This window comes from Papio anubis, chromosome 19, assembly GCF_008728515.1.
Source record: "Papio anubis isolate 15944 chromosome 19, Panubis1.0, whole genome shotgun sequence".
Taxonomy (NCBI): domain Eukaryota; kingdom Metazoa; phylum Chordata; class Mammalia; order Primates; family Cercopithecidae; genus Papio; species Papio anubis.
Window position 1 is genome coordinate 50,084,404 of NC_044994.1, and position 288,358 is coordinate 50,372,761.

The 288,358-nt window shown below is 43.4% G+C and overlaps 2 protein-coding genes, 1 long non-coding RNA gene, 1 other non-coding gene and 1 pseudogene across 9 annotated transcripts; 2 read left to right on the top strand and 3 right to left on the bottom strand.

Moving 5' to 3' along the window:
- Window positions 1-14,343: 14,343 nt before the first annotated feature.
- NARS1 (asparaginyl-tRNA synthetase 1) lies at window positions 14,344-36,443 on the bottom strand. 2 transcript variants are annotated; one of them, XM_003914412.5, is made up of 14 exons: window positions 36,274-36,443; window positions 35,154-35,233; window positions 30,612-30,770; window positions 30,436-30,525; window positions 28,718-28,796; window positions 26,155-26,225; window positions 23,919-24,005; window positions 21,064-21,285; window positions 20,753-20,952; window positions 20,232-20,367; window positions 19,443-19,556; window positions 16,489-16,620; window positions 16,033-16,164; window positions 14,344-15,448 (listed from the first exon to the last, which is right to left on the bottom strand). In XM_003914412.5, exons 1-14 carry the CDS (start codon window positions 36,314-36,316, stop codon window positions 15,317-15,319), a joined length of 1,677 nt encoding a protein of 558 aa, XP_003914461.2. In that variant the 5' UTR covers window positions 36,317-36,443; the 3' UTR covers window positions 14,344-15,316. The 2 variants fall into 2 exon arrangements, with proteins under 2 accessions (XP_003914461.2, XP_009191056.2); XM_009192792.4 differs by lacking the exon at window positions 35,154-35,233 and having other exon boundaries at window positions 36,274-36,386.
- Window positions 36,444-41,950: 5,507 nt separating this feature from the next.
- On the bottom strand, window positions 41,951-44,347 carry LOC103879763. 2 transcript variants are annotated; one of them, XR_001897410.3, is made up of 3 exons: window positions 44,111-44,347; window positions 43,494-43,587; window positions 41,951-42,765 (listed from the first exon to the last, which is right to left on the bottom strand). It is a non-coding gene; the product is annotated as an uncharacterized LOC103879763 (long non-coding RNA). The 2 variants fall into 2 exon arrangements; XR_640530.4 differs by lacking the exon at window positions 44,111-44,347 and adding an exon at window positions 44,011-44,094.
- Window positions 44,348-55,430: 11,083 nt separating this feature from the next.
- Window positions 55,431-213,493, bottom strand: ATP8B1 (ATPase phospholipid transporting 8B1). 4 transcript variants are annotated; one of them, XM_009192795.4, is made up of 28 exons: window positions 213,176-213,493; window positions 137,590-137,792; window positions 117,895-117,992; window positions 115,962-116,075; window positions 112,356-112,454; window positions 112,180-112,241; window positions 109,239-109,311; window positions 109,062-109,132; window positions 106,629-106,711; window positions 106,350-106,508; window positions 105,758-105,846; window positions 103,018-103,208; window positions 99,543-99,751; window positions 96,222-96,265; window positions 95,181-95,337; window positions 86,269-86,457; window positions 83,318-83,430; window positions 80,526-80,690; window positions 79,645-79,756; window positions 78,306-78,381; window positions 74,056-74,188; window positions 72,805-73,093; window positions 66,853-67,076; window positions 65,648-65,731; window positions 64,103-64,348; window positions 63,655-63,793; window positions 59,325-59,455; window positions 55,431-57,708 (listed from the first exon to the last, which is right to left on the bottom strand). In XM_009192795.4, the coding sequence occupies exons 2-28, from the start codon at window positions 137,768-137,770 to the stop codon at window positions 57,484-57,486; spliced, it is 3,756 nt and encodes a 1,251-aa protein (XP_009191059.2). In that variant the 5' UTR covers window positions 137,771-137,792; window positions 213,176-213,493; the 3' UTR covers window positions 55,431-57,483. The 4 variants fall into 4 exon arrangements, with proteins under 4 accessions (XP_009191059.2, XP_003914462.2, XP_021785865.2 ...); XM_003914413.5 differs by having other exon boundaries at window positions 137,590-137,795; XM_009192794.4 differs by lacking the exon at window positions 213,176-213,493 and adding an exon at window positions 212,130-212,554 and having other exon boundaries at window positions 57,484-57,708.
- Window positions 161,949-162,055, top strand: LOC116271594. The gene has a single exon (XR_004180206.1). It is a non-coding gene; the product is annotated as a U6 spliceosomal RNA (small nuclear RNA).
- A 32,880-nt stretch (window positions 213,494-246,373) lies between the features above and the next one.
- Window positions 246,374-247,784, top strand: LOC101004537 (annotated as a pseudogene).
- Window positions 247,785-288,358: the final 40,574 nt, after the last annotated feature.

Below are 288,358 nucleotides of genomic sequence, written 5' to 3' on the forward strand. Positions count from 1 at the left end.
AGCTAGCCAACTGAGGATCCTCAGCCATGACTCAGCAAATAACTGTTTTTTGACGTTTCCTTTACTATTATTTAGATATAAGGATGCTTTTGCCTCAGTTCTCCAGTTTGCCTGCCTAGTCACAGCACAAGTGTGCAGATCCTGTTTTGTTTTGCTTTATTTTCAGAACAGAAAAAGGGATTATTCAGTTTATCTGCACCCTCTCTGTGTAGCAGAATTTGACAGGTGAGACTCACAGAAGAGCATTAGGAAAACTGAAGGCCAGCCTGGCAAGTGCATTTCTTGGAGGGACGGTATGATGAGGTTTGTCTGTATCATATCCGCGCACCTTCCCAGTTTAACCACCTGCCCCGCCCCCAAGGTCGCACACTGAGACCACAGGGAGGAACAGGTGCACATTTCATTCCTACACCTCCGCCAGCCCACCCTGCCCATGTATGTTCAATGCGTTGTGGAGTAGGAAACCAGCCCTTGGTACAGAAAGGTATCAGGCATCGGTATTCATTGAACAGATATTGAGCACCTACTATGTGCATTGGGAAAACAGTAGTGAATAGAGCAGACGGGGGTTTACATGGGGTTAGGGGAGACACAGAAAATAATCACAATATGTAACATTTTGAATGATGGAGCCCTTCCACGGCCTCCCCTCTTCTTTTTCCTTCTCAGGACAAATGAAGAATGAAGCAAGGTAAAAGAGATGGGGTAGCGTGGGGGAAGGGACTAATGCAATTTGAAGCAGGTGGGTCAGAGTTCACACACATTCGAGCAAAGGCCTTATACACATTTGAGCGAAGGTGGCAAGCCATATGGAACATTCAGGGAAGATGGAGTCTAGATTCAGCTGAAACCCAGTTTTCTGTAGCTTAAATATGTGCTACTGATGGAATTAGTTTATTTCTTATTAAAGTTGGTCCTCCTGATGGTTATTAGGAGGACTGTCAAATTAAATGGATAGCCTTTCATATTACCTACATGATCTTCATATCCAAGCGGATGTCCTGAGAAAAGCACAGTAAAACCTGATCCAGGTATCAACTCACCTTCCTTATATGTGTGGCTAATTCTCTACCCTCATAACAAAAATTACAGTCTTCTTAAGTTGCCCTTTAAAGAGGTAATCTTCATGGATAACATACTTCTCTACCTACAATCTGAACCCATTTTTGTTGTTGTTGTTGTTTGTTTTGTATTTCTAGTAGAGACAGAGTTTTGCCATGTTGGTCAGGCTGGTCTTGAACTGCTGACCTCAGGTGATCCACCCACCTCGGCCTCCCAAAGTACTGGGATTACAGGCGTGAGTCACCGTGCGCGGCCTGAACCCATTTCTTCTAAAGAAACTAAATTAAAAGGCTTCTCATATTGCAATACTGTGTGCCAGAAGTGTAGACAAGGCCAGAGAATAAAATGGCCAGGGGTGTTAGACGTCTGAGCTATGAAGGCTCTTCTTGTCCCCTCTGGGAGGCCCTGGAGAAGTCATCCCCTCCATCCAGGGTGCTGGGCCCCTCCTGCTGGGTGCAGATAAGGGGGCTTCTGGTCCCTCCCAGGCAAACGCTGATGATTAGTGACAAGGCATAAAGATGCCAAGTCTCACCAGTACAAAATCAATGGCTGGCGCAGGTTAAATTTGTTTCTGTCCAGAAATGATTAAGGAACTAGCAGAACATACTTTATTAAATATTTTAATGAATCAGCATCATTTATTCACATCTTGTACTTTCATTTTTACTGACTTCCATTTTTTATTTTTTCATTAATTATTATTATTATTATTATTTTTTGAGAGGGAGTCTCACCCTGTTGCTCAGGCTGGAGTGCAATGGCGTGATCTCAGCTCACTGCAACCTCTGCCTACTGGGTTCAAGTGATTCTCCTGCCTCAGCCCCCCTGAGTAGCTGGGATTACAGATGCCTTTATGACTTTTAAAAACTCATTCAAGATTCCTCATGTATAAAACCTCCTGGTGGCACATATGAAGAACTCATAGGTTATAACTGAAATCAGAACTTCCTTCTTTTTCCCCAACAGAGAGTACCATAACAATTGTTATTCCTAATCTATGGCTTATTTCTCACAAGCATTGAATATAACAGCTCTCCAATAAGTAAATTTTTATGTTCTTATGCAGTGAAAGCAGATAAAAGGTGCTTTATGTTGGTCCTTTTCAAAACTGGTAGAAAACAGTCCTTAACCCAGAAATTGTGAACTCTAAATACAGGCTTACCAGAAAAGCCCTTGAAAGGCTAAAGAAATTTGCAGAACCATATGACATATATAATATGAATTTTTTTCTAACAACATATTTTTAACAAAATTACACACCAATTCCATTAGCAAACAGAAGGCTAAAAAGGCACAGTGTCTGGGCTAACAGAGATAAGGAGCACCCCAACCAGGAGGGAGAGGGTTTGTCTGAGGCCTGGTGACTTCATTAGTGAATAAAGCACTCACCTGTCACAGACACCACTTTGAGTGCAGCCTGTGATCCTAAATAAAATGAATTTGTTGGTTTCAGCTCAGCGCTTCAGGGAAAAGGGTGGGAAATCTCTTCATTCATTATTTGCCATGATTGGCACCTCTGAGCTACACAAACTAAATTTAGATTATTCAACTCTGATTCCTTAATCAGAAAAAGAACTGGGGAAGGGAGGAATCAGGAGGGATTCAGGTCAAGAGAAACAGTGGCTGATTGTGACAAATGGTAAGCTATAATGATTACTCAGAGAAATCTGATCGATTGTCCCTAGAATCATTTTACAACAAAGAGGCCACAAAATCCAGGCCAACACGCCACACGTTTTGACTTGCCCCTCTTCACCACGCAAGCCTTCAGCCCAGTGGTGGTGACAGGTTTATTAATCCATCTGCCCATATTTCCTGACTGTCTTACCATGAGCAAAACATTAGGTCATGTGGAGGATAAAAGAGTGAAAAGGAAAACAAACAACATTCTCAAACAGCTCATTTGCTTATGAAACAAACGTATGGGAGACTCCATTCTGTCAGGCACGTAGCAGGCAATGGGTGTGCAGCAATGAACTGGACGGTCTTTACTCTCATGGAACGTACCTTCTAGAAGGCAAGGCAGATGATTGTTTTACAACAAAGATGAAAGGCATACAACATATTGTCAGGTATGGCTAGGGTCTGTGGAGAAAGCTAAAGGAGGGGGAGGAAGGGAGAGAGGCTGCAACTGCTCAGGTCAGTAGTGTAGTCAGGACCAGCCTGTCTGCAAAGGTGGCATTTCAGCAGTGACCTGCAGGGAATGAGGGCGTTGTCTGGGGAAGGGTTTGCAAGCAAGAGAGACCAGCAAGCGCTGGAACACATTTGAGGCTTGTATTCATTTCCTACGGCTGCTGGAACAAAATACCACAAATGTGTTGTCTTCCAGTTTTGAAGGCTAGAAATGCAAAATCAGGGTGTCAGCAGGGCTGTGCTCCCTCTGAAACCTGTAAGGGAGAATCCTTCTTTGCCTTTTTTAGCTCGTGGTGGTGGCAAAAATCCTTGACGTTCCTCAGCTTGTAGATGCAGCACTCCAACCTCTGCCTCTGCAGTCACAAGCTGTCTTCTCCGCTTGGAAGGACGCCAGTCATTTTGGATTAAAGGCCTACCCTAATAACCTCGTCTTAACTTGACTGCGTCTGCAAAGACCCTGTTTCCAAATAAGAGAGTTCATGTTTACAGGTTCCTGGGGGCTAGGATGTCACCATGTCTGTTGGCGGAACACAACTTAGCCCCATAACAAGGCTATCAAGGAACAGCAGGGAGGCCACATGGCTTGAGTAGGGGGGCGGGAAGTAGGGGAACCAGGGCGGAGTGATGTAGAACTTTGTAGGTAATGAAAAATTGTGTCTTCTGAGTGACCTCCATTTAGCAGAGTGATACGTGCTTATGTTTTAGAAGGTTCACTTTGTCTTCAGTATGGGGAATAAACTGAAGTTTCTGAGCCAGTCTTCACTTACACTGCGTGACTAAATGTGCCCATCGTGGCCGGGGGCAGTGGCTCATACCTGTAATCCCAGCACTTTGGGAGGCTGAGGCGGGCGGATCACCTGAGGTCGGGAGTTTGAGACCAGCCTGAGCAACATAGAGAAATCTGTCTCTACTAAAAATACAAAATTAGCCGGGCGTGGTGGCACATGCCTGTAATCCAGCTACACAGGAGGCTGAGACAGGAGAATCACTTGAACCCGGGAGGCGGAGGTTGCAGTGAGCCGAGATTGTGCTGTTGCACTCCAGCCTGGGCAACAAAAGCAAAACTCTGTTTTAAAAAAAAAAAGTGTCCGTTGTTTTTTGTTTGGTTGGTTTTTAGCTTATTCATACTGAGTGTTTTTTCCAGAGTTCTCTGCTTCCTGGGTGGTGGAAGGGTCCCTAAGGGGCCTTTCTGATTTGCTTCTTCCAGGACCCAGCGGTCCCACCAGTCTTAGACCGAGTTTGTGTGAATATCTCAACTTGGTTGTCCTCTTCCCTGCAGGTGTATAAATTCACAGCCAGGGAGAGGCATTCCGCAGAGCCCTGGGAAGACAGCAGGCTTCCTTGTGCTTCTCTGGGCTAGAGGGCCAATTTTCTGCATTACTTTTCACAGAAGTGCCGAGCCTCTGCGGCCCTGCTTCATGGAGGGGTCTGGTTCTAGCTCCACCTTCCTATGGCTGCATGGGCATTCTAAGAGCTGGGCACATGATGTGTTCACTGTGAACGCTCAGGGAGTTGCATGCTTATGATGTATGCCTTTTTCTGTATAAATGCTATACTTTAATGAAACTTTTTTTTTTTTTTTAATCCGGCTGGGCTCAATTCTCCCAGGAGCCCCGATTCCTAACCTAACAGCTCTGACTTTGAGATTCTCTCTAACCCCTCCCCTCCAATTCTGATGCCCAGAGATGTTCCTTTGTCACCTAGGATTTTGAGGGCAAATGGATGTATCTAGTAAATCTGTTTATAATGCAGTAACAAGAGGTGAGCAGAAGTTTCCGTGATAAAAGTGAGAGAGGGTTTCAGGCTGAGAAGATGAAGGAAGGCTTTCCATCGAGGAGGTATCAGAACTTACAATAAGACGACTGAGATAGGCTGAACGTGCAGAGACAGCACGAAGGTGGAAGAGCACATGAGAACCAGGAGCAAGACCTTCACTTGGGGCCACAGCACGGGGTATGGCGAGGACTAGGAGAAAAGGCAAAAGGACCAGCCTGAATGCACTGAGGGCTTGGCCCTTCATAGGCCAGCAGAGGCATCAAGAGCCGTGACAGGGAGGTGAGCAGCTGCTCAGGGCTGTGGCAGAGAATACTGAGCAAGCAGGGTGTGGGTCACAGGACGTAATAGGGGCCAGGCAGGGAGACCGAGCTGGACAGAGTGGCCACAGGTGAGGATCGAGGTATTGAGCAGAGTGGCAATGGAAGTAAAGATGGCAGAGGAGCAAAAGGTATGGAGAAGGCCAGGCCCAGTGGCTCATGCCTGTAATCCTAGCACTTTGTAGGCTGAGGCGGGAGGATCACTTGAGTCCAGGAATTTAAGACCAGCTTGGGCAACATGGCAAAACCCCATCTCTACAAAAATTACAAAGATTAGCTGGGCATGGTGGTGTGCACCTGTAGTCCCAGCTACTCAGAAGGCTGAGGCAGGAGGATTGCTTGAGCCGGGGAGGCCAAGGCTGCAATGAGCAGTGATCATGCCACTTGCACTCCAGTCTGAGCAGCAGAGTAGGGCCCTGTCTCAAAAAATACATTTAAAATTTCTAATGAAAAATAATTTTTAAAATTTAATTTAAAAAATATGGAGAAGTTGAGAGGATGGGCACAGGTTATGACATATTAAGATAAGAAACAGGCTGGAATCAAGTAACTCCAAGGTTTCTGGCCTTAAGGAGGCCGAAAAAGAGAAACATATTAGTTAGCAGCGGAGCTAGTTTGAGACAAAGCTGAGGGCTCTTTGTCATTGCTGTTCTCCTTTTGTTTTGTTTCTAACTGCATATATTTTATGCTGCAGGAAACAAAAGAAAAAGAGGTACAGTTGTTTTTTTTTTTTTTTTTTTTTTGAGACAGAGTTTCGCTCTTGTTGCCCAGGCTGGAATGCAGTGGCACAATCTCGGCTCACTGCAACCTCCGCCTCACAGGTTCAAGCAATTCTCCTGCCTCAGCCTCCTGAGTAGCTGGGATTACAGGCGCCTCCCATCACACCCAGCTTATTTTTTGTATTTTTAGTAGAGACAGTGTTTCACCACATTGGTCAGGCTGGTCTCAAACTCCTGACCTCAAGTGATTCACCCTCCTCGGCCTCCCAAAGTGCTGGGATTCCAGACCTGAACCACTGTGCCCAGCCAAATGTTTAAAGAAACTTTTAGTGGTCATCGATGTAGCAATAATGATTGAAGCCAGCCATTCATTCATCATTTTTTCAGAGCCTGCTATGTGCCTTGCATAGCCCACCACTGCCCATAAGCAGCTTATACACCAGCAGAGAAGCAGCTATCTAAACAAAGAGAAATAAAAGGTACAGAGGTCTGTTCTGGGTTCCATACAGCGGCAGGAGGCGAGGGGGCAGGGCTGTCAGGACAGCCCCGAGGGAGAGGCTGCTGGTGCCCCGCATCATTTCCAGGAAGAGGGGGCAGCTGCTAGGGGACAAGCCTTGCAAGTCAGGAGAACAGCAAGCACTGTGACAGCAAGACGTGTTCTGCAGCTGCTGGTTGGTCAGCGGGAGGGGACTATCTGAAGGATTTAGCGAGGCGAGCACTGAGTCCTGGAGGCGGGCAGGGGGCAGCTCACAGGGAGCCTGGTGAGCCAGGGTCAAGGTCTGGGCTGGGTCCTGTGTGCCACAAACTAAAGTAGCTGCAACAAGGAAAGTCAAGACAGGCTTCTGGGTCACACACACATTTAGCCCGTTGGAAAAGGAGTCACAATAACTGTAACGGCTTCCATTTATTTTTATTTATTTATTTATTTTTGAGACGGAGTCTTGCTCTGTCACCCAGGCTGGAGTGCAGTGGCCGGATCTCAGCTCACTGCAAGCTCCGCCTCCCGGGTTCCCGCCATTCTCCTGCCTCAGCCTCCGGAGTAGCTGGGACTACAGGCGCCCGCCACCTCGCCCGGCTAGTTTTTTTGTATTTTTTAGTAGAGACGGGGTTTCACCGTGTTCGCCAGGATGGTCTCGATCTCCTGACCTCGTGATCCGCCCGTCTCGGCCTCCCAAAGTGCTGGGATTACAGGCTTGAGCCACCGCGCCCGGCCACGGCTTCCATTTATTAAGTGCCAGACATTGAATCACTGCAACTGGCTTATAAAGAGAAGGCACCACCCTATTTTACAGATGAGGCTAACAGAGTCACAGAGGTCCCCTGACTTGCCTGAATCCAGCTAGCAAGGGGCAGAGCCAGTATTTGGACCCAGGTATGTTTGGCTCCCAAGCCGGGGCTGGCTCCATACCTTCAGCGTGCATCTCACAAGAGAAAAGATGACAGAAAACAAGGGTCAGGTCAGGCGTGGTGGCTCATACCTGTTATCCTACACTTTGAGAGGCTGAGGCAGGTGGATCACTTAAAGTCAGGAGTCCAAGACTAGCCTGGTCAACATGGAAAAACTGCCTGTCTACTAAAAACACAAAAATTAGCCTGGCATGGTGGTGTACGCCTGTAATCCCAGCTACTAGGGAGGCTGAGGCAGGAGAATCACTTGAACCCAGGAGGCAGAGGTTGTAGTGAGCCAAGATCACACCACTGCACTCCAGCCTGGGCAACAGAGCAAGACTGTCTCAAACAAAAAAAAGAAAGAAAGCAGGGGTCAGAGAGCTCCTATGGAGTTCTCACCACTCACCCAGGTGTTCCTGTCACCGATGTCTTGGATTTGTTAGAGGCGCTGTAGGAAGCTATGAGACAATTATGAATTCAAATTTGTCGGTGAACCTGAATGCACTAAGGAAATTCTTTTTTAACAGACATAGTCAAAGAATAATAAGTATCTACCCATTCCCATAACCCAGTTAAATTTCACTTATAACCTTTCAGAGTTATATACTGCTTTTTTCCCCATTTACAGAGAATTCATCATTCTCCTTGCTATTTTTTCCTTCCTAATAGCTAATAACTGAACATTTCTTCCCTTTTGTTTATGCCCACTCCCTTTTGATTGGTCTTCAAATACAGAGTAATGACCTCTGGGTAAAGATGGGGCTTGAACACAGGGGTATAGTTTCACTCACTCCCCAAAACCCCACTAAAATGACGGTAGGGGGTTTGTTCATGACGGTTCATATTTTTTGTTTATTTTTAAGCACAAACCTAAAAGGATGGGAAAAAAGAAAAAGTGAACCACAATAGAATTTTTAAAGCAGCAGCAGATGAATAAATACTTAATGTTTTAGCAGACCCAGGAAAATTGAATCCTAAGCTGGCCATCCTTAGACAAGAACCATCCAGATTACACCAGGACGCTCGGGACTGGCAGTAGCAGTTACCACTGGAAGTAGGGATGAAAGGAGATGCTAGAATGAAATATACCGAAAGTCTGTTAAAGCAGGCTGGGCACGGTGGCTCACGCCTGTAATCCTAGCACTTTGGGAGGCTAAGACAGGAGGATCCCTTGAGCCCAGGAGTTTGAGACCAGCCTGGGAAACACAGGGAGACCCTGTCTCAAAAAAAAAATAAATAAAATAAATAAAATAAAATAGTCTGTTAAAGCAGCAGATTGCCTAGATTCCCACCCTGCAGTGGGGTGACTGTTCCCCCAGAACCCCCAAAGCCAACTAGATGTTTGGTTCCTGGAGAGGTAACCGAGGGCTATGGACTGCAGATCCCAAGCACAGCTGAGAGCAGGGCGACCACAGAAAGCAGTTTAGTGAACTGTACTAACTGAAGGTGCAGAGACCCAGCCCTCTTCTTTTTCCCTCCACAGGAAACCCAATCAGCCTAAGAAGAAAGACCTAACAGACAATGGCATGGGCCTCCCCTGCTAGCCCGCCTAGGGCAGATAGCTTACAGTAAGGCTCACATCTATTCACATGCTTGGAGCATCCAATGGACATTTTAATCTCCTATCCTGAATTATCTCTGAATTATCAGCAGATAACCAAGCAGCACCTGCCATCTGAAGAAAGCCTCTAACAGGAAAATCAGAGACCAAACAAAGCAGGAAAAAAAAAAAAAAAAGAAAGAAAAAAGGCAACCCAACATGGAGGAAACGGGAATGATACAGGAAGAAAACTAGAAAACTTAGATAAAAAAACTAAAGATAGAACTTTCTGAAACCAGAATAAGGATTTTTAAAAATATATTTTTACTATGGTTAACAGAAATAAAATACTCAATCAAAGGACTGGGGAAGAGTTGAGGAAAACTCCCCAAATTAGCAGCTCAATAAAGAAGATGGCCAGGCGCGGTGGCTCACGCCTGTATTCCCAGCACTTGGGGAGGCTGAGGCAGGTGGATCACTTGAGGTCAGGATTTTGAGACCAGCCTGACGGACACAGTGAAACCCCATCTCTACTAAAAAAAAAAAAACGAAAATTAGCTGGGCATGGTGCCATATGCCTGTAATCCCAGCTACCTGGGAGGCTGAGGCAGGAGAATTGCTTCAACCCAGGAGGCAGAGGTTGCAGTGAGCTGAGATCATGCCATTGCACTGCACTCCAGCCTAGGCAACAAGAGCAAAACTCTGTGTCAAAATAAAATAAAGATAAGGGCCAGGTGTGGTGGCTCCCACTGTAATACCAGTGCTTTGGGAGGCCAAGGTGAGAAGATTGCTTCAAGCCAGGAATTCAAGACCAGCCTGGGCAACATAGGGAGACCCCATCTCTACAAATAATTTTAAAAATTAGCTGAGTGTGCTGCATGCACCTATAGTCCCAGCTACCCAGGAGGCTGAGGCAGGATCACTTGAGCCCGGGAGGTCGAGGCTGCAGTGAGCTATGATCATGCCACTACACTCCAGCTTCAGCGACAGAGTGATAACTTGTCTCAAAAAAAGAAAGAAAGAGAGAGAGAGAGAGAGAGACGAAAAAAAGAAAGAAAGAAAGAAAGAAAGAGAGAGAGAGACAGAAAGAAAGAAAGAAAGAAAGAAAGAAAGAAAGAAAGAAAGAAAGAAAGAAAGAAAGAAAGAAAGAAAGAAGAAAGAAGAAAATTGAAAGGAGGAGGTCTAGTATGTAGCAGTTGTAGAAAGAAAACAAAAAATCAGAGGGGAGATCTTTAATGAAATAATTTAAGAAACTTTTTCACAATTGAAGGGCATGACTTTCTGTATTGAAAGGGCCAATTGGAATGGATAGTCTCAATACATATTATCATGAAATATCAAACACTGAACTAAGCTCATGTATCAGAATGCTTAGGAATTCTCAATACCACCACCAGAAAGCCAAACTTCAAAATTCTGAAGGAAAAATTTTTTTATTATTACTTTTAGAGACAGGGTCTCACTCTGTCACCCAGGCTGGAGTACAGTGACACAATCATGGCTCCCTATAGCCTCAAACTCCTCAGGGCAAAAGATCCTCCTGCCTCAGCCTCCCAAGTAACTACGATTAAAAGTGGGTGCACCATCACACCTAGCTAATATTTTAATTTTTTTGTAGAGACTGGGTCTCGCAACAGTCTTGCCAACATGGCAAAACCCCGTCTCTACTAGAAATACAAAATATTAGCCAGGGATGGTGACTTGTGACTGTAGTTCCAGCTACTTGGAAGGCTGAGACATGAGAATCACTTGAACCTGGGAGGCGGAGGTTGCAGTGAGCCAAGATCACGCCACTGCACTCCAGCCTGGGTGACAGAGTGAGACAAAAGAGACCAGGTCTCAAACACCTAGCCTCAAGCAATCCTCCCACCTTGGCCTCCCAAAGTGCTGGAATTACAGGCATGAGTTATTGCACCCCACTGGAAAATGTTTTCTAACCCACAATTCTTTACAGAGAGTATGTGAAGATAGATTTAAAACATTTTTAGACAAAGAAGGTCTCAATGAATTTACCTTCCATGAACCCTTTCTCAAAAATTACTGGACAGTCGGGAGCAGTGGCCCGGGCCTGTAATCCCAGCACTTTGGGAGGCCGAGGCGGGCAGATCACCTGAGTTCAGGAGTTTGAAACCAGCCTGGCCAATGTGGTAAAACCCCGTCTCTACTAAAAACACACAAATAAGCTGGGCGTGGTGGCAGACGCCTGTAATCCCAGCTGCTTGGGAGGCTGAGGCAGAAGAATTGTTTGAACCCAGTTGGTGGAGGCTGCAGTGAGCCAAAATCATGCCACTGCACTCCAGCCTGGGCAACAGAGCCAGACCTCGTCTCAAAAAAAAAAAAAAAAAAAAAAATTACCAGAGGATGTGCCCAACCACAGTGAGGATGTAAACTGAAAAACACAGGAAACAAGATGTCCAGTACAGAAAAAAAGGTGAAGGGAACACTCAGGATGGTAATGAAAGATCCTAAGATGACAGCTGTGTTCCTAGAGGGCAACTCGTTCAAATTAAAGCAGGCAAAGGCTCCAGAAGGCGGGAAGAAGTAACTGATAGACAACCCAATATATGCGAACATCTTTTGTGATTGAATTATTCAAGGAAAAAAATAAGACAAATTTATTATAGGGAAAATAAAAAGTTGGGCAGAAAGAGAAAAGCAATTATTGTGAACTACGCACCCAACCAAAATTATAATTGAACTAAGTTGGAAATACGACGACATGGTTTGAATGTTTGTCCCCTCCACATCTCATGTTGAAATGCAATCTCCAGTGTTGGAGGGGGCGCCTGGTGGGAGGTGGTGGTCATGGGGACGGATCCCTCATAAATGGCTTGGTGCTCCTCATGAAGTGATATGTAAGTTCTTGCACTGAGTTCACAGCAGATCTGGTTGCTTAAGAGTGTGGCACCTCCCCCATCTCTTGCTCCCTCTCATCGTGTGATATGCTGGCTCCCCCTTGGCCTTCTGCCATGATTGGAAGTTTCCTGAGGCCTCACCAGAAGCAGATGGCAATAGCATGCTTCCTGTACAGTCTGCAGAACGCTAAGCCAAAATAAACCACTTTTCTTTGTAAATTACCCAGCTGCAGGTTATTTCTTTATAGCAACCCCAAAACAGCCTAATACAGTTGGGGAGATGAGAAGGGTGAACACGAATGATGGGGATAGGAAAAGGAAGAAATGAAATAGTCGTATGCCAGAGAAGGGCAATAAATAACGCCTAAAACTGAAAAATCAATGAAGTAATATAAGTCTGTTATTTAGCAATATGGAGGTAAATCCTGAAAAAAAGCTAAAACTTTTTTTTTTTTTTTTTGAGATGGAGTCTCGCTCTGTTGCCCAGGCTGGAGTGCAGTGGCCGGATCTCAGCTCACTGCAAGCTCCGCCTCCCGGGTTTACGCCATTCTCCTGCCTCAGCCTCCCGAGTAGCTGGGACTCCAGGCGCCCGCCACCTCGCCCGGCTAGTTTTTTGTATTTTTTAGTAGAGACGGGGTTTCACCGGGTTAGCCAGGATGGTCTCGATCTCCTGACCTCGTGATCCGCCCGTCTCGGCCTCCCAAAGTGCTGGGATTACAGGCTTGAGCTACCGCGCCCGGCAGCTAAAACTTTTGAACACCATTTCTGTAAGTTGGGGTACTAAGACAAGTTATATCCAATCAAACTTGACTTTGACTCTAGAAACTAGTCTTTGTCCCACATACCAAGTTTATCAATCTCTTCAAAGATGTTCCTCACCTGATCATCACGTTGGTTACGATCCGTAAGGTAGAAGGAAACTGAATCATTAACCAGCAATTTCCAAATACTAGAAATTGCAGTATTTGTATATCATGACATCCCTTCTTTTTTCCCAGAAGGGCTGGATGAAATATACTGATTCTATGGCAGTTCAAAATTCAAGCTTTAAAGTTTCTCAGCCCTGCCTCAGTGTTCCCATTGCAACTACAGAGATTCATATGAAATCAAGAGAGAACCTACAGCAATAAGAGAGGCTTAAGGTTGAGTTTAGGAGTAGGAGGAAGTTACCCGGCGACTGTCAACCTCACTGTGCAACAACCTCCCCTGGGGAGCTTTTAAAAAATACCCCGGTCCCATTTCTGAAATTCACATTCAACTGGTCTGGGGTAAGGCCCAAACACCATTATTTTTGAGGTCCCCAAATGACCCCAATGTTCTGCCGAGATTGCTTCCTCACAGAGTTGAACTACTCTATGTATCAAGGACATTTTTAGGAACTGTTACGAGGCAGCAAGATGGCAGGGACTGAACGGCAAGGTGGGAAACTGGGTCGCTTGAAATGGCTGAAGGACATTTAAGAGGGCAAGCTGATACTTAAGCAATTGAATTAGCCTCCTGATTTGTCTCCAAAACTGAGCAGGTCACACAAGTGCCAAAGGTGAAGGGGGTTTTTGGTATAAAAAGCAGGGAGTTTCAGGGAGAAAGTCATGAGATGAGGAGTCCTGAGAGGGTAAGGTTGTCTGTGAGCTGTCCATGGAACGCGGGATGGCATCTGTGACACCTGGATTAGGGTAGTAACTACACAACGAAGGAGTGAAGTCCACACCTGTGAGGTTTGCTGCTCACCGTGCTCAGTCTCTCGGCCTGAGGTCACGACCTTAACTCCCTTATCCATACCTTATCCTGGCTCTCCTTTAATATTTTAAAACTCTCGACCTGTTTACACCATTAAAATTTAGGCTGAGCCTAACCTCTTCACTTAAATTCTGATAAAATGAATTGCCTAGTTGAATCTATAGCTCATTCACATTCTTCCAAGCATTTTTTATTTAAAGATGCAGGCCGAATAGATTATAAATGCCTCATTTCTTCCTTTTCTTTTCTTTTTTTTTTTTTTGAGACAGAGTCTTGCTCTGTCGCCCAGGCTGGAGTGCAACGGTGCGATCTTGGCTCTCTGCAAGCTCTGCCTCCCGAGTTCAAGCGATTCACCCACCTCAGTCTCCTGGGTAACTGGGATTACAGGCACCCACCATCATGCCTGGCTAATTTTTGTAGAGATAGGGTTTTACCATGTTGCCCAGGCTGGTCTTGAACTCCTGACCTCAGGTGATCCACCCACCTTAGTCTCCCAAAGTGGTGGGATTACAGGTGTGAGCCACCACGCCCGGCCTAAATGCCTCCTTTTGACCTGTCATTTCACTTCATTGCAAAACAGGATAAAATCTAATGTCTCCAAAAGTAACACAAAAATGATTACAAAAAAGATGTAACCATGACCCACATATCTAATTTTAAAAAATCATTCCTTCTCATCACCATGTAACATTAGCAATACCTAAATTTAGTAGTACTTAATTTCACATATATACATCAAAAAAAGATAAAATAATTGCAAAAGCATGAACTGATGTGACAGAGATGTTTAGCTTTAAGAAAATTACGCCAGCAAAGAGTTTTTACGGATGTTCATTTATTGACTGCTGGGAATACAGCCTATTGAGAATACATGACATGCATTTGGTGGAGAAATCAACTAAATCTGAAATGAAGCCATTCAGTAAGCCTGCTGTGAGTTAATAAGGTAGCACAGATTAGATCTAAGGACATGGTGGGGGCAACTCAAACAGCCACTGACAATTGTTATTAAGATTCCAGCTACAAATTCTTTTGGAACTTATTCTTAATTACTCAGGAATTACCAGGAAAGAGGCAACATCAGTCTGCCTCTTTACCTTAAACTAATGCTAAGAGGGATATTGTGAATCACTAAAGAACTCTCCCCAAAATTATGCTCTTACTTAAAATCCTTTAAGGCAATTCTGTTTTTACAAATTCTTCCATATCAATTTGTATGCCTCAGAATTATAAGCAGCTATGCAGACTTAGAAAATATTAATAACTGATACAAAAGACTATCATTTGATTCTAGTGTCTGCTGCTGAATTATACTGTGTTCTAATATGAGCAGATTTTTATACCATATTGCCAATTTCTTCCCCCAAGATTTTTGCTTTAACTCATTAATGCAATAAAATAAATCAAAGAATTCCAGGTACACTTAAAAGCACAGATAGATTAAGTTACTGGAATATCTTACACCATAATCTAAAATTGTTGAATTATATATACATATAACGAATAAAATGAATAACTTGAATAAAGTGAATAAAATGCTGGAATGTATCCCTAACTACAGTTTCATGCCAGGTATTTCCCCCAAACTTCATAATGGATATTTTTTCTTAAGATGATAATCTTAACTCGATGTTCAGGTGATTTGAGGTACTTTTTATGGTAGTAGAAAGAAACACAGACAGAGAAAACCCCAATGAAACAGAAAAACGAAGATTCTGGCTTTTTGTTTTCTTTTTTAAAGAGCCTGTTCCTTTCATAACCTTTCCTCCACACTTCTGGAGAAATTGGTTATGGCGTGCAGCGCTGGACAAATCGAGGGTATAAGCACACGTCTCGGATGTGATACCTATTCAGAATCCATGTTAAGAATCGTTCCAAGCCCAAGCCATATCCTCCATGTGGACATGTGCCATATTTTCTCTGTTTAAAAAAAAAAAAGAAAGAAAGAAAGAAAGAGGAGTAAATACTTAGTTAAAAATTTCATCTGAGGTAGTTAAGATTTTCCACCATGAAAGGAGTTAGCTCACTGTGGTTAAGAATTCAACTACGGCCAGATTCAGTGGCTTGTGCCTGTAATCTCAGCACTTAATCTCTGTGCCTTCATGAACCATGTGTAACGAAATAATTTGGTATGAAAAATCAACCAGGGAATAAGTACCATCCTGGAAAGAAGAAATTCTTAAAAACTTTTAAAATAAGTCAATGTCTCTTTATGAGAGGAAAATGAAGAAGGGTACTAGATACTGGTAGGATCAATTTTTTAAAACTCAGTTGCAATCAACAAGCCAGGCGTTAAACAGGTTTTCCAATGAAATCAACATATAACTTGGCCAAGACAAAGCTGGCAATATTCACACACCACATTATTATAACCTGGAAGCTGAACACATACAGCTCATTCAAATACCAAAGTACTACCCTGAATTCTCCCCTTTTAAAAATTTCAATATATACAGAATGATTACAATGAAAAAAATTTTGAGTGCTTAAAAAATTGGTTTTACCTGATCTGTATACCAGTAATAGGGAGCAGGGTCAATCCCTTCCCTTTTATAACCTGCCAGTATTTCTTCAGCATCACTGCTACGCATTGAGCCTCCCACAATCTCACCAACATTGGGCATCAACACGTCGACCTTTAAATGTAAGTGAAAGAAGATACCCAATTACTCTCAAGCGATCAGACACAGGACTGCTCTAGAGTTCAAATGAAAATTACGATTAAACTCCAAGGGCTAAAGGAGGCACTATGATTACGTAATATTCAAATATTTACATTTCTCTAATTTAACCAAGCATGTTAACCTCAATCAGGGGAGGGGGAAAAACCCAACGTCTTTAAATATTGTCATTCTAGATAGAGAACGATATATTTGCCATGAGCTGTATCTGATTCCAGATGACAGTCCCCATCCCCTTAGAAAGCAAAATTATGAATACTCTTTGAAACAGAAACTGACAGATTCAGTAAGACGGGAATCCTCAGGACATCGCTGCATGTAGAAGGACTTGATCTCCACGGGAAATCGACACAGCAAGATTGGTTCATTAATGGTGTCTGTCATCAGTCTCTCAGGAGCTTCTGGGATATCCTGAGGTTAAACAAGACTTCATTAACATTTACAACTTAGACTGCAACAAGACAGAAGCAGCTCCTTCACCCTGTACCAGTCCTTCCTCCTATCAATTCAACAGAGTAGAGACACACCTACCCTTAACCCATACACATTTGTGTACAGAATTTCTTTCAAAAAGAAATAAACATATTCTTAAAACTCAGTTATTTAATGAAGTGTAAAAGATCTGTCTCCCTTGACAGCATATCTCAAGCACTATGCTGCTTGACGAAGGAAAATCAAAAAAACAAAAACAAAAGCCAGCCTCAAGCTGTGACTAGACACAGCTCAGTATTTTTCTCAGTGGCCTGTTTTGTCTAGCTCTGAAGCAAATGAGGTCCACTTAGTCCCATAAGGCATATTGTAATCAATCAGTTATGCCTTCAATGACAGAAAGGCACAATCATAAGACAAATAACCAATGTCAAACTGGTAAGTGTAAGCACACCTGGAATAGTTAGCCAAACAATGTTAGATGATGACTCAAGCTCATTAGTTTCTCTCTCAAAACATCCTTCTGTACCACACATAAAGTTAACACATAAGTTAAAACTGAAAAGTCTTGTCCCAGTAAAAACGGATTGAGAGAACTGGAGAAGACTCGTAGATTTGTTTAATGAAGAAGTGAAATGGAGGTAGCAATCACCCAGCACACCTGTTTTCAAGCTCCGGGCCCTGGAGCCCTTGCGTCCTTGGAGACGCCGAGAGGCAACAGGAGATGAGCAGGAGAGCTCTAGTCTCTCAGCTTGCATCTGCTTTACACAACGGGGTTCTGCATAAGATTTAGTTAGGGGAAAACAGGTCTTATTTCATACTCCCCAAAAGCCTGAAGGCCATGTATCTACTCTAGTGTCCTCATGTGTGTGGAATAGCAATGTATAGTAAATGCTGACAGGCTCCCCTGCCATTGTCCTGGCTAGGCATTTTGCTCCTGTAGTCCCCACAATCTTACAAAATGGATGTTACTTCCAAGGTAAAGATAAGGAACCTGAGAGGGGGTCACTGGTCTTCAGTTACACGGCACAAAAGAGGTGGGAGCTAAGCCCACCTGGGGGGACTTCTGACTCCACAGCTTGTGTTCCTTCCACTCAACTACACTATTTTACTAAGTATTAAGTACACTAAAAGTATTCAAGTTCTCAATACAAAATTTTGTCATTATACATCATAAACTGAATTCACAGGCTGGGCACAGTGTGGCTCACATCTACAATATCAACACTATACAGTGTGGCTCATGCCTATAATCTCAACACTATAATCTCAACACTCAGGAGGCTGAGGTGAGAGGATTGCTTGAGGCCAGGAGTTTGAGACCAGCCCAGTCAACAAAGCAATACCTCCATCTCTTTAAAAAAGAAAAAAAACTGAATTCACAGAAACAATAAGAGTGCTTTACATAGACCTAGTATATTGTTTCTATTAATTCCTTCTAAAACCCAAAAGTAGTTAGTAGCAGCTACACACATTTCAACTGTAAAACAATTAGATGTGCAAATATTACGTAAGTAATGGTTAAACGCATAGGAAAGAGGGCCTAGCATAGCGTTGAAAACTTGAACCGGACACGGTGGCTCACGCCCGTGATCCCAACACTTTGGGAGGCCGGGATAGGAGGATTGCTTGAGCCAAGGAGTTTGAGACCAGCCTGGGCCAACATAGGGAGATGCCATCTCTACAAATAATAAAAAATTAGCTGGGCGTGGTGGCTCACATCTGTAATCCCAGCACTTTTGGAGGCTGATGTAGGAGGATCACTTGAACCCTGGAGTTCAAGGTTGTAGCCAGCTATGATCGCACCCATGCATTCCAGCCTGGACGACAGATGGAGACGCTGTCCCAGAGAAAGAAAACTTGCAATCCAAGTGCATGCTGGGAGAGTGGTTCTCAGGCAAAACCGAAATGCTAAGTTTATCTGGGGCACTAGGCTACCTTTTCCAACACCTTCTCTCTTGGTTTTGCATTTTTAACCAATGGCTATCTTCTTTCTCATCTTCCACATTAAGGAGCTTTAAATCACTGTTTTGGGGGAGGGGATGAACCTCTTTTTAAAAGCAAAAGATACATTCTCCAGAAAAAAAATATACATATATATCTATATACCATCATTTTGCATGTGATTTCAAATGCTTTACAACCTTCTAAAGCACTCCTGCCAGCCTAGAGAATAAGGAGAGTTTATAAGCTGTGGCCAAGGAAGAACAAGGAAGGAAGAGGGAAGAGGCAAAGCAAGAGACGTGAAGGCAGCTTAGAAACTCACACTTGGCCAGGAGTGGTGGCTCACACCTATAATCCCAGCACTTTGGGAGGCTGAGGCGGGCGGATCACGAGGTCAAGAGATCAAGACCATCTTGGCCAACATGGTAAAACCCTGTCTCTACTAAAAATAATAAAATTAGCTGGGCGTGGTGGTATGCGCCTGTAGTCCCAGCTACTCGGGAGGCTGAGGCAGGAGAATTGCTTGAATCCAGGAGGCAGAGGCTGCAGTGAGCCGAAATCATGCCACTGCATTCTAGCCTGGGCAACACAGTGAGACTCTGTCTGAAAACAAACAAACAAACAAAAAACAAACAAAAAAAGAAACTCACTCACACTTACTGGACGCTACAGAACAGGCACTGTCCTAAGGCTGACTCTGTTAACTCAGTGAATCTGCAGGCAACCTCACAAAGCAGGTTCTGCTGTTACCATTTATTTGAGGACAGGCAGATGCCACCCACATTACTAGTTCATTAACCAGAAGAAGAGAACTGGAGCCCAATCCCACCTTGGAAACAATGAGAGAAAGGAATACATACTTCTCCAAATTCATAGAAAGTTCCATCTTCTTTCTTTATATCATGTTCTTTTAGCCAAATGATAGCATCTGAATAGTTCATCCGTTTGAAAGGCCGTTTGGGGGGCTGAAAGTTCTATAGAAGAAAGGAAAAATATAATGTGTATATACGTAAATGTAAACATTAACACTAAAATTTCCATTAAAAACTATTATTATAAAATATTACTTCAGTTAGGGGTGGTGGCTTATGCCTGTAATCCCAGCATTTTGGGAAGCTGCGGTGGGCAGATCACTTGAGGTCAGGAGTTTGGGACTAGCCTGGCCAACACAGTAAAACCCCATCTCTACTAAAAATACAAAAATTAGCTGGGGGTAGTGGTGGGCTCCTGTAATCCCACCTACTCAGGAGGCTGAGGCTGGAGAATTGCTTGAACCTGGGATGCAGAGGTTGCAGTGAGCAGAGATCGCGCCACTGTACTCCAGCCTGGGTGACAGAGTGAGACTCCGTCTCAAAAAAAAATATATATATACACACACATACACACACACACACACACACACACATAGAAAACGTCAGACTAGAAAACTATGTAGACATTCCTAAAATGGAAAACATGAGTCTCTTCTTACATAACTGAAAACATTATAAAATTATCGACAATGACTAACATCAAATTCTAGTCTTCAAAATAATTAGTCACTTATTTCAGCTCACCAAGCCATCAAATCTACAAAAACTGAGGATGACGACTTCATTGTCTTCCAAAAAAGAACTGTGACTTTTTCTTTCCATAAACACTGCACCTACCGGGTTGAGCTCATACACTATGCTCCCTGCAGGAGACTTCAATATTCGATCTACCACATCACAAACCAAGTCCTCCAACCGGTTCAGGAGGTCATCAAAGGTCAGGAAAGGACACTCGGCTTCCACGTGAGTGTACCTGCAGAACAAGACACTAGTTCAGAACTGCTTTTCTCCTGCACTGTTTTTTCCTCCAGCAAGGCTTTTAACATGGGGAAGCTGTCCATAAAATTCCAACAATGCTACCAATTCCCAGCTTTGCAAATTAGCTGTGGACTCCCCTCTTCTCCACTGAGTAGCAAGTTCCTGTTTGTTCCTTCATATATAAAAGATCAAGTCAAAGTGAAAAAAGAGACCTTAGCTATGATCTAAGGTGGCAAAACTTTGTTACATGTTCTTCCGTTAACCACTTAATATATCAGTTTTTTGTTTTTTCTTTAAACTGACATAATTTACCTACACTAAGATTTCTTCTCTAAGGATATTAACTAAAAAGAAATAAAAACAAAAAGGCAATTTCATACTCAGCCAGGTGCCTTCGCGTTCTGGACTGCTCTGCCCGGTACGACTGCGCAACACAAAAAACATCTCCCAGGGCTGGGAGGCAGGTCTCCAAGTACAACTGAGAGGACTGAGTCAAAAATGCCTCTTCTCCGAAATAGTCAAGCTTGAAGAGTGTGGCACCACCTTCTACTTGTGTTTGAACCAATGATGGAGGAGTAACCTGTTCAAATGCAAAGAAGGAGTAAATCAATGTCTATCGTGAGCACCACTATTCAAGTTTCAAAATGGCAAAAAATGTATTGTTGGCAAAAGCTGACGAACACATACTTACTTCATGGTACCCCCTATCAAAGAAGTGATCTCTAAAGCACCTGGTGATCATGGATCGCGCTTTCAGGATTTTGGACATGTTTTCTCCTCGGATCATCATGTGTCTGTTGTTGAGCTGGACGTCAACGTCGGACTCCTCATTGATCAGGTTGTCAGCTCCTCCAGCAGGGGCCAACCCAATTAGCTCCCAGAAGTCACAACTCAGCTCATGGCCACCTGGAGCCTGCATTTTTAAAAAGTGGGGTCCACAGAAAGAAGGAAAAGGAAATAAAAAATTAACAGTATTGAGGATTTTAATTTATGTCAAAGTTTTGGTAAGCTGAGATTTTTAAGAACCTCATAATTCTCAGCCTTACTTTAGTTTTATATTGATATTTTTATGAATCTTCTTTCTGGATACACACTCACATACACACAAATATCTTTTTTTTGAGATGGAGTCTCGCTCTGTCGCCCAGGTTGCAGTGCAGTGGCACAATCTTGGCTCACAGCAACCTCCGCCTCCTGGGTTCAAGTGATTCTCCTGCCTCAGCCTCCTGAGCAGCTGGGATTACAGGCGCCCACCACATCTGGCTAATTTTTGCATATTTAGTAGAAACGGGGTTTCACCATGTTGGCAAAGCTGGTCTCAATCTCCTGACCTCGTGATCTGCTCGCCTCAGCCTCCCAAAGTGCTGGGATTACAAGTGTGAGCCACCACGCCCAGCCTGTGCATTTCTATTTTTAAAAGATATTTGTGGCTCGGAACGGTGGCTCACACCTGTAATCCCGGTACTTCGGGAGGCCGAGGTGGGCAGATCACAAGGTCAGGAGATCAAGACCATCCTGGCCAACATGGTGAAACCCCATCTCTACTAAAAATACAAAAAATTAGCCACGCATGGTGGTGCACACCTGTAGTCCCAGCTACTCAGGAGGCTGAGGCAGGAGAATTGCTTAAACCCGGGAGGTGGAGGTTGCAGTGAGCCGAGACTGCGCCACTGCACTCTAGCCTGAGCAACAGAGGGAGACTTCATCTCAAAAAAAAAAAAAAAAAAAAGAAAAGAAATGCACAAACTATAAAATAAACGGTAATCTCACAACCTGGAGTCCCTACTAACTACTGTTAACATGCTGATATATTTTTCCAGCTTCTACTCACCTACTTTATTTTTATTTATTTATTTATTTTTTGAGAATGGACTCTCACTCTGTCACTCAGGCTGGAGTGCAGTGGCACAATCTCAGCTCACTGCAACCTCTGCCTCCTGGGTTCAAGCAATTCTCATGCCTCAGCCTCCCAAGTAGCTGAGGTTTCCAGGCGCGCACCACCACACCTGGCTAATTTTTTGTATTTTTAGTTGAGACAGGGTTTCGCCAAGTTGCCCAGGTTGGTCTCAAACCCCTGAGCTCAGGCAATTCACCTGCCTCAACTTCCCAAAGTGCTAGGATTACAGGCATGGGCCACCACGCCCAGCCTTACTCACCTACTTTAAATTAATGTATTTGCACATATTAACTTCTAAAATGCAAAGGTTTTATTAAAAGCTGTTTATCTTTGAAACATATATATAGTAAAAATTCAAATTCTCCCTAATAATTACATTAGAAAGCAATTCATTTTAAAAGTCACATATATGGAACATGTAATTATCTTGGTGCCATAAAAACCACTTTATTTGGCTGGGTGCGGTGGCTCACGCCTGTAATCCCAGCACTTTGGGAGGCTGAAGTGGGTGGATCATCTGAGGTTGGGAGTTCGAGACCAGCCTGACCAAATGGAGAAATACCGTCTCTACTAAAAATACAAAGTTAGCCAGGCATGGTGGTGCATGCTTGTAATCCTAGCTACTTGGGAAGCGGAGGCAGAAGAATCGCTTGAACCTGGGAGGCAGAAGTTGCGGTGAGTGGAGATCATGCCATTGCACTCCAGCCTGGGCAACAACAGTGAAAGTCTGTCTCAAAAAAAGACAAAAAACAAAAAAAAACAGCCTCTCAAATTCTATTAAGAAATTCTCTGAAAATTTTTAGGTGGGTTGTTAAGTTTTTATTTCCATCTGGCTGAAAAGTAATTCATATATCTATAGCACAGTGGCTATATTATAGCCCATGAGGATGATTCAGGAATTCTGTAAGGCTGGAAATCATTGTATTCTTTTTATCACGAGTTGTATAATGTACATATTTCACTGGAAAAGGCATACCGAATATCACATGTACTTCACATTTATTGTATTTATATGCTGCGATGGTTAATATTAAGTGTCAACTTGATTGGAATGAAGGATACAAAGTATTTCCTGGGTGTATCTGGGTGTTGCCAGAGAAGATTAACATTTAAGTCAGTGGTCTGGGAGAGGCAGATCCACCCACAGTGTGGGTGGGCATCACCCAAACGGCTACCAGCCTCGCTAGAAAGAGCAGGAGGAAGAAGGTGGAAGTGCAGACCTGCCAGGTCTTCCGGCCTTCATCTTTCTCCCGTGCTGGATGCTTCCTGTCATCGAACATCAGACTCCAAGTTCTCCAGCTTGTGGACTCTTGGACTTACACTAGTACTTTGCCAGGGGCTCTTGGGCCTTCGGCCACAGACTGAAGGCTGCCCTGTCCACTTCCCTACTTTTGAGGCTTTTGAACTTGGACTCAGCCACTACTGGCTTCCTTGCTCCACAGCTTGCAGATGGTCTATCGTGGGACTTCATCTTGTGATCTTCTGAGTGAATTCTCCTTAAAAACTCCCTTTCATATATACATCTATCCCACCAGCTCTGTCCCTCTGAAGGACCCTAATACATATGCCAAATGTACAAACCAAGACACTGGAAAACAAACCAATAAATAAACTATTCATTTACCCAGTGCAAAACTCAATCCACTCACCTGCTTGCCCTTTGGGGTAAGATTTAGCATTCCATACACTGCAACACTGCTCTCCGTGGACAACAATACTCCATTGTAGCACTGACACTATAAAAAGGTCAAAGCTCAACTTTAGTTATTCACATTGATTTAAAAATTCTACCATATAGAAAATCAAAGGGATTATTTACAAACAAGTTATCTGATCAAATACTAGTAAAATAAAGAGTGAGATGGCCACATATTATTAATATTAAAATATAGCTATTTTTGTGGAAGACAGAGGTTTATCTATATATACACATATACATGTAAATATAAACATATACATGTAAATACACACTTTACATACATATGAATAAACAACACTGACCCACATCACTTAAAAATATCTGGACAGTTTATTTATTTATTTATAAAAATCTAGACTATTAAAGTAACATACAGGTTGGGCACAGTGGCTCATGCCTGTAATCCCAACACTTTGGGAGGCTGAGGTGGGAGGCTCACTGGAGCCCAGGAGTTCAAAACCAGCCTGGACAACAAAGGGAGAGAGAAATAAAAATTAGCTGGGTGTGGTGGTTCTTGCCTATAGTCCTAACTACTTGGGAGGCTGAGATGGGAGAATTGCTTGGGCCTGGGAAGTCGAGGCTGCAATGAGCTATGATGACGCCACTGCACTCTTTTTGAGAAACCCTGTGTCTCAAAACAACAAACAAACAAAAATCATACAGAGCCCATCTACACTATAATCACTTCTTACTAATGTCATTAGGAAAAAATTGATAGGGGACTCTGAAAGGAAGAAGTCAGGCTGCCTACACCTGAACCCACTAGTCATAAAAAAGACAACCAGCCAGGCATGGTGGCTCACACCTGTAATCACAGCACTTTGGGAGGGTGAGGCGGGTAGATCACCTGAGGTCAGGAGTTCAAGACCAGCCTGGCCAATATGGCGAAAACCTGTCTCTACTTAAAACAAAAAAAATAGCTGGGTGTAGTGGCATATGCCTGTAGTCCCAGCTACTCGGGAAGCTGAGGCAAGAGAATCACTTGAATCTGTGAGGCAGAGGTTGCACCAAGCTGAGATCACGCCACTGCACTCCAGCATAGGTGACAGAGCAAGAATCTGTCTCAAAAAAGAAAAAAAAAAAAAAAAAAACACAACCACACCTTACGTGCCTCTTGACGTGATGCAACTAAAAGAACGTAGCTTTGCCCAAGTAGTTGTGCCAAAAAGCTGAACCTAATCAGACTTAACCTCCAACCTCCAATTTATAAAAAATACAGAGACTAGAAGAACATGCTAAAGAACACCACAAGGATGCAAACAACCAAATCCAGAATGTGAGAAGTTCCACAGGACAATCCACCAGGGTTTTCCCAACAAATCTATATCAGTGGGTGGGTGAGAGCAGAAAAGAGCATGCAAAGGGAGCAGCAGAGTTATAAAGAAAATTTCAAAGTCATATTACTAAATGCAGCATGTTAATCTTGTTAGAATGCTCATTCCAATCAACCAACTATAAAAAGGCAGTATGAACTGATAAGAATCTGGATATTAGATCATATTTAGTAGTTGTATTAATTTGGTGGAGGGTGTGATAATAGTAGGTGACTATATTATCTTTCCTTCTTTCTTTCTTTTTTTTTTTTTTGAGACAAGGTTTCACTCTATTGCCTAGGCTGGAGGGTGGTGGCATCGTCTTGGCTCACTGCAACCTCTGCCTCCACACCTGACTAATTTTTGTATCTTTTGTAGAGACAGGATTTCACCACACTACCAGGCTGGTCTCAAATTCCTGGGTTCAAGCAATCTGCCCACTTCAGCCTCCCGAAGTGTTGAGATTACAGGTGTGAGCCACGATGCCCAGCCACATTATTTTTCTTAGAGATGCATAAGCATGTGTATTTAAATGATATGATGTCTGAGAGGCAATATCTTACCAGGATTAGCCATATACTGGTAGTTACAGAAGCTGGGTGATGAGCATTTGAGGATTTTTTTATATGGTTCTATTTTTTAATGTGCTGGAAATTTTCCATAAAAGTTTTCTTCCCCTAGCCTTATTAAGGTATAATAAACAAATAAAAATTGCATGTTTATAGTATACAATGTGATGTTTTGATTTATTGACATTCATTGTCAACAAAATAAAAATTTTAAATAAATGTATAGATTCTAGAATTCCCAGAACAATAGAGGAATCTACTGAAAACATCTAATTTTCAGGCATAAGTAAGAGAAAATATTTACCAACTCATCCGCCAAGACACACTGAAGATAACCTGTACCATCTCGCAACACCAGAAACATTAAATTCTTTCCTAAAAATGAGAAATAATAATTTAGGCAGACTGTTCTCAAAGCACCAAATTTTATATATATATAAATAAATAAATATATAAATAATTTTAAAGATAGGGTCTCACTTTGTCACTCAGGCTAGAGTGCAGCGCACAATCATAGCTCACAGCAGCCTCCTGGGCTCCAGCAAACCTCTCACCTTATCCTCCCAGATAGCTGGGACTACAGGCACATGCCACCACACCTGGCTAATTATTTTGTAGTGACAGAGGTCTCACTGTGTTGCCCAGACTGGTCTCGAGCTCCTGGGCTCAAGCAGTCCTCCTACCTCAGGCTCCCAAAGTGCTGAGATTACAGGTATGAGCCATTGCACCCAGGCATGACTTAATCTTATCCAAAGGAAACTCCAAGGTTAAGCACTGAAGTTCAGACCTCCCACATGGCTCCCTACCCGTGAAGTAACCACTGGTAATACCACTACTCAGTATTTGTAAAATATTTTATTTTCAGTGTTTTAGACTTTCAAATCCTACATGATCCCCAAGATCCATACAACCAGGGGAAAGCAAGACAGAAGGCAACATGAGTTAAGGCATTACGCCTTATCCACCCTTGAATCCCCTGCAATGTCTGGTGTAGTACTGTGCACTCAGTGGGTGATGCATAAATGTTCTTGAACAAAATCACTTTTTCTTATTTATGTCTCAAAGGTCCATTACTGAAATCTACTTAAAACATTTCATTTGTATTTTTTGTCCCCTCCTGACCGCTTTTTTTTTCAGAGGGAGTTTCGCTTTTGTTGCCCAGGCTGGAGTACAATGGCATGATCTCAGCTCACTGCAACCTCCGCCTCCCAGCTTCAACTGCTTCTCCTGCCTCAGCCTCTCGAGTAGCTGGGATTACAGGTTCCCACAACCACACCCGGCTAATTTTTGTATTTTTAGTAGAGACAAGGTTTCACCATGTTGGCCAGGCTGGTTTTGAGCTCCTGACCTCAGGCAATCCACCTACCTTGGCCTCCCAAAGTAGTGGGATTATAGGTGTGAGTCACCGCACCTGGCCCATCCCACTTTTTTTTTTTTTTTGAGGAGTCTTGCTCTGTCGCCCAGGCTGGAGTGCAGTGGCCGGATCTCAGCTCACTGCAAGCTCCACCTCCCAGGAGGTTTACGCCATTCTCCTGCCTCAGCCTCCCTAGCAGCTGGGACTACAGGCGCCCGCCACCTCGCCCGGCTAGTTTTTTTTGTATTTTTAGTAGAGACGGGGTTTCACCGTGTTAGCCAGGATGGTCTCGATCTCCTGACCTCATGATCCGCCCATCTCGGCCTCCCAAAGTGCTGGGATTACAGGCTTGAGCCACTGCGCCTGGCCCCATCCCACTTTTTAATGAAAGATTTGCTAATCCCTCACAATAAATAGTAAAATTAATAATGTTTATATATTATAATAATAAAAAGGGAAAGAGGAAACAAAATGTCAGAACCAAGCGAGAATGCAAATACACTGTTTATAAGAGTCAAAACTATGGCCAAGTTTCAGACTCAGATGTAAACTTCCTATGGTAACACCCCTTGGTTTTTGCTAAATATTATTAAAACTGGTCTCAAACTCCTGACCTCAGGTGATCTGCCCACCTCAGCCTCCCAAAGTGCTGGGATTATAGGCTTGAGCTACCACGCCCAGCCAGATTTCCAGTAGTTCTTATTGCTGATGAATTTTTCTATTATTTCCTTAGTGATGGAGCTGGGGTTTTTTGGCTACACTCACCAGCCCCTTCCTCTACTCATCTCCTTTCTCGCTCTGTTGCTCAGGCTGGAGTGCAGCGGTGCAGTTTCTGCTCACTGCAACCTCTGCCTCCTGGGCTCAAGCGATCCTCCCAATTTGACAAATACTTGACAAATATTTACTGGACATGTCTTCATCACTGTAATTGCTAACTGTTAAAATAGCATTTAAAAATTTTTATACTTTCAATAGTCATTTTAAACAAGAACAAATTTAAGATATAAATCACTCTATCCTTTAAAGCCAGGTGAGGTGCTATGTGCCTGTAATCGCAGCTGCTCAGGCTGAGGCAGCAGGATGGCTGGGGGGAGTTCTAGCCAGCATACCAAAAAAAAAAAAAGAGGGCCGGGCATAAGCGCTCATACCTGTAATCTCAGCACTTTGGGAGGCCAAGATGATGGATCACATGAGGCCAGGAGTTCCAGACAAGACTGGCCAACATGGTGAAACACTGTCTCTACCAAAATTACAAAAATCAGCCAGGTGTGGTGGCAGGTAACCTGTAATCTCAGCTACTCAGGAGGCTGAGGCGGGAGAATTGTTTGAACCTGAGAGGCGGACGTTGCAGTGAGCCAAGATAGCACAACTGCACTCCAGCCTGTGCAACAAAGTGAGACTCTGTCTCAAAAAAAAAAAAAGGCAGAAAAAAACCCCTGCAAATCTGTGTTTTTCTTCATCTAAGACCAGAGATATTTAAAAATTAGAAAGAAGGAAAAGCTTTGCCATTTACCTTGCCTACGCAGCCTGTGGACCCAGCCAAACACCTTTACTCTTTGGCCTCTATATCCTTCTAATGCACTAATCTTCACCTGTCAAATTGAAATAAATAACATTTGTTCAATAATGTCATTTATACACACCAACTTTTTCACTAATATTAGACAGATGGTAGTAAAGTGTTAAAAATCACAAATGGTTCAAAACTGGAGACAGCCGCTCTACTGCAGGTCAGAACCAAACACATTTCACTGTATTGGAGTGGTTTAAAACAAAAAAACAATTCAAGTCTTCTTTCTTAGGGTAAAACTGGTAATGAGAAACACCCAGAAGAATTTCAGGTATTGCTAGATGAAATTAATTAATAAATGAATTCATTTGTCATAAGTGGAGCACTTGCGTCCCACAATAGCAACAATCCCAGTCCACACGGAGCCTTTTCCGTACAGTTCTTCGATACCTTCCAGAACCTGGTATCTAAAAAGGCTAACTTTTGTTTGGGGGATGAAGGAGAAAGGAGATGAGTAGAGGAAGGGGCTGGTGAATGTAGCCAAAAAACCCCAGCTCCAGCAATAAGGAAATAATACAAAAATTCATCAGCAGTAAGAACTACTGGAAATCTGGCGGGCGTGGTGGCTCAAGCCTGTAATCCCAGCACTTTGGGAGGCTGAGGTGGGCAGATCACCTGAGGTCAGGAGTTTGAGACCAGTCTGGCCAACATGGTGAAACTCCATCTCTACTAAAAATATAAAAATTAGTCAGGCATGGTGGCGGGCACCTGTAATCCCAGTTACCTGGGAGTCTGAGACAGGACGATCACTTGAATCTGGGAGGTGGAGGTTGCAGTGAGCTGACATCTCCCCACTGCACTCTAGCCCGGGTGACAACAGCGAAACTCTGTCTCATAAATAAATAAATAATAAAATAAAATAAGAACTACTGGAAATCAAACCATTTTCATTCATAGTCCAGCAATCTATTTGGGTTCCAGAAAGAACAGAAGGAAGAAGAGTGAATCTAATTTCACAATTCACACACTTTTACTCTATTTAAATAAACATGAAACTCATGGATTTCAACCTCTTCGTTTTATAAGCAAACCGACACTAGAGAGGGTTAAATCACTTGACCAACATCATGAAGCGCAGTCAGGCCTGGGTCCCCCATCTGCTGGCATTCAATTGGGACAGAATTCATTCAACATGCATTTACTTGACTGTGTAATAAAATGAACCCCTAAAGAACTAGCCTCATAACGCTAAAACATTATTTCTCTATGTCCCTTCTGAAAGGAAAGTAGGCCAGGCATGGTGGCTCATGCCTGAATTCCCAGCACTTTAGGAGGCTGAGGTGAGAGGATCCCTTGAGCCCAGGAGTTTGAAACCAGCCTGGGCAATATGGGAGCCTGTTTCTACAAAAATTAAAAATAAATAAAAGTTAGCCAGGTGTGGTGGTGCATGCCTGTGGTCCCTGCTACTTGGGAGGCTCACTTGAGCCCAGGAGGCAGAGGTTGTAGTAAGCAGAAACTGCACCATTGTACTCCAGCCTGAGCAACAGACCGAGATTCTGTCTCAAAATAAATAAATTAAAATTTAAAATTAAGAAATAAAAAATAAAAGGAAAGTAAAAACAAAATGTAAAGGAACAAACCACATGGCATGCCCCTCACACACAGAAATAATGATCTGAGGTAGCCAAGTCCACGGTATTTGAAAAGATAAACAAACTTACACATTTTGGCTCTGGGAGAGCTGGATCGTTTTTAATGGTAATCTTCTTTGCTTCTTCCAGGTTCTTTTCTCTTCGTAAACTATCTTCTGCCTAATTTTAAAGATGAAGCAGTTGGTTAACATTGTTTCCAGAGTTCTAACTTTAACAACGTTCACTGTGGCAAGTTCAGGACTCACCTCTTTCTTTTCCCGGGATTCAGTCTTCATTTGTTCCCTATGCCACATCTTTTTAATGTTCTTCAACTGTGATTTAGAAATAACATTCCACCTCTCATTTTCTTTTTGTGAATCTACGTAAATGGTAGGAAATGGTTCTTTTCCTACTGTCATCAAAGCCTTGGGTAGGGAGGAGAAAAAAAGACAGTTCTTGAACATCGTACAACACTTAAAATCAAAATAACACCTCAAATATAGGGCAACTTGAACAATCTAAGCATAAAGACCCCAACAACCAAAAGCTGATGTCGGCGGAGTGACTGGTTGAACATTTAAGCAGCACACTGGTTGGCTGGGCATGGTGGCTCACGCCTGTAATCCCAGCACTTTGGGAGGCCGAGATGGGCGAGGTCACGAGATTGACACCATCCTGGCTAACATGGTGAAACCCCGTCTCTACTAAAAAAAATATACAAAATTAGCTGGGTGTGGTGGTGGGCACCTGTAGTCTCAGCTACTCAGGAGGCTGAGGCAGGAGAATGGTGTGAACCCGGGAGGCGGAGCTTGCAGTGAGCCAAGATCGCGCCACTGCGCTCCAGCCTGGGCAACAAAGCAAGACTCCATCTCAAGAAAAGAAAAAAAAAAAGAAGCACACTGGCTAAAGCTGAAGCTCTGAGGTCCTCTCACAAACAATTCCAGCAAGTTCGGGCATACACTATACAGTTCTCCAGGACAAGCAGACTACAAGCAACAGATCTTAAGTGGCTGTAGCAACCAGCACAGATATATAGACAACAGAAGAGACACCTGACAGCAAAAGCCAACTGCAGGTGACATCTAAAACGTAGTCCTCTGTGAGAAATGAGAAGTGTCAGACATTTTTGAAACTTTCAACAAAACAATGGTTAAGAACACAAAAAGGGGCTGGGTGAGGTGGCTCACGCCTGTAATCCCAGCACTTTGGGAGGCCGAGGCAGGAGGATCACAAGATCAGGAGATCGAGACCATCCTGGCTAGCACAGTGAAACCCCGTCTCTACTAAAAATACAAAAAATTAGCCAGGCGTGGTGGCAGGCGCCTGTAGTCCCAGCACTTTGGGAGGCCGAGGCAGGAGGATCACAAGATCAGGAGATTGAGACCATCCTGGCCAACACAGTGGAACCCCGTCGCTACTAAAAATACAAAAAATTAGCCAGGCGTGGTGGTGGGCGCCTGTAGTCCCAGCTACTTGGGAGGCTGAGGAAGGAGAATGGCGTGAGGTGAAGCTTGCAGTGAGCCGAGATCGCACCACTGCACTCCAGCCTGGGTGACAGAGTGAGACTCCGTCTCAAAAAAAAAAAAAAAAACCCCAAAAAGCTAAACTCATTTAATCTGAAAAATTCCCACACTGTAGAATACCTCTTTGCAACAATGGAACATATCAGGCATTGCTGTGTTACATATCATTTGATAGTTTATCGTTTGTGGTTTTTAAAACACAGTTGAAAGTATATAAAAGATGAATACTTTAAAGCCTCAAATAATCTTTCGAAATCTCTTCCAAGTTATTAAACCAAACAAGAAATGCAATGAATTACTCTCTTGTTGCAAGATCTGCAGCCTGTAAAAACGGACTTTTTCTCAGTTCTATGACTGCTGCAGAGAAAAAGGGAATCTGGATCTTTTGAAAACATTCAAGGGCTGGGTGTGGTGGCTCACGCCTGTAATCCTAGCACTTTGGGAGGTTGAGGTGGGTGGATCATGAGGTCAGGAGTTCGAGACCAGCCTGGCCAATATGATGAAACTCCGTCTCTACTAAAAATACAAAAACTGGCCAGGCGTGATGGCACACGCCTGTGGTCCCAGTCACTCGGGTGGCTGAGGCAAAAGAATCTCTTGAACCTGGGAGGCAGAGGTTGCAGTGGACTGAGATTGCACCACTGCACTCCAGCCTGGGTGACAGTGCGAGACTCCTTCTCAAAAAAAGAAAAAAAAAGAAAACATTCAATAGTCCATCCTTTTAACAACTAGACATTGTAAGAATACATGTAGGGGCTGGGCGCAGTGGCACACGCCTGTAATCCCAGCCTTTAGGAGGCAAGGTGAGTGGATCACCTGAGGTCAAGAGTTCGAGACCAGCCTGGCCAACATAGTGAAACACCATCTCTACTAGAAATAATAATATTAAAAAAAAATTAGCCAGGCATGGTAGCGGGTGCCTGTAATCCCAGCTACTCAGGAGGCTGAGGCAGGGAGAACTGCTTGAATCCAGAAGGCAGAGGTTGCAGTGAGCCAAGATCACGCCACTGCACTCCAGCCTGGGCAAGAAGAACGAAAGTCTGTCTCAAAAAAAAAAAAAAAAGATAGCCATTGATTAAAATGCAAAACCAGGAGAGAAGGTCCCATGAATACATCTAAGGCCTTCAGAATTCACTTACTACCCGACAGTCTGTACTGATCCCTCCTTTTGTATCACTGAAATTGAAAGAGCCAAACTATCAGTTCCCAAATCAGAATGCTACGCTTTTGTTAAGAGTGACATTCTGCAAACGTTCATCTAAACAGTGTTGCTAGTTTTTGGGAGCTGCAAAATGAGGCAACCAACAATCCAGAAATTAAAGATTTCCCCTTAAGAGTGGTTAAAAAGTAAAACCCAGCCAGGAGTGGTGGCTCACACCTGTAGCCCCAGCACTTTGGGAGGCCAAGGCAGCAGGACTGCTTAAGCCCAGGAGTTTAAGACCAGCCTGGGCAACATTTGTAGACCTCATATCTACAAATAAGAAACAAATCAACTGGGTGTGGTAACATGCCCCTGTGGTCTGAGCTACTTGGAAGGCTGAGGTGGGAGGATCCCTTAAGCCCAGGGTTGAAGCTGCAGTGAGCCATGATGGTGCTACTGCACTCCAGCCTGGGCAACAAAGTAAGATCCTGTCTCAGAAAAAAATAAAATTAAATTAAAAACAAGTACCCATGTACGACACACCAAAGTATAACCATATGGTATGATCTACAAGAGGAGAGAGGAGAACGCTCCCAGGTTAGGAGGACTTGGCAGTAACTATAAATGTTGTAACACAGTTAACAAAAGGGAGGCACAGAAAAAGGAGGGTCAAGGCACCGCTCTTCCTAACATACTTCAAGGAAGGAACTTTTTTGTTGTTGCTGTCCAGGGTGCAAAGCACTGACACAATCACAGCTCACTGCAGCCTCAACCTCCTGGGCTGAAATAGTACGCTCATCTCAGTCTCCCGAGTAGCTGGGGCCACAGGTGCATACCACCATGCCTGGCTAATCTTTTTTTTAATTTTTTGTAGTTGGCAGGGTGTGATGGCTCACTCCTATAATCCCAGCACTTTGGGAGCATTAATATCCTATCTTTATTTTTTAAATTAAATTTATTTAAAAAGTTTTAAGAAGTTAAATTTTTTGTAGAGATGAGGGTCTTATCACGTTGCTCAGGCTGTTCTCAAACTTCTGGGCTCAAGCAATCCTCCAGTCTCAGCCTCCCAAAGTGCTGGGATTACAGACCTGAGGCACCAAAGCCCAGACCCAAGGAACTTTTAACCATCTTCCTTATGTGGCAGTTGTAGCCAATGGATTCTAGCATATGAGTTCACAGCTAAGTCCATGGTCTATTTTAAGAAGGTTGTCTTAGGCCACACTTTACCCTGATACAATCAACTACCTAACACCCACGTTGTGAGTCCAAGCCCCCCCCCCCTTTTTTTTTTTTTTTTTACTTTTGAGACAGGGTCTCAGGCTAGAGTGCAGTTGCACAATCATGGCTCACTGCAACCTCCACCTTCCAGGCTAAAGCAATCCTCCCACCTCAGTCTCTGGAGTAGCTGGGACCACAGGCACGCACCACCATGCCACGCTAATTTTTATGTTTCTTTTAGAGACAGGATTTCACCAAGTTGCCCAAGCTGGTCTCAAACTCTTGGGCTGAAGCGATCCATCTACCCCAGCCTCCCAAAGTGTTGAGATTATAGGCGTGAGCCACTGCACCTGGCCTAAGTCCAAGTTCTTGACAAACCTCTTTGAGAATGAGCTAAACTCATTCAAGGATTCTAGATCCTGAGAAATAATTGCACGTTAATAAATTGGCATTCTAGCTTCAAGCTCCAAGTCATGAGTTAGCTCCAAGAATCCATTCTTGGTGTGCTGGTATAAACCAGGTCTTGGAGTCAAATCTCAGGATCATACTCTGAATTGTGGTAAATTCACCAAAAGTCCTCTCAGGAGCCCCCTGGTCATGAGCTCACTGTGATTGAGGAAAGATAACTTTTATCTTTACAAGAATTGAAAATCCAGCAATCTGACTCATTGCAGAGAAAGATTCCAAGAAGCAATGCCATGTGGTAAAAAAGAAGATACCTTTTTTTTAAAATGTTAAAGTAAGTTTGGACTTCCATCATCTAACAATCTTAAAGTCACATATCTGTCCGCATTCCTTACTTTCCCTTTTCTGAAAATTCTCTTTGGAACTCAGGGTTTGAAATCAAATTCTTGACAACTCACATGATAATTGACATAAGTCATTAATAAATGCAGTCTCATTTTCCTAATGAGAAGAGACTCTACCTTTAGACCAGTTTTAAATGGTTTCTCCTTGGTTCCATCTCCCGTGGCATCGCTTCCCTCTCGGTCAGAGACGTACAGCTCTGTTGTTTGACAAAATGAGGGTAAGTTGTGGTCTGACCATTAACTATTAGTCACCTTACTACTTTATTCATTCCTTACCTTTGTAAACAGAACAAGCATCAATTAGTAAAAATTACTGAGGTCCATAAGAAATTAATATCCTAATTATTTCCCCACTCCATTTCAATAACATCCATCTCATTAAAAACATCAGTTAACAATCCAGGTTTTCAAAATGAACTCTGATCATTTCACTTTGTGATATTTATTCTATCCAACTGGGCACCCAAAAATAAAACAAGGGCTTTGAAGTTGGTCAGACATATGCTGGAATCTTCGATTTTGTACCTTAAAAGGAAGGGTGATTCTGGAGAATTTACTTGGCCTTTCTGAGCTTATTTCTTTATCTATAAAATAAAAACAATCCCCATCCTGAAAGACTGTACTGAGGATGAAATAAAATAACACATACAAATCAGATATCCCAGTGCCAGTTTTTGTAGAGATGGCAAATAAACACCAGCTCCCTCTGATCTTCAAAGGAAACAGAAGCTCTGAGGTTGGAAAATTTCAGGCCTCACAACTAGTAGGTCTGAACAGTGACATCCATACAGGTCTCTCTCTTTTTTTTTCTACTGCACAGTATGGTCTCCCCGGAAACCTCAATAAAAAAATGAGGCTGGGAGAAAAACAACTGGAATCCTAAAGCCTCTTCCTGACGATCACTTTGAAGATCTGCGGGAGTAGGGGCTACCCTGTGTCTGAACCCCTCCCAGCGCCTGAGTCTCAGCATAATCGGGATGTTTCTCAGCGGCGCAGGGCCAGGGCCCGGAGCCATCGCCATTGCAGCCCGGGAGAACGACGGACTCGGGGAAGCCCGGCCTGGCCCTTCAAGTCCCGGGCCCAGCGAGGGCCAGGACCCTCCCTTCCTCCCTGCAATCGGTCCCCAAACATTCGCGGGGCGCCCACTCTAGTACGCACTAAGGAAAGCGCCGGAACCCGGATGGAGCAGAGTTCCTGCCCCAGGCAGGGAACACCGCGCCACACGAGTCTCACCCACCTAGCACCATGCCTGCAGTGGCCCTGGTCACCTCCAAGGACATAGACTGCAATACCGCCGACGTCTTGCCACGCCGACGTGCACCAACGGCTTCCGCGACTCCGGCGTTGCATCAGAGTGCGTAGAGCAGAGACCGCCTGCGTGAATCAGCCGACCGCCGCGGTTCCATTGGTTACGAGAGGCGGGCGAGCGGCGCCGGGGCCGCCATATTTGGTGAGGGCAGAGGCAACTTCCGGATCCGGAGACGCACCGCCCCACGCGTTTGCGCAGGTCGGAGTGCACAGCCTGGCGCGGGGCTGCTTGGCCCTGGAGACCCTGGCACAGCGTCACTTTTGCACTCTTCCTTCCCCACCTCCCCAGCTTTCCTTTCTGAACCTTTCAATTCTGTCCCAGCTGGAGGCGTGCGGGTCCTCTTGCAAACCAGACCAAAGGATGTCACCCCGATCCCCAGATGCTGGAGGCTGGTTGAGTTCATGTCACCAGCAAACACCATGCCAGCTGCGAGACTGGGTGCGCGGCGGTGGAGGGGACGCAGCGGGATGCGTTAACTTTCTCACCTCCGTGAACCAACGTCTCTCGGTGTTCAGGACAGGAACTATGGTGTATGTTCATTTAAAAATTACAAGGATTACTGTTAGGGAGTCCATAATAATGTGGTGGAAAAGAACAAAAGGGCTTCGGAATACAAACCTGGGTTCTGCCTTTTACTAACCGTGTGTCTTCAGATAAATTATCTAATCTGAATGAGCTTCATTCAGCGAGTTTGGGGACCGATTGCAGGGAGGGAGGGAGGGTCCTGGCCCTTGCTGGGCCCGGGACTTTAAGGGCCAGGCTGAGCTTCCCCGAATCCGTCGTTCCCCCAGGCTGCCATGGCGGTGGCTCCGGGCCCTGCCCCTGCCCCGCTGCGAAGCATCCCGATTGCGCCGAGACTCAGGCGCTGGGAGGGGTTTATCTGTGTCTTCAGATAAATTACCTAATCTGAATGAGGTTCAGTTTCTCTGTTTGTGAAAGATGATGTAAGTTCACTGCCCGGGCATGTAAGAGGTGCTAATAAAGGATCTGTCATCATTTTCAACTTTTTTTTTTTTTTACTTTTTTGGTGGGGTTTTTTTTTTTTTGGAGACTGGGTCTTCTCTGTTGCTCAGGCTGGAGTGCAGTGGTGCTGTCATAGCTCACTGCAGCCTCGAACTCCTGGGCTCAAGCGAGCCTCCCACTTCAGCCTCCCAAGTAGCTGGGACTATAGGTGCATGCCACCATGCCTGGCTCGTTTATTTTTATTTTTATTTTTTATTTTTGTGGAGATGGAGGAAGGGAGGGGTCTCCCTGTGTTGCCCAGGCTGGTTTCCAACTTCTGGGATCAAGTGATCTTCCTGCCTCAGCCTCCCAAAGTGCCCGGCCCTTTATTCTCTATTTAGTGGACTACCAGAGTTTGTCCCTGAAGCAAAAGAAAACCCTTTTTTTATGAAAGGTCCTCAAAAAAATAACTCCATATATAGGTTCAGGGCCTATCAAGAATATGAACCAGGTCCAGGCGCAGTGGCTCACACCTGTAATCAACCCCAGCACTTTGGGAGGCCAAGGTGGGTGGATCACTTGAGGTCAGGAGTTTGAGACCAGTCTGGCCAACGTGGTGAAACCCCGTGTCTACTGAAAATACAAAAATTAGCCAGGCGTGGTGGCACGCACCAGTAATCCCAGTTACTCAGGAGGCTGAGACAAGAGAATCACTTGAACTCGGGAGGCGGAGGTTGTAGTGAGCCGAGATCGTGCCACTGCACTCCAGTCTGGGTAACAGAGTGAGACTCCATCTCAGAAAAAAAAAAAAAAGTACCAAATACTATTCCTAAGGAATATTTCACCTAATTTTATGAACTTCTCTCTTTTCCTCTTTGCTGAATGTTTTCTGTTGGCTCATGAATTAGTATCAATTGCTGCAAAGCAAATTATCCCACACCTTAGCAGCTTAAAACCCCAAACATTTATTACCTTAGCAGTTTCTTTTGAGACAGTCTCAGTTCTGTCACCCAGGCTGGAGTGTGCAGTGCTGCAATCTCAGCTCACTGCAACCTCCACCTACCAGATTCAAGAGATTCTCCTGTCTCAGCCTCCCGAGAAGCTGGGATTACAGGTGTGTACCACTACACCTGGCTAATTTTTGTATTTTGAGTAGACACGAGGTTTCACCATGTTGGCCGGGCTGGTCTCGAACTCCAGACCTCAAGTGATATGTCCACCTCGGCCTCCCAAAATGCTCGGATTACAGGCCTGAGCCACCACGCCAGGCCCTACCTTGCACAGTGTCTGATGGTCAGGAATAAGGTAGTGGGTTAGCTGGAGGTCCTGGCTCAGGTCTCTCATGAATCATGCTGAGGGCAGGGTCTGCAGTCATCTGAAGGCTTGGGTGGGTGGGATCTGCCTCCAGGCTCAGTCACAAGCTGTGGTCAGAAAACCTCAGTTCCTTGCCAGGTGGGTTCCCCATAGAGCTGCTAATGACACAGCCGCTGACTTCACCTAAAGCAGGTGATCAGAGAGAGAGAGAATATTAGTTACCTTTGTTTTATAATAAATTACCCCAAAGCATCAAATGGCATTTGTTATCTCACATTTCTGTGGACTAGGAATCTGGGCACGGTTTAGCTGAGGACTCGGAGCTGAGTCTCTCCAAAGGCTACAGTCAGCTTAACTTGAGATTCTTAAGTCTCACCTGGGGTGGATCCCCTTCCACACGCACTCAGGTGGGTGTTGGCCAAAGGTGTCCCTCAATTCTTTCCACACAGGCCTCTTGCTTGGCTAAAGCCAGCAACCAAGATGGAATTTAGAACCTTTAGTTGCCTGATCTCACAAGGGATATATCCCAATACTTTTGCCATATTCGATTAATTAGGATCAAGTCACTTGGTCCAGCGTACACTCGAAGGAAGGGTATTACACATGGGCATGGATGCCAGCAGGTGGGAGTCATGGGCCATGAAAAGCTCCCCACTGCAGTGACCAAAACTGAGGTTTCAGTGCCTTTTCTAACCTGGCTTGTTAGGTGAAATGTCATTGTCTCTGCCATATTCTACTGGTCACACAGACCAGCCGTGGAGGTGAATACCAGGGGTGGAGCTCACTGGGTACTATCTTAGAGGCTGCCCACCGTAGCCTGTCCAGCTGAATTTCTCCACTTCATCCTGCTCTGCCCCAGAGGCTGACTCATGTGAACCACATCGATGGGCTCCCTCGTTCTCTGACTCCTGATCAGCTGCAGCCAATGGGGAACACTTGCCGAAGAACAGAAGTGGGATGTGAGGTTGGGGTCCTTATTCCCCTAGCTCCTCATTGCAGGCTGGCTGCATCCTCACTTGAGGGCTGCTGCTCCTGCCAGGTGGCACCAAGAGATTCATCTGAACTGCCCTTCATGAATTTAGTTTCATCTGAACATTAAAACTGAATTTACTGGCCGGGCATGGTGGCTCACATCTGTAGTCCCAGCACTTTGGGTGGCTGAGGCAGGCAGATCACTTGAGGCCAGGAGTTCAAGACCAGCCTGGGCAACATGGCAACATCCCGTCTCTATTAAAAATACAAAAATTAGCTGGGTGTGGTGGCGTGCTCCTATAATCTAGCTACTCAGGAAGCTGAGGCAGGAGAGTTGCTTGAACCCGGGAGGTGGAAGTTCCAGTAAGCCAAGATCAGGCCACTGTATTCCAGCCTTGGTGACAAAGTGAAATTCTGTCTAAAAAACAAAAAAATAAAAATTGAATTTACACAGCAACATTCCGTTGTGAAATAAAAAGTGTATGTAGAACTGTACAAGCAGGCTGTACAAGAGGGTCATTTAAATTCCCACCTCTGCCTCAGCCCACACCTATAAACTCATAGAATTTCTCTATGTCCAGTTAGTGCAGGATGGAAAAATGGGCCTAGTGTTGACATCTGCATAATATTCTGGCACATGCCAGACATGAACAACCAGTCTACTCTAGCCTCACTTGGAAGAAGCCCTAAAAAGACAGTGGTGAAGCTGGGCGAGGTGGCTCACACCTGTAACCCCAGCATTTTGGGAGGCTGAGGCGGGCGGATCACCTGAGGTCAGGAGTTCGAGACCAGCCTGGCCAACATGGTGAAACCCCATCTCTACTAAAAGTACAAAAATTAGTTGGGCGTGGTGGCAGGTGCCTGTAATCCCAGCTACTCAGGAGGCTGAGGCAGGAGAATCACTTGAACATGGGAGGCAGAGGTTGTAGTGAGCCAAGATCATACCACTGCACTCCAGCCTGGGCGACAAGAGGGAGACTCCATCTCAAAAAAAAAAAGACAGTGGTGAAGGGAAGTCATCTCAGATGGTGGAACTCTGAGCACTGTGCCTGGTTTTCCACTTCTCAGCTAAGTAGGGATGGCCTGAAGGGCCAGGCCGGGAATGGTGGCTCACGCCTGTAATCCCAGCACTTTGGGAGGCCTAGGCGAGTGGATCACCTGAGGTTGGAAGTTCGAGACCAGCCTGACCAACAAGGAGAAACCCCGCCTCTACTAATAATAATACAAAAATTAGCTAGGCACAGTGGGACATACCTGTAATCCCAGCTACTCAGGAGGCTGAGGCACAAGAATCGCTTGAACCTGGAAGGCGGAGGTTGCAGTGAGCCAAGATTGCACCATTGCACTCCAGCCTACAAAGCAAGAGGAAAACTCCATCTCAAAAAAAAAAAAAAAAAAAAAAGGACTGATGGACACTGGCTTGAGGGTTGGCCAGTTGATCAGGGACTAAGAAAGAACAAGATTAAAGATTAGGTACAGGAGGTCTGGTGGGGATGTGGATAGACCTTTTTGAATGGGCATTGAATGTGAAGATTTCTTGTCCTCTGCAAACATCCATCAGAAGGCATTCGGTATGGAGGAGGTCTCTGTCATCTGTGGATGTTGGACTTTTCCTCCCAAAACATCTCAGTTCTTGCTCAAAGAGCCCATATGCGAAGTGGCTATAGTAACAGGATACAGGCTATGCATGTGTTCAGCCTCATGAACTGCCCTTCATCCTGGCTGATCTGGCTGGCCACTGTCACTGTGAGGTACCCAGCCTGCCAACAGCAGAAGCCAAGTTTGAGAACCTGATAGGACACGATTCTTTTTTTTTCTTTTTTCTTTCTTTGAGACAGAGTCTCACTCTGTTGCCCAGGCTGGAGTGCAGTGGTGCAATCTTGGCTCACTGCAACCTCTGCCTCCCTGGTTCAATCAATTCTCCTGTCTCAGCCTCCCGAGTAGCTGGGACTACAGGCGGCCGCCACCACACCTGGCTAATTTTTGTACTTTTAGTAGAGACGGGGTTTCACCATATTGGCCGGGCTGGTCTCTAACTCCTGACCTTGTGATCCTCCCGCCTCGGCCTCCCAAAGTGCTGGGATTATAGGCGCGAGCCACCGCATCCAGCCAGGACACGATTCTTTAGGGGGACCAGCTGGCCACTTGACGGCAAGTAAATTACATCAGACTCTTAGAGGAGGCAGCAATATGCCTCCCAGGTATAGACTCTGTCCACGTAGGGATGTGCCTTCTCTGCCTGCAGCACCCACATCTATGGACTTACAGAATGCTGCATGTGTCTTTACGGTATGCAGCATCTCTCACCCTGGGACACATTTTTAGTAAAGGAAGTGTGACAGTGAGCTCATACCTATGGAATTAATTCAGTGGTCTAACCATGTGCTTTGTGTTAGATTATTATAGAAAGTAATCAGACATGCTCCTGTGAACCCAGAAATTCAGAGACAGGTCTCAGTTAATTTAGAAAGTTTATTTTGCCAAGGTTAAGGGTGCATCCATGACACAGCCTCAGGAAGTCCTGATGACATGTGCCCAAGGTGGTGGGGCACAGCTTGCTTTTATACATTTTAGGGAGACATGAGACATCAATCAATAGAAGAATTACATTGGTTAGGTCTGGAAAGGCAGGACAATTTGAAGCAAAGGCAGGAAGACTCGAGGCACGGAGGGGTATTCCAGGTCACAGATAAGTGAGACACAAACGGTTGCATTCTTTTGAGTTTCTGATTACCGTTTCCAAAGCAGGCAAGTAAGATGTGCATATATCTCAGTGAGCAGAGGGATAACTTCGAATAGAATGAGAGGCAGGTTTGCCTTAAGCAGTTTCCAGCTTGAGTTTTCCTTCATAAAAAGGGAAATATTTTCGGGATCCAAAATATTTTCTTTTCACACTCCCCTCTCCCATACAGAAGGAATATACTTCCCTGCTTCATTTCTGCTGGGCTTAGCCATGTGCATTTACTTTGGCCATAGGATATTGGCAGGTCTGATGCAAGCAAAGGTTTACAATGTGTTTGTGCAGTTGAACTTGTGTTTTTGCTTCTGCCATTATTAGGGAAGCTGGGGCCTGGGAAGGCCAGAGTGACACCATTTTCAGTTCAGCTCCATCTTGAGACTAAGGCACATTCCTTGCCAGTCATGACCCATGGTCATAAGATGTTTACAGTCGAGAAAACAGCCTAAAGATACCTGCAAGGACACAATCCTGTAACAACAGAACGACCAGATGTCCCAATACTCGCAATATATGCTTTCAAGATAATTATAGTTATGCTTACTTACACACTAAAATGTCAAGGGCAGTTTTCTTTACATCAACAAAATAATAAATTTTGTCATGCTGTCAGCCCACATGCACATAGGTACAGCCTTTACATAGACAAAACCCCTATATAAGAAAAAGTTAAAACAGGTGGGGCGCAGTGGCCCAGCAGTTTGGGAGGCCGAGGCGGGTGGATCACCTGGGGTCAGGAGTTTGAGACCAGCCTGGCCAACATGGCGAAGCCCTGTCTCTACTAAAACTACAAAAATTCGCCGGGCATGGTGGCAGGCGCCTGTAATCCCAGCTACTCAGGAGGCTGAGGCAGGAGAATCGCTTGAACCCAGGAGGCAGAGGTTGCAAACCGAGATTGCACCACTGCACTCCAGCCTGGGCAAAAGAGCAAGAGTCCCTCTCAAAAAAAAAAAAAAAAAAAAAAAAAGAAGGAAAGAAAAAGTTAAAACAAAGATGGGGCATTCCTTTGCTTGCTTCCTGAGGATACCCTACTCTAATGGAGGAGCTTTCAATAAACTCACTGCACCCTGCAACTTGTCTTGAATTCCTTCCTGCGTATAATTCAGGAGCCCTCTCTTGGGGTCTGGATCAAGACCGCTTTTTCTGTGAACAATCACCATGAGAAGAACACGCCCTGACTGACCCACTGGTCCAAGGAAGGTGAGAGACATGGAGAAGACAGGGACCAGTCTTCAGCTTGAGGACACGTCCAGCTGAACTCAGCCCACATCAGTGACCTGCAGATGCATGAGAGAGAATAAACGATTGTTGGGTTAGGCCTCTGAGTTTGGGAGGCATTTTGTTACACCTCTTTATTGTGGCAATAGTAGACTAATACATGCTCTATTATCCAGAAGTGTGTGGCCTAAAATAATAGTTGAATGGCCAGGTGCGGTGGCTTAGGCCTTTGGGAGGCCATGGTGGGAGGATCACATGAGGCCAGGAGTTCAAGAGCAGCCTGGGCAACATAGTGCGACCCCCGTCTCCACAAATTTTTTTTTTTAAATTAGCCTGGCACGGTGGGCGCACGCCTATAGTCCCAGCTACTCGGGACGGCCAGAATGAACAGCATTGTTCGTGTCTCTTCATTCCGATTCTGGCCAGCAAGGGGCAGCCTCCCGCTGCGGTCCTTGCTGTTAGGTCTCCGCGCCCACTCATACTTGCGCTCAAGGTCGCTTCACCCGCCCCCACTTCGCTCTTCCAGGCGCAGGATGAGCGTCTCTGTTCTTTTAATGTGGCGTCCCCCACAGGCCACCGTACCTGGCCGCCGGCTCGAGGTTAGGGTACTTGACGCCTGCGCCGCCATGTTGTCTCCGGGCCACTTCCGCGTTTCAGGCGCGTTGTGCTGTATTTCTTACTTGGTCCTGCTCGCGGCGCCGCGCCTTTGGGTGTTGGGGAGTCTGGGATGGTGGGGAGTCCGGGGCTCGCCCTAGTCGCGGGGACACTGCCTTCCAGGAGCTGTCCTCAGGCAAACTCACAGACATCTTCAAAGAGCCTTCCTGGACATTCTGTTTTTTGCTTCTCAAAACAGGCTTCGGAAAGAGAACAGGCAAACATCTCTGCGAGCGCCCCTAGGGCTCCTTTCCCTGTCCCAAGACCGGGAATCGGGGAGGGGGTCCAGGCCGAGTGCACTTAATTAACAAATCAATGAAACAGTTGGAAAATCTCAGTAATATTTTACATGAGATCGAGGGCGGTGACTCACGCCTGTAGTCCCAGCACTTTGGGAGGCCGAGGCGGAGGTGGAGGGTCGCTTGAGGCCAGGAGTTCGAGACCAGCCTGGGCAACATGGTGAGCTTCCCCTCGCCCCCACCCCTCTACAAAAATTACAAAAATTAGCCGGGCTGATTGGCATGGGATTGTGGTCCTAACTACTTAGGAGGCTGAGGTGGGAGGATCGCTTGAGCCAGGGATGTCGAGGCTGCAGTGAACTGTGATCACACCACTGCACTCCAGCCTGGGGCTACAGAGAGAAACCCTGTCTCTAATTAATAAATAAATTATAGATAGATGATAGATGCAATAAAAAATAAAATTGGCTTGTAAATGGCAAACTAAAAGTGGGAATTATCATTACGATGAAACTATTAATTTGAGGAACCGAAAACTTAACTTTCCTTTTCCTGTAGTTAAGTTTAAGCACTGAGATTTGCTTCAGTGATTCCCAGGCTTCTTCGTTATTGCAAGCTGCTTCCTTGTAAGCACTTTGTCTCTCACTAAAAAAATTACAATTATTTTAAAGTCCCCCTGGATGCTCACTCTTTAAGGAGGGTGAACAATGGTAACTCCTGTACAGTTAGAGCTCTGAATGAAGCCAGAGAGATGCATTCCATAGATCACAGAGCTCATTTTCTGGCTTGGTGAGCCTGGTCAAGTTTCTTAACCTTTCTAAGCCACAGATGTTTCAATTGTAAAGTGATAATAAACCGTAGGGCCTTCCCACAGCCCCAGATCTCAGCAAATTACCAGTCTCTTGTTTCAAGCTATTAAATGGGTGCTGTCTGACAGCCCTCCCTTGACACCTACACTCTTGTGCTTTGGCATCCATCCTTTCCCTCTAGTGCAATGCAAGTCGCATCCTCCCTCTGGCTAGCCTCTCCACCTATCTTCTGGATTCCCCACACCTCTCCAGTCTAATCTCCACACTCCAGCCAGGGCGAACACTTTCAAATATAAACACAGTCATTTCATTCTCTATCTAGCAACCTTCCATGGACTTACTTTTGCTCTCAGGGTTCACCTCAACATCCTTACAGGTTTACCAGGCTGTGTATGCTCTGGCTTGCCACTGCTTCTTATTTTTATTTTTCTTCTTCTTTTTTTTTTTTTTTTTTGAGACAGAATTTTGCTCTTGTTGCCCAGGCTGGAGTGCAATGGAGCAATCTCGGCTCACCGCAACCTCTGCCTCCCAGGTTCAAGTGATTCTCCTACCTCAGCCTTCGGAGTAGCTGGGATTACAGGCATGCACCACCATGCTGGCTAATTTTGTATTTTTAGTGGAGACGGGGTTTCTCCATGTTGGTCAGGCTGGTCTCAAACTCTTGACCTCAGCTGATCCACCCACCTCGGCCTCCCAAAGTGCTGGGATTACAAGTGTGAGCCACCACGCCCAGCTATATTTTTTTTAATTCTTTTGAGACAGGGGTGATCCTCCCACCTCAGCCTCAAAAGTAGCTGGGACTACACGCACACACCATCACACCTGGCTGATTTTTTCTTTCTTTCTTTTTTTTTTTGTAGAGACAGGGTTTGGGGAGTTTTGCCGTGTTGCCCAGGCTGGTCTCGAACTCCTGGGCTCAAGGGATGCGCGCACCTTAACCTCCCAAAGTCTTGGGATTACAGGCGTGAGCCACTGCGCCCAGCCCTATTGCTTTTTAAAGGTACAATTAACTTTAGCCCAGGCTAGCTGCTTCACGGAATTGATCTGGGTATGATGTGGGATTTGGGATAGCTGTTAAGAAAGGTGAAGACAGAGTCAAATAGGGAAGAACATTTTCTCTATAGAGGTGGGGAAACTTTCAAAGCAGAATTAATTGTGTCCTCTAAAAGCAATGAAGTCCTCTTGGTTAGTTTGAAGAACGATCTTGTATCAGTTTATAGAAATTGAGACTTTTTTTTTTTTTTGAAACGAAGTCTCACTCTGTCCCCCAGGCTGGAGTGCAATGGCATGATCTCGGCTCACTGCAACCTCCACCTCCCAGGTTCAAGCAATTCTCCTGCCTCAGCCTCCCAAGTAGCTGGGATTACAGGTGTCTGCCACCAGGCTCGGCTAATTTTTGTATTTTTAGTAGAGACGGGGTTTTTCCATGTTGGCCAGGCTGGTCTCGAACTCCTGACCTCAAGTGATCCACTTGCCTTGGCCCCCCAAAGTGCTGGGATTACAGGCATTAGCCACCGTGCCCAGCTGGAATTGAGAGTCTTAAGGGGTCTCTGGGGGTCTCAGAAGCTCAGCTGATGATATTTTAGTTAATCAGGTTTGGGTTTTTGTTTTGTTTTGTTTTGTTTTTTGCTGTTAGGTCATAAAAATATTTTCACCCCAAGCCACAAAATCCTATAAAATAGCTCATTCTTGGACAAATTCAGTAAATATAAAAGAGACCTTTTGAGTTTCTATTTACTCAAGATGTTTGCAGTGATAAAATCTTGATATAAATTTTCTAGAACTTTCAAAGCTCCTTTAGAAACAGTCCTTTGTGTTGTTTTTATTAAACTCTTCGATGAGCACAAAGTTTTTATGTTGTTCACACAAAATTTAAATAAGGAAGCCGAAGGTAGGTGGGAACCCCCAAATGGATGGTAACAGAAAACCTCCTATAGCATTTCCATAGATTGGTTTATTCATTATGCAGCTTGGCTCAGCAGAACCATTTTATAATGAAACTGCAAGATGACTCCCAGTGGGCAAATCAACCTCTATTCTAAAGGTTGATTCTTATCAACTGGGAGAATTGATTCCTGATGAGAAATGCTAGACAAAAAACCCTCCCACGTTCACTCTACAAGCCAGATCCAATATCTTTAATCCTCTCATGGAAAAGAAACAAGGAGACATTTCAGGGCTTACAACAGCCTTCCAGAATAATTGCAACAGTCTCGGCATCAGGGGCCAAAGGAATATTGACATCTTTCCAACTGGAAGTCATAAACAGGTTATCTGGAGTGAGACAATCTATATTTTAAACTTGGCCAGAGCACCTTGGATTTTGGAATTTTTTTTTTTTTAACGGAGTCTTGCTTTGTCGCCCAGGCTGGAGTGCAGTGATGTGACCTTGGCTCACTGCAACCTCCGCCTCCTGGGTTCAAGCGATTCTCCTGCCTCAGCCTCCCCTGTAGCTGGGACTACAGGCATGCACCACCATGCCTGGCTAATATTTTTGTACTTTTAGTAGAGATGGGGTTTCACCATGTTGATCAGGCTGGTCTCCAACTCCTGACCTCAAATGATCCACCCATCTCAGCCTCCCAAAATGCTGGGATTACAGGCGTGAGCCACCGTGCTAGGCCAGCACCTTGGATTTTTAACCACCGTCCTAGATCAGGAAGTTTAAATTTCTCTCCATATTAAAATTTTCCTTCCTCATATTTATTAACACATTACTATTTGCTTAATACAAATGATTTGTTAATACAAATACATTCTATTTGATTCACGTTTTGAAGCAAAATTCCTGATAATTTTTAAATTGTGAGAGTTATTTCTTTCTATGCATCTTATTGCTAAGGTCATCTTAGCTGATAATTAATTGGACAATATGGTGGTAAATCCATACTGGTCTTTGACTCTGAAAACAGTCTTTCAAATTCCACTGGTCCCTTCCACTATTTTGACACGACTTTAAGTTGTTACCCAGACTCTTCTGAGGGCAAAGAATATGTGTGTGCATATAAATGGCCTAACAGAACACACCACTCTGTCTATAGCAAGAGGAAGTCCCCATCTCTGGGCACTGGCAGTCCCCCAAGAGGACAATGTGAAGAGCTGGGGTTGCTGCTCTAGGGAGAAACTTGTGGGCTTGGGTGAGTCTCAGTTTGGGAGGCTTTGTGACTTAAGCAGGAAAAATATTAACTCAAATTACTCCTTCTGGCCTAAAAATCATTTCTATTTTTTATTGTTTAATTTTTGAAATAGAAAATGTGTCCATATGGTTCAGTATTTTTAATTTTGAAAGTATGAAAAGATAATTCAATATTTAAAGGTCTCACTCCTCATAACAACTTTCACTAGTCTCTTTTTTTTTCTTTTTTTTGAGACGGAGTCTCACTCTGTCGCCCAGGCTGGAGTGCAGGGGTATGATCTGAGCTCACTGCAAACCTCCGCCTCCTGGGTTCAAGCGATTCTCTGCCTCAGCCTCCTGAGTAGCTGGGATTGCAGGCATCCGCCACCACACCCAGCTAATTTTTGTATTTTTGGTAGAGACAGGGTTTCACCACGTTGGCCAGACTGGTCTCGAACTCCTGACCTCGTGATCCACCCGCCTCAGCCTCCCAAAGTGCTGGGATTACAGGCATGAGCCGCCATGCACGCCCTACTAGTCTCTTTTATATCTAGAGATTCTTGTTGAAAATATGACTATATTCCTCTCAATCTACCTCCTTTATTCCTTCCTTCCTTTCCTTAAAACAGCTTTTTTTTGGTTTTGTTTTGTTTTAGGCATAAATAATATACAACAGCCTGAGCACTGTGGCTCATGCCTGTAATACCAGCACTTTGGGAGACTGAGGCAGGCGGATCACCTGCGATCAGGAGTTCAAGACCAGCCTGGCCAACACGGTAAAACCCCGTCTCTACTGAAAATACAAAAATTAGCTGGGCATGGTGATGCATGCCTGTAATCCCAGCTACTCAGGAGGCTGAGGCAGGAGAATCTCTTGAACCCAGGAGTTGGAGGTTGCAGTGAGCCAAGATGGTGCCCCTGCACTCCAGCCTGGGCAACAGAGTGAGACCCTATCTCAAAAGGAAAAAAAAATATATGACAAAGTGCACACATTTAAAATGTGCAATTTGATATGTTTTAACTTATATGTATACCTGTGAAACCATCACCACAATTGGGGATAGGGAACAAATCCATCACCCCAAAAAGTTTTCCAATGTATTTCCCTAGTGACTAATGATGTTGAGCATCTTCTCATGTGCTTTTTTGCCTTACCTATATCTTCTGTGTTGAAGTGTCTGTTCAGATCTTTTGTGAGGACAAAGTACGGTTCCAGGTAGGGATCCGAGTTCATTTTTTCGCATGTGAATATCAAATGTCCCGGCACCATTTATTGAGAAGGCCATCCTTTCTCCACCTCATCGCTTTTGTAACCTTGTTCAGTATCAGTTGTCCACTGATGTATGGATTTATTTATGGACTCTATTAGGTTCCATTGATCTACCTGCTCTCTTTAAGCCAATACTATGCTGTTTTGATTGCTGTAGCTTTATAACAGTTTCCTCTTTTTTGGCCCTAATTTCACATTTATTTTATTTTTAAAATTTTGACTTGTATTATAGATTAAAGGGTATATGTGCAGCTTTGTGGCATGGGTAAATTGGATGACTCTGAGGCTTGAAGTCCCAACGATCCTGTCCCCCAGGCAGTCAGCATAGTACTTAACAAGTGGTTCTTCAGCCCATGCCAGTAACAACTTTCAAAATCAAGTCGTGTTCTTCCTCCAACTTTGTTTTTCTTCTGCAGAGTTATTTTGGCTATTTTAGGTCCTTTGCATTTCCAGATGAATTTTAGAATCAAATTATCAATTTTTACCAAAAAAAAAAAATCTCATGGGATTTCAATTGGAATTGCATTGACTCTACACATCAATTTAATCGCCTCCTCTTTTTTCTTTTTTATATGAAAGGTTGTCGCCACATACACAGTTCTGTACCTGACTCTTCACACTCCACAATGAATGGAGATCTTTTATTCTTCTCCCTTAGCTCCTATTATAGTTTCATTGTATCCTGTTATTGGGATGGAACTTATTCATTTAACTGTAGTTAAACTGATGGATTGCTAGCTTACTGCCTGCCGATATTTTGATTATACAATCACTGTACATGTCATTTCTGTTGTGGGCAAATATATCTGCAAGATGAATTTGAGAAGTGTGATTGCCAAGTCAAAGGGAATATACACTTAAAATTTTAATGGCAAGGACTGAGCATGGTGGCTCACACCTGTAATCCCAACACTTTGGCAATCTGAGGCGGGCGGATCACAAGGTCAGGAGATCGAGACCATCCTGGCTAACATGGTGAAACCCCATCTCTACTAAAAAAAAAATACAAAAAATTAGCTGGGAGTGGTGGCACGTGCCTGTAGTCCCAGCTACTCGGGAGGCTGAGGCAGGAGAATAGCTTGAACCTGGGAGGCGGAGGTTGCAGTGAGCTGAGATTGCACCCACTGCACTCCAGCCTAGGTGACAGAGCTAAACTCTGTCTCAAAAAAAAAAAAAAAAAATTAATAGTTATGGCTAAATTGCCTTTTCTAGAGTTTCAATTTATATACTTTTCGGTAATAAATTAGAAGGCTTGTTTTGCCACAGCCTTAACAGTGCATTACCAAACTGTCTTGTTTTTGCCAAATTAATAGGTGAAGATGGCTTTTCAAAATCATTTTGATTTGCACTGCTTTATTTTGGGTAAGTTTAAACATCGTTTCATGTGTTTAAGAGCCATTTGTATTTCTTTTTTTTTGAGACAGAGTCTGGCTCTATTGCCCAAGCTGGAGTGCAGTGGTGCAATCTCAATTCACTGCAACCTCCACCTCCCAGGTTCAAGTTATTCTCCTGCCTCAGCCTCCCTAGTAGCTGGGACTACAGTTGCACACCCAGTTAATTTTTGTATTTTTAATGGAGACGGGTTTTCACCATGTTAGCCTGGCTGGTCTCGAACTCCTGGCCTCAAGTAATACGCCCACCTCGACCTCCCAAAGTGCTGGGATTACAGGGATGAGCCACCGTACCCCGCCCCATTTGTATTTCTTTTTCTCTGACTTTTTTTTTTTTTTTTTCACAACCTTGACTGCTATGGTCTGAAGGTTTGTGCCCCCTTAAAATTCATATGCTGAAATGCTAACCTCCAAGGTGATATTAGGAGGTGGAGACGTTCAGAGGTGATTAAATCAGGAGGGATTATGTCTTTATAAAATAGTCCTGAAGGAGCTTGTTGGCCCCTTCCACCATGTAGAGACAGAGTCAGAAGGCACTATTTGCGAACCAGAAAGCATTTCCTCAGCAGGCACCAAATCTGTCAATCCCTTGACCTAAGACTTCTAGCTTCTGCCAGAACTGTGAGAAAAAATTTCTGTTGCTTATATAAACCATACAGTTTGTGGTATTTTGTCACAGCAGCCTGAACTAAGACTTGCACACTTTTTCTCCATTTTGCCATTTGTCTTTGCTTATACCTTTTTTTCTTTTTCTTTTTTTTTTTTTTTGCCATAATGGGGGTTTTAAAAATATTGACGTATTTGAAATTATTAGCCTTTCCTTTGAGGCTTTAGATTTTTAGTCTTAATTAGAAAGTCTTTCCCCACTCCAGTATTTGAATTTCCTTGTGATTTTCGTCAAGTACTTTTATGAGTTTTTTTTTGTTTTACATTTAAATCTCTTTATTATTTGGAGTCTATTCGACTACAGTGCATGATATCTAATTTGTTTCCCTCTTGTCTCAACACCGTCTATTGAAAAGTCCATCTTTCCCCCACCCACCTTTGATGCCACTTTATATAGTAAATGTTCACGTGTTTGTGTCTATTTCTGGATTTTCTATTCTGTTCTGTGGAATGTCTGTGTCATCATGCATCAGAACCATACCACTGAAACTGGTTTTCAAATTACAATATGGCGTAATATCTGGTAGGAGTAGTCTCACCTCATTGCTTACAGTTTTCTGACATTAATTTTTCCATATGAACTTTTGAATCAGCCTGTCTATTACAGGAAACTGTTGGCATTTTTATGAGGAATATATGCCATTTTTAAATTATTATAGGGAGAATCAACCCTTTCTAGTATGATGTGTTTTTTTTTTTTCTTTTTTTTCTTTTTTTTTCTTTGACACAGAGTCTTACTTTGTCACCCAGGCTGGAGTGCGGTGATGCAATCTCGGCTCACCACAACCTCTGCCTCCTGGGTTCAAACGATTCTCCTGCCTCAGCCTCCCAGGTAGCTGGGATTACAGGTACATGCCACCACCCCTGGCTCATTTTTGTATTTTTAGTAGAGATGGGGTTTCACCATGTTGGCCAGGCTGGTCTCCAACTCCTGGCCTCAGGTGATCCGCCTACTTCAGCCTCCCATAGTGCTGGGATTACAGGCATAAGCCACCGCACCCAGCCTCAATTTTGATGACTTTCCCTGATGACTAATGATGTTGAGCATATTTTCATATGCTTATTGACCATTTATATCTCTTTTTTTTTTTTTTTTTTTTTTTGAGGTGGAGTTTCTCTCTTGTTTTCTAGGCTGGAGTGCAGTAGCTTGATCTCGGCTCACTGCAGCCTCCACCTTCCAGGTTCAAGCAATTCTCCTGTCTCAGCCTCCGGAGTAGCTGGGATTACAGGCACACGCCACCATTCCCAGCTAATTTTTGTATTTTTAGTAGAGACAGTGTTACATCATATTGGTCAGGCTGGTCTCAAACCCTGGACCTCAGGTGATCTGCCTTGGCCTCCCAAAGTGTTGGGATTACAGGCGTGAGCTATCCACTGTGCCCAGCTATATCTCTTCTTTGGAGAAATATCTAATCAAGAAAATCATTTTTGCTGTTTCTTTTTGTTTGTTTTTTTTCTCTGAGACGGAGTGTCACTCTTGTTGCCCAGCCTGGAGTACAATGGCGTGATCTCGGCTCACTTCAAACTCCGCCTCCTGGGTTCAAGCGATTCTCGTGCCTCAGCCTCCCAAGTAGCTGGGATTACAGGCGTGCACCACCATGCCCTGCTAATTTTTATTTTTAGTAGAGATGGGTTTCTCCATGTTGGTCAGGCTGGTCTCGAACTCCTGGCCTCAGGTGATCCGCCCGCCCGGGCCTCCCAAAGTGCTGGGATTACAGGCGTGAACACCGCGCCCGGCCTTTACTGTATTTTTTAGCAGAAAGAAAATGATCGCATTACAGTGGTTATTTTTAAGGGCCCCAACCTCCACTTTGTCCTGAGATCTACGTTGTATTGTTTTCAGTGTTTTGACAGGCCTTTTCATTTTTATAAATGCCCCAGAAGTTATAGTGCAGCCCTAACTTTCTAGCAGGACTCTTAGGAGCTGACGGTTTTCCTAAGTTTCATTCACATCACATGAAGGCAGCAATTGTTAAAATATATTTCGATTCCATTAGGGTACATTTTGCTATCACATTGAAGTCTCTCAAGAATCATTTTATTCCCATCAGATGTTGTTACTGAGCAGTTTCTGGTGCTGAACGTGAGTAAGAACCTTTAGGTGGTGCTCTTTGATTGAAAACATTTATCCCTCAAACAACTTAAATACAGAAGTATATTGCAGGAAAAAGTGACTTTTATTTTTTTAGGGATGATCTCCCAGGTTTACTTGATTTTCCTGCCATTTATATTGCAGAGGCTAGTAATTTGCCCATCTCCTCCAACCCCAAGCACCCCAAGACTGATATTTTTCTATCACCTGCTGCTAATTATGCCTCCCAAAGAGTCTCCCATCTCTGACGCAGAGAGAACCTTCTTAGTGGGGTCACGGCTTCCCTTGCATCCAAGAGCTGTCTGTCCCACAGCCTGGTCAGACTCCCGCAGCCTCAAACCCCAGGTCTCCCATCCACTTCCTCACTCACTCCTCTTTGCTCATTTTTCTGCCAACGATTCATCATGTATTTCTAGGACTCTCTGCTCACTTCCCAGCCCTTACTTTTTTTGTTTTGTTTTTTGAGATAGAGTCTCGCTTTGTCACCCAGGCTAGAGTGCAGTGTCACAATCTCAGCCCACTGCAACCTTCATCTCCCAGGTTCAAGTGATTCTTCTGCCTCAGCTTCCCAAGTAGCTGGAATCACAGGCATGCACCACCATGCCTGGCTGATTTTTTTATTCTTAGAAGAGATGGGGTTTCGCCATGTTGGCCGTGCTGGTCTCGAATTCCTAACCTCAGGTGACCTACCCACCTTGGCCTTCCAAAGTGCTGGTATTACATGCGTGAGCCACCATGCCCAGCCCCAGCCCTTACTTTTGGTTGAGGGTTACCTTTCCTTTCATTCTGGCTAAAGAGTTGAAGTCAGTTGGAAAAACCCAGAGTTAATCTTCCTTTTTTTTTTTTTTTTTTTTTTTTTGAGAGAGTCTCACTCCATTGCCCAGGCTGGAGAACAGTGGCACAATCATGGCTCACTGCAACCTCCGCTTCCTGGGTTCCAGCAATTCTCCTGCCTCAGCCACCAGAGTAGCTGGGACTACAGATGTGCACCACCTCACCCGGCTAAGTTTTTGTATTTTTAGTAGAGCCAGAGTTTTGCCATGTTGGCCAGACTGGTCTCGAACTCCTGGCCTCAAGTGACCCACCCACTTCAGCCTCCTAAAGTGCTGGGATTACAGGCATGAGCCACCATGCCCGGCTGACCTCCCTAACTCTAAATCTTTACCCCTCTGTCTCTAAAGTCTGACCAACTTTTTAATTCTTTTAGAGACAGAGTCTTGCTCTGTCACCCAGGCTTCAGTACAGTGGCATGAGCAAAGCTCACTGCAGCCTCAAACTCCTGGGCTGAAGTTATCCTCCCACCTCAGCCGCCCAAGCAACAGGGACTACAGGCACATGCCACTACACCCATTTTTTTTTTTTTTTTAAAAGACGGAGTCTTGCTATGTTGCCCAGGCTGGTCTCAAACTCCTGGCCTCAAGTGATTCTCCTGCCTCAGCCTTCCAAAGTACTGAGATTACAGGCGTGAGCCACAGTGCCTGGTCCTGATCACCTTTTCTCCATCACTTCTTCCCTAACACTTAGTTTCCCTGTCCCTGACTTTCTCACCACTAAAGGACCCCTGTATTCCTCTAGAAACCTTGTGGGACTAGATTCTTCTGTCACATACCCTATTCTTAAAAATAACAACAACAACAAAAGCCAATTTAAATACTTCGGAAGATTATACTTTTCAAAGATTTTACTAAATCATTTTTTTAACAAAATATACATTAAATCTCAGATTTACAGAATATAGAAATAATTTATCCAAAGAAATTTGCATTTTAAAATTGTTAGTATTGCACCCAACAGTATGTCTTTGACACATTTGCATTGTCAATCTTTCCCACAATTTGCGAAAACAGGAGAGAAATCTGAAACTAACAGAATTACACAAGCTAACTTTTCTGTAAAAAAAAAAAAACAACTTACAATTTTTTATTTACAAGGAAAAGTTGTAAACGTTCAGCATTTTACTTCCACAGAATAAAAAGCCATACATTCTTTTATCAAACCTAGAAAATGAACTATATACACATTGTGATTACCTTATAGGAATTCAACGGGACTGATATTGTGAACATTCACAGCCCAATGGTAAAAAACAGAATTATTGAACTATGGAAACTAGTGTGTGAAAGACACAGAATGAGAAAAATGTCTGGAAAAAAATTACTTTTACCTCTTTGAGGAGTTTCCATAATTACCTAAAGTTATCTTCAGATTTAAAAGGACACACCATTCCCCAGTCTTAGGAATGTGGCTGCCAATAGCCTTTTCTCTCAAGACATAAGACAAGTGAAAAAGAGTGAGGTCTCTGTTCAAGTCCCTTATAAAATACTTTATATATAGGCAGGCACAAAAGTTTGCTTTCCAAAAGAAAGCTTTACAAAATATTCTGCAATTTATTACTGATATCCTCAGTTTTTAAAAACCCTTTTTTTAAGCCCAGAAATATTTAGATGCTTTAAAAAATGAGAGTAGGGAATTAAATCATTTGGTACTATGGGAAGCTGCTAAAATAATATTTGATAGTAAAAGTATGTAATGTGCTGTCTCACCCAGTAGTAAACCAAAAATAAACTGAAACTTTATGGAATCTGAAGTTATTTTCCTTGATTAAATAGAATTATTAAACCAATATGAGGAGAAGATGAAACCATGCAATCTACTATCAACTTTGAAAAAGTGATTGAACCACTTAGCTTTCAGATGATGAACACTGATGTCATTTGTCGTTGCTACTATAAATTTAAAAATATGTTAAGGTGGCCTATGGAGGGTAAACAGGAGCCTCTGGGAAATTATGCTGAAGATCACAGAAAGGAAAATGTAACTAATTTTATAATACAATACCATTTGAACTGAAATACAACATGCTTTGTAATTCTGTTGCCCTGGATTGAGACCGGATTAGAACGTTCCCTTTCAACCATAGTGTACATAACCAGTTGAATAATAGGACTTTTATTATTATTAAAAAAAATTTTTTTGGAGATGGAGTCTCACTCTGTTGCCCAGGCTGGAGTGCAGTGCCACGATCTCGGCTCACTGGAACCTCCACCTCCCAGGTTCAAGCAATTTCCAGCTAATTTTTATATTTTTAGTAGAGATGGCGTTTCACTGTGTTGGCCAGGCTGGTCTGGAACTCCTGACCTCAAGTGATCCACCCGCCTTGGCCTCCCAAAGTGCTAGGATGACAGGCATGAGCCACCGTGCCCGGCCTATTTTTAAATTTTTCTTAAGACATAGTCTTGCTCTGTTACCCAGGCTAGAGTGCAGTGGCACAGTCTTGGCTCACTGTAACCTCCATCTCCCAGGTTCAAGCGATTCTCCTGCTTCAGCCTCTCAAACAGGTGGGATTACAGGTGCCCACCACCAAGCCCGGCTCATTTTTAATTTATGGTAGAGACAGGGTTTCACCATGTTGGCTGGACTGGTCTCGAACTCCGGGCCTCAGGTAATCTCCCCTCCTCAGCCTCCCAAAGTGCTGGGATTACAGACATGAGCCACCACGCCCAGCCGAATAATAGGACTTTTAAAAGTCCTATTTCTTGGCTCTGCTATTGTTTAATAGTTCAACCCAAGGAGTTTGTTATAAAGGTTATTTATTGTCTTCAATATCTTTGTGACGAATGCAGTTCACACACCACACACACACACACACGAAGTCCTGAGAATCTTTCATAAAAAAATAGACGTGCTCTGTGGCCGCGTCCCGGCCTGGGGGTGAGGGATCAGCTGTCCCCGGTGCGCCTGTATTCCGCGGTGCCATCGGCCACGATGGCATCAAGCGGCGAGCGCTTCTTGCGGATGCTGCGCCCGGAGGAGATGAGGTCCGCGTAGCCCCGCTGGTGCGAGAAGGCGTAGGCCGAGCGCCGCGATGACACGCCCCGGCGGAACACCTGCTGCCGCCGCTGCCACTGCTCCTCCGCCTTCAACCGCTTGCGATGCTTCTGGATCTGCAAGAGGGAGAAATGGGGAGGGATGAAGATAAGGTCCACTCCAGGGAGGAGGCCTGGCCAGATGCGTGCCCCATTTTGATGCAGGCAGCTCTGTCCCCACTTTATAATGTGTGTGTGTGTGTGTGTCTCTATATCTTTTTTTTTTTTTTTTTTTTTGAGCTGGAGTCTCGCTCTGTCACCCAGGCTGCAGTGCAATGGTGCGATCTTGGCTCACTGCAACCTCTGCCTCCCAGGTTCAAGCAATCCTCCTGCCTCAGCCTCCTGAGTAGCTGGGGTTACACGCGCTGCCACACCTAATTTTTGTATTTTTATTATGTTGTATATTTAGTATGTATTTTCACCATGTTGGCCAGGCTGGTCCTGTCCTCCTGAACTCCTGACCTCAAGTGATCTACCTGCCTCGGCCTCCAAAAGTTCTGGGATTACAGGTGTGAGTCACAATGCTTGGCTATATCTGTTTATCTATGGAGAGATATATTGACATATAGATATGATGATATAGATCTATATCCATCTCTCTATAGTTATACATAGATTGATCGATCGTTCTACCTACCTACCTACCTGGAGATATATATAGAAGCTGAGGGAAGGTTATCTAACTTTGCCAAGGTCACACAGCTAGAAAATGCAAAGCCAAGATTCCCACTCCCCAGAAGCTAGTGCCCTTTTCTAGTTCAGACCAGATGGGTACAGCCAAAGAGAAAACTCAGTAGGGCCTTTCCGGGTTGTTACTGTGTACTGTTGGAACTGCAAAAGGGAGACCGGAGGGATACTGAAGGTGCCTCACTAGCCTCTGCTCTCTCCTTTCTAGTGGAAATTGATTGTATTCAGATCACCCCCCCAACCCACCACAGCCACATTTCTCATGGGCGGTGGGCAGGTTGATTTCCTTTACTAAACTAGTCCAGAATGGGCAAGTGACCTAATTTTGGCACATGAGACCTGAAGGCACTGTACTGGGGCCCTTGGGTGAGAAGTTCCATGGCCCCTAAGGAGCTACAGAATAGTATCTTATCTCTCCCCGACACTGATATGTCAGGATGTGATGCCCAGAACTGCTCTGGCCATCTTCCAGCATCCATATGAAGCTAATAATGAAGGTTTCTGGGAGGAGAGATGGCAAGAACCTGCCCAATCCTTTTTTGACATTAAGTTGCTCAATCCGCTGGGCCTGAAGTCTGCTAATGATTAATGATGACGCACTACTGTAGAGATATTTTGAGTCACAGATTTCGGTTCCTTGTAGCTCAAAGCGTCCTGCTACAGAAGGTGACATTTTTCTTTAAATAAAGAAAAAAACCCAATCTGATTTGTATGACAAAATGTTAACACGGTAATTGTTAAACTGAGGGGATAGATATACGGGGCTCATTATTCTATTCTCCCTTTTTTGTTTATGTTTGGTAATCTTTGTATTAAAAAGAAAGTACACTAAATTCCCAATTCCAAAAGACTTATTTGTGAGATAGAGTTAAAGAAAGAGAAACAATCATGAAAAATCATTCTTACAAAACTTCCCATGAGCTTAGAATTTTGCAGGAAAGGTGCTGTTGGGAAACGCTTTGGTTTCTGTGAGGGACAGATTTGGGAGAGGACTGTATTCGATATACCTTATCACTTTCTGATGGCCAAATGGTCATTGACAGGAATCGGATGGCAACGACGGGCAGTAAGCACACGGCAACGGTCAGGATTATAGTTAACCAAATGTATGGCTGTCTCAGAGCGTTTGAAGCTGTGCCTGTAAAGAACATGGCAAATGAATCACGGTGGTCCCTTTTTCCTAAGAACATAGTTAATATTTCACGAGGTGCGGTGGCTCATTCCTGTAATCCTAGCACTTTGGGAGGCCAAGGTGGGTGGATTGCCAGAGCTCAGGAGTTCGAGACCAGCCTGGGCAACATGGTGAAACCCCGTCTCTACTAAAATACAAAAAATCAGCTGGGTGTGGTGGCATTCACCTGTAGTCCCAGCTACTCAGGAGGCAGGAGAATTGCTTGAACCCGGAAGGCGGAGGTTGCAGTGAGCCGAGATCATGCCACTGCACTCCAGCCTGGGTGACAAAGCAAAAGCAAAACTCTGTCTCAAAAAAAAAAAAAAAAAAACATAGTTAATATTTCATAATCTATAAATAGATCATTTAGGGTAAAGTTTTACCACCAGATTGGACTCCCCAAAATATCCATTATGACTCAAAGAAAAGACATTTTAAAATCAGACTAAGCAAAGCAAAATTGGGAAGGTAAATTATTTGAAACAAGGCAAATGTCCATAAGTGAGCAAATAAGGAAAAAAAGCACATTTGTTGACATTGCATTGATTAAAAATGCAAAGTTAGGTGATCAAGACTTCTGACTTTTTTCTGAGATAGGGTCTCACTCTGTTACCCAGGCTGGAGTACAGTGGTGTTATCATGGCTCACTGCAGCCTCAACTTGCTGGGCTCAAGTGACCTCCTACCTCAGTGTCCTAAATAGCTGGGACTATAGGTGTGCACCACCACACTTGGCTAATTGTTGTATTTTTTGTGGAGATGGGGTTTCACTATGTTGCCCAGGCTGGTCTCAAACTCCTGAACTCAAGTGATTCGCCCACATTGGCCTCCCAAAGTGCTGGGATTACAGGCACAAGCCACGGCACCTGGCCTTCTGAATTTAAGGATTTAAAAAAGCACTTTTCAGCCGGGCGTGGTGGCTCACACCTGTAATCCCAGTATCTGGAGGCCGAGGTGCATCACCTGAGTGGGCCCTCGAGACCAGCCTGGCTAACATGGTGGAAACCCTGTCTCTACTAAAAGTATAAAATCAGCCTGCGCATGCAACACGCCCAATCCGTGGAATATTTGGGAGGCTGAGGCATGAGAATCACTTGAACTCCAGAGGTGGATGTAGGAGCTAGTGATCAGGCTACTGCACTCCAGTCTAGGTACAGAGTGAGAATCCATCTCTAAAAATAAAACTAACAACGCTTTCTTAATCGTGAATCGGCTCTGAAACTCCAAATAATAAAGCTTATAGTAATTGACAGAAGCTGGGGCGGGTAGCCTCAATGCTCTGCAATCCCAGCACCTTTGGGAGGCCGAGGGTGGGCAGATCAACGGAGGTCAGGAGTCTCAAGACCAGCCTGGCTGCACATGGTGAAACCCTTGTCTCTACAAAAATACAAAAATCTTAGCTAGGATGAAGGCTGGCAGGCCTGTAGTCCTAGCCACTGAGGTTTGAACTCGGGAGGTGGAGGCTAGTGAGCTGGTGACAAAAGCAATTGTACTCCCAGCTTCAGGACAAAGTGAGATCCATCCCAAAAAAAAAAAAAAAAAAAAAAAAAAAAATGCTAGTACTGCCAGTACCTGGTGTTTTATACAGATCATGTCATTGAATCAGTTCTGAGAGATGGGTATTATCCCTGTGTCACATAAGTAAATTGTGTTATGGAGAAGTTAAAAAGTTTGCCCAAGCTAACAAAACCAACCATGGCAATGCCTGAATTAAAACCTCCTTCTGCCTGACTGGAGCCGTGCTTTTCCACTGCAATTTGTTTTCTGAATTTTTATGTCAGATGAAGTAATAATTCAATTCAATAATACAATCACATAATCACAGACATGACCCAATTTTCAAAATCAAATGACCATCTTTTAGAGCCATGTTTCTCATCATGTTTTCTGTACTTACACTCTCAGTTTGTAAAAACAATGGTCTTTATTTATTTTAACTGTGGTTTTTACCCTGCTAAGTGTGTATGGGATTAAAAAACTCCCTATGGGAATATGCTAAGTAACTGGGTTACTAGTATTTTAAAACACAGAGTTAGTAAAGGAAATCACAAAAAGCTGAGCTGAATCCCAAGAAGGAAAGGGTTACCACAGCAACGGACTTTTACAACCCAACAACTGGTCATAAAAATCTAAATCTTTTACAGGGAAACTAGTTTTTTTTTTTTTTTTTGAGACTGAGTCTCACTCTGTCGCCCAGGCTGGAGTGCAGTGGCATGGTCTCGGCTCACTGCAAGCTCCACCTCCTGGGTTCACGCCATTCTCCTGCCTCAGCCTCTCGAGTAGCTGGGACTATAGGTGCCCGCCAACACACCTGGCTAATTTTTTCTATTTATTAGTAGAGATGGGGTTTCACCATATTAGCCAGGATGGTCTCGATCTCCTGACTTCGTGATCTGCCCACTTTAGCCTCCCAAAGTGCTGGGTTTACAGGCATGAGCCACCGCGCCCGGCCAGGGAAACTAGTTTATGGGGATTGTTTTTCATTGTGAGTCCAAGCTCTCTATTCAAAATAAGAAGCTCATGAATTCCAGTTCATAATTAATTTTTATTAATATTTTATATTTATAATATTTATGATATTTTTATCACTTCAAATTCATTCTAGCATTTGTCATTTTGTTGCATATTTTATGCAATTGTAATCATTGGTCACGTAACTATTTTGTTTTCTATCAATTTACTTATTGCTCTGCACACATATTTCTTATTTGTCTCTTTTTTATTACTTTATTATTATTTTTTTTAAGAGACAGGGTCTCGCTATGTTGCCAGGCTGGTCTTGAACACCTAGGCTCAAGTGATCTTCCTGTCTCAGCCTCCCAAACTGCTGGGACTATAGGGGTGAGCCACTGTGCCTGGCCTGCGCACATATTTCTAATAATGTTGACCACTTTTGAATTCTAGAATTTCATCATACTGGTATTTCATGGTATGATTAGCTAATTTAATAATATTCTTAGGTCTTGGGTTATTTCCATTTTTTCCTCTTGTTTACAATTAGAAATGTTATGGTGGAACCATCTGTACAAATTAGCTTTGCCAAAACTTCGTGTGTTTTATTATCTTAGGATACTTTCCCCAAGTAGAAATACCTGGCCAAAATGTGCAAACAGTTTTATAATCCCTTATGCATTTTCAGATATTTGGAAAACTTAAAATATATTTCAGTGTTACCAGCAATACTTGTATACTCACTTTTCCAAAAACCTACCAATACTAGGTTTTGGGGATTTTTTTTTTTTAAGAAAGGGTCTCACTCTGTCACCCAGGCTGGGGTGGCATAATCATGGCTCACTGTAGCCTCGATCTCCCAGGCTCAAGCAATCCTTCCCACCTCAGCCTCCTGAGGAGCTGGAATCACCAGTGTGTAGTGTGTACCACCATGCCCATTAATTTTTTTTCAATTTTTTTTTTGGGGGGGGTAGAGACGAGTTCTCCCTGTGTTGCTTAGGCTTGTCTTGAACTCCTGGATTCAAGACATCCTCCTGTGTTGGCCTCCCAAAGTGCTGGGATTATAGGCATGAGCCACCACATCTTGCCCCAATATTAGGTTTTATGAGAAAGAAAGAATAGGCTTTTATTTAGCCTTTTAAGTCTTAAGTTATCTAATTCAACCATGTACAGCGCTATTGTAAAGCTATTTTAATTTGTTTTCCTCCCATCATGTTACGCACTTTCAACCCACCATCACCACTTAATTTCCAGACAGAACATTAATTTTTCACTAGCAATACTTTATACTTTGTATATATTTGTTTTGTTTTGCTTTGTTTTTTTCTTTTTGAGACAGGGTCCCGCTCTGTCAGCTGGGCTGGAGTACAGCAGTGCGATCACCACTCACTGTAGCTGCAACGTCCAGGTCAAGCAATCCTCCCATTTCAGCCTCTCCAGTAGCTAGAACTACAGGCATGTGCCACCATGCATGGCTAATTTTTTTTGTATTTTTTGTAGAGATAGGGTTTTGCCATGTTGTCCAGGCTGGTCTTGAACTGCTGGGCTCAAGCAATCCACCTGACTCGGCCTCCCAAAGTGCTGGGATTATAGGTGTGAGCCACTGCGCCTGGCCATTCCACCTTGTATATTTTATTACTTACAAGAAGTTATGTCAAAATCTAAACTACTGACATTTGTCTGTACGTTTATTTTTGGAATTTTGAAAATACCAACCTGTAAATTGAAATATAGATGGAAAGAGAACATGTATTCCAGCACTATGAAAGTCAAACATGATGCCAAAATAAAGTGCAATGCTTCCAAAAATTGAAAAAGCATTCACAAAAGTCCAATAAGAAGTATCCAAGCCAATCTGTTGAGAAACCAGAGAAAAACAGCACTCATTTTGGGGAGTTAGCAAGAAATAAAGGATCTAACAAGCCTGAAAACAGAATTCAGCACGTTAGGCATGATGTGACTTGAATACTGGACCAGAAACTAAACCATCCTTGACTCAGGCAAGAAATAGAAAATGTGCTTGGTATAAGAGATGAAAATAGCATTTATATTTTGTAAGTGGCACAGGTGCAGTGGGAGTCAGTTGGATGTGCACGCCACCCTATATACAGAAATATAGATAGGTACCAATAGACACTGAATACGGCCAATGCAAGCCACGTACCTGGAAATTGACTGTTATTACAAGAGCAGAGGCAATGGTGACAGCAAAAGACTGGTAGTCAGAAGGTGCCTCTCCATCCTGCCCTACGGTTTGCAGATAAGCTCCAAGAGGTATGAAGAAGAGGATCATCGATGTTAGGACCCCATGCAACAAGCTTACGAAGAATCTCTTGTAGTTGAATAGTAAGTCTCTTTGTCCCACTATGTATAACCCAGGGAATCGGAGGCTCAGTTTGTCACTCACATCCTTAAGGAGAAAACAAAATGATGATATTTGATGCATCAGGTCAAAGCAGTCAGAGATACATTATAATTAATATCTCACAAAAAGTTGCAGCCTGCTGTTAAATTTTAGGAAGGCACAAACTAAACAAGATAATCGATCAATCCTGCAATATTTGTGGTGTGCAGAGCTCCACCTCATTGTTTAGACCACCATTACTTAATATTTAATTTAGAGATGGGCTAGGTATAAGTTTATTACTTTGCTACTTATGAAAAGAAAACAAATTAGTAATGTCAAAAAATATTTTTTTTCCTGAGTGAATTTTTACCTCCTGAGGCTATTTTTATCTCCTGAGTGAATATATATTGTTGCAAATCCTTTGGGGAAAAATTTTCTCATGCAAGTTGATGAGTTAATTATAAATTATTATTTTTTAGTCTTTATAGTACTTCTTTTTAAGAATTGGTATTAGATAAAAATATACACTGGCTACATAAATTTTGGAAAGGATTTAAACTTACTTTAAAATGAGTAAATTATTATTGTAGAGACATATTGGACTCTCAGGTGCTTTTTTTTCTTTTCTTTTTCCCTTTTCTTTCTTTCTTTCTTTTTTTTTTTTTTTTTTTTTGAGACAGTTTGTTGCCCAGCCTGGAGCACAGTGGCACAAACATAACTCACTGCAGCTTCAACCTTCCAGGCTCAAGTGATCCTCCCACCTCATCCTCCCAAGTAGCTGGGACTTCACAGGTATGCACTACCATGCCTACTAATTTTTAAGTTTTTCTGTAGAGATGGGGTCTCCCTATGTTGCCAGGGCTGGTCTCAAACTCCTAACCTCAAGCAATTTGCCTGCCTCAGCCTCCTAAAGTGCTGGGATTACAGGTATGATCCACCATGCCTTCAGGTATCTTCATAGTAAGGTCTTACTGTCTAAAAGGAACATAACAAATATATGTGCCAATGAATTCAACCCCAGTCACAGAAATCCTCTTTTCTCTCTTTCTGTCTTTTTTTTTTTTTTTTTTTTTTTTGCCTTAGAGATGGGGTCTCACTTTGTTGCCCGGGCTAGACTTGAACACCTGGGCTCAAATCATACTCCTGCATCAGCCTACCGAGTAGCAGGGACTACAGAGAAATCCTCTTTCCTTACTACAAAACAAGAAGCATAGCCTTGACCCTTGATGCCTGACAACAGAATTATAATAGGGTTTGATCAGAAAGAAGTAAACCAGAAGAATGCATTGAAACATTTGCTTGGGACTTCTCTAACGCATGCTCATCTGTCCTGAAGTGTCCCTGCTCGTGCGAGGCTCCTACCTGGTCGAGCAGTCCCATGAGGAGCACGGGCAGGCTGGAGTATAGCACGTTGTAGAGAGTGATGAACCAGTCCTCGTATGCAGTCTGTGAGGGGAGGACAGAGTCTCCACGTCACCAACAAAGACACATGCCAGCCTAGTTAGCACATACTCCTCTACTTCCTTTATTTAACATTTTGTTTGTTTGTTTTAATAGAGATGGGGTCTTGCTATGTTGCCTAGGCTGGCCTCGAACTCCCGGCCTTAAGCGATTTCCCCTTCTCAGCCTCCCAAAGTGTTGGGATTATAGGCAAAAGTCTATGCGCCTGGCCTGTTATCACTATCTTTTTTTTTTTTTTTTTTCTGAGACAGGTCTCACTCTGCCGCCCAGGCTGGAGTACAGTGGCACAATCTTGGCCCACTGTAACCTCTGCTTCCCAGGTTCAAGCAATTCTTCTGCCTCAGCCTCCCAAGTAGGTGGGATTACAAACACACGCCACCATGTCTGGCTAATTTTTATATATTTTGTTGAGACGGGGTTTCACCATGTTGGCCAGGTTGGTCTCCAACTCATGACCTCAGGTGATCCGCCCACCTCGGCCTTCCAAAGTGCTGGGATTATAAGCATGAGCCACTGCACCCAGCCCCATTATCACTACTATTAATGGCAAGGTAACATGAAAAAATAACCAAAGATAAAGACAAAAGCATACAAGCAAATCCCCTCCTTTTTTTCTTTTTTTAAAAGACAAAGTCTTGCCCAGGCTGGAGTGCAATGGCACAATCTTGGCTCACCCGCAACCTCTGCCTCCCGGGCTCAAGTGATTCTCCTGTCTTAGTCTCCCGAGTAGCTGGGATTACAGGTGCCTGCCACACCCGGCTAATTTTTGTATTTTTAGTAGAGACCAGGTTTCACCGTGTTGGCCAGACTGATCTCGAACTCCTGACCTCAGGTGATCCACCTGCCACAGCCTCCCAAAGTGCTGGGATTATAGGCATGAGCCACTGTGCCCGGCCAAACCCCTTCCTTTCTAAGGCAAAATGTTTTTACAGCACCAGAAACATTTAGAGAAGTCATGATCATTCTTAATTATGCCCCAACTGTAAGGAGACACAGCCCCAAAACTACAAATATAGAAGAAACAATTTGGTTTTTCAGAATGAGAATTTTATTCATTTAAGAGCTCTACTTAGTAAATGACAATAATAACAACAACATTACATTACCTGTGCAGAGTAGCCATTGAAGAAGGAGTACCAGAAATGAACCAAAGTAAAGGCAAAGTTTTTGTAAAAGAAGTATCGTAGGAACTTGCACATCCTTATGTAAGACCACCGGCCATGCACCAGCAGTAGCCTCTGCAGATAGCGGAACTGAGCAAAGGAATAGTCACTCGACATGACAGCTTGCATTCCTTCTTGTCCACTTATTCCAACGCCAATGTGGGCAGCTATAGGGCAGACGGAGAAAACACTGTGAATCATAAGCCGATTGTGAGGCAAAACATCAGATGATGAAAAGGTTTCATAGCAAACAAAAAACAAAGACAGACATTGATGGAACAATAATACAGAAGCTCTTGCTCACCATCCCTCGCCCCCAGCTCTTGAACTCAACTCAAAGTCAGTTACAAGTTGCTAAACAGAGCACATAGTAGGGCCTCCATAAATATTTGGGAAAGGATCTCATGTGGGTGGTGAATTCCATTTGGATTATCTGCCCAGATCACAGCCATCCCTTCCACCCACAGGGTGAGCCCCAGGCACCCATGTGTACACTGTGTCCTTGCCTCTTTGGCAGCAGCTGTATCAGTCATGGGCAGATACATAATTTGTGGTAGATACTACAAATCGGCTCCCCCAACTTGATTCCACCCTTGTTCTAATTAGAGAGATGGGAAAGGAAATAAAAACCTTACATTTCCCAGACTCCCTTGCAGCTAGGCTCTTTGTGAATTAGGTTCCACTGTTTAGATCCACTTATGACTTGGAAGCAGAAGTGAATCGGAGCCCAGCATCCCTTCCTCTTTTGGCATTTCTGCAGCAGAGCTCATATCTACTTTCCAGCTACCTGAATGTTGACAGGCTTCTTAATTAGAAGCTCTTTAGAGGAACCTCTTACCACTTACCAGAAGGGTAGAAGCTCTTCTGGTCAGTGACCCAGCCTAGAACCTGCTTCTGTAGACCATCCAGAGCTTTTGAAAGTACCTAGTCCCCTGTCTTAATCATTTCTTGCTTAAATACCAACTGAGGTCTGTTTCCCATGCTAAACCCTGACTGACAGAAAACCCAAGTTGAGCCAGTCTTTCTCTTGATATTCTGGAATTAGAAGTCAGTTATTTTGTGTCTAGAATTTTAAGGTCTAAATTCTTGAGGTAAAAAATAGTTATATTTCTTTCTCTCTCTCTTTTTTTTTTTTTTTTTTTTTTTGAGATGAAATCTTGCTCTGTCACCCAGGCTGCAGTGCAATGGTGCAGTCTCGCCTCGCTGCAACCTCTGCCTCCTGGGTTCAAGCAATACTCATGCCTCAGCCTCCCGAGTAGCTAGGATTACAGGTGTGTGCCACCACACCCAGCTAATTTTTGTAGAGACAGGGTTTCATCATGTTGTCCAGGCAGGTCTTGAACTCCTGAACTCAGGTGATCCACCCACCTTGGCCTCCCAAAATGCTGGGGTATTACATGCATGAACCACTGTGCCTGGCCAAAATAGATATATTTCTTCCTGAAGATTTCTAAGGGGCAGAGAAAAAAACTAGGAGGGGAGAGTTGTGGGGAGAAGGGAGAGAATGGAGGGAGAAAATGGCGGGGGAGAATGAGGGGAGAGAAGGGTGGGGAGAAGGGAGGGAGGGGAGAGAGGGAAGGAGGGGAAGAAGGAGGAAAGGGAGACAGAGGGGGAGAGAGAGAGATAGACACCGGGTTCCTGGTGCAAATCTATGTCCTTGTTCCAGTATCTTCCTGAGGCCTGGCTGCTTCTTGGACAACAGGAGGTGTCTTTGTATCTTTTTAGATAAATTTACTTTTTTCTTTTTTTTCTTTTAAGTTCCAGGATACCTGTGCAGAACGTGCAGGTTTGTTACTTGGGTATACGTGTTCCATGGTGGTTTGCTATACCTATTGACCCGTCCTCTAGGTTCCCTCCCCTCGCCTCCCACCCCCCAAATTTACTTTTTTCTTAAGCTAGCTTTGGTTGTTCTCCAATACTTGTAATCAAAAGAGTTTTAACTAAGAAACTATTAAACTTTCAAAGTCTTATTCATGGCCCTCCAGGACCTTAAGACATTTTTTTTTTCTTTACAGGGGGAAGGTTTGCAGAATGTATAAAATCCTTCCAATAGTCATAAATAACACTTTCACATTAGAGAATGATTAGTTTTGTCTGGGTCTTAAAAGTAATGAATGTGAAGATAGACAAGATCATTTAGAAAAGATATGTTGGAGAGCACAACCTATCGTTACTCAGACCCTGAAAAGTGGCTGCAAAGCTGAGGCATTTCTAACTAAAAAGAAGCCTCAAAAATCCTGCCCTAGTTATAGAACACAAGGTCTGGCAATTCAAACACAACTGTGATGATGTTTCCAAACCCACGTTTTCAGTAACACTTTGCAGTTCTAAAAAAACAGAACAAATTGCATCTCATATAATATTTACGATCTCTTTGAAAACACACAAATATTTCCTATGACCAGCATGGTTGCCAAACTGCGCTTTCCTGCCAAACCATGGCCTTTTCTTTCCTGAACAAGCCACCGAGGAAAATGCTGAGATTCTCTTGGCTGATGCGGCTGAGGAAGAGGAACCCCTGTCCCAGGCCCTGGTCCTGCCCCAGTCCTCAACTTTCCCACTGAGGAGACGAAGGACAAATGTGAAATGAACACTGCCATAGTTCCCAGGGCAACCAAAAGCACTGAACAGATACACTACAAGGTGACATTGGTCTTTTTTGTAATATTTAAGTATAGGCACTTAGAGTTTCCTGAAATCTCAAATGCGGTGTTAGGTGATTCACTGGTAGGCACTCCTTTATCATTCCTTAACAAAAGGATTATTTCCTCACTGCAGCAATAATCCCTCTTGCCGTTTTTTGTGTGTGTTTTTTGTTTGTTTTTTGTTTTTTTTTTTGTGAGATGGAGTCTTGCTCTGTCGCCCAGGCTGGAGTGCAGTGGCGCGATCTTGGCTCAATGCAACCTCTGCCTCCCAGGTTCCAGTGATTCTCCTGCCTCAGACTCCCAAGTAGCTGGGATTACAGGTGCCCGCCACCATGCCTGGCTAATTTTTGTATTTTTAGTGGAGACGGGGTTTCGTCATGTTGGCCAGGCTGGTCTCGAACTCCCAACCTAAAGTGATCTGCCTGCCTTGGCCTCCCAAAGTGCTGGGATTACAGGCATGAGCCACCATGTCCCACCTTGCCTTTATCTCTCTCCTGCTTCATGTATATTCTCAGGGTCTAAGACCAAGAAGAGACAACATCCACCCAGCTGGTATGAGATATCTTCAGGTAGGATAGAGGGAGAAGGCAGTCTGTGATAGTCCTTGGATCCTTGCTAGGGGCAAAAACATGGTGGGTCATGATTCCTTCACTTCTTCCAGACTATACTGCTAAACATGAATGTTAGCAAATGCTCAGATTATTTTTTGACACTTGAATTTCACTCGACTACTTTATGACCAACAATTTCTCTCTGTGTGTGTGTGTGCTTTTTTGTTGTTGTTGGGGAAAGGGTCTTGCTGTGTCACCCAGGCTGGAGTGCAGTGGTGCAAACATGGCTCGCTGTAGTCTCAACCTCCCAGGCTCAAGTGATCCTCCTGTCTCAGCCTCCCAAGTAGCTGGGACTACCTGTGCGTGCCACCATACTTGGCTAATCTTTCTGTATATTGTTCTTGATGCAGTTGGAAGAAATGACAGCTTTTACAAAGTACATAAAGGCACTAATACTACTTGTATTAGTTAGTCTAAGGAGACCCCCAAAGTTTCCTATATTATTGTCCCAAAGGGATGCTCTACAACTTACATATAAAAGTACCTGGGACAAGGTGCGGAGGCTCATGCCTGTAATCCCAGCACTTTGGGAGACTGAGGCAGGCAGATTGAGCCCAGGAGTTCGAGACCAGCCTGAGCAACATGGCAAATTCCCAACTCTACAAAAAACATAAAAATTAGCTAGGCATGGTGGCTCATGCCTGTAGTCCCAGCTACTTGGGAGGCTGAGATGGGAGGATTGCTTGAGGCCAGGAGGTAGAGGTTGCAGTGAGCCAAGGTCGGGCCACTATACTCCAGCCTGGGTCACAGAGGGAGACCTTTTTAATTTTTTCTTTTTTTTCTAAATGCACCTGGCATATAACAGTGCTTAATAAAAATTTTAAAACAACTTAAGGAAAACAAGCCCCTCTAAGATTATCTACGTTGACTTTGTGCAATCCCTCTCATTGCTGAACTCAGAGGAACAAAATGTTTCAAGCCTAAGTCACATAATCAGTTGATAAATCTCCAGAGCAAACCCGTCCCCTTCCATTATCTAGAAGACTACTTTATAACTGAATAAAAATCATGTTTGACTTGTCCTTTTGGCACAGCTAGTTATGTTAAAGGTACGTAATGGAAAATAAACTAGAGCTGGCTGGCTATGGAGGAAAGAGATAGATCTAATTCCAAGCAAGCAGTACCATTTGCATGGTAGGGCAAGCACATGCAAAAAAAAAAAAAAAAAAAACCCCGTGTGGATGAATTAAACTGCTAGTGACGACAGACATACGCACTGGTAAAGAAGGCAAGATGACATACATCATACAGCTGACTCCTGTTGAGGAAGATAAAGTTGGAATATTCTTAGTATACATCGAGGAGGAGGAGGAGACTAAGAAAAGAAAGAGACAGACTCATGAGCCACAAAATAGACTGAAAAGTCTAGTTATATATAATGCATTTAAGCACCACAGGAACATGCAATTACCTATGTACAGTCAGGTAATACTTCAGCTCAGTGATAATACGACAGAGCTGGAGGTGACATTGGGGATTATTTTCTTTTCCGATGAGAAAACTGAAACCTGAGCATAAGCCCGAGGTGACACCAGATTTTGGCAATAGGATGAGGATGAATATCCAGGTCATTAGTTTAAGTATTTTTATTACAAGATACTCCCTTATAGTAACAGAGGGAGGAAAAAGGAACAGGATTCAGACATAGAGATGAGGGCCGCGGGTGTGGTTCTGCAGGCTTTAATACCAGCACAACTGTATTTCTGCAAGGCAGGACTCAATCTTTTACTTGTGTGGACTTAATTTCTAGCATCCAGCAAAAGGCAGCCTTCTAGGGAGGTCAGGAGGATGGTGAGAGAACATGGAAGCTTTTCTTCAATGCTAAAACTCTAAACTCACTCCAGGTGACCCAATGATGAAGTTCCCACAGATTTACCAAAGGTAGGAAGAAAGTCCCAGAAAGAAATGCTTAGGTGAAGGAGAATGACATTGTCAAAGCAAGCACCAGAGCTCAACAATTTATGTCTTACAAAACTTATTAAATATCAGGGTTTTGTTTTGTTTTGTTTTTTTGAAATGGAGTCTCACTCTGTCGCCCAGGCTGGAGTGCAGTGGCGCAATCTCAGCTCACTGTAACCTCCGCCTCCTGGGTTCAAGTGATTCTCCTGCCTCAGCCTCCCGAGTAGCTGGGATTACAAGTGTGCACCACCACACCTGGCTAATTTTTGTATTGTTAGTAGAGATGGGGTTTCACCATCTTGTCAGGCTGGTCTCGAACTCCTGACCTTGTGATCCGCCCACCTTGGCCTCCCAAAGTGCTGGGATTATAGGCGTGAGCCACTGTGCCCAGCCAATATCAGGGCTTTTAATAAACCCGAAATATGGGATAGAGGGGAAAAAATACACCACATCTATGTAAAAGAAGAAAAATATAAGGATAAATTCCCCCCTCCATAGACCTTATCTTCCTCTTAGCATCCTTCAGGAGCCCTGTTAGCGATACTCTTTCCTCCTGATGGGCTATGGGCTTTCTGGGGGTAGGGTCACAGGCGTTGTCATGGTTAAGTTGCTTTATGAAACATCTGTTCTATGAAAACCAAAGCTGTAAAATCTACCAAAAAAAACCCACCCCCTACACATTCCAGCCATTTTTCCTCTCCAGAACGTTGGGCCCCGCTGGCCGTCAGTGCATGACTCACTTTTGATCATGTTCACATCATTGGCCCCATCTCCGATGGCCAGCGTAATGGCTTTCTTGTACCTCTTCACCAGGTCCACCACCATGGCCTTCTGCTTGGGGGTGACGCGGCAGCAGATGACGGCACTGCACTCGCAGGCCAGGTCCACAAAGTTTTTCTGCCGCTGCTCTTTCTTAGCTTCTAGCCTCCTTTTACTTTGGGTCCGCATCCGTCTTTCTTCTTCTGTTCTTGGGAACTTCAGCTTCAGAATCTTACTTCTCTTGGTCTTTTTCTCGAGAAGAATTTCATTCTGTGAAATCAGAGAGGGAAAAGGTTACATTCATTTTAGTTTTACCCCAGGAGTACCATTCCCAAGATTTAAATTATGTGAAGGATAATTTTTGGGTTATATCACTGATTGTATTTGACAAACAAATTTGATTTTATAATCAAAATATGTATATGTATGTGTATACATATATATACACACACATACATATATATATATGTATTTTTTTGAGACGGAGTCTCTGTTGCCAGGCTGGAATGCAGTGGCACGATCTTGGCTCACTGTAACCTCCACCTCCCAGGTTCAAGCGATTTCCCTGCCTCAGCCTCCCGAGTAGCTGGGACTACAGGTGTGCGCCACCATGCCTGGCTAATTTTTTTTTTTTTTTTTTGTATTTTAGTAAAGACAGGGCTTCACCATGTTGGCCAGGATGGTCTCCATCTCCTGACCTTGTGATCTGCCCACCTTGGCCTCCCAAAGTGCTGGGAGTACAGGTGTGAGCCACCGTGCTTGGCTATATATATATTTTTTTAATGGAGATGGTGTCTTGCTGTGTAGCCTGGGTTGAAGTGCAGTGGCTATTCATTCACAAGTGTGATCATTGCATGCTGCAGCCTCGAACACCTAAGCTCAAACCACCCTCCTGTTTCAGCCTCCAGAGTAGCTAGGACTACAGGCGCATGCTACCACATCCAGCTTATAAAATATATATGCAACAAAAATTTAGAAAATCCAACAATCTATAAAGAAGAAAATGAAAAATAACCATTGATTAATAAACCAAGATAACCACTTTGACCTCTTTGATATACATCCTTTCATATATCATATACTATTAAGTCTTTAACTTGGAAAATTCGCACTTTCATGTATAGGCTAAGAGACTTTTAGGTTGGCAGTTAACATGTGAAAGCATCTAAAAGTGGCCCCAAAAGAACTTCTTTCTTCTGAGTTAAAGGCACAGATACACTAATGATACATACCAACCAAGAACCAGTGATGATTAACGCACGGTTTCCACCGGGTGGAAAAAAAGGTTCCTGCACAGGAGATGCAAACTTTGCATAGACTCCACCTCTATTCCTCTGGTTTTCCATCCTTGCATGAAGAAGAGAACTAGGGGAAAGCAAATTTAAGTGTTTAAAGTGTAAGACCATAAATAGGCCCTTGATTCTGAGATAATTTTGACTTAAAAAAAAAAGTGACAAAAAAACAAAGTTTACCATCTTAACTATTTTTGTTTATTTTATTTTCATTAAAATTTTTTTGAGAGAGGGTCTCACTCTGTCACCCAGGCTGGAGGGCAGTGGCATGATCATGGGTCACTGCAGCTTTGACCTCCCAGGCTCAAGTGATTCTCCTGCCTCAGCCTCCTGAATTGCTGGGACTATAGGCACATGCTATCACGCCCGGCTAATTTTTGTATTTTTTGTAGCAATAGGGTTTCGCCATATCCCAGGCTTTGACCATTTTTAAGTGTACAGCTTAGTAGTATTAACTATAGTCACATTGTTATCCAACTAATCTCTAGAACTTTTTCATCTTGCAAAACTGAAACTCTATACCTATTACACAATAACACCTCATCTCACTCACCCTCCAGTCCCTGGTAACTTCCAGTTTACTTTCTGTTTGAATGAATTTGAGCACTCTAGATACCTCATATATGTGAAATCAAACAGTATTTGTCTTTTTGTGACTGGTTTATTTCACTTAGCATAATGTCTTCAAGGTTCATCTATATAACATGTCATAATTTCCTTCTTTTTAAAAGTTGAATATATTCCATTATGTGGAGGCACCACATTCTGTTTATTCATTCACACAATGATGGGCACCTGGCTTGTGTCCACCTCTTGGCTACTGTGAACAGTGTTGCTATGAACATGGGTGTGCATGTATCTCTTTGAGATCCTGCTTTCAATTATTTTGTGGATATACCCAGAAGTGGGATTGTTGAATTATATGGTAATCCTTTTTAAAATTTTTTGAAGCATCACCATACTGTTTTGCATAGTGGCTGCACCATTTTATATATTTCATCAACAACACACAAAGGTTCCTTCAACAATGCTTATTTTCTATTGTGTTTTGTTTTTGATAGTATCCATCCTAAAGGGTGTGAGGTATTATCTTGCTTTGGTTTTGATTTCTCTTCCCCTAATGATTAGTGATGATGAGCATCCTTTCACATGTTTATCAGCCATTTGTACATCCTCTTTGGAAAAATGTCTACTCAAAGTGCTTTACCCAATTTTTTTTTTAATTTTTATTTATTTATTTATTTTTAGACAGAGTCTCGCTCTGTCACCAGGCTGGAGTGCAGTGGTGTGATCTCAGCTCACTGCAACATCCGCTTCCCAGGTTCAAGCAATTCTCCTGCCTCAGCCACCCAAGTAGCTGGGACTACAGGTGTGTGCCACCACGCCTGGCTAATTTTTGTATTTTTAGTAGAGACAGGGTTTCACCATATTGGCCAGGATGGTCTCAATCTCTTGACCTCACAATCCGCCCGCCTCAGCCCCCCACAGTGCTGGGATTACAGGCATGAGCCACCGTGTCCAGCCAGCCTTTTTTTTTTTTTTAACTGAGTGACATGTAATTTTACTAAGTCTCGATTCGTCCACCATGGGGGGGTACCATGTTGTTGGTAATTCACCATTTTTCAAAGACAGCTAAAGGAAGATACAGTTGAAAATGTATACACAGCAACAGAAGAAAGGCAATCTTAGGCCAGGCACTGTGGCTTACACCTGTAATCCCAGCACTTTGGGAGGCTGAGGCGGGCAGATCATCTGAGGTCAGGAGTTCCAAGCCAGGCTGGCCAACATAGTGAAACTCTGTCTCTACTAAAAATACAAAAATTAGCCAGGCATGGTGGTGGTGCCTGTAATCCCAGCTACTTGGGAGGCTGAGGCATGAGGATCACTTGAACCCAGGAGGTGGAGTTTGCAAAGAGACAAGATTGCACCACTGCACCCCAGCCTAGGTGGCAGAAAGAGTCTTTTTCATTAAAAAAAAAAAAAGGAAAGGCAATCTTGATCTGAATTAGAATACTGGCTATTGTTTGTTAGGAAGACACTTATTTTCATATAAACAAAATTATATCTGTGAGAAATTCTCAGTGCTTTATATCAACAAATTGAATGTTTATGTTAAAATGATATATGTGACAAGGCCACATATAACACTTTCATGTGATAGAAAAATGAGTCATGAAACTTTGGAGTGGAAGGGACCTTAAATATCTTGTCCAGTCTCTTCATGTTACAAATAAGGAAATCAAGCCAGAGGAAGGTGATGTGATTTGCCTGCTGCGAGTTGATAGGAAGAATGGAATGAGGACTCAGTTATCTTGTAACTCCTGGCTCAGGACTCTTACTATTACACGCAAAAAGCCATTGTTCTTCTCCTTTCAAAGAAGGTTTCTCAGCCTTGGCACTCTTGATGTCCTGGGCCTAATAATCCTTTATTTTATGTGGCCATCCCTTGCACTGGAGCATCCAGTGCATCCCTGGCCTCTACCCATTAGAAGCCAGGAGTACTTCTCCTCCGCAGTTGAAACAAACAAGTGTCTCTGGACAGTGTCAAAAAGGGTCCCTGGAAGGCAGAGTCACTCCCCACTGAGAATCATTGCATATAGTAATTAACCGAATTACTTGAAACCCAGAACTAAAAGTAAACTCATTAAGCATTTATTTGTCTGTTGCTACTTTTTTTTTTTTTTTTTTTTGAGATAGAGTCTCGCTCTGTCACCCAGGAGGGCTGGAGTGCAGTGGCACGATCTTGGCTCACTGCAACCTGTGCCTCCCAGGTTCAAGCGATTCTCCTGCCTCAGTCTCCCGAGTAGCTGGGATGACAGGCACCCGCCACCATGCCCGGCTAATTTTTGTATTTTTAGTAGAGAGGGGTTTCATCATATTGGTCAGGCCCTCAAACTCCTGACCTCGTGATCCACCCGCCTCAGCCTCCCAGTGTGCTGGGATTACAGGCATGAGCCACCGTGCCCAGCCTGTTGCTACTTTTTTAAAACCTAACAACACTAAGGGGCATGGTTAATGTGCCTCTACTCAGGCACACAAACTAAATCAGTTCTAAATGGAACTGAGTTAGATCATAAGGCTACTGATTTTGTCTAATTTAACGGAACACCTAATATATTAGAACAACTAGAAAACACTTTATCACCGTCATGAGAAATAAGACGAATATTGACCATCAATTCCCTCATCACTTTATCACACCTTGCAAGTGTGTATGTTAACAGCTTAATCTGACTTCATGCTGGCCTGAGAGAGGTGTTGTAGGGAAAAAGCTGAGGAACTGTCAGGCCATCAGTAAACACAGTAACTGTGTGCAGCATATTATAGCTTCAGAACAAGACATGGCTTTTTCATCATACATTTCCAGGTCTGCTGCGACTCTGATTTAAAGCTAACAAATGTTTCAGCATATGCTGACATTTGAATTATCAGGCCTGCCCCACCTAGACTAGATTACAGAGGACCTACATGATGTAACCCACCCACACATTTCCTTCTGGGCAAAAGCTTTTTTTTCCTTTCTTCTATTTCCCTTTCAAAAGTAAAAGTTCCTAGAAAAAGCAAAACAGGACTATAATTCATATTAATTTGCTAGTGATATGACAGGTTCACTTCCTTTTCCAGTAGGTGAACAGAGAAGACTTTTTTTTAATGAGAGAGTTTCGCTGTTGTCACCCAGGCTGGAGTGCAGTGGCGTGATCTTGGCTCACTGCAACCTCTGCCGCCTGGGTTCAAGTGATCCTCCTGCCTCAGCCTCCCGAGTAGCTGAGATTACACTTGCCAGCCACCACACCCAGCTAATTTTTGTAGTTTTAGTAGAGGTGGGGTTTCACCATGTTGGCCAGGCTGGTCTCGAACTCCTGACCTCAGGTGATCCACCCACCTCAGCCTCCCAAAGGGCTGGGATTACAGGCATGAGCCACTGCGCCTGGCCTGAGCTAAGAAGGAATGGAGAAAAGTGGCCTCTGAATGGCCCCAAGTTTCCCTAAAAGTAAAATCTGCTCAAATTTAGGCTGAACCTTGATTACTTGGAACTGCCTGTTACTGTCTTGCTTCATTTAAACTTGAGGAAACTGCCCCAAGTGACATATCGTAGCCCCTATTTCTCCATATCTGCTATCTTCTACAGACAGCCTTGCATTTGAAAAGATGAGCTCTTATGTAATTTCATACTGCAGGCTTTTACTCACTTAATATCTTCCCCATAGCAGATGGTGGTGTCTTCAGTCAGAAGTTCACAAGCAAATCCTATATTTTCAGCAGTTTCTACAATAGAAAAAAATTAAGTCAATGTCATTCCTGCTGTTTTTATTTTGTGTTTTTGAGACAGCATCTCACTCCCATTGCCTAGACTGGAGTGCAGTGACACGGTATCTCCTCACTGCAGCCTCAACCTCTAGGGCTCAAGTGATCTTCCCATCTCAGCACTGTCCCCATCCCCCAAGTAGCTGGGACTACACAACTCGCTACCAAGCTACCAATAGAAAATACTTCTGTATCTTTTCTAGAGACAGGATTTCGTCATGTTTGCCAGGCTCATTCTTACTGTTGAACTGAATAATTGATTTTACCTAGTAATGATATTTTTTAGTTCATGAACATAACCAGATTCACATAAATACGCTGTTTTTCTATAGCGATCTATAGGAATCACATGCAGAAAAAAAAATGCTGTTCTCTATAAGAAAATAAGTGAAAGTCAAAGTCTAATTTGAAATGTTTTCAATAAATAAAATGTGCTATATTATCAAACATATAAACTGGTTATTTAATAAACCAATGTTCACTAAATTACTAAACACTTTCAGTTCATGGTTTAATTACTCTGTTATTGGCAGGGGGAGGGGGGCAGAGGGAAGCATAATAATTTCCACCAACCCTTACGTGAAGATTTTTTTCTTCCTTTTAAATTACCACCCAATTTGGCATTTATTTAAGGTCAGGGCTGTGCCTCCTGTAATTTTGCAGAGTGTATAACCCATTGACGATTTCAGAGCAAGAGACGTTATTTGATTTCTTGTGGAAGGCTTGCAAAGTAAAGTGTCAATACCAAACAAGTGCTTGTTGAGTTCTAAAGTTAAAAAATTAAAATAATTCTTTCCTTAGGTATACAATTTTATTGCCAAGCAATAAAATTGGCAAGAAAACCGAAGTTATTGTTCAGCACTTTGTATTGTTCTATTCTGTACCCACCAAATGTCAAAGTACTGGAAGGACAGAGGGATAAGAGGGATGGCCCTTTCAGGACGGGAGCCCATGTCTGGCTGGAGAGATAAGACCAATTATAATCATCAAGACATGGCCAGGAGCTAAATTATGAGGAAGAAACTGCTGCTGAGGGGGACCAGGAAAGGATGCAGAAGGGTGTGCTGGAAAAACAGAGGAGAGTTTCTCAGAAAAAGCATCTTCCGCCCAGAGAAACAGTGTTTGTACAGGATGAAAAGTCTGAGGAGGTCATCTTGGGCAAAGGAAACGGCAGCTATAAATATTTGTGAATTAACAGATATGCTTCCCTGCACAATGAATTACCCTTTTTGTCTCCAGTAAGCACCCAGATCTTAATGTCAGCTTTTGCAAGTTTTGAAATGGTTTCTGGAACTCCATCCTGTAGCTTGTCTTCAATAGCTGTAGCTCCCAGGAGCTAGAATGTATATTTAAAAAAAAAGGGGGGGGGGATTAGCAAATAAACCAAAAGTTTTCTGTAATTACAGGTTGCCAACCTGTAAAAAGAAGGGCAAATTATACTTCCTGGTTGCTGCTCTCCTGGTGCCAATGGCCAGTGTTGACAGGGAAGGCTGCCATGTTTCTCAATTACTGCAAACCAACACAGCTAAAAACATTTTCCCTAAAGGATGAACTATTTAATTTAGCAAGATAAAAATGCAAGTACAAAATCAAGGATGTTAAAAATACTTTCCTTGTGTATTTGTGGCTTTACACTGACATTAACCAGTTGCAACACTAGCTATTTGTTGAATATTTTCCACTGATCTAAACTCTATGAAAACTATGTATTAAATTTGGAAAACTTTTAGAAACAATATATTTTTCTTATTTCAAGATTTTGCAGAATGTGAATTGTTTCAGTAATTCCCCCAATGTAATAAGTATTAGATGCAGATTCGTTATTGTTTAAAAATTATAATGAATTTTAATAAGTGATATACAAATTATGGAATTGAATTAGAATCTCTCCTAATGTATTTTGTCTTTTGGTTTCTCATAATGGCAACTTCTGTTCTGCTCCTATTTTGGTGAACAAAAGAAATTACCTTCTTCCATTGTGCCGGTGTCAAATGTTGAAGTTGCAATTATCTCTTAAGCATGAGATCAAATATTCAATAAAACTTAATAAAAATTTCAATTCTGCTTAGAATATCAAAGAAAAAGTTATTAAGGCTAAAACTCACAATTAAATCTTTTTCAATCTCCTCATATACTTTATCCAGAGCTTCGTCCCGGTTGGTGGAGACCACACTGGCAGCCATAAACTTTTTATTCCATTGTGCAAATTCTTTTTCTTCAATTTCCTTGTAGCAAAGGCATAGGGTTCTAAGAGTTTCATTTGCAAAGATCTGTTTTATTTAAAAAAATAAATCCACCAATGCAAAGAATAGTTAATTTTATGTAATTCAGGATCAAGTATGAAATTTTACTTTGAAGTAATATACTAACAGAATTTAAAAAGAGACCATTAAAGATGACGGATTCTGTACAAATACATTTTAGAGAGGGGATTAAATGTCACTTCTTTTTTTTTTTTTTTTTGAGACAAGGTTTGGGTTTATCATCCAGGCTGGGATACAGTGATGCAATCCTGGCTCACTGCAACCTCTGCCTTGCAGGCTGAAGTCGTCCTCTCACCTCAGCCTCCCAAGTAGCTGGGACTACAGGTGTGCACCACAACGCCTGGCTAACTTTTGTACTTTTTTTGTAAAGACGGGGTTTCATCATGCTGGTCTTGAACTCATGAGCTTATGTGATTTGCCCAACTCAGCCTTCCAGCATGCTGGGATTATAGGCATGAGCCACTGCGCCCAGCCTAAACGTCACTTTATAATAGACTTTGCTTTTCTAAACTTCCTTAGGGTCCAGGACTGTACTTCTAGTTTCCAAAGGGAAAAGTTTGTCTTTCTTCTAAGTCTTCTATTACCTTTCTCTTTTTCTCTTAATGATTTTTCTCTTAAAGATTTTCTCTTTTTCTCTTAATGACTAGGAAAATATCAGACTAAGGGAGCTGCCTTGGGGTGTAATGACGTAAGCATGAACCTGACAACTTTATAACTTGTTCCAACAAACTGCGATACGAGTCCAATCACCTATGAACTCTCCACCAAGCATGATTCCCTCAAACCAATTCTAAAATACAGAAGCCATTATTAAAGCTGAGGTCAAACCTTTTAATGGTAAAGAGTATCTGGCAATTTTTCAATGGTGAACGATTTGAACATTTTCTTTTTTTTTCTTTTTCTTTTCTTTTTTTTTTTTTGAGATGGAGTCTTGCTCTGTTGCCCAGGCTTGAGTGCAGTGGTGCAATCTCGGCTCACTGCAACCTCTGGCTCCCGGATTCACGCCATTCTCCTGCCTCAGCCTCCTGAGTAGCTGGGACTACAGGCACGCGCCACTGCGCCCGGCTAATTTTTGTATTTTTAGTAGAGATGAGGTTTCACCATGTTGGCTAGGATGGTCTCGATTTGTTGACCTTGTGATCTGCCCGCCTCACCCTTCCAAAGTGCTGGGATTGCAGGTGCAAGCTACTGTGCCCAGCCCGATTTAAACATTTTAAGCAGTTTCAACAAGAACCAGTAAATATCTCATTACTTTATAGTCATATCTTTTTTTTAAAATTAAATTAAATTTTTTATTTTTTGAGACCAAGCTTTGCTCTTGTCACCCAGGCTGGAGTGCAATGGTATGATCTTGGCTCACTGTACCCTCTGCCTCCCAGGTTCAAGCGATTCTCCTGCCTCAGCCTCCCAAGTAGCTAGGATTACAGGTGCCCACCACCACACCCAGCTAATTTTTTGTATTTTTAGTGGAGACGGGGTTTCACCATGTTTGGTCAGGCTGGTCTTGAACTCCTACCCTCAGTTGATACACCCACCTTGGCCTCCCAAAGTGCTGGGATTATAGGCGTGAGACACCATGCCTGGCCTATAGTCATATCTTGTCTAGCCAAGATGGCAGAAGTGGTTCAACTGGTTGAGTATTTGCTTTCAAGATTCTTTGGAAGGTTCTGCATTTATTTGATTAGATTGTCATCGTTCATATCCTCATAAGATCTCATCAGTTTTAAGTGCATCAGCATCAGTATATAATCTTAAAATGTGACTCTATCTAGGAGACAATATATTAATCAGGCTCTTCTCTGAAGGATGTTTGGGTGGTTCTAAAACTCAATCGACCCTTAAAGCAAAGGGGAAAAATCTCCAACCTTTATTAAGTACCTCCTAGGTGCTAGCCAGTATGGAAGATGCTTTCTCTTGCAATGGTCCTCCAAGATAGGAATTATCCCTTCCCTCTTTCATGGGGGGAATTAATGATTCATATGATATATCTACCATTTTTTCCAAAGACACAAGCTAGTAAAGAGGCAGGGACACCAGGTCTGCCTGATCTCCTCCATGCCTCCTTGCCATTGTTGTACCAAACAACAGTGCAAGATCCAGAGATATTCTGAGTAGTGGCAACATCACGGGACTAAACATACAGACAGCTTCCTAAGGACTTGGAAGTAATTAAGATCAAAGTGATTTTACCAACAAAGCTATCAAAAGTCAATGATCCAACACATTGCTCTGTCATCCTGCCACATATGAATGCTTTCCTTCCTTCACACTACACCTTGAAGTTAGTGGAGTTCTTGGGGGCCACATACATAGTAAGACTACAACCTAGTATGGTTGTGTAGCTTGCTCAAGGTCACTGGAAGAGAGCTAAGTCATTCTCCTGCCTCAGTCCTATAGACCTTGAAGACTCACATGCTGGGAGAAGGCACCACGGTGATATCCCAGGAAGTCAGTGGTAGGGGCAGAACTGGAACCCAGATGGCTATATTTCTACTTTGCTGCTACTTCCACCCCAACTATTCCAAAGCAAAGGGAGGGTCAGTAGTTAACATACAGCTTTCATGCAAACTTAACAGACAGCATCAGAGAGTAAGATCAGAATCCCTTGCAGAAAGAATAAAAGTGGAACTTACATCCAGAGCATCCTGTGTTTCTTGCTTAGTAGGATTCATTCGATGTAACCGTTCATAAATAACTGTGTCAGCACCTTTACAGTAAAGCCTGATATTGCCTTCTGGGGTTCTTACTGGCAGTAAAAAAAGGAAATAAACACAACAAAGTTTGATTTTTTTAATATATATTTTTTGAGACAGGGTCTTGCTCTGTCGCCCAGGCAGGAGTGCAGCAGTGTAATATTGGCTCACTGTAGCCTTGACCTCCCAGGTTTGCAATCCTCCGATCTCAGCCTCCCGAGTAGCTGGGACAACAGGTGCATGCCACCATGCCTGGCTAATTTTTATTTTTATAGATATGGAGGCCTCACTATGTTATCCAGGCTGGTCTTGAATTCTTGGGCTCAAGTAATCCTCCTGCCTCAGCCTCCCACAGTGCTGGGATTACAGATGTGAGCTACAGCACCCAGCTAAGTTTGATTTCTTAATATAAAACTACATTTACAAAGTTAATTTGAAGTGTTACTATCTCATAATTCACTATTAGCTTAAAACCATCAGTTCCTCTAGAAAAGTGTTGCCTTCAACAAAACTGGTAAGTCATTATCTACATTGAATATAATAGTGAAATAAATATAAAAAGATTCCTTCACAGTCAGCTCTGTTTTTCATAACTTTAGTTATTCTTCCAACAAATATTTACTGATTCCCTACCATATGCTATGCCATGTGCTAGTTACTTTCTTTCATAGAATTTTTCTCCATCCAACCAACAGGAAGTTTCTTACCTATGAACTCACAACACTTACTGCCTTTAATACTTGGACCACAACACCCCTCCTTGTGACCTTTTTATTTTTTTGTTTTTTTGATTAATGCAATAATTGTAATACATCCCTCATTGCTAACTAGATTTTAAGTCAAGGTAGATGGCAAGCACGATAATCAGTCTAGATCTGTGTGAGGGACACAGAAAGCATTCAGTAAGTGTGCCTAAGGAGAGTATAATAGACAGTTAAACCTATATATTTTTATTGGTTAAAAATTCAGTCATAGTGGAGAAGGCTTGTAGACACCACCTTAACCAAGTGATCAAAGTTAACATCTCTAATAATGAGACAAACCAATAATATATACCTTCTGGCCAGGCAGGGTGGCTCATGCCTGTAATCCCAGCACTCTGGGAGGCCAAGGTGGGCCGATCACCTGAGGTCAGGAGTTGGAGACTAGCCTGACCACCATGGAGAAACTTTGTTTCTACTAAAAAATACAAAATTAGCCGGGAGTGGTGGCGCATGCCTGTAATCCCAGCTACTCAGGAGGCTGAGGCAGGAGAATTGCTTGAACCTGGGAGGTGGAGGTTGTGGTGAGCTGAGATCATACCATTGCACTCCAGCCTGGGCAACAAGAGTGAAACTCAGTCTCAAAAAAATATATATATATATATAAAAAATATATATATATACACACACATATATACATATATACACATATATGTATATACACACATATATACATATATGTATATATACACACATATATACATATAAATATATACATATGTGTGTGTATGTGTGTGTATATATACACCTTCTGATGTGATACTTAAAGAAGAGCACAGCATCACTTATGGACTCTTCCTGCCAACAATGTGTAACCTAGCTCTAATCATGAGGGAATATCAGACAAACCCAAGTTGGGGGATAGCCTATAAAATAACCAGTGTGTGGTTTTTAAAAATGTCAATGGATGAAAGATCAAAAAGAGATTGAACCATCCTTGACTCAGAGTCATGATCACCTAACGTAACCTGTGATCTTGGATTGGATCCTGGATGAGAAAAACATAAAGAATGAACTTCCCTAGTAAAATCTGAAAAAGTCTATTGATTAGATAATATTGTACTGTGTTAAATTTTCTGGTTCTGATCATTGGACTGTATATATAAGTGAGTGTTCCTCTTCTTAGGAAATACCTACTATGGTATACAGTATAGTATTTAGGGGAAAGGACATTAGGCCTGCAATTTAGTCTCTTTTTTATATTTTTATTTTCTTTTTTTATTATGTAATCTTGCTCCTTCTAGTGCAATTTATTCTCAAATGGTTCAGAAAACAATAATCTGTATGTATGTGTACATATATATGTATGTGTATATATAGATATATAATGAAATTATATATATATATGGCAAATGTTAACAATTGCTGGATATGGAAGAGTATGAGAGTTCTTTAAACCATTCTTGCAGCTTTTCTGTAAGTTTGAGATTATTTCAAACTACAAATTTAAAGCAGTTCAGTGGTAGGAAGTGATTTTCATCTTCACTTGGTGGTCTGCTATGTGCCTGCATTGCCGGTATGATTTTGATTCATAAGTATAGTCTTGATTTTCTCAGAAATCTTTTCCTGCTGAGCCCTCCCTTCCCTGCCATCAAGTACAGAAGACAGCACTCAGAGGTGCTCAAAAAATAAAAGAGCTTGTGTTGTTTAAAATAAAAGACTGCTACAAATGTCTATCTGCTACTTCAGAAGCGTTCCACCTGCCACCCCAGATTCAGCATCTGGCAGCCCACATGGTTAAAGAATGTCAGCAGCTGTAATCCCAGCTACTCAGGAGGCTGAGGCAGGAGAATCGCTTGAACCCGGGAGGCGGAGGTTTCAGTGACCTGAGATCGCACCACTGCACTCCTGGGTGACAGAGCAAGACTCCATCTCAAAAAAAAAAAAAAAGAGAGATTAAAAAAGAATATCAGCAGCATATGCAAGATTCAGAGATACTGCGGCTGTCCCTTTGAGTAGGGAACACAGTGAAGAATGAAGAAAACAATACTAGTTTCAAAAAATCTGCAGAAATCTCCCAGGAGCCAAGTAGCTCTTTCGCTGGCTGCTTTATCCTGGTGCCATTCAATACAATGGGCACAAGCAATATCTAAATGAGCGATTCATAGACAGACTCTGAGGGGGACTTACCAATGATAGACATTCGCTTCCGGTCACTGTTGAAGTCCAAAATGGCAAGAACATTATAAGTCCTTTCAGTGCCCAGCTCACTGATGGTGATGGTGTTCTGGGTCCTGGCGAGGAAGGCAAAGCCAAAGTTCCTGGCAGCGTTTACCAGGGCACCTTCATCTGGAGAGGCTGCCTGGTAGTTGAGCTGACCTAACAAGGAAGCGAGAGAAATCCCAGAAAAGCTGTAAAACCAAATGCAGAGCTCATTGTTGAGGCCTCCGCTGAGGCTCCTGTGGGGGTCAGCTGGGCTGCAAAGCCCAAAGCATCCCCAGGAAAACAAGTCATTGACTCTGAAGGGTTATGCCAAGATGGAAACTTCTTTGTTTTATCTTGACTTATAAACAGTAATACAAACTAAAAGTGAAACATTGGCGAAGAATGGGGGAAAATTCCCATAATCCCACTATCCACAGGAAAAACAACAGGTGTTGACACTTTATCATTCCTTCCAGCGCCTTTTAAAATGTCTGTATCTGAAATTGTTTCTATCAAGCTGAATATACATTTACATCTTGATTATTTTAATGCTGTATCTGAGTATATTGCCATCCATTTTTAAATTCTTTATAAACATTTGAACAGTTGTAAACATGTTATCATTTTCCCATTACAGACACTTAGTTTATTTCCAAAGTTTTTTACTCTCAAAAAATAACATTTTAATAACCCTCTTGTATGTGTGCAAAGACTTTTCTGTTTCTTTTTTCCTTTTAGAGACAGAGTTCTCCCTATGTTGTCCAGGCTGGTCCTGATCTCCGGGACCCAAGTGATCCTTCTGCCTCAGCCTAATGAGTAGCTAGGACTACAGGCGCATGTCACCACACCTGGCTTATTCTCTTTCTTTCTTGTTTTTCTGAAACAGGGTCTCACCCTGTTGCCCAGGCTGCAGTGCAGTGGCACGATCATGGCTCACTGCAGCCTCAATCTCCCCAGGCTCAGTGATCCTCCTACCTCATCCTCCCAAGTAGCTGGGATTACAGGTACATGCCACCACACCTAGCTAATTTTTTGTATTTTTTTTTATAAAGACAGGGTTTCACCATGTTGCTCAGGCTTTTCTCAAACACCTGGACTCAAGTGATTTGCCTGCCTCAGTCCCTGAAGTGTTGGGATTACAGGCGTGAGCCACTGCCCCGGCCCCTGGCTTATTTTCTAAGAGCAGATTCCTATTAGGAAATTACTGAGTCACAGAACACTGACAATTTTAAAACTCATTGGTGTACATTACTAATTTGTTTTCCAAGAAGGTTGTACCAGTTTATCTTCCTCTGAAAGAGTATGTTTTCTTTCTTTCTTTTGTTGTTTTTTTTGAAACAGGGTCTTACTCTGGCACCAAGGCTGTAGTGCAGTGGCACAATCTCAGCTCACTGAAGCCTCGACCACCCCAGGTGCAAGTGATCCTCCTACCTCAGCTTCCCAAGTAGCTGGGACCCGGCGCATATCACCACGCCCAGCTAATGTTGGTATTTTTTTGTAGAGATGGGATCTCACCACGTTGCCCAGGCTATTTTTTTCTTTACCATAGCCATATTCTCCTTATAAAAAAACAAAACAAAACAAAACAAAACAAAGTAAAACAAAAAAACACAGGCCAGGTGTGTTGGCTCACACCTGTAATCCCAGCACTTTGGGAGGCTGAGGTCAGGAGATCGAGACCATCCTGGCTAACATGGTGAAACCCTGTCTGTACTAAAAATACAGAAAGTTAGCCAGGCATGGTGACGCGTGCCTATAGTCCCAGCTACTCAGGAGGCTGAGGCAGGAGAATCACTTGAACCCAGGAGGCGGAGGTTGCAGTGAGTCGAGATCGCACCACTGCGCTCCAACCTGGTGACAGAGCAAGACTCCATCTCAAAAAAAAAAAAAAAAGAAAGAAAAAAAAAAAAAAGTTGAAGCCGGGCGCGGTGGCTCAAGCCTGTAATCCCAGCACTTTGGGAGGCCGAGACCGGTGGATCACGAGGTCAGGAGATCAAGACCATCCTGGCGAACACGGTGAAACCCCGTCTCTACTAAAAAATACAAAAAACTAGCCGGGCGAGGTGGCGGGCGCCTGTAGTCCCAGCTACTCGGGAGGCTGAGGCAGGAGAATGGCGTGCACCCGGGGGGGGGAGGTGGGTGTGGGGGGAGATCCGGCCACTGCACTCCCGCCTGGGGGGCAGAACGAGAACAAACCATCTCAAAAAAGAAAAAAAAGAAAAGAAAAGTTGAAACCAACCAACCAACCAACCAACCGACCAACCAACCAACCAACCTTAGTTTGATCACTATCCGATATCTTAATGTTTAAAAGTTAAATAATGGGAAATTGTCTTCTATTCACAACTACATTTCAACAATAAGAATAAGCTAGGTTCCGTGGCACATGCCTGTAATCCCAACTATTCAGGAGGCTGAGGCAGGAGGATCACTTGAGCCCAGGAGTGTGAGGTTATAGTGACCTTTGATCATTCCACTGCACTCCAGCCTGGCAGACAGAGCTAGATGCAGTCTCTTTTAGGAAAAAGGAAAAAACCAATAAGAATAGGAATAAATCTCACAGCCAGATACACAAAAGAGTACATATGCTACATGATTCCACTTACATAAGCCAAAAACTGACAAAGCTAATCTGTGTTATTCGTAGTCAGGAAAGTACTTTTCTTGGAGAGTTAATCACTGGAAAGGAATGTAAAGGGAATTCTAGGGGGATTGACAAGGTTTTTTTTTTTTTTTTTTTTTTTTTTAAATCTGAGTGCTCATTACAAGAGTATTAGTTTGTGAAAATTCATTGAGTTATATACTTATGATATGTACGTATCTCTGTATACGCATGTTGTACTTCAGTAAAAAGTTTAAAAAATACTCTGCCTACCCAAGATCTTCTATTTTTCTACTCTAGTTATTTTGTCTCAAAATAGAAGGAAAAGCATTTCCATGGCCAGATGACTTTGGACAGAAAGAGCATTTAGTTTTCCAGAATACTTTGACCAGGATGAAGGCCACAGATGCATGAGCAGCTGTTTATCCCCTAGTCTCACTTGGAATCATCAGTGCTCTGGGGTAATGGTGGCAGAGAGAGCTAAACACACCTCCTTCCTTCACAATTGGCTCAGAAGATTCACTCTTTAAGTCAGTATTAATCACTTCCTAATTAATAATTAAAGATGACACTTTAGGATCTCTCTATATTAGTTCACCCAGAAAGTCATTCACTAGAAGCTATAAATGCACTTCCTAAATCCGGCCACGTAGCAAACATATACAAGTGCCAGAGGGCAAAGTATTCAACCAGAGACAAATCAGCAGTGGTGAGAACAAAGCCTTTCCCTTCAGCAATTTAAGCTGGCACAGCGATATATGGCATAAGTGACAGCAAACGCATTTCCAGTAGAAAAAAGAAACAAAATAATAAAAGGTGGTAAAGTTCCCACAAGTAAAACAATCATATCTAGAGCAAACACCTTAATCTTTTTATCATTAAAGAAAAAAGAAATGTTTTCCATTACCTTCCGATAATGGAATCACAGAATTGTAGACTAACAGAGATGGGAAGAATGTCAGAGACTTGGTCCAAATTCCAACCTTGTGACTGCTGGAAGACACTTGGACTAAAAAACTATGCAGCCATAAAAAAGAACAAAATCATGTCCTTTGTCACAATAGAGATTAGGCCATTATCCTAAGCAAATTAACTCAGGAACAGAAGACCACATACCTAACACATGTTCTCACTTAACATTGGGTACTCATGGACATAAAGATTGCAAAAATAGATAGTGGGGACTTCAAGAGAGAGGAGCGAGGGAGGGCAACAAGGGTTGAAAAACTTATTATCAGGGCCAGGCGCGGTGGCTCACGCCTGTAATCCCAGCACTTTGGGAGGCCGAGGCCGGTGGATCATGAGGTCAGGAGTTTGAGACCAGCCTGGCCAACATAGTGAAACCCCGTCTCTACTAAAAATATGAAAACTTAGCCAGGTGTGGTGGTGTGCACCTGTAATCCCAGCTACTCAGGAGGTTGAGGCAGGAGAATAGTGTGAACCCAGGAGGCAGAGGTTGCAGTGAACCGAGATTGCACCATTGCACTCCAGCCCGGGCGATAGTTCGAGACTCCATCTCAAAAAAAAAAGAAAAAAGAAAAGAAAAAAACTATTAAGTTCTGTGTTCACTACCTGGATGATGGGATCAATTGTACTCCAAACTTCAGGATCATGCAATATACCCATGTAACAAACATGCACATGTATATCCTGAACCTAAAATAAAAGTTGAAGGTGTAAAAACAAACTAAAACAAAACAAAGCCACCTTCCTAAGAAAACTCTTTATGGCAAACTCTTTATTTATGGCACATTTAGAGGCAACTAGAAAGACCTTCTTTGTGTTTCACACACAATTTTTGACTTGTGAAATTGATGTAATCAAAGAAAGATGCTCCAACCACAAATCCTACCTCTCAGTTCTCATTATCCTGATTCCCTAGCCTCAGGGTAATGGTGGCAGGAGAAAGCTAAATGCACCTTTCTTCCCTCCTTCATGACTGCCTCAGCTGATTCCCTCTACTATTTTTTTGAGACGGAGTCTTGCTTTGTCACCCAGGCTGGAGTGCAGTGGCACGATCTTGGCTCACTGCAACCTCTGACTCCCAGGTTAAAGCAAGTCTCCTGTCTCAGCCTCCTGAGTACCTGGGACTACAAGTGCCCGCCACCATGCCCAGCTAATTTTTGTATGTTTAGTAGAGATGGGGGTTTCACCATATTGGTCAGGCTGGTCTTGAACTCCTGACCTCAGGTGATCCGCCTGCCTCAGCTTCCCAAAGTGCTGGGATTACAGGTGTGAGCCACTGCACCCGGCTCACTCTAATTAAGTGACAACAAACTACCTGGCCAGGCATGGTGGCACACACCTGTAATCCCAGTGCTTTGGGAGGCCAAAGCAGGTGGATAGACCAGCCTGGGCAACATGGGGAAATTCCATCTCTACTGAAAATACAAAAAGTTAGCCGGGGTTTGGTGGTGGGCACCTGTAATCCCAGCTACACAGGAGACTGAGGCAGAAGAATCGCTTGAACCTGGGAGGCGGAGGTTGCAGTGAGCTGAGATTGTGGCACTGCACTCCAGCCTGGGCAACAAGAGCGAGATTCAGTCTTTAAAAAAAAAAAAAAAGCCGAGCACGGTGGCTCACACCTGTAATCCCAGCACTTTTGGGAGGCCAAGGCTGGAGGATTACTTGAGGTCGGGAATTCAAGACCAGCCTAACCAACATGGAGAAACCCCGTCTCTATTAAACATGCAAAATTAGCTGGGCGTGGTGGAGCGTGCCTGTAATCCCAGCTAGTCGGAGACTGAGGCAGGAGAATCGACTGAACCCAGGAGTCGGAGGTTGCAGTGAGCCGAGATCACGCCATTGCACTCCAGCCTGGGCAATAAGAGTGAAATTTGGTCTCAAAACAAAAACAAAAACAAACAAACAAAAAAACCCTACCTCTCAGATGTCTTTTTGTCCTCAATCCTCTCACCCCCTTTAAATGATTTGCCAAGTGTCTCCCACATTCATGGCTTTGTCATCCTTCCCAAAGACCCCACGCTAATACAAACCTTCAGCCTCTGTGCCAATCTCCAGTGCCTGCCTGCTTCAGACTCTCGCACCCAATGTGATGCGCAAAACTCCTGAGACAAGCTCTCTGATCATCGATTCAAAACCTCCAGGTGAAGTGAAGGCTTCCAAGTCTTCCACACTCTGCTCTCACAGGACCTCTGTGCAGGCGGGAGTCTGCAATGGCCTTAAGGTTCCCATCCTAGGGATGTACGTTCACTTTCTCCCAGTCAGACAATCAAGCACTAATCTAGGTACTGCTGTGAAGGGAATTTGCAGATGTACGATCCTAATCAGCGGACCTTAAAAATAGATTATCCAGGTGTTCCTGACTTAATTAGATGAGCTTAGCACAGACCTCTTCTTGTGGGGAGACTTGGAGCAGTATGAAAAAGGCTCAATTTAAGGGAGATTCTCCACTGCTGGCTTTGCAGATGGAGTGGACCAGCTGGCAGGGAATGAGGGCAGTCTCTAGGAGGGGAAAGCAACCCAGCTGACAGCCAATAAAGAAATGGGGACTTCAATTCTACAAGCATAGAGAACTGAATCCTGCTGCAACCACACTGAACGTGGAAGAAGACACTGAGCTCCAGATGAGAACATGGCCCAAACTTGATTTTAGTCAGATGCTGAGCGGAGAACCCAGTCATGCCATGCTAAGAATTCTGCCCTACAGAACCGTAAGCTAATGAACGGGTGTTTTCAGTAGCTGAGTTACACTAATTCACTACAGAGTAGCAGAAAACTAATGCATGTGGCTGGGCATGGTGGCTCACGCCTGTAATCCCAGCACTTTGGGAGGTCAAGGTGGGCAGATCACCTGAAGTCAGGAGTTGGAGACCAGCCTGGCCAACATGGGAAACCCCATCTCTACTAAAAATACAAAAATCAGCTGGGCGTGCCTGTGGGCACCTCTAGTCCCAGCTACTCAGGAGGCTGAGGCATGAGAATTATGCTTGAACCCGGGAGGTGGAGGTTGCAGTGAGCTGAGATCGTGCCGTTAAACTCCCGCCCGGGGGGCAAAAAAAAAACCTGTTTTTCAAAAAAAAAAAAAAAAAAAATTGGAGGCGTAGTCCTCAAGGTCCTTTCAAGGGATCCTTTCCTGGTACTTTATGGTTAAAAGCCAAAATCAATTTCTCTAAGCTCCTGCACTAGAAACGTAACATGTCTCTATTCTGTACAACCCTTGACCTCAGCTGACAGTGGACAAAGAGTTGCAATAGGTTAGGCTGGAGGGACTTTGTGTTCTTGTTTTTTTTTTTTTTTTTTTTTTTTTTGAGACCAAGTCTTGCACTGTTGCCCAGGCTGGAGTGTAGTGGCATGATCTCGGCTCACTGCAACCTCCGCCTGCCAAGTTCAAGCAATTCTCCTATTCAGGCTCCTAAGTAGCTGGGATTACAGGCACATGCCACCATGCTTGGCTAATTTTTTGTATTTTTAGTAGAAACGGGTTTTCACCATGTTGGCCATGCTGGTTTCCAACTCCTGACCTCGTGATCTGCCCGCCTCGGTCTCCCAAAGTGCTGGGATTACAGGTGTGAGCCACCACACCCAGCCCTGCTGGAAGGAACTTTGTACATCCAACCTTCTTACTACAACACCGAGGAAGGTGGTTCTCAGACAGGGACCCAAACTGGACTGACTCATCTCTAGCACGTAATCCAGGGCTCTTCCCATAATATCCCACTGGGGAAAAATAGAATAGGGACTACAGGATGAATTTACATTGGCCTAAGTTGACCAGTTAGCCCTTAAAACACTATCATGTACTCAGAGAAGAGTACAACAATTGTACTAATGAGTCAAAACCAAAGAGAACCAGGTGACTTTGTAATGTCATACTTTATGCTTACAGACTGAGTAAAATTGGCTTGGCGCGTCAAATAGACTTTGACCTCTGCTTCCATGATTCATGAGCTGGTATCGTCCCTTTCTATCTTTCCCCACATTGTCTGCTGATAAACGCTTCCATGTATCCATCCTAATCTGAACTCTGTTACCTTGCTTCATTGCAATATTAGATTCATCTTTGGAAAATGGGTTTCTTTGCAACTTGCTGAAAAGTATCACATACAGCTTCTGTACATTTAGGTGTTTTTTGTTTTGTTTTGCTTTTTGTTTTTTTGAGATAGGGTCTCACTCCATCACCCAGGCTGGAGTGTAATGGTGAGACTATGGCTCACTGCAGCCTTGACCTCCTGGGTTCAAGCGATCCCCACCTGAGTAGCTGGCACTACAGACATGTGCCATCACGCCTGGCTAATTTTTGGTATTTTTTGGTGAGATGGGGTTTTGCCATGTTGCTCAGGCTGGTCTTGAACTCCTGAGCTCAAGCAATCCACTCACCTCGACCTTTCAAATGCTGGGATTACAGGTGTGAACCACCATGCGTTGGCCTACACATTTAGTTTTTATGCATATTCCTTCTCTAGAAATTTCATACCTGCTACATATGAGACATCAAGGTTGAGAAGAGAGAGGGACTTATGTATGCTGCACTGACTGAAGTAAAAAGTGGAAGATGTAGTGAAGTGGATGAAGTGAATGAATGAAGTGAAGGCAGACTATGCTTCATTACAGAAACACCAAAGGAACTCCTTTTGCTCTTTCTATAAAGTGCACGTGTGTCTATATAACTTATCATTATGTCCATTTGTGATAAAATGACTAGCTTTCCTTGATATAATCAGGACAAACTTGCTGTGACAAAGCTGGCACAAACTGCATTGAAGGATTCTGCAAAGGAACTTACAAGTCATTCTGCTTGTTCCCATGAAATTCACATTAATTATGCTCCTTTAAATGGAAAAGGCACCCAGAAGAGATCCAGGCTGAGGCTGATATTATTTCAAACCCAAACTATAACAGAATCTATTAAATAAGAGCATATATCTAAAATTATTTGGTAGAAAAGATTAGTCAAGTTCAGAGTCCATTTCTGATATAGATAAGGCTTGACTTTTCACACTCAGTAAATGCTCAGTAATAAATGTGCTAAGAAAAGTTAGATTCTTCTATCATAATTCAAGTATCAATCATTTCAATAAGATTTCATTTGCAAAGTGAAAAAAATACACCTGGAGCCATAACTATGAATAAGATGTAAATTTTCAGGGACAAGAAGCTTGTTTCCTACTTTGCTCTTCCATAAACCCTCTAGTGGTAAGTGCTGAAAAACATTCACTGCGTTCGAATATGCGACAGATTTGTACTACTTGACATGCATTTGAGTCATAAGCAGGAGTTACCCGGAAACAAAAAACCTGGTCTCTAATGCCTGAGATGCCAGAGAAACACTCACCATCAGTCCTATCTACCATGACCGTGTGGCAAACTGCGAGCAGGAAGAAGAACTGTCGTACTTCCGGCTCTTTCCCCGACTGGATTTGCTCAATAAGATAGTGGTCATAAAATGCAAGCTTCCCATCAGCATATGTATTCCAGCTAAAATCAACTTGCTGAAAGAAATGGAGAAAAACAAAATATAATTTTATAAAATATTTTTCACTTAACATATGACATGAACTTTCCTTGAAAGGCAAGGTTTCAATTATGCAAAAACCACCTTAGGATTTTAGCACATTCTTAAATGTCAAGAGGCTCACAACTGTCTTCAATAAAAAGATACCTTTTTTTTTTTTTTGGAAACATATATGACCATATATGGGTCTCACTCTGTCACCCAGGCTGGACTGCAGTGGCTTGATCTCAGTTCTCTGCAACCTCCGCCTCCTGGGCTCAAGCAATCCTCCTGAGTAGATGGGCCTGTGGGCGTGCACCACCATACCTGGCTAATTTTTGTATTTTTTTTGTAGAGATGGGGTTTCTCTGGTTTCAAACTCCTTGACTCAATTGATCTGCCCATCTCAGCCTCCCGAAGTACTGGGATTACAGGCATGAGCCACCAGGACCAGTCAAAAAGGTACTTTGTGGTGGACTAAACTGTGTTCTCCCAAAAGATATGTTGAAGTTCTAACCTCTGGTACCTATGAATGTGACCTTATTTAGAAACAGGGTCTTTACAGATGTAATCAAGATAAAATGAGGTGACACTCAATTAGGGTAGGTCCTAATCCAATGATTGGTATCCTTATTAGAAGGGGAAGTGTGGACACAGAGACACACAGACACACAAGGGGACACCATGTGACAACAAAAGCAGAGATACAGAGTTGTGTTTCCAAGTCTCCAAGCCAAGGAACACCAAGGACTGTGGACAACCACCAGGAGCAGGGAAGAGGCAATGAAAAGAGTCTTCCCTAGACCTTCAAAGGAAGCATGGCCCTGCTGGGACCCTGACATCCCTAGCATCCCAAACAATTCTTCAGCTTAAAGGCCTTACCTCTATTTTGTTATGGCTGTGTTGAGAGGCATCCCGATGGTCCCCTGAGAAACAAACAGGACAAAACAAATTGATTCTCCACCTGTGTCCAGAGGCCCCTCCTTACATGGCTTTGCTTATGTAGTGGTGGAGGTAAGACCATATATGGCCTGGACACATATTTATTATCTGGCTCTTTACAGAAAACATTAGGTGATCCCTGGTCTAGTTATTCAAATACTGGTGCCTGTCCCTCCCTACTACTTTCTCCTAGGGGCCTGGGTCATATCCTTTAAAATGCTTTACCTCCCCCAAGTCAGAAGGATCCACACATGTGAGCCACGTCCTCAGCCCCTCAGTGCCCCACCATCTTCACTGATACTCCTTATGAGAAAAGGCACTCACGGTGTACAGTTTCCTACAAGTAGGAAGTATATATACATGTCCCTATATCATTTTAAACAATTGTGTTTTTAAGTCTATTTAAAATAGAGAACACTCTATTTGAATCTAGTATTAACCTTAATATTATTTGTAAATTTACAGAAAATTAAATTTCTAAATGTTTCAGAAAATTAGAACCGAAATCAACTTTTAAAACTATTGGCTGGGTGTGGTGGCTCACGCCTGTAATCCCAGCACTTTGGGAGGCTAAGATGGGCGGATCACCTGGGGTCAGGAGTTCAAGATCAGCCTGGCTAGCATGGTGAAACTCCATCTCTATTAAAAACACAAAAATTAGCTGGAAATGGTGGTACACACCTGCAGTCCCAGCTACTCAGGAGGCTGAGGCAGGATAATCACTTGAACCCGGAAGGCAGAGGTTTCAGTGAGCCAAGATTGCGCCACTGCACTCCGGCCTGGGTGACAAAGCGAGACTCTGTCTCAAAAAAACAAAAACAAAAACAAACAAAAAAAACCAATTGTAGGCCAGGTGTGGTGGCTCATGCCTGTAACTCCAGCACTTTGGGAGGCTTAGGCAGGTGGTTCACTTGAGGTCAGGGGTTCGATACCAGCCTGGTCAACATGGTGAAACCCATCTCTACTGAAAAAAAAAAAAAAATTAGCCAGGGGCGGTGGTGTGCGCCTGTAATCCCAGCTACCCAGGAAGCTGAGGGAGGAGAATCATGTGAACCTGGGAGGTGGAGGGGTTGCAGTGAGCTGAGATCGCGCCACTGCACTCCAGCCTGGGTGACAGTGAGACACTGTCTTAAAAACAAAAACAACAAAGAAAACAAAACAACTGTAGTGAAATACACATAATAAAATTTACCATCTTAACCAATTTTTGGTTTGATTTTTTGAGTCAGGGTTTCACTCTGTCACCCAGGCTGGAGTGCAGTGGTGTAAACCCAGCTCACAATAACCTTGATGTCCCCGGGCTCAGGTGATCCTACCTCAGCCTCTCAAGTAACTGGAACTACAAGCACATACCACCATGCCTGGCTAATTTTTGCATTATTATTATTTTATTATTGTTTTTTGTAGAGGCGTGTGTTTTTGTTTGTTTGTTTGTTTGTTTTTGAGACGGAATCTCGCTCTGTCACCCAGGCTGGAGTGCAGTGGCACAATCTTGCTCACTGCAACCTCCACCTCCCGGGTTCAAGTGATTCTCCTGCCTCAGCCTCCTGAGTAGCTGAGACTACAGGTGCCTACCACCACGCCCAGGTAATTTTTGTATTTTTAGTAGAGATGGAGTTTCATCATATTGGCCAGGCTGGTCTCGAACTCCTGACTTGGTGATCCACCCACCTCAGCTTCACAAAGTTCTGGGATTACAGGCGTGAGCCACAGTACCTGGCCAGAGATGGGATTTTGTCATGTTGCCCAGGCTGGTCTCAAACTCCTGGTCTCAAGGGATGTGCCTGCCTCAGCCTCCCAAGGTGCTGGGATTGCAGACGTGAGCCCCTGCACACCAGCCAACCAATTTTTGTTGTTGCTGTTTTGAGACAGGGTCTTGCTCCGTCACCCGTGCTGGAGTGCAGTGGTGTACTCACTGTAGCCTTCAACTCCCAGGCTTAAGGGATCTTCCTGCCTCAGCCTCCCAGGTAACTGGAACTATAGGCATGCAGCACCAAACTCTGCTAATTTTTAAAAAATTTTTGCTTTGTTACCCAAGCTGGTCTAGAGTTCTAGGCCTCGAAGTCTTATTATTATAGGCATGAGACACTGCACCCAGCCCATTTTAACCACTTTTAAGCATACGGTTCAGTGGCATCAAGTATATTCACAATGCCGTGCAGCTATTTCATCTTGCCAAATTGAAACTCTGTACCCATTAAACAGTAACTCCCAATTCCCCTGACCCCGGCCCCTGGTAACCATCATTCTACTTTGTCTGTATACATTTGATTATACTAAGTACTTCATATAAGTAGAATTATACAATATTTGTCCTTTTGTGACTGGCTTACTTCACTTAGCATAATGTCCTTAACTCATTTATGCCTAGTGTTCCATTATTGGAACACTAAGCATGTGGGAGTTATTTATATCCTACTGCTCAAGGTCATCACCAAATTCTGATTGCAAAAATTCAAAAAAATTTAACCTCTGGCATAAATGAGTTCAGGTTCATCTGTGTTGTAGCATGTGTCAAATTTTCCTTCCTTTCTTAGACTGAATAATATTCCATTGTGTGTATCCACATTTTGTTTATCCATTCATCCACTGATCAACGTTTGGGTTGCTTCTATCTTTTGGCTATTGTGAATAATGCTGTTATGAACACAGGTGTACAAATACCTCTTTGAGCCCCTGTTTCAGTATTTTTGAGTATATAACCTGAAGTGGAATTGCTGGATCATATAGTAATGAGACTTCTAATTTTTTTCTTTTTTTTTAGACAGAGTCTCGCTCTGTCGCCAGGCTGGAGTGCAGCGGTGCGATCTCAGCTCACTGCAACCTCCGCCTCCTGGGTTCAAGCAATTCTCCTGCCTCAGCCTCCCAAGTAGCTGGGATTATAGGTGTGCGCCACCACCATACCTGGTTTAATTTTTGTATTATTAGTAGAGATGGGGTTTTGCCACGTTGGCAAGGCTGGTCTTGAATCCCTGACCTCGTGGGATCTGTCCGCTTCACCCTCCCAAAGTGCTGGGATTACAAGCATGAGCCACCGCCCCGGCCATGATCCCACTTCTGGCCGCTGTCCTCTCCCACGCATGTGTCCCCAGTGCTGTCCATGGTGCTCCTCTGGTGCTCAGCTGGAGAATGGTCCCAGCAGCAGGACTCCGCATTGGGAGGGCACCAGCAATGCCAGGAGACAGGCTCTGGTCCAGGTAGTGCCCTGCACATGGCAGGCAGCCCCACTGCCCCAGAAAATGAGTGACGGCTTCCACTCACCGTATATCTGCCCGTTGATACAGCACTTTTTAAAGGTCATGATATTTTGTGTGAGTGTCCCCGTCTTATCAGAGAAGATATAATGGATCTGCCCGAGCTGTTCATTGAGTGTGGTGGTTCTAGCTTTTGCAGGTGTGTCCTTCTCAGCATAGTACATTTGCAGGTCCCAGTTGATGAAGTGACTCTGTCCAAGACGAATCACTTCCACGCTAGGAAGACAGAAGATTATTTTCCGTAGGGAGCTCAGATATGAGTGGCAAGTAGTAGAGATTTTATTCTCATTGTACAGACAAGAGCAAGCTGCTTATTTACTGCTATGGTCTGAATGTTAGAATCCCCCTCCAAATTCATATGTTGAAACCCAGTCCCCAATTCAACAGTATTGAGGTGGGGCCTTTCGAAGGTCATTAGGTCACGAGGGCTCCACCCTTACGAATGGGAATAGTGCCCTTAATAAGGGGCTCAAAGGAGCTTGCTTGCCCCTTCTGCCATGTGAGGATGTAGCTGGAAGGCACCGGCTGTGCCTATAAAGCAGAAAGTGAGCCATTGCCAGACCCTGAATCTGCCGATGCTTTGATTTGAGACTTCCCAGCCTCCAGAACTGTGAGCAATAAATTTCAAAGATCTTTTGTTACATCAGCCCAAACTAAGCCCTCTCCAAGGAGACAAGCCCATGCACTCAGCCTCTGGTTTCTCCTAACCACATGCATCATTCTCAGGTGTCAGGGTCAAGCTGATTTTAGACAAGTAATTTCCATTCAAAATTGCTCAGTGAGATTTGCCACTCACTCCTGGGCACGTTTAGCCAAGGCACCCATGTTCAGAATCCACAGCCCAGCAGAATGGATGACACAGCAACACTGCAGACAGAGCAGTGGACACAGCAAGACTGACTCTTCTCCCCCATTCCCCATAGCACCCAGGGGCACTGGAATGGTCGCGTTCACCTTTGCCCTCAGTGGTAGGGCAGAGGGAGTGAGAATACCCTAGGGTACAGACTCCTCTGCGCTCTCAAATAGGGCAAAAGGCTTTTGGCAAATACCCCAAATCGTGATCCCTAAATTATGATAAGGTTATAGAATATCCAAAATAAGATATTATAAAAGGATCATGTGAATTTTAAAACTGTAAGGGACATTACCTATCTCAGTTATAAGGAAGCTGTTTACATAGCCAGCAATTGTTAGGTGGGCAAAGGAAGTCCATAACAAGTTAAACAGATGGAAAAATAATGCTCTCCCCACTTCTTTCCCTTCCATAAATATTTCTTAAGTACCTACTATGTACCAGATACCATTCTAGGTGCAGGGGACGTGTCTGTAAACAAAACAAAGTCCGTTCTCTTAAGGAGGTTACTTTCCAGTAGAGACAGACAAATATATAAACTAATAAAGAGAGGCTGTATCAGAGACAGAAGTTCTCTGCGGAAAATCAAAGCAGAGGCCAGGTATGGTGGCTCACGCCTGTAATCCCAACACTTTGGGAGGTCGAGGTGGGCAGATCATGAGGTCAGGAGTTCGAGACCAGCCTGACCAACATGGTGAAACCCCAACTCTACTAAAAACACAAAAATTAGTCAGGCATGGTAGCATGTGCTTGTAATCCCACCTACTAGGGAGGCTGAGGTAGCGGAATCACTTGAACCCGGCAGGCGGAGGTTGCAGTGAGCTGAGATCGTGCTACTGCATTCCAGCCTGGGAAACAGAGCAAGACTCTGTCTCAAAACAAAACAAACAACAAACAAACAAAAATCAAAGCAAAGCAAGGTAAGGAGATATGAAGATCTCCATGAAGGAGAAGTGGTCAGAAACAGAATGAATCAGGAAAGGCCATGGTAATAAGGTGTTGTCTGAGTAGAAGCCTTTTTAGTGAAAGGGGAGCAGATAGATACCTACATAAGGATGCTCCTGGCAGAGAAAAGAGCGGGTACAAAGGCCCTGTGGCAGGAAGAGTATCAAGGGGCCAGAGTGGCAGAAGCACAGGGAGGTGGGCTGAGATGCAAAAGGTACGGGCAGAGTGGAAGGCTGAGCACCAGATCACACTTGGGGCCTTGCGGGGTGGGTTTATTCTGAATGAGGGTTGAAGTCAAAGCAGAGATACTATCTGGAAGAACTTGCTCCAGCATGTTTTCAAAGGACCTTTATCTCCAAGAAAATAAAGAAATCATATTTGTCACGTGACATACCTTTATACAAAATTACGTATACAGTTTCTTTTATAATACACATTGATAGTTTTAGGCAAAATTATCTGTGTAACAGTTCCCTTGACAAAGGTAACACTCATCTCAGTTTTTCTCAAAGTAGCCGTGGAACAGATGGCTGCCCCAGGGCTTTCCTTCATGTTAGAAGAACAACAGTAACTAATGCACATATAATGACACTAAAATAAAATAAATGCCTCTAATGATAGGTGTGTATGTGATCCCTATGTCTCTGGGCTATTCTTTATCAGAACTAAGAATGAACTCTGGCTGCTGGGTTTATTCCAAAGCACTAACCCTCCCAAAAAGCTCTCAAAGTCAGTTTGGCCAAGGGCAGTGAACTTTCCTATTAAAAAGAGAAAAATCCCGGGCGTGGTGACTCACGCCTGTAATCCCAGCACTTTGGGAGGCGAGGTGAGCAGATCACCTGAGGTCAGGAGTTCAAGACCAGCCTGGCCAACTTGGTGAAACCCATCTCTACTAAAAATACAAAAAAGTAGCCAGGCGTGGTGGCAGGCACCTGTGATCCCAGCTACTCAGGAGGCTGAGGCAGGAGAATCGCTTAAACCCGGGAGGCGGAAGTTACAGTGAGCCAAGATCATGCCATTGCACTCCTGCCTGGGCAACAAGAGTGAAACTCCATCTCAAAAAAAAAAGTAAAAGTGAAAAATTAAGAAATATCACCAAATCAGCTGCTTACCACTTATCAGAGATATATGCCCCTGACTTTGTTGTTGTGATTGAGATTTGAGATGAAAAGAGAACATTTTGAGAGGTTGATGAAGGACAGGAAATTTCTTTCCTACCAGGAGGTAGTGGCCAGAAAGCACAAGTTCTCCACCTTAGGTGTGGCAGATGATAATAAGGAAGGCTCACATAAGAGGTGAGGACCACTTTCGAAAGGGAAAACTAAGTTTTTCCATCACATGCTAAATCTTCCCCTCCTCCCAGGTTCTTTCTGAAGTCTGGGCTTTGGAACCCGGTGTGAAGGGAACCTCACTAATAAGACAATGACTATAGGAGTATCAATCGATCTTTGAAATTCCCTAGCCTTATCTGCAAACAGGATGAGATAAAAGGTGCCTGGCACAGAGTGGATACTCAAATGTTAACTTCCTTTTCCTCTCTTACCCTCAGTTCTGAAATGAACGAGATTTTCTTACCTGTTCTTTGTGACCTTTGAAACAATGATTGTTAGAAATGAAGGCACTACGTTGGGAGAAGGTACAACATTCTTCCATTAAAGCAAAATGCCAAAGAGGACAGCCTTACCTGACATAGAGAGAGATGGGTACCATGGTATTGAGAACAATGATATAGCCCCAGAAATTGAGGAATCCACGGTAGGAGGGTGTAAAGTCTTCTCCATCATAGAGGTACCAAGAGTAATTGCCCACCTGTGCTTCCCAATAAGCATGGCCGATGGCAAGACCAGCAGAAAGCAGACTAAGAACAACAAAGATCTAGAAGACAGAAAACATTTAAATGCATTCTGAAGATGGATTTCCAACCTCTTGCATTTCCTAGATGCTAATTAACTTTACTCAATACTTCATACGTTTGAGAATTTAGTAGTCTGTAAAAATAATGTATGTCAAATAAAAACAGCGCCAACATAACGCTTTGAAAGTCTATTTAATTGCTACGATTGACTGATGTATCCTACATCTCCCACAGAAGGTGAGGTTTTGTTCCCAAAATTATCTTTCAAAAGAGAAGGTGGTGTCTTATATTCAAATCCTTGAAGAGTCTTATATTATAGGGCATTCTCTCAATTATGTTTACTTTGAACAATAACATACTGTTTGGGGAAGGTATCTTACTTAGCATGAAACAACTTCCAACAAGGCTGAATTGGAAAACTGGAATGCTTATAGAAAATATTCAACAGATTTTTTTAAAGACAGTCTCACTGTATCGCCCAGGCTGGAGTGCAGTGGTGCCACTGTGGCTCACTACAACCTCCGCCTCCCTGGTTCAAACAATTCTCATGCCTTAGCCTCCTGAGTGGCTGGGATTACAGGCATGCGCCACCATGCCTGGCTAATTTTTGTCTTTTTAGTAGAGATGAGTTTCACCATGTTGGTCAGGCTGGTCTGGAACTCCTGGCCTCAAGTGATTTGCCTGCCTCAGTCTCCCAAATTGCTGGGATTACAGGTGGCCCTCGCCCAACCAGAATTTTTTTTCAGGGTAACAAAATTTCACCTATATTTGGGCCATTATTCCTTAAGGTGTAATGTCACAAGTATTGCATAACATTGTAAAATAAGATCACTTAAGAAGCAACATGATAAGTATTATGTTGTAGAAGTTATGAGCATATATTTATGGAAGGAATAAAAAGTCAACTCTGCTAGTGGTACTTAGAGATTCGCAAGTGGGAATAAAATTCCAGAGACAAATTTAAATTTCTGAACACAGACTCCAAAAGTGCTATATCTCACAACTTTGTCATGGAAATAGCAGAGTGCCAACAGGCTTTTGAGAGTGCCGCACTCATAACTACAACCATGACACCAGCGATGACTGTGAAAAGTTCAAATACAATCCTCATGAAACGAGAAAGCAGGGGAAAATGTTTCTTAAATTATTATTTTTATCTGATTTTAAATATGTATATGCAATCAAAGAGTAAGTATTAGAAGTATGCATTCAAATTGAACTAAATACTTGAAAAAATTTTTGCTGGGAAATAGAAGGAGTGCTTAATATTTGGGGTCACCACATGGGCAGAAAAGAGCGAACATAGCAGATCTGAGACTGCTTCCTCCGAAGCCTGCTTGCAAGGTTTGCCCTGGGCTGGTATCTGGTAACTTAGATGTTTGGAGGATTTCCCGGTTATTTTTTATTCTCTGATGAGAATAGCTCATGGGCTGGGTGCAGTGGCTCATGCTCGTAATCCCAGCACTTTGGGAGGCCGAGGCGGGCAGATCACTTGAGGTCAGGGGTTCGAGACCAGCCTGGCCAACATGGTGAAACCCCATCTCTACCAAAAATACAAAAATTAGCCAGGTGGGGTGGCGGCTGCCTGTAATCCCAGCTACTTGGGAGGCTGAGGCAGGAGAGTCACTTGAACCTGGGAGGTGGAGAGTGTAGTGAACCAAGATCATGCCATTGCACTCTAGCCTGGGCAGATGGGCGAAACTCCATCTCAAAAAAAAAAAAGAATAACTCATGATGCCTAACAGTGCAAACAGCATGGTTTATGCTGACCATCTGTATTCTTTTGGGGAGTCTAGAGTTTTTTGTTAAAAACCCTTGACACCGAGTCTCTCATGGGCTTCCCTGGTATAGACAACATTTCACTTGTGGTGTCATTAATTGCTGCTGGGAGAATTAAGTGCCTATTGTGTGTGTGGCTTGGTGGGGAGTGCGGGCGGGACAGCAGACTTTTGGAAGCTGGCGCCTGGTTTCCTTTGCACTTTGCTCCGTGAGCCTCTGGCTGATCTTGCTCTGTGTCCTTTTGTTGTAATGAGTCACAGCTGTGAATACAATGATGTGCTGGGGCCTATGAGTCCTTCCAGTGAATCATCAAACCTGGGAGTGATCTTGGGGGTCCTCGACATACTTTATTTTAAGCCTTGCCTTGTATTTGGAGCTATACAGTAGATGTTGCGGGGTTGGGGGTGGGGGCCAGGGGAGGTTTGCTTCTAAGAGAACTGCCTCTATGGGAAGTAACAGCAATGAAATCAACCCTACATTGATTTCAGGAGTCCAGCTTCACTAATTTATCTAGGGCTTCCGGGTTTTCCAGTTCCCGTCATCAAAGCACTCAGGGCACCCCACAACTGAAATTTCCCTTCCCAAGGGGATTCTCCTGTTAAAAGTGTGGCATTTCTGAGAAAAAGTGAGGTGTTTTTGAGAAAAATCCCTTCTTCCTGCATTAGTGCCCAAGAATTTTTCTGTTCCACCTAAAGAGGTAAGATTTCTTTGTATTAGAAAAACATATAATAATATTAGCGCAAAAGACAGCAATCTAGATGAGAGATCTACTGAGATGAAAAATAAATACCGTGTAAACCATGTAGTTCATCAAGTAATCAATTTTAGTTCTTTTAAATCTGGTTTTCCCACTATTCTTCATTATTTTAGTGTCAGCACCTGAAAATGGAAAATTCAATGTAATTATCAATTGGGAAAAAAAATCAATTCACTGGCTCACCAATTAAATTACTCGTCTTGGCCAGGCATGGTGGTTTATGCCTGTAATCCCAGCACTTTTGGAGGCTGAGGTGGGCGGATCACCTGAGGTCAGGGGTTCGAGGCCAGCCTGGCCAACATGGCAAACCCTGTCTCTACTAAAAATACAAAAATTAGCCGGGCATGGTAGCACATGCCTATAATCCCAGCTACTCTGGAGGCTGAGACAGGAGAATCACTTGAACCCAGGAGGCAGAGGTTGCAGTGAGCTGAGATCGCACTACTGCACTCCAGCCTGGGCTACAGAGTCAGACTCTGTCTCAAAAAAAAAAAAAAAAAAAGAATAGCTCACGATGCTATTACTCTTCTTTTGGTTTTGATGGAGAAAGGACAGAAAAGCAATCCCCTCCTTTAAGTCTTTAAAGATCATAGCTGATTAATTTCCCAAGAAACTCTGAAGGTACCTGCAAAAATGACTAAGCCATGGCAGAAATCGGTGTTCCTAATTACACAGCCACGTAACAAAATTTTATCAGCATCCAAAGGAAAACGTGTGTTTCTCCAAAATAGTGTTCCCGTAAACTTATCTAGTCGGTTATTGGGTTCTTCACATTCAACAAGACCTTTTAAAAATATAAGATTCACATAATTAATCACATACAAAACTCTTTCTGGTGTTAATCAATAGGAATTGAACCAAGCAACTAAAATTTAAAGCAAAGTAAGACATGTTTTGTACAAACCATCAAATGTTGCCAATGTATCTTCTCTTTGGAGGTACTGGTCTGTGATTTCAAGTGACATCTTAAATTTTAAATTGGTTTCTCTAAAGGAAGGGGGAAAAATGAATGAATTAAATGAACAAATTTTCGAGTTCGAAATGGATGTTAATCATCCAAAGTTACATTAGCTGTATCTGGACATGAAGGCTAAATAATTAGCTGTTTCTATTTTCAAACTCTGTTCACCTTGGAATTTCGGGCTTGGATGAGGTTATGCCCTGAACTAGAGAACATTTCCGACCTTGGGAAATGTTGGTTCCCTTCACTGTTTGTTGTTGCGAAGGTTAGCACAGAGGTGCCCACAAACATCCTTCTCACTGACTCGACCTTTACCACCAGCTGGGACTACCAAAGGGCTATTTGAAAAGGTAGCATCTAATATTTAATCATATTAAGATGATTCTATAACACGTATTTGTTACAGAAATTCTGTTTCGCCTCTGTCAAATTCTTTTCCAGAGTGAATAACTGGATCACATGTTTTTGAAAGACAATTTCATTTGGAAAAGGAGGTGGTAGCTTTACTCCCAATTGCCCCACCATAGCGCAAGGTAAGGTCGTGGGTGAGCACGAGGGCAGGCCGGGGGACAGGGTGAGGCTGCCTTCTCATGACTGATGGCTTTATATGGGATTCAGGAACACTCAGGAATTTCCATGGACTAGGTAAGTGCATTCTCAACCTCACCATTCTGTTCTGACAGGGCATGTTAGGATCTTATGTCTTTGTAAAGCTTTAGAATCTCTCATGGAAATAATAGCAGTTTTATAGTTCGGAATAAACAGTCAGTTGGGCGCGGTGGCTCACGCCTGTAATCCCAGCACTTTGGGAGGCAGAGGCAGGCAGATCACTTGAGGTCAGGAGTTTGAGACCAACCTGACAACACAAAGCTCCATCAGGCAACTGCCCATACTCCAATTTGGGTATAGCCTCAAGGCCTTAAAGGGAATGCAGTGTCTTTGTCAGTTAAGTCTTTACAATTAAGAAGTGGTTAATTGGTTTTAAGTTTTTCTCAAAAAAAAAAAAGTGTGATAGATTTCCAACAGTCAATTGACTGATCTATGAAGCAAAGACAGCCCTAGTTTTTTGTTTTTTGTTTTTTTAATTGAGACGGAGTCTCTCTCTGTCGCCCAGGCTGGAGTGCAGTGGCGCGATCTCGGCTCACTGCAAGCTCCGCCTCCCGGGTTCACGCCATTCTCCTGCCTCAGCCTCCAGAGTAGCTGGGAGTACAGGCGCCCGCCACCATGCCTGGCTAATTTTTTGTATTTTTAGTAGAGACGGGGTTTCAGTGTGTTAGCCAGGATGGTCTTGATCTCCTGACCTCGTGATCTGCCCGCCTCGGCCTCCCAAAGTGCTGGGATAACAGGTGTGAGCCACCGCACCCGGCCAGCCCTAGTTTTCAGTCTCATGATTTCGGCTCTCTGTAAAGCAGTGTATGCATATCTGGAGCATGAGGCACGAGGAGCAGAGGGAGCAATGTCCTGACTCTACCACTCACTGTGTGACCTTGGGCAGGCTGCTGCACCTCCCTGGGCCTCTGATTCCTCATGGGTAATACAGACCAGTAATATGCATCTCACATGGTCATTTAGAGGATTCAATGAGCTAATATGTAAAGTGCCTGCAACCTCGTGAGCACTCAATAAATGCCTTGAAAACTGGTCAGAAAACTGGTCAAAAACAGAACTTTATTCTCTTTTAAATGATAGCATAGTAACCAAAACCAACACAAGAAGAATTCAGAATTGCCTATTGAGGCCAGGTGCAGTGGCTCACCCCTGTAATCCCAGCACTTTGGCAGGCCGAGACAGGCAGATCACTTGAGATTAGGAGTTCGAGACCAGCCTGGCTAACATGGTGAAACCCCATCTCTACTAAAAATACAAAAATTAGCTGGGTGTGGGGGCTGGCGCCTGTAATCTCAGTTACTCAAGAGGCTGAGGCAGGAGAATTGTTTGAACCCAGTGGGTGTGGAGCTTGCAGTGAGCTGAGATAGCTCCACTACACTCCAACCTGCGCAACAGAGTGAGACTCTGTCTCAAAAATAAGTAAATAAATTGCCTATTGGTAAAGACTTTAAAAATCTGTTCCTTTCTCTGACACAGATAATAACCTCAGTATTATTCATATCTGTCTGGACACTGCTCAGCAGTTGATAAAGGACTCAGACAGATATGCACCTGTGTGATCCTTTTACCTTCCCTGAGAGGTGGTGACAGGCAGGTGGGTAGAGCTCTGCTTCACAGAGGGGCAAAGGTGAGATCGGTAGGGACAGGCAGCAGGTGGCAGAGGCAACGCCAGATACCAATCCCTCTGGTCCAGAATGCTCCGATTTCAATGGAATGAATGTGCCTTCAAAGGCCAGCTTTAAATGAGGCCCATTGAGACACACTTACCCATCCAGTTCTGCTGTTTCCACATAGCAGAGGCTGTTAGGCTCAGAGCTAGACAGCAGGAGAATGTCAGCCTGTCCAAAAGAAAACACACCGATAACACCGAGACCCTGAGGGAGAAGCCGAGCGCAGGGGCTGGGGGAGAACAAGGAACGAGAGAAGCAGAAGTTGGTCACTTACTGGAACAAAATCATTTTTTTTCAGACGAATGACGTCTCCAACTTGAATGTCTTTCCATTTGGCAACTTTGAACCTAAGGATTAAAAATAATGAGGACTTATTGAAATTTTAAGTTACAGGCAAGGGAATTACTCTTCTTTCTGGATGTTACAGATTCTGGAAAATGTGTAAGTCACAGAGAAAATGATAAAATTTTGCTTTTTTAATGACGTAAACATGTTAAGTGGGCATGAAAATCGTATTGACCTCTGAAGGAAGCAATGATGATGACTTTGATATGCTCTTTCCCTCTACGTCATGTAAGGAAGAGTTTATGGGGGCCACTTATGTGTGTGGCAGGGAAATACTTGCCACCGCCTTTTGTTTTTGCTTATGTCCAACCCGCCTCCCTGCTGTGTTCCTTCTCAGTGACCCATCACTTGCTCCGTGCTGGTCCCAGGACAGGAGCACCTACGTTATGGCACCCACGTGGGCCTGCCAGAGTCTTCGTGGGGGCTTCAGAGCTTGCCTACTTTCTACTGTTTAAATTATCTTTATTATTTATTTATTAATTATTATTATTATTTTTTATTGAGACAGAGTCTCGCTCTGTTGCCCAGGCTGGAGTGCAGTGGCACGATCTCAGCTCACTGCAACCAGTGGCACGATCTCAGCTCACTGCAACTTCGCCTTCTGGGGTTCAAGAGATTCTCCTGCCTCAGGCTCCCGAGTAGCTGCAACTACAGGCATGTGCCACCACACCCGACTAATTTTTGTATTTTTAGTAGAGATGGGTTTTTACCATGTTGGCCAGGCTGGTCTCGAACTCCTGACCTCAGGTGATCAACACAGCTGGGCCTCCCAAAGTGCTGGGATTATAGGCATGAGCCACCTCACCTGGCCTGTTAACTTCTTAATTGTAAAGGCTTAACTGGCAAAGACACTGCATTCCCTTTAAGGCCTCGAGGCTATACACAAATTGGATTATGGTCAGTTGTCTAATGGAGCTTTGTATTGTCAGCACAACTTGTGTTTACACAACTCCTTCAGCCTCCCTAGCACATCATCTTCAGGGCTTTGCTCAGTCTTGACATCTTTCCCCACATTCCCTTGCTAAAGTGACTTTTGCCTTCCCTGAACTGTCAGAGCATTTTGTTTTTATCGTTTTTTATTCTGATATGGATTTTATTAGAATGATGTGTGTAGGTGTCTCATCTTCTGTCTTGAACTGTAAGTTTCTCAAGGATACTGTCCTGCCTCCAACATGCAGAAAGTGCTCCATAAGTGTTTGTTAATTTAATGTAGTCAACTGTAACGAAAGCACCAACTCAGTGATCAGTAATGAGTTGTTTTTTGAGCAAGAGCCTCCAGGCAGAACTGCAAATTCAAGTGCTAAAAATAGTAACTAAGGCCTAATTCCAAGACTTTTTATGTGTCAACACTGAGGAAAATAACCTGACTTACAGCCGTACTTCCACCCTGTATAATTCAAATATAGACTATACCAAGCTATAAATATGTTTAGGTGGCTTTTTTTCCCTTGCAAATAAAAAAATTATGTTCCAAAGTTACCTTTCAAGTGTCAAAAGACAAAATCACAACAATTTAAAGATCTTAATTGGCTTTGTTTACAATTCTAGGATTAGGAAACACTTCATTCAGTAAAACAGAATAAGTGTCCCAATGAGCCTAGCAGAAGAGGTTGTTGTTGTTGTTAAGACAGGAGTCTCACTAAGTTGGCCAGGCTGGCCTCGAAGTCCTGACCTCAAGTGATCCTCCTGCCTTGGCCTCCCAAAGTACTGAGATTACAGGTGTGAGCCACCATGCCTGGCCAGCCCATATGTTTAGCCTGTACCATAGCTACTACACTGGTAAAGAGGAGCTCTGGGTTGCCTTGAATTGGAAGTCTAGGGTGCATGTCTGGAAGGGCCATGGCTTGAGCAGCCCTTGCAGTGGGGTCACAATTCTAACAGAATTGCCTCCAATATTTCAGTATTCAGAATTGCCTTCTAATAGCCCTGCCAAGAAGGTGCAGGCCTATCCATTTGTCATTTCAGATTTACATGCAAATTTCTATTTTAAAATTTCAGAAATATTGAAATGTAAAACATCTACAATTTCGTTTATTGAAAGATAAGCCAAATTTTTTTTTAAATCCTGGAGTTAAGAATTGTATACTAAATTCTTGTGACATTAGGGGAACTGGGGCATAAACATATATTAAAAATGTATTTTAAATCTCCAGGTCATTTTTGGCCATAAATGAATGGCAGATAAACATATAGTGATTAGATGTCTGCCTCCAAATAAATTAATTTTATTATTATAGTAGGTTCATTATGTCCACTGGGTATATCGTTTGTATATGTGAAAATCTTTAAAACAATATTATAGTTTAAAACTTTTAAAAGTGTTGATATGTTAAAAATTTTAATGAATATTTCCTATGGAATTTAGTACCCAAAGTAGTCATCTTTTTATCTATTTTTATCACTATCCTTATTAGATATATTACAACAGGGGTACATACTCATTAAAAAGATAATTTAAGGCCAGGTGTGGTGGCTCATGCCTGTAATCCCAACACTTTGGGAGATCGAGGAGGGCAGATAACTTGAGGGTAGGAGTTTGAGACCAGCCTGGCCAACGTGGTGAAACCCCGTCTCTACTAAAAGTACAAAAATTAGCTGAGTGTGGTGGTGCATGCCTGTAATTCCATCTACTCGGGAGGCTGAGGCAGGAAAATTGCTTGAACCTGGGAGGTGGAGTTTGCAGTGAACCAAGATCGCGCTGCTGCACTCCAGCCTGGGCGACAGAGCGAGACTCTGTCTCGGAAAAAAAAAAAAAAAGCTAATGTACTAATAGCCTTCTATATTGTAATAATTATCTCTGAATATGTTTCTAGGCAGAATTGTGCATTACATCCTTGAAACTCAGTTACTAATTAAAGAAGACACAGTACCTGCCATCCTTAATGACTTCACACGTCCTATTGTTGATTTCCTTATCCATTTTATGGCGAGCCTTGAGAAGGAAGATGGGGAAACGCTGTTTTAAACATCTCAATACAGAAGGAAGGCATGAGAACTTAAAGTCAATTCAAAGCAATGAGTAGAAGGTTGTATGAGAAGTCCTCACCACATCGTCCACCAGGTCTTTGATTGCGGTGACGCCCAGCACCAGAAGCAGGGGCACTAGTGTGGTGTACCAAGCCAGGGTAGAGATTTGAGGAATTGCCTAAAAGAATAAAAGGGCTTATGTGTGTGTCCATGAAGGCATATCAAGCTTACAGGTAACTTATTGCTAATTCTAAGCTTGCTAATTCCAAGTCTCATCTCCGTCATCACATAAGTCTACATCCTGCAGAGTGTGTAGGAAAGGCTCTTTAAGCATCTGGACAACCTCCTTCTAGTGGTTCTCTCTAGCTTCTGGACACCTGGAACAGAGCCTAGAGGGCAGTGGCTCCTGAAATCATCTCATTGCGACCTTAACTGGACACCAAGGAAGTTTTGTATCATGATACCTAAAAGAGAGTTGCTCTAGATTTTTTGTGAAAATTATATTTAACTGGGGGTGAGGGGGTAGGAGTGGCAAAGGAAAAGTCTCGTCTTAACTTTTTTTTTTGAGATGGAGTCTCCCTCTGTCACCCAGGTTGGAGTGTAGTGGCACAATTTTGGCTCACTGCAACCTCCACCTCCCAGGTTCAAGTGATTCTCCTGCCTCAGCCTCCTGAGCAGCTGGGATTACAGGTGTGTGCCACCACACCTGGCTAATTTTTTTGTATTTTTAGTAGAGATGGGTTTTCACCATGTTGGCCAGGTTGGTCTCGAACTCCTGACCTCAGGCAATCTTCCTGCCTCAGCCTCCCAAAGTGCTGGCATTACAGGTGTGAGCCACCGTGCCTGGCCAAAGCCATCTTAACTTTTAAGGAATGCATGCATAGTAGGTTCTGCACTGCAGGTTTCTCAGCCAGTGGTTTCTGAGGATCCCATGTTAGAGGCAAAGATGGCAGGAGGTACTAGCTGCCTCTGAAAGTGAGGGATTAGGGAGAGTATCTCTGAGGGCATTAGAAGAAAGTGCTTCCTTCATGATCATCACTATTGGCCTATCCAAGAAAGTGAGATGGCCTTGCAAGAAGCCCTACCTCCATCAAGATAGCCTCTAAGTTTGAATAAAGATTGGGACACAAGTTTAATAAAGTTATTTCATAACCGTCCTCCTGATCAGTGGGCTATATAACGTAGTGGTTAAAATGACAGGCTTTGAAGTCAACTCCTAGATCCAAGGCTCAGTCAGCTCTACCATTTATGGCTTATGGGACTTTGAGCAAGTTACTTTAGCTTACTAGGCCTCAGCTCTTCTCTGCAAAATGGAGGTCACGCCAGGCCTGACCTTCTAGACTAGAAGAATTAAGTGTAGTGACAACACAAGTTAAGAAGCTACCTACGGCTATTACTGTTACCCTAATTTGGATTGCTGACCTTAAGAGAAGATAACTGGGCCAGATGTGGTGGTTCACGCCTGTAATTCCAACATTTTGGGAGGCCGAGGTGGGCAGATCACCTGAGGTTGGAAGTTTGAGACCAGCCTGACCAACATAGAGAAACCCCGTCTCTACTAAAAATACAAAATTAGCCAGGTGTGGTGGCACATGCCGGTAATCCCAGCTACTCAGAAAGCTGAGACAGAAGAATGGCTTGAACCTGGGAGGCGGTGGTTGTGGTGAGCTGAGATCACACCATTGCACTCCAGGCTTGACAACAAAAGCGAAAGTCCATTTCAAAAAAAAAGAGAAGATAACTGGGGTACAGTTGGAAGACAGAAAGATCCTTCTTCCCATATCATGGTGAATATGTGAAACTCCTCTCCCCTGCTAGAAGGAAGTAAGGAAAAATGGCCTACTTCCTATAGAGCTGCACCTTAGAGTTTGCAGTGCTAACCTCTACACACAGCTGTCTAAGCATCTCCTTTGATAACAGGGCCATCCTTTACTATCTGACTTGCAGGTCTTTCAGTTTCCTAAATCATTGTGTATCCATTTCTCCTTAGCATCGCCTCTTCTTTTTCCCTCCTCTCCACGCATCCTCCATCCCCACCTAGACACACATTCTACCCCATTTTCATAAAACCTTAGAGGGTCAATCCCAGCAGGTGTAAGTTTTCCAAATCCAACGCTTGCTGTAAAGAATCTGGTAAAGTACCAGGCACAGTGGCTCATGCCTGTAATCCCAGCACTTGGGGAGGCTGAGGCGGGTGGATTAACTGAAGTCAGGAGTCTGAGACTAGCCTGGTTAACATAGTGAAACCCTGTCTCTACTAAAAATACAAAAATTAGCTGGACATGGCGGCAGGCAACTGTGATCCCAGCTACTCGGGGGGCTGAGACAGGAGAATCGCTTGAACCCAGGAGAAGGAGGAGGAGGTTGCAGTGAGCCAAGATGGCGCCACCGCACTCCAGCCTGGGCAACAAGAGCAAAAAAAAAAAAAAAAAAAGAGAATCTGGTGAAACCAGGTGTATATTCTGGGCTTGAGCTTTGTAATCTGCACAGCAGACACTAAAGGTTGATTCTGGTGCTAACTAGTGTGTGTGGAGTTCCCTCGATTACAGTTAAACTCATGCTCTCCGGATAACTGGATCCTTTGCCACAATTAGGAAAAAAACAAAATTTAAGTAGGCCTTTTAAAATGTAAAAACAGTTCACAAAAATAACTTACTGAAATTTATGACCAAAATTTTAATAAAAAATCAACGATCTTTTTTGGGGGAAATTCAGCATGTGAATACAATAATAAAAGACAAGCACAAAAATAGGTTTAACGTTAAGGTGCAAATAATTTTACAAAGTAAGGATTTGATTTTATTTCTTTTTGAGATGGAGTTTAGCTCTTGCTGTCCAAGCTGGAGTGCGATGGTGGGATCTCGGCTCACTGCAACCTCTGCCTCCTGGGTTCAAGCGCTTCTCTTGCCTCAGCCTCCTGAGTAGCTGGGATTACAGGCGCGCACCATCATGCCTGGCTAATTTTTTGTATTTTTAGTAGAAACGGGGTTTCACCATGTTAGCCAGGCTGGTCTCGAGCTACTGACTTCAGGTGATCCACCCTCTTCAGCCTCCCAAAGTGTTGAGATTGCAGGGGTGAGCCACCACGCCCAGCCTTTTTTTTTTTCTTTTTTTTTTGAGACAGAGTCTCGCTCTGTGGCCCAGGCTGGAATGCAATGGCATGATCTCGGCTCACTGCAACCACCGCCTCCCAGCTTCAAGTGATTCTCCCACCTCAGCCTTCCAAGTAGCTGGGATTACAGGCATCTGCCATCATGTCCTGCTAATTTTTGTATTTTTGTAGACATGGGGTTTCACCATGTTGGCCAGGCTGGCCTCAAACTCCTCACCTGAGGTGATCCGCTCACCTCGGCCTCCCAAAGTGTGGGGATTACAGGCGTAGGCCACTGTGCCTGGCTAGATTTTAGTTTTATTCACTTCAGGGATACCAGTTTTAACACCAATATCAGTATAACATGAAATTTTTAATAATACAGAATTAGAATAATATTTCCATTTGCTCCCTTTCCCTGTTCATATGGCACTGATTGAGCTGGTTCTGTGTATGAGGCACTGTTCCTTTATATACAGAACCCTGATGCTAATATAAAACACTTTCAAGATTATTCGCATTATATGTGTCTACAGCTTAAATGTTATTGAGTCACTATAATTCAAACAGATTTAAGATAGCAAAAGGCATTACCTGTAAGATAAGAAGAACCAGGAAATATAAATTGGCTGCTCTCTTAAATTGCTCAAACAGATTCATTGGTATAAAGGTAAGTACGTTGTACTTGTATGTTTTAATTGCATTATTCTGTTGGAAAAAATAAGAGTCATTCTAAATGATGCTGTATTTATCACAATGTATACACATCTGCAAAAATCACTAAGTCCCACAGCTTACAGTGACAAAGGAACATAATCTATCAGAAAGATATTGAGGATTTTGGCTGGGTGCGGTGGCTCATGCCTATAATCCCAGCACTTTGGGAGACCGAGGTGGGTGGATCACTTGAGCCTAGGAGTTTGATACCAGCCTGGCCAACATGGTGAAACCCCATCTCTACTAAAAATACAAAAATTAGCCAGGCGTGGTGGTGCACACCTGTAGTCCCAGATACTTGGGAGGCTGAGGCAGGAGAATCACTTGAACCCGGGAGGCAGAGGTTGCAGATCGTCCCACTGCACTCCAGCCTGTGCGAGAGTGAAACTCTGCCTTAAAAAAAAAAAAGAAAAAAAGAAAAGAAAAGAAAAGAAAGATGCTGACATTTTTTTTAAGCTTTTAATTCTAGCCAAGCAGCCAAGCCTCACAATGACTACTTGGAGTCTTATGACTGAGGCAGTAAGAAGAAACATACATCAGACTGTGACCAAATAAATCATGCTGTCAGATTCCTTGACCCATTGGAGACTGTTAGAAAACAGGGTAAAGGTAGACAACAACATGGCAAAAGCCAGGAAAAGTGACGCTTTTATTTAAGTGAGGAGACAGAAGACCTACTACGTAAGAAAGAGCAAAAGGTACTGTAGTGGGTTGCATTGTGTCCTGCAAAAGATATGTTCAGGTCTTAACGCTAATACCTACGAGTGGGATCTTATTTGGAAATAAGATCTTCGCAGAGATAATCAAGATGAAGTCAGACGTGATTAGGACAGGCTCTAATTTAATGAGGTGCTTATTCGGACTGGGGTCCCCATAAGAGGAAAGCTGCACACAGACACACACAGGAAGAGTGAAGCAGAGATTGGGGTGACTTCATCTGAAAGCTAAGGAACTCCAAGGATTGCCAGTGGCCACCAGAAGCCAGGGGAGAGGCAGGGAACAGATTCTCCTGCAGAGGCTCCAGAAGGAGCCAACCCTACCAACACCGAGATTTCAGACTTCTGATCCCTGCATCGGGAGAGAGTGAACTTCTGTTGTTTTAAGCCATCCAGTTGTGGTACTCTGTTATGGAAGCCCTTGGAACTAAAACACACATCTTACAACATTTAAGCCCACACTTAATATTTATTATTATTATTATTGAGACAGGGTCTCACTCCTGTCACCTAGGCAGGAATGCAATGGCACAATCTCAGTTCACTGAAATCTCTGCCTCCTGGGCTCAAGCGATTCTCCTGCCTCAGCCTCCCGAGTAGCTGAGACCATGGGCACATGCCACCGCGCCAGGCTAATTTTTGCAATTCACGTTTAATCTTTAAGCATTCTTTATCACATTCCAAAGGTAATAAGTATTTCTGAGTCGAAAATATGTTTAAAATCTCTAAATCCATCCCAGGCAGAGAAGGGGAAGATAAGTTCTTAAGAGATTCCTTTGAAACCCATTACTTTTGAACAGGAGGCTTCTGTGCTGTCATTGTATATTCTTTCATAAAACATTTTTAGAGAGCTTAAAATTTAAAAAAGAGAGACAATTTCAATCTACATAATTCTGTTTTGTTTCAAGTCACCCTCTACGCACCCCAAAGATAAACATCAATAAAAATGACATTCTATAGAAATAATAATGATTATCAATAGCCCCAGGCAGGTGGTTACATAGAAGGCAGGTGTAGCAAGAAGGTAGTAAGCATGCCAGCTACTGGAAAAAACTGCATTTTAATAAAAACAATTCAGAAAGTTAACAACTCACCGCATATTTACTCTTCTTAATACAAAAGAACTTTGTGTTCATAAAGTGAGGTTGTCCATGGTACTTGCGATCATTTGCTTTGACTTGCCATGTACATTCTTTAAAAAAAAGGGAGAGAAGTTCGTAAGTAGCAAATTAACATGTTGTTATGAGTTGAATTGTGTCTTCCCCAGATTCAAATGTTGAAGTCCTAAATCTCCATCCCTCAGAATGTGACCTTATTTGAGGAAACTGCTCACGGCAGATGTAATCAAATGAAAGTGAAGTCATTAGAGAGGACCCTAATTCAACAGGACTGATACCTTTACAAAAAGGGAAATTTGGACACAGAGATAGACGGAAGACAATGTGAAGTCACAGGGAGAAAATGGCCATCTGCAAGCCAAGGAGAGAGGGCTAGAACAGACCTCTCCCTTGTAGCTCTCAGAAGAAATCGATCCTGCTTATACCTTGATGCCTAGAGGAAGGAATAAGCATGCCGCTGCTATGAAAGCTGAGGCAAGCATACTATAAATCAGGAAGAAAATGAGGAAGCAGGCCAGGCACAGTGGCTCACGCCTGTAATCCCAGCACTTTGGGAGGCCAAGGCGGGTGGATCACGAGGTCAGGAGTTCAAGACCAGCCTGGCCAAGATGATGAAACCCTGTCTCTACTAAAAATACAAAAATTAGCCGGGTGCGGTGGTGGGCACCTGTAATCCCATCTCCTCAGGAGGCTGAGACAGGAGAATTGTTTGAACCCGAGAGGTGGAGGTTGCAGTGAGCTCAGATTGCACCACTGCACTCTAGCCTGGGCAACAGAGCAAGACTCCATTTCAAAAAAAAAAAAGAAAAGAAAGAAAACGAGGAAGCACCTCTTTGGCGTCAAGTTCTCCATGAACATGCATGCTGGATGAAGCTCCCTTGAGTGACGCACATAATGGAGTGAACTAGGTTTTGACGAATCCCCACCAAATTGGCAGAGAGGAGAAATGAATGATGGATGTAGCACAACTATTTGTGGAGATAGGAATATATTCAAAGACACTTGAAAGTAAAAAATTACAAAAATATCAGTCTTAACAACTATAATAATAAAAATATATACGTTTGAAAATATTATATTTCACTTTTAAAATAATGTGTTATCCTTTTTTTTTTTTTTTCCTTTGAGACAGTCTCACTCTGTCACCCAGACTGGAGTGCAGTGTGTGATCTCGGCTCACCGCAACCTCTGCCTCCCGGGTTCAAGCGATTCTTCTGCCTCAGCCTCCTGAGTAGCTGGGATTACAGGTGCCTGCCACCACACCTGGCTAATTTTTGTATTTTTAGTGGAGACGGGGTTTCACCATATTGGCCAGTCTGGTCTCGAACTTCTAACCTGGTGATCCGCCCGCCTTGGCCTCCCAAAGTGCTGGGATTACAGGCATGAGCCAGGGATTACAGGCGTGAGCCACTGTGCCCAGCAAAATGATGTATTTTCTAGACTCCTACTCCAAAGGAAATACAGACTATATGGCAAGAGTGACAAGTGTAGGCCAAGCATGGTGGCTCACGCCTGTAATCCTAGCACTTTGGGAGGCCGAGGAGGGTGGATCACTTGGGGTCAGGCATTCAAAACCAGCCTGGCCAACACAGTGAAACCCCACCTCTACTAAAAACACAAAAAATTAGTGGGGTGTGGTGGTGTATGCCTATAATCCCAGCTACTTGGAAGGCTGAGGCAGGAGAATCTCTTGAACCTGGGAGGCAGAGGTTGCAGTGAGCCGAGATAGTGCCGTTGCACTCCAGCCTGAGTGACAGAGCGAGACTCTGTCTCAAAAAAAAAAAAAAAGGAAAGTAACAAGTGTAGACTATTGAGGAATGCAAATAGTTAACCTGATTGCTTTTTTAAAGCCACAATATCACTATTGAACATTTTTCTCGCATCATTTTGGCTGCCTTTCATCGGGTAATCATAACAGTTGTGTTATTACAAATGAAAATGTTCCTGGTATCTTTGTAGCTCAAGTGCAATCTTATCAAAAGGGAAAATAAAAATGGAAATATAAAGCCACTCATAAGCACTGTAATCATGTATGCAGTCAGAACAGCGCATTCCACTCAAAAAGGAGATCTCAAAGTAGGTAGACAAGATCTTATATAAGGTACTCTTGAATCCATTCTATTTGGTGGTAATTTGCAAATGCATGCACTTTTCACGGTTTACTTTAGCTCACAGATGACTTGTGACACATCCCAGCCACCAGTGTTCTGGAACACTGTTCAGAACCACTGTTCCAAATTTCAGGAAGTCTGAGAAGAACAACAGACAAGATTCTTCAAGAAGACAGAAAAGGCCAATAAGGGATTTTTTAAAAGTCAATTTTAGAAATACTCAAGCAGAAAGAAGAAACTGCCCTGTTAAGGAGCTGGACATAAACAGCTTTCCCACCCTGCCTCTGGTCCATCCCCCTTGTGGCTCTGTAAACTGGCTTCATAATTAAGCCATCAGCTGGTGGTGGCTCTGACTGGTCCCAGCACTATACCCTCATCCCTGGCCAATTTTGATTTGGATGATTCAGACAGAGAGGCTGGCATCTGACCTCGAGTAGGAGCAGTGAGGGGTTACCAGAAATGACCTTGATCTCTTAATTTTACGCTTCTGCCAATACTGTGGGGAGCCTGGAGAAGGTAACCAGTATGTCTTTGTCTGCAATTGAACCACAAACACGCTTTTACTCAATTTTAGAAATCTGACTGCAGTCAAGCAATCAATAACCCTATTTCCAGTTAAAGATCCCTGTTTGGCCTAAATCAGACAAATCAGGGGACAAAGAAATTGATGTCTACTCGGTTCATCTATGAGTTTAGGCTAATTGCTTGAGCTGTGTTTCAATGAGATACCATGAAAGTATGAAAACAGAGTTCTGTGGACAAACACACTTGCAGAAGACAGCACCTTGCAACCCTCTCTTGGAAGTTCAATGGATTTGCTGGTACATTAAAGGCTGTGAGAAGCCCTGTAGCAAATAAACTGATTGTATTTTATAAGTTAAATGTTTCAAAATGCTTTAATATTTAAAATAGCTTTTCTAAAATTAATATAATCACAGGCACTTTTAAAAAAATCACAGAACACCTGTTAACATGAGTCAAGAAGTGCTGCACTGACGCACATGCCTTTTGGAAGGGCAACAAAACAGCACGCAGAGGAATTGACCTTTTTGAGCAAACATTTATTTTAAGTGTCTGCTTGGAACAGAGAACTTTACTGGACACTTGGACTACAAAGATAATTTACAGAAAAAGTAGGCATCTTGCCCCATTTTCTTTTTTGTCCTTTCTTTTTCTTTGTTCTTTCTTTTTTTTTTTTTTTTTTTTTTTTTTGAGACGGAGTCTTGCTCTGTCGTCCAGGGTGGAGTGCAGTGGCGCGATCTCAGCTCACTGCAGCCTCTGTCTCCCAGGTTCAAGCAATTCTCCTATCTCAGCCTTCCCAGTAGCTGGGACTACAGGCACACACCACCATGCCTGGCTAATTTTTGTATTTTTAGTAGAGCTGGGGTTTCACCATATTGATCAGGCTGGTCTCAAACTCCTGACCTCAGGTGGTCCACCTGCCTCGGCCTTCCAAAGTGCTGAGATTACAGGCTTGAGCCACCATGCCTGGCCACTTTTTCTTTTTCTGTTCTTTTCTTCTCCTTTTTTTTTTTTTTTTTTTTTTTTTTTTTAAGAGATGGAGTCTCACTATGTTGCCCAGTGCCTATGCTGGCCTCAAATTCCTGGGCTCAAGTGATCCTCCTGCCTCAGCCTTCAGAGCAGCTGGGATTACAGGCATGCACCACACTGTGCCTGGTTCATCTCATTTTCTAGAATGGATATATTGACAAAGAAAAGAGAAGAAATAAGAAATGTACCAGCAAAAAATGCACCTTCACCATATGGCCCTTTAGCTAAAAGCTACAAAGCTAACAAGGGTGTGTCATCAAAACCATCCATGTACATGTAGAGATGATTTTAACAGCTGCCACGTGACATGTGGCTCAAAGTCAGCCCGAGTCTACTAAATGGTTGTGTTGTCAATATATTTAAATGTGGCTACGTGCTCTCCAGAGTGTTCCCATGATCACCACGTCCTTTGATCACTTCCATCTGGAAGAGCAGATGAGTGCAGCCCTCCCCTCATCCTCTCTGTGCTGGCACCAAATGCTTGCTTACAGACCTACCAACAACCAAGAAGCTGCGCTGGTTGGTACACACTGCAGCAAACAAGGAAAACAAGAAGATAAAAAGTCTAACATCAAAAGAAGAAGAAAAAAAACAATAGAAATAATTGAAGAGAGAATGGGTAAAGGACATGAAAAGACAGTTCATACAAAGGGAAATTCAAAAGCTGCTCTCGCCGAGGCTGGAGTGCAATGATGCAACCTCAGCTCACTGCAACCTCTGACTCCCGGCTTGAAGAGATTCTCCTGCCTCAGTCTCCCGACTAGCTGGGATTACAGGTGCCCGCCATCACGCCTGGCTAATTTCTGCATTTTTAGTAGCGACCGGGTTTCATCATGTTGGCCAGACTGCTCTTGAACTCCTAACCTCAGGTGATCTGCCCACCTCGGCCTCCCAAAGTGCTGGGATAAAGGACATGAGCCACTGCACCTGGCCTCAAATGACTCTTCAACCTGTGAGAAGATACTCAGGTTCCTAAAAGAGTAATGCAATTCTTCACAGAGATAGTAGTTTTTACCCTGTAATAGCAAAATATTGGCACATGGTAATGGTTGGGATGACATTCTAGGTTGAAAAGAGAGCAGAGACACAGACGCGCCGAGGTAACCTTTATGGAGAGCAATTTGGCCAGATCTGAAAATTTAACACGCACACATGCACTGAGCGAACAATCGCATTTCTAGGAAATATCCCCCACGTACCTACTGCAGGGCTTTTCAATGCAGCCCTATTTATCAGAAAGACTGGAAACAACACAAATGCCTACTAGGAGTAGCCAGTTAAACACGATTACAAGAAAAGCCTCTGCGGTGCGCAAAAAAACGATGAGGTGACCCCATAAATATGATAGGAATGACCTCCAGATTACACTGTTAAGAGGCAAAAGCATAAGGGTATCTGCCATCTTGTGCTTTCAGCTATGTGATGCACAGAATTCATACACAATATGAATGCGTATGTGTACACACATACGCACATGTATGTTTCTGCATATGTGTATGGGCATATAAGGAAACAAGTTTGTAAGCATTCTTTGTGCATGCAAGCATGTGTCTCTCTCTGGAAGGATATATTTTGAGAAACTGGTAGCCGTAGTTTCTTTTTGTTATTTTTTTAAAAGACAAAGTCTCATTGTGGCACCTGGGCTGGAGTGCAGTGGCAAGTGGCATGCCCACAGCTCACTGCAGCCTCTGAACTCCTGGGCTCAAGCGATCCTCCCACCTCAACTTCTGGAGTAGCTGAGACAAAAGTGCACCTAATTTTTAAAAATTTTTGTAAATATGAGGTCTTGCTTTGCAGACCAGGCTGAACTTGAACTGCTGCCCTCAAGCTATCCTCCTGACTTGTCCTCCCAGAGTGCTGGGATTACAGGTGTGAGCCACCGTGCCCAGTCCAACAGTATTTTTTTGGAAAGGAAACTGCATGACTGAGGGACAGAAGAGGCAGGAAGGAAAACTTCATTTTCATTCTGGACCCTTTTCTTTCTTTCTTTTTTTTTTTTTTTGAGATGGAGTCTCGCTTTGTCACCCAGGCTGGAGTGCAGTGGCTGGATCTCAGCTCACTGCAAGTTCCGCCTCCCAGGTTCACGCCATTCTCCTGCCTCAGCCTCCCAAGTAGCTGGGACTACAGGCACCCGCTACCTCGTCCGGCTAGTTTTTTTGTATTTTTTAGTAGAGATGGGGTTTCACCATATTAGCCAGGATAGTCTCGATCTCCTGACCTCGTGATCCGCCCGTCTCGGCCTCCCAAAGTGCTGGGATTACAGGCTTGAGCCACCGTGCCAGGCCCATTCTGGACCCTTTTCTAACTGGATTCATTTACATGTATTACTGTTTTAAAGCAATGTTTGTGATTCCACTCCTTCCCTCTATTGGCTTATATATATAGCGAATATGGAGAGGAGCAAGATGGCCAAATAGAAGCTTGCACTAATTGTAACTCCCATAGGAACTTCAAATTTAACAACTCTCTACAAATAAAAAAGCACCTTTAAAAGAACCAAAACATCAGGCACTCACAGCACCTGGTTTTAACTTTATATTGTTGAAAAAGGACTGAAGAGGGCAGGAAAGATAGTCTTGAATTGCCAATGCCACCCCTCCCCCAACCCCAGCACCAGGCTTTGCATTGAACTCCGTGCTGCACTATTACAGACAGTAGAAAGCAAAACCAGGCTGAACTCAGCTGGTGCCAGACCATAGAGGGAGCATTTAGACCAGCCCTAGCCAGAGGGGAATCTCCTGTACCTTGGTCAGAACTTGAATTCTCGCAAGCCTCGTCACCGAGGGCCAAAGTTCTCTGGGGCTCTAAATAAACCCGAAAGGCAGTGTAGGCCAACATGAACGACAACTCTTAGGCAAGTCCTAGTGCTGAGCTGGACTTGGAGCAGTTGACTTAGCAGGCACATGACCTACTGAGACACCAGCCAGAGCAGCCAGCGGAACGCTTATGCGGCCGCTCCCTGCCAACCTCACTGCTCCAAAAGAGACCCCTTCCTTCTGCTTGAGTTGATGAGAGGGAAGAGTAAAGAGAACCTTGTCTTACATCTTGGATACCAGCTCAGTCACAGTAGGATAGGGCACCAGGCAGAGTCATGAGGCTATTTCAGGCCCTAGCTCGGAGACAACATTTCTAGACACATCCTGGGTCAGAAGGGAGCCTGCTGCCTTGCAGGGCAAGGACCCGGCTCTGGCAGTCCATCACCTGCTGATGAAAGAGCCTCTGAGCCCTGAATAATCAGTAGCAATACCCAGTTAATATCCGAGGCTACGGGCCTTCATTGAGGCTGAGACGTCCTGGCTTTAGGTGTGACCCAGTACATTCCCAGCTGTGGTGGCCATGGTGAGAGATTCCTTCTGCTTGAGAAAAGCAGAGGGAAAAGTAAAGGGTACTTTGTCTTGCACTTACTTTATTTATTTATTTATTTTCAGAGATGGAGTCCCGCTATGTTGCCCAGGCTGGAGTGCAATGGTGTGATCTCAGCTCACTGCAACCTCTACCTCCTGGGCTCAAACAATTCTCATGCCTCAGCCTCCTGAGTAGCTGGGATTACAGGTGTGCACTACCATGCCCAGCTAATTTTTTAAAAATTTAATTTAATTTAATTTAATTTTTGAGACAGAATCTTGCTCTTTTACCCAGGCTGGAGTGCAGTGGTGCAATCTCAGCTCACTGCAACCTCTGCCTCCCAGGTTCAAGCAATTCTCCTGCCTCAGCCTCCTGAGTAGCTGGGATTACAGGTGCATGCCACCATCCCTGGCTAATTTTTGTTTTTTTTGAGACGGAGTTACACTCTCGTTGCTTAGGCTGGAGTACAGTGGTGCGATCTTGGCTTACTGCAACCTCTGCCTCCCGGGTTCAAGTGATTCTCCTGCCTCAGCCTCCCGAGTAGCTGGGATTACAGGCATGCGATACCATGCTTGGCTAATTTTGTATTTTTAGTAGAGACAGGGTTTCACCATGTTGGTTAGACCGGTCTCAAACTCCTGACCTCAAGTGATCTACCCATCTCGGCCTCCCAAAGTCCCGGGATTACATGCACCACCGTGCCCAGCTGTGTCCGGCTAGTTTTTGTATTTTTTGTAGAGATGGGGTTTCACCATGTTGATCAGGCTAGTCTCAAACTCCTGACCTCGTGATCCAACCACCTTGGCCTCCCAAAGTGTTGGGATTACAGGTGTGAGCCACCACACCCAGCCTATTTTTTATTTTTTATTTTTTTATTTTTAGTACAGACAGGGTTTCACCATATCGGCCAGGCTGGTCTTGAGCTCCTGGCCTCAAGTGGTCTGCCTGCCTCGGCCTCCCCAAATGCTGGGATTACAGGCATGAGTCACTGCACCCAGCCTATGTTGCACTTTAGGTACCACCTTGGTCACAGTGAGGTAAAGCAACAAACAGGCTCTTGGGGTCCCTGAGTCTAGGCCTTAGGTTCTTGGATGACACCTCTGGACTTGCTTTTTGCCAGAAGGGAGCTCACTGCCCTGAAGGGTGACTGAAAGCATTTACCACAAGCTGACTGAAGAGGCTGTAGGCCTTTATTGAACATCAGCAGTAACCTGGCAGCCCTCCTCATGGGCCTGTGTTGGTGGTGAAATGGGGAGAGGCCCCTGAGCCTATGGAAAGGAGAAGGAAGAGTGGGAAGGACTGGCTAATGGTTTGAGGCCAGCTCAGCCACAGTAGAATAGATAGGACACCAGGTAGATTTCTAAGATTTTGGACTCCAGTCCATGGCTCCCAGATGGCATCTCTGGATCTGGCTGCAGCCTGGGGGAACTCACTGGCTTAAAGCTAGCCTGACTGGTTTCAAGACCTGCTTATTGCAGAGCCCCAGGGCATTGAGTGAACATAGGCAGTAGCCAGATCACGGTTAGAGTGGGCCATGGTGAGACCCAATGCGGTGCCGGCTTGAGGTCTGACTCAGTACATTTTCAGTGGTGATGGCCACAGTGGTGCTTGTATCACCACACCCCTAGCTCTGGGTGGCCCAGCACAGAGGGACAGAGAGAGGGAGAAGGGGAGAGGGAAGAGGGGAGAGAGGGGGAAGGGGGAGAGAGGGATAGTGAAAAAGAGAGAGAGAGATTGAGATTGATTCTGTTTGGGAGAAAGTAAGCAACAAGAACAAGAGTCTGGGCTTGATAATCCAGATAATTCTTCCAGACAGTCTGCAAGAAATGCAGTGTTACTGAGCTTGAGATGCCCCCTAAGGCAGATATGGGTTTGATCATAATATCCAAGTTCTTTTGAATACCCAGAAATCTTTCCCAAGAAGAATGTGTATAAACAAGCCCAGACTGTGAAGGCTACAGTAAATATCTAACTCTTCAATGCCCAGACTGATGAACATCCACAAGCATCGAAAACATGACTTTACCAAACAAACTAAATAAGGCACTAGGGGTCAAGCCTGCAGAAACAAAACTTCATGACCTTTCAGACAGAAAATTCAAAATTGCCATTTTGAGGAAACTCGAAGAAATTCAAGATAGTACAGAGAAGACATTCAGAATTCTATCAGATAAACTCAACAAAGAGGAAACTCAAAGATATTCAAGACAACACCAAAAAAATTTAGAATTCTATCAGATAAATGTAACAGAGATGGAAATAATTAAAAAGAGTCAAGCTGAAATTCTGGAGTTGAAAAATGCAACTGACATACTGAAGAATGCATCAGAGTCTTTTAACAGCAGGATTGATTAAGTGGAACAAAGAGTTAGTGAGATGGAAGACAAGCTATTGGAAAATATGGTCAGAGGAGACAAAAGAAAAAAGAATGAAGTATACCTACAAGATCTAGAAAATAGACTTAAAAAAGCAAATCTAAGAGTTATTGGCCTTAAAGTGGAGGTGGAGAAAGAGAAAGGGGTAGAAAGTTTATTCGAGGGGGTAATAACAGAAAACTTCCTAAACCTAGAGGAAGATATCAATATCCAAGAACTAGAAGGTTGTAGAACACCAAGCAGATTAACCCAAAGAAGACTACCTCAGGCATTTAGTAATCAAATTCCTAAAAGTCAAGGATAAAAGGAAGGATCCTAAAAGCAGCAAAAGAAAAGAAACAAATAAAAGACACTGGCACTCCAATACGTCTGGCAGCAGACTTTTCAGTGGAAACCTTATAGGCCAGGGGACAGTGGCATGACATATTTAAAGTGCTGAAGGAAAAAACTCTTACCCTAGAAAATATATTTCAAGCATAAAGGAGAAATGAAGACCTTTCCAGACAAACCAAAGCTGAGGGATTTCATCAACACTAGATCTGTCCTACAAGAAATGCTAAAGAGAGTACATTAATCAGAAAGAAAAAGGATGTTAGTGAGCAATAAGAAATCACCTGAAGGCATAAAACTCACTGGTAACAGTTAAGTATACAGAAAAACCCAGAATAGTGTAACACTGTGACTGTGATATGTAAAACACTCTTCAGTAGAAAGACTAAAAGATGAACTGATAAAAAATAGTAACTAGAACAACTTTTCAAGACATAGCACAATAAGATATAAATAGAAATAATAAAAAGTTAAAAAGCAGAGGGAGGAAGTTAAAGTGTAGAGTTTTTATTAGTTTTCTTTTAGCTTAAAATAATGAGTTATTAGACAGTTTTTACAAACCTCATGGTAACCTCAACTCAAAAAACATACAATGGATACATACAAAATAAAAAGCAGGAAATTAAAGCATACCACAAGAGAAAACCACCTTCACTAAAAGGCAGAAAGGAAGGGAGGAAAGAAGGAAGAGAAGACCACAAAGCCACCAGAAAACATAGCAAAATGGCAAGAGTAAGTCCTTACTTATCAATATAACATTGAATGTAAATGGACTAAACTCTCAATCAAAAGACATAGAGTGGCTGAATAGAATTTTTTTTTTTTTTTTTTTTTAAAACCCAATTATCTGTTGCCTACAACAGATACTCCACCTAGACTGAAAATGAAGGGATGGAAGAAGATATTCCATGCCAATGGAAAGCAAAAAAGAACAGGATACCTATATTTACATCAGACAAAATATATAGACAAAACTATAAGAAGAGTCAAAGAAAGTCACTATATATTGATAGAGAGGTCAATTCAGCAAGAGGATATAATAATTGTAAATATTTATCCACCTTACACTGGAGCACCCAGATATGTAAAGCAAATATTACTAGAGCTAAAGAGAGTTTTAGACCCCAGTAAAATAATAGCCAGAGACATCAACACTACACTTTCAGCATTGGACAGATCTTCCAGACAGAAAATCAACAAAGAAACATCAGACTTAATCTGCACTATAGACCAAATAGATATTTATAAAATATTTCATACAACAGCTGTAGAATACACGTTCTTTTCCTCAGCACATGGATCATTCTCAAAGACAGAACATATATAAAGTCACATATATGACTTAACAAGTCATGTATAAGACTTAACAAGTCTTAAAACATTCAAATAAATTGAAATAATATCAAACATCTCTGACTGACCACAATGGAATAAAACTGGAAATCAATAATAAGAGGAATTTTGGAAACTATACAAAAACATGGAAATTAAACATGTTCCTAAATGACCAGTGGGTCAATGAAGAAATTAAACAGGAAACTGAAAAATTTCTTCAAACAAATGATAATGGAAACATGATACACCAAAACCTGTGGGACACAATGAAAGCAGAACTATGAGGGAAGTTTATAGCTATAAGTGCCTACATCAAAAAATAAAAAAAACTTCAAACAACCTAATGATGCATCTGAAAGAACTAGAGCTGGGTGCAGTGGCTCATGCCTGTAATCCCAGCACTTTGGGAGGCCAAGGCGGGCGGATCACGAGGTCAGGAGATTGAGACCATCCTGGCTAACACAGTGAAACACCGTCTCAACTAAAAAATAAAAAAAATTAGCTGGGCATGGTGGCGGGCACCTGTAGTCCCAGCTACTTGGGAGGCTGAGGCGGGAGAATGGTGTGACCCAGGAGGCAGAGCTTGCAGTGAGCCGAAAAAGCACCACTGCACACCAACCCGGGAAAAAAAGGGAAACTCTGTCAAAAAAAAAAAAAAAAAAAAAAAGAACTAGAAAAGCAAGAGCAAACCAAACCCAAAGTTACTAGAAGAAAAGAAACAATAAAAATCAAAGCAGAGACAAATGACATTGAAGCAAAGAAAACAATACAAAAGATCAATGAAACAAAAATTGTTGTGTTTGTTTTGGTTTGTTTTTTTTTTTGGAGACAGAGTCTCACTGTTGCCCAGGTTGGAGTGCAGTGGTGTGATCTCGGCTCACTGCAACCTCCACCTCCCAGGTTCAAGCGATTCTTGTGCCTCAGCTTCCTGAGTAGCTAGGAGCAGCCAGGACTATAGGCAAGTGCTACCACGCCTGGCTAATTTTTGTAGTTTTAGTAGAGTCAGGGTTCCACCCTGTTGGCCAGGCTGGTCTCAAACTCCTGTCCTCAAGTGATCCACCTACCTCAGCCTCCCAAAGTGCTGGGATTACAGGTGTGAGCCACTGTGCCTGATCAAGAAGTTAGTTTCTTGAAAAGATAAGCAAAATTGACAAACCTTTAGCTGGACTACCAAAAAAAAAAAAAAAAAAAGCAAAAAAAGAGAGACCCAAATAAATGAAATCAGAGCTGAAAAAGGACACATTACAACTGTTACCACGGAAATTCAAAGATCAATAGTGGCTACTATGAGCAACTATTTGCCAATAAATTGGAAAATGTAGAAAAAAAGGGATTAATTCCTAGATAGATAAAACCTACCAAGATTGAATCATGAAGAAATCCAAAACCCAAACAGACAAATAACAAGTAACAAGATCAAAGCTGTAATAAAAAGTCTCTCAGCAAAGAAAAGCCCAGGACCCAATGGCTTCACTACTGAATACTACCAATCATTTAAAGAAGAACTAATACCAATCCCACTCAATCTATTCTAAAATATACAGGAGGAGGAAATACTTCCAAACTCACTCTACAAGGCCAGTATTACCCTGATGCCAAAACCAGACAAAGACACATCAAAAAATAAAAACAAACAAACAAACAAAACAAAAAAAACCTACAGGCCAATATCATTGATGAATATTGATGCAAAAATCCTCAACAAAATACTAGAAAATCAAATTCAACAACACATTAAAAAGATCATTCATCATGACCAAGTGGTATTTATCCCAGAAATGCAAAGATGGTTCAACATACACAAATCAATTAATGTGGTATGTCATGTCAACAGAATGAAGGGCAAAAACCATATGATCATTTCAATAGATGCTGAAAAAAAATTGATACAATTCAACATCCCTTCATGATAAACATCCTCAAAAAACTGGGTATAGAAGGAACATACCTCAATATAATAAAAGCCATATATGACAGACCCATAGCAAGTATCAAACTGAATGGGGAAAAACTAAAGGCCTTTCCTCCTAGATCTGGAACATGTGAAGGATGCCCACTTTCAACAGAAGTGCTAGCTAGAGCCATCAGACAAGAGAAAGAAATAAAGGGCATCCAAATTGGAAAGGAATAAGTCAAATTATCCTTATTTGTAGATGATATGAGCTCATATTTGGAAAAGCCTAAAGACTCCACCAAAAAACTATTAGAACTGATAAACAAATTCTATAATGTTGCAAAATACAAAATCAACATACAGAAATCAGTAGCCTTTCTATTTGCCAATGGAAAACAATCTGAAAAAGAAATCAAGAAATTAATCCAATTTACAATAGCTATGAATAAAATACCTAAGAATTAAGTTTACCAAAGAAGTAAAAGATCTCTGCAATGAAAACTATAAATTGATTGCAATGATGCTAGAAACTAAAGAGGACACCAGAAAAATGGAGTGATAGTCCATGCTCATGGATTGGAATATTGTTAAAATGTTCATACTACCCAAAGCAATCTACAGATTCAATGCAATCTTTATGAAAATACCCATGGCAGTCTTCACAGAAATAGAAAAAAACAATCCTAAAATTTGTATGGGAACCACAAAAGACCCAGAATAGCCACAGCTAATCTAAGCCAAAAGAACAGAACTGGAGGAATCACATTACCTGACTTCAAATTATACAACAGAGCTATAATAACCAAAACAACATGGTATTGGCATAAAAACAGACACATAGATCAATGGAACAGAATAGAGAACTCAGAGATAAATTCATCATCCTCAGTGAACTTATTTTCAGCAAAGGTGCCAAGAACATACACTGGGGAAAGGCAGTCTCTTCAGTAAAAGATGCAGGGAAAAACTGCATATTTATATGCAGATGAATGAAAGTAGACCCCATATCTTGCCATATGCAAAAACTGAATCAAAATGGATGGATTAAAGAATTAAATCTAAGACCAAACTATGAAACGACTACAAGAAAACCCTGGGGAAGGCCAGGCGTGGTGGCTCATGCCTGTAATTCCAGCACTTTGGGAAGCCAACGTGGGTGGATCACGAGGTCAAGAGATTGAGACCATCCTGGCCAACATGGTAAAGCCCTGTCTCTACTAAATACAAAAAGTTAGCCAGGCATGGTGGCGCATGCCTGTAGTCCCAGCTACTCGGGAGGCTGAGGCAAGGGAATCGCTGGAACCCGGGAAGTAGAGGTTGCAGTGAGCCAAGATCGTGCCACTGCACTCCAGCCTGGTGACGGAGCAAGACTTGGTCTCAAAAAAAACCCCAAAAAACAAAAAACACACACACACTGGGGAAGCTCTCCAGGACACTAAACAGGGCAAAGATTTGTTGAGTAATACTTCACAAGCAAGGCAACAAAGGCAAAAATGGACTAATGAGATCACAAGTTAAAAACCTTCTGTAAAGCAAAGGAAACAATCAACAAAGTAAAGAGACAACAGAAAGGGAGAAAATTTTCAGGCCACTGAATTCATTTTCAATGATAGATTCTTCCCCTTGTCTCATCCCAGAACCACTCTATATCTGCAGGGACTGGGTCCAGGCACCTAGAGAGTTTGTAAAAATTCCACAAGAGGTTCTGATGTACAGGCAGGACTGAGAACCTCCAGTTAGTGCAAGGGAGAGTGTCTTCCTATGGTGACTTCTGTCATTAAAAATCTACTTCTGAACTTGGGCTGCAAAGTAGCAGGAAGAAAACCAACAGCTGAGTTAGGTTTCCATGAGCAAGAGATTCGTACCCAAGGTTCAATCATAAATTACATGACTTGAAAGCAAATTCTCTAAAATGAGCATGTTGCCCAAGATCTTAAAAATAAATAGAATAGACTGGGCACAGTGGTTCACGCCTGTAATCCCAGCACTTTGGGAGGCCAAGGTGGGCGGATCACCTTAGGTCAGGAGTTCAAGACCAGCCTGGCCAACATGGCAAAACTCCGTCCCTACTAAAAATACAAAAATTAGCTGGGCATGATGGTGGGCGCTGGTAATCCCAGCTACTTGGGAGGCTGAGGCAGGAGAATCGCTTGAACCCGGGAGACGGAGTTTGCAGTGAGCTGAGATCGCACCACTTCACTCCAGCCTGGGCAACAAGAGCGAGACTCTATCATATAAATAAATAAATAAATAAATAAATGAATAAATAGAATAAAATGAGATGGCACAGTATCACCACCCTTCCCCATCAGTAATCACTCAGTGCAGGAACACCCCTCACCCCGCGGCTTTACAAGCTTCAATTACTCGTGTCCTTAGGCTATGGAGGTGGATGGCAATTTACAACCAATCAGAGAAAGAAGGAAATTAAGTAGCCAGAGTAGACTACCAAATGTGGTATGTGCCAAAAATGGAAAATGCATCTTATTAAGTGGAACAGCTCCCTCAGCACTTTTCACAGATTCCCTAGGATATCCTATGATTGATATGTTTCAATGAGCCGTCTTTATCTGTGTGTTGGTTCCAACTAAATATTAATTCATAGATGCTCTAAAGACCCCACATTCTTAATTTCAGATTATTTTATGAAGATATCACTTTAAGCCTGGGTGCGGTGACTCACGCCTGTAATCCCAGCACTTTGGGAGGCTGAGGCTGGCAGATCACAAGGTCAGGAGATCGAGACCATCCTGGCCAAAATGGTGAAACCCCGTCTCTACTAAAAATACAAAAAATTAGCCAGGCATGGTGGCACACGCCTGTAATCCCAGCTACCCTAGAGGCTGAGGCAGGAGAATCGTTTAAACCCGGGAGGGAGAGGTTGCAGTGAGCCGAGATAGCGCCACTGCACTCCAGTCTGGGTGACAGAGAGAGACTCCGTCTCAAAACAAAAACAAAAACAAACAAACAACAAAACTCCAAAAATACAAAAACTAGTGTTTCCTAGAACACATGCTGAGAAGTGTGTTCATCAGGAAACGAAGGAGCTCATCCCATAGCACTGAAAACATTGCTGCTCATTTCTGAGAATCTTTGCTCCATCTTTAGACAAAGGGTAAAGTTACTCCACTCGAACCTGTGGGCTTATCTTTCTCCATGGCACATTCTAACAGCATGTTTGTGCCTGTCCTTCCTTCTCACAAAACACAATAAAGGTCCTTTTACTGAAAAGTACTCCGAATGGGTCTCTCAAAACACTTGTTTAACAGGAAAGCTTAGTTGGGCTAGGGGATTTCCTTTCTTTAAGAAAAAAGAAAGCAACTTTCTGTGCTACAATCCTCATTAAAGAAACGAGCGCGGTTCAGGCCGCTTAGGCAGTGCTTTGCTGGAACGGGTGCTGGTCCCTGGTGATACTCAGCCTGGTGGTACCTCGCCGGGTGACTCATATTCTGATGTCTTAAAGAACTGATCCTCTGCAGGAAATTATTCAGGATGTGAAATGTCAAGAAAGACAGATGATGATTAAAAAAAGAAAGAGAAGTCAGGGTTACACTGAACTTAATTGGGAAATTGTCCAAATGAGAATATGGCAGGAAAGGAAAGAGGAGGAAAGAGGGATGAAGAGGGCAAAGAGAGGAAGGGAGGAAAGAGGGAGAGCAGACTGGTTGTGAGGGAGGCAGGGCAGACGGGAAATGGGAGGAAAGAGGTCTGGCATTTACTGAACATCATCTGTGTGCTTGGGAAGGGCACAGAGAGGTACTAGAATAAGAATTTTTGTAAAAAGTCACAGGCAAAGTCATTTGATATGGGTTTTGAGAAGCGAGAACCACCCACATTCCCTAGGAATATAAACCATCCTTGGAAAACACGACTAAGATTCAAAACTGAGAATTTTTTTTTTTTTTTTGAGATGGAGTCTCGCTTTGTCACCCAGGATAGAGTGCAGTGGTGAGATCTCAGTTCACTGCAACCTCCACTTTCCAGGTTCAAGCGATTCTCCTGCCTCAGCCTCCCGAGTAGCTGGGATTATAGGTGTGCGCCACCATGCTGGGCTAATTTTTGTATTTTTAGTAGAGATGGGGTTTCACTATGTTGGCCAGGCTAGTCTCGAACTCCTGACCTCAAGTGACCCAACCGCCTCGGCCTCCCAAAGTGCTGGGATTACAGGCATGAGTCACTGTGCCCGGCCAAGACTGAGCTCTTTTAATGCCCATATGCCGAGAGTAGAAATCTACAAAACATATGACCTGCAAACTGAACGATCAGGAAAGGACCCTAACCACCAGAATGGGCAGGCAGAGTTGGTAAAAAACAGGGGATGAGAGTTTCCACCCACTACATGCTTCTCTGACATTTCTGCAGGCACCCAATCCCGGTCCCTTTGCTGTGTCCCAGACTACGCGTCTGATGGCGTGCCACCAAGCACCAAGAGCGAAGTTGACCCTTGACCCCATGGAGCCAATTCTCCTGCCACCCCATCAGATATCTACATTTGGTAGAGATTCCAAAATTGTGATAGGAGACTAAGCAGTGCAGTTGTGGGGGAAAGGAATGAGGAAGAAGCATATTTTATTCACTGTTTGGGCAATCAACTAGAACTTCCTTGTAACTTGTCCGGCTGCTTCAGCTTTAGCTAGTTCACCAATATCCAGTCTGGACCTGTTATGACAGAGGCCACCTTCCTGTTCAGGTGTGTGATAATTCCATTTTCTTTCTTTCTTTCTTTTTTTTTTTTTTTGAGACGGAGTTTCACTCTTGTTGCCCAGGCTGGAGTGCAATGGTGCCATCTCGGCTCACTGCAACCTCCGCCTCCTGGGTTCTAGTGATTCTCCTGTAGTCCCAAGTAGCTGGGACTACAGGTACATGCCACCACACCTGGCTAATTTTTGTATTTTTAGTAGAGATGGGGTTTCACCATGTTGGTCTGGCTGGTCTCGAACTCCTAATCTCAGGTGATCCCCCTACTTTAGCCTACCAAAGTGCTGGGATTGCAGGCGTGAGCCACTGTGCCCGGCGGGAATTCCATTTTAATTCTGGTCAAATATCATGATTTTAGTACCTTCTGCTTCAGGGCAGAAGGCACTTAAGTTCAATCCTCAACAGCTTGAAATTAAATCCAGAAACCCACTGTAAGAGGTAATGCATCTAAATGTTTACTATGGAGAGGTAGGGGACAAACGACATACAGGAGTCGAATGGCCTCCCCAAATTTGGGTGAGATGGGGCTCCCAAGGGTACATGCACTCCCCACACTGAGAATCTCCCCACAGGGAGAACAGGAACAGGAAGAATCGTTGCAGAAATGGGATTTCATGGCATGTCACATTTTCTACAGGTGAAAATTATTAGAAAAAAATAGCTCATCCAGGTAGCAGAACCCAAGAAAGAGAAACTAGAGGGGGGGTTGGCATGGGGGAAAAACAGGCTTCTGAAAACGTGCAAGGGCAGAATGGCAGGGACAGAGACCTCGGGAAAACCAGCTAAAATCTGAGGCTTCTCTGACTAAGGCTGCAGGGAGGCGTGTCTGGAGGGCTGAAACCGGAACACTATGATAATGATTTCTGTGAATGTGATGCTAAGGTTGTTCAGTTAGAATTTTAGGGAACACCGTGGAAGAAATATTTTCAGCCTGATATCAAACCTGGGGTCCAGAGAGAAAAGTCTCAGCTTGCTCATGGAGAAGAGCTACCAGAGAAGCACACATCTGTTGGCCAGGGTGCGAGAACCAGTAGCAGATGAAACAGAAAAGCCACAAAGGAAAAGGCGTTATGGGAAAAGCAAGCCAAGTTCTACTGCCCTCAGTGATGTACTGTCTATGGCTACTTACGCACAACATTGGCAGAGACCACGTGGTCCACAAAGCCTAAAATGTTTACTTGCTGGCCCTTTACAGAAAAAGTTTGCTGGCCTTGGTCTAGACCCTGCCTCTGATGCTGACCTGACCCTGGGCAGACCATACATACATACACACACACACACACACAAGGGTGGTTATTTATATAACTCATACCGCCAGTTTAACAATACCAATAGTAAACATCTAAAGATTGATTGATATGTATCCTTTAAAAATTTCTGGGTGCAGTAACATGCAGATTCTTGTACACATAACTCCGTTTTAAGAATATATACACTGGCTAGGCATCCTAGCTCTCATGCCTGTAATTCCAGGAGTTTGAGAGACTGAGGTGGGCGGATCTCTTGAGCTCAGGAGTTTGAGACCAGCCTGGGCAACATAGTGAAATACCATCTACACACACAAACACACACACAAATACAAAAATTAGCTGGACATAGTGGTGCATGCCTGTAGTCCAGCTACTCAGGAGGCTGAGGTAGGAGGATCGCTGGAGTCCAGGAGGTCGAGGCTGCAGTGAGCCAAGTTCATACCACTGGACTCCAGCTGGGGAGACACAGTGAGACCCTGTCTCAAAAAACAAACACACACACACACAAAACAAACAAACAAACAAACAGATATACACACTAACAAAGACCTTAATGTATTTTCTCTGCAGAACTTGTCAGATATGCTCTCCCAGCCCTTCATACTAAGCACAATGGGTACTTGTCCAAGCCCATCCACCATTCTGTCAGTCGCATCCTAAGAAGACATCAGAGAAGATTCCCTCCTAGACCACACAAAATGGACCGATCATCTTTGGCAGTGTGGCCACGACCCACATGAGGATTTATAAGCAACCTAGTCACCGGGACTTCATGTGGTTACCTTTTCTGAATGGCTCCTGGTTCTCCTCCGCTTCCCTGTTGACTCGGTTTTGTTCTGGTTCAACAGCAGACCCCTGGTCATCAAGTTCATCTTCTGTTTCATCATCACTATAGGGAACCACTTCATCATTAGGCTGAGAATCCTCATCAAATGTCGTTTCTGAGTCTCTTTCTGTACTCATTCTGCCGGCAAATTGGAACTACCTGCTTAAAAGGAAAGAGAAATCAGAGTGGATTATGACTCTTGCCCAGTTTTTGGTTGAATCCTGCCTGTATCCCGTTACAATGCCCTTTTTACAGAACATTGTCTTACTGACGTGTAAATATTCTGGAATAGTACCCCCAAATTCAACTTAACATGCAAATAAGAACAAAACCATTCAGTACTGATTAAATGCTTGGGTAAGATTTTTAAAAAATATGTAACTGCAAACCTTTTATTTTTAAACAAGGAGATATATATATATATATATATATATATAGGCAATATTTAAAATTAGGGGGTCTCTACTCAATGAAATAAATTTAGTGGGTAACAATCAACATTAAACTAAAATGAAACAGACTATAAAATATCTGATTACAGCACATATAATAAGAATAAGTACTGCTTGATAACACAGTTGTACACATTCACACGTTTATTTGCATTGTGGGTGTTAATGGAGTTGAATTTCTTCCTGTGGATTGCTGGCAAAGTTGACAAACCACTGCTCTAAGATATCTGGTTTCTGCTAACACTAACATTCCGAGCCTTTGTTCTGACACAACATTTTTAATATAACCTTAGATCTTCCAAGTTTACTGACTTCCCAGGAACACTCCCTAGCTTTTCTATCTTCCCAACTACCGCTGCCCACTCTGTATCTGCAATTTGTGCTTGAGCATCTACCGCATAAGATGACTCCAAACAAGTGCGAAGAACAACCTTAGTTATATTTATTTTAGGAAAATATTTACACAAATAACTCAGGTTACAGACACACAGCCTGACATTTACATAAGCATCACGGTGCCGTGTAGTCAGTATTGTCAATGACAGCAGCTCACATTTATTTTGTGTTAACTGCATGCCAAGCCTTGTACTAAGCACTTTATAGACATGGGCTCATTGAAACTTCCCACACCACCATGGTGAATAACAGTCTTATTGTTATTCCTACCCAGCAGAGGAGAAAAATCAAAACACTGGAATGCTAAATAACTTGCACAATAATTATTAAAAATAATTAAAAATTTAAGGCAGCCACGCGCTGTGGCTCACGCCTGTAATCCCAGCACTTTGGGAGGCCGAGGTGGGTAGATCACGAGGTCAGGAGATCGAGACCATCCTGGCTAACACAGTGAAACCCCATCTCTATGAAAAATACAAAAAATTAGCCGGGTGTGGCAGCGGTCGCCTGTAGTCCCAGCTGCTCGGGAGGCTGAGGCAGGAGAATGGCGTGAATCCGAGAGGCGGAGCTTGCAGTGAGCCGAGCTAGCACCACTGCACTCCAGCCTGGGCAACAGAGCAGGACTCCATCTCAAAAAAAAAAAAGGCAAAAACAACTGCTTCACAAGGAGAGGTCTACGCTCTATTTTTGTATTATGGTTTATGATATATTTTGAACGAAAATTGCCTCAAGTAGAACTATGTAGCTGATTGCACGTTTTGCACCAAATCTTAGACCTCTAAAATAATTTTTACATTCACAAATGCACACTTACGAAATTTTCAAATATTTATATGAGGATTTTTGCCAAGTATTATGTAAAACAGTAAAAGCCAAAAGCAAGCTGGGTTACAATTGTCGACTATATAAATAAATTATGGCATCTGATATTCTAGGATAATGTGCAACAATTTAGATGATCAGAAGAGCATTTGATGACATTGCATTAATGACCTTAATAGGTAAGTTATTAAGCCATATGTATAGCATACACCCAGTTATTCACACACACACTTGTTCATTTTCCAAAATCTCAACAATTGACATACATTATTTTATTATTATTATCTTTTGAGACAGAGTATTGTTCTGTCGCCCAGGCTAGAGTGCAGTGGTGCAATCTTGGCTCACTGCAACCTCTGCCTCCCAGGTTCAAGCAATTCTCCTGCCTCAGCCTCCTGAGTAGCTGGGATTACAGGTGTGTACCACCACGCCTGGCTAATTTTTGTATTTTTAGTAGAGACAGGGTTTCACCGTGTTGGCCAGGCTGGGACATACATGATTTTAAGTGAGATGATGCATGCAAAATGCTCAACTCAGTGCATAGCCTACAATAAGTACTCAATAAACATTAACCATTAATTTTTCATATACTTCTTGGTGATTTGTATGTTTCCTTTTGAAAAATGTCTATTCATGTCCTTTGCTCACTTTTTAATGGTATTATTATTATTTTAAAATATTGTTGGCATTCATTACAAAGAATAACTTAGATTCTATTGCATGATGCTGTACGGTGGCACAGTTCTAAAGAGCCCTATAGTCACAAATGCAGAGTTCCTAGCACTCCCGGTCCTCAGCACCTCAGGCCATTCTCTTCCGCCTTCAAAGAATATTTACTCCCCAAATCCATAGTCTTTACCTCTGGCCTTAGCTTTTCAGTAGCAAGCAAAAGCCTTCCTGGCAGTACTTATAATTTCATTGGTTATACTTATGCTTTCCTGGTTATATTTATACTTTCCTGGCAGTACTTACAATTTCATTGGTTATACTTATGCTTTCCTAGTTATATTTATACTTTCCTGGCAGTACATATACTTTCATGGTTTATACTATTTTAAAATTATTTTTTATTAAATGGAGCTAAATTTTTAAAAAGTCATCTTTTCCACTAAATCGGCATCGCCATGTTAAATCTAAATTTCCCTACTAAGTCTTTCTTTTCTTTTCTTTTCTTTTACTTTAAGTTCTAGGATACATGTGCAGAACACGCAGGTTTATTACATAGGTATACATGTGCCATGGTGATTTGCTGCACCCATCAACTCGTCAGCTAGGTTTTAAGCCCTGCATGCATTAGGTATTGGTCCTAATGCGCTCCACTCCTTGCCCCACCCCCCTGCCCCAGACAAGCCCCAGTGTGTGATGTTCCCCTCCCTGTGTTCATGTGTTCTCATTGTTCAACTCCTGCTTATGAGTGAGAACATGCAGTGTTTGGTTTTCTGTTCCCGTGTTAGTTTGCTGAGAAAGATGGCTTCCAGCTTCATCCATGTCCATGGAAAGACCACGATCTCATTCTTTTTTATGGCTGCAGGGATTATTTGTTTTTGAGTTGTTTGAGTTCCTTGTATATTCTGGATACTAGTCCTTAGTTGGATGAATAGTTTGCAAATATTTTCTCCTATTCAACAGGAAACATTGCACTCTGTTGATTGCTTCTCTTGCTGAGTAGAAGCTTTTTAGTTTAATATAGTCCTATTTGTCTATTTTTGTTGTTGTTGTTGCCTGTGCTTTTGAGGTCTTAGCCATAAAATCTTTGCCTAGACCAATGTCCTAAACATTTTCCCTATGTTTCCTTCTAGTATAAAGTTTTATTAGTTTTTTTTTTTTTTAAGAGAGAGAGAGGTTTTCACTCTGTCACCCAGGCTACAGTGTAGTAGGACGATCATAGCTCATTGCAACATTGGACTCTTGGGCTCAAGGAATCTTCCTACCTCTGCATCCCAAGTAGCTGGGACTACCAGCACATGCCATCATGCCATTTTTTTTTTTTTGGTAGAGATGGGGTCTCACTGCATTGTCCAGACTGATCTTGAATTCCTGGGTCAAATGATCCTCCAGGCTTGGGCTCCCAAAGGGCTAGGATTATAGGTGTGAGCCACCACACCTGGTCCCCTTTAAGTCTTTAATCCATCTTGAGTTGACTTTTGTGTATGGTGAGAGACAGGGGCCCAGTTTCATTCTTTTGCATGTGGAGATTTATTTCTGGGTTCTCTAGTCTGTTCCATTGGTTTATGTGTCTGTTTTTTTGCCCATATTATGTTTTGGTTACTACAGCCTTGAGATATATATATATATAAAACAACGTGTATATATATACATTGATATATATATCAATATATTGTTATATATATAACAATATATTGATATATATATAGTAATATATATATAACAATGTGACTCTGAAAGTATCATATGGAAACATTTTTTATTGTTGCAAATTATACGTAACAAAATTTACCATTTTTGCCATTTTGTTTTGTTTTTCTCATTGCAGCCTCCTGGGCTCAAGCAATTCTCCCCCCCAGCCTCCTGAGTAGTTGGGACTACAGGTACAAGCTGCAACATCCAGCTGATTTTTGTATTTTTAGAAGAGGCAGGGTTTTGCCATGTTGCCTAGGCTGGTCTCAAACTTCTGGGCTCAAGTAATCTACCTGCCTAAGCCTCCCAAAGTGCTGGGATTACGAGCATGAGCCACCATGCCAGGCCTTGTTTCACCCTATGTTTTTTTTTTTTTTTTTTTTCAAATTTCTTAAAGGTGTACTGTTGGAGAGTTTAAACTTTTTGTTGGTTGGTCGATTTTCTTTCTCTCTCTCTCTCTCTTATTTTTTTGCATCTCAGATGACACAAACCATTGTTTGTTTTCTCAGACACGGTTTCACTCTGCCACCCAGGCTGCAGTGCAGTGGCATGATCCTAGTTCACTACACTCCCAAATCTGTGGGCTCCAGCAATCCTCCTACCCTGCTCCCCAGCCTCCTGAGTAACTAGGACTAGAAGCACGAGCCACCATGCCTGTTTTTTTTTTTTTTTTTTTAAAGAGATACGCTCTCCCTATGTTCCTCAGGCTGGTCTCAAACTCTTGCCCCCAAGTGATCCTCCCATCTCAGCTTCCTTTTAGCCATTTTCAAGTGTAGGGTTCTGTGGCATTAAGTGCATTTTATACAAACATTTTGTAAGTTATCCTTTTCATCATTGCTTCCAAACTGCCAGGCATCTGGATATTAACACTGTCTCCAGCCCTGTGAGGTTGAGAGAGGAAGCAAGCACAAAGGAATGGATTTGACAACCCACATGTCCGTGACTCAAAGCAAGCAAGGCCTTGCACAACCAACTCGCCACCCACACAATCTGCACAGGCTCAGTGAGAAAGCAGGGGCAGGGAGCTCTACACTGAGAGTGAAGAAATGTCCTCAACTTGACTTCTCTACAGTGTGCCTGTGTGTGAAACACACACACACGGGAGGAATCTGGCTGTGTCATTTTAGTGTACTAAAGAGAAAAACAGGGAGAAATCACTTGTTTGAAGCCCTAAATGACATAAAGAATTTTTTTCCCAGGTCTAAATAATGATTCCTAAGGTCAGGTGCTGTGTCCGGTATGGATTTGGAAACTTGATAATGTCTCTCACTGTCACTCCAGGACACTGCAGACAGGTGTGCATCTACTCAGCACCCAGGAAACACCTGCAAGATGCAGAGTACTACGCTAGGCACAGGGAACAGAGCCACTGACTGACTGCGAGTTTTGAGGAATACAGATAAGTCAACTATTAAAGCTAGGAAACAGGCAGGGTGCAGTGGCTCACGCCTGTAATTCCAGCACTTTGGAAGGCTGAGGCAGGTGGATCACCTGAGGTCAAGAGTTCGAGACCAGCCTGCCAACATGGTGAAACCCCATCTCTACTAATAATACAAAAAAATTAGCCAGGTGTGGTGGCACATGCCTGTAAGCCCAGCTACTTGGGAGGCTGAGGCAGGAGAATTGCTTGAACCCGGGAGGGTGGAGGTTACAGTGAGCCAAGATTACGCCACTGCACTCCAGCCTGGGCAACAAAATCTAGTTAGAGGGATCTGGTAGCATTTCCAGGGAGAGGTGATGGTGGCCATGGAGATGGAGAGGAGGGGATGAATTGGAGGAGTATTTGAGGCAAAAACGACTGGCTTTGCTGTTTTATAGCTTTATTTTATTTTATTTGTTTATTGGAGGTGGAGTTTCGCTCTGTTACCCAGGCTGGAGTGCAGTGGCGCGATCTCGGCTCACTGCAACCTCCACCTTCCGGGTTCAAGTGATTCTCCTGCCTCAGTCTCTCGAGTAGCTGGGATTACAGGTGCCCACCACCACGGCAATTTTTGTATTTTTAGTAGAGACGGGGTTTTACCATGTTGGCCAGGCTGGTCTTGAACTCCTGACCTCAAGTGATCTGCCTGCCTCAGCCTCCCAAAGTGCTGCACCCGGCCATGGACTGGTGTCTTTAGAAGAGGAGAAATAGACACATGATCTCTCCTTCTCCATGCACACAGAGGAAGGGCCATGTGAGAACACAGCAGGATGGCAGCCAACTACAAGCCAAAGAGAGGCCTCACCAGAAACCAACCCTGCTGGCACCTCCATCTTGGACTTCCAGTCTGCAGAACTGTGAGAAAATAAACGACTGTTGTTTAAGTCAACCAGTACATGGCATTTTGTTATGGCAGCCCAAGTGGATTAACACTAATCCACTATGGATTCCCATCACTTTAAGTCCAAACTCTTTTCACGACTCTAAGGGCTCTCCACACTTCTACACCCTCCTTCTTGCTCATGATTGCTGAGCCCCACGGCCCTGCTTTCAGCTCCTCAAGCAAACAAAGCATTTCCTGCCCCAGAGCCTCTGCATATGCTCTTCCTAGTACCTGGAATGCTCTTCTCCCAGTTCTTTGTATGACTGCTATTTCTCACTCTTATTTTACTTTTTATTTTATTTTTTTTGAGACAGAGTTTCTCTCTTTTTGCCCAGGCTGGAGTGCAATGGTGTAGTCTAGGCTCAGCACAACCTCCGCCTCCCAGGTTCAAGCGATTCTCCTGCCTCAGCCTCCCAAGTAGCTGGGATAACAGGCTGGGATAACATGCCTGGTTAATTTTGTATTTTTAATAGAGACAGGGTTTCTCCTTGTTGGTCAGGCTGGTCTCAAACTTCTGACCTCAGGTGATCTGCTCACCTTGGCCTCCCAAAGTGCTGAGATTACAGGCGTGGGCCACCACGCCCGGCCGATTTCTCACTCGTTAGGTCTCCACTTCAGTGTCCTCTTCCACTCATGGTATTGAACAGGATTCTGCCCTCCTCTTCCTGCTACCACTGGCCCCCTTGAGCACTTACATTTCTGTTTCCTTCCTAGCACTTGCCATGATTTGTAAATATGTATTTGCTTTTATTTATCTGCCTCTCCCACCAGACCATAAGCTCTACAAGAACAGACTGGTCTGTGAATACTCAGTGCCTACTACACAGTTGACACTGAAAGATCTGGGGAAAGAGCAAATCAACTTTTAATAAAGTCCTCAAGGGCTCACAGAGTTGTCTTACACCGAAGTTCTTTACCGTCTTTACACAGGTCACACCTACCACATGGTAAGAGATTCACAAAGTCACTGGACTAAGGATGAAAGATCGAGGGCAATGATGGGAGAGAACAGCAACAGCTAAGTTCAGAAGCCATACAAGATGGAACTTTTTAGGAGTCTGAGTCATTTGAGGCCATCCAAAAACCACTGCCCAAGATTTTACCATGTACAGAAAACTAAACCAGCCTTCTGGTAGGGTACTAAAGATATCAAAGGTGAGGACCGATCTTTCTTGTTCATCACTAGCACCTACCAGAGTCTGTCATATAGGAAGCTCGTTTGCTTCTGTCCTTAGGAGGCTTGACTAGACCAGACTATAGTCTAGATAAGAATTGGCAAATTACAGCCCATGGGCCAAATTTGGCCCACTAACTATTTTTTAAATAAAGTTTTATTAGAATACACCCTTACTCATTACTGACATACTACTGGCTATGGTAGGTTTCTTTTTTTTTTGAGACAGAGTTTTGCTCTTGTTGCCCAGGCTGGAGTTCAATGGTGCGATCTCAGCTTCACCTCCTGTGTTCGAGCAATTATCCTGTCTCAGCCTCCTAAAATGCTGGGATTACAGGTGTTAGCCACCATGCCTGGTCCCTCATCATTTTTTTTTTTTAATGGCTTTTAAAGTTCATAAGAAGAAAGACTATTTCTGAAATGTGTTTTTCCTCATTTTGTTTATTATTATTATTAAAGACAATGCTGTAAAATATTTAACATATCATAATTTATAAGTATGAATTATATTTCTATATGTTCTATGCTATATGTGTTTCTTACTATATGTTCCATACTAAATATAAATTACTACTCTAAGATGGCCCCCGGTGATCCCACCTTCTGGTGTTCACATCTTTAATTCCTTGTGAGTGTGGCATACACATGAGGTGCTTTGCTGCTTTTTTCTTCCGTTTTTTTTTTTTTTTTGGTGTTGGTGTTGTCATTGATACAAGTTCTTGCTCTGTCACCCAGGCTGGAGTACACTGGTGTGATCAAGCTCACTGCAGCCTCAATCTCCTGGGCTCAAGTGATCCTCCCACCTCAGCCTCCTAAGTAGCAGAGACTATAGGTGTGCACCATCACACCCAGCTAATTTTTTTGGTTTTTAGTAGAGATGAGGTCTTGCTAGTTTGCTCAGGATGGTCTTGAACTCCTGAGGTCAAGCAATCCTCCCTCCTTGGCCTCACGAAGTACTGGGATTACAGGCATGAGCTACTGTATCCAGCCCCTTTTCCTTCTTTCTTCTTCTTCTTCTTCTCTTTTTTTTTTTTTTAAATAAGCCTGAGTTCCTGAACCTTGCTTCTTTTTTGTTTTTGAGATGGAGTCTCGCTCTGTTGCCCAGGCTGGAGTGCAGAGGTGTGATCTCGGCTCACTGCAACCTCCGTCTCCCGGGTTCAAGCAATTCTCCTGCCTCAGCCTCCAGAGTAGCTGGGATTACAGGAGTGTGCCACCATGCTGGGCTAATTTTTTGTATTTTTAGTAGAGACAGGGTTTCACCACGTGGGTCAGGCTGGTCTTGAACTCCTGACCTTGTGATCTACCCACCTCGGCCTCCCAAAGTGCTGGGATTACAGGCATGATCCACTGCCCCCAGCCTTGAACCTTGCTTCTAACCAATAGAATATGGTGCAGGTAATGGGATGTCACTTCCATGATTATGTTATAAAAAACCATGACTCCCTTCTTGCCAGTCAACTCTTTCCCCTTCCCGGCTTTGGTGAAGCAGCTGCCCTATGGAGAGGCTCACACGGCAAGACACGAAGTGAGCACTGACCAACAGCCAGCAGGGACTGGAGTCCTCAGTCCCTTAAGGAATGCAGTGAATTTTGCAATCACTATATGAACTTGGAAGCAGATCCTTCCTCAGTCCTGCCTTCAGATGAGACATCAGGCTGGGCTGACACCTTAATTGTAGCCTTGTGAGAAATCCTGATACAGAGAACCCAGTTAAGCTGTGCTCAGACACTTGATTCATGGAAACCATGAGATAATAAACGCATGTTGGTTTAAGTTGCTAAGTTTTGGAGTAGCTTGTTACACAGCAATCGATAACCAATACACATACCATCAGTCACAAGTAATAATTCTAGGGTCAGGCACTCAATGTGGCCACTATTATTTCCAAGGTATTCCGTAGAGCCCCCATCTAAAAGGCAGCAGAAATCTTCTCTATTATCCTAGTTAGTCCAGACCCTGTTTGGAATCTGCCCAGTATTCTTTTATTTACTTCTTTGAGACAAAGCCTCACTCTGTGGCCCAGGCTGGAGTCCAGTGTTGTGATCTCAGCTCACTGCAACCTCTGCCTCCCAGGTTCAAATGATTCTCTTGCTTCAGACTTTCCAGTAGCTGGGACAAGTGCATGCCACCACACCGGGCTGATTTTTGTATTTTTAGTAGAAACGGGTTTTACCTTGTTGGCCAGGCGGGTCTTGAACTCCTGACCTCAAGTGATCTACCCACCTCGGCCTCCTAAAGTGCTGGGATTACAGGCATGAGCCACTGCACCCCGGCCAATGCTCAGTATTCTTGAAAGTAAAATGACAAACTTGATGACAGTTGTAATTAGATAAAGAATCTCATGAAGCAATAGTAATAAAATGTATCTAAGATCTACATTAAATTTAAACTTTATACTGTTATAGAAACAGCATAATTACAGTTCCCAGCAGGAACAGGATTACATTTTTTTTTCCTCCCAAGGCAGGACCGAAAAAAATCTAGAAGCCTGGGATAAATAACATAAAACTAAGGGATCAACAGTGTCAATGTAGTGAGGACAATTCAGGCAGGATCTTTACACATGATAGAAAAGGCTGCTCTGGGTCCACAGCTTCACCCCCTATTCCTCAGAAAGTCCACCCCAGAGCCCTTTCTCACAAAGGAAGATTGGCTGCCTGGGTGCGGCGGCTCACACCTGCAATCCCAGCACTTTGGGAAGCTGAGGCAGGTGGATAATTTGAGGCCAGGAGTTCAAGACGAGTCTGGGCAATATGGCAAGACCCCATCTCTACAAATAATAATTTAAAGAACTAGCTGGGCACCTCTAGTCCCAGCTATTCGGGAGGCTGAGGCAGAAAGATCGCTTGAGTCCAGGAGCTCAAGGCTGCAGTGAGTTAGGATCATGCCACCGAACTTCAGGCTAGGTGACAGAACAAGACCCCGTCTCTATTTAAAAAAAAAAAAAAAAAAAAAAAAGCCTGGCTCTTGTTTCATTCTGCACAATTTCAATGGCGGTCATTAGAAAAGATACAGGGGAAATTTCAACACCTTGGCCTTTCAGAGATGAGCAGATTTTTCATTCCCCTGGCTAAGGTTCAAAGGATTTCTTAGTCCAACATTGCCATGGGCTCCCAGCATTTCCTAGTAATATTGTATTTCTTCTAATCCATATAAGGTAGCCCCTTCCAGGACAAAGGATTTTTTCATACACATTGTCTCATGCAATTGTCATGGAATTATGCTGAGGCGAGTCGCCAGGCAATGTCACTACCTTCTTACTAATGAAAAAACTGGGGTGGTTTCAAAGCTTGCCCAAGGTGATTTAACTCCTAGCTATTCAGGCGCTCTCCACACACATCCCAGCTCTGCGCTCTCTGTGGTACAGTGAACGCAAATCGTGGATTCAGACTGGAATACAGGCTCTGCCCAGGAAGCATCAGAGCCTGCTCCCACTCCCAACATCACCTGCTTCCCTCCCTTCCCCACGCCTGCTAACAACATCATTAATCACAAGAAAACCCTAAACAAAGGAAGAATTTGACAAGCAAAATCAATCAACCTTTGAGGTCCACAGGCAGATCTATCCCACGCTAATGAATTCTAAAATGTAAAATGCTTCCCAGGGTATGCCACTGAAGAGTGAAGTGAGATCAATCATTATTTCCTAGGCGGTTTTTGAGCTGGGCAACCTGGGAGTCACAGAGGTGAGCAAGAACTTGGGGTGGGTGGGAGAGAGATATGAAGGAACCAAAAGAAAAAACTCAGAGGCAGGAAAATGCAATGGAAAGGCCCAGCACCAGTACAGCTGGGAGATGTGGGGGAAAGAGCAGAGCTGGGGAAAGGTAGTTTTGGAGTCACCTTCAAAAGTAAGGTGGCCCATGCAGCCTTGACAAGGCTTTATTCTAGGGAGTGAGAGGGCCCGTGGAAGGTGTCTGCAAAAGAAAGAAATCTGATCTGCACAGCCTCATCTGACAGGGGGAAGAGTGTGAGTAGCAGGGAAGGTGAGATCCTAGGAGGGAGACTGTTCAAAAGTCACCCTGGAAACAGCATCTCCTTGTCACAGTTTCTTCACCGGGAACACCAAGTGGTTCCACCTTATTACCTCCACCATCACACTCAGCAACAACACTCAGTGCGTGAATCTAACCACAGCAAGAAGAAACACAGGTCTGGGCCGAACGCGGTGGCTCACGCCTGCAATCCTAACACTTTGAGAGGCCAAGGCGGGCTGATTGCCTGAGGTCAGGAGTTTGACACCAGCCTAGCCAACATGGTGAAACCCCATCTGTACTTAAAATACAAAAATTAGCTGGGCATGGTGGTGTGCGCCTGTAGTCCCAGCTACTCGGGAGGCTGAGGCAGGAGAATCGCTTGAACCCGGGAGGCGGAGGTCGCAGTGAGCCAAGATCACGCCACTGCACTCCAGCCTGGGTGACAGAGTGAGATTCTGTACCAAAAATAAAAATAAAAAAATAAAAATAAATAAATAAAAAATAGAAAAAAGAAATACTGGCCTGAATTGGGGTGGTGGCAGCTAGAAAAATGTGCTTAAAATGAAGGCAGGGTGGGGCTGCCATTCTTTTGTCTAGAAAATGAAGGGAAAAAAAGGAAATAAAAGACTGGGCTGGTTCCCATAGGATAAGAATGCTGTAGTTCCCCAGATGTTTATTTTAGAGACTCCGCCTCAATCCACAATGTACTTTTTATAGTAAATAATGAAAGTTACCAGGATAAAAGCCTTGTTATTTTTATATTCAAGCGTCATCCTTACTTGTTAGGGACAATGGTCTCATTTTTACCCCATTACTATTGACTCTATAATTAGGCTTTAAAGTTATATTCACGTTTGAATAAAACAAAGTCATAGGAGCTTTGTAATTGACAGCCACCTGGAAGCAAACCCTCCAGGGTAAAAGAAGTCTGTCAAGCTGAATTCATTTTAATGTTAGAAGAGTCACCAAGCTATTAATACAAGGATTGCACTCCCGAAAGACATACGAATCATCAGAGCTTTCTGGAACAAAATATAAACTTTGAAACTTTTGATCTACAGAGAGACAACTTATATTCCTCATCCAGACTCACTAGGAATGGCTTGTCTGAATGAAAAGGCAGTAGAAGAGGCAGATAAGTAAATAGAAATAATAAACACATAAAATGATACAATAAAAGATGACTCTTACTAGTAATCAAAGAATGGCAAGTTGATGAAAACATAGACACCATTTTATGCCTATTCAGTTGACGCTATTCAATATTTTCTTTTTCTTTTTTTTTTTTTTTGAGAAAGAGTCTTGCTCTGTCGCCCAGGCTGGAGTGCAATGGCACGATCTCAGCTCACTGCAAGCTCCGCCTCCCAGGTTCACGCCATTCTCCTGCCTCAGCCTCCCAAGTAGCTGGGACTACAGGCACCCGCCACCACACCCGGCTAATTTTTGTATTTTTAGTAGAGACGGGGTTTCACCATGTTAGCCAGGGTGGTCTCGATCTCCTGACCTTGTGATCTGCCCGCCTCAGCCTCCCAAAGTGCTGGGATTACAGGCATGAGCCACCATGCCCAGCTACTATTCAATATTTTCAATGTCAGCAGTGGAGATGAATGAATCCTCACCCACCTTGCTACTGACCTTGAAATTAATATATACATTACTGATGGCAATGCTTTATGTACCCAAAACACTAAAGATATATTTGAAGCAATCACCTCATTTACAGAGCCTTTTCCAACAGGAACACTTCAATAAAAGGACTCTTACTCAAACTTTTTTTTTTTTGAGACAGAGTCTTGCTCTGTCACCCAGGCTGTAGTGCAGTGGGGAGACCTCGGCTCACTGCAACCTCCGCCTCCCAGGCTCAAGCAATTCTCCTGCCTCAGCCTCCCAAGTAGCTGGGATTATAGGCATGCACCACCATGCTTGACTAGTTTTTGTATTTATAGTAGAGACAGTGTTTCTCCATGTTGACAAGGCTGGTCTTAAACTCCTGACCTCAGGTGATCTGCCCACCTCAGCCTCCCAAAATGCTGGGATTACAGGGCTGAGCCACCGCACCTGGCCACAAATTTTTTGATTGGCATCATTGGTTATAAAAAGCAGAAATGGAAACCACATGAGTGTCCAACAAGATCTCATGGTTTTACAATTTTTTTTTTTTCTGACGTAGGGCATTGCACTGTCACCCAGGCTGGAGTTCAGTGGCGTGATCATGGCTCACTGCAGCCTCAACCTCCTGGGCTTCAGTGATCCTCCCACCTCAGCCTCCCCAAGTAGCTGGGACCACAGGCACATGACACCACAACTGGCTAATATTTTGGGAAAATTTTTGTAAAGACGAGGTTTCACTGCATTGCCCGGGCTGATCCCAAATTCCTGGCCTCAAGCAATCCTCCCACCTCAGCCTCCCAAGGTGTTGGGATTATATGCATGAGCCATGACACCTGACCTACAAATTTTTATGTTTTAGTGTAGCTATTAAAAATAACAGCTATTTGTAATAACACTATGAGATCAAACACAGGAAATGTTTTACAGTATTAACCGTGGGGGTGAGGCAGAAATCAGAATTGTGTTCTATAACTGCAGCTTTGTAAATAATACGTTTGTTTTTAGAGCTAACATTTGCACTGAAAGATACATAATTCTCTGTGTGTTTTTCCTTCCAAAATAATCAGCAATTAATAATAGCTATCCACCCCCTATATCCAAACACTGCTGAGCAATTGCTCATATACTGGGTACATTTTGTGCAATTTTTACAGCACACACAAAAGGAAGGGCTTATCCTCATTTTGTGGGCTTAGAGAGGTTAGGTGACTTACTTCTCCAGGGTCACATATTGAGGTTTCTACCAGGTCTGTTTGTCCCCAGATCTCTTATGATTTGTCCCAGGGCTGTTCAAAGGGGGTGAAAAGTTGGATCAGGCGATTAGGATTATGCCCACTGATGCTTACTTTTTTTTTTTTTTTTTTTTGAGACAGAGTCTCACTCTGTCACCCAGGCTGGAGTGCAGTGGTGCGATCTCTGCTCACTGCAACCTCCGCCTCCCTGGTTCAGGCAATTCTCTCCTGCCTCAGCCTCCTGAGTAGCTGGGATTACAGGTGCACGTCACCACGCTCAGTTAATTTTTGTATTTTTAGTAGAGACAGGGTTTAACTGTATTGTCCAGCCTGGTCTCAAACTCCTGACCTCAAGTGTTGCACCTGCCTTGACCTCCCAAAGTGCTGGGATTACAGGTGTGAGGCACTACCATGCCCGGCCACCGATACTGTCTTAATATCATTCTGTCTCTTTGTAAATGATTACTAAAACAAAAAATGGTAGCATGGAAGTGGGTTCATGGAACCCACTGTGCATGGTGCACGGAAGTGAGCTCAGAAGGGATGGTTTGCATGTCAAGGCAGAAGAGATGAAACTTGCCACATTTTGTCCCTTGTATTATATCTTTCCGGTACGTTAGTAAACAGAAGATTCCATCTCCCTCCTAAGGATGGTGAGCTGCACGACATGTAGTCTGGGTCCACCTTTTCCTCCAAGAGCCCTTTCCGATCCTCAGCAAAGATCCCCAACCATTGCTTAGCACTAAGGACAATGGACCTTGAGTGCCCTGGAGAGGGGCCAGTGACAAAGACAGCTGGAGAGGGGCCAGTGACAAAGACACTGACAAAGACAGTCAGTGGCCCTGGCCGGGTGCAGTGGCTCACACCTGTAATCCCAGCACTTTGGGAGGCCGAGATGGGTGGATCACCTTAGGTCAGGAGTTCAAGACCAGCCTGGCCAAACATGGTGAAACCCTATCTCTACTAAAAATACAAAAATTAGCTGGGCATGGTGACAGGCACCTGTAATCCTAGCTACATGGGAGGCTGAGGCAGGAGAATTGCTTGAACCTGGAAGGCAGAGGTTGCAGTGAGCTGAGATCGCACCACTGCACTCCAGTCTGGGTGACAAGAGCAAAACTCTGTCTCAAAAAAAAAGAAAGAAAAGCCGGGCGCGGTGGCTCACGCCTGTAATCCCAGCACTTTGGGAGGCCGAGGCGGGCGGATCACAAGGTCAGGAGATCGAGACCACAGTGAAACCCCGTCTCTACTAAAAATACAAAAAATTAGCCAGGCGCGGTGGTGGGCGCCTGTAGTCCCAGCTACTCAGGAGGCTGAGGCAGGAGAATGGCGTGAACCCAGGAGGCGGAGCTTGCAGTGAGCCGAGATCGCGCCACTGCACTCCAGCCTGGGCGACAGTGCGAGCCTCCGTCTCAAAAAAAAAAAAAAAAAAAGAAAGAAAAGTCAGTGGCTGTCCCTAGTGATCTGCATCCAAAGCTGAAAATGCTAATAGATGCTCTTAAAATTCCCACATGGCACCTTTTCATATGTAAATGTCTGAAATTTCCAAATATTTATATGTAAACACGTTCCAAAGCTTAAACAGACACTAAGGTGACTGGCATATTAAGTATGATTAGGGCACTTACTCGGTATCTTTTCTAGATACTACCATGGTTTCCTGAACATCTAAGACTGGTCAACAGAGTCTTACCTCTCGTTCCATCTGAAGGTTAACACCTTTACAAATTCTGGGTCTGAGATATTTAATCACTGTCTCTTGTGCTGTATTTCAAGTCAGGTTAGAGTTCTCAACTTAGATTACAAACTCTTCCAAGGCAGCAGAGTTCACATCCTAAGTTTTTGACCAAGATTCTACTACAAACATATGGTTAATATTTTATAGGTCCGTTGGAAATATTTGCATTTGGCTTGAAATATCTACAGAGCTTCCTACCAACAGTCAGCAATTCTACCTGTTCTGGCTTTCAGAGTTTGAACAGGTCAAATGAAAGGAGTGTGTCCAGGCTTCTCCTACAAATCTGATCAGTTTAAGGACCCATGGTAAGACTTCTGATGTAAGGCTTCTGAAACTTCCCAGGAAGTTTTCCTAGGATGACGGTGCGTGCGTTTACAGAGAGCTAACTATGTGTTCTATGCATCAGGCTCTGCGCTATGTATTCGCATTAGCTTAGTTTGTTTGTTGAGGATCGAATTATTATCCCCATTCTACAGATAAAGAAACCTAACTGAGTAGATTGCAAAAATTTTCTCCCATTCTGTAGGTTGCCTGTTCACTCTGATGGTAGTTTCTTTTGCTGTGCAGAAGCTCTTTAGTTTAATTAGATCCCATTTGTCTATTTTGGCTTTTGTTGCCGTTGCCTTTCAATCATCCATTGATCTCAAGTAGTACCAATTTATTAGGAACAAGAAATGTGACCATATTATTTGTTCTGAAATTACAAATAGTGTCTTATATAAAATCATTAATAGCCCAGAAACAAAGTCAAAAATCAGTGAGACTGTATTGCAAATTTCTAATATTAATCCTCAATAAAGATTTTTAGAAATCCAAAAAAAAAAAAAAAAAAAAAAAGAAACCTAACTGAGAGGTTAAGTTCTTTGCCCAAGGACATACGAGGGGCAACAGGAATAAAATCCCTTGGAGACATGCTGCCACAAGCCAAGGAACTTCCAGAAACTAGGAGAGAATCCTGAAACAGATCCTTCCCCAGCACCCTCACAGGGAAGATGGTCCTTTAAAACCTTGATCTTGAACTTCTGGGCTTCCAGATTTGTGATACAATAAACTTCTGTTCTTTAAGCTGCTCTGTGTGTGGTATCTTGTTACAGCAGCCCCAGCTAACTAATATATGGCTTTAATGTGTAGCTTTAACATTGCAGAGGGCTTTTCAAATTCCTTAATTCCAACAAACAGAGGTTTCACAGTCAGGTACTGGAAATTTGTTACTTGATGTCTTTAAATTCTGAATCCACCTTTGCCAACGACTATGTGCACAAAAGGAAAAACTGTGGTTACCTTTCATAACAAGTTATATAAATAAGACCTAAATGACCATGTTTTCTTTTCTCTCTTCTAATTACCCAAAGGTTAAGCATGCTGTTTTATTTATTTATTTATTTTTTTTGAGACGGAGTCTCGCTGTGTCGCCCAGGCTGGAGTGCAGTGGCCGGATCTCAGCTCATTGCAAGCTCCGCCTCCCGGGTTTTTACGCCATTCTCCTGCCTCAGCCTCCCGAGTAGCTGGGACTACAGGCGCCCGCCACCTCGCCCGGCTAGTTTTTTGTATTTTTTAGTAGAGACGGGGTTTCACCGTGTTAGCCAGGATGGTCTCGAACTCCTGACCTCGTGATCCGCCCGTCTCGGCCTCCCAAAGTGCTGGGATTACAGGCTTGAGCCACCGCGCCCGGCCTAAGCATGCTGTTTTAAAGTTTAATTTAATTTGATTTAATTTTGCAGCTTACCCAGGTTTAAGAGTTATTTGCAGAGAATAACCAGAAGGAACTGCAACTGGTGTTTAATGCAAATAAGCCCAGGCTACTGAACTAGGGATGACTCATGCAGGCCTTGTGCAAACATCTATTCTGATTTGCATTTAAGAGAAAAGGTACACCTGTAAAAGTATCCAACATGTATTAAAACATCTTTGAAATGTTTTGGAGTTTTAAAGAAGTGCCCATTAAAGACGTTTTCTGCTCCACCTGTTAAAAAACGCATGACCCCAGGAAAAATGCTAATGTATTCTAGAACGTTTTCTGCTGTGATATTTTCTCCTCCCAACCAATGTTTGCTTCCCCTTTAAAATCTCTGTGTACTTTCATGGGTGCAGTAGCACATGGTGATGAGGGCTTGGGTTTGATTGAGTAATGCTCACCCCATCTCCAGTCCCTGCCTCACAGAGGCAAGTAGTACAGAGAATATATATACATGATTCTGACATAAAATACAATGTAAAGCCAACCAAAATGTTTGCGTATTTTTTGCTTTTCCACATTCCCCCTTCTCCATAGACCTAGACGTCAATCAACCTGCATCTCCTATAAAGAGAAAATGACTTTCTTGAATGCAACTGGACTCCAGTGATAAAGAAAACAATCCTCTTTAACTTTATTGTTATCAAACTACTATTTATGACTTTTATCTTACTCAATTAATGCTATTATAAGCTCTTATATATTCAACATGTTACTAACCTGAAAACTTACCCCCAAATTAACCTGATTTAGGTGAAGACTCCCTATAGAACTCTGAGTTGAGTCAGGAAGATTGATCCATTATTTAGGAAACAGAGCTCACTGTCATTGTCCCCTGTAGGTCTGGGGAGAAAGCAAGCTCTGGCTGAATTGTCTAGGGGATTCTCTCCCTTCCAGCAAACTCATCTCCTTCCTACCCCACCTCCACTCTTGTGAGCAAACCCTCGGCTGTCCATCAATAAATCAATGCCAGGGATAAATTCCCAACAACAGCAAATCTAACTGGTCTGAACTCGATATTTTAACACATTGATCCTCCTGACTTCCCAGAGCTCTTTTTAAAAAGAAAGGAAAGAAAATGGAATTAGTGTAAGAATAGAGAGAAGAACATTAAGGATAAACTAGGGGTTTAGGGCCAGGGGCAGTGGCTCACACCTGTAATCTTAACACTTTGGGAGGCCAAGTTGGGAGGATCACTTGAGGTCAGGAGTTTGAGACCAGCCTGGCCAACACAGTGAATCCCCATCTCTACTAAAAATACAAAAATTTGCCGGGCGTGGTGGCGTGAGCCTGTAATCCCAGCTACTTGGGAGGCTGAAGTACGAAAATCCCTTGAACCTGGGAGGTGAAGGTTATGGTGAGCCAAGATCATGCCACTGCACTCCAGCCTGGGCAGCACAAATGAGACTCCATCTCAAAAAAAAAAAAAAGAAAAGAAAAGAAAAGAAAGAAAGAAAGACAGAATAAACTAGGGGTTTAAATAGTCCCTAAATCAGCAGTCAGAAATAAATCAGGAGTACCTGCACACGGCACAACTCAAAGAAAATTACTGAAAAGCCTTTAAATGTCACATGGATTTGAACTTTACTATTAGATATCTGGGGCTAATTAACATATTTTCAAAGATGTTTTAAAAGCGCTCTGAATAGACTGTGCTCTGAATTTATATGATGCCATCCTTTCAAATATTTGAGTGTTGTGACATAGGTTCTTTTGCAGTATTCATCAATGAAAACCTGGGCTACACTCAAGATCAAAAGCTGGTGTTTGGGCCACAAAACAGGTCACCTCCAAGTGCTCCTCAGCTAGGCCTGCCTCGCATGTCTGTTCCTAGGCTCGTTCTGGCTATGGCCCTACCCATCCTCAAAGTCCAACCTACTCTTTTCCTCCTTCATCTTAAGAGATCTGTCTACAGTGAATTTGTGTCTTAGTTTTCCAAAGCTCAAACCTCACGCGCAGAAACAATGTTGCACTAACTATGACAGCTAACTTTGTGCATGTGTCACATGAGTATTTAAATATTATCAATGTTTGGCTTGGGCACGGTGGCTCACGCCTGTAATCCGAGCACTTTGGGAGGCCAAGGCGGGTGGAACACTTGAGACCAGGACTTCGAGACCAGGCTGGCCAACGTGGTGAAACCCTGTCTCTACTAAAAATACAAAAAGTTTAGCCGTGGCGCACACCTGCTGTAATCCCAGCTACTTGGGAGTCCGAGGCACAAGGATCGCTTGAGCCCAGGAGGCAGAGGTTGCAGTGAGGAGAGATTGTGCCACCGCACTTCAGCCTGGGTGTGAGAGCAAAACTATCTCAAAAAATAAAATAGAATAAGAAAATAAATATTATCAATGCATGTTATGGTTTAAACATTAGTAATTTAGGCTATCAATAAGGAATTTTGGGTTGTGCCTGTGGCTCACACCTGTAACCCAGCACTTTGGGAGGCCAAAGCAGGAGGATCCCATGAGCTTAGAAGACCAGGCTGGGCAGTATGGTGAAACCACAGCTCTACAAAAAAATGTAAAAATTAGCAGGGCACGGTGGTGTAGCTGTAGTCCCAATTACTTGGGCGGCTGAGGGAGGAGTACCACTTGATCCAAGGAGGCAGAGGTTTCAGTGAGCCAAGATACTGTCTCAAAAAAATAAAAAAATTAAATAAAAAAGGGAATTTAGTTTGCTGTCTGGACCAAACACAAAATACAATTACACTCACCATATTCTGAAATCAGAATCAAGGACTCTCAAGAAACGGCTTCCATAAGTCAAATGGGGATCTGCAAGGCTTTCAAATTATCTTCAAAATCTATTTGATAGACATTTCTGTTGTGCTTCATTATGGAAATTACTAGATTTTCATACATGCATTAGAACTTGGAGAGGCTCTATCTGCTCTGGCCCTGCCCATTGCAGGCCCCACCCTAGCTCCAGTCACCTTCTGCCCCCCTCACAAGTACACTCACAAGGGCAGCTAGGCACCTTCATTCCCTTTCCAGGTCCTCAAATCCCAATGTAATGGCTTTATCATTTGTACTTTAACAACTTATTGCCTGAACCATTCTTTGCATTATGGCTTGTACTGTGGTTGTTTTTCTTTCTAACAGAGTAAAAATCCAAAGGTGCAGGCAAGGCATGGTGGCTCATGCCTATAATCCCAGCACTTTGGAGGGCCGAGTTGGGCAGATTGCTTGAACTCAGAAGTTCAAGACCAGCCTGGGCAACATGGCGAAACCCCATCTCTACAAAAAAATACAAAAATTAGCTGGGAGTTATGGCGCACACCTGTGGTCCCAGCTACTTGGGAGGCTGAGGTGGGAGGATTGTTTGACCCCAGGAGGCAGAGGTTGCAGTGAGCCATGATTGCACTATTACACTCCACCCTGGGCAACAGAGTGAGACCCTGTCTCAAATAATAATAATAATAATAATGATAATCTAAAGGTGCAAGACCATTGCCTATTCCTCTTATTTCTCAAGTGGGGCAGAATCAAGAGATGGTTAAAGGCTCCTGTCTGAGGATAGACAGACAGGGGATGAAATCCCAGCTCTAAGGCCTACCACCTGCAGAGGCTTGGGAAAAATATTCTTACTAAGCTCCCACTTCTCCATTTATAACATGAAGATAATGGTTACCTTACAGGGTCCTCGTGAAGCTTAATCTTGATCCCATGTAAAGCCCTTAGCAGTGGGCACAGTATGTGGCCCCTGATATCCACTTAGTGAGGCATTCCAGTGATGCATTTCATCAGAAATTCCGTAAGACACATAGATATAATTCATAATATTTCCTCCTTCAATAAAACTTAGTTTATTATTAACTATTATAAACCTGAAACATCAGGGAACTTAAGTTTTCAAGTGAAAAACAGAGTAGGAAAACAATAAAAACCTTTATAATTGCACTTCACAGCTTGCAAAAGCTTTTCACATACCATTAACATATTATCTATAAAACATCGTTGAAAAGTAGATTATTTTCATTTTATTCTCTGCAATAGCTCCATTGTCCAAAACAGCATGTAACACACAGTAGACCTTTCATAAAGAACTACCAAATGTAGAATCGAGCTCGGAGTTCAAGGCTGTATCCAGATTCTCAGAAATGATAAGATGTAGAGGAACCAGAACCAGATCTTAGCATCTGAATCCAAATCCTGCATCCTTTCCTCTCAATCACACTGTCTCCTGCCCCCAGGGTAAGGTTTCACAGAACTGTAATTATTTAAGACATTCTATATTTTCTAGATGACAATAACTTCAAGATAAGTGGAGTGCTTAAAAAACCCTGATTAAACAACAACAAAAAAAGATCACTTTTGTGTCAACAAGGGAAGAGATAGCCAGTAATATAACTACTTTGATACACATTTTTGCTTTCCTCAAAGTACACTCAGCAAACCACCTTGATCATGGTATGAACAAGTGAAACAAACCAAATTTCAAAACCAGGTTGAATGGAAAGATGCATTGGTTGAACTTGCTTGGAAATAATATGAAGAGAGAGGAAGTGGACAGATCTATAGATAAAAACAACATTGGCCTTTGCCATGAACAAGGGGGTTCATTTTCCTATTTCTACATACATTTGAAATCTTTCTAAATCAAAACAATGCCAATAACAACAACAACAAAAACTCTCCTTCAAATAAACCAGTGTATTAACATTAGGTCACCATTGTGTAAGGCACATGTGTACTAATCTCTAACACAGCCTCTGAAGGGACCACATGCTTTGTGCAGCCATTGGCTCCATCTTGAAAACTCAGATATTAAATAATTTTTTCATAGACAGTTAGGAGGAGATTATTTTAAAAAATGAAATATAGGCCGGGCACAGTGGCTCATGCCTGTAATCCCAGTGCTTTGGGAGGCTGAAGCAGATGGATCACCTAAGGTCAGGAGTTCATGACCAGCTTGGTCAACATGGTGAAACCCCATCTCTACTAAAAATACAAAAATTAGCTGGTTGTAGTGGCACACTCCTGTAGTCCCAGCTACTCGGGAGGCTGAGGTAGGAGAATTGCTTGAACCTGGGAGGCGGAGGTTTCAGTGAGCCAAGATCACACCACTACACACCACCCTGGGCTACAGACAGAACAAGACTCTGTCTCAAAAAAAAAAAAAAAAAGAGATACACCTGAATATTTAATAAAATGAAAATGTTATAGAAAACCATGTTTTATGAGTTGGGGCCACTGCATTTGCATTGGACTTGAGGAGGCATATTTGTTCTTTGGCTAAACAGGAATATTTAGCATTTACTTGTTTTTTTTGTGCATTACAATTTTTTTCTTTTAAGAATCAGTTTCGGCCTGGCACAGTGGCTCACGCCTGTAATCCTAGCACTTCGGGAACCTGAGGCAGGTGGATCACTTGAAGTCAAGAGTTTGAGACCAGCGTGGCCAACATGGTAAAACCCTGTCTCCACTAAAAATGCAAAACTTAGCCAGGCATGGTGGCACATGCCTGTAATCCCAGCTACTCAGGAGGCTGAGGCAGGAGAACTGCTTGAACCCTGGAGGGGGAGGTTGCAGTATGCCAAGATCGCCACCACTGCCTCCAGCCTGGGTGACAGAGTGAGGCTATAAAAAAAATTATGAGGTAATAGTGCTGTTCTTCAGTTTATCATCTGTAAAATGAATAAAAACAATAGCAGGTGCCTTTTACAGCTGCTGTGAGGATAAAATGATTCAATATATGGAAAGCTCTGGAATAGGGCTTGATCCAAAGGAAGTCTTAGTAACTATTAGCTGTTGTTATTCTTATGTGAGAGAACTAAATACTAGGAGAAGAAACACATCACCAAATTGACACTTCAGGGACAGCTGAGAAGTTACTACAGCCCACGCCGGGGCTCAAATTTACTTTCGTGTGTTGAATCATTAATAGCAAGGGAAATACCTAACTCGTAACCTACTGTGCTCAGGCCACAGGAAAATGTCACCCTAGTAGTGAGAGAGACATTAAATATTTTACTCTACCAGCTGCTCAGAGCAAAGCAGCCTGGGGTGTATCCATTACTGCCTCTTTCAGATCTCCTGAAACATGTCACAAACCCCAAACTCTGGAATTTTGAATACAATATGAACAAAGCATCTTAGAGTTGGTATCTTTGCATAGTGAGTAAATGTGGGATTTTTCAGAATGATAAAGTGTTTTTGTTTATGGTGTTTGTTTTTTTGAGAAATAGAAATTGTCTTTATATCTGACACCTCTGCCACAATATCCAGTGTATATCTTGCCAGTAAGAGACACATTACACCGGCCAGCCTAAAATAGTCTCAGGTTGTTTACCAACAATGTGTAATTGTGCATTGGAGAACCCAGAGCTGAGCGTATTCATACATTCATGTTACACTCCCATCAGAATTGCCTTATTCAATGGTTCTAATGCTAGCATCCTACATAAATGGTAAAATTCATGCATTATATAACAACATCAACATTTGGAAAGGAAAAGATTATAACAGACGCTGAATCTTTTAATTTTTTCTCTACCAAGATAAAAAAAAATCCTTGATATGTGCTTGCTTCGGCAGCACATATACTAACATTGAAATAACGTAGACAAGATTAGCATGGCCTTTGTGCAAGGATGACAAAAGAATTCATGAAGCATTCCATTTGTAAAAATAAAAAAAAAAATTAAAACCCTTGATAAAATGTCCTGCGGTTTTGACAGTTTCACACTGACTGCTTAATTAAGTTAATTCTGGATTATGTGTGTTGACTGACTGATGTAGTCATTATCGGTGAATCCCAGGCTGGTCTCCCTTTCTGGTCAGCTGCCTGGCCTCACCTAAGTTTACATAGGCAAACTCCCAAAGGGAGCTTTTAACTTTTAACTGTTTAAAAAGCAGTTAGAGGTGATCAATATTCTAATTGTTTCCAGGTCTTGAAAACAGAGAATCCCATATTCTCGCCTGTTCTCTATAGAGTCACAACAGTGCGATTCCAATTCCATTCAGTCCCCAGCCATAACATAATTAACAGCGCAGCCCTGCCAGGGACAGACAGATGAGGAGGGCTTGCGTGCGCCCAGACACCAGGCTCCCTGCTGAACCATTTGAGCTTAAGTTATGTAGTTCATTATCCTACTTTACCCCTAAATACTTCAGGGATAGTCTCTCACATTCTCTTACATAACCACCGTAGAATTATCAACTTTAGACAATTTAACATGAACAATAACATTCACAGTTATCTAATAGTCTGATTTTGTCATTGACCCAATGATGTCAGTTATAGTATTATTTTTCCTCCAGCACAGGATCCAGTCTAGAATCAGGTGTTACTTTAAGTAGCCATGCCCTTTAATCTGAAACATTTCCACAACATATATATATATATATATTTGAGACTGAGTTTAGTTCTATCTCCCAGGCTGGAGTGCAGTGGCACGATCTTGGCTCACTGCAACCTCCACCTCCCGGGTTCAAGCTATTCTTGTGCCTCAGCCTCCCAAGTAGCTGGGATTACAGGTGGCCCCCACCATGCCCAACTAATTTTTATATTTTTAGTAGAGACAGGGTTTTACCATGTTGGCCAGGCTGGTCTCTAACTCCTGACCGCAGGCAATCTGACCACCTTGGCCTCTGAAGGGGTGGCCTGCCCCTCCAGACCTGTGGGCGTTTCTCGTTAGGTGGAACTAGAGACTTGAGAAAAGAAATGAGACACAGAGACAAAGTATAGAGAAAGAAAACGTGGGCCCAGGGGACCGGCACTCAGCACACAGAGGACATGCACTGGCACCAGTCTCCGAGTTCCCTCAGTATTTATTGATCATTATCTTTACCATCTTAGAAAAGGGAAGTGGCAGGATAATAGGATCATAGTAGGGTCTGCAGAAAGACGTATGAATAAAGATCTCTGTGACATAAGTTTAAGGAAAAGTGCTGTGCCTTGATATCCATATGTAAACATCTCCATAAACCTTTTTAGTGCATAAAGAGCAGCATTGCCGCTAGCATGTCCCACCTTGGCGTTGGGGGTAGGGTCACAGATTAACAGCATCTCAAATACAGAACAAAACGGAGTCTCTTATGTCTACTTCTTTCTATATAGACACAGTAACAGTCTGATCTCTCTTTCTTTTCCCCACAGGCCTCCCAAAATACTGAGATTACAGGCGTGAGCCACCACGCCCAGCCTCCACAACTTGTATTTGTCATTTACAACACTGACATTAAAAGATTATGGTATTCCTTCTCTCTCTCTCTCTCTCTTTTTAAACAGAACCTCCCACCTTTGGGCTTTCTCGGTCATTTCTTTGGGATTGAATTCAAGGTCTCTGTTCTTGCTGGAACATCACATAGGTGATGCTGTGTCCTTTCAGATGTGACATCTGGAGGCACATGAGGTCTCCGCCCCTTGTCGGTGATTGCATTTTGATTTTATACTTTGGTCATGTGGTCAACGTGTTGTTTGATTTCTCCACTGTATATATTTTTTGAACTTGTAATTTGTGGGGAGACACTTTTAAGACATCGCAAAGGTCCTGCTCCTTATCACAATTTCCTCCTAAACGTGACATTCATGGACGGTACTCCCCTGATCCAGTCTCTACTACAATGGCCAAGAAAGGACGATTTCACAGCACCCATTCCCTCCACGCATATTCGTCAGCCTGGGCATGCCGCTGTAAGCATAGCCTCCCTACTTTCCGCTTATTAGTTAGTAATCAATATGGATGTGTAAATTCCTATTTTTTTTCCAGTGGCATATAATTCCTTACTGTCTATAATTATTTTGGTGTCCACATGGTCCCTGGTTTGGCCAATAAAAGCACTTTCAAGCTAGCACCTGTGTCCTTGTGACAGGCTCCCGTCATTCTTTCAGCATGTCCATACCGTGTGACAATAACAAGATGTTCCAGGCTCAAGTTGTACCTCTCCTGCCCCAGCCTGTAATCAGCCATTTCTTCCGGTAGCCCTGGTTCCTTTGAATGGGAAATGATAATAGAGACCAAGATCTTGGCACTTGATGTGCTTGTTACTAGTGGGGTGGCTTTGCTTCTTGGTCCTTTGGTGGACAAGCTAAGTAAAAAAATATATATACACACACATACATGTACACTTATGCACACACGCATGCTACATGGGAATGCTTATACATGCATGCATTTCAGAAATCAGTTCATACCTATTCCTCCAATTCCAACTGATTCCCACAATGTTCTTTTCCCCCATCTCCCATTTCGTATCTATATGTTCCTTCTTTCTCAGTGAGAACCCTGGCTCTCCAAAACAATAACTCATTTGCTCAGTGCTAAAATACATCTAAAACTGTTTCAGAGTTGCTTTGCCAGTATCACTACATAAAGTATACCGTAAGAGTTTAACATTTCTTTGCAAGTGTCCCTCATCACCCAACTTTAGACAAGATGGAGCATATATCATAGAATACTGTGACAAGATGGAGCATGTATCATAGAATACTGTGCTCATAGCTCCCTGGATTATTTCTGTTTTTCCCCTCTTCACTGTGGTTATGGAATTCATTTGAAATACAGTTGGGTTTCTTCATTTCATGTTGCTCTCAGTTTTAGAGTTTCTCCTATCCCTATTACATATATACTGATATTTAAATATAACTTAAAAGAATAGGGATGGGGGTCTCACTGTGTAGCTCAGGCTGGTCTTGAGTGGGAGGAGCATTTGGTCCTCAGCTCAAACGATCCTCCCACCTCAGTCTCCCGAAGAGCTGAGATTATAGGCATGAGCCACCGAGTCTGGCCCTATCCTTGATTTAAATTTATGTTTGAATATGTAGGACATAGGCTCCCCAAAGCCAAAACTATGCAAAAGGGTGTCTTAGAAAAGTAACCTTCCTCACATAATCCCTTCTCCTTGTTCCCAGCCACCCTTTGTTGGTAATCGACTTTACTGTTTTCTGTTTATCCTTTCTGTGTGTTTTATAAAGATAAGAAGATAGGCCAGGCGCGGTGGCTCACTCACTCCTGTAATCCCAGCACTTTGGGAGGCTGAGGTGGGTGGATCACCTGAGGTCAGGAGTTCGAGACCAGCCTGACCAACATGGAGAAACCCTGTCTCTACTAAAAAAGAAAAATACAAAATTAGCCGGGTATGGTGGCGCATGCCTGTAATCCCAGCTACTTGGGAGGCTGAGGCAGGAGAATCACTTGAACTCGGGAGGCAGAGGCTGTGGTGAGCCAAGATTGTGCCATTGCACTCCAGCCTGGGCAACAAGAGCAAAACTCCGTCTCAAAAAAAAAAGAAAAAAAAAAAAGAAGATAGTTATATTTTTCCATATGTTTCATTTTTTCTTTTACAAAAGTAGAATATATATGTTCTTTTGCACTTTGCTTTTTCCACTTAGCAATATCTCCTATAATCACTAGAAGTCACTTCTCAGGCAACTGTTTGCAAGTAGAGAAATATTTATGTCTTATATAAATCATTTTCCTGGAAAACTTTTTAAAGAAATCCATAGGCCGGTCATGGTGGCTCACGCCTGTAATCCCAGCACTTTGGGAGGCTAAGGCGGGAGAATCACGAGGTCAAGAGATTAAGACCATCCTGGCCAACATGGTGAAACCCCATCTCTACTAAAAATACAAAAATTAGCCGGGCGTGGTGGCGTGCCCCTGTAGTCCCAGCTACTCGGGAGACTGAGGCAGGAGAATCACTTGAACCTGGGAGGTGGAGGTTGCAGTGAGCTGAGATGGCGCCACTGCACTCCAGCCTGGGCGACAGAGTAAGACTACTCCATCTCAAAAAAAAAAAAAAAAAAAAGAAATCCATAGATCCCACCATGGCTTGCTTCCCTTTCTTTCTCTGTTTTCCAAGACAGAAGTCTTCATCTACCACCCTAGGTCCTTAAAGTCTAGCTTTCCTTAACTGGGGTAAATTACTGCAGTAAATTTATCAACCTCTAGGCAAGATATTTATGACTCCAGGGACCTTCCCTAGGCAAAATTTCAATCTAAGGTGGTAGCTCCAATAGTAGCAACTAAGTAAATATTCACTGAAAATTTTTCAAAAATCACCTTGTGAACCTTTAATCCCTGACAGATAATCTGGTAACTCATGGCAAGTGGTTATCAAAGAAACCAGGAAGGGCTGGGTGTGGTGGCTCACGGCTGTAATCCCAGCACTTTGGGAGGCCGAGGCAGGTGGATCATGAGGTCAGGAGATGGAGACCATCCTGACTAACACAATGAAACCCCATCTCTACTAAAAATACAAAAAAAAATTAGCCGGGCATGGTGGCGGGAGCCTGTAGTCCCAGCTACTCTACTCGGGAGGCTGAGGCAGGAGAATGGTGTGAACCCGGGAAGCGGAGCTTGCGGTGAGCAAAGATTGCGCCACTGCACTCCAGCCTGGGCAACAGAGTGAGACTCAGTCTTAAAAAAAAAAAAAAAAAAAAAAAAAAAAGTTATTTGGATGACTCAGAACAGGCCACCATCACTGTCAGGAAACTCCTAGTCCTGCCCCGTGCAAGCCAACTGCCAACTGCAGCTTAATTGTCTCTGACTGGCAGTTGCTACCACTCTCCTACCATTCCCATCATGTAGGAGAGCTGCTAGAAGGTCCACTCACTTTGTCACTAGCACCCAAGTTCAAAGGCACTAGAAAGAAGCTATCACTCCAAACCCTCTACACACCAGCAAGAAGGAGGTTGGTACTGCAGTACCTGGATATTCCAAGTTGGCTAATCTCTCCAAATCTCTCCAAGATACAAAGATTGGGGGGGGAGGAAATGACTAAAAATTATCCTCCCACATACTGATTTTAATTCCCGGTAGAAAGTCAAAGATGAATTCAGTACAGTAATATCATGATTAACAAAGTCTCAGGATTAACATTGCATAAACACAATCACTCAAGGACAATGCCTGGGTGGATGAGATACTTGAGTAGCTTCTGCTTCTACCTGTCCTAGATCCAGCAGAGGGAAAGGGCCTGACCCTAAGGCCCTGCCAGCTGGGAACAGAGCCTGCAGCCCCAGAGATGCCTGAGGAACCCCCTCTGTGGCCAGCCCATCTCCACCTTCGCCTTGCTCTTCCACCTTCACCAAACTGAACATGGTTTCTTTTAAGGGAAAGAGCAGTTAGTGGCTTCCACAAGATCCAGTCTAAGAGTAATGCACCTTCTGGCACTTAACCCGAACCTCCTGCAACCTCTTCTCATCTTCATGAAGCTTCTGACAAGGAAATGTGGCTATACTATATCCTCCTCTTTGTTCACCAAGGCAATAAGGAAGATACTTTTTATTTTTTTATTTAAGATGGAGTTGGTTGGGTGCGGTGGCTCACGCCTATAATTCCAACACCTTGGGAGGCCGAGGTGGGTGGATCATGAGGTCAGGGGCTGGAGAGCAGCCTGGCCAACATGGTGAAACCCCGTCTCTACTAAAAATACAAAAATTAGCCAGGCATGGTGGTGCGCGCCTGTAGTCCCAGCTACTCCAGGAGGCTGAGGCAGGAGAATCGCTTGAACCCAGGAAGCAGAGGTTGCAGTGAGCCGAGATTGCACCACCGCCCTCCAGCCTGAGCGACAGAGTGAGACTCTGTCTCAAAAAACAATAAGATAAAATAAAATGAAGCCTTGGATGGAGTGCAAACTGTCTGAGAAATCCTTTGAGACTGTGTGGTAGTAGGAATATGAAGTAGAAAAACCGGCTATTCTGATTCCTGTAGCAGTAGCCATTCCTAACCCTGTAAGTAGGGGTATTCATTGTATGGCTCTGCATTGACAGACTTGAGCTTTGAGGGGTATTGATAAGGTCTGATTTCCTGGGACAATGTTAATGTTGGGACTTCGACAGAAGAAGGTGCAGGTGCCTGTCCAGTTAGTGGGGAGGCAGATATAGGTTGATGTTCCTCATAAGAAGAATATGCCTTGGCTGGGTAGACATTTAGAAATTTACTCTGGGGGCTTTTAAAGGAATAGGGCACACCATTTTTTCTTTACTATTTCTATCTCTCTTTTTTGACTTCTTCATTGTCTCTTTCTCTCTTTCTGTCTGACACCCTCTTTTTCTCTCTGTCTCTTCCCCCCCCCCCACCTTTCTCTTTCTCTCTTTCCTTTCTGCTGCCACTGCCAGCTGCTTATGCTGCTGTTCTCCCTTCTCCTTCCCCTTTTTGATGGCTCTGGCAGTGTAAGACTGACACCTTCTTCGGTTTTTGCACTGCATGCAGTAACTCCATGATTTCCTTGTGGTATTTAATGGGGGTTCCTCGAGGTTAGGAACTCCCTTTCTTTCCACACCGCAGCATGGGCATGTAGGATTAGATAAGCATACTTGCTATCTGTATACACATTTATTCTTTTTCCCTTTCCCAGTTCTAAGGCTCAGGTAAGTGCCACTAGTTCTGCTAACTGGGCACTGGTCCTGGGGGGAAAAGGCTTACTTTCAAATACGGTTACATCACTAACTATGGCATAACCTGCCCTTGGTATCCCATTCTCCACAAATGAGCTTCCATTGGTATATAGGTTAAGGTCAGGATTAGCTAAGGGGACTTCTAAGAGACGATCTCGGGCGGCATAAGTCTGGACTATAATTTGTTGTCAGTCATGCTTGATTGGTTCCCCATCCTCTGGGAGAAAAGTGGCAGGGTTGAGGGCCACGCACGTGTGTATTTGAAGCACTGGTCCCTCAAGGAGTAGCGCCTGGTATCTAAGTAGGTGGTTATCTAATAGCCATAAACTTCCTTTGGCACCTAGTATGCCATTTACATCATGACTAGTCCAGACAGTGAGATCCTTTCCTTGTGTTATCTTGATAGCCTCTGACACTAAGACAGCTAGTGCTGCAACTACCCTTAAACAGTGAGGCCAGCCTTTTGCTACTACAACAGTTTCCTTACTTAGGTATGCCACTAGTTGTGGGGTTCTCCCACGAGTCTGAGGAGGGACTCCAAGAGCTATCCCTGCTCTCTCTGTGACACATAAAGAGAAGTTTTGTCCTGTGGGAAGGTTTAAAGCTGGAGCTTGTACTAGGGCCTGCTTTAAGGTTTTGAAGGCTGTTTCTGCCTCTGGTCCCCATTCTACCAGATGAATATTTGCCCTCTGGGTTTCCTTGATTAGAGGATAGAGGGGCCTGGCTATCTCGCCAGGGATCCATAGTTGGCAAAATTCCAAGGAACCCCTGCAACTGTTTTAATGTCTTAGGGCAAGGATAAGCCAGTATAGGCTGTATTCATTCCTTGCTGAGGGCCCTGGTCCCTCCGGCTAAGATTAGGCCTAGATATTTGACCTGCTGTAGGCAAAGCTGGGCCTTCGACCTAGACACCTTGTACCCTTGATTAGCTAGAAAGGTCAAGAGATCTAGAGTAGCCTGCTGGCATGAGGCTTCTGAACTGGTAGCCAAAAGTAAATCATCCACATACTGAAGGACCAGAGCACCTGGACTTGAGAGTGGCCTAGATCTTGGGCCAGTGCCTGACCAAACAGATGAGGGCTATCCCAAAATCCTTGGGGCAAGATTGTCCACGTAAATTGGGACGTGTGGTCTGTGGGATCCTCAAAGGCAAAGAGAAACTGGGAGTCAGAGTTCAGGGGAATACAGAAAAAGGCATCCTTGAGGTCCAGAACAGTGAACCGTTCTGCTTCCTCTGGCATTTGAGAAAGCAAGGTATAGAGGTTGGGTACAACTGGATATAGAGGAATTACTGCCTCACTGATGTGTCTAAGATCTTGCACTAGTCTCCACTGACCGTTTGGTTTTTGTACTCCTAAAATTGGGGTGTTGCAGGGATTGCTGCATTTCCTTACTAAGCCTCGAGCTTTTAAATGTTTAACAATATCCTGTAATCCTTTATGAGCTTCAGGCCTTAAGGGATATTGCCTTTGATAAGGAAAAGTGTTGGGATCTTTTAACCTGATTTGGACTGGGCGGGCATTTTTTGCCCTTTCAAATTGTCCTTCCAATGCCCAGACTTTAGGGTTGATTCCCTCCTCAAGCAGGGGACAACAAATGGGTAACTTGTTCCCTATATTCATGTAGAAAATAGCTTCAGCCTTGGCTAATATATCCCTTCCTAACAAAGGTGTGGGGCTTTCAGGCTTAACAAGAAAGGCATGTGAAAGAGCAGTCTCCCAATTACAGCTGAGTAGGTGGGAGAAACACCTCGTTAGAGGCTGTCCCAGGATTCCTCGGATAGTAATGGACCTTGAGGACAGTCATCCAGGACAGGAGATTAATACTGAGAAGGCCATGCCAGTGTCCAGGAGGAAGTCAATTTCCTGGCCCTCAATGGTTAAACATACCCGGGGCTCAGTGAGGGTGGTGACATGAGCTGGCGCTTGCCCCGGGCACCCTTAGTCCTGTTGTTGGAGCATCTGGTTGGGGGCTTCTGACCCAGAGAACCCTCATCCTCTGGGGCAGTGCACCTTCCAGTGATTGCCTCGGCATAGTGGACAGGGACGAGGGGGCAGCTTGTTTCTCATTGGACAATCTTTTTTAAAGTGTCCTAGTAAACCACGCTGATAACAAAGCCTACCGGGTGATTGGCCTGCTCCATTTTCTGTCCTCTCTGAACCACCAAGGTTTGTTTGTCTGAGAGCCATGACTAAGGCTGTGGCCTTTCTCTGATCTTGCTTTTCCTTTTGGGCCTGTTCCTCTTGGTCCCTATTATGGAACACCAATGTTGCCAGGTTTAATAATGCCTCCAAATTTCGTTCAGGGCCCAGGGCTTGCTTTCGGAGCTTTCCCCTGATATCTGCAGCTGATTGGGTAATAAATTTATCTTTTAGAATCAAGTGACCCTCAATTGATTCAGGTGACAGGGGAGTATTTTTCTTTCTTTTTTTTTTTTTTTTTTTTTGAGGCAGTCTGTCTGTCGCCCAGGCTGGAGTGCGATGGCTGGATCTCCAGCTCACTGCAAGCTCCTGCCTCCCGGGCTCACGCCATTCTCCTGCCTCAGCCTCCCGGATAGCTGGGACTGAAGCCCGCCACCTCGCCCGGCTTCGTTTTTTATTTTTAGTAGAGGCGGGGGTTTCACTGTGTTGGCAGGATGGTCTCGATCTCCTGACCTGCGTGTCGCCGTCTCGGCCTCGGTGCTGGGATTACAGGCTTGAGCCACCGCGCCCGGCCAGGGGAGTATATTTTCTTAAGGCCTCCCGTAGCCGCTCGAGGAAGGCAGAAGGATTTCTTCGCTTTCCTGAGTTATGGTGGACATCATTGAATAATTGATGGCTTTTTTCCTAATTCTCCTTAGTCCTTCTAGAACACAGGTCAGCAGATGTTTACGACTCCAGTTCCCATGATCTGAGTCGAGGTCCCAGTGGGGATCCATACTGGGGATGGCTTGCTGACCGGTAGGAAATTTATCCCTTTCTTCAGCTGTCATTCTATCATTTACTTGACTAAGATACCAGGTATCTCCAAACTCTCAGGCTGCAGCTAAAACCGCATTCTTTTCATTAAAGGCCAGGGTTTGATCTAACAGTAGCATGACATCTCTCCAAGCGAGGTCGAAGGTTTGCCCTAGACCTGTAGGACATCTATGTACCTATCAGGGGATCATCTGAAAACTTCCCAAGGTCTGCCTTGATCTGCTTTAAATCAGAGAGGGAGAAGGGGACGTGTACCCGGGCTGGGCCAAATTCCCCTCCCTCTACAGCTTGAAGGGGACATAACCAATAGCCCTGGGGGTTTTGTGGTCCTTTGGATATTTCTTTGCTTATTTCCTTCTGGGCAGGGGAGATTAGAGGAAGATTATCATTTATAGGAAGGGGAGCTATAGGGAGGCTAGGATATGGGGGTAAGCTGAGAGGTCCTCCTGTGGGATGTAAATTGTAAGCTTTGCAAGGTTGTGTATTCTCCCTCCATAAAAAGAAAGCTTGGACATAAGGTATTTCACTCCATTTGCCTTCCCTCTTACAGAAAAGGTCAAGCTGCAGGATAGAATTGTAATTTGTACTTCCCTCAGGTGGCCATTTTTCCCCATCAGAGAGAATATTGGGGCCAAGCCATAGTGCAGAAAAAAATGAGCCACCTCTTTTTCAGGGTTTGCAGGTCAAATTGGTCCCAATGGCTTAGGATGCATTTCAAGGGTGAGCCTGTTGACGCCTGAGTGTTTCCCATCTGAAAGACAAAACCGCCCGTGGTTTTGGTTTGTTTTGTTTCTCCCCCTACCCAAGAACCCGCAAGGATCCCTGGACCCTGCTGATCAGAATAGTTGCGCTCACTGACACAGCAGCAGAAACAACTGCCCAAGGACCCACAACGGTCCCTGGACCCTGCTGATCGGAAGAGTTGTGCTCACTGACGCAGCAGCAGAAACACTAGTTTTCCTCCTAGACCACGTGGAGGACCGAGGAAGGTTGGATTTAGTGGCTCTTACCGACACATTCTCGAAAACCTGCACCTTGCCTGTCCTCCTAGACCACAAAGAGGACTGAGAAAAATCAGATTTAGTGGCCCTTGCCGACGCATTCTCAAAAACCTGTTAGAGTCCTAAGCATTGTCCTGTTAGTATTGGGACTTTACCCCTGTCCTATGAAGATGTTGTGCCCCAAAAATCAAGTGGAGGCCATACCCTGAGGGAGGGAAGGGATCTCCGGGGTTGGAAGAGTGGCACCGTTTGTCCTCACTTATATGAATAGGAAGGATACAATTTCTGAGGCTCCCCATATCCTAGCTTCAGGAATAGCTTTTGTTAGGCCTGCTTGTCTGAGAAGGGATCCTAAAATTCCAGGTAGTCCCCCCTACAACGGGGCTTTGGGCAAAAATTATGTCTTTCTGATTGGTGAGCCCAGGTGCCTAAAGAAGGTAACAGAGTCCTGGAGTTTACACTAGAAGTCGTTCTTATAGGAGAAAATAGAAAAGCACCAGAGACAGGGAGTGATTTTTAGAAGCAGGACTAGCCTCGGAGAAGAGAGACGAGAGGAAGTTTGTCTGGCAGGCATTAGGACCCAGGGGTGCAAGGGTCAGGATAGATAGGCTAGATGGGCGAGTCTCACTTGGGTGACATGCCTTTGACAGTTCTGCTCATGGCCGCGGGGTCAACCAACTTGTTGTCGGGACCCCGGAGCTGCATGGCTTTCCTCTCTGTCAACCCTCGGCTCAGCCCAGAAGTACAGGAAAAGCGGAAGCTGGTTCTAGGCAAATTTATGCTCCCAACTCCAAAGAGTCAGGGGTTGTTAGAGAGCCCTTTCCCAGAAAGCCTGACACCCGTGTCTTTAGCCCAGCGGCTGCGCTAGTCACTTTTAACTGGCCGACAGGTGCCCGGTATTTAGCCCCCGAAATTCTAAGGAAAAATAGGACAGAATAGCAAGCGAAAGGGGTCCGTTAGTGCCCACCACTTGGCGATAGTAAATGTCCCACTGCTTGGAGGAGGTGCTGAGAGCGAGGGCTGCTAGCATGTTGTCACCTCTCATTATCACACAATAAGTACTCAATGTATGGGTTTTAATGACCAAGTAAGTAAATTTAAGAAAGTTTGGAAAACTTTCTCTTCCTCTGACACAATTCTTCTCTTGTTGTAGTTGTTGTTGTTTGTGATGAAGCTTTGAAAAATTTCTTTTTCCATAATATAAACATGTCAGTCTTTCCCTTTAGCTCCTTCTTCCACTCCTCCTTCACTGTGCTAAAGAGATACTGAGTTCTTCCAGATTTTTGCTTAGCTGCGTAGTTTCCGAACTCAACAGACTCTCCATGTAGGTAGTTCCTGCACAGGGCTTTCCTGTCACTGGATCTATGACTTTTCCAACTTTGAAAACATTCTTGGCCAGTTCATGTTTCACATGCTTCCTTCATGGGACAGGTAAAGCTCTGAGAAGCATGATATCCCCAGCTGTGCAAGGCCATCATGAACAAAGGAGGCTTTCCACTTATTATAATACTTTAATAAATAGGGATCCGGAACAGGCGTGGTCACTCTTGCTTTAGCAGTCTTTTGCATTTTTGTCCCAATCACCTTTCCCGACGAACTAGAGACATGTGGCTTTGGTCACCTCCGCCATGACTGTGCAGCCACCTGATCCAGGGAGTCCTTCCTTCCTTCCTTCCTTCCTTCCTTCCTTCCTTCCTTCCTTCCTTCCTTCCTTCCTTCCTTCCTTCCTTCCTTCCTTCCCTCCCTCCCTCCCTCCTTCCTTTCTTCCTTCCTTCCCTCCTTCCTTCCTTCCTTCCTTCCTTGTCTTGTTCTGCAGCCCAGGCTGCAGTGCGGTGGTGCAATTTCAGCTCACTGCAACCTCCCCCTCCTGGGTTCAAGTGATTCTCCTGCCTCAGCCTTCCCAGTAGCTGGGATTACAGGCTCCCGCCACCACACCTGGCTAATTTTTATATTTTTAGTAGAGATGGGGTTTCACTATGTTAGGCAGTCTGGTCTCAAACTCCTGGCTTCAAGTGATCCACCTGCCTTGGCCTCCCAAAGTGCTAGGACTACAGGTGTGAGCCACCATGCCTGGCCTGACACTATTCTTGGATTAACTTTTCACTTTCAGTTGTCAAAAAGCAGAAAATAAGCGTTGGTGAGGCTGTGGAGGAGTTGAAACACTTTTGCACTGCCAGTGGCAATATAAAATGGTGCAGCCACTATGGAAAATAGCATAACGGTTCCTCAAAAAATAAACATAGAATTACCATTGGATCTAGCAATCCCACTTCTGGGTATATACCCAAAAGAATTGAAGGCAGGAATCTGAGCAGATAGTTATACAGTAGACCCATGTTCACAACAGCGATATTCACAAAAGCAAAGACGTAGAAACAATCCAAATGCTATCTGATAACTAGATACACAAAATGTGGCATAGAGACAAGGAACTATCATTTGGCCTTAAAAAGGGAATCCTGGCACATGCATCCTACGACATGGATAAACCTTAAAGACATTATACTAAGTAAAATAAACCAGTCACAGAAGGACACATGCTGTATGATTCCACTTATATGAGGAATGCAGAGTAGGCAAATTCAGAGACAGAAAGTAGGATGATGGTTGCCAAGGGTTGGGAGTTGTTTTATGAGTGCAGAGCTTCAGTTGGAGAAGATGAAGAAGTTCTGGAGGTGGACAGTGGTGATGGTTGCACAACCATGTGAATGCCCTGAAAGACACTGAAGTGTACAATTAAAAATGGTTGGGTCAGGTGCAGTGGCTCGTGCTTGTAATCCCAGCACTTTGGAAGGCCAAGGCAGGCAGATAACAAGGTCAGGGGTTCGAGACCAGCCTGGTCAATATGGTGAAACCCCATCTCTACTGAAAATACAAAAAAATTAGCCAGGCGTAATGGTGGCTACCTGTAGTCCCAGCTACTTAGGAGGCTAAGGCAGGAAAATCGCTTGAACCTGGGAGGTGGAGGTTGCAGTGAGCCAAGATCGTGCCACTGCACTCTAGCTTGGGTGACAGAGCAAGATTCCATCTCAAAAAAAAAAAAAAGGGTTAAGACTGAGCGCAGTGGCTCACACTTGTAATCCCAGCACTTTGGGAAGCTGACTGAATCATCTGAGGGCAGAATTTCGAGACCAGCCTGGCCAACATGGTGAAACCCCGTCTCTACTAAAAGTACAAAAATTAGCCGGGCATGGTGGCAGGCACTACGCAGGAGGCTGAGGCAGGAGAATCGCTCGAACCTCAGAGGTGGAGGTTGCAGTGAGCCGAGATCACGCCATTGCACTCCAGCTGGGGTGACAAAGGAAGACTCTATCTCAAAAAAAGAAAAAAGAAAAGTTAAGATGGTAGATTCTATGTTGTGTATATTTTACCACAATATATTTTTTTCTTTTCTTTCTTTCTTTCTTTTTTTTCTTTCTTTCTTTTTTTTTTTTTTTTTTGAGACAGAGTTTTGCTCTTGTTGCCCAGGCTGGAGTGCAATGGTGCCATCTCGGCTCACTGCAACCTCTGCCTCCCGGGTTCAAGTGATTCTCCTGCCTCAGCCTCTCCAGCAGCTGGGATTACAGGTGCCTGCCACCACACCTGGCTCATCTTTTGCATTTTTAGTAAAGACGTGGTTTCACCATATTGGCCAGGCTGGTCTTGAACTCCTGACCTCAGGTGATCCACAGGTGGGAGCCACTGAGCCTGACTGACAATAATTTTTTTTTAAAGTGCTCAGTTGTTCTTTATCTCCTTTGGAGAAAGGAGAAGAGATTTAAACTGATTTCAACTTAAAAAATTCCTGATCAGACAAGTTGCCAAAAGAATAACTGGGATTTCTTCTCTGGCTGTGTTTCTCAAGTATCTAGCCAGGCAGTGTGCTAAAAGCTAGGGACAGTGGCAAACCAAAAATCACGGATCCTACCTTCATGGGGCTAAGAGTTCAGCCCAATGGCTTTCAAACTTTAGCACATATAAAAAATCCTCTGGTGGGCTTGTTGAGGACAAATTGCTAGTCCCTATGTTCAGGACTTCTGATTCAGGAGGACTGGGCTGGGGTCTAAGACGCTTCATTTCCATCAAGTTCCCAGGTGATGCCAGTGCTGCCAGTAGAGGGACCACCCTTTAAGAAGCTCTAGGGCAGGAAGAGGGACTTGTAGGTAAATAAGCAGTTTCAATCAAGTGTGCTGTGATGGGAATCCACTCAGTACACATAGTAGGTAAAGGCACCCATCTGTCCTAGGAGAGGTCAAGGAAACCTTTCCCAGAGGAGGTGGTGCAGAAATTGAGATATAACCTGAGACCTAGAGGACGTGTAGGAGTCAGACAGGTGCATGAAAGGGATAGAGCATTTCAGGTGGAGAGTGTCCGATTTGCATAGGTCTAGAGGTAAGAACAGCCTGTTCTTGAAATTGCAAATCTTTCCATGTCATGGGCAGTCAGAGAGTGATGGGGAAAGTAATGAGTAAGGAAGAGAGAGGTGAGGTCTATCAAAAAGGGCATTAGGAGCCTAGAGTTTATCCACAGAGTAACCGGAAGCCAACCTCAGGCAGGCTTGCAGCATTCAAGAATTGAAGCTCTAAGAACTAAGGTGAGCTCATCGCCTCCGGGAGAAGGCATAGGTACAGGAAGGCATAGGTACAGTAGAGTCGCAGTCTAAGCATGTGGGGAAGGGGGCAGTGGTACATGCCCCTCTAATTCTCGGACCATCTCACACAATCCAAGCTCCAGTTCCTCAGAAAGCCTTCTGCTGCTCAGGTAAGAACAACCCAAGGCCATTGTGCCATCCAGTACAGTGGCCACGAGCCATGGGTGGCTATTAGCTAAAATTAGAAACCAGACCAGCAGTCGCACTAGCCTTATTTCAAGTGTTCAACAAGCCACCCGTGACTAGTGGCTAGAGACAGAACACTTTCGGGCTGGGCTCCGTGGCTCACGCCTGTAATGCCAGCACTTTGGGAGGGCGAGGCGGGTGGAACACCTGAGGTCAAGAGTTTGAGACCAGCCTGGCTAACATGGTGAAACCCTGTTTCTACTAAAAATACAAAACGTTAACTAGGCGTGGTGGTGCGCGCCTGTAATCTCAGCTACTCAGGAGGCTGAGGCGGGAGAATCGCTTGAACCCAGGAGGCAGAGGTTGCAGTGAACCAAGATCGTGCCACTGCACTCCAGCCTGGGCAACAACAGCGAAACTCCATCTTAAAAAAAAAAAAAAAAAAAAAAGCAGAACACGTTCATCATCCCGGAAAGTTCCCTAAGCCAGCACTGGTCCAGGAAATGAAGTATAAGTGGGATTAGATCTAAGACTTGCCAGGCATTTCGGTTCTACTGCCTGAAGCCAGCAACCAACTGGTTTGGGTCTTCATTCATGAAAACACACACACATACAAATATATACACACAGAGCTCTAAATTGATTTTTTAAAAATCTATAGGGTATAAAGCTAGACAGTTAACGATTATACATTATGTACAATCTACAAATATCCTAGATGTCACTTTTGTAATGAGATATAAGGAATTCTGGCTGGGAGCAGTGGCTCATGCCTGTAATCCTGGCATTTTGGGAGGCTGAGGCAGGCGGATCACCTGCAGTGAGGAGTTCAAGACCAGCCTTGCCAATATAGTGAAACCCCGTCTCTACTAAAAAATACAAAAATTAGCCAGGTGTGGTGGTATGTGCCTGTAGTCCCAGCTACTGGGGATGCTGAGGCGGGGAAATCGCTTGAACCCAGGAGGCGGAGGTTGCAGTGAGCAAAGATCGTGCCACTGCACTCCAGTCTGGGCAACAGAGTGAGACCCTGTCTCAAAAAAAAAAAAAAAAGAAAAGAAAAAAGAATTTTCTTAAGCCACTAGGAAGAATCCTAAGTCGCTACTGCTATCCCAAAGCTAATGCATGAAATCCTAAAAATAACCAGTCAAGGGAATTGAGAGAGGAAAATATAGTCCAGATTAGAATTCTAAAAGGCCATTTTTACTGTTTATGTGCAAAACAAACAAAAAAAACCCAAAAAAACTAAGCTTTTAAAGCTTTCTCTATTGTGTATTTTACTAAAGTCAGTATGAAGGATTCAAAATATTACATAGCTAATCCTTACTCTAAGTTCTAAAAATAAAACACAAGAGATAGTTGCAAGCCAAGTTGGTAACAAATCCCTATGCCAAGGACAGAAGTGGAAATTGATGCAAGGAGGAAATGACTTATGCGGTAAAATGAAACACACACCCAAGAGAAAGGCTTAACCCTTGGGCTGACCATAGCAGCAAACACTGTAACCAGTTAAAAAGCCCAAGAAGCCAGAGGTAGATGATAATTTCTACAAATAAAAATTCAGAGATGTTCTTGTTTTCCCAGCTTCTCTGCAAGAACTTGACCAGCCTGGATAAAAAAAAGCCCACCTCCCACTTCCCGTGAAGGATCAGGTGGGCAGCTTCCCATTGAGTAAGGTGGGTGGCTGAGTATCCCGATCTTGATGGTGAGGGACAGGTGGCTTTGGGAAGCATACTCAGACAAGACTGCTTCCTTGCTCAACCGTAGTCTGACCCAGGCATATTAAGGGGAGGAGCAGCTCAGAAAGAAAGCAGAACCAAGTGTATGCATTGCTCAAAACCTCTGATGGCCAGGAAGGCTTGGCCACCATTCCCCAGAGCCATGCATTCTGCCTGCCCCATATCTCCTCCATCCTCAGAGCCGTACCTCCTCCTGGGTCTGTCCTGCCAGATCTGACTGGCTCCCTTCTCCCTGCTCTGCTCTTAAACCCCTTCCTTGGGTTCAAATAAAGCTAGTTCCTCTAGAGCCTTTCTAGGTATGCCCGTGGACCTTCCCACTCCAAACCCACTACAAATGGAAGACTATTCATTCACCAATTCCTCGTTTAGTTAAAACCAAGACCCACCAGCAAGAAACTCAGTGCAAGGCTCCTTGGAGGTGCTGGGGTAAAGCAAGAAACTGCTAGTACTTCATTAAGCCAGCAGGCAACTGGTTTCAGCCTTAATTCATGAAAACACACATACTTTCCTCTAAATTGATTTTTAAAATGTCATAAATGCCATTGGACTATCTCAAATGGCAAGAAACAGCCAAAGATGACTCCAGAGTAGATAATTGAGATGGGTGTGGGGAAAGTAAGCTCATTCAGGAGCACTGAGCCCAGAGCATCCCAAATGCACAGCAAACAGTAGATCTGATCGAAGAACCTTTATTTGTAATTCTGATTTCATGATGTATTAATGACAGCACCAGCTAGCATTTATTGAGCCAATGCTATGTGTCAAGTACCATAGCAAGCATTTAACACACACAAATGCATTTAAATGTACAAGGATCCAATAACATAGGTCTTGTTATTCCCCTTGTGTAAATGAAGACACTGAGGTCAAGAAACTTGTCCGTGGTCTCACAAGTGTGAAGTCGAGCCCAGATTAAAACCCAGCTAGCCCAGCACCCTGCTCATAAAACGCTCATGCTGAGAACTGCTGAACTGCTTTTGTTTTTTTTTTTCTTTTTTGAGACAGGGTCTCATTTTGTCATTCAGGCTGGAGTGCAGTGGTGCGATCTCAGCTCACTGCAACCTCTGCCTCCCAGGTTCAAGCAATTCTCCCGCCTCGGCCTCCTGACTAGCTGGGACTACAAGTGCGTGCCACCATGCCCGGCTAATGAGAACTGCTTTTTCTTGCACTCAGGCAGAAGTGCCTCAGCCTAGCAAGCCTCCCTAGGTGCCCACCCACCCTAGCTGCCAATGGGAACTGCAGTCCAAGATTTCACATTTCAGTTAGATGTCTCAAAATTTGTTTAGATCTGTCCAGAGCAGTCCACAAAATGCCACTTGCCTTGACAGGCCTGTGTTCTATATACAATGGCACCACAGAATTTAGTCACTATGTGTGATGCCTCCATCCAGTTTGGGATTGTCCTCACTCCGTGAGACACAAGGCTTCTTTCTCCTGCCTCCAGCCAGCCCACCCTCAGAACAGAATACCCTTGGAGCCAAATTGTTGAGGCAGGAGCTCCAGATGGGTAGAAATGGGATAGAAGAGAAGGAGAGTCTGAGACAGGGACCTTGAGATGCACAGCAAGCCAGCCAGTGGGGAGGCTACCCCTGGGGGGCAAACCACACGTAGGGTCAGGTACACTGGGGCTCGCCTACTGAGGCAGATCGCAAGTTCATGGCAACATACCTGTAGGTGAAAACGTGTCAACATGCCCCAATGTTAAGGACAGAACAGCAAAGGGACAGTCAGATACGAGTTAAAGTCACCGTTCTGCTAGGAACATGGATGTGAATTTTGTTTGTTTTGTTCTGTAATGGAGTCTTGCTCTGTCGCCCAGGCTGGAGTGCAGTGGCATGATCTCGGCTCACTGCAACCTCTGCCTCCCAGGTTCAAGCAATTCCCCTGCTTCAGCCTCCTGATAGCTGGGATTACAGGCACATGCCACCACACCTAGCTAATTTTTGTATTTTTAGTAGAGACGGGGTTTCACCATGTTGGCCAGGCTGGTCTCGAACTCCCGTTCAAGTGATCTGCTCACCTCGGCCTCCCAGAGTGCTGGAATTACAGGTGCAAGCCACTGCGCCATGCCTGGACTTGAATTTTTATCAGGAAGAGATTTGCAATTAATGCTGATTGCAACTGGTGGCAGAATTAAGATGGTAAGTCTTATATCACAACCACATCCTAAAATCAAAATGGAGCTGTTTCTGTAGGAGTCAGACTACCTCCTTTAGTGGATATGGGAGTAGTCCATTATGCATTCAGACAGTTTTATGAAGTGTATATAGTCTACCTCTCTCAGCACTGGGCGTGGGGCATCTCCTATTGTTAGGCAATTCCCTTACTTCCTGATCCTTCAATTCACTTTTTACATGGTCTGAGATTACCAGGTTTCCCTTGCTCAAGCTTCCAAAAAATCAGGCTGATGAGTTACGTTTGGGCATCTGCTCTTCAAAAGCCAATGGCAGAGTTTTCTCTCTGTTAAATAATGAGCTGTCCAGGCATATTTTGATTCACTCAGGTCACATACAGCAGCAGGAGGCTCTGCGTGGTGACTCAGGTCTAAATTTTACTGTAGTCCTACAGGTTGGAAATCAATGAGCTGATCAGAACACATCCAGTTTCCAAAGATATGAGTGGCACCATCAATATAAATTAGTTCTCTAGTGATGTCAAAGGGCACACTTAGCAGTGCTGTCGGAACAACCAGAAAAACCACATTCAACAGGGAACACAGCCTAAGGCACACAACTCATGATAAATACCTGGGAGGAAACCAGTTAGCTCTGCCTTTAGCTGTTCCCACCTCAGTTTTCACAATTAAAGCTACAATCAACATACTGACTATTTGGCAGACATCTCTATAATGTTTATACTCCTAAAAAACATATTATATCGGTTAACTGAACCTACACGATACTTAGAAATCTCCCTAAAGTTATCCTAAAAACAAAACAAAAGCAAAAACTTTGCAAGCTTTCTGAGTTCAAACCTGTAATTTTGTTACATATCAGTGCTTTATAAAAGAGCTAAGATAATTAAAGGAACAAGCCTCCTAAAATGTAAAATTCCATTGTTCCTCTATTACCCACCCATCAATCCAATAAACGAATTATGCATTATATATAAAGATACAAAGTATATACAGTACTTCAAGTATATATGTATATAAAGTTACAAAGTATCTAAAGTAACACATGAAATATACACCACATCCTCATAAGTGTGTAGTCTATGCATGAATGGTGGCAAATAAACACCTTACCATGACATTCACCATGAGTATTGCTAGCGGGAGAAGTGGAAGAGAAAGCAGTCGTTATACTTGATGGTCAGGGATGGAGAGAGAGAGGAAGGTTGTTGAGTTGGCCTTGAAGGTCAAATCCCAAGCCGGGCCACTATCTGGTTGGGAAATAGAAAGTGAGAGGAGAAAGGCATTTCTGGAAAGAAATCCCTGGGGACAAATATTCTGCAGCACTGAAGGCACGCAGGATTAGTTTAGAGTTACTAAAGCGCGGGTAGACGGGGAGGAGGAGGAAGAGAGTTGAAAGAGGAGACTGGAAAGCAGACTGAGGCAAGGCTGGGAAGGCCTTGGGTGCTAGAGGTGTTTGTAATTTGTGTGCTAAGCAGGGAGAGGCCATTCGAGTTCCCCTGTGCATTGAGTAAACACCACCTCCTGACGCTGTGGCAGGTATTCAGTTAGCTGCTGGTGAGGAACGTGGCTCCTGTCCCTATGAAGCTTAAAGTCTGGAGTAAGGTAAACCCTAAGAATTCAGACCACAGTAGCATGTCCACTGCGATGGAGAAGAAACAGGGACAATGAGGACATAGAGCAGGGAAGAGGGCCTAGGAAGCTATTCTGGAACAAGTGAGTTGGTCCCTGAAGTTGAAGCATCTGCAGAGGTAAGGAGGTGGGGAGCAGAAGTGCAGGAACTGTCTGTGCAAAGAGCCTGGGGCCTCTACAGCAGAAACTGTTCTAATCAGATTTGCATTTTAGAAATGATAACCCTAGGCCTAGCATGGTGGCTCACGCCTGTAATTCCAGCACTATGGGAGGCCAAGGCTCTACTAACAAATCTCTACTAAAAATACAAAAATTAGCTGGGTGTGGTGGTGCACACCTGTAATTCCAGCTACTCAGGAGGAGGCTGAAGCAGGAAAATCTCTTGAACCCAGGAGGCAGAGGATGCAGTGAGCCAAGATCACACCATTGCACTCCAGCCTGGGTGACAGAGCGAGACTCTGTCTAAAAAAAAAAATAGAAATGATAACCCTGACCAAGGACTCCAGCAAGAGATGGTGTTAATCTGTGCCAAGACAAGATTGCAGAAAGTCCCTACTGTCCTCTGGCGACAGGGGCTAAAGGCAGAGGCTAATAAGGTGGTGCAGGCAGAAAGGATGGGATTTATGGCAGAACTTTCGGAGGCAGAGGCAGCATTTCACAACTCACTTCATCCGGGCAGGGGGTCTGGGAGGAAAAACACTGAAAAAAGTGCCAAGTTTCTAGCCTTAGTAACTGCTGCAGGCAGCTGAACTCTGCAAAGGTTCTTATTTGGCCCCGACATTCTATACGCACTTATTAGCATTTTGTTCAAGAAGAGGGTGGTGCCCCCAAATGTTTCCATATTGCCAAAGGAAGCTAAATTTCAAACTTCAAGTGTCTACTCAAACCTAAGACTGAATCCCTCAATTTCCCTCATAACTCCATTATCCCCCAGGCTTCCTCCCAGCAGTAAGTAAAAGGCAACCCCATCTCGCAGGTGCTCATGCCAAACACCTAGAGTCATGCCGGAGTCTCATCTTCCCTCCTACCCTGCTCCCTATCCATCTGCAAGCCCTAGGCTCTGCCTTCCAAATGTTTTCAGAACCTAAAACCTCTCCCTACCTCCCTGCAACCTGCTTGGCTGAAGCTCTGCTCTCCCTCACCTGGATTAGAGGTAGCCCCAGAAAGCACGCCCTTCGGTCTAACTCCAACATCGGGGGGCAGGCTGATTCTTTCCAAAGGTAATCAGATGGAGTTACTCCTTGGCTCGAAACCCTGCAATGGGTTCTCACTTCTCTCAGAGTAAAACCCAAAATCTATCTGCTCTCTTTTCCTCTCACCTACAGCCACCCTGGTGTCTCCCTGGTCCTGGAGCTTGGGGCCACACAGTATCTGTTCCTGTACCTGCAACACTCTTCCCCAGTAGCTCCTCACCTTACTGTCCTAGCTCTAATGTCACCTTTTTAGGAGCCCAATCAATCACCACCATATTAAAACCCCAGCCTTTCCGGTCCCCCTTCTTTACATTGTTGTCCATAACACTTCTCATCTGCTATCAGACTTTAAAATTTATTAGGCTGGGCGCAGTGGCTCATGCCTATAATCCCAGCACTTTGGGAGGCCAAGGCAGGTGCATCACCTGAGGTCAGGAGTTTGAGACCAGCCTGGCCAACATGGCAAAGCTCCATCTGTACAAAAATACAAAAATTAGCTAGGAATGATGGTGCGTGCCTGTACTCCCAGCTACTTGAGAGGCTGGGGCGGGAGAATTGCTTGAACCTGGGAGGCGGAGGTTGCAGTGAGCTGAGATTGTGCCACTGCACTCCAGCCTGGGCGACAGACTAAGACTCTATCTCAATAATAAATAAAATAAAATTTATTTATTAATAATCTCTTCTGACCAGAATGTATACTCCCAGAGCGAAGGGATTTTAGCTTATTTTGTTTAGCTACATCCCCAGCATCTAGAATAGAGTACAATACACAGTAACTATCTTACAGATGTTTGTTGACTAAGTGGAAGGTCATCTTATTAATGAGGCTCCCTGAGTCACCTGGACAAAATAGTAAGCCCTCACCTCTTTTGCCCTTCATGCTTATTTATTTTTCCTTGCACATATCATCAACATGTGATAAATGTTAATACCACGTATTAGTGTGTTTATTCTCTTCTCCACACAAGAATGCCAACTCCACAGGGGCAGGGATCTTGTCTCTTTTCTCTTTGCTGTATGATGAACACCCAGGGCAGTACCTGGCACAGAGGAGACGAGAAAGAGAAGGAAGGAGAGACAGAGAGGTCAGGTGTGATGGCTCATGCCTGTAATCCCAACAATTTGGGAGGCCAAGAGGGGTGGACTGCTTGAGCCTGGAGAGTTTGAGACCAGCTTGGGCAACACGGTGAAACCCCGTCTCTACAAAAAGTACAAAAATTAATTGGGCGTGGTGGCATGTGCCTGTAGTCCCAGCTACTTGGAAAGCTGAATCGGGAGGATTGCTTGAGCCCAGGGGTCAAGGCTGCAGTGAGCAATGATCATGCCACTGCACTCCAGCCTGGGTGACAGAGGGAGACCCTGTCTCAAAAAAAGAAAAGAGAAAGAGAAGGAAGGAAGGGGAGAGAGAGGAAAGAAAGAAAAAGAAAGGAGGAGGGAAGGAGGAAGGAGAGAGGGGAAATGGAGGGAAGGGGAGAAGGAAGGAGAGAAGAAGGAAGAGAGGGAGGAAAGGAGAAGGGAGGAAAGAAAGAAGGAGACAGGGAGGGGGAAAGAAATAGAAAGGAGGAAGGAATTCTAACTCCATATTATCAAGGTCACAGATGAGTAGCCTAAAATAAGAAATTGGTTGTTCTACCTAGAGCAAGAGATTCTGTCAGGGAGCAGTGAAACAACTAGGCTTTAAAAAAAAATTTTTTTTTGAGATGGAGTTTCGCTGTTGTTGCCCAGGCTGGAGTGCAATGGGCAGTCTCGGCTCACTGCAACCTCTGCCTCCTGAGTTCAAGTGATTCTCCTGCTTCAGCCTCCTGAGTAGCTGGGATTACAGGCATGCGCCACCATGCCCTGGTAATTTTGTATTTTTCGTAGAGATGGGGTTTCTCCACGTCTGTCAGGCTGGTCTCGAACTCCCGACCTCAGGTGATCGCCCTCCTTGGCCTGCCAAAGTGCTGGGATTACAGGCGTGAGCCACTGCGCCCAGCCTACGCATTTCTTTAAAATCTATCCATTCGTGTGCTCCTTTAGTCAAAATAAAAGGCAATGTCTAGTAATGATGCCAGGATAAGGAGTAGGCTACATTGGATTCTAATCAAAGGAGGCATGAGTCACTGAAAAACCATCATCATTTGTTGGCTGCTTTCTTCCATAGTTTCTGAACAACAAATAAGAAGGATTGGCCAATCTTTGGAACCGATACTACACATTAAAGAAACAAAACTAACATTGGTGTTCAGCCGAGTTCTGTCCAATGAGCCTTTGCCTCCACTGTGTCGTGCTGGGCATGCCGCTACAATTTTAAAGGTAATGACTGTTATAGTACCACCTCGTATTCATGTGAGTTCACCTGAGTCAGGCTTCCACCACTCTTGAAAGTCATTTTAATTATCTCGTTTAATGACCTTCACCTTGCAGGAAGGAAACAGAGACATGAAGAGGTTAAGATAAGTGACGAGGTCTCAGGGCCAGGCAGGGAAAGAGTGACTTGTTCTGGAGCCTGGGAGCCCACCCACACAACCAGCCACAGTCCCCCAGATCTGCCTGCTCTGGTGAGAGAAAGGAGGGGACAGAAAACAGCAAGCCCTTTCTTCCCCCCCTCACATCTGTTCTCAGGACTCATTTCCTGTCTAACTCAGAGTCACCCTAGATCCTTGTAAGTGACTGGAACCAAGTCACCAAAAAAAAAAAAAAGCAATTGTTTTTCAAAATATGAAGCCTTCTTTGGGAGAAGTTGGCTAGAAAATATGGGAGAAAAGGCTGGAACAATTGTCTGGGACATTTTCTAATATGTTATTTTCACCCCTTCTTCCCTCAAAGGTCGACAAGATACTCCATTGTGGAAGCTTCCTCAAAAGCAGTTCATGTGGATGTCTTCAATACTCCAGATGGCTTCTCTAAGTCCTACTCCAGGCCGATCGTCATGCAATCTGTTATCTTCCTTTCCAACTGTTTTCTCAGGCAATTTTTTTTTTTTTTTTTTTTTTTTTTTTTTAATAGGGTCTCACTGTCACCCAGGCTGGAGTGCAGTGGTGTGATCACAGCTCACTGGAGCCTCGACCTCCTGGGCTCAAGTGATTCCTCCCACCTCAGCCTCCCATGTAGCTGGGATTATAGGCATGTGCCACCACACCCAGCTGAGTTTTACATTTTTTGTAGAGATGGGATTTCGCTATGTTTCCCAGGCTAGTCTTGAACTTTTGGGTTCAAGCAATCTGCCCATCTCAGCATCCCAAAGTGCTGGAATTACAGGTGTGAGCCACAGTGCCCAGCCAGACTAAGTTCTAATCTATTGAGAGTTGGAATCCAAATGCTGGAATCCAATGCAGAAACTATGTAAGATTTCAATCTGTCACATGTCTACCATCTTCCTGAGACAGGCCATTGAAAGTCAAATTCCACTGTCATTTGTTTCAGGAGAAAAAAGATATATGAATGTATATATTTGTAAACACAAAGATGATTTCTAAAAAGATAACCAATAAACTGGTGATGGCCAGTGCCTTTGGGTAGGAGAACTAGGTAACTGGGATAAAAGGAGGCAGGAAGACTGACACTTTTTTTTTTTTTTTTTTTTTTTTGAGACAGGGTCTCACTCTGTTGCCCAAGCTGGAGTGCACTGGGATCTCGGCTCACTGCAACCTCCGCCTCCCAGGCTCAAGCAATCCTCCCACCTCGGCTTCTCAAGTAGCTGGGATTACAGGCCTGTGCCACCATGCCTAGCTAATTTTTTGTAGTTTTTGTAGAGATGGGGTTTTGCCATGTTGGCCAAGCTGGTCTCGAACTCCTGGGCTCAAGCGATCCTCCTACCTTAGCCTCCCAAAGTTCTGGGATTACGGGCGTAAGCCACGTCACCTGGCCAAGACTGACACTTAATACCCTTTTGTACCTCCTTTTTTTTTTTTTTTTTTTTTTTGAGACGGAGTCTCGCTCTGTCGCCCAGGCTGAAGTGCAGTGGCCGGATCTCAGCTCACTGCAAGCTCTGCCTCCCGGGTTCACGCCATTCTCCTGCCTCAGCCTCCCGAGTAGCTGGGACTACAGGCGCCCGCCACCTCGCCCGGCTAGTTTTTTTTTTTTTATATTTTTAGTAGAGACGGGGTTTCACCGTGTTAGCCAGGATGGTCTCGATCTCCTGACCTCGTGATCCATCCGTCTCGGCCCCTTTTGTACCTTTTGAAGGTTGCACCATTTGCATGTATTACTTATTCCAAAAATTAAATGAAAAAACAAAATAATAGGTGGAACAAAACCGAAGCTTGGAAACTGTGGGAGCCCTTTATCAGGAAATAACAAACATGATGGTATCACATCTTGACTTTTCAGTGATGGTTGACAACAGAAGCATTTACCAGGTAGTGAGCTCCCCACATGCAAGCGGCAACTTTAATTGTACTGTAAATCTTTGTCCTTACCTTAGTTATCTGTTGCTGCCTAACAAAATACCCTGAAATTTAGCAGTTTGAACCACAAGTATTTATCATCTCGGTTTCAATGGATCAAGAACCTGGGTATGGCTCAGGATCTCCTTGCAAGGCTGCAGTCAAGGTGTGTGCCAGGGCTGCAGTCATCTAAAGGTCTGCCTGGGGAGATCCACCTCCAAGCTCACTCACAGGGTTGCTGGCAGGATTCTGTACTCATGGGCTGTTGGCCAGAGGCTAGCTTCAGTTCCTTGCCATGAATGTCTCGCCATGGGGCAGCTGGCTTCTCTTACAGCAAGTGAGAGGGTGAGAGAGCAGCAGCAAGAGGAAAGTGGGATGTTTCTGTGCCCCAGCCTCAGAAGTGACATCCCATAACTGTGGCCATATTTTATTCACTAAAAGGGCATCACTAGGTCTAACCCCTGCTCAAGGGAGGGGATTTCCCAGAAACAGAAGAAATCACAAATTACACTTAACAAGAATCCTGAGATATTTTAGAAAGGTTCCAAATTTGGCCAAAAGTAACTTGAGAAGGCTCTTATGGACCAAGCATAAGAAGTCTAGCAGGGCTGGGTGTAATGGCTCACGCCCGTAATTCCAGAACTTTGGGAGGCCAAGGTGGGCAGATTGTTTGAGCCCAGGAGTTTGAGACCAGCCCAGGCAACATAGCAAAACCCCATCTCTACAAAAAATACAAAAATTAGCTAGGCATGTGCTTGTGGTCCCAGCTGCTCTGGAGGCAGAAGTGAGAGGATCGCTTGAGCCTGGGAGGTCGAGGTTACAGTGAACCGTTACTGCACCACTGCACTCCAGCTGGGTGACAGAGTGACACCCTCTCTCAGAAAAAAAAAAAAAAAAAAAAGAAGTCTAGCAGCAGAGAGAAATGACTTCACTCAAACCAGCATCGAGAGAGGCAGATAATTAGGAGCACTCACAGACAGAGCTGAAAGGCTCCCAGAAGGGGCAAAAATAAAATGTAAAATTAACCTTTGAAATCCAAAGTTGGTGTCAGGTATAGCCTAATGTTCACTTTTTAATGTTAGCAACACCGAACATGGTATTTCTACTTTATTTTTGGTATAATTATCCATTCTTAACTTTTGTAATGAAAGAAAATATAGGGCAGGGCGCAGAGGCTCACGCCTGTAATCCCAGCACTTTGGGAGGCCGAGGGGGTGGATCATGAGGTCAGCAGTTCAAGATCAGCCTGACCAACACGGTGAAACCCTGTCTCTACCAAAAATACAAAAAAATTAGCTGGGTGTGGTGGCGGACGCCTGTAATCGCAGGGACTTGGGAGGCTGAGGCAGGAGAAGTGCTTGAAAACCCGAAGGCAGAGGTTGCAGTGAGCCGAGATTGCCCACTGCACTCCAGCCTGGGCAATAAGAGCAAAACTCCATCTCAAAAAAAAAAAAATGAAAAAAATAACATAGGTAAATTATCACTTATAATATTAAACAGTCTCTTTTGGCTAAACCTGTCATAAATCACCACAGCATATAAATAAATGCTAGAGCTTAGATGGTGAATAAACCAACTGGCCTTGAAGCCCATGTTTCTAATTCTCATAACAGATTTATTATGAATCTCAAATTTCACAAATTTGTCTATCTATGTAAAATTGTTTTGGAAGATGTCAATAAATGTAGAGAAATGTTTAAAATCTGAAGTTAGAAAAAGGTAAACATTCGTTTTTAATCTTTTGCTTACTTGAGTAAACCCTTGAAAGGATTCAAACATATCCAACTTGTGAAATTTGTTTAAAGTCCTTTTAAAATAAAAATGCATAAATGTATAATTACTCTAAACCTAACTGAAGACTTTATAGAATTCACCCAGTTTGAAAACAGAGGTCTTCTGGCCTGTCTCCCAAGTCACTATGCACAGCTGTGGGAAACATCCTGTTGTATGTTTACATATATTAACAGCTTCGGGAATTTCACAATTAAAACTATGGTGGGCTGGCTTCCAATTCAGGCAGGCAGGTGTGGGGGTGTGGAGAGTGGGCGAACCGGAAATGAAAACAAGCTTCTCGAAAGATGGAGGGAAAGGAAGTCATAATTACTTAGCAATCAGGAGTCCATATAGTTTGCCACTTCTAAACGCTGGAGGGATTTCATTTAAACTCTAAGAAATACACTTGTTCAATCCTTACATTTTGCAGCCTTCAAAATCTCTTAATTGGCTTCAACCAAGAGGTTGCCTGATGGAGGTGATATTGTACACGATATGTAAAAAACCTTTATTTTTTCTGTGGACAGTTTCACCCCAGTAGAAGCAAGCTGTGGTTTCACCTTTCTCTCTTTTGTTTTTCCAGCATGCCCACCCCTCCTCCTGACATAACTGATTAGGAAAATGATTTCTAACTGGTCAAGAGTCCAGCCTCGACAGCCACGTCTCTGGTTCCGTCAGAATTTCGACAGAAGACAATTTCCTTGTCTCAGCAAGGTATGTATGATATATGTGGCCTGGTCAGTGGCCGGCTGCTCAAACAGAGTTGTGTTTGGGTCAGTCCACTGTTTAAAATGTTAAAATCAGACATGAAGACCGTTCACATAACCACTGCTGGTCAGATATGAGTAATCTCCAAGAACACCAAAAAAGGAAGCTTAAATGCTGATTGGCCTTCTTCAAAATCACTTGGGAAACTCCAGAGAGGGAAGGGATAAAACACAGGAACTTCTACTTTTTTAAAGTCTCCCGAGGTGATTTTTAATCCTCAGAAGTTGGGACTGAGTTCCTGATCTAGGTTGAAGTGTAATGTGAATTCCATTCTTGCCAGTAGGTGAGTTACTTTGATCATTATCTTTATTCTTGAGACTATTTCACTCCATCTGGAGAGCGCTTTGTTGAGTTTTGGCAACACTGCAGAGTTGTTAAAATTATAAAACAGAACCACCTGTTTTTGAGCTATATAGGTTATTAGAAAAAAATCTCCAAAATTCTTTATTTTTACAAGAGGAATCCAGAGCTCAGAAAGATTAGGGGAGGTGAGAGTGCTGAACTTGTATTTAGTCTCCCTGTGCCTCAGTGTCTCCATCTGTAAAGTGGAAATTAATATATTCATTAATTAATCAGTTATTGAATGCCTACTAGGTTGTGGACTCTAGGGATGAAGAAGATATGGTGATCTCTCACTATAACTTAAATCCTAACACAAACTGTTACAGTTCAATATGGGAAACATAGGCAGTTGCAGTGGCTCGCACCAGTAACTCCAGCACTTTAGGAGGCCAAGATGGGAGGATAACTTGATGTTGATGCCAGGAGTTTGAGACCAGCCTGAACAACATAAGGAGACCCCCCTGTCTGTACAATATTTTTTCTTTTTTAATTAGCCAAGCATGGTGGCACACATCTGTAGTCCTAGCCACTCAGGAGGCTGAAGCTGGAGGATGGCCTGAACCCAGAAATTGAAAGCTGCGGCGAGCTGTGTATAATCAAGCCACTGCACTCCAACCTGGGCAACAGAGCGAGAACCCATCTCTAAAAAACAGTAATAATAATATTTAAAATACGGTAAATGCCAGGAGAAGACAATATGCTCAGGTTGCAGTGGAGGCTTAGCAAAACCATACCTAACCCAGCCTGAGAAGCACATGGGAGGCCTCTGCCATAGGCCAGAAAGCTGCTGCAGTGAAATCCATTTAATTGGAGAATGGAGCAGAAAGGGCAGAAGATGCAAAGATGACCTGCTGTCTATAGAATTTGCGAAAATAAGATGAAGCAATGGTTTGCCAGTAGCAAATAACTACACATATATGAGCTATGAAATTAAGTAAAACTAATCAAGGCCACCCACAGCTGCTGCATTGCAGACGCCAATCCAGCATCCTTAAGTTACACTATTCATTTATTTCCATCATTTTCCCCACAGGTTTATATCTAGACATTTCCATAAACCCAAGTAAATTTTTTATGCGTGTAGGCATCCTATTAAGAGTCTACTCTTTATAGGGTGTCTACTTTCCAAGCTGTTCTCTGTCTTGACTATGCATGAGAGAATCAGCCAGGTTTATCCCAGATTGGCTAATAAGACTCTCTGGCAAGGAGAACTCAGGCATCAATGTTTTTGATGCTTCCCAGGTGAACTTGAGAATCTCATTTATCAAAAAGTCAAGAATGAATGGCGCACATACACACAGACAGAAAATTCTTCAGTCACCTCTGGTTTATGCATTTTTAGAAAGGCTCCAGATAATGTGAAATCTATTTGTTTGAACCTTGACTATAATATGATTCTTTTAGGAAAACAGATTTACTGTCTAAATGATACCTGGCTCAGATTAATTCTAGTTTGTCTTTTTTTTTTTTTTTTTTTTTGAGACAGAGTCTCACTCTTGTTGCCCAGGCTAAAGTGCAATGGCACAATCTTGGCTCACTGCAAACTCGCCTCCTGGGTTCAAGCAATTCTCGTGGCTCAACCTCCCAAGTAGCTGGGATTAGAGGCGCCCACCACCATGCCCAGCTAATTTTTTTATATTTAGTAGAGACGGGGTTTCACCATGTTGGCCTGGCTGGTCTCAAACTCCTGAGCTCAGGTGACCTGCCAGCTTAGCCTCCCAAAGTGCTGGGATTACAGGCGTGAGCCACCGTGCCCAGCCTAGTTTGTCTTTTCTAAAGATGCACTGGCTGATGGGAGGCAGGGACATTCCTAGAAGTATGATAGGTGACAGAGAACACACTGTCCAGGTTAAGAATGCTCTACAGAGAGACTATAAAATAGAAACTGTAAAGATTACAGGGGAAAGAGGGCATCTGATGGAATGCAGGCATGGAAAAGATAATATTTATGTATCTTTATGTTTAACAAAAGTGCTAACATGCTTACTGTGGTCTTCTGAAACTGATGACAGGCACACAACAGGGTGGACACATATGGTTTAACAAACAAATCTTTTTTATGTATTTATTTCCTTTAATAATACAGAAAGACTGCGGGGAATAAGAACTTTAAAAATATCAAATATGCCTGGTAGATGCTGCCTTAAGTGAAGCAAGACTCCTGATATTCACAAGAAGAGACAATATAAAAGGAAACTGAGGGCCAGGCACGGTGGCTTATGCCTGCAATCCCAGCAATTTGGGAGGCCAAGGCAGGTGGATCACTTGAGGTCAGGAGTTCAAGATCAGCCTGGCCAACATGGTGAAACACCATCTCTACTAAAAATACAAAAATTAGCCAGGCATGGTGGCGTGCGCCTGTAATCCCAGCTACTCAGGTGGCTGAGGCAGGAAAATTGCTTGAACTGGGAGGCGGAGGTTGCAGTGAGCTGAGATCGCGCCACTGAACTCCAGCCTGGGTGGCAGAGCAAGACCCCGTCTTAAAACAAATAATAAAAGTAAAACTAAAAAAGGAAATTAAGCATTGAAGAAAACACAAAATCTGTCTCCTCTACCATACATTGAAGGGCACATGGTGACAGAGCTGTTGTCATTTCAACAGTATTTCTGGGCTCCCCCTGTTCTCTACATCCTTGCTACTCAAGAAAGAAAGAGGAGCAGAGGGCATAACTCAGGAGGGACTCCTGCTTTAACTTTAACTGGGGTGGGCAGAGACTACGCTGAAGAAATGACACTTTAGCCAAAAGGCAAAAGATAAGGAGCCATTCAGAGGAAGAGCTTTTCAAGCGAGAAAGCAGCAAATCTGAAGTTCCTGGGACAGGAAGGGACTCGTCATGCTTCAGAAACTGAAGTAGAAAAAGAATGGAATTTGCAGGGGGAAGCCAGGGTCGGGGCAGGCTGGGCATGGTGAGCTGTGGAGAGAAGGTGGCTGTTGTTAAAACCACAGCATGAGCTACTGAAAGGGTTGGCAGGATCTGAGTGGGTACTCTGGTTTGGAAGGGGCGGGGTAGAAACGTAGCCCTCATGTGAGAAGGCTACTGGAATGGTCCAGGAGAGGGAGGATGACAGCTTGAACCTTGTGGATGGCAGCCGAGATAGAGGTTATTGGGTGGAGTCAAGGTCTTCCAGAGGTAGAAGCAACAGGCCTTGGAGATGGATTGGAAACGAAGGCGGGGTGCAGTCTGGAAGAGAAAGGGGTCAGAGATCGATTCCAGGCTTAAGCCAGAAGGCTTAAGCACCAGCTAGAGGGGTATCATCTTCTCAACTGATGTCAGAGTTCAGTGCTCAAGGTGCTGTGTTTAGGGGCATGCAGGAGAGTATGAAACGTGCCTATGACTAAGTCCTGTGGGACCACAGTGTTTTAAGAGGACTCCTACCCATGGTTTAGGGTAGAATTCCTCAACCTCAACCCTAGTGACATTTTGGGTAAGATACTTCTTTGTTGTGGAGGCTGACCTGCATATTGTAGGATATTTAGAAGTATCCCTTGCCTTGACCACTAGACAGTTGTAGCATCCTGAATTGTGGCAACTTAAAATGTTCCCCAGGGAGCAAAAGTCACATCTGGTTGACTAAGTTAGGTATACTTTTACAAAGTCTTTAATAAACTGCTGCCTGTCTTCTGTCTCAAAAAGTTCACAGGCAGGCCAGGATAAGAGCTTCACAAATCATTTCAACTTTCTCATGTTCCGGCTTTGTTGACAAGCACCTAAAATTGACTTTAAAAAACCAGACCTAGTATTAAGGTGGATGCTGCCTCATCGAATTGGGAAACAATTGGAGTTATACTAACCCCAAAATACACAAGATCTTGAAAACTCTTTATCCTTTGTCTTTTGACAATAACATAAACCCAAAATAGAACAATGAGTGGATACAGCTGTTAGCTGGTTTTTCCCCTGTATGTAAATATTTCATAGCTCAGAGTTATGGGATGGCGTTTATTTCCAAGTACCATTTGTAAAAATATCTCTAACCCAAACTAAAATGCCACAAGAGTCCATTTTTTCCCAAGTAGATGCTTAAAAAAATTCCTGGTATTTTTGTTACGTTTCCAAAATATGGCAATAAGTACCAAAAGTTAGTGCAAAAATCTTTAAATATCTATTTTTGTTGTTGTTGTTGTTTGTTTGTTTTGTTTCTTGAGATGGAGTCTTGCTCTGTTGCCCAGGCTGGAGTGCAGTGGTGCGATCTCGGCTCACTGCAAGCTCCACCTCCTGGGTTCAACTGATTCTCCTGCCTCAGCCTCCTGAGTAGCTGGGATTTCAGGCACACGCCACCACGCCTAGCTAATTTTTGTATTTTTAGTAGAGATGGTGTTTCACCATGTTGGCCCGTCTGGTCTCAAACTCCTGACCTCAAGTGATCCACTGGCCTCAGCCTCCCAAAGTGTTGGGATTACAGGCGTGAACCACTGTGCCCGGCTGTAAGTATCTATTTGTGTTTGTGACTATTTTACTAAGTTATGAAGTCTAAGAAAGAACTTGATTATTCTCCTCTGGCAACTTAGGACGGAGTAAAAGTCATAAAATTCACTTAATTAGGCTACGGTGGATTCTTTTTATTGTAGAGTCACTATAAAAATAGCCAACAGTTATTGGTTCGATGTTGTTCAATGGCCTTCTCTCTCGTAAAACGTGCCTCTAATAATGGCAGCTAATGCTAGTGCCTCTCAGTGTGGAAAGGCATGTTTCTGAGTTCACTATTTAATATGTAATTATAGAACAGCTGCTACAATTTAAGAACTGCGCTGGGGGCTGAGCTACAACATGAGTCTTGCCAAGGTGCTAGTCTCACCGAGGTGGCCACTAATGTAAACACAGACAAGTAGACCAGCAATGACAATATAACTCAGGGATGCTACACCCCTGGGCCCACATCTGTCCTGCTTCTCACCTGCTCAAGGTGACAGGACTAAGGAATCCTAACACACCTTTTCCTGCTGTGGCTGGACATGACCTCAGAATCCTGCTCATCAAACGCCTCTTAGCCAGGGATTCTCAATCTGGAGTAGGCACGAGAATCACCGGGAAGTTTTGTTAGGACACTGACTGCTGGGTCTTAACCCTAGAGCTTCTGAGTCAGCGAGTATAGAGTGTAACCCCCAGTTGTGCTGATATGGCTGGTCCAGGACCATATTTTGAGAACCAGTGTCTAGGCAACCACCACTGATCAAGCCACATCTGAGATAAAAGCCAGCTACCACCTCCGAGATGGTACCACCCATGCTAGGATGAGAATGGACAGGGAACCACCAGAACAAAGGAGGGGTCTCTCACTTTGGTGTGGGAAAGCGAAGGAATCAGAAAATCTTCCAGGAGGAGGTAGCACCTCCTGGAATATTTGCAACTATACGATGCTCAGAGCTAGTCTAAAAATGTGCCTGTAACAGTCAGAGAAACAAGCAAAGAAATTAAACAAAAATCCCAGGATCACCTTTTAAGTGGAGACCAATTGGTCCAGGGCGGAGGAGGGGAGAATCCATTAAATTTAACATAAACAGGACATTCAAGCTGAGAATGTTGCTGGGTATCTTCTAATCTAAGCCCCTTTATTTCTTTCTTTTTTTCTTTTTTTTGAGATGGAGTCTTGCTCTGTTGCCCAGGCTGGAATGCAGCAGTGCAATCTCGGCTCACTGCAACCTCTTGAATCCTGGGTTCAAGAGATTCTCCTGCCTCAGCCTCCTGAGTAGCTGGAATTATAGGCACGTGCCACCACGCCTGGCTAATTTTTGTATTTTTATTGGAGACAGGGTTTCACCATGTTGGCCAGGCTGGTCTCAAACTCCTGACCTCAAGTGATCCACCCACCTCGGCCTCCCAAAGTGCTGGGATTACAGGTGTGAGCCACTGTGCCCAGCGAAGCCCCTTTATTTCAGTAACACAATGTGTTCTTCTACTGGTTCATGGAAACTAGAAACGCAAAAAAATGTTAAAGGATGTTTTTAAAAATTAAGATTTGCTTGAAAGAGATATTATTATCTTTTTAAATGCCTAGTAAGGGGTATTGAAATATAGTAGATATGGAGAACAGTATCAACTTGGAACAGAAAAATGACCCCTAACAACTTAGAACTTGGACAAATTTGAGAGTTTACAAAGACTGCCAGACAGGATGTTATATTAGAAATATATTTAAGCGATATTAAAATAAGTATTCAAATACAAAATTTTGAAGACAAGAAACTTTGTAATATTCATATTAAATTCTAAGGGTATTCTGGACCGGAAATCATTGTATAATGCCTAAGATATCATGGTAAACAAAATTTTACAAGCAAATAAAATGTACTTTAGTTCTCACAATGGTCACCAATCTTTATATACCCTTAGTCTTCTGCCAAGTGCAATTAAAGCCATTTTATGCTTACTGATTTCCTTATGACTCACACAAAAAAATCTAAAAGACGACAACTTCATCTGATAAAAAGTGGGCCTAAGAGCTCCATCTAGAACACTGCGAGTGGAGCTCCATCTAGAACACTGTCAGTGCGAGCTCCATCTAGAACACTGTGGGTGCAGCTCCATCTAGAACACTGTCAGTGGAGCTCCATCTAGAACACTGCGGGTAGGGAGCGTTGGCCCCGCTATACCATTTCCTCTTGCAATTTTAGCTTCTTTGCCATGAGCTTCTTTTTCAAAGCTGGCTTTTAGAGTCCATTGATTGCTGATATTTACTGATTTTTAATTTTTAAAAAGTCTCTTCCTTTAAAATTGCTCTAAAGTTTGTCAAACCTTAGGGGTTAGGTACCTTTTTGAATGTCAGTATTTTTTCTGGAGGTTTAACATCTATCAAAATGGAGAAAAAATATCTTTGAAATAAATAATCCTCATTTGAAATTTTGCAGATCTTCTAAAGGGACCTATATAGTATCCATTGTGTAGACATAACAGTACTGAATAAAAGTAAATATTAGTCCCAGATACTTGGGAGGCAGAAGCGGGAGGATCCCTGGAGCCTAGGGGTCTGAGGCTGCAGTGAGCCATAATTAGACACTGCACTCCAGCCTGGGCGACAGAGTGAGATCCATCTCTAAAACAAGACAAAGTGAGTAGGGAATGAACAAAATAAAACCTATTATATATCCCTGCTACCAGAAACACATATATTTTATTGTCATCTGGACCTACAATGCTTGAAATTATTTACAACCTGTAAATCTTAAAATTGGAAGCTTATGATAAATGAGGTCACAGAGAGGCATGGAATTACAATGAGAGGGTATCCTATAAAACATCAGGTCCATCATTTGAAGCACAAAAAAATTGGATCTTAGAAAATTAACCGGCCGTGCGTGGTGGCTCTCAACATTTTGGGAGGCCAAGGCAGGAAGATCACATGAGGCCAGGAGTTCGAGATCAGCTTGGCCAATAGGTGAAACCCCATCTCTACTAAAAATACAAACAATTAGCCAGGTGTGGTGGTGCACATCTGTAATCCCAGCTACTTGGGAGGCTGGGGCATGAGAATCGCTTGAACCCGGGAGGCAGAGGTCGTAGTGAGCCAAGATTGCTCCACTGCACTCCAACCTGGGTGACAGAGTGAGACGCTATCTTAAAAAGAAAGAAAAAGGGAGAGAGAGAGAGAGAGAGACAGAGACAGAGACAGAGAAAAGAAGAAAGGAAGGAAGGAAGGAAGGAAGGAAGGAAGGAAGGAAGGAAGGAAGGAAGGAAGGAAAGAGAAAAAAGAGAAGAAAATTAACTGCTCATCACTGAACTAGAAGTTAGGAAAAGAGTACCTAACCCAGTTCCTGGCACCACCCACTCCCCCAAACCCTGCTTCCCTTGTGTTTCTCATCTGTTCCATGGGGATAATTCCTGTCCTGCCAACTCCCAAATGAGGAGATTTTAAAACTATGAAGTGCTTTAAAAATGTAAAGAATTGCTATTATTAGCTGAGGTCAGCCAACCATTCAGTGACTCACCAGAGCTGACATCTCCTGGGCTTGTTTCCCAAAACCGGGCTGCTGTTTATTACAAATCATAGTTATTGAAGATGGAAAAAATATCACAACACAGCCCTTTAAGGAGAATAGGAAAATCAGTCCTCCTCCCACTCCCACCCCCAAATGCAACAAAATGCTTGGCAGATCCAGGAGTTTCTATAAGGAGCTTGAATATACAGGAAGTCCACAAATTACAAATGATTTTGTGTTCCAAGAGTTCATTTCTGGGTGGGTTACCAGATGAAGTATAGGACACAGAGTTATGTTGGACATTAACATAAAGAACACATCATTTTCAGTATAAGTCAGACTCAAACATTGCATAGGACATAGTTATACTAAAAAAAATTACTGACCGTTTGTCGGAGATTCAAACTGAACTGTGTCCTGTATTTTTATTTGTTAAATTTGGCAACCCTATCTCTGAGTCATTTGGATCGATTTTCCAACCTTCCCCTGTGAGTTCTTGGAGAGAACCTTCGCCTTGTGAGTCTGGAAACACGACTGCAATTTCCGGTTTTGTCAATTACTAGTTCTGAGACTTCAGGCAAGTTATAATTCCTTTGCTTGCAAAAAGAGACCAGGAAATTAATACACCATGGGCCTAAGTGGGTCGATACAACATGTGGAAATACAGTACATTAAGCACAAAAGCAGCACTACTTTGTTATACCACCCTACACACGTGAAAAGAGTGATTTGGTTTTTAAGTCAGGCCACACCAGCCAATTTTAAAAGTCGGTTTTCTACAAGAAATTCCCTGGCTTTAGCAAGTTCCTGTACCATACAAAGTGCCCCTTTCCCACATATGAGAACGTTTTGAGCCATGTATGGTGGTCTTGTCCACTAGGCAGCCCTGCATCAGCCCTCCACCCTGTCATCTTTGTCCATAAAGCAGGGCTTGTGACTTTGCACAAATGCTTTTTTTTTTTTTTTTTTTTTTGCTCACATGTACATACTTTGAGGCCAAAACATAGTTGATTACTTTACAAAAATTGGTCCAAACTAAAAGGCTGATACCAACGATAGGAAGCACTGGCTTCTGAAGCGTTTCCAGCATCCACAAGCAGCTCCTTAAACTCAATCCTATGCTGCAATTCCCAAAATTGTGTCTCCAGCCCAGACTTCTGAATCACCAATGTTTGACCTCCGACCACACCCAGGTGTCCCAGCAACTCAAACTAAACATGATCGAAGCTACGTTCATCTTCTAAAACTACTCCTTCGCCTCAGTGACACCATCACCTTTTGTCACTTATGTTAGAAATCTGAGAATTGTCGACAATTCTCTTCTTCTACATCTTCAAATCCACCCCATCACGAAGACCAGGATTCCCCTTGTGAAGTGCAGCTCCTACCTTCCACTTCTCATCCCCACTCCCATTATCGGGCCCAAGCCCCCACCCTCTCTCTCATGGACACTGCACCAGCCTCCCAAATTTCCTCTCCTTGCTTCTGGCCTCATTTCCTGCCCTACTCCCCCCCTCCACCTCCACAAACAACCCATTCCCCATATTATAGTCTCTGGATTATCAGCCAAAACCAGGAATCAAATCACATCACTCCACTGCTTAAAAATATGTTAGTGACTTCCTATCAGGTTCTCTGCAGTTTGGTGCCTGCCTCCCTCATACAATGGCAGCCCGAGCTGTCACCCCTGGTATTCTGGCCTCTCACAATTCCTAGAGCACAGTACTAAGCTCTCACCCACCCCAGGGCCTTTGTACATGCTGTTCCCATTGACTGGACCACTCGTCCCCTGACTGGTACCTTCTTATCCTCTAGGTCTCAACTTAAGTATAACCTCCTTCAAGAGGCCCCACTCCCTGGGCCATTTTTAAAGTTATGCTAAAATAGACAAAGCATAAAATTTACCATTTTAACTACTTTTATTTTATTTATTTTATTTTCTTGAGACAGAGTCTTGCTCTGTTGCCTAGGCTGAAGTGCAGTGGTGCGATCTCTGCTCACTGCAACTTCCGCCTCCTGGGTTCAAGCAATTCTCCTGCCTCAGTCTCCCAAGTAGCTGGGATTACAGGCATGCACCACCACACCTGGCTAATTTTTGTATTTTTTAGTAGAGATGGGGTTTCACCATGTTGGCCAGGCTGGTGTTGAACTCCTGACCTTAGGCAATTTGTCCACCTCAGCCTCCCAAAGTGCTGGGATTACAGGCATGAGCCACCACGCCCGGCCTTTAATGCCTTCTAAGTGATATTAAGTGCATCCACATGATTCTGCAATTACCACCACCACCCATCCCTAGAAATTTTTCATCTTCCCGAACTGAAACTCAGGGTCCATTAAACACTAACTCCCCATTCTCCCCTGGCCCCAGCCGCTGGCAACCGCTGCTTGATTTTCTGTCTCTATGAACTTGACAATTCTGGGCACTTCATATAAGTGGAATTGCAAAATATTTGTTTGTCCTTTTGTGTCTCACTTATTTCATTAGCATAATGTCTTCAGAGTTCATCCATGTAGCATGTATTAAAATTTCCTTCCTTTTTTCTTTTTCTTTTCTTTTTCTTTTTTTTTTTTTGAGGCTGAGTTTCCCTCTGCTGTCCCTGGTGGAGTGCAGTGGTATGATTTTGGCTCACCGTAACCTCCGCTCTTGGGTTCAAGTGATTCTTGTGTCATAGCCTCCCGAGTAGCTGGGATTACAGGTGTCCACCACTACGCCTGGCTAATTTTTGTATTTTTAGTAGAGACAGGGGTTCACCATGTTGGCTAAGCTAGGTCTCGAACTTCTGGTCTCAAGTTGTCCCCCAGACTTGGCCTCCCAAAACACTGGGATTACAGGCATCAGCCTCCGTGCTCAGCAAAAATTTCCTTCATTTTTAAGGCTGAGAGATATCCTAACCACATGGATACATCAATTCTGTTTATTCATTCATTTGTCAGTGGATGCCTGGGTTCCTCCTAGGCCATTTTAAAGTAGGTCCTCATTATTCTCTTAGAAATATCTTATTTTTCTTTAAGGCCCTTATCACAGATTATAATTCTAATATCAAATTGTTTCATGTCTCTTTTGTTCAGTATTTTGTTTAGTCTCTATCTCTCATCGAACTCTCAACAACCCTGTAAGCTCCCTGAGGGGAAGGGCACGTCTGCTTTGTTCCTGACTGTATTTACTGGCACTACCTGGCAATGTAGTGGGTATTTAATAAGTAATTGTTGAATCACTGAATGAAAGAAAATCACTAGGCCACCAGAAGGCCCCTTGTCTTTAGAGTCACTGTGCACTCTGTAATCAATTGTGAGGGTGAGCAAATGCACACTTACATCCACACACACATATTTGTAGCTCTCTGGGCACAAAACATTCCTTTTATAACATGTCAGTCTATGTGCAACTAGCACACATTTCCATTGTGCATTTTTTCAAGAATGTCTCATGTGCAAAAGTAGCTAGTGTGTTTGACAATATAAAGAAATTAAGTATTGACAAACAATACAATATGGATGATTTTATTATTATTATTATTTTTTTTTTTTTTTACAATTTAAAAAAATTGAGACAAGGTCTCACTATGTTGCCCAGGCTGGTCTCGAACTCCTGAGCTCATGCGATCTGCCCACCTCAGCCTCCCAAAGTGCTGGGATTAGAGGTGTGAGCCACCGTACCCGACCATAATATACACTAAAAACATTATGCTAAGTGTAAAAAGATGATCACAAAAGACCACATATCATACGATTCCATTTATATAAAAAGTCCAGAATTGGCAAACCCGTAGAAGCAGAAGGTAGATGAGAGGCTGCCAGGGGCTGCGGGGACAAGGAGATAAACGAGGCACAGCTCAAAGGTACACGATTTCTCTTAGGGGGTGATGAAAAGGTTCTAACACAGATTGTGTGCACACAATGGGTGCACAGCTCTGTAAATATACTAAGAACCACTGAATTGTATATTTTAAAAGGCTGAATTGTATGGTACATGAATTAGATCTCAATATAGTTGTTTAAAACAAAAAATCCATGTGTATGGAGATGGGGAGTGGCTGGAAAGAGCTTAACCTCCCAATTAGGCAAAAGACAAACGGGATAGGGAAGGGGACTAGGGGCTTGTGAGTGGCAATACCTGCGACAGCCGCCCTGGCAGGACAGCCTGTGGGTTACAGGCCACCCTCCTGTCAATGAAGTCAAGTCCTCTGCTTCCCGAAAACCGTCTCTCTTTTCTAACAATGCCCTTTCCTCCAAACTAGGAAGACAGGCTGACGGTAAACACAAAGTTCTCTGAACCAAAGCCTTATATGTATGTTTCTGAGGAGCCTCTTTATAACCTAGTTGCAAGTGATCTGAACACAGCCCAGCGAATTTCCAGCATTTGAAACTCAGATTTCCTTTTGCGACCCAGGTTCTGCCGAGAAGGTTATCTTTGGCTCCTCTCTCTCTCACACCCCACATCCAATCTCTCCGGAAGTCCTGTTGGCACTTCGATCTATCAAAATAAAAGTTGCACGTATGCCTGTGTCCGATCCCCTTCTCTCTGTGTCCTTTCTTCTCTGTCTTTCTCAAGAATCTGACATTTCAGCTCCACAGCCACCATCCTGGTGGACACTACCCCCCTGGCAAAAGCTTCCACCCTCACTTGCCTGGCTTTGTCTCCTGCTTGAACTCCTGGATTGGGAGCCTTCTGCCCGGGTGGGTCTTCACACAGATCACGCCACTCCAAGGAGCAATGCCCTGCACTGAGCCACCATCTTCCAAGAAATCAAAGCCAAAGTCCTTACACAGCCTGGCAAGCTCTGCAAGACCTGGCTCCCCTTCCTCTCTGCCCTTACCTCCTTCTTCTCCTTCCCTTCCCCACTCACTCATCGGAGGAACAGCTAGATAAGCCAAGCACTCTTACCCTAGGGCCTCTGCAGCGAGTTGGCATTAAACAGGAAAGTGGGTGGACACCTAGGGATAGTATTTTTGGTTGGCTTCAAGCTTTGATGAGTTTTTGTGTGTTTTGTTTGACTTTAAAAACCTGCTTTTTAAACACGCAAATCTTTATTTGACTAATTTTCAGGGCACACTATGAGTATAAACTCATATGAGAGTCTATTGTTCTCTAGAAACTACAGATTAAGGTGTCTTTAACAGATTGACATCTAATTATTACATAAAGGCGTCTGGCTTTTATACCAGGACACCTAGAAGCACATTGTTATAGAGGTGGAACATTGGATAACTCTGCCATGCTATAGTCTGTAACTGACCTTTTGCCTTGCCATGGATTCTACCCTAAGGGGAAAAACAACTCGACATTATTAAAATTTAAAAAAAAAAAAAGTCAATTCTATGGAATGTCATCTCTGGAAGGTGGCTGTGGTTAGCAGAGATGGCCAGATGGTGGGGCTACAACCCCGGGGCTTTTACACCCACCCTGACAGAGGAAAGAGTCACCCATAGCACAGGCCAGTTGGATGATAGAATGGCATATGACAGGCATGTGGTGCGTGCCTGTAATCCCAGCTACTTGGGAGGCTGAGGCAGGAGAATCACTTGAACCTGGGAGGTAGAGGTTGCACTGAGCTGAGATTGCGCCATTGCACTCTGCCTGTGCGACAGAGTGAAACTCCGTCTCAAAAAAAAAAAAAAAAGAAAAGAAAAGAAAAGAAAGAATGGCATATGACCGCCAGCTCAGTGAGAGCAGCTGCAGGTGAAAAGGAGAGGCATGTGCTGCCTTCAGGTGTCTTCAACACCACCCTGCTCCCACAATCCCTGCATTCTTATTTCCATGCTACTCTGGAGGAAAGTATGATAATAAATACTATAATATGTGGCCCTGCCCATCTCATTTATGAAGGATACATTTTACCATACTGAGTAAGGGGGGCTCAAAAACTGACATGAACAAACAGATACGTGTATGCCCAAGTCCATGGCAGCATTAGTCACAATAGCCAGAGGTGGGCCAGGTGTGGTGACTCACACCTATCATATCAATACTAGGAGGCAAAGGCAGGAGGATAGCTTGAGCCCTGGAGTTCAGCCTGGGGCAACATATCAAGACCCCCATCTCTACACACACACACACACACACACACTTTTTTTTTTTTTTTTTTTAAATTAGCTGGCTGTGGTGGTGAGTGCCTGTAGTCCCAGACATTTGAGAGGCTGAGGCGGGAGGATGGCTTGAGCCCAGGAGTTCAAAGCTGCAGTAAGCTATGATCACAGCACTGCACTCCAGCCTGGGCAACAGAGTGAGAGCTTGTCCTAAAAAAATTTTTTTAATTGAAAAAATTACAATAGTGAAAACTACCCAAATATCCATCACAGATGAATGAGTAAACAAAATGTGGTATGTGCATACAATGGAATATTATTCAGCCCTAAAAAGGAAGGAAATTCTGACTCATGCTACAACATAGATGAACCTTAAGGACATTCCACTAGTGAAATAAGCTAGTCATAAAAGGGCAAATATTGTGTGATTCTACTTAACCTGAGGTACTGTAGAATAGTCAAATTCATGGAGCAAGCAGAATAGAGGTTATAGGGACCAGGAAATAGGAAGAAAGGGGTAGTTACTGTTTCGTGGACAGTGTTTCTATTTGAGATGATGAAAAGTTCTGAAGGTGGATGGTGGTGATGGTTGTACAACAGTGTGAATGTACCCAATGCCACCGAATTGTGCACTTAAAAAGGATCAAAATGGTAAATGTTATGTTATGCATATTTTACATTAAAAAAAAAAAAAGATCAGGCGCAGTAGCTCACACCTGTAATCCCAACACTTTGGGAGGCCAAGGTGGGCAGATCACTTGAGGTCAGAGTTCAAGATCAGCCTGGCCAACAAGGTGAAACCCTATCTCTGCTAAAAATACAAAAATTAGCCCAGTCTGGTGGCCATGCCTGTAATCCCAGCTACTCGGGAGGCTGAGGCAGGAGAATCACTTGAACCCAGGAGCCGGAGGTTGCAGAGAGCCGAGATCGCACCACTGCATTCCAGCCTGGAGGACAGAGTGAGACCTCATCTCAAAAAAAAAAAAAAAAAAAAAAATTCCCATGAAATATACTTCTACACTAAGAAGACAAGATCACGAGGAACCTCTCCTCCTCTCAAAGTTGTACTGGTACAAATCAGGGCACAGATTTTCTTTTCATTCTTACAATCTTTGTAGTCTGATGAACTTCACACACCTAAGAGTCCTTATTGTAACAAAAGTTCTGGAGGTTGCTGGGTGCAGTGGCACATGCCTGTATTCCCAACTACTCGGGAGACTAAGGTGAGAGAATCACTTGAGCTTAGGAGTTCGAGACCAGCCTGGGTAATATCTTGAGACCCTTCCTCTAAATTAAAAACAAACAAACAAACAAACAAACAAAAAAACTGGAGGTTGTTACAGCATCTGGAAGTTGATACAGCAGCTACTAGTGCCTGACTTAGAGGACTCACACTTTAATTTTTCAATATAAAGATAGGAGCATTATTTCCCAGCATGAAATGTACAAAACCTACCCATCTCCCCGGTGAGTGAATATTTAAACCACCCAAGTCAAAGGGTTACCTATGTTGTTGTTATTGTTTTTGTTTGTTTGTTTGTTTTTGAGACAGAGTCTCACTCAGTCGCCAGGTTGGAATGCAGTGGTGCAATCTCAGCTCACTGCAACCTCTGCGTCCCGGATTCAAGCGATTCTCCTGCCTCAGCCTCTGGAGTAGCTGGGACTACAGGCGTGCGCCACCACGCCCAGCTAATTTTTGTATTTTTAGTAGAGACAGGGTTTCACCATGTTGGCCAGGATGGTCTCGATCTCTTGACCTCATGATCTGCTCGCTTTGTCCTCTCAAAGTGCTGGGATTACCGGTGTGAGCCATGTTCTTATAGAAAATGTTAAGTGTTCCTCCTGGATTTACAGATCATGCACAGAAATCTCAGAGGATCATGTCAGTAATTCACTAAGTTCCAGGAAGAGAAAATAAGGATTTGTACACAAATCAAACCACACTCTATAAAAGAAATAGTGCATCCAATCCATGGAAGCTTCCCTAAACAGCAAGAAGAGACATTCTGATACTAAGTGAAGGACAGTATTTGGTGCCTGAGGGTTTCCAAAGAGGATTTTCTAGTGCAACTCAATTTTAACAAAGGTTAGAAAACTGTTTTCAAACACTACTTGCACTAAATCAAACAAACCGCAACTCCGGTGGAACGAAAGACACTCGGCAGCAAAGTAACAAAGCCATAAACGACAGCCCTGTCAACAAAGACCAAGCTACTAGCCAAAGGTCAGGCTCCACAGTACTCGGTGCAGAAGTGCCAGGCTTCTCAGTCACGCTGGGGGGATGGTGGCCTTCGCCACTGAAAGGCTGCCCAGGGACACAGGGGACCCTCCCCTCCAGGAGTCAATGTCAGACTGACAGCTGGTTTCCCACTCCATCCCCACCACAGCTTCCAGGCCCATTTGTCACCTATTAAATGCAAATATACTAGATGGAAAGACTGATAAAGAACACAGATCCTCCCAGCGGAAGTGGCCTGGGCTGTCCCCCGGGACCTAAGGAAACCATCCCTCCATGCAAAGAGGGACAAGGTCCCAAGCAGAAAGAGAGCAAACACCCGATCTGCTTGCTTGCTTGCCTTCCTTCCTTCCTTTTTTTTTTTTTTTGTTTTGAGATGGAGTCTCGCTCTGTCGCCCAGGCTGGAATACAATGGCAAGGTCTCAGTTCACTACAACCTCTGCCTCCTAGGCTCAAGTAATTCTCCTGCCTCAGCCTCCCAAGTAGCTGGGACTACAGGCACATGCCACCACACCCAGCTAATTTTTGTATTTTTAATAGAGACGAGGTTTCACTATGTTGGCCAGGCTGGTCTCGAACTCCTGACCTCATGATCCGCCCACCTCAGCCTTCCAAAGTGTTGGGATTACAGGGGTGAGTCACTGCGCCAGGCCAATGATCTGCTTTCTCACCAAAGAAGAAACCCAACTCAGGCGCTCTGTGAACCCCATAGACTTTCATGAAGCAGAGAGGTATACCAAGGTTCTCTGTCATTAGCAATGCCTACCCAGGATCCACAACTAAGAAAACCACAGAGAGCAATGAACCTTTCAAGAAGCCACAGGGTTCAGAAACTGTCAAGTTTTAAACAGAACAGTAATTAAAAAACAAAACAAAAAAAAACAGGAGTGTGGGTCAGGCATGGTGGTTCACACCTGTAATCCCAGCATACTGGGAGGCCCAGGCGGGAGAACTGCTTGAGCCTAAGAGTTCAAGAGAAGCCTGGGCAACATGGTGAGACCCTGTCTCTACAAAAAAAAAAAAAAATAGCTGCACACTGTGGCACACACCTGCGGTCCCAGCCACTTGAGAGGCTGAGGTGGGAGAATCACTTGAACCCAAGAGGTCAAGGCTGCAGTGAGCCATGTTCGTGCCTCTCCCCTCCAGCCTGGATGACAGAGCAAGACCCTGTCTAAAGTAAATAAATAAACAAAAATTAAAAATAGGAAAACAGGAGCGTGGAGGATGAGGGAGAGAAGAGACAACTGGAGTGAGGGGTAAAGGGGGCTCAGGAGCATTCCACGGGCTTCTACCGTGTGGGAGGAGGTAGCACCCAGGTGAGACAGCAACCAGGCCCCCTCACAAGTTCTCCTGCAAGGTTAAGAGGCAAACGAGCACTCTGGTCCTCTGAGCCACCTGGGCTTAAGAACAATAGTGTAGATCGGAGATTAGAACCTTGCCCCTGCTCTGGGGAACTCTGTCTTTCCAGTGCCTGGTGCAAATGGGCACTGATGTTTGCAAAGTAAATACTAACTTGTAGAATGATTCCTGTTTCCTACATAGCCCAGGAGAAAGGCAATGACTGGGTGAGTGATATTTACAAAGTCATAGCAACAACACAACAATGTATTAATGACTACCTTTTACTGAGCTGTGTGCTAAGTCCTCTACCTAAGCTATCTCATTTGGAACTCATCACAGCCTTGTGAGGCGGTACTATTATTATCCCATTTACAGATTAGGAAACTGAAGCCTAGAGAGGCAAAGTAACTTGCCCTAGGTTATGCACCTAGGAAGCTATGAGGCCTGCGTTTCAATCCAGGTCAAAGGCCTCCAAGCCTGGCAACCTCTGTTTCACTGCTGCCTCTGGACTGCTTGCAGGGACCAGTTATGAAATGTATTTCTCATTGTGGAAGAGTTGGGCAGCAATTTATTTAAAAGTGCAATGCATTTATAAGTATCAGGGAAAGTACTAATATGGCCTTAAGATTCAGATGATAAAAGTTATCTGTTTTTTAAGAAAATGAGGCATGGTGCAGTGGCTCATGCCTATAATCCCAGCACTTTGGGAGGCCACTTTGGTGAATTGCTTGAGGCCAGGAGTTTGAGACCAGCCTGGCCAACATGGTGAAACCCGTCTCTACTAAAAATACAAAAATTAGCTGGGCATGGTGGCACACGCCTGTGATCCCAGTTACTCGGGAGGCTGAGACACGAGAATCGCTTGAACCAGCGAAGAGGAGGTTGCAGTGAGATCACGCCACTGCACTCCAGTCTGGGTGACAGAGCAAGATTCTGTCTCAAAAAAAAAAAAAAAAAAAGACAGAAAAGAAAAGAAAATGAGAAACAAGACTGATATGTACACATACACACGTATATATACATGCACATATCTATATACATACATGCACATATATATGCTTTCAGAATCTTCCTCCACAATACCAGGTCTTCAGTGACAGAGGACCTCAAAAGATCTTAGACTAGGTATTACTTTTAGCTGAGCACAGGAATGGGGATTCAGGAGTAACTTGGTTAACGAAATGAAAAGATAACCTATCTTCTTTTTATGTTAACTTCTGATAGCAAATTAATTTTTACTTAATAAGTAAGAAAAAGCCTACAGGCATGAATACAGTTAATCTAACTAAATGTCAACAGACCTGAAAACTCACAAGATACCTGAAGACACCACAAAGAAAAACTTTCCAGGAGACTAAACTAGAAGCAAGTATAGAAACAAACTCTAAAATTAAGTGCTTAAGCAATTTAAAAGGCATCTCTTTTTTAGAGAGATTTGGGACATAAATTGTTCTAGGGCCAAGCACAGTGGCTCACGCCTCTAATCCCAGCACTTCCCAGCACTTTCGGAGGCCAAGGCAGGAGGATTACTTGAGGCCAGGAGTTTTAGATCAGCCTGGGCAACATAACAAGGCTCTGTCTCTATTTACTTGATTTATAAAAAAAAGTTAAAAAACAACTTGTTCTGGTACCTAAAAAGCAAGTTCCTCTGCATTCATGAGTGCATTGGTTTCTTTTTCAGTGACCGACGCTGAAGAGCAAAGGTAACTCGTAAAAATCTCTCTAGAGTTATAAGAATTATCTGCATTCTGAGAATGTTGCTTAATAAAAACTAAATTGGAATTTTAATTCGTAAAGCAATAAAATATTAAAAATATACCAGATACTGGCAATAATAGTATTTTTAGATATCAGTCTAATAAAGAAAGTAAGAAACCAACATTCAAACACTGACTATGTATAAAGAATATTCATATGTTCTCTGATTTAATTCCTTCAACAATCCAAAGAGATGGATAGTATCTTCTGCCCTCAACAGAGGTTCAGAAAACTTAAGAATTCATTTAAGGTTATACAATTAGCAATTAAAAGAACTGAAATCTGTGGGCATCTAAATTCGTATGTTTTCCACTTCTCCTTGCTTCAAAAGGAAGGAAAAGAAAGAGGAAAGAGGAGTGGACGGAAGGAAAGGAAAGGAACATTCTATAGCCAGATCTGGTAGTGACTCCATTAGCACTAAGATCCCCTAGACTGAAAATCAGATTAAATATAAAATCAGTCCTGAACGTGCCTTACTACCGAAGACTTCTTTTTGCTAAGCCATTTGCTTTACCACATTATTATTTTAAAACCTCTATTAAACAAAAAACAAAACGAAACCTCTCCCAGTTCTATCACTAGGATGTACTAACAAGTGCACACAGCTGTGTATGTTCCTTAAAATCCATAAGGAAACCTTGAAAGGAGCCAGAGCTGACCTCACACAGGTGGCATCTGTGTTGGACAGTAATAACCACACGAGTCTTGCTCGGCCCTCTATAACCCACACAAAGAATCACTAAAAGTTACTAAAATACAGCCACTGGAAAATGACAAATGCACAAAGTGGTTAATGTTCTTTCCCAAAATTATAGCAAGGAAAGCTCCACTACATAATGGAAATCATTAAGAGGATTCAGAGGAGTTAACTGCAGGCAGGCGGGACTTCTCCCCCAGAAAGTAATCAGCTAATAAGCATTAATCATCTTGTGCACAGTCTATGCATTTATAATAGGGTTTAATAAAGCCTTCAACAATAGGCCCAGAATTAATGAATGGCTTCTTAGGTCTAACACAGAAGTATTCCTTAGCCGACGAAAATTAGCGCTTCTCCTTCACATCCGCTGTTGTGTCCCCCATTTTTACGGGCTCATATTCACTATCCCTAGAGGCTTTATCACGCGTCGTATTTTTAGTTTTTTTCCTGAAAGCAGTTAACTTTCATCGATAACCTACCGTGTGCTGGGTGATCTCCAAACATCACACTAGTGTTTTCGTTTTAATTTCCCATGGGTAGGGGCAAAATTTTGAAGGCAATAGAACCAGGAAGATGGGAGCGAATATTTTCCCACGCCAACAGGGAGGCCAGTTTCCGGCAGAGGGACTCGGCGGTGTGGGGAGCTACCCAGGAAGGGCTTGCAGCCTCCCAAGGGCAGCGTGTGCAGGCCAAGGGGGTCGGGTAGGGTTGAGCGGGGACTCACCCGGCAGAAAGGCGGCCCAAATCCCCCTTACTTTTGCGTGTCAATCCCTCTCTCCCATTTTGCATCCTTACTGCACCTCAGTCTCTCCCGTACAGCTGTCACGGATCTGCGCTCCGAGCCTCCCCCCACCCCTGCCCAACCCCGGCAGGGAACACAGGCACACGCCTCCCTCGGAAAAGTTGGGCGGACACTTCAGGACTTTTCTTTCACTTTGGGGAGAAGGAAGAAGTTGGAGAAGTGGGGGCGGGGGGTGTGAAAGCACTGGGCCATTCTCTGCAACATCTCCCCGCGCCCCTCCAACAAGTAGTCCCTCCGCGTGCACACAACGAGGTGACAGCGCCGGGCACCAAACTGCTGAGGGAAGGAGATGCCTGCAGCCATCTCAGCTGGGCTGGCGGACGCGACCCGACAGTCACCGGAAAAACAGTGTCGGTTTTCCCCATCACCTCCCCTCCCCATCCCACAATAAAGCGCACGGAAGCTGTCTGCGCGTACCCTGCCCTGCCGCAGGAGCTGAGGAGGAGAGCGATCTCACCCCTCCATCCCTCCGGCAGGTGGGCTGCGGTCAGGTACGTTTGGTCCGCAAGTCCTTTTCGGACACATTGGCATCTGCTCCCACAGAGCGCCCCAGCAGAACCTGGTCACTGGGGACTCCCAGAGGGGCGGTAGCCACCGCACAGAAGCCAGCGGCATCCCCCAAGGAGCCGCAAGCCCTACCTGGCTTAACCCCCGGACGTGTGTGTAGCTACCGATCGAAGAACCCAAACACCCCGAGAGTTCCCTCCTCTAGGCAAGTGAAAACCCCACCGAACTCTCCGCAGCGCTGCCCGCCCAGCTGGCCGTGTCTCGCAGTCCCCGAGGCCACGGGGGCTCCTAGAACCTCCACCCACCTGTGCGGGCTCGGGAGTACTAGGGCGCCGACAGCTGCTGCCGCCGCATCCCTTATCTCCAAAGTGCGGCGGGAACGGCCAGGGGACCTGCAGGACACCGCCGGGCCAGCGGGCTTGAGGAGGTCCGGGGGCCCCCGGCGCCGCTTCCCTCCTTACCTGGCGCTCGCTGGGCCCCGGCTGGGGCATCCGCCGGGTGCGCGCCGCTCCGAGCGCTCGCTGCGCACCTGGCCGCAGACACCGCCCGCTCGGCCCCAGCTCTGGCCGCCGCGCTAGCGCTGCATGGCGCACGCGGGCTGGCCGGGGGCCCCGGGAAGCGTGTCCAGTTGGCGGCGGCACCTCCGGCTCTCGTGGCTCACCAGTGGCTCCTCCGCCTTTCCCCGCCCCGCGTCCGTGCACCCTTCCTCTGCAGCCGCCCTTTTCTCTCCGCTCCGCGGGACCGGCCAAACTGGTTTCTCCGCTCGGGGAGGTGCCTCTCGTCACCCTCCAGCAGCCGCAGCAGCCGAGCCCGGCTGGGGCTGGGGCTGGGGCTGGAGGCGGGCTCGGCCTTCCCCCTCCCTGTTTCCCTCCCCAGGGCGGAGAGGGGCTGGACTGCAAGCCCCAGGGCGGCCCGAGGCGGCCCGAGGCGGCCCAGGTCCAGCTCCTGCCCCACGCCCTCCGTGAGTCCTGGAGTCAGGTGGGCACCCGCGTCAGTCTTCCGAGTCCAGCCTGCTACCCCCTTGCCTGGCCCAGCTTGAGACCTGGCTGCTGCAGCCGCTCTCGGCTCCCCGGGGGCCGCACTCGCCACCCCGCCTCTCCAGCCCAGCGTCACTTTCCCGCCGCCCTTGGCTGACTTGGCCGTCACCCTGGGTCGAGGACTGAGCCAGCCTGGAAAGCTGGCGGGGTCGCGGCGCGCCCGGGACCTGAGCTCCCTCGGTAAGGAGAGCTGTGTCCTCTTGATGCCAAGTCACGTTTGGGGACCGGTCATCGAGTGCGCGTCAAGGTTCGCCGCGTGGAGGGTGAAGAAAGAGGCCGCACCTCAAGACTTCCAGAAACGTATCCTGTGATTGCAGCCAGCAGGCTTTCTGCCGAGTCCAAACGCTCTCAAGTGTTTTGGGGTTGGAGTCAAAAGGAGTTAAGGTGCGGCACGTGCACCACGCAACGTAGGTGGAAATTTTGGACTCAGTGTCTCGTCGCTGACTGGTGTCTCAGCGCGTGAATCGCGCCTCCCCGGCAGTATAGACATTACCCTCCTTCTTGAGTAGACTTTTACGGCTCCCCGACTATGGACGGAGTCGTTGAGATAAGAATTGAGGAAAGTCAAAGATCAGAGTTTGCTTAAAATGCAGTAGAGGAACCAGGACTCCTAGACAGATTCCCAGTCACCTAGAGGCTCACATCTGTGCCCGAGAGTCCAGACTCCCAACTGGATCATCACAGAGGCTTCCTACAGGAGGCCGTGCTTGATGGAACTCAAAGATCCACAATTTTAGGGATCAGAGTTGTGTGGAGAGGGTATTCAACGGGTGGCCGACTGGCTGGATCTTGTCTGATACCAACCCCGAGGCTGCTCTGGGCTTCCTTTTCATGAGCCAAACTTGTTCTCTGACTAGTTGCTGGTCAATCACTCAATCTCTCCAGGCCTCAGTTTCCTCATTTGTAAAATGAGATTGGACCAGATAGTCTCTTCCAGCACTTCTTTTCTGAAGCTAACAACAGAACAAAGGTACCGATGCAAGAGAACATGGGGCCTGTTGGTGACACTGGTTGATCTAAGACATTTAGACTTGTTTTTTGGTAGCACCTGCAAACCACTGACAGTTTAGGACCAGACCATGAACATGATCAAGGCTGTGTTTTAGCAAAAATAATAGGGAGACAGTCTAGAGAGGATAAGACTAAAGATGGGAGAATCACTTGGGAGGCTGGGACAACCACATACGGAGGGGTTGCCTGGGGAAGTGAAAAGGGGGAAATTCAAGGGACACCACAGAGGAGAGATAGGGCACAAAGTGGCCACAACCTGCAACTGACTGGGAGAGGGGAGCAATGGAAGGTGGGGCAGGTTCTCAAGACTGGGTTATGGCATGCAAGGAACAGCAGACTCCAAAGGAGGGAAGCCTTTTAGGAAGACTCTGCCCCTATCTGGATACATGCCAGCAAACCTAAGGAATCAAGAAGCGATTCCAGATTAAAGGGGACACCCCCTCCTTGCAGATCCACTACCAAGTGCTCAACCTGTCCAAGAAAATGTTACATAGAAGAGACTACACAAGGACGCATCCAATCCACACCTGTACCTAGGTCTGATCGGTATCATTCTGATGTCTCCATTTATTTACTTGTTTATTTATTTATAGAGACAGGGTTTCACTATGTTGCCCAGGCTAGTCTCAAACTCCCCAATTCAAGTGGCCCACCTGCCTTGGTCTCCCAAGGTGCTGGGATTACAGGCATGAGCCACCGCCTGGACTAAAAATACAAAAATTAACCAAGCTTGATGGCGGGCGCCTGTGGTCTCAGCTACTCAGGAGGCTGAAGCAGGAGAATCAATTGAACCTGGGAGACTGAAGTGGCAGGCAGTGAGCTAAGCTTGTGCCACTGCACTCCAGCCTGGGCAACAGAGTGAGTCTCTGTCTCGAAATAAAATTATATTCTTTCATTCAACAAATATTTATTGAGTGCTTACTGTGTGTCAGGCACTTTTCTAGTTGCTTGGGTACATCAACGAGCCAATCAAGTATCTTTTTTTTTTAGACAGAGTATCGCTCTGTTGCCCAGGCTGGAGTGCAGTGGTGTGATCTCGGCTCACTGCAACCTCTGCCTCCTGGGTTCAAGCAATTCTCCTGCCTCAGCCTCCCGAGTAGCTGGGGTTACAGGCATGGCCACCAGGCCAGACTAATTTTTGTATTTTTTAGTAGAGACGGGGGTTTCACCATGTTGGTCAGGCTGGTCGTGAACTCGTGACCTTGTGATTCACCCACCTCAGACTCCCAAAGTGCTGGGATTACAGGCGTGAGCCACTGTGCCACCATCTTAAAAGGTGGCAAATGCTTTGAAAAAATAGAACAGGCTGGACTGGGAGAAGGTCCCTGAAGGAGCTGCCTTTTGGAATGCTGTAAAAAGTTGTATTTCTTGATCTGAATGGTAATTATATGAGTAGACACATATGCAAGAATTCATTGACCTGTATGTTTAAGATTTATACATTAAAAAATAATAGACCAGGCATGGTGGCTCACGCCTGTAATCCCAGCACTTTGGGAGGCCAAGGCAGGTGGATCACGAGGTCAGGAGTTCAAGATCAGCCTGGCCAAGATGGTGAAACCCCGTCTGTACTCAAAATACAAAAAATTAGCCAGGCGTGGTCGTGGGCGCCTGTAATCCCAGCTACTCAGGAGGCTGAGGCAGATAATTGCTTGAACCCCGGAGGCGGAGGTTGCAGTGAACCAACATTGTCCCACTGCACTCCAGCCTGGGCGACAGAGCGAATAATAATAATAATAATAATAGAGCAGGATTAAGAGATTAGGAGTGGGAGGATGAGTCACAATTTTAAATAAGATGGTCAGGGTAGACTTCTCGAAAAGTTGCATTTGAAAAAAGACTTGCAAGAAAGTAGAGTTTCATCTTTGATGAGACAAATCCTTTGAAAATCCATCTCGCATGGAACCCACTAGATGGAGGCACGTTAAAATCTTATCCTAGGCGCAGTGCCTCAGGCCTATAATCCCAGCAATTTGCGAGGCTAAGACCAGTGGATTGCTTGAGCCTAGGAGTTCAAAACCAGCCTGGAAAACATGGTGAAATCCCTTCTCTACGAAAAATACAAAATAAAATTAGCAAGGCGTGGTGGCCCGCACCTGTAGTCCCAGCTACTCAGGAGGCTGGGGTGGGAGGATCCTTTGAGCCCAGGAAGTCAAGGCTGCAGTGAGCTGTGATTGTACCACTGCACTCAAGCCTGGGTGACAGGGCAAGACACTGTGTCAAAAAAAAAAAAACAAAAAAAAACACCCACACAACTCCACAACCTTATCCTAGAACATTTCCCCTATGTAAGTCTTCCGCGTCTTAGGAAGGAGGTTCTCAAAGTGCATCAGCTGGTGTTGCTGATGAAGGAATTAGCTCACCTGGAAACCGACCTGATCCTTTCTGAAAGAACCATGCCAAATTTTGGGGTGCCTTGTCAGGGCAATCATTGGAAGTGTCTCACATGCAACAATTTTAAAATGCATCTTCCATGAGTCACTGAGCGATGACTTCTTTGTCCTGGCAGAGCCCTGATTCCACCAGCTTCGGCAACCCTTTCTCAGCGTTCTCAGATGGGATTGAATAAACACGCTGGTTTTATTTAGAAGTCACTCTCATTTAGTAACCAACAAGCTGCTGGGGGAAATCATGAAATGTAACAGAAACAGCCATTTCTTTTTACTTTTTATTTTTTGTTTTTTTTTTTGAGACAGGGTCTCACTCTGGCACCCAGGCCAGAGTGCAGTGGTGACCATTGCTCACTGCAGCCATGGCGCCCAGAAATAGCCATTTCTAAAAGAGAGTAACAATGATTTTCAACTTTCATAGTTCATAATTTCCTGTTTCTTTTTTCCCTCCTTTTCTTGGCAGCAGTCTTATGTACATTTGCATGATGTGGATAGGAAAGCCAGGGAGGTTGCCAAGAGAGCTAGCTCAGTTTTACTGAAAATTTATTTCCTGGAATTTTTTTTTTTTTAACAAGATAAGTGATAAAAAGATATGTTTAAAGGGAGGTAGGTGTTACTGCTTATATTCAGTCTTTGCTAAGCCCAGTGGTCATTTAAGCTTAAGCATTTAATGCCAATGGAAAGATTCATGCTGCACTAGGTGCTATTGTAACCCATGCTTGGCAGTCAAGATTAACTCAGTTAAAAGTTCTTCACAGTCATTATCCAGACCAGCTCCAGATTTTTAAATCTGTTAAGATACCTCTTATGTGAATCTGTCCTAGCAATAAGTGACATTAGAATTTTCAAATATCTGCCCCATATCCTTCAAAATGGCTTTTAAAACAACAGATACAGATGATATATTCTATTTTCTCTGGCACAATGAGTTTTCCAACATTCCTTCTGAGTGACTGGGCTTTCCACTTCCTTTACTACTTAGTGACTTCTTTTTTTCTGACTAACATTTTAAAATAAGAAATTAGATTGCAAAAGAAATATTAAACATCAAGTAACTAAATGTGTCTCAATTATTTTGGCAATCACCCAGACTTAACATGCATAAAATGTTAGAGGAGGAATTATCATGTTATTAAAATTCACTTCCCTTTCTTTCGTATTCATAAGCATGCAAATGTGTAGGATTGTCTACCGTTCTTTTCTACAAGGAAGAGATTTTAATAAACTACTTACTGTGTTTCTTTATGGAAATGTAATAAACATTACATTGACCTGATGTTGATAATGTAACATCAGGTAAACTTAATGAGTATAATTAATACAGACAGTTCATGAATAATTTTCCAAAATAACTTGCGATTGTTGTTTGTATATGTAGCCATGTGTTCATGTAACTGTAGGAAGTTTGTATGTATTATCTTAGGCTCTATTCTCATCATTTTCCATTGTGTCATGAAAACACATTTACCTTTAGGACTTTATTCCTCGTCCTTCCTGACCTGTACCCTAAATGTGGCTAATTGCAGGCTGCTGTGAATAGAAGTTTAAACAGATTTTTTTTTTTCTCTTGAGACAATCTCAACTCTGTCGCCCAGGCTGGAGTGCAGTGGCACGATCTCAGCTCACTGCAACCTCCACCTCCCAGGCTCAAGTGATTCTCCTGCCTCAGCCTCCCAAGTAGTAGCTGGGATTACAGGCACGCACCACCACGCCCAGCTAGTTTTTCTATTTTTTTGTAGAGATGGGGTTTCACCATGTTGGCCAGCCTGGTCTTGAACTCCTGACCTGAAGTGATCTGACCTCCTCGGCCTCCCAAAGTGTTGGGATTATAGGCCTGAGCCACTGCTTCTAGCTGAAATTTACTAGATTCTGAAGAGCACTTGCTATGCCTTCTGTTTGAAATGCCCTACCTCATCTGCCTGATCCCGTCATCCTTCACATCTCAGTTCCCAAGTGGCTTCCTCTGGGAAAGCTTTGCCCTAGTCTCCCCTGAACTAACTAAAATATCTCACATTTAGTTGGCTCTTGCTGTTTCCACAGCATTTTGCCCCTGACTTCTAGGGAAAGCTTCCCATTGTATTTGCACTGTTTACCTATCTCGTTCCTCACTGCACCGTGAGCCCATTAGACATAAAACTGAGTCTTCTTCTTTTGAGACGGAGTCTCGCTGTGTCGCCCAGGCTGGAGTGCAGTGGTGCCATCTCGGCTCACTGCAAGCTCCGCCTCCCGGGTTCACACCATTCTCTGCCTCAGCCTCCTGAGTAGCTGGGACTACAGGTGCCCGCCACCACGCCCGGCTAATCTTCTGTGTATATTTAGTAGAGACGGGGTTTCACCATGTTAGCCAGGCTGGTTTCGATCTCCTGACCTCATGATCTGCCCGCCTCAGTCTCGGCCTCCCAAAGGGCTGGGATTACAGGTGTGAGCCACCGCACCCAGCCTGAGTCTTATTCTTTTTGATCTCTTTTGGCATAGAGCATTAAATAGAGCATTCCAGGTGCTTATCAATTCTTATAGAATGAATGAATGGTTGGCATAGTCATAATTCTCAATAGTGTTTTCTCATGCTGATGATTTCTTTAATCACTTGTTATTCTTGGATGTTTATGCATTTACCAAATCGGTTTCCAGAAATATCTCATTTATCACAACCCACCACTATGTTAAGGGCTTCTGAAGGTCATATTTCTATCTGGTTCCTGTTATTTTGCAGGCTGTAATCTGTCCGTCTGTATTTCATTCTAGAAACAGTGTGCCTCAGTATACAAACAATTTTTGTCTTGTTAGAACTAGGATATGAGTAAGCCTTTGTTGCTATCACTGGAGTGATAAAAAGAAGGGTATTCAAATTCTTCCATAAAATCACAGGAGTGTACCGTGCGTATGAACATAGCCTTCTGTGTTTTCCTAAATTTCCAGTGAGCATGAGTGACTGTCCCTCCCAGTTAAAGAAAAGCAAATTAAATGCAAAGTAAAACAACGAGAAACAAATTTTTGCTTATCACATTGGCAAAGTTTTTTTTTTTTTTTTTTAAGTCTGGTGTTGCAAACACTGGCAATGTTTAGGAGGAAACAGGCACTCACATACTGTAGGTAGGGGTACAAATTATGCAACTTCTTTGAAAGGAAATTCAGAACTATATCAAAATTTTAAGATACAGGCCATGTGTCCCAAGAATTTATGTCTAGGAATTTATCTTAGAGATATACTTGAACATTTATACAAAGGTAAATGTACACATATATTCATGCCTGCATGCCTTTTCTGCAAAAGACCAAAAGTGGCCTCAGTGTCCATTCACAGAGGTTACTTCCATACAATAAAATACTAATCTGCCATTTTTTTAAAAATTAAGGAACTCTAGTTTATTTCTGTATACATAAATAAAATTCATGTGTACAATGTTTATAGGTTTCCATTTGTGTAACATATATAATATAATGTAATAAATAATATAATGTATAATGTATGTATATATTATAATGTATATTATGTATACAATATAATGTATATTGTATGTATATAATATAATGTATATTATATGTATATAATGTAATATGTATGTGTTATATATTCTATGTATGTGTAACATATGTTAATATGTCATATATTACACATACATATGTGTAGATATAGACTGAAAAGATACACAAGGAGTTGATAATGGTCCTCATCTTTATGATGGTAGACTAATTTTCACATATATGTTTGTATAGTATAGTTGAAACTATTTTATTTTATTGTATTTTTCCCTGCTTTTTTAAACTGTAGAACCTTTGTTTTTTACCATATTTCTGGATGTTTTCTTAATTTAATTTTTTGGCAAAAAATACGCATACACATATATATATATTTTAAACTCAAATAGTACTTCAGAGTTTCTAAGGGAAGACAACAGTCCTGTCATTGCCCTCTTTTCTCAGGCTCAAATGATACTCTCCAGAGACACTCATTTTAAACTTTTAGTTGATTCTTATGTTCACTTTCTTTTCTTTTCTTTTTCTTTTTTCTTTTCTTTTCTTTTCTTTTTTTTTGATACGAAGTCTCGCTCTTTCGCCCAGGCTGCAGTGCAGTGGCGTGATCTCGTCTCACTGCAACCTCCACCTCCCAGGTTCAAGCGATTCTCCTGCCTCATCCTGCGGAGTAACTGGGACTACAGGCACCCGCCACCGCGCCCGGCTAATTTTTGTATTTTTAGTAGAGACGGGGTTTTACCATCTTAGCCAGGCTGGTATCATACTCCTGACCTGTGGTCCACCTGCCTCGGCCTCCCAAAGTGCTGGGATTACTGGCGTAAGCCACCGCGCCTGGCACATTTATTTTCTTTCCCCGCCCTCCACAGGTGGAGTCTCCCTGTGTGTTGCCCAAGCAGGAGTGTAGTGGCGCGATCTCTGCCCACTGCAACTTCCGCCTCCCAGGTTCAAGCAATTCTCCTGCCTCAGCCTCCCAAGTAGATGGGATTACAGGCCACCACCACCACGCCCGGCTAATTTTTATATTTTTTAGTAGAGGCGGGGTTTCACCATGTTGTCCAGGCTCATTCACTTTCATATTACTAATAACAAGCTCTTTTGGCCATGTCTTGATGTTTTCCCATTTTAGACATTATCTATTGAATTCCTCTCAGTGAGGCAGATTTAATTGGCTTACGAATCCCACTCCTGACACCCTCCCATACAAACTCTTGCTCCTACTCCAGTTTCAAATCATAATTAGATTGCAACTTATAGCTAAATCAATTTTCAGTGGACACCTTATTATGACTATGGAAATAATGTTTGCAGTTAAGCCATGTGGTATAGTATCATTGCACTTCCTTTCTCATAAAGTTTCTTGGATTTGTGTTGAGTTAGTAATTGCCTTTCCCCCTCATGTACTTTGTCTTCCATGTGCCTATCATTAATTCAGTTCCAAAATTTCTCACATAACCATAAAGTGCCTCTCAGTATGGCCAGACACCAAATTCAGCTGTTTGCATTTTTTTCCCCATGAGACATTTCTGGCTGTGGACTCTGTCCTCTTTCTCTAGGATGGAATGATCACTGTCATGATCCTGAGAATTCGTTTTTTGTTGTACTTGTTAGTTCTGGTGGAGCACATCTGAAAAAGAGAACACGAGAGAGAACTTTTTTGAGGCCTACGGTATCAGCTAGGATGCCTTCAACTATAAATAATAGTATTCTGGAATACAAATAGAATTTTTATTACTATTATTATCTCATCCCTAACTCTCTGAATGGTTAGCAGCTCAATGATGTCATCAGGACCCAGGCACTTTTCATACCCTTGCTGTGCCTTCATCACAGCAATGATGATGTGTCCTCTTTAGGTCACAGGTGGCTACAGCAGCTGGCTAATTTCATTTGTCAGAAACTGGGTCATATCCTAGTTACATGGAAGTCTCAGAAAATGAATATATATCATTCACATCTTCTATTGTGAGAACAGGTCTCAGACAATAGGAAAGAAGGGATTGGGGGAATAGCTGTTGGAGAAGCAACCCACGGGGCCTGCAAATCATGTGTATTTAAAAATGTGTTTTGTCTGCATTCATAGTTTGGCTGGGTATAGCATTCTAGGTTGGAATGCATTTTTTTTTTCTTAGAATTTTGAAGGCTTTCTTTCAATATATTCTAGATTTCCAGTGTTGCTGTCAGATGCTTGATATTATTCTGATTCCCAATCCTTTGTATGTAACCAGCTTTCCACTTTCTGGAAGCTTTTCCTCTGATTCTAAAATATTACTGTAGTGTGCCTTAGTGTAGGCATGCATTACTTTTTCTTTTTCTTTTCTTTCTTTTTTTTTTTTTTTTTTTTTTTTTTTTTTGGGGTTTTTCTTTTTTTTTTCAGGTTTGTGTGTGCGTTGGTGCTTTTTTCGCTCACTGCAACCTCCACCTCCCAGGTTCAAGTGGTTCTCCTGCCTCAGCCTCCGGAGGAGCTGGGACTGCAGGCGCACACCACCATGCCCGGCTATTTTTTGTATTTTTAGTAGAGATGGGATTTCACCATATTGGCCAGGCCGGTCTTCAGCTCCTGATCTCAGATGATCTGCTCGCCTTGGCCTCCCAAAGTGCTGGGATTACAGGCATGAGCCACCATGCCTAGCCTACTTTTTCAAATCAAAAAGTAATGCAGTTTTTTAGGATGCATTTTTTAAAAAACAGCAACACAAAGATTTGAATTTGGATTCTCTTTCTCAGTTACACTTACTTTTATCCAACTGCAATTGGCCTGGGGTAAGCTTGGCAACAATGAAACATCTTTTCCAGGCTATTCCGTTTGGAGTCTTTCTTGTTCTCTGGATCCCTAGACTTCTCTTCCCACCACTTGATGCCTTGCCCAACCTATCCTCTTCACGTTTTCTTTACATTTAGAACTGACTGAAAGCATTGCTTACCTTTTAGAGCCAAGGTAGCTAATCTGATAAATTAATTCACAAAATATGATGATGAGCTCTCCTTACACAAAACATATAGGCATTTAATCACAATCTTCAATATTTTTATCACAAATGAATGAGTAAAAGGTGGGAATTTTGATGATTAAGTGATTCATATTTTCTCTCCTTCAAATCATATTTCCTAATCCAGTTCCTAACAGTTCTGAAACAATGCAGAAGAAAATCTTGGCTTTTTAAGGTATGCTTCATTGGATAGCAGTTTAAAAATCCACTTGTATTCAAATCTAAACAATCCATGACATCTGTGGGGCACCTGATCAAGAATTGCTCACATTCCATCTTATGAGTCAAAGCACAGGATTGCTGTGCTTCTCTGAGTCCCAGCACTGAAGGCCTACACAAGCATCTTTCCTGTGACTCACCTAAAATACTTAATTTCTCAAAGATGTAGACAATCAAACGCTGGCAGGTGATTGTGTGGGCTAACCTGTCTGGTCCTCAGCTGTGCTGAGTGACAGTGATATGCATAATGATAGTTTTTAAACTTTTTTATATTCAGCTTTCGGTTGTTGTTTTCTTTAACTCTAACACCTCAAAACAGGAGAATCATGTGTAAAACAGGAGAGACTGGATCAGCTGACATGATTGGCACAATGGATGGCCCCTGTGTCAGGTTTACCATAAGCCTAGTGACACTTAAACTTCAGAGACTCTCCAAAACCTTATGCCTAATTTTACATTATTAATTTCATAATTTTTTTTTTTTTTTTGAGACAGAGTCTCACTCTGTTGCCCAGGGTGGAGTGCAGTAGCATGATCTCAGCTCACTGCAACCTCTGCCTCCTGGGTTGAAGCGATTCTCCTGCCCCAGTCTCCCAAGCATCTGGGACTACAGGTGCATGCCGCCATGCCTGGCTAATTTATTTTAGTAGAGATGGGGTTTTGCCATGTTGGCCAGGCTGGTCTCGAACTCCCGACCTCAGGTGATCCACCCAACTTGGCCTCCCAAAGTGCTGGGATTATAGGCATGAACCACCACACCTGGCCAAATTTTGTAATTTTTTTTTTTCTTAAAGAACTTTCCTCTTCCTCAATTGTATAAACTTCAGCCCCCACGAAACCTGGTTTCACATTTGATAGGACCCAGAGCTTCACCCCTCCTTCCTCTCCTCTTCAGCCCTCTCCAAGGAGCCCTAGTCCTCTGTGGAACAAAAATAAAAGACAACCTGTGACTGGGCACAGTGGCTAATGCCTATAGTCCCAGCACTTTTGGAGGCTCAGGCAGGAGGATCGCTTGAGGTCAGGAGTTCAAGAGCAGACTGGGCAACATAGCGAGACCCTGTCTCTACAAAAAAATTTTGTAGAGTTGGGCATGGTGGCATGTGCCTGTAGTAGTCCCAGCTATTTGGGAGGTTGAAGCAGGAGGATTGCTTGAGCCTAAAAGGTCAAGGCTGCAATGGGCTTTGATGGTGCCACTGAACTGTAGCATGGGCAACAGAATAAGACCCTGTCAAAAGGGAAGGGGAGGAGAAGGGAAGGAAGAGGAGGGCAGGGGAAGGAAGGGGAAAAGGAAAGAAAGGAGAAAGAAAGAAAACAACAACTTCTAACGATTCCTGGACTAGGAATCAGGAGAGTCTGACACCTGTGCCTGCTACTAGCCCTTTGTGGGCCTCAGTCAGGTCACTTGGCCTTTTTCAGACTCCATTTCATCATCTGTAAAATGGGTATGTTTGACCTGATGATCACTAAGCTCCCTTTCAAAACTAAGTCTTTGATTCTAAGTTACTAGGGCCACTTTCTACATTCCCTTACAATAGCTTCTATTCGTGGGCTTGTCTCTCCCCACTGAGGTGCTGGAAAAACTCACCCTCTGATCTTCTGGGTCCTGCCCAGGCTCAACCCAGCCCCTCCCTCTTCAAGCAATGACGTCTGTGATTGTGATGGGACTGCTGTCTCTCCTCTCCCCATGATTCACTGTCTCCGCTCCTGCTAGATGAAAGAGGAATGACAGGGTGCAGCTCTATGTGTTAACCCTTCTCAGAGGACCTTCATTTAAAATAGAAATTAATATTTCGTCTCAACGGCATCACTCGTTGGTGGTGAAATTTTAGGCAGCAGTTGCAGTCAAGTCTGAGGAAGAGAGATGGTCTTGAGCTCTTGGAGCAGGCAGTGTTTAGACCCCCTCAAGCCAAAAGGGGCCACTGCCCATTGTTCTAGAACCAAAAGATGGACCCAGGTTAAAAGGCACAGAAGCCCTGTCAATGCGGGTGCAAGGAGACTTTCACTTGGAATGTCATTTGCACTCACAAAGCAGTGGAAGCGAATTGCATGGTGGAGGATGGGGACTTCACCTGCTTCACCATCCATGCTCCACTTTCCTCCAGTCACAGATCCTGATATGATTTGGTGGCAGCAGCATGCCCAGCTAAAGGACCATGTGTCCCAGTCTCCCTTCAGCGGCATGTGGCCATATGATAAGGTTCTGACCCATGAAGTGTAGGCAGAATGTTACATGAGACGTCCAAAGACTCTCTGACAGTCCAGAAACACACCCTTTTCCTTCGTCTTCTAGTCAGCGATGTGACGATGATCGCTGCTAAGTGGTTGCCATCTTGCATCTGAGGGGACTTTGCAGATGAAAGCTATTTACTGAGGAGGGTAGACCAGAAACATAAAAAGAGTGTGATTCCCTGATGACATCATGGTGCCACTCCCTCAGCCCAGACTGCCCCCTCTGGACTTATTTTTAAGTGAGAAAATAAAATCTTCATGTGTTTAAGCCAACTAGCTCTCAGTTCACTGTCACTCACAGCTGAATACATTCCTGGCTGAAATAAATGAGAAGACTAAGCTTTCCATCTTTTAAAGAAAGAATACAGTGAGTAAAAAACAGGGTAAAGTCTAGGAGAGATGCAAACAACCTTAAAACTCAACCATCCTCAGCAGGAAGATATAACATATATATATATATATGAAGTATTCATTCATTTAAACCCAGAATCTCAAAAATTCAGACAATCTATGGAAAGGAAAAATAAAATAAAAGCACTTTGGTATGAGCATTGGCGATTCCTGTTGCTCCCCCACAGGGTAGGAGATGAGAGGTTGGTCAGTCAGTGTGTGTCACCTCTGTGCACAACCTGGAGTTGTTTTGGAAGGAGGAGAGACGCCCAGAGCTTGAGCAATGCAGGCGTGATCCCTGCTCTAGGGAAGCGTGAGGTCATCTGCACGTGCTCATTCATGCTTGCTTTGATCCCCGCGGTAGCGGACTCCTAGCACCTCCCTCAGACCCATATCTGTTTTGGCTGCTGTGGCCATAAAATCTGCACAAGCCTCTGTCACAGTGCTGAGGATACAACTGGCGAGCAAGCCTCAGTGCTGGCCCTGGAGGAGGTGAGAGCTCAGTGAGCCGAGAGCAAGGAAACAAGCCATCAGTCCCTGGTAGGACAAGTGTTCACGAGGGGGAAGGCCCGTGAGAAGACAGAGGAGGGGCTCTGACTCATTTTTGGAAGTCCCAGAAGGTTTCTTGGAGAAGGTGACATCTAAATAGAGACCTGGAGGATGAGTAGGAGTTTCTGTCCTTCCCTTAGTCACTGTTCAGTGGCAGCTGCTGTCACATGACAGTTCTTTGCCCCAGATCCATAGAGTGAAGTAGGTAGCAATGAGGTAGTTAGAAGAATACACTGCTGGGCCGAGCATGTTGGTGCATGCCTATAATCTCAGCACTTTGGGAGGCCAAGGTGGGCGGATCACCTGAGGTTGGGAGTTCGAGACCAGCCTGGCCAATATGGCAAAACCCCATCTCTATTAAAAAATACAAAAGCAATTAGCTAGGCATGGTGGCACATGTCTGTAATCCCAGCTACTCCGGAGGCTGAGGCAGGAGAATCACTTGAACCCGGGAGGTGGAGGTCACAGTGAGCAGAGATCATGCCATTGCACTCCAGCCTGGGTGAGAGAGCGAGACTCTGTCTCAGAAAAAAAAAAGAAAAAAAAATTAATTAGTTAATTAATTTAAAAAAAAGAATACACTGTCCTCTCTTTTCCTTTCCTGGAAGTCTGAAGACAGAACCATCTCATTTGATCTGGAAGGAGTCAGGGCTAACATCAGGGAGTGGGGTTAAGGGCCAGGGAAGATGCTGGGTTAGGAAATGCCCATCTCAGCACCCTGGGGGTCATGCCCACTGGACTATTCAGGCAGTGAGCAGCAGTACATATGACCATGAGCCTTCTTCTCACACTCTTCTCTTCATGTGGCTTATTTTGGTAATAGCTTTATTGAGATATAATTTACTCCTTCCTGTAGGACATAGCTAAAAAAAAGAGAGAAAGAGATAATTTATATACCATACAATGCACCTCTCTAAAATGTGCAATTCAGTGGATTTTAGTATATTCGTAGGGTTGCTCAATGATCATCACAATCAATTTTAGAATATTTTCATCCCTTCAAGAGGAAACCCCATACCCTTTGGCTGTCACCCCTCAATTTCCCCAACCCTGGCAACCACTGATTTCCTTTGTCTCAATCGTTTTTGCTATTCTTAACATCTCATAGAAATGGAATCACTTACATGGTCCTTTGTCACCGATGTCTTCCACGCAGCAGAACGTTTCTGGGGCTCATCCAAGCTGTGCACACTCCTTCATTCCTTGTTATAGCCAAATTATACACACGCCATTTTTCCTGTGTCTCAGACTGATGTCTGGGTCAGTCATCAATCCTATTCGTCAATTTGTTCTCCAAATGCGTCTAGAGCAAATACCATGTGATACCTATGGTTTTATGGCCCCCACAGCTCCCAATCCATCTTCTTGTCTCCGTCTCCATCATCACCATCCTGGTCTGCCATCGTCTGTCTCTGGGACCCAGGAGTTTTCCAAAAGTGAAATGTTAGCCTTCAACAGTGACTGCCTGCCCCCAAGGACTTCCCATGGTCTCAGAATAAAGACAAAGCTACCTGGCATGGCTATCAACACTCTGCCCAGTCTGGCACCTCCCTCCACTCTCTCTCAACTTCTCTCTTTTGGCTCCAGCTATCCTGTCTTCTCTCAAACACTGTCACTTGCCACCTTGAGGCCTTGGCCTGGAACAGGCTTTATCGCTCACCTAGTTAAGGCCAGTTTACCCTCCAGGCTGCAGGTCAGTGGTCTCTTTCAGGAGAAAGCTTCGCCAAAAGAGTCTCATCATAGCTCTCATAATTCTAATAGCACTCTGTTCCTTTCCCATTATGTCTCCCCTCTATGCTGGAAGCCCTTTGAGGGTGGGCATTGTCTGCTTTTGCTCATCTTTGGCTTCCCTCTACCTAGCAGTGCCTGTATTAGAAATACAGAAAGGACATCCATACCAACATTTATAGTGTGCCCTGTAACCAGACACTTTTATTGATTTTTTTTTTTTTTTTTAGTTTTTTAAAATGTTATTTTAAGTTCCAGGAGACATGTGGAGGATGTGCAGGTTTGTTACACAGGTAAACGTGTGCCATGGTGGTTTGCTGCACCTAACACATCACTTAGGTATTTAATGCCAGCATACATAGCTATTTACCATGATGCTCTCCCTCCTTCCGCCACCCCCTCGCCTGCCACCCCACCGACAGGCCCTGGTGTGGGCTGTTCCGCTCTGTGTCCATGTGTTCTCATTGTTCAACTCCCACTTACAAGTGAGAACACGCAGTGTTTGGTTTTCTGTTCCTGCATTAGTTTGCTGAGGATAATGGCTTCCGGCTCCATCCATGTCCCCGCAAAGGACATGATCTCGCTCCTTTTTACGGCTGCATAATATTCCATGGTGTATATGTATCACATTTTCTTTATCCAGTCTATCATTGATGGGCATTTAGGTTGATTCCATGTCTTTGCTATTGTGAGTAGTGCTGCAGTGAACATATGCATGCATGTATCTTTATAATAGAATGACTTATATTCCTTTCGGTATATACCCAGCAATGGGATTGCTGGGTCAAATGGTATTTCTAGTTCTAAGTCTTTGAGGACTCACCACACTGTCTTCCACAATGGTTGAACTAATTTACATTCCTACCAACAATATAAAAGTGTTCGTATCTCTCCACAGCCTCAGCAGCATCTGCTGTTTCTTGGTTTGTTGATAATCACCATTCTGACTAGTATGAGATGGTATCTCATTGTGGTTTTTATCTGCGTTTCTCTAATGGTCAGTGATGTTGAGCTTTTTTTCATACGTTTGTTGTTGGTTGTCTTCTTTTGAGAATTGACCAGACAATTTTATAAACACTATCTCATGTCATCCTTATGCTAATCCTATATGGAAGTCATCTTCAGCTTCATTTTACCAATGAGATACATGAAACTGTGGTAGTATGAATAAATAACTTGCCCAAAGAGGAAGCATTCCATCCCAGACCCATTGAATTCTCAGATCTAAGATCCTGCTAGGCTGTTTCTGGAATACAGAGCAGAAAATCCCCTCCTGTTCAAGCGCTAACTAGATAAGTCCTTCTTCACAAATGCCAAATAAGCACAGACAAAGAGCAACAGGGAAAAGTTTATACTCCAAGGAAAAAGTCAACCCCAGACTGCAGGGATCACGGTGAGATTATATCAGGATTGGACCTTGGGGAAAGCTTCCTGATATTTGAGAGTGATAAAAAAAAAAAAAAAAAAAAAAAAAACCCTCCCCACAGGTGGTCAGTTTGGTTCTTACTGGCTTGCTGGAAATAAGTTCTCATGTTTCTAAATGCAGATCCAGTATTTCCTTTGGAATGTTCTTACATTGTTTTATTTTTGGGTGTCAACCTTTTCATTTAGTTCAGCAAAGAACTCCTTGTTCATTTCCTTCGGGGGATTTTTTTTCCTCCTTTTTCTAAGGCAGCAGTACCTCTACCAGGAAAAACTGGTTACTAGTGCTGTCCCCAGAGGGTCTGCTGCTTTTGCATAGTTGTCACTGAGGCGTATCCACCGAAAGCTTCTCTGTCACTTTGAGGTCACCTGAGAGTGTGCGAGTCAGGCTCGCTGGTGACCTCATCCTTCTGGCCCTATTCCAGCAGCTTAGCTTTGAGCTTCGTCATCACAGTGCAGAGCTGACTACTTGCTAACTAACGTGTTATGCCACTGATAACCAGGAATTTCCCGACTGACGTTGAATGGGAAAAGGATGGCGGATCAGAACCCCTAGAAGGAGGTCATCTTCGTATTACAAAGGACAGCCCATTTAGGGGAGTGACTTTGGTGCTGTTTAATAGATTCCCTTTGCTCTGAAGCACCCTGGGTATGTTCTTCTATAATCAAAACAGCTGATCAGTTTTCTTACAGAGATCAATTTGCTCAAAAATAATGCATCTATGTATACAATGAGATACTATTCAGCCTTAAACAGGTAAGAAATTCTGACATGTGAATGAACCTTGAGAACATGATGCTAAGTAAAACAAGCCAGTCGCAAAAGGATAAATACTGTACGACTTCACTTATGTGAGGTCCCTAGAATAGTTAAATTCATAGAGACAGAATGTAGCATGGTGTTTGCCAGAGGCTAGAGCAGGGGTCCCCAACCCCCAGGCCACAGACCAGTACGAGTCTGTGGCCTGTTAGGAACCAGGTCACACGGCAGGAGGTGAGCGGCTAGCAAGCGAGTGATGAGTGGCACTTCATCTGCATTTGCAGCTACTCCCCATCACTCACATTGCTGCCTGAGCTCCGCCTCCTGTCAGATCAACTGCGGCATTAGGTTCTCACAGGAACACAAACCCTACTGTGAACTGCGCATGCAAGGGATCTAGGTTGTTCACTCCTTACGAGAAGCTAATACCTGATAATCTGTCACTGTCTCCCATCACCCCCAGATGGGACCATCTAGTTGCAGGAAAACAAGCTCAGGCTCCCACTGATTCTACATTATGGTGAGTTGCATAATTATTTCATTATATGTCACAATGTAATAATAATAGAAATAATGTGCACAGTAAATGTAATGAGCTCCAATCATCCCAAAAACATCCCCCACCCTGGTCTGGGGAAAAAATGACTTCCACAAAACCAGTCCCTGGTGCCAAAAAGGTTGGGGACCACTGAGCTAGAGAGAGGGGTTAGAGGGGAGTTCGTGTTTAATGGGGACAGAGCAGTTCTTTGGGAAGATGAAGAATGTCTGGAGGTGGATGGTGTGATGGTTGCACAATTACGATTGTACTTGATGTCATTGAACTGTATACTTTAAGATGGTTATGATGAGGCCCAGCGCGGTGGCTCACACCTGTAATCCCAGCACTTTGGGAGGCCGAGGCAAATGGATCACCTGAGGTCAGGAGTTCGAGACCAGCCTGGCCAACATGGTAAAACCTCGTCTCTACTAAAAATAAAAAAATTAGCTGGGGCCGGGCGCGGTGGCTCAAGCCTGTAATCCCAGCACTCTGGGAGGCCGAGAAGGGCGGATCACGAGGTCAGGAGATCGAGACCATCCTGGCTAACATGGTGAAACCCCGTCTCTATTAAGAAATACAAAAAACTAGCCGGGCGAGGTGGCGGGCGCCTGTAGTCCCAGCTACTCGGGAGGCTGAGGCCGGAGAATGGCGTGAACCCGGGAGGCGGAGCTTGCAGTGAGCTGAGATCCGGCCACTGCACTCCAGCCTGGGCGTGGTGGCAGGCGCCTGTAATCCCAGCTACCTGGAAGGCTGAGGCAGGAGCTTGAACCTGGGAGGCGGAGGTTGCGGTAAGCCAAGACTGCACCATTGCACTCCACCCTGGGCAACAAGAGCAAAACTCTGTCTCAAATTAAAAAAAAAAAAAAAGGTTATGATGGTAAATTTTGTGTTGTGTATATTTTCCCACAATAAAAAAATAATGTGCTGCAGATGCTTCTCAAACTCTTGCCTGCTATCCTGCTACTTGTTCATCAATTGCATGTTGGCCTGCCACCTACCTTCTTGAGCCTTGTTCCTCAAAGTATGGTCCCTGGACCAGCAGCAGCAGCAGTTGGAAGCTTGTTAGACATGCAACATCTTGGCCGGGTGCAGGGGCTCATGCCTGCAATCCCAGCACTTTGGGAGGCTGAGGTCAGTAGATAGCTTGAGCTCAGGAGTTCAAGACTAGCCTGGGCAACATGGCGAAATCCCATCTCTGCAAAACAAGCAAACAAACAAACAAAATATATATATATACACAAATTAGCCAGGTGTGGTGGCATGTGCCTATAATCCCAGCTACTTAGGAGGCTGAGGTGGGAAGATGGCTTGAGTGCAGGAGCAGAGACTGCAGTGAGTTGAGATTGAGCCACTGCACTCCAACCTGGGTGACAGAGCCAGACTCTGTCTCAAAAAGAAGGAAGGAAGGAAAGAAAGAAAGAAATGCAAATGACTCAGGCCAGGTGCAGTGGCTCATGCCAGTAATTCCAGCACTTTGGGAGGCCGAGGTGGAAAGAGCATTTGAGGCCAGGAGTTTGAGACCAGCATGGTCAACATGGTGAAACCTGTCTCTACTAAAAATATCAAAATTAGCCAGATGCAGTGATGCACACCTATAATCCCCACTACTTGGGAGGCTGAGACATGAGAATCACTTAAACCCTGGAGACAGAAGTTGCAGTGAGTCAAGATTGCACTACTGTGCTCCAGCCTGGGTGATAGAGCAAGACTCTGTCTCAAAAAAAAAAAAAAGCAAATGATTTATATGCAGGTTAAGGTTTGTCGAGGGCTGTTCTGGACCAGTGGTGGGCAAGTCTGCAGGCACACTGGAATCACCCGTGGAGTTTTAAAATTACTGATTTGATTGGTTTAGTGTGGCCAGGCATCAGGATTTACAACTGCTCACATTAGAATTCAAGTAATTCTGGCCGGACACGGTGGCTCAAGCCTGTAATCCCAGCACTTTGGGAGGCCGAGACGGGTAGATCATGAGTTCAGGAGATTGAGACCATCCTGGCTAATCTGGTGAAACCCCGTCTCTAATAAAAAAATACAAAAAACTAGCCGGGCAAGGTGGTGGGCGCCTGTAGTCCTAGCTACATGGGAGGCTGAGGCAGGAGAATGGTGTAAACCTGGGAGGCGGAGCTTGCAGTGAGCTGAGATCCCGCCACTGCACTCCAGCCTGGGTGACAGAGTGAGACTCCGCCTCAAAAAAAAAAAAAAAAAAAAAAAAAAAAAGGATTTCAAGTAATTCTAGTGTGCAGCCAAGGTTGGGATCAACACATCTGGATTATCTTTTCTTCTAACATTTCAGTGTTTTCACGCCTTTCTCATCTCAGTGCACATTTGTTTCCTGGGACATCATTTCTGCTTGATTCTTTTTAATCATTTAAATTCCTTTGTTAAATTTATCTGATAAGATTCTGAATTCCTTCTCTGTGTTATCTTGGATTTCTTTGAGTTTCTTCAAAACAGCTATTTTGAATTATCTGTCTGAAAGGTCATATATTTCTGTCTCTCCAAGATTAGCCCCTGGTGCCTTATTTAGTTTGTTTGGTGAGGTCACTTTTTCCTGGATGGTCTCGATGCTTGTGGATGTTCGTCGGTGTCTAGGCATTGAAGAGTTAGATATTTATTGTAGTCTTTGCAGTTTGGGCTTCTTTATATTCATCATTCTTAGGAAGGCTTTACAGGTATTCTAAAGGACTTGGGTGTTGTGATCTACATTTTTGGTCACTGCGGCTGTATCCGCATTAGGTGCTACCCCAAGCCCAGTGACACTATGGTTCTTGCAGACTTATAGAAGTACTGCCTTGGTGTCTTGGATAAGATCCAGAAGAATTCTCTAGATTGCCAGACAGAGACTCTTGTTCTCTGCCCTTACTTTCTCCCAAGCAAACAGAGTCTGTCTGTCTGTGCTGAGCTGCCTGGAGCTAGGGGAGGGGTGACACAAGCACCCCTGTGGCCACCACCACTGGGACTGTACTGGGTCAGATCGAAAGCCAGCACAGAACCGGGTCTTGCCCAAGGCTTGCTGTAACCACTACCTATGTTTGCTCAAAGCCCTAAAGTTTTCTAATCAGCTGATGGTGAAGCCAGTCAACCTCGTGTCATTCCCTTTGGGGTGGGAAATTCCCCTGAGTGGGTCCAGAGATGCTATCTAGGAACCATGGCCTGGAGTTGCAAACCTTAGAAATCTATCTGGTGCTCTATTCTACTGCAACTGAGATAGCACTGAAACCACACACAAACACACACAAAAACGCTCTTCCCACTCTTCCCTCCCCTTTCCCCAGGCAGAGGAGTGTCTCCCCGTGTCCACCACTCACCACTCCCACAGGTGCATGGGGAAGACTACTTACTGCCAGGGCACCACCAATGTGCCCTTAAGGCCCAAGGGCTCTTCAGTCAGCTTGTGGTGAATGCTGCCAGGCCTGGGACCCACCCTTCAGGGCAGTGGGCTTCTCTCTGGGCCAGGTTAGGTCCAGAAGTGCAGTCCAAGAGCCACAGCCTGGAATTGAGGACCCCCAGAGGCCACCTGGTGCCCTTCTCCACTGTGGCAGGGCTGATACCTAAGCTGCAGGACCAAGTCCCCTTCATTCTTTTTTTCCTCAAGCAGAAGGAGTCTCTCCTCATAGCCACTGCAGCTGGGAATATGCTGCATCACATCTGAAGTCAGCACATCTCTGAGTCTCTCAGCCGGGCCCACAGCGCATACTACCTGGTTACCACGCTGATTATTCAGGGCTCAAGGCCTCTTTAGTCAGCAGGTGATGGATCCTGCCAGGACTGGGTCCTCCTCTTCAAGGCAGCGGATTCCCTTCTGGCCCAGGTGTGTCTAGAAATGTCATCCAGCAGCTAGTGCCTGGAATAGGGGCCTCACGACTCTGCCCCGTGCCCTATCCTACTGTAGCTGAGCTGGTATCCAAGGTGCAAAACAAAGTCATCTTTACTCTTCCCTCTCCTCTGTTCAAGCAGAAGGAAGGAGTCACTTTCATTGCTGCAAGCTGTGCTGCCTGGGGTTGGGGGAGTACTCCCTTAGCACCCCTGGCTAGTGTTTCACTAGGGTGCGTGTCCCCACAGTACCCTGGCTCCAAGCCTAGCACAGCACTAGGACTTGCCTGGGATTTGTAGCCCTTGTGGCCTAGAGAGCCGTTTAGGTTTATTTAGGACCCCAGGGCCATTTAGCCCATGGTGGCAAGGCTTGCCAAAACTCAAATTCCAACCACTGGTATGGGCAATGTCCCTTTGGCTAAGGCTGGTCTAAATGCTCCCTCCATGGGCACCAGCTGAGTTCTGCCCTGTGTTGGCAGCACTGAGTTCTTTTTTTTTTTTTTTTTTTGAGACGGAGTCTCGCTCTGTCACCCAGGCTGGAGTGCAGTGGCCGGATCTCAGCTCACTGCAAGCTCCGCCTCCCAGGTTCACGCCATTCTCCTGCCTCAGCCTCCCGAGTAGCTGGGACTACAGGCGCCTGCCACCTCGCCCGGCTAAGTTTTTTTTGTATTTTTTAGTAGAGACGGGGTTTCACCGTGTTAGCCAGGATGGTCTCGATCTCCTGACCTCGTGATCCGCCCGTCTCGGCCTCCCAAAGTGCTGGGATTACAGGCTTGAGCCACCGCGCCCGGCCGGCAGCACTGAGTTCTAATGAAAAGTCCCCCAGCCTCTGCATTCTCCTTCCCACAAGCACACAGATTCTCTCTCTGCACCGAGCAGCCATTGCTGGAAGACTGGGGAGGGGTGGCATCAGAGATTCAAGACTTTCTTTGCTACGCTCTTCAATGCCTCTGTCAGTGATATGAAGTTAAAACCAGGTATTGTGATTGCTCACCTGATTTTTGGTTCTTATGAAGGTGCTCTTTAGTGTAGATAGTTGGCAAATGTGGTGTTCCTATGAACAGAATGATTGCTGGAGGCTTCTCTTTGGCCATCTTGCTTTGCCTCCCTCCCTTGGGCGGCCTTCCTTCCTTCCTTCCTTCCTTCCTTCCTTCCTTCCTTCCTTCCTTCCTTCCTTCCTTCCTTCCTTCCTTCCTTCTTTCTCTCTCTCTCTCTCTCTCTCTTTCTTTTGACAGAGTCTCGCTCTGTTGCCAGGCTGAAATGCAGTGGTGCGATCTCAGCTCACTGCAACCTCCGACTCCCTGGTTCAAGCGATTCTCCTGCCTCAGCCTCCCGAGTAGCTGGAATTACAGGCACGGGCCACCATGCCCAGCTTATTTTTGTGTTTTTAGTAGAGACAGGGTTTCACCATGTTGGCCAGGCTGGTCTCGAACTCCTGACTTCAAATGACCTGCCCGCCTCGGCCTCCCAGAGTGTTGCGATTACAGGCGTGAGCCACCACACCTTGCCACGAGCCACCGCGCCTGGCCAGTTCTGTTTGAAAAGTCTGAAGTTCTGTTTGAAAAGTCTTGGCTGGGAGTGGTGGCTCATGCCTCTAATTCCAGAAATTTGGGAGGCCAAAGCAAGAGGATGGCTTGAATTCAAGAGTTCCAGACCAGCCTGGGCAACACGGTGAGATCTCATCTCTTTTAAAAAAAAAAGAAAAAAAAGAAAAAAATTAGCCAGGTGTGGTAGCAAGTGCCTGTAGTCCTGGTTAGTTGGGAGGCTGAAGTGGGAGAATCACTTGAGCCCAGGTGATCAAGGCGGCAGCGAGCTGTGTTCATATCACTGCACTCCAGCCTGGGTGTCAGAGAGAGACTCTGTCTCAAAAAAGAAAAAAAAAAGTCTCATCCTCTTGTTTTTTTTTTCATAATCTAAATGCATGCAAGAGAGAGACTCCTTGTGACCTCGTTAATTGAACTCCTCATCAGGGCATGAAAAAATTTATATTGATTAGTTTTCTAAGTAACTAAGACTTATTACTTTTGTGACCAAAAAAAAAAAAAAATTAAGCCGGGCGCTGCGGCTCAAGCTTATAATCCTAGCACTTTGGAAGGCCGAGACGGGCGGATCACGAGGTCAGGAGATCGAGACCATCCCGGCTAACACAGTGAAACCCCATCTCTACTAAAAAAAAAATACAAAAAAACTAGCCAGGCGAGGTGGCGGGTGCCTGTAGTCCCGGCTACTCGGGATGCTGAGGCAGGAGAATGGTGTAAGCCCAGGAGGTGGAGCTTGCAGTGAGCTGAGATCTGGCCACTGCACTCCAGTCTGGGCGACAGAATGAGACTCCGTCTCAAAAAAAAAAAAAATTAAAATTGTGATCATTTGGATGAAAATATCTAAAATGGGCCTGGCACCATGGCTCATGCTTGTAATCCCAGCATTTTGGGAGGCCCAGGCGGGTGGATCACCTGAAGTCAGGAGTTCGAGACGAGCCTGGCCAACACGGTGAAACCCCATCTCTACTAAAAACACAAAAATTAGCTGGGCGTGGTGGCCAGTGCCTGTAATGCCAGCTACTTGGAAGTCTGAGGCAGGAGAATCGCTTGAGCCCAGGAAGTGGAGGTTGCAGTGAGCCGAAATCATACCACTGCACTCCAGCCTGGGAGACAGAGTGAGACTCTATCTCAAAAAAAAAAAAAAAAAAAAAGGAAACTATCTAAAGTGTATTTGTGTGTCCCCAATTCTTAATAGCAGGTCCATGGCTCATTCAATGGCTCATTCAATTATTAGTGAGTATGCTTAGGTGTCAGGATTCCTAGGACTCAGAAAATCAGGACAAGTGCTGTAATCACAGAGCTGTATCAACAGTGCTAATTAATAGAGAATATTTGGTAACAGACGTGTTTAATATTAGATAAGGAGACTGCATCTGGACACTGAGGAAATCCTGGGCAACTTTAGCCAAATGAACCCATTCACCTCACTTGTTATGCCTGAGAACTGAGTCCTTTCTCCACGAAAACAAATACAGACCATCTACCACATGCCAGCAACTGCTGAGGATCTAGAAGTATAATTGTGAACGAGGAGGTTCCCATTCCCACTGAGCTGCACCCTAGTCTAAGAGATGTGCAAGAAACAAATGATTAAACAGACAGAACTTCATAATGCGAGGTGTTAGTAAAAGCCATGAAGAGAAATAAAGCAGGATCGAGAGCTACTATTTTAAATCAGTGCTTCTCAAATTACCTGTGGTGAAGGACCAGATTTTCTTTTTTTCAATCTGTTTTGGACATTTTTGTTTTTTTGTTTTTGTTTTTGTTTTGTTTTGTTTGTTTTTTTGTTTTGTTTTGTTTTGTTTTTGTTTTTGTTTTTTGAGAGAAGAAGTCTCGCTCTGTCGCCCAGGCTGGAGTGCGATGGTGCAATCTCGGCTCACTGCAACCTCTGCCTCCCTGGTCCAAGCGATTCTCTTGTGTCAGCTTCCCAAGTAGCTGGGATGATGGTGTGCACAGCCACACCTAGCTAATTTTTGTATTTTTTAGTAGAGACAGGGTTTCACCATGTTGGCCATGCTGGTTTCGAACTCCTGACCTCCTGATACAGAGCATAATATGGTTCTAAACTATTTCTGTTTGGCTCTAAAATCATTTATAAAAAAGAAACCAAAATCACAAGGTAATAGAAATAGAAGAAGAAATTTTGAAGCATTGGATTAAGCCCAGGATATTAATTTTTTCACTTTTCTGCAAAAGGAAGCAAGTGATGCTGTATTTTCAAAATGTATCTTTAATCATTCGTCAGTAGGCAGTCCCAGCAATTTCTCCTGTAAAATTACAGGTCAATTTAAACTCTTTTTTGATGGAAAAAATATATTCCAGATCTAAGAATTTCCTATTTGTGTATCTTCTTTTGATGGAAAACAAAATTCAAAACATTTTGTCAAGTTCGTAAGACATGTGGTGGTAAATTTTGACAGACATGCAATATCAAGATTATCACCTATTCTATTGATAATTATGGAACATGTTATGACAATCTATAATCACAGCATCTGAAGGAACTGTACTGGCAAGCTTCTAACTTCTACTTTTGCCTTTTAATCTTTTGAAAAATATATTGTACTCCTTCCTTGCATGGAAATATTAAGATTACTCAAAATACTGATGATATCAAATAAATCAGCAAGATTGTTTTTACAATATTTACATATTTTAAAAGGTGGAACCAAGGCTGGGTGCAGTGGCTCACGTCTGTAATCCCAGCACTTTGGGAGGCTGAGGCAGGAGGATCAATTGAGGTCAGGAGTTCAAGGTCAGCTTGGCCAACATGGTGAAACCCCATTTCTACTAAAAATACAAAATTAGCTGGGCATGGTGCTGTGCTCCTGTAATCCCAGCTACTGGGGAACTGAGGCAGGTGAATTGCCTGAACCTGGGAGACGGACGTTGTAGTGAGCCGAGATCGCACCACTGCACTCCAGCCTGGGAGACAGAGTGAGACTGCATCTCAAAAAAAAAAGTGAACCAACCTAGTTTTTTATCTTTCAGAGGCATAGAGTTTGTTTCATAGTTCAAACATTCTTGACAGATGGCCTCCTTTTGACAAACAGTATACCTCAACATGCATACATGTTACATATAATCAGCTTTCGTATTGTTACATGAAGATAATTATCTTAATTTTAACACATTAGCTTTTATTTAATTCACAATTCTTATGATAATGCTAACCACATTGACTTTTTTTTTTGGTAGTAAGATGTTATGAAGGAAGCAGTATGTTGGTTTATATTCCAGTGTAAAATCCTTAATCTGTGTATCTATTCTAGAAAGCTTTTCTGTCATTGCAGCTACACCATCAGAACTCACTCCGATGTGAATCTTAAAGTGCAAACTACACTTAAGCCAATATAATCCTTCAGAGTTTTAAACATCTCGGAGCTACTTGTGTCTATAGCCAATTAAATTGAAAGAAATAATTATTTATTTGATAGCATCATCTTCAAATCACACATATACTTTAAAAATTGCCATTGGCAGCCATGTGTGGTGGCTCACTCCTGTAATCCCCTCATTTTGGGAGGCCGAGGCAGGTAGATTGCTTGCGCCCAGGAGTTTGAGACCAGCCTAGACAACATGGCGAAACCCTGTCTCTACAAAAAAAATACAAAAAAATTAGCCAGGTGTGGTGGCACACACTTTAGTCCCAGCTACTCAGGAGGCTTGAGGTGGGAGAAGTTGAGGCTGCAGTGAGCCATGATTGCATTGCTGCATTCCAGCCTGGGCGACAGAGCAAGACCCTGTCTCAAAAAAAGGAAAGACTGCCATTGGCAATATGTGTACATTAGTCAAGTTGCAATGAAAATACCAGCTTAATTTGTTCAGTTGGTTGGTTTCTGCAATTCCTGAATACACTGAGCTATAATATCATAGGAAAATGGTACCTGAGCTACCTTCTGTGTCCAAGATTTACCCATTTCCAAATGAACAGCGTTGATTGGGACCCAAGCTAGTTACTACTGCTGGCTAAGGGTTGGCCAGCTTTTATTCCCTTGTTTGTCCCCTCCCATGTTCTGTTTCTGTCCTATCAGAGGGCCCTTTTTTCAATCCTCCCACGACTGACTACTTTTAGACTCCTGCTGATTGGTGCATTTTACAGAGCACTGATTGGTGCATTTTACAGAGTGCTGATTGGTGCATTTTACAATCCTCTTGCTAGCTACAGAGCGCTGATTGGTGCATTTTACAATCCTCTTGTAAGACAGAAAAGTTCTCCAAGTCCCCACTCGACCCAGGAAGTCCAGCTGGCTTCACCTGGAGTCTCTGAGCAGAAAAGACTGGCTGATGGAGAATGCACCGAGTTTTATAGTCCAGTTTGAGGAGGCATTGTCTGATTTAGTAGGCCTCACAGATTGGTTCCATCAGGTATGACATTTACAAAGCTCTTGGGGAAGGCTGGTCACCCTACCCTAATCTTCTTATGCAAATGGACTTTCCAGTTGATGGGGGCCATTTTGTCTGCTTCTTGCTGTACGCATGGCTGGCAGAGAACGCAAGATGGAGCTGCCATCTTGAAAATGTCTAGTCCTTAGTTCCTGCTGGCATGCATCTGTGCAACAAGCTGTCAGGTTGTTTGTCTACGTCTGCAGCTCAACTTTACCAGCTGCTCTTTGTTAGAAAATGATTTGGGGCTGCTTTTCATTAAAAGGAAAGCCCTCCCAAGGACTCCCATGCCCTCGCTATCTCCCTAAGTAATTCCTTTTTAACTCCTGTGTCACTACAAGCCAGCTTTCCTGGGAGTTCCCTAGTTTCTCTCCAGGGCCTAGGTCACTTCCTGCCCCCGCTGAATCTGTCAGCATCTTTTTGGTGCACTCAGGCCTCTTAGCTTTCCTCCACAGTACAGCCTTGAATTAATCACCAACTTTTCACATAGTGAACAGATGTAGCCATTCCAGATCACTCAGGGTCTTCATTCCGAACCCAAATCACCATTCTGTGCTTTAAACGGTATCTCCCTTGCAGTTTGGCGTGGGCATAGGACTAAATTCTGGCCAATGGGGCTTAAGCAGAAGTGATGCGTGCAACTTTCAGGTCATGCCCCTTGCCCCTTCGTTTCCTTCTGCAGGAGGGAATACAGATGAGTTGGCGGGATCAGGAGCAGCCATGTTGCACCAAGAGAAGATGAAAAAAGCATATGTTGCAGATTGCAAAGTAACTAGGTAAGCATTCGAGTCCCTAAAACTATTCCTGGTATTACTGGTAGCAGCATACTAGCTTGGACTTCTGTGTGTCAGAGAAATAAACCTTCATCTCACTTAAATCAGTATTATTTGGGGTCACTTTCTCTGTAGTAGGAGTAAAACTAGTATCCTAACTAATGCAACTGTCAAAAGAAAAAAAAAGTGAGGCGAGAAAATAAGGAATCAAGGAACAAAAGTCAAGTTTTACTCACTTCATAGTTTGGCTCAAAAGCAACTTTGAATATGTGAGAAATGCAATAAATAATCATGCATACAGAGAAATTCCTCAAGTGACAAATGTTTTTACTTTCATTTCCTCTCTTGAGAATTGACAGAGTAAGTTTCAGATGCATGTACTGACACTCATGTCAGTAACATCAGCTCAGGTTAGACTTTGGTCGTCTTATCCTTTCGACTACCTAAGGGACTCATGGCCAGTATATTTTACAGCCCCCAGGGCCAGTTTCTGAATTCTCACCTGAGAATGAATTCCCTAAGTCTGTAATGTTTCATCATCTTGCAACACAGATAAGCCTGTGTTTAGAGCAGGCTTTCCCGTATGAGTCTCTTTCACATTGGGGCTGAGTAGAAGGTGATTGACCTGCCTGAGACTTCATCAGTTTGGAGTTTATGTTCCACGTGGTGTTGGAGGGAGCAATGGAGGCTGTGAAATCAGACATCGTGCTTTTTGACAGGGTTGTTTGATGACTCGCCCAACCCATTTTTAATCTCAGTGCACAGTCTAGTTTCCCTTCTCCCGTAGCCTGATGCAACTGTGCTTGCTCTGTCCTTAAGCCTGTTGCTATTGTTATGTGGTGTCACTGAGCCCAACACTGTGTGTGTGTGTGTGTGTGTGTGTGTGTGTATTGAAAGGGGTAGGAAAGCGAGGATGATTTTCAACCATTAAACCCTCAAGGGACCATCTTCTGAAGTCTGGCATCATCATTTTTGTTCTCAAGAACATTTAAGTCAAAAATAACAAGGTTCGTTTTGCTCATCTTCAAATCATTCTACTTGTTTGATGCAACTGCTGGCAAGAAGGTCAATTCTTTCTGCTGCCATATCATAATTCTAGTGTATTACAAAGAGATGGGGGCCGGTTATGGTGCTCATGCCTGTCATCCTAGCACTTTGGGAGGTCAAGGTGGGAGGATCACTTGAGGCCAGGAGTTCGAGACCAGCCTGAGCAACATAGCAAGGTCCCCATCTCTACAAAAAATTTTAAAAATTAGCTGGGCATGGTGACACCCACCTGTAGTCCCAGCTGCTTGGGAGGCTGAGGGAGGAGGATTGCTTGAGCCCAGGAGTTTAAGGTCGCAGTGAGCTTCAAGTGTTTATACCTTCAATCATACCATTTGTGGCTTAGGAAACCCTAATATATTACATGGAGGGTAATGTAGACACCAAGAAAGTGATTGAAAACAATTTATGCCTAAACACATTTGTATTCTTTTTTGGAGAAACCTAGCAGACAAACTAAAAGCTACTAAGCAAATAAATCAAGGGACTGTATTTTACAAAACGACTCAATTTATGCATCATTTAAAGAGCATGGGTCCCTTGGGCACTTTAAACACGGTTGCGTTAGTTAAACAGTTGCTTCATTCAGATCCCTCTAGGAACGTGGGCAGCACAGGGGAAGGTGGGCCTCTGTTCCTACTGTGTGGTCCTGGTGGTCTGTGTGGGTGTCTTCTTTTACCGGGTTAAGTGATAAAAATGGTATCTTGTGCTCTTTTATCCAAGTCCGGGAAGCATCTTTGTGGGTGTGGGGTTGCAATTGTACCTTTCTTCCCTGGGCTGAATCCACAAAGAAGAGAAACTCACATTTCTGGAGGCCTGGCTAAGCCCTGGACTAAAATGGTTGCCTGAGAGGAACTGCAAGTTTGGGAGGCAGGGACTCTTTTTATTGTAACCAAGAGTGGAGTCCTCCATTTCTTTTTCTTTCTTTCTTTTTTTTTTTTTTTTTGAGACAGTCTCACTCTGTCACCTAGGCTGGAGTGCAGTGGCGCAATCTCGGCTCTGTGTAACCTCTGCCTCCTGGGTTCAAGCTATTCTCCTGCCTCAACCTCTCAAGTAGCTCAACCTCTCAACCACGCCCAGCTAATTTTTTGTATTTTCAGTAGAGACAGGGTTCACCATGTTGGCCAGGCTGGTCTCAAACTCCTGACATGAGGTGACCCACCCACCTCGGCCTGCCAAAGTGCTGGGATTATAGGTGTGAGCCACCGTGTCTCGTGTCGTCCGTTTCCTTTACTTTCCCTTAGTCAATCATGGAGACAGTGAAGGCATAAAAGTGTTCATGTTAAAGACCATTTTGAAAATCCAGCCACTTCCTGTCTGTTACACTCCAGCTGCCTGTGTCCTCATCATGTAATGGGAGGATCACACTAGAAGAGCAATGGGCCACCTACTGTCTAATGTCACCATCCTCCTGCTGAGCTTGGGGAAAGCATCACTCTTTGCTCTGAACCCAGACCTAACCTCTGGATCTTGCTCTACGCCATGCTCCAGAAAGCCACCACTATCAATCTGAGTTGCCACAAAAATTCAATTTTTTGTTTAATAGACTTAGGATCTTCAGTGAAACTTACAGCCATCCCCAATGGTCACTTCCATCTCTAACATCTCATGACTTTATGAAAATAAAACAACCAGCTATAATCAGGGAGTGAACACAGTTAGGAGTTAGTGGATGAGGGTGAGGGTCATGGGTGAGTCACTTCCCTTCTTAAGCCCCCTACTCTGTCCTTCAGATCTACATGTTACTGTCTCAGGGCAGGTTCCCCGACCATGTTGTTTGCAATGACAACTGTTGCCTCCCACCTCTAAGTACTCCCTACTCCACTTCCCATTTTATATCTGATCATTAGCATTTGTGATGGTTAATTTTATGTTTCGTCTTGATTGGATCATGGGGTTCCCAGATATTTGGCGAAACGTCATTTCCGATTCTGTCTATGAGTGGATCACCCTCGTCAATGGGCTGTTGAGGGCTGTAAGACAGAGGAAAGGAGAATTTGGTCCTTTTTCTTTTTCTTTTTCTTTTTTTGGAGACAAAGTCTCACTCTGTCACCCAGGCTGGAGTGCAGTGGTGCGATCTTGACTCACTGCAACCTCTGCCTCCTGGGTTCAAGCGATTCTCCCGCCTCAGCCTCCCAAATAGCTGGGATTACAGGCATGTGCCACCACGCCCAGCTAATTTTTGTATTTTTAGTAGAGACAGGGTTTCGCCATGTTGGCCAGGCTGGTCTCAAACTCCTGAGCTCAAGTGATCCATCTGCCTTAGCCCCACAAAGTGCTGGGATTACAGGCATGAGCCACTTTGCCCGGCCCTGAATTTGGCCCTTCTTTTCTGCCAGACGACTTGAGCTGGAATATCAGTCTCTCCTTCCCTCAGACTGCAATTCACGTCGTCAGCTCCCCTGGTTCTCAGGCCTTTGGACACAGATTGAATGACACCCCTGGCTTTCCCCAGCTGCCAGCTTGCAGATGGCAGATGGTGGGACTTCTCAGCCTCCATAACCACATAAGCCAATTCCTTATAATAACTCTCCTTCTCTTTCTCTCCTCTCCCCTTTCTTATTTTGAGCTGATTATTTTGGGAAACTGCAACCACAGGAGAAGCTCTGAAAACAGTGGAAGCTACCCTATCATCCACATTGTCCCAGGAAGAGAGGATGACTCTAAGTCACTGGAGACGGTTATACGTTATTGATGGAGAAGACACTGACTTAAATCTCCATAACAAATCTTACTCCTATTTGCCAGTTTTTCCTGAGCATAACCAACTTTCCCTGCACCCTTCTTTTTGTTTCAGCAGACATGGTATTTAAGTCTGAGTTCAAAGCCACCACTTCAAAATTTACCAATTTCTCTGGGTATTCCCCTGTATATATGACACGAGGTATACATGTTCATAATCTTCTCTTTATTTGTCTCTTTTTAATCTGTTTTTTTGTTACAGTGGCCCATCCCAGCTAAGAACTATGAAAGATAGAAAATTATCTACTTCCCTACACTGATAGTAATGTAAAATAGTATAGCCACTCTGGAAAATATCAGTTTCTTAAAAAGCTAAACACTTGGCCAGGCGCAGTGGCTCACACCTGTAATCCTAGCACTTTGGGAGGCCAAGGCGGGCAGATCACCTGAGTTCAGGGGTTTGAGACCAGGCTGGCCAACATGTCAAAACTCTGTCACTAGTGAAAAACAAAAATTAGCTGGGCGTGATGGCAGGCGCCAATAATCCCAGCCACTGAGGAGGCTGAGGCAAGAGAATGGCTTGAACCCGGGAGGGTGGAGGTTGCTGTGAGCCAAGATCGCACCACTGCACTTCAGCCTGGGCAGCAGAGCGACATTGTCTCAAAAAAAAAAAAACAAAAAAAAAAACCAAAAAACAAACAAACAAAAAACCCTCTGATCCCTGAATGAATGCTCAGGGAGACTGCTTTTGAGTAATAATGAAACTCTGGTCTCCCACACAGACAGCTCTGCATGAATGACTCTTTCTCTATCGAAATTCCCCTGTCTTGATAAAACAGCTCTGTCTAGGCAGTGGGCAGGGTGAACCTGCTGGGCAGTCACAGCATGAGGCAGCCTTGTAGTGATGGCACAGTTGTGTATCTCAATTGTGTTGGTAGTTACAGGAAGCTACACTCGTAATAAGATTGTATAGAAGTACACACGTGTGTGCTTATAAAACCAATGAAATCTGAATCAGCTCTGTGGAGCATTGCAATGTCAATTTCCTGATTTTGATTTTGTACTGTAATTATTCAAGATGTTACCACCACTGAAGGAGGCGAGGTATAGGGTACACTGGGCCTCCCTGTACACTTTCTTTGAACCTTCTGGTGACTCTATCATTATTTCAAAATGAAAAGTTAAAAAAAAATTATAGTTGGCCCTCAAGCTTGGCATTTGGTCAGTGGGGACCCACATGGGTTCAACATGTGTTTCGAGAAGTGTTATTTCTGTTCGGGGCCCATCTACCCTGGCCACAGCATGACGTTCATCTGCAACAATTGCAAAGTGTTCAGATTTTGTAAATCTAAATGTCATAAACACTTTAAAAAGAAGTGCAATCCTCACAAAGTTAGGTGGACCAAAGCATTCCAGAAAGCAGCTGGTAAAGAGCTTACCGTGGATAATGCATTTGAATTTAACAAACATAGAAATGAACCTATCAAACACCAGCGAGAGCTATGGAATTAAACTATTGATGCAATGAAGAGAGTTGAAGAGATCTAACAGAAATGCCAAGCTAAATTTATAATGAACAAATTGAAGAAAAATAAAGAGCTACAGAAGTTCAGGATCTCAAAGAAGTCAAGCAAAACATCCATCTTATCCAAGCCCCTCTTGCAGGCAAAGGGAAGGAGTTGGAAGAGAAAATGATACAGCAGTTACAACAGGATGTGGGTGTGAAGATGCTTCTTAAGCATCTCTGTAACCATTTCTTTTATGTACATTTGAAAATGCCCTTTGGAGACTTGGAACTGCTAAATTATTAGTTTATATTTTATGTAAGTTCGCTTAAATGAAAAGTGATTAAAATATCTCTCTTCTACATTGCCGTCTATAAAACATCATATTACGGATGTTAGATTGCATCTCAGTGTTAAATCTTCACTGATAGATGTACTTATGTAAATCATGAAAATTCTACTTAAGTGAATTGTGGATGTAAAATGGTTATGTCATTTGGATAATGGCACTAGGCAGCATTTGTATAATAACTAATGGCAAAAATTCATGGCTGGTGATGTATAAAATAAAATATTCTTTGCAGTAAAATGTTCCCTTTATTAATGTTATAGAAGGGGGGATGCAACAAGGAACTAACAATTTGTATGACCGTGACAAATATTTCGATTTTAGTATTTCCTGTTTTGGTTTATTTGCATCTTAGAAGAGCATAATGACATTGTTTGATGAAGCCTCATTATGCTGGACTGTTTCGATGAGCTATCAGACTGTTAACCTTTCTGATAGCTAGTTGTGGATGTTGGGCATGAGAACTGAATAATCTTTGCCTGGAGTGACACTACACTCTAGAAATTACACTTTGGAGAATACTCAGTTCTAACTTGTGATTCCTGGTAGAAAAAACTTTATTTTCCTAACCTAGCAATGATCTAGAAGCAGAGGAATCCCAGTGCCTTTTAAAAGTTATGTGGTTTTCTTTTAAAAAGCTCCTGTTTTTGGGAAGTAGAATTTATGGGTACAACATCTGCTCATTATTTGCACATAAAATAAAACCATTTAAAAAGAAAAAAGTTGTAGTTGGACATAAAATAATTTTTACATTTAAAATTACCTCAGGATATACACATGTATGGAACTAATATACATAATCTTAATTTGCTTTGGTCAGTGTATCTACTTGTAAATGTGTCTCACCATTCGGTTCCCTGTGTTCTGTTGCTAAATATGGTGCTATAGCACTTTTGGTATGATAGCCATGGACTGTTCTCTGATTTTCTCCATTTTTTGCTAATGATGTGTAACTATGACATGTGGATAGTACCTGGATGGCCTGGTTTAATCACCATGGCTACTTTTGTAAGCATCTCATGGCAAATCTTGTCGGAGCACAGACAGGTTCTGTGAATCTGCATGGTCAGAGTAAGCTTGCTCTCCTTGGGTGGCTGGATGGTTACGAGTATTTTTCACAACTGTCACTTCCTGAACTTGACCTTTGGTGTACTTTCCAGATTTGCTCATGCATCTGCTATGCTTGAGGCATGGCTTTAAAATAATATAACTTTTCCAGCCAGATGCGGTGGCTCATGCCTCTAATCCCAGCACTTTGGGAGGCTGAGGCAGGCGGATCACTTGAGGTCAGGACTTCAACACTAGCTTGGTCAACATGGTGAAACCCTGTCTGTACAAAAAATACAAAAATTAGCCTGACATGGTGGCGCGTGCCTGTAATTCCAGCTACTCGGGAGACTCAGGCACAAGAATTACCTGAACCCGGGAGATCATGCCGCTTCACTCCAGCCTGGGCAACAGAGCAAGACTCTGTCTCAAAATAATAATAATAATAATAAATAAAATAAAGTAAAATAAATAAAATAAATTAGGCCATGTGCAGTGACTCACGCCTATCATCTCAACACTTTGAGGGGCTGAGGCAGGTGGTTCATTTGAGCTCAGGAGTTGGAGACCAGCCTGGCCAACATGGCTGAAACCCCATCTCTACTAAAAATACAAAAATTAGCTGGGCGTGGTGCTGCATGCCTGTAATCCCAGCTACTTGGGAGGCTGAGGCACGAGAATCAATAGAACCCAGGAGGCGAAGGTTGCAGTGAGCCAAGATTGTGCCATTGCACTCTAGCCTGGGCAACAAGAGCGAAACTCCCTCCCAAAAAAAAGAAAAAGAAAAAAAAAACAAAGAAAGGCTGCCCTTCCCACAGCTACCCTACCTATGCTACCCTACCTGCCACATTACTACAAACTGCACCACCAGTGAATGTAACTCAAGTTGCGGTAAATTAAATGTCTCCTAGAAATTTGGAGTTGGCACAGAGGGACTGAGCTACGTATCATCTGTGAAGGACCAGACTGGAGAGAAAGGAGAGAGAGAGAGAGAAAGAGACAGAGAGAGAAACTGCCTGGAGTTGCTACTCCAGTTCTGAAGTTCAGTTGGGTTTCTTAAGATTTATCTCTTTATAATAAATCTCCCTTTACATGAATTAGCATGAGTGGGTTTTAGTTAATTATACCTTTTTTTTTTTTTTTTTTGAGATGGAGTTTCACTCTTGTTGCCCAGACTGGAGTGCAATGGCACCATCTTGCTTACTGCAATCTCCACCTCTCGGGTTCAAGCAATTCTCCTACCTCAGCCTCCCAAGTAGCTGGGATCATAGGCATGCGCCACCACGCCCAGCTAATTTTTGTATTTTTGGTAGAGATGGGGTTTCACCATGTTGGTCAGGCTGGTCTCAAACTCCTGATGTCATGTGATCCGCCCGCCTTGGGCTCCCAAAGTGCTGGGATTATAAGTGTGAGCCACCACATTCGGCCCACCCCAGGCTAGTTTTTTTGTATTTTTTTTTTAGTAGAGACGGGGTTTCACTGTGTTAGCCAGGATGGTCTCGATCTCCTGACCTCGTGATCCGCCCGTCTCGGCCCCCCAAAGTGCTGGGATTACAGGCTTGAGCCACCGCGCCCGGCCCAACCAAATAATTCTTGAGTCAGATTTTCAGAGAGAGTCTTCAAAACAAAGTTTATAAAATCAGTGAGTACGTATTAACCATATTAGGAGCTAATCTCATTCATTTTTATTTCCTTTTCTATTTCTTCTTTTAAAAATGTGAAATGTATCATCCATACAGAAGAGTGAGCAAAATTTACATATATGGTTTAAAGCAACCCCTGGTTGAAACCATACATATGTGTTGTATGCACTCTTCTAGGCCTGATAGTAAATATTTTTAGCTTTGCAGGATACATAGTCTCTGTCAAAACCGCTCTAGCCTGCTATTATAGCATGGAAGCAGCTATACGAAATACGTAATGGATGAACACAGCTGTGTTCCAACAGAACTTTATTTGTAAAAACAGATACTGGGCTGATTTGGCCCACAGGCCATCATTTGCTGATCCCTGGCTCCAGGAAGAATTTTAAAGCAAAGGTCTGTATAACCACCACTCAAATTGAGACAGACACAGACACATCCCTCTGTGTTCCTCCTAGGTGAGGATGCTTCAGTCCTCTCTAGACTGGGCCCCTATCCTCACCCTTGGGATGAACATTTTCTTGAGTCTGTTTATAACTTTGCCACGTATGTATGCATTTCTAAACAGTATAGCTTATTTTGCCTTATTTTTTGAAAAGAGAACCGTATTTAATGCATGCATCTTTTTTTCTCCTCCTCTTCCTTCTTGGCTTGCTTTTTTATGTTTGTGAAATTCATACACAGGTAGCTATACTTTGCCATTTTATTACTGTACAGTTTTTCATTGTATAAGACACCACAATGTTTGTTTGTTTGTTTCTTAAATAGATTCCACTGCTGATTAAAATTTGGGCTGTTTTCAGTTGGGGAGCAATAATGAACAATATAGCCATGAATGTTTCAAATGTCCTCTGAAACCCAAAACCTATTAGTCACCACCTTGCTATTTGGCAGAACATAGAAGCTAGCAGATAAGGGAGCCTTGGTGATACAGTATAAAGATTAGCCCCCAGCCATTCAGAGCAGAGAGGAGAGGGTGGAGAGTAACTCTCAAGGGCAATCCAAGAATATGCAGCACTCATGCTTCAACAAATTTCAAAGGATTGAAAGAAGTCACAGCATCTTCTCTCACCAAATGCAATTTAATAGAAATCAATAACAAATTTATATAGAAAATTCTCAGGCTGGGCTCGATGGCTCACACCTTTAATCCCAACACTTTGGGACACCAAGATGGGCAGATCACTCGAGGTCAGGAATTCGAGACCACCTGGTCAACATGGTGAAACCCCGTCTCTACTAAAAATACAAAATTAGCTGTGTGTAGTGGTGCGCACCCGTAGTCCCAGCTACTCAGGAGGCTGAGGCAAGAGAATTTCTTGAACCTGGGAGGTGAAGGTTGCAGTGAGCCAAAATTGTGCCGTTTTACTCCGGCCTGGGCAACGGAGTGAGACTACATCTCAAAAAAAAAAAAAAGATTCTCAAGGCCAGGCATGGTGGCTCACATCTGTAATCCCAGCACTTTGGGAGACTGAGGCAGGTGGATCACGTGAGCCCCGGAGTTCAAGACCAGCCTGGGCAACATGGCGAAACCGCATCTCTATTTACAATTTTTAAAAAAGGAGAAAATTCTTGCATGTTCAAAAATTAAGAAATTGTTTTAAGAACCCCACAGATTAAAGAATAAGTCCTACTGAAAATTAAAAATAATTTTGAATGGATGATAATGAAATACCACATATTTAAATTTGGGGGTACAGCTGAAGTAGAAAATAGCTGAAAATTTGTAGCCTCATATTTGCATGTGATACACAGTTTAAAATAGACTAAGATAGTGTATTAGTTCATTCTCATGCTGTTGATAAAGACATACCTGAGACTGGGCAATTTACAAAAGAGAGCGGTTTATTGGACTTACAGTTCCACGTGGCTGGGGAGGCCTTACAATCATGGCAGAAAGCAAGGGGGAGCAAGTCACATCTTACGTGGATGGCAGCAGGCAAAGGGAGTGTGCAGGGAAACTCCCGTTTTTAAAACCATCAGATCTCATGAGATCCATTCACTATCACAAGAATAGCATAAGAAAGACCTGCCCCCATAATTCAGTAACCTCTCACTGGGTCCCTCCCACAACAAGTGGGAATTGTGGGAGCTACAAGATGAGATTTGGGTAGGGACACAGAGCCAAACCATATAAGATAGAAATGATGAAAGGCTGAAAATTAATGAGCTAAGTATCCATGTAAAGAACTTAAGGAGCCACAAAATAAGCCCAAAGAAGAGAAAATAAGTAAATATATAGTAGTAACAAGAAAGAAAATATAAAGTAAGTAGTAGAAAGGTAAGAAAAGAAAACAATGAAATAGAAAACAAATATACTGCTGGGTGCAGTGGATCACGCCTGTAATCCCGACACTTTGGGAGGCTGAAGCAGGAGGACTGCTTAAGCCCAGGAGTTCAAGACCAGCCTGGACAACATAGCGAGACCTCACCTCTATAAAAAAATAAAAACAAAATTAGCCTGGTGTGGTGGAATGTGCCTGTAGTCTCAGCTATTTGGGAGGCTGAGGTGAGAGGATTGCTTGAGCCCAGGAGGTTGAGGCTGCAGTGAGCCATGATTGTGCCACTGCACTCCAGCCTAAGTGACAGAGGGAGATCCTCTCTCAAAAAGAAAAAGAAAAGAAAAGAAAAGAAGCATACAATAGAGAGGAATGACACAATCATAAGTTGATTCTTTCATGAGAATAATAAGATGGCAAAACTCTGGAAAGAGAGTGAGAACACAAATAATGTTATGACTGAAGAAGGAATATTACAAGCCAGGCACAGTGGCTCATGCCTGCAATCCCACTACTTGGGAGGCCAAAGTGGGCAAATTGCTTGAGGCCAGGAGTTTGAGACCAGCCTGAGCAACATAGCAAGACTCCGTCTCTACAAAAAAAAAAAAAAAAAAAAAAAAATTCGTTGGGTGTTGTGGCATGTACCTGTGGTCCCAGCTACTTGGGAGGCTGAGGTGGGAGGATTGCAGGAAGTTGAGGCTGCAGTGAGCCGTGATCACACCACTGCATTCCAGCCCAGGTGACTGAGCAAAATCCTATCTCAGAAAAAAAAGAAAGAAAAGAAAAAAGGAAAAGGAACATTACTTAAGTGCCATAGACATTAAAAAGATATGAGTAGGTTGTGAACAACTTTTTGCCAGTTCATTTGAAAAATTAAGTTAAATGGACAAATTCACATAGGCATATATTATATAGGAATCTCTATTCTAATAAGTGAGTACAAAGTAAGTAATTGCAATGCTAGGATCTAGGGAGGATGGAATCTCAGGGAGGGGAGCTGCATTTCCATTGATATTTGATGATCTAGGAGGGGGTGCCTGAGAGGCTGAGAAATGCTTTTGGACAACCTTGCAGGGATTGCAGGGAGGGGTGTACTGGCATCCTGGAATCCGGGGCTGCCAAGAAGGTGAGGCCCCGATGAGTACCTTTTGCTTTGTGTTAGAACCCTGAAGGGCTACACGCTATGAAGAGGAGTGAACTAGAAGTTAACACACTATTGTTGGGACTGCAGCTCAACCTCAAATCCTCTCAGTCTCTCTAATTGGATTGCTAGCGTTCCAGGCTCCTGGCAGGGGCAAATCTCTCTAGAGAAAGATAGCATCAACCTAGACATCAAATTATTTCTAGAAACAATTTTGCAAATATAAAGTCCAGCAGCGAATAAAAAACAACCAGGCAGCCAGGCACAGTAAGTGGCTCACGCCTGTAATTCTAGTGCTTTGGGGGGCTGAGGCAGGTGATCACTTGAGGTCAGGAGTTCGAGACCAGCCTGGCCAACATGGTGAAACCCCACCTCTATTAAAAATACAAAAAATAGCCAGGCGTCCTGGCATGTGCTTATAATCCCAGTTATTCAGGAGGCTGAGGCAGGTGGATTGCTTAAACCTGGGAGATAGAGGTTGCAGTGAGTCAAGATCGCACCACTGCACTCCAGCCTGGGCTACAGAGTGAGACTCTATCTAAAAAAAGAAAAGACCAAAAAAAAAAAAAAAAAAAAAAAACCAGCCAGGCCACATGTGAGGTCAAAACACCACATGAGTAAAAAAAAGCAGAACTAACAAAAGTTGAAACAGACCTAAAGGAATTCCAGATATTGGAATTAGCAGACTAGACTTGCTTATCATATTCGAGAAGATTAAAAACAAGACATAATTTCAGCAGAGATCTGAAAACTACAACAAAGAACCATTACAAGAAAGGATTATTCCAGGCTAATCTCAATCATGAACATAGTTGTAAAAAATCCTATGCAAAATATTTACAAATAGAATCCAGCAATATGCAAATAGACAATAAGTAATGATCAAGTTGGGTGTTTTTTTCCCCCAGGAAAAGAAGATTGATTTAACATGCAGAAATAAACCATTGTAATTATCTATATTACCAGAATAGAGGAGAAAAAAATGTATAATCACATCAAAAGATGCAGAAAAATTTTGATTACATTCAGTATCCATTTGTTGTCAATGGAAAAAATAAAACTTCCTTAATTTGATAATGAGTATCTACAAAAAGCCTATTGTAAACACCGTAATTAATAATTAAATGTCAAAAACTTTCTTTTGATTTGTGGAATAGGGCAAGTATGTTGGCTAAGTCCTCTGGGAAGCAGATGTCAAGATGGATTTAGAAGTACAATGGATTTATTGGAGGCAATTCTCATGAAAGCTCAAGGGGGGAGGCAGCAAGAGAGGGCAGAGAAAGCTTCAGACCTCAATGCTGATCTGACCCCTGTGCAAGGAGAAGGGAAGGAAGAGGATAAGGTAGGAAGAGCAGTAAATTACAGTACAGCTCTGAGAATATCTTGACTAGCCAAATGGGGAGCTGTGGCTCAAAGATGTCCCATGGAGGAGTCCTACACTGGCCAAAAAGGTGAGTCCTTGCACCACTGCCAAGCCCATTAATTGATTGGAGGCTGCTCTGGAAATTTATGGCCTCAGCTCAAAAGCTGAAGGAGATGCTGAAGGTGCCTGCAGCTAGAAGCTGTGAGCCAACTGCACTCTCCAAGGCAGGTTTTTTTATTTTTATTTTTTGAGATGGAGTCTCACTCTCACCCAGGCTGGAGTGCAGTGGCATGATCTCGGTTCACTGCAACCTGCACCTCCCAAGTTCAAGGGATTCTTCTGCCTTCTTCCCTCTCTAGTAGCTGGGACTACAGGCATGCTCTACCATGCATGATTAATTTTTGTATTTTTTGTAGAAATGGGATTTCACCATGTTGGCCAGGCTGGTCTCAAACTCCTGAGCTCAGGTGATCCACCTGCCTCAATTTCCCAAAGTGCTGAAATTACAGGCATGAGCCAATGCACCCAGCCTCTGTTTTGAAGGAAGATATGAGAGGCTCATCTCCACATCTGCCACAAGAATATCCAATATCACCACTTCTATTCAATATCGTACTAGAGGTCCCATTCAGGGAATAAAGAATAGAAAAATACAGAGAAGAAATTTAGAAATTTAGAAAGAAACACTACTGATATTATTTGAAGATTTCGAAAATTTATAAATTTAGAAACACTACTAATGTTATTTAAAGGTTATATGGCTGTGTGCATACAATATTCTAAAGGAATATATAAATAAGTATTTAGAATAAGTGAGTTAAGCAATTTTGTTGCATATAATGTCTACTTAAAAAGTCAACTGTGGCCTGGAGCAGTGGCTCACGCCTGTAATCCCAGCACTTTGGGAGGCTGAGGTGGGAGGATCACAAGATTACAAGGCGGGAGGCAGATGTGGAGAGATGTGGGAGGATCACAAGGCCAGGAGTTCGAGACCAGCCTGACCAACATGGTGAAACCCTATCTCTACTGAAAACAGAAAAATTAGCTGGGCGAGGTGCCACACACCTGTAATCCCAGCTACTCAGGAGGCTCCGGCAGGAGAATCCCTTGAATCCGGGAGGCTCAGGTTGCAGTGAGCCGAGATGGCACCACTGCACTCCAGCCTGGGCGACAGATGGAGACTCCATCTTAAAAAAAAAAAAAAGTCACTTGCATCCTTAAATACCAGTAGCATAGAAAAATCAGGTATCAGGCCAGGTGCAGTTGTTCATGCCTATAATCCCAGCACTTTGGTAGGTTGAGGCAGGAGGATGGCTTGACCCCAGGAGATCAAGACCAACCTAGGCTAGGCAACATAGGTAAGACCCTGTCTCAACAAAAAATAAAAAATTGCCCAGGCATGGTGGCACATGCCTGTAGTCCCAGCTACTTAGAAGGCTGAGATGGAAGAATTGCTTGAGCCCAGGAGGTTGAGGTTGAAGTTAGCCATGCTGGTACCACTTCACTCCAGGCTTGGTGACAGAGAAAGACCCTGTCTAAAAAAAATTAAAAATAATAAACAATAAATAAAAATCAGGTATCAAGAAATACAATTTAAAAATGATGTGCAAGAGCTTTACACAGAGAAATGTAATACATTATTGAGAGAAATACACACACACCCCCGCAAATAAAAGAAGAAACAAACATGTTCACAAACTGTTAGAATAAATATTGCAAAAATGTCACTTCTCTGTATTAATCTATGGATTCAATACAATTCTATTCGCATTTTACAATTTTTGTTTTTAGAGACAAGGTGATTTAAAATTAAAGAGGTTGTACACATTGTCATGTTTCTTAGCTACTGGATATCACCTTTTATAAAGCGCATGTTCCAGTTGCTTGCCTATTTTTCCCTTTATTGTCTGTCTTTTTCTTATTGAATTATAGAAGTTCTATGTATCTTCCAAACACAAGCCCTTCTCATCATGTGTATTATAAATACCTTTTTCCAGTTTGTGGCTTGCTTTTCACCCTCTTAAGGAAATGTTTTAACTTTTTTCTTTATGTTAAATGCATTGTGTGTCTTGTTGAAGTAATCTTTCCCTATCCCAAGAACATGAGGGTATTATCTCTTATTATCCTCCACAAACTTTATTGTTTCACCTTGCACATTGAAGTCTGTGATCAACCTGTTATTAATTTTAGCATACAGTGGGAGGTAAGGTTGAGTTTTATTTTCTTTATATGAGGGTTCAATGTAAACTGGGTATTCTGGGCCAGGTGTGGTGGCTCACACCTCTGTAATCCCAGCACTTTGGGAGGCTGAGGTGAGCGGATTACTTGAGGTCAGGAGTTCGAGACCAGCCTCGCCAACATGGTGAAATCCCGTGTCTACAATAATACAAAAATTAGCCTGACGTGGTAGCACGTGCCTGTGCCTGTAATCCCAGCTGCTTGGGAGGCTGAGGCAGGAGAACTGCTTGAACCAAGGAGGTGGAGGTTGCAGTGAGCTGAGATAGCGCCACTGCACTCTGGCCTGGGCAACAGAGTAAGATCTACATCTATATCTGTATCTGTATCTATATCTATGGCATTCTGTATATGAATGTTGTAATAAGTTCTGTTATTTAGTAAAGTGTTTCTGCCCACTTTATTTCTCAAGAATACTTTGGCTATTCTTGGTCCTTCACATTTCCATATAAAATTTTAGAACCTGTTTATTACATTCCACTAAGTAAGAGAAAGAATAAAAAACCTGTTGGAGTTCTTATGAGAATTATATTGAAGCTGGGTGTGGTAGCCTGCGCCTATACTCCTAGCTATTTGGGAGGCTGAGGCAGGAGGATTGCTTGAGCCCAGGAAGTTGAGGCTGCAATGAGCCATGATCATGCCACTGCACTCCAACCCGGGTTTAGGGAGATCAAGGCTGCAGTGAGCTGTGATTGCACCACTGCACTCCAGCCTAGAGTGAGTGCCAGAGTGAGACCGTGTCTCAAAAAACACATTAAAAAAGTAAAACAACTAAAAAGAATACACCATCACTTGCATAGTAATCCTTCCATTTTTGCACAACCTGAGCTTAGTCATGAGGAAACATCAGACAAACAAGAATTGGGAGATATTTACAAAGGAACTGTATTTTTCACAAATGCCCGTGTGATGAAAGATAAATAAAAGCTGAGGAATTGTGCCATTATAAAGAAGACTAAAGACACATTAGAATAAAATGCATTGAGTCCTGGGTTGGATTTCATACTAGAAAACATAAAAATTGCTATAGAGGACATTTTTGAGACAATTGGTAAAATTCAAAGAGGGTCTATACATGGGACAATAGTGTTGTTTCAAAGTTAAATTTCCTGATTTTGGTAACTGTACTGTGGTTATATAAATGTCCTTGTTCTTGGGAAATAAACATACCTAATCATTTAGGATTAAGGAAACTGACATCTGAAATTTAGCCTTAAATGTTCAGAAATATAGAATATGTAACATGAATTACATAAGATAAATATAGATAGATAATAAAACAAATGAGGCAAATGTTTTTCATAGAGTAGATTGTTTAAAGACACTGTACTAGGCTTCAATGTAACCTATAAATTAACATTGATTTATGCAAAACAAGGATGTGAAAGCCCATGCAGCTATTCAATATACCTGGTCTCAGGTGTATGACCTCCCTCACTTCCTTTGCAAATCTCCATAGGCCCCTTCTATGGCGGGATACCAACTGCTTCTTAGACATTCTAGAAGTCCAGAGGTCTCTCCCAACTCATTAGTCTCATTGTGAATTGTAGAAAGCATATTACAGAGGGTCAATAAATTTTGGCCAATGGTAGTGATATTTGTAAGCAATAAAAGAAGGTTGGGTTGATCAGTCCGTTATAGAAATCATATGTGATAACAGTAATCTTGCTTTGTAAATCTGGCTTAATGGTTTCGAGCCACAATTTAAGGCTATTCATTCATATCATCAACTGAAGTTTAGAAGATACCATGGCCCACATAAAGGTAATCATTAATATCATTTTCCTGTACTTGTACTTGTCAGAGCCTGCCACGTCCATGTCCCATTTAACCTTCACACGCACAGATGCAGATTCTCTTTCTCAGCTGAAGCACCAGGAAAAACAGTTCAGAGTTACATTTTAAACTAATGGTCTATTGACTCCTAGTACTAGTTAATAGGCCGGGCTATCTCTACTTTTGCTGAAGAATAAAATCGTATAAAGTTCACTATAATATTTCTTCTTACAACAACAACAAAATTCTGTAGAAAGATCATTCCCACCCGATATGGTGCTCTTTAAATGGTCCACAGCTTAAAACGTATATGAGGTTATATACACTTGTATTTGCCTAAAGAAATTCTGGGAGAATAGACCCCAAACTAATAAATGAAAGTAATTCATTGTTTGTGAGGGCTGGAGAAATGAAAACTCTAGAGATGAAGGATTTTAAAAAGTATTCGCTGGGAGACATTTTCTATTTTTAAATTCATGAGCTATATGAATATGTTAACGATTGAGAAAGAAAACTCCCTGGCTATCTAGGCAGACTTCCCAAAGGGCACCTTTGACTTTGGAATCGTTTAGCTGTAGTTTTCTGCCCTGAAAGCCTCTTTTGTTATCCCCAGTCCATCCTGCAGGTGTGGTTGATAACAGATGGCAAAGGATAAGTGAAAGTTTATGAGGTTAAGTGCAAATAATGAATATGACCCTCTTTGCGGTTCTTCCTCAATCTTCCATTCAAACATAAACTCAGTTCATGAAGAATGAAGTTTGTGGCATTGCTCAAGAAGGGCAGGATTCAATAAAATTTTTTTAGGGCCAAATGGAAGTTTTTCAACTTTAATGATTTTTTTCTTTAATCATGTTAAAGGAAGCCCCAGAATCTCTTTTTAAAAAGTATTTGTAGCCTGGGCAACGTGGCGAAACCTCATCTCTACAAAAAATACAAAAAATTATCCAGGAGTGGTAGCATGCACCTGTAGTCCCAGTTACTCAGTAGGCTGAGGTGGGAGAATCATCTGAGTCCAGGAGGTCAAGGCTGCAGTGAGCCACTGCACTCCAGCCTGGGCAAGAGAGTAAGACCTATCTCAAAAAAGAAATCAAACTATTTTTTGTATCGTTTTTCTGATTACAAAGGTAAATTTGTTTGTTGTAGAAACTTTGGAATACATAAAAATTAAAGAGCACTAGTTCATTAATACATAAGTCATAGTTTAACAGGGTCTAAGTTAGCCTTCCATATTTTGAACCCATTTACAAAATAAGAAATAAATTTCAATTCGTTTGTAATGTGATGGTTTATGTTTTCTTTAGACAGGATGTGATGTACCAATCTGAGTGCTAGGAGGAACTACAGCCTCTTTTTTGAAATGGAAGATCATCGGCCCAAACTATAAACATGTTAGTCCAAAATTCATCTGGAATTTTGTTGTTTGGGATGTAAAACACAACATTCCCATAGAAACAATATAAAAATTATGGCTAGATTCTAAGGCAAGACAACAGACGTCCATGGAAGCCAGTGACTCAGAGCACCAACTGCCCAGCTGCGCTTCATTTGCACAGAAAAAGGGAGGCTAGAACATGTCTTTCCCTCAAAAAAAGCAAAACCAAAGTTTATGCAGAAAGTATTTTGTTATAGTGATATGATAAATATATAATGAGATAAACTTTTACTCCATTACTAGCAGGTTTATAGGCTTTTCCTTTCGCCTTTATTCACAATTTCTATTCTGCCTTTACTATTTGTTCTCAACCCTAATTTTGAATTCAAATAAATCACCTTCAGTTTCATTTATGGAATTTAAAAAGTTTAAAACATCTTATGTGTAGAAACAGAGTCATTATTTTTGCCATTTTCCTGAGAGTCTCTGAAACTTCTGGGCTGTAGAGTGGTCTGAGTGTCTCCTCCTTCAAACAATAAAAATCATCCCAATATGACCACCACGGAAAACAAAAGCAGCAACACAGCGATGACAATAACCAAAAACTGTAGTTGTTCCTGGTAGTAGATCCCTGACTCTGTTCCAGGTATTATGTTTTGTTTTGTTTTGTTTGTTTTTTGAGCTGGAATCTTGTTCTGCTGCCAAGGCTGGAGTGCAGTGGCGTGATCTCGGCTCACCACAACCTCCACCTCCCAGGTTCAAGCAATTCTCCTGCCTCAGCTTCCCAAGTAGCTGGGACCACAGGCATTCACCACCACACCCCGCTAATTTTCCTTTGTATTTTTAGTAGACAGCGGGTTTCACCATGCTGGCCAGACTGGTCTCGAACTCCTGACCTCAGATGATCTGCCTGCCTTGGCTTCCCAAAATGCTGGGATTATAGGTGTGAGCCACCATGCCCAACCCATGTACTATGTCCTAAAAGGCAACTTTTTTTTGGCTTAAACAGCAGGAAGTTATTGTCTACCAGTTGCGAAGCCTGTTGGTCCAAGATTAGGCTGTCCACAGGCTTGGCTTCTCCTGAGGCTTTGCCTTGGCATACAGATGGCCGCCGCCTTGCTAGGTCCTTATAAGGTCTGCCTTCTGTGTGTATGTGCAACCCTGGTGTCTCTTCATGTGTTCAAATTTCCTCTCCTTAGAAGGACACCAGTTGAATTGGATTAGAACCCACCCATATGATCTCATTTTCACTTGCTTACATCTTCAAAGGCCCTTTCTCCAAATATAGTCACATTCTGAGGTGCTCGGGCTTAGGGCTTCAACATATGAATTTAGGAGTGGACACGGTTCAGCCCATAATGGGTGGTATAATCTTGCACTTCATCTCCACGTCAAAACCCAATCGCTTTATTTAATTAATTTATTTATTTGGAGGTGGAGTCTGGCTCAGTCGCCCAGGCTAGAGTGCAGTGGCGCAATCTCGGCTCACTAAACCTCCACCTCCCAGGTTCAGGCGATCCTCCATCTTTAGCCTCCCAAGTAGCTGGGATTATAGGCGCACACCACCACGCCTGGCTAGTTTTGCATTTTTAGTAGAGACGTGGTTTCACTATGTTGGCCAGGCAGGGTCTCAAACTCCTGAGCTCAGGTGATCCATCCATCTCAGCCTCCCAAAGTGCTAGGATTATAGGCATGAGCCACCATGCCCGGCCCTCCAACCCCTTTAAATAGCTGATTAAATGCCCGGCCTAGGCTGGATCCTCTGGGAGTCTGGAAACAGGAAGAGATACTGCCTGATCTGTGCTGATGGCTTAACTGGGTGAAGAATAAAACTGAGTTGGGTCTGTGTGTTCGAGGCAGGTCCACAGATCTATAGCAGCAGCAGAACTTATTATGTGGCAGGCACTGCTCTAAGTACTTTAAATGTATAATTTTCTTTATTTCTCCCAATAACCCTAGGAGGTAAGTTTTTTTTTTTTAAATTTATAGAACTTAATGGTAGAAGAGGTAAGTATTATTATTACCTCCAATTTATAATTATGAAAGGAAAACAAAGAGAAGTTAAATAATTTACACAGTGTCATAAAATGCTTGCTTTACATAAAGAAGCAGAGAAAACTATAAAAGAGAGATGAAGAAGAAGGAGAAGGAGAAGGAGGAGAAGGGGAAGGAGAAGGAAGAAGAAGAAGGAGAAAGAGGAGGAGGAGGAGGAGGAGGAAGGGGAAGTGAGGGAAAGAGAGAAAGAGGCTGTGGGTATTACACAAATTCACAGAAACCAGATAGGGCAAATCGGAGAGAGGAACAGACAGCTAGCAAGGTAGACATTGCTCTTCTATTTTAAGGTAGACTAAGCTGGTGGTGTGGGAGAAGTGGGTGTTCTCAATCATGACAATTTGGGTAATAATGAGTGTCCTCAGTTGTAGTCACTAGCTAGTGACATCTAAGCATGCCTGGTGATGGGTGTGATGTGCTTGTCACAATGCCCCATGCAAAATAAACACTCAGCAAATAAATGATAATATGATTGCTTTTCACTCTTCTTGAGCAGCTTAAACTAAGCAATCAGAAAAGTTAGGCGTACAGTCTTCCAGTCGACAAATATTGAGTATGAACTCTGTGCCAGGCCCCGTGCTAGGTAGCGGGAATAAGCCCCTAAGAAGGCTGACTCACACTCTGGGCTCCTGGAGCTCGAGGCCTGGGGGAGACAGAGAGAAGGAGATAGGCAATTACCCCTCAGTGTGAGATGGGCCAGGGAGGCTGAGATGTGATGGGAGTGCCCAGGCCAGCACCTTCCAGACTTTGGGAATTATGGAAAAGCTCCCTGGCAGAAGAGACTTCCATTATGAGCCTCAAAGGACATGTAGACTTTCACTTGTTTGCTGGTTTAATTTTCATATATTAATTAAGAACCTCAAGTCCTAAGCATTGTCCTCAAGCTAGGAATGCAACAGCAGCAGAGAAAGTGTAACCCAGCCCCAATGAGACATACATGTATTGGGGGGGAGACAGACATTAAACAAGTCATTCATTATTCCAGGGGTGGCTGGGGAAAGGAGGAGGGTGTTCCAGTAGAAGAACAAGAGACGGCGGCCCAGGGTGGGCGGAGCTGCTGCAAGTCTCTGCTGAGCAGTGGTGAGAGATGAGCCGGAGAAGCAGGTTTCGATCAGAAGCAGCCTGAAGCCCTTTCGTGGGGTTTGGGCTTTATCCTGCCGTGGCCACAGGGCTGGGATGGTGGTGATGGCGGCGGTGGTGGTGCTTCCCTTTAGGGAGCAATCAAACCTGCATTTTATTTTATTTTATCTTATTTTATCTTATTTTATTATTTTATTTTATTTTTTGAGATGGAGTCTTGCTCTATCACCCAGGCTGGAGTACAGTGATGCAACCTCAGCTCACTGCAACCTCCGCCTCCTGGGTACAAGCAATTCTCCTGCCTCAGCCTCCTGAGTAGCTGGGATTACAGGAATGCACCACCACACCTAGCTAATTTTGGTATTTTTAGAAGAGATGGGGTTTCACCATGTTGGCCAGGCTGGTCTCAAACTCCTGACCTCAGGTGATCCGCCTGCCTCCATCTCCCAAAGTACTGGGACTACAGGTGTGAGCCACCATGCCTGGCCTAAACCTGCATTTAGAGTTCATCAGGACTGCTCTGTGCATGCCGCTTTGGAGGAGGGGGATCCGTTGGGAGACTGTTGCAGCGGGCCGGGTAAGAAGAAGGAATCCTGGGCTGCACTGCCCAGAGAGGATGGAGTAGAGAATTATCTCCTCCCACTCCCCCCTCCTATAAGAAGGGATTCCTCCTTCTCTTCCTCTCTTTCTCCTATTCCCTCACAACATTGAAATGAAGAGGCCACCCGCTTTCCCCACTCCTGGACAGCAAAGACTTTGTGCCTCCCTCCCGAGCCTGGGACAGAAAGACTCCTCTCTTCCGCTTTCTGGCAATGAGAGGGGATTCCTTTTGCCTTTAATTCTTCTCCCCTTCACTGCAAGAGCGTCAAACTCGGGGTCAGGAGACAAAAGCAAATCTTAGGTACCACCTTCATTGTAGCTCCTTGACCACTGAAATGGGTACAGCTGGAGAAGAAGGGAGGGGCGTCCTGGGCTGGCAGCTAGAGACCTGGGTTTTATTCCCAATGCTACCATGCTACCACCCAATCTTCTTACTTTTTTTTTTTTTTTTGAAACAGGGTCTTGCTCTGTCATCCAGCCTGGAGTACAGTGGCACAATCATAGCTCAATGCATGCAGCCTCAACCTCCTGAGCTCAAGCTACTCTCCACCTTCAGTCTCCCGAGTGGTTGGAACGACAGGCGTGCACCCCCATACCCGGCTAATTCTGTAGAGATGGGATCTCACTTTGTTGCCCAAGCTGGTCTCGAACTCCTGGATTCAAGGGATCCTCCCACCTTGGCCTCCCAAAGCGTTGAGATTACAGGCAGGAGCCACATTACCCTGCCTACCCAATCTTCCTAAAAAAGGCACAACAATTTCCCTATTCCCCAGTTAACTCCTTGGCAAAGGCAGAGGATGCGTGAAAAGCTTGTGGCCTGTAGACTAGATATCAGAATTGATCCACAGAAAAGAACCTCTTTTCAGAAGCCGTGTTTACCTTGGGGTTTGATGAAGAACATAAGAGGCTGGATTGGTGCTATTTAATATTTGTTCCAGGACTGGTATTTGCATTTACAGTGAAATGACTTGAGGCACATTATTTACAGTTAACTCTGAAGCTCAGGGGAAGGGGAATAATCCACTGAGTTAGAAGGCAAATATACCAGACTGATCATGAGTAAAACAAAGCCCGGGTGATCAGCTGTTCCTCTTATTCACTAGCTCTATCTAGTGAAAATGGTTGCACATTTTCAAGTGGATTTTTAAAAGCTATTCTCAATGCTTTTAAAGGTTTTACAACCTCAGGGGAACAATGCAAGCAATTGAACCACACAATAAACAGTAAACAAAATTGCCCCCCAATGAAAAGCTAATGGTCTTTGAGAATACTCTACAACAGACTCCACTTAGCAGCTAATAGTCTCCTGCTAATGGTCAATTCACTTTCAGCAATAAGAACACAGGCAAACGGCCTCATAAATTTTAAAGAACAAAGGGTGCAATAAATGGACTGCAAATCACCCCATTCTCTGTAAGCAGCACTCTCAGGAGTGAATTTCCAGTTGCTAATGACCAGCATATTGGACAAGTGGAGATTTTCCTACTAAGGGACCAGAGAAGGTGACAAAAGATAATGGTTTTCACAAAGAGGACTAGAAGCTGGGGAAATTAAGTCCTTGGGTCTGTAGCACCGTTTGAGCTGTGAAAGTCGTTATGACCAGAAAATTGTCTAGCCTTGTCTGTGGTAGCCTGAGAAGCTGCTCTCAGACTGCTTGCTGTTTGCTTTAATGGTGTATTGCCATCAGAAGCACACACACTGCTAGAACCAAAAATCCTGGAGAGATTTAACAAAATCCACCAACCTTTCAGGGAGGATACATAAAAACACCTTTTTTTGCATTTTGATCTTGTGGGTACTTCAGAAATGCCATTTGATTCATGATAGTAAGTAGCCTAAATGAATGCAATAATATGTGAATTGATTAAATTCTATATCAAAAAGATATAAATTCTGTATCTAAGAAAGGAATAACTAGAGTAGGAAAATAGAAATATTGTGAAAACGTTTTTGCAATAGACTGAATATGTTTTCCCAAAATCCTTCCCCTTCCCTTCCCTTCCCTTCCCTTCCCTTCCCTTCCCTGCCCTGCCCTGCCCTGCCCTGCCCTGCCCTGCCCTCCCCTCCCCTCCCCTCCCCTCCCTTCCCCTTCCCTTCCCTTCCACGGTGTCTCACTCTGTTGCCCAGGCTGGAGTGCAGTGAGCCTTGACTCACTGCAACCTCCGCCTCCTGAGTTCAAGCAATTCTCGTGCCTCAGCCTTTCTAGTAGCTGGGATTACAGGCACCTGCCACTGTGCCCAGCTAATTTTGTATTTTTAGTAGAGATGGGGTTTCACCATGTTGGCCAGGCTGCTCTCAAACTCCTGACCTCAGGTGATCCACCCGCCTCGGCCTCCGAAAGTACTGGGATTACAGACGTAAGGCACCAAGCCCAGCCTGCTCCCAAATTCATATGTTGAAATCCTTCCCCCTAAGGTGATAAGATTAGGAGATGGGGCCTTTGGGAGGTGATTAGTTCATGAGGGTAGAACCCTCATGAATAGGATTAGTGCCCTTATTATAAAAGGGATCCCAGAGAACTCTCTTGCTTTCTCTCTACCATATGAAGATGAAAAGACTGCAGTCTGTTACACAGAAAAGCACTCATCAGAACCCAATCACGCTGGCACCTTGATGTTGAACTTCCAGACTCCAAAACTATGAGAAATAAAGTTCTGTTGTTTATCAACCACCCTGCCCTGTCTATAGTACTTTGTTATAATAGCCTGAATTGACTAAGACAATTATGGAGCTAGAAAGAACTGTGAGATCTTCTTATGGTCGAAGGAGCTGAAACTTAGGCTTTGCCCTGAAATTTCCCTCTTTTTTCCCCTGCATCATTAGTTATTAATTTTCCCTTTCTTTGATCCTAGGTTAAAGAAAATCCTCTCTTCACCCTATATTCTGCTCCAGTTGTGTCTCATTTTTCTGTTGTCCTTTTCATCAAAACTCTCCCTAAAGACTTGTTATGCTTTGTCTTGGCTTCCTCTCCTTTTATCTCTCTTGAACCTGCTTCACTCAGACATCTGACCCAAAACTCCACCAAAATTGCCCTTGTCAAATCCACTAGGCAATCTTTAGTCTTCATTTTATTGACAAGTCAAGAGCATTTCAACCAGTGGATCACTGCCTCTTTCCTGAACTGCTTTCTTCGCTTGGCTTTCATGATAGCTAATGCAGAGTCCAGGTAGATGGCAAGTGCTTTGGTTTGAAAGTGTCCCTGGCAGATGGTGTGTTGCAAACTTCATTGCCACTGTGGTAGTGTTAAAAGGTGGGGCTTTCTGAAGGTGACTGGGTCATGAAGGTGGAGCCCTCATGGTGGATTAATGCCATTATTGTGGGTGTTTGGCCCCCTTTTCCTCTCTGTCTCTCACACTCTCTTCTTCTCTCACTCTCACCCTCTCTCACCCTTCCATCTTTTGCCCTGCCAAGGGACAATTTTCCAGATGCCAGTACCACAGTCTTGGACTTACCAGCTTCCAAAATTGTGATAAACAAATTTATTTTTAAAGTAAATTACCCAGTCTTGAGTATTCTAAGACAACCACCAATGACTCCTGCTTTCTTTTCCATTAAGAAGAGCTCTTTTTGGAGTATAGAAGTAATAGGCCTTGCATTTCCCAAACTTTTTTCTCCCTAGGTAGGGGTAACAGAATTTGAAGTTAGGTGGTTAAGAAGTGCCTTCTTTACTCTTCCCCATCTAGCTCCAGGTGGATGCCCAGGGTGACTTTGGAAGACTCTGTCAGCCTGGGTACCTGAATAACTGTGTGGAGCAGAGCCCCTTGTGGTGTGTCAGATGAACTTCAGACGTACAGCACAGCATCAGAGTTTCTCCTTCTGCTCATTGATGAGCATCTGCTTCAATCTTCCTTATTGACAAACCAGCTGTCTTTGCTTCTCAATCCACGTAGTAGGCAGCCTACAAAGCGGCTAACTGTAGCACCTAGGGTCACATGTTTCAGCTCCAAAACATTTAATTGACTGAATTCCTAATTCTCAGAAAAGAATCTGCTTGGTCCAAATAAGGTCAAGTGTCTACCTCTGGTCCAATCAGCTATGACCAGAGAGATGTCCCTGAAATATCATCTTGGTGGTTGAAGATCTGCTCTGTGACCTTGTGCATCAGAGCATGGGGAGAGGTTTCAGGAGAGTTTCTGTGTGAGTGGGCAAACTATTAAGTGCCTACTCTACATCCCAATATTTCACTGTTTTTCCCTTTCTCTAGCCCCATCTCCCATCCCTCCACACTCCATCCCATCCACCCTAAATACTCTTTTACTTTCTTGAATCCTCTTGGGATGTCCTGCAACCCCAGTAATCTTCTCTGGTCAAGTTTGCATATTTTCCTATATTCAGTGCCTCAGAGTCAGATCTTGGAATCCTCTGATGTCTCCAGACCATTTGTCTTCTGTCCTTGTATAAAGTCATCAGCTCCTTTGAGTTCTACATCATTTGGCTATGCCTTTCTCTCTCTTCTCTTTCTGCTATCTAACCACCTCCCAGGTATCCACTTTCATTCATCAAATATTTTACCACCTGTCTCAAAGCTTCCTCTTCAATTTCAGCTCCTGTTCTTTTCTGGGTGACTTCAGCTTTCAGATAGCAGGTACATCCCACACCTTGCATTTTCCATGTATTGAACACCTCTACTTTATGACCTTCTTGTCCTCTCTATTTTAGTCTACCACATCCATGGCCACGCTCGAACTTTGTTCTCATCTGAAATTGTACCTTGGAAATCTTGAACATCTCAGTCTGTAATGGCAGGTTTCTGATTTTGAAATTCTTGCCCTTAGTTCCTCTCAACAGAATTGTTTTCGGTTTTGCTCTGCTCCACCCTTGGTTTCTTTCCTTACCCACTTTAGACTCCGTGAACCATCATTTCAACTACTCTTTTTTCAATACCTTCAGCTCCCTTTCCCCTTCTTCTTCCATTTTACCAGCTTTGAAAATCCCCAAATCTGGATGAATACAAGAAGGTGTCCTGTTCCCATCAACCCAAATATAATGACTTTATAGCAGATTTTTGCCTGCTTAATACCCCGCAGAGGCTCTCTAATGCCTCAGGATAATGTTCCAATTCAACATGGCGGCAAAGCTCCTGAAGACCTGGCCTCTACTTATGGCTCCAACTTTGTCCCTCACTTTGTTTTCTCCACTGCAACTGTACTGAGCTCTCTCCTGTATCTTCCACACCCACATCTCTGCACTGGCTTTCATACCTACCTGGAAATCTTTTCTCCCAGCTAATGCTAACTCTTCCTTCAGTTCTTAACATAAACATAATTTTCTCCTTAGTCTTTCTCCTGAGGTTTCTATAACTCTTCCTCAAAAATCTGCCTTTACTTGCAGTCTCTGAATCATAGAGCTTGTCATTTTTATGCAATGGTTTGGTTTTTTCATATACCCTGAGGACCAAAGAGGCACCGTACCTTGTCTGTTCATCATATTCACATTTCCAGCACAGATTCTGGATCAAAGTAAGTTTTTTTTGTTGTTGTTTAGACAGGGTCTTACTCTATTGCCCAGGCTGAAGTGTAGGGGCGTGATCTCAGCTCCCTCTGCCCCCCGGGCTCCGTCCCCTGGGCTCAAGTGATTCTCTTGCCTCAGCCTCCTGAGTAGCTGGGATTACAGGCATGTACCACCACATCCAGCCAGTTTTTGTATTTTTAGTAGAGATGGGGTTTCGCCATGTTGGCCAGGTTGGTCTCGAACTCCTGACGTCATGATCCACCCGCCTCAGCCTCCCAGAGTGCTGGATTACAGGCGTGAGCCACCGCGCCAGGCCTCCAAAGTAAGTCTTAATGAATATTACATAGAACTCACCTTGGCCTCCCAAAGTGCTGGGATTATAGGTGTGAGCCACTGCACCCAGCCCAAAGTAAGTTTTTTTTGTTTGTTTGTTTGTTTGTTTGTTTGTTTTTGAGATGGAATCTCTCTCTGTCACCCAGGCTGGAGTGCAATGGCATGATCTCGGCTCACTGCAACCTCCGCCTCCCGGGTTCAAGCGATTCTCCTGCCTCAGCCTCCCGAGTAGCTGGGATTACAGGTGCGCACCACTACGCCCAGCTAAGTTTTTGTATTTTTAGTAGAGACGGGGTTTCACCATGTTAGCCAGGATCGTCTCGATCTCCTGACCTTGTGATCCACCCACCTCAGCCTCCCAGAGTGCTGGATTACAGGCGTGAGCCACCGCGCCAGGCCTCCAAAGTAAGTCTTAATGAATATTACATAGTATTCAAATGAATGAGTGGGCGTAGAAGGTAAGAAGATAAGGTTCCCTCAATGTTTTTTAGAGCAATATCTGACATTCGAAAAATTGTACATTATCATTTTTTATTTTTCTTTCTTTCTCTCTTCTCTTTCTTTCTTTTTCTCTCCCTTTCTTTCTTTCTTCTTTCTTTTTCTTTTTTTAATGCAGTCTTACTGTATCGCCCAGCCTGGAATGCAGTGGTGTGATCTCAGCTCACTGCAGTCTCAACCGTCCAGGTTCAAGTGATCCTCCTACCTCAGCCTCCCGAGTATGTCTACTGGTATGCACCATCATACGTGGCTAATTTTTTTTTCTTTTTTTCTTTTTAGAGACAGGGGTTTCACCATGTCATCCAGGTTGGTCTCAAACTCCAGAGCTCAAGTGATCTGCCTGCCTCAGCCTCCCAAAGTGCTGGGATTACAGGCATGAGCCACTGTGCCTGGTCATTATTTTCTTTTTCTTTTTTTTTTGAGACAGAGTTTTGCTTTTGTCACCCAGGCTGGAGTGCAATGGCGCAATCTTGGCTCACTGCAACCTCCGCCTCCCAGATTCAAGCGATTCTCCTGCCTCAGCCTCCCAAGTAGCTGGGATTACAGGCACCTGCCACCACGCCCAGCTAATTTTTGTATTTTTAGTAGAGACAGGGTTTCACCATGTTGGTCAGGCTGTTGTTGAACTCCTGATCTCCAGTGATCCGCCTGCCTCGGCCTCCCAAAGTGCTAGGATTACAGGCGTGAGCCACCGTGCCCGGCCTTATTGATTTATTAATTTGTTGAGCACAGGCAAGTTAGACGCTAAGAATACCAACATAGAAAAAGCACAGAACCTGCTTCATGGGACTTACTGGGTAGAAACAGAGGATCGGATGAGAAAATGGGTAATTACAACATGATGTCATGTGCTATAACAGAGGTAAGCACAGGCTTCCATGGGTGCCAAGGAAGGTTCTCTAACCCAGCCTGCAACGGTAAGGGAAAGTTCCCCAGACGTAATGGCACCAGAGCTTAGTCTTGAAAGAACAGGAATTACAGAGGAGAAGTGGGGATGGTTGAGGGCATTCCCATCAAAAAACCTAGAGAAGACCGAGTGTGGTAGGATGACAGGTGCCTGCCATCACATCTGGCTAATTTTTTGTATTTTTAGTAGAGACGGGGTTTCACCATGTTGGCCAGGCTGGTCTCGAACTCCTGACCTCAGGTGATCCACCTGCGTTGGCCTCCCAAAGTGCTGGGATTGCAGGCGAGAGCCACTGTGGCTGACCCTGATTTTAAATTTTCAATGTGAAGGAAAAGTGTTTGGCGTTTTTTTTTCCCTCTGATAGTCATAGCTCTTAGAGCAGACAGGATGCCAGACCCTGCATCTCCTTCTTCGAACTGCGTAACAACCCTGTGTTATGTTCAGCCTTCCCATTGTATAGGTGAAAAGTGAAATTTAGAAAAAATGACGGTTTGCTAATGATCGCAAAGCTCATAAAGTTCTGCCAGACATTGGATATATCATTTCCATAAAAGCTATCCATGTGTTCATTTGCAAATGAATAAATATTTGCTTATTCAGCAAGTATTTACTGAGTCATATGCTTTCCTTAACACTGAGAACACAAAAATATACAGACTGCACTACATACAAGTATGAGAATATCACATGTACCCCCCCAGTATAGACAACTATTATATATCAATTTTTAAATTTAGGCAGAATAAAATATTCATGACAAATAATAACAGTAGCCTCTTTCTCCTTCCTTCCTTCTTTCCTTCCTTTGCTTTCTTGCTTTCTTTTATTTCTTTTTCTTTTTTTTTTGAGACAGAGTCTCACTCTGTCACCCAGGCTGGAGTGCAGTGGCGTGATATCAGCTTGCTATAACCTCCCAGGTTCAAGCGATTCTCCTGCCTCAGCCTCCCAAGTAGCTGGGACTATTGGTGCCTGCCACCACGCCCAGCTAATTTTTATATTTTTAGTAGAGACAGGGGTTCACTATATTGGCCAGGCTGGTCTTGAACTCCTGACCTTGTGATCTACCCGCCTCGGCCTCCCAGTGCTGGGATTGCAGGTGTGAGCCACCGTACCCGACCTATTTCTTTTTTTTTGAGACAGGGTCTCACTCTGTCGCCCAGGATGGAGTGTAGTGGCACAATCTCTGCTCACTGCAACCTCCGCCTCCTGGGCTCAAGCAGTCCTCCCACCTCAGCCTCCCGAGTAGCTGGGACTATAGGCTTGTCCCACCATTCCCAGCTAATTTTTGCATTTTTTGTCAAGACAGGGTTTCTCCATGTTGGCCGGGCTGGTCTCACACTATTGGCCTCAAGCAATCCACCTGCCTCGGCCTCCCAAAGTGCTAGGACTACAGGTGTGAGCCACCATGCCTGGCTAGCCCATTTCAAAACATTCCCAGTCTTTCAAAAATTAGGAAGTCCTGAGGGGAATAGAAAAGATTCAAACCCTCCACAAATTAATTTTGATACATCCTTGACTGTCTACTACTACTAATCTTATTTTTGCTAAGAACATCTTTTTTCAGTCCACAATCAGAAAACATTCCTTTGACAACTTCTATGACTATTCATATTGAAGGAAATACTGAAAAAGAATCCTAGAATAAGCAAAATTCATTTTTAAGAAAAAGAGAGAGGCAATTAGAATGGACTTTTATGCTTCATAAAACTTTTCTTTTTCTATTTTTTTTTTTTTTTTTTTTTTGAGACAGAGTCTTGCTCTGTTGCCCAATGCAGCGTCGCAATCTCAGCTCACTGCAACTCCATCTCCAGGTTCAAGTGATTATGGTTCCTCAGCCTCCTAAGTAGCTGGGATTTACAGGTGTGTGCCGCCATGCCAGGCTAACTTTTATGTTTTTAGTAGAGATGGGGTTTCACTGTGTTGGCCAGGCTGGTCTCGAACTCCTGACCTCAAGTGATCCACCTGCCTCCACCTCCCAAAGCACTGGAATTATGGGCGTGAGCCACCGTGCCTAGCCCCAGCACAAAAATTTTTGATAGCTCCATGTTCCTTTATGATCTTGAATGATAATACATAATTTTACAAAACTGTCATTAGTATGTATACAATTTGGTGATATTTTAAATGCAACACATTTTCACCAACAGTTTTCTAAAGTGTAGTGGAATATGCAAGTGTTTTGCTTTTGATACTACACAATGTTGCCAGGCACAATCACTTAAAAAAAATACTGACCCATGAAGTTTAGCTACTGAAGTTTCCTTAGAGAATATTTGGACCTAATGTACTATTGTGTGCTTGAGGAAGCTGAAGACTAGAACTTGCCCACACCTCGTGTGGGGCTCATTCCCTGCACACTGCTTCTGAAAAGAGGATGAGAGCCTGGTGAGTCTGACTTCCCTGAACTGGGCCTGAAGCTGGAGGTATGGTATGGAGAGAGGTAAGGAACTTCAGTAGTGAGAATTCCGGGATCATCCATGCTGTGGCTCTGCAGTTCTTGCTGCAAATTCTCAGTTCATTTAGATAAGAAAACAGCAGTGGAACAGGTGAGATGTCCACACAGGGTCAGGATTCATGGCAGAGGCAGAATATATTTGTGCACCTTTTCCTGGGTGCCCTTCGAGGTATGCGACAGTTGTTAGATGAAGGGAGAAGTTCTTCGTTGCTCGGGAACTTCATTCTCTCTAACCCTCAACTGTATCTGAAGACTCATAACATCATGGAATTGTAGCTGGGGGAGATGTTGGAATCAGGGCGGGAGGAGCAGGTAGCTCTGTGGTTTCCAAAAGCCACTGTAGAGGATCAATCAGCAGGTTTGGGGTGGAGCCCCAGAATCTGGAGTCTAACTTTCAAAAGCTCTTTAAGTGTTTCTGATGAGAAACTGGTTAGGAAAACAGTGAAGTAGACCACCCTCCCACCTGGGCAGGGAGTCACTTCCATTCAGTGGAAAGCCCATGACAATGTGAGGAAGGATTAAATATTTCCAATGACAGAGAACTCCAGTTTCTGAAAGTTAGTCCCTGCGGGAAATCACCCACCCCATATGAAAAAAAAAGTTTTCCTTTTATTCCAGTTTAGCTATGGCCAGTAGTTGTTTGAAAGGAATTTATACCTCTGCAAAGAAGTCACTACAAACTATCTTACAAATACTAAAATCTACTCCTTGAATCAGTTTAGCAAAATGCCTTAGAAATGCTCATACCCTTTGACCTGATAATTCCATTTCTGGGATATTATCCTAAGGAAATAATCAAAAATATTTTTAAAAGGAAATCATCTATGAACAGTTTTGTTTATTGCACCATTATTCATACTGGAGCAAACAACAACAATAACGATGACAACAGCTCTATTAGAAATCTGTTAGGTAATTGGAGAATGGTTAAGTAATGTTTGGCATGTCAACTCAATGAAATATTATGTGACCACTTAAAAGGATTTGACAGAGTTTGAAACTATGCGAAAAATAGCTTCTCTTACCCTGAGTGAGCCATGATTGCATCACCGCAATCCATCCTGAGTGACAGAGCAAGACCCTATCTCAAAAAATAAATTAATAAAATAAAATAATTAAAAAGTAAGACAAATTTGAGACCAGGTCCAGTGGCTCACACGTGTAATCCCAGTACTTTGGGAGGCTGAAGTGGGAGGATCACTTGAGGCCAGGAGTTCAAGACCAGCCTGAGAAACATACTAAGACCCCACTCCCGCTCACCCCATCTCTATTAAAAAAAAAAAAAAAAAGCAGAATGTGGTGGTTTATGCCTATAGTCCCAGCTACTCAGGAGGCTGAGATAGGAGGATTGCTTGAGCCCAAGAGTGAGAGGTTACAGTGAGCTCTGGTTGCACCACTGCACTCCAGCCTGGGTGACAAAGTGAGACCCTGTCTCATAAAGAAACTTTAAAAATCACCCAGATGATGAGACTTTTTTGAATAGAACTTTAGAGTATTCCATTTAGAAATTATCATTTTCTAATGTGCCCTAGCTGGGCACAAAGGCTCATGCCTATAATCCCAGCACTTTGGGAGGCTGAGGCGGGCAGATCCAGAGGTCAGGAGTTCGATACCAGCCTGGCCAACATGGTGAAACCCTGTCTCTACTAAAAATACAAAAATTAGCAGGGCATGGTGGCAGGCTCCTGTAATCCCAGCTACTCAGGAGGCTGAGGCAGAAGTATCGCTTGAACCTGGGAGGCAGAGGTTGCAGTGAGCCAAGGTCGCGCAACTGCACTCCAGCCTGGGTGACAGAGGGAGACTCTGTTTCCAAAAAAAAAAAAAACCAGAAATGATGTCCCAGAAAATAAATGTACACTGAGATGAGAAAATCGTGAAAATGTCAAAGTGTTAGAAGAGAAGATCATCTAGATCTGTGGATCCTGACTTTGGCTGCACATTGGAATTACCTGGTGAGTGGTTGGTAAATCTTGATTCCTGGCCACACCTAAACAATCAAATCAATAAAAATTTTTAAATTAAAAAATTTGAATAAAACATATGATAGAAATTTTGTAAAATAAATACAACTCCATAAAGGAAGGAATTTCTTTCTTCTTTTCTTTTGATTTCTTTCCTTTAAAAAGAAATCAAAATATAAAAGTGGTTGATTTGAATGACAGAGATGTAGGCAATTAATTTTTATCTTCAAGGGCTTTCTTTTCCAAGTTTATTTGCTAACCATTGCTCAGATAATAAAAATGATATAACAAGCAATTAATAAAATTACCATGTAGAAAAATTCCAACTTTAATAAAGTGTACCTTAATTTATTAATTAAGGGTGTGGTGCAAGCCCTTCCAGTGACCGGCTTCCTCTCTGAAACTAACATGCTGCTCTCTCAACCTTGCTGACCTGCTCTCTGTGCTTTCTTGCTCCTCTCATTGTTTTTTACTTTTGTTTTGTTGTTGTTGTTGTTTTGCGTTTTGTTTGTTTGTTTGTTTTTTGAGACAGAGTCTCGCTCTGTTGCCCAGGCTGGAGCACAGCGGTGCCATCTCAGCTCACTGTAAGCTCCGCCTCCTGGGTTAAGCAATTCTTGTGCCTCAGCCTCCCGAGTAGCTGAGACTACAGGCACCTGCCATGACATCCAGCTAATTTTTAAAATATTTTTAGTAAAGACAAGGTTTTGCCATGTTGGCCAGGCTGGTCTCGAACTCCTGGCCGCAAGTGATCCACCTGCCTTGGTCTCTCAAAGTGCTGGGATTACAGGTGTGAGCCCCCACACCCGGCCAGGAACATTGTTAAAAGCCCACTCGCAAAGTCCAGTATTACAGAGCCAGCGTAATATTGAGGCTAGACCAGGGCAACAGAGAACCCCTCCTAACCCCCACCATGAGCCTAACAGCATGTACCAAGCAGTAATAGTCTATGACTAGGGAAGGACAAAGGCAAGCAGGAAGGTCCTCTCTGTGGCCCAGTTGGCAGAGATAGCTAAAAGTTGAAGGTGGGGCAAGAATATCCCCTCACCTCCCATCTGAATCACAGCCCAAGCTAGAAGAATTTGAAACTGGTTTGTGCACTGAAGGAAACCATAGCAACAACAAACCCAAACCCCCTCAACTCCTGACTAGACTGACTCAACCCTCCACACTAATGACCTATCATAAAAAGTGTGCCCATTTCAGACATAAATACTACTTACTTCAGTGTCTACTGTCCTATAAATGATGCCAGGTATTCAATAAAAAATTATGAGATATCAAGGAAGCATTAAACACAAAAAGCAAACAAACAAACTCCCAAGAGATAAAGCAATCAATAGCAAGAGATTGATATATGAGCAATATTTTGAAACTATCAAGCAAGAATTTAAAATAATTAGGATTAATGGGTTAAAATATCTGATAATAAAAAATGAACAACATACATGAACAGATGGGGAATTTCAGCAAAGAGATGATAATTATAAGAAAGAGTCAAGAAGGAACATCTACAAAACAGCAAAGCAAGGAACTCCAAAATTTCACTACTCCATTAAAGCAATGAGAATATTGTCTAAACTTTTATAACTATGAAAATTAACTAAAGGCTTCCAACATGCTGAGAACTGAAAATATTGAGATGCACCTATTTAAGAAAAATGGCTGAGGCTGGGTGCAGTAGCTCACGCCTGTAATCCCAGCACTTTGGGAGGCCAAGGTAGGTGGATCACTTGAGGCCAGGAGTTCGAGACCAGCTTGGCCAACATGGTGAAACTCAGTCTCTACTAAAAATACAAAAAAGAAAGAGGAGGAAGCAAGAAAGGAAGGAAGAAAGGAAGGAAAAGAGGGAGGGAGGGAAGAAAGAGAGAAAGAGAGAGAGAGGAAGGAAGGAAGGAAGGAAAGAAGGAAGGAAGGGAAGAAGGAAAGAAAAAAGAAAGAGAGAGAGAGAAAGAAAGGAAAGAAAGAAAGAAAGACAGACAGAAAAGAAAGAAAGAAAGAAAGACAGACAGACAGACAGAAAGAAAGAAAGAAAGAAAGAAAGAAAGAAAGAAAGAAAGAAAGAAAGAAAGAAAGAAGGAAAGAGAAAGAAAGAAAGGCAGACGGACATGGTGGTGCCTCCTATAATCCCAGCTACTTGGGTGGCTGAGGCAGGAGAATCGCTTGAACCTGGGAGGTGCAGGTTGCAGGGACTCGAGATCACATCACTGTACTCCAGCCTGGGCAACAGGGTGAGACTCTGTCTCAAAACACACACACACACACACAAAAGCCCACCTGCTGGAGTGTTCAAAGCTTTGTGCCCAACACAAATATGGGGACACAGGCTGGGAGACTTGTTGATTCTAAGAATTTAAGGAAAACTGCCCAATTATTAGCTGACTACTAAACTAACCAAGAAACGGTAGGGGCCACACATAACAAAAATACAGACTTTACAGAATTAGTACAGGAAAAAAAATTTAAACAGCAGCAGTGGCAACAACAACAAAACAGAAACAACAACAGAGAGGGGAAGCTCTGATTTCCATAGTTGTCACATAATATTATATAAAATATCCAGTTTTCAAGAACAAAAAATTAAGAGACATACAAAAAATAAGGAAGTATGGTTGTTGGCTATTTTTTTTTTTTTTTTGAGACGGAGTCTCACTCTGTCCCCCAGGCTGGAGTGCAGTGGTGCAATCTCAGCTCACTGCAAGCTCCACCTACTGGGTTCATGCCATCCTCCTGCCTCAGCCTCCCGAGTAGCTGGGGCTACAGGCACCTGCCACCGTGCCTGACTAATTTTTTGTATTTTGTTTAGTAGAGATGGGCTTTCACCGTGTTAGCCAGGATGGTCTTGATCTCCTGACCTCGTGATCCACCTGCCTCGGCCTCCCAAAGCGCTGGGATTACAGGCATGAGCCACTGCACCTGGCTGGTAATTGGCTGTTTTAACTATGTTCAAAGAACTAAAAGAAACTGTAAGAGTTAAAGGAAAAAATGAGAATGATGTCTCATCAGACAGTGTCTTTAAAGACATACAGTTTTTTTTTTTAAAGAACAAAGTAGAAATTCTGGAGTTGGAAAGTACAATAACAGAAATAAAAATTCACTAGAGGGGGCACAACAGCAAATTTAAATTGACAAAAGAAGGAATCAGCTTGAAGACAGGCCAACTGATATTACATGAGGAAAATTTTCTTTTTCTTTATTTCTTCAAAAAAAAAAAAAAAAACCCAGAATACATGTGCAGAACATGCAGATTTGTTACATAGGTATACATGTGCCATGGTGGTTTGCTGCACCTATTGACCCATCCTCTAAATTCCCTCCCCTTATCCCCCACCCCCTAACAGTCCCTGGTGTGTGTTGTTCAACCCTGTGTGTGTCCATGTGGTTCTCAATGTTCAGCTCTCACTTATGAGTGAGAACATGCAGAGTTTGGTTTTCTGTTCCTGTGTTAGTTTGCTGAGGATAATGGCTTCCAGCTTTATCCATGTTTCTGCAAAGGACATGATCTCATTCCTTTTTATGGCTGCATAGAATTCCATGGTGTATATGTACCACATTTTCTTTATCCAATGTATCATTGATGGGCATTTGAGTTGGTTCCATGTCTTTGCTATTGTAAATAGTGCTGCAATAAACATATGTGTGCATGTATCTTTATAGCGGAACGATTTATATTCCTTTGGGTATAGACACAGTAGTGGGATTGCTGGATCAAATGGTATTTCTGGTTCTAGATCCTTGAGGAATCGCCATACTGTCTTCCACAATAAATAAACTAATTTACATTCCCACCAACAGTGTAAAAGTGTTCCGATTTCTCCACAGCCTTGCCAGCAGCTATTGTTTCCTCACTTTTTAATAATTGCCATTCTGACTGGTGTGAGATGGTATCTCGTTGTGGTTTTGATTTGCATTTCTCTGATGATCAGTGATGTTGAGCTTTTTTTCTTATGTTTCTTGGCCGCATAAATGTCTTCTTTTAAGAAAAGTCTGTTCATATCCTTTGCCCACTTTTTGATGGGTTTGTTTTTTTTCTTGCAAATATGTTTAAGTTGCTTGTAAATCCTGGTATTAGACCTTTGTCAGATGGGTAGACTGCAAAAAATTTCTCCCATTCTGTAGGTCATCTCTTCACTCTAATGATAGTTTTTTGTTTGTTTGTTTGTTGTGCTATGCAGAGCTCTTTAGTTTAATTAAATCCCATTTGTCAATTTTAGCTTTTGTTTCAATTGCTTTTGGCATTTTTGTCATGAAGTCTTTGCCCATGCCTATGTCCTGAATGGTATTGTCTAGATTTTCTTCTAGGGTTTTTATGGTTTGGGGTTTTACATTTAAGTCTTTAATCCATCTTGAGTTAATTTTTGTATAAGCTGTAAGGAAGGCATCCAGTTTCAATTTTCTGCATATGGCAGGCCAGTTTTCCCAGCACCATTTACTGAATAGGAGATCCTTTCCCCATAGCCTGTTTTTGACAGGTTTGTCGAAGATCAGATGGTTATAGATGTGCGGTCTCTGTTCTGCTCCATTGGTCTATATGTCTGTTTTGGTACCAGTACCATGCTGTTTTGGTTACTGTAGCCTTGTAGAATAGTTTGGAGTTAGGTAGCATGATACCTCCAGCTTTGTATTTGCTTAGGATTGTCTTGGCTATGTGGGGTCTTCTTTGATTCAATATGAAATTTACAATCTTTTTTTTTAATTCTGTAAAAAATGTCAATGGTAGTTTCATGGGAATAGCATTGCATCTGTAAGTTACTTTGGGCAGTATGGCCATTTTCATAATATTGATTCTTCCTATCCATGAGGATGAAATGTTTTTCTATTTGTTTGTGTCCTTTCTTATTTCCTTGAGCAGTGGTTTGTACTTCTCTTTGAAGAGGTCCTTCACATCCCTTGTGAGCTGTATTCCTAGGTATTTTATTCTTTTTGTAGTGATGGGGAATGGGAGTTCATTCATAATTTGGCTCTCTGCTTGCCTTTTGGTGTTAAGAAATGCTTGTGCTTTTTGCACAGTGATTTTGTATCCTGAGAATTTGCTGAAGTTGCTTATCAGTTCAACAAGTTTTTGGGCTGAGATGACGGAGTTTTCTAAATATAAAATCATGTCATCTGCAAACAGAGACAACTTGACTTCCTCTTTTCCTATTTGAATATCCTTTATTTCTTTCTCTTGCCTGTTTGCCCTGGCCAGAACTCCTTTTTTTTTTTTTTTTTTTTTTTGGACAGAGTTTCGCTCTGTCACCCAGGCTGGAGTGCAGTGGCATATCTTGGCTCACTGCAATCTCCACTTCCTGGGTTCAAGATATTCTCTTGCCTCAGCCTCCTGAGTAGCTGAGATTATAGGTATATGCTACCATGCCTAGCTAATTTTTGTATTTTTAGTAGAGACGGGGTTTCATCATGTTGGGCAGGCTGGTCTTGAACTCCTGACCTCAGGTGATCCATCCACCTTGGCCTCCCAAAGTGCTGGAATTACAGGCGTGAGCCACCATTCCCGGTCCCTCAGAACTTCCAACACTATGTTGAATAGGAGTGGTGAGACAGCACATTCTTGTCTTGTACTGGTTTTCAAAGGGAATGCTTCCAGCTTTTTCCCATTCAATATGATATTGACTGTGGGTTTGTCATAACTAGCTCTTATTTTGAGATATGTTTTATCAACACCTAGTTTATTGAGAGTTTTTAACATGAAGGGATGTTGAATTTCATCAAAGGTCTTTTCTGCATCTATTGAGATAATAATGTGGTTTTTGTCTTTGGTTCTGTTTATGTGATGGATTATGTTTATTGATTTGTAGTTGAACCAGCCTTGCATCCCAGAGATGAAGCCAACTTGGTCGTGATGCATGTTTTTTGATGTGCTGCTGGATTTGGTTTGCTAGTATTTTATTGAGGATTTTCACATTGATGTTCATCAGGGATATTGGCCTGAAGTTTTCTTTTTTTGTTGTGTCTCTTCCCAGTTTTGGTATCAGGATGATGCTGGCTTCATAAAATGTGTTAGGGAGGAGTCCTTCCTTTTCAATTGTTTGGAATAGCTTCAGAAGGAATGGTACCAGCTCCTCCTTGTATTTCTGGTAAAATTCAGCTGTGAATCCATCTTGTCCTGGGCTTTGTTTTGGTTGGTAGGCTACTAATTACTGCCTCAATTTCAGAGCTTGTTATTGGTCTATTCAGGGATTCAACTTCTTCCTGGTTTAGTCTTGGTAGGGTGTATGTGTCCAGGAATTTATCCATTTCTTCTATATTTTCTAGTTTATTTGCATAAAGGTGTTTATAGTATTCTCTGATGGTAGTTTGTATTTCTGTGGGATCAGTGGTGACATCCCCTTTATCAATTTTTATTGTGTCTATATTCTTCTCACTCTTCTTCTTTACTAGTCTAGCTAGTGGCCTATGTATTTTGTTAGTTTTTTCAAAAAAAGAGCTCCTGGATTTGTTTTTTTTTTTTTTTTTAAGATAAAACAGACACACACACAAAAAAACCCAGAGCCTCAGAGACCTGTGAGAAACCATCAAATGTACCAACATATGCAAAGTGGAAGTCCCAGAAAGACAGAAAAGGGGAAAGGAAACAGAAAAAAATCTTTGACTTTAATGGCAAAATTTGAATATGTGCACTCAAAGAGACCCAAGCTTGGACACACCATAGTCAAACTGCTGAAAGCTAACCACAAAGAGGATGTCTTGAAAGCAGCAAGAGAAAGTGATCCATTCTATACAAGGATTCTCAAAAAGATTAATAACTAACTTTTAATCAGAAACAATGGAGGCCAGAAGGCAATGAGATGACATTCAAAATGTTGAAAGAAAGATTGTCAACCAAGAATTCTTTATCAGCAAACCTTCAAAAACCAAAGGGGAAATTAAGACATTTTACAGATGAACAAAAACTGAAAGAAGTCATCTTTAGCAGACCTGCCCTACAAGAAATTCTGAAAGGAATCCTTCATGGTAAAATGAGAGAATCCTACATGTTAAATCCACATGAAGAAATAAAAAGTACAGTAAAGGTAACTATATAGGTAAATGTAAAAGACAGCAGAAATGGGTTTTTATTTTTAACTCCTTTCTTTTCCTCTCTTATTTAAAAGACAACTGCATACAGTAGTAATTATAAAGCTATGTTGATTTATACTGATTATAAACCAACTATGTTGATTTATAATGTATAATTAATATGACAAAAATCACACAAAAGTGGCATGAGAGAATGAAGATAAATTGTAGCAAAATATTTGTATACTGTTGAAATTAGGTTGGTATTAATCCAAACTATATTACTTTAAATTAATATATTAATTGTATTCCACAGGGAAACCACCAAAACAATAACTAAAAACATATAGTAAAAGAAACAAAGGGATTAAAATTGTACACTAGATAATAGCCATTAAGCAAAAGAAAGCAATAATGTAGGAATAGGGAAATAAAAAATATATTAGACATAGAAAAACAGTAGCAAAATGGCACACAAATTTAAGAATGAAAGACTAAATGTTTTCCCCTTAAGACTAGGAATAACACCAGGATGTCCACTCTCAGCACTTCTATTTAATTTTGTACTGAAGTTTCTTGTCAGAGCACTTGGTTAAGAAAAATAAATAAAGGAACCTAGATTACAAAGGAAATGAAATGATCTCTATTTACAGATAATATCATTTTGTATCTAGAAAATCCTAAGGAACCTAAAAAAGAATTGTTAGAACTAATAAACAGTTAAGCAGGGTTACAAGATACAGGGTCGATACACAAAAAGAAATCATATTACTATACATTAACAATAAATAACAAAAAATAAAACTAAGGAAACAATTGAATTTACAATACCATCAAAAAAGAATATACTTAGTGATAAATTTAACAAAATAAGTGCATAACTTGGACATTGAAAACTATAACACATCATAGAAAGAAATTAAGGAATAATTTCTTATTATTAATGGATAAATGGATAAATGGATAAATGGATAAATGGAAAATAAATGGAAAGAAACCCATGTTTGTGGATTGAAAGACTTAATATTGTTAAGATGGCAGTCCTCCCTAAATTGATCTACAGATTCAATGCAATGCCTATCAAAATTCCAGTTGACCGTTATTTTTTTCTTGCAGAAAATGACAAGCTGAGTCTAAAATTCATATGAAAATGTGATATGGTTAGGCTTTGTGTCCCCACCCAAATCTTATCTTGAATTGTAATCGCCATAATCCCCACGTGGCAAGTGAGAGACCAGGTGGAGGTAACTGAATCGTGAGAGTGGTTTCCCCCATGCTATTCTTGTGATAGTGAATGAGTTCTCACAAGATTTGATGGTTTTATAATGAGCTCTTCCCCCTTCACTCAGCACTTCTCCTTGCTGCCACTTTGTGAAGATGTTTTGCTTCCCCTTTGCCTCATGCCATTATTATAAGTTTCTTGAGGCCTCCCCAGCCATGCAGAACTGTGAGTCAATTAAAACTCTTTCCTTTACAAATTACCCAGTCTCAGGCAGTTCTTCATAGCAGTGCAAAAATGGACTAATAAAAAATGCAAAGGATCCAGAATAGCCAAAACAACCTAGAAAAAGAAACAAAGTTGGAAAATTCACACCTTCAGATTTCAAATCTTACAAAGCTACAGTAATCAAGACAGTGTGGTACTAATATAAGGGTAGACATATGGGTCAGTGGAATAGAGTTGAGAATCCATAAGCAAATTCATATTTATTTATTGAGATGGAGTTTCATTCTTGTCACCCAGGCTGGAGTGCAATGGTGTGATCTCAGCTCACTGTAACCTTTGCCTCCCAGGTTCAAGCTATTCTCCTGCCTCAGCTTTCCGAGTAACTGGGATTACAAGGGTCCACCACCATGCCTGGCTAATTGTTGTATTTTTAGTAGAAACAGGATTTCACCATGTTGGCCAGGCTGGTTTCAAACTCCTGACTTCAGGTGATCCACCCGCCTTGGCTTCCCAAAGTGCTGGGATTACAGGCGAGAGCTAGCGTGCCTGACCAAATTCATACATTTATGGGCGATTGATTTGTACCAAGACAATCCAGTAAGAAAAGAATAGGCTTTTAACAAACAGTGCTGGGACAACTGGATATCCACATGCAAAAACAATCAAGTTGGACTTCTTCCTTATGCCATTTTAAATAAACTCAAAATGAAACATAGACCTAAATAAGAGAACTAAAGCTACAAAACCCTTTGAAGAAAACAGGTATGAATATTTGCAACCTTGAATTAAGTAATGGCTTCTTAGTTATGACACCTAAAGCATAAGCAACCACAAAAAAAGAAGGGTTGCTATTTTATTTTTCTCATTGATTTGTGGGGGTTCCATGTATCTAGGGAAACAATTCTTTTCTCAGTTTTAGGAATTTCAAATATCTTTGACCGTTCTGTTATCTCTCATTAATTTTGTCCATGATTATCCTTTTAGTTTTGCTAAAAGTGTCTTTTTTCATCCTTCGGTGACAAAGATATTTTTCTATATTTCCTTCTGTTAACTTGGTTTTATCTTTCATGTTCAGGCCAAAAATCCATCTAAAATCCACTTTTACATGTATTTTCATTTAGGGATCCAGATTCATTTTTCTGCATACAGTGAATTTATTTCCTTCAAAGTGTATACTGTATAATCATTTCCCATTGTTATATGGACCCCTCTTTATCATAAATTCAGTTTCAATATGTAAATGGGTCTATTCCTGAGTTTCTATACCATTCCATAGATCTATATGTTTGTTCTTACACCAACATTATTAAAAAATTAATATGGCTATTAGAAAAGTAGGACTAGAAGGACATTTGCTTTTTCTTCTTTTTTTTTTTTTTAAACATTTTATTCATTTATTTATTTATTTTGAGACAGAGTCTTGCTCTGTTGCCCAGACTGGAGTGCGGTGGAGCGATCTCGGCCTACTGCAACCTCCACCTCCCAGGTTCAAGCAGTTCTCTGCCTCGGTCTCCCAAGTAGCTGGGATTACAGGCATGCATCACCACACCTGGCTAATTTTTTTTGTATTATTAGTAGAGATGTGGTTTCACCATGTTTGCCAGGTTGGTCTCGAACTCCTGACTTCAGGTGATCCGCCCGCCTCGGCCTCCCAAAGTATTGGGATTACAGACGTGAGCTATTGCTCCCAGCCAGCTACACTTATTTAAAAACAAAAAAGGTAGCTTTTTTAAGACCATGAGCAGCAGAATCAATATCAAGGAGAATGGTGACAGCCTGCCCTTCAAGACATACTTATTTATTCTTGCTGCAAATGAGTATATAAGTTGCTATGGTGATGGTTGTCAACTGGACCACAGAGCTGGACTGGACATTCAATGGGGCGAAAAGTAGGTACCCCCTGCTGCCTGTGAGAAGTAAGACATCCAGCATCTCATCAAACTGATGCCAAAGAAAGATTTTCTGCTCCCTGTAACGTAAAAGGATTTTACTGCATAGGTATATCAGTGAGTGCATTTAGGTCAACAAACAGTTCTACTCAACAACCACACAATATGTAGAGCTTGCTCAAGCAAATTGTGTGATAACCTTTTGCTTTTATAGACAATGTAAGTCATTGCTACATATTATTTGTAATGATTGCTGGCTTGTTTAGTGTGGTTCCTGTTCTTTTAATCCCTTCACATATGACCCCAAATTTGAGAATTTGTCAAATATCCAAGTGGTGATATCCGGTGGACAGTAGGATGTGAGTCTGGTGCTTGCCAGAGAGGAAATTGTGAGTTTGATCGCCGTCAATTCTGTATCTCCTTGGGACTGGAAGAGATCACTTACAGGAAGAGTGCAGATATAGAAAAGGAGAAGGATGAAGACAAAAGTCCTCAAGAACATCAATATTAGAGGTTGGGGAGCCAAAAAGGAATTAGTCAAGGAAGAAAGGCCAGTGTGGTGGGAGGAGAGTCACAGGGCCTAGAAGTGTTTTGAGAATGAAGGAGAACCCACGTGTGTCTATTGCTGCTGGCAGATCTAGTTAGGTTAAGATGGAGAACTGACTTTGACATGGGTCACCTTGTAGCATGAGAATAACTCTAAGAAGGGCCATTTTGATTGCATGTTGGACACTGCAAAAGCTCAGCTGGAGAGGGTTCAAGAGCCCATGGAAGGTGGAAAGTGAGCAGGTAAAAGAGGTAGTGGCTGGAGTGAATCAAGAGAGAAAACTTTTTAAAGACATATGAAAGCTAATCATGTTAATTTGCCAATGGGAATACTTTGATGGAGGGAACAATCAATATGGCATGAAAGAAGGGGATATTTGCAAGGGCAGAGTTCTTGAGAGCAAAAGGGGATTGAAACTCAAAGCGCAGGTGGAGGAGTGGCCTTCTTCATCCCTACCAGGAGGGAAGGTGGATTTTGCAGGTACAAGCCCAGGTAAGGCGATAGACGCAGTGGTAGGGATGGAATGGCTCTTTTCTGACTGTCCACCTTTCTATGATATATTGGGCAATGCTGTTGGCTGAGATGGGATGGGGTGGGGGGCAGGTGAGGGTGATTTGAGGACAGAGAAGGAAGTGTGGAATTTGCATCCCAGAAAGTAAGAGGGAAATATTTTCCAGAATTGTAAGTGGAGTGACAGATATTCCTAGGTGCCATGTGAGAGTTGTGGTCGTAATTTTGAAGTAAACCAAGTTGGCTTGGTTTGTACGATTTTTTAAAAGTATTCATCTGTTTAGGTGTGGGTAGAGAGTCAAGAAACAGTCGAGCTAGATCAGGGTTTGGTGTTTCCTAAGTGTACCCATTAGGATGTTTTTCATTGTGAGTAACAGAAAACCTCTCTCAAGCCACCTTCAACAATAAGAAAATGAATTATTTAACTTAAAGGAAGGTTCAGATATAGGTCAAGCTCCAGGGTTGTTGATTCAGTGGCCCCGTGAGTTCATCAAGGACTCAGGTTCTTCTTCCCTGAGTCTCTTTTGGATTCTTATCCTGAAATTCAGGATCCATGAATGGATTCGAGAGAGGCTAAATCTCCTGGAATTATGTATATATTTCTTCACACAATTTTCTGTATACAATTGCACACAGTTTGTTTTTTTTTTTTTTTGTCATTTTTGTATCTTTATGACATGTTAGGGGCATAAAAAGAGATTGGGTCCACAGTTTTTATTATTTCTCAAGTTTATGACCTCAAAAAACGTTGAGTCAGTCCTTTTTTTTTTTTTTTTGAGACGGAGTCTGGCTCTGTCTCCCAGGCTGGAGTGCAGTGGCGAGATCTCGGCTCACTGCAACCTCTGCCTCCTGGGTTCAAGCGATTCTCCCACCTCAGCCTCCCGAGTAGCTGGGATTACAGGCGCCCGCCACCATGCCCGGCTAATTTTTTTGTATTTTTAGTAGAAACGGGGTTTCACTGTGTTGGCCAGACTCTGGTTTTGAACTCCTGACCTCGAGTGATCCACACAGGTCGGCCTCCTAAAGTGCTAGGATTACAGATGTGAGCCACCCCACCCGGCCCAGTCATTTTTTTTTTTTTAAGAGAAAAATACTCAAGCCTTTATAGGGTGTCTAGATGAAAAACTGCCTTTAAGAGTATCTGTTGTTGTAGTTATACATTTTAATTTTATTTTATTATTCTATTTTATTTTATATTTTAGTTTAGACAGGGCCAAAAGTCTTCATTAGAGTTA

Excerpts from the sequence above, each read along its gene's own strand:
- NARS1 (XM_003914412.5), bottom strand. The coding sequence starts at position 36,316 with ATGTCCTTGGAGGTGACCAGGGCCACTGCAGGCATGGTGCTAG. Across the intron at positions 35,234-36,273 it reads CACTGCAGGCATGGTGCTAG|AGCTGTACGTCTCTGACCGA; the intron begins GTGGGTGAGACT and ends GTCAAACAACAG. Across the intron at positions 20,953-21,063 it reads TTGATAGGGGGTACCATGAA|GTTACTCCTCCATCATTGGT; the intron begins GTAAGTATGTGT and ends GCATTTGAACAG.
- ATP8B1 (XM_009192795.4), bottom strand. The coding sequence starts at position 137,770 with ATGAGTACAGAAAGAGACTCAGAAACGACATTTGATGAGGATTCTCAG. Across the intron at positions 117,993-137,589 it reads CCAGGAGCCATTCAGAAAAG|AATGTACATGGCAAGTCAAA; the intron begins GTAACCACATGA and ends TTTTTTTTAAAG. Across the intron at positions 106,509-106,628 it reads TACATTGGCAACATTTGATG|GTCTTGTTGAATGTGAAGAA; the intron begins GTTTGTACAAAA and ends TATTTTTAAAAG.